This window comes from Mustela nigripes, chromosome 7 (assembly GCF_022355385.1).
Source record: "Mustela nigripes isolate SB6536 chromosome 7, MUSNIG.SB6536, whole genome shotgun sequence".
In the NCBI taxonomy this organism is placed as follows: domain Eukaryota; kingdom Metazoa; phylum Chordata; class Mammalia; order Carnivora; family Mustelidae; genus Mustela; species Mustela nigripes.
In genome coordinates, this window is record NC_081563.1 from 24,527,419 (window position 1) to 24,762,290 (window position 234,872).

At 41.6% G+C, this 234,872-nt stretch overlaps 1 protein-coding gene across 2 annotated transcripts; it reads left to right on the plus strand.

Moving 5' to 3' along the window:
- Positions 1 to 2,743: 2,743 nt before the first annotated feature.
- LCLAT1 (lysocardiolipin acyltransferase 1) lies at positions 2,744 to 182,683 on the plus strand. Of its 2 annotated transcripts, none has more exons than XM_059405379.1 (6): positions 2,744 to 2,900; positions 64,930 to 65,098; positions 73,945 to 74,143; positions 104,606 to 104,752; positions 111,174 to 111,290; positions 178,728 to 182,683. In XM_059405379.1, the coding sequence occupies exons 2-6, from the start codon at positions 64,934 to 64,936 to the stop codon at positions 179,228 to 179,230; spliced, it is 1,131 nt and encodes a 376-aa protein (XP_059261362.1). In that variant the 5' UTR covers positions 2,744 to 2,900; positions 64,930 to 64,933; the 3' UTR covers positions 179,231 to 182,683. The 2 variants fall into 2 exon arrangements, with proteins under 2 accessions (XP_059261362.1, XP_059261363.1); XM_059405380.1 differs by lacking the exon at positions 2,744 to 2,900 and adding an exon at positions 2,971 to 3,112.
- Positions 182,684 to 234,872: the final 52,189 nt, after the last annotated feature.

Below are 234,872 nucleotides of genomic sequence, written 5' to 3' on the forward strand. Positions count from 1 at the left end.
TGGTGTCTGAAGTGGGGAGCAGTCTTGTGGGACTGAACCCTTAACCTGTGGGGTCTGTACTAACTCCGAGGAGTTAGTATTGAATGGAGTTATACTAGAGGACAGCCTGTTGGTGTCCACAGAGCATGGGATAGTTGCTTGGTGTGGAAAACTCACAAATGTGGTGTGTGTCAGAAGTATTTTGGGTAAAACAGTGAACACCCTCAGATTCCACAGTTTCTATCCTTTCCTTGAAGTCCGACCTTCACCTCCAAGAAAGGCCAAAGGCTAGAAGGTGAAAGAGTGAACAAAAAAACCCCCAAAAAACAAACCCAGATGATTCACTGAAGTTCGTTAATCTTTATTCAACATCTGCTGTATGCAAATACAGAGTTCTGTTCTTCAGTTCTAGGAGTTAAGAGAGATATGAAGATAAGCTATTTACATAGTCTCTGCTTTCAAAACCCAGTTCCAGTGTCTTGGGGTTTTTCCCCTGATCTCTGACACCAAGAAACTTAAAAACTTGTAGGAGTGGGGAAAAAAAAACGAGAGCTTTTATTTTAGCAATCTTATTTTTTTTAAAAAGATTTTATTTATTTGACAGAGATCACAAGTAGGCAGAGAGACAGGCAGAGAGATAGGGGGAAGCAGGCTCCCTGCCAAGCAGAGAGCCAAATGAGGGGCTTGATCCCAGGATTGTGGGATCATGACCTGAGCCAAAGGCAGAGGCTTTAACCCACTGAGCTACCCAGGCGCCCCAAGCAATCTTATTTTTTTAAAGAAAAAATAAGGCCTGAGATTATAGAGATAATTGGCAGGGCTGGCTTTTGTATTGGTGTTTCCCTCTGCTGTTTATCATCATTTCTGCTGCAATTTTAGCACATCTTAAGTATTTCAATATTTCTGAACAAAACTGGAGAATTTGTGAAGCTGATTTAGGAAAGAAGGTCAGGAACTTTTGATTCACAAAGAAACTGGGGGGATAATTTAGCTGTATTGAAGCCATGCACCCCAAATCTAGATGTCCATTATTATTACATTTTAATTTTTTGAGGACAGGAAATTTCTTAAAAAAAAGCCACCCCCCACCTTGTTGAATAAACGAAAAAAATACATAAACATGCGTGAATGACTTTGGAGTGGTATGTGTGTGGTAAGTGGCTATGTTTATTATTTTTAAGATTTTTTTAATTCTATAAATCTTTGTTGCAGGCGAGCAGGAGGAAGGCATAGTGTAGGAAATGAAAAGAGGTTTAACCACAGTCCCCACCATTAAGGAGCTTTAGAGTATAGTAGGTTGGGGGGCAGATATACTACAGTAGAAAGTGATGAATAGTGTGGGAAACAAAGGCAGATGAAAAATATTAAATTTCTTTACTATCTACAGTCTATTAGCAAGTCCTTAAAACAGGCAGAGTAGGGACTCAACTATTCAACTACTAATACTTTGCTAAGAGTGAAAAGGACCCCCACATCCTGTAAGTCTACTTTAATATATAAAAACGCCTTTAGAAATTTCCTTTATCTCTAATCCCCCTAAGATACCTGCTGGTAATCATCTCTCAAGTGTATGGCCCACCCATATATATCTGAAGGGTCTCATGACTAAGGTTTTATTCGATGGTAATAAATGACCTTTTACTAACAATAGCTAGTCCCCTCAAGTTTCCCTCTTGGAGAACTTATTTCCAAACTTCCTTAGAGAATTACACTATCCCTAACCCCCTTCCAACTTGTAGGTATATAATCACCACCCCTCATGACCATACTGTAGCTCTTTCTGCCCATGTCCTGTCCCAATATTTTAATAAAATTACCTTTTTGTACTAAAGACATCCCAAGAATTCTTTCTTGGCAGTAGGCTTCAAACCCTAAGGTCTTCCTCCATCAATGAACAACTTTTACAAGTGGTGCTGATGAAGGAGCGGAAGGCTGGCTGAGGACAAAGCAAAAGCTGACACCCTCCAACCTTCCTCCACACCCCTCTTGGGTGGGACCTATGTGAAGTTCTCTAGGAATCTCCCAACTATCTTAATGTGAACAGCTTGCTAAAAAGGGCAAAAAGACCTTGGCAATGGTAAGGCCTCTGGTATCTTGTAGGTCCTCTTTAGCATACTAAGTTCTACTGAAATCTCCTTTTTCTTTCTCCCACCCCCATTGTATAAACCTGCCACCCCCTCACAACCCCAGGGCAGCAGCGTACTTTAATAAACCACCATTTTGCACCAAAGCTGTCTCAAGAATTCTTTCTTGGTCCTCAGCTCTGGGCTCCCACCCAGTGAAAACCTCACCTATATTCCAAAACTTCATCTGTGATGTAAGGGATGTGGGCGCTCAGAGGGGGGAGTTTCTTTGGCAGTGGGGAAATAGTGTGTCTGCAGGGAAGCACTTGGTATGTCCATCGGGAACCTGAGTTCTAGAACTGGTTCTACTGATTTGCCCAGGGACCTTGGGCCATAAATTAGTCTTGTAAATTAAATTCCTCAGATTTCTGTTTTCCACTCTGAAATTCTAAGGGTCGGTTGGACGATTAGGTTCCCTGGGACAAGGCCCTCCGCAGCTTCTTATTGTTATTACTCCTCGCCCCTGCATGACCCCCAGTCCAGAGGACGAAGTGAGCGCGGCCTCTTTAAGGGAGCCCTCCACTACGGGGCCAGCGCCCGGGGTGCCCCCGGCTGGAGAGCAGGGGCGGGGCGCCGGACACCCGGGCTTCCCACGCAGCCGGGGACGCCGTCGCGTCACGGCGCTCGCAGCCAATCAGGGTGGAGCCTGCCTGGACGCATTACTAGGGCGACGGCCCGACGCCTCCCCGCTTCGGGATGAATTAGCGGCGGGTTCTGCTTGCGGTTGTGACCCCCACGATTCTCCAGCTCGTCCACGCGACCCCCAAGGCGAAGCGCGACGTCCTCTGCTGGTCACAGGTGGGAGGCTGGAACTGTCAGGTGGTGGTGGGGAGGTGTTACGCGCCGGTAAAATGGCGGCGGCGGCCGGGGGAATCCCCGAGGTGGCGGAGGGGGAGTAACCCCACGGACTCTTCCCCCTGAGCTGCGGGCGTCCCCGGGCTGCGACCCGGATAACGGTCGCTTGACCAGGAGTTGGGGTCCCGACGCAGGTGGCGGCGTCGGCGGCTCAGGTGAGGGGAGGCTGGGAAGCGATTCCCAGAGGCAAGCGGAGGCGTGAGAGCGCTGCGGGGCCGCGCGGGCGGGCTCGGTGAGAGCTAGGCGACTGCGGGGCTAGTTGGGCCAGGAGCGCCATCCCTGTTCCCGGTTAATTTCAAGACCTTCCTGCTCCAGACCTGGACGGGTCCGGGAGCTGCCTCGCCCCAAACGGAGCTCTGTTTCTGCCATTGTTGAATCACATGTGCAAACGCCCCAAAGTTTCCGCCACGTGTGAGGCTTGAGCGTGGGTTGTCGAGCCCTCATCTGTGTATTTTCAGGCGCCAGATGCCTGCCCATAGGTGCCAGTGTGGCAGTGCCACCAAAGGAAAGTTAGGCCCCAGCCAGGAACTGATGTCAAATCTGATTGTTAAGGTGTATCTTAGCTTCGACCGTCTCACTGAAGAGGCGAAATAAAAAGGGCACTTGAGTGTCTTAGAGACGTTATCTTTCCTTGTACAGTTTCCTGCTTAGATGGGTTCCTTGGAATATTGCCTCTGCCTTCGAAGCTCATTGACTGCATTCATGTGCACGTGGCTGTAGATAAGGCTGAGGTTTAGGATTCCGATTAAGCCTAGGGAAGTAATGGAAAGTATGGTGAAGGCCTTTCAGGGATGAAATATTGTCTACTCATGTTGCTTTTTGGGCAAAGATATATCATAAAATATAATTAGTTTTCCAAAAGTGTCTTAATGGAAGTCCTTTTTGCAACTCCGTTGATTTTTGAGAGTAAAAGAAAATTATTTTATAAGTTTTTTTAAAAAGTTCTTGTTGCCACATTGTACTTTGATGTGACAGATAAGCATACTATCAAGTGACTTTTTATTTGATAGCAGGCATGATTTTGTGGAGTGCTTTGTTCTGTCATTGAGAAAGCACAGTAGCACTTTGTGTTTCAGTCATCAGTAGTTCCTGTCTTTGGAGTGCTCACTGTGTGTCAGGCATTGTGAAAGTGAGGCTTCTACCTTTTAATCCGAGCAAGTGGGTTAGTTCATATGCCCCCACCAGTTATTTAGGCTGGCTGCTGCTTGCCACCAGAAGGAAATAATGGGGGGAGAACCCAAAATACTTTCTTCTACACTGCTACTTGGTGATTTGGTCAGTTTGGCCTGGGGCTTCGGTAGGAGTGGTTTCTAGTTCCTACTCTGCCACTTAAAATATGTTAGGGAAATCATATAACCTCTTTGTCAGTATCTTACCTCTGAAATGGGCAAAGAATTACTTGTCCAGACAAACTCATTGTATTTTTTTTTTAATTTTTAGATTTTATTTGTTTATTTGACAGAGCTAGTTTGCACAAGCAGAGGGAGCGGAGGAGGGAGAGGGAGAAGCAGAGGGAAAGAGAGAAGCAGGTTTTCCATTGAGCAGGGAGCCTGATATGGGACTCAACCCTAGGACCCTAAGATCATGACCTGAGCCGAAGGCAGACACTTAACTATCTGAGCCACCCAGGCCCTCCTCTCATTGTACTTTTGTGAGGAAAACCAAGATGATATATGTGAAAGGGCTTACAAAAGTGAAAAATACAGGGGTAACAGTTGACAATTCTTACCCTACGGTTACTCAGCCAAGGATGTTGTCTGTGCAGACTCAGTCACCTAGCAACTTTGCGAAGTGCTTACTTTCCCATCTTTGTTTTTACTGATGAGGAAACTGAGGCACAAATTAAACAACTGTGTTCTCAACCACTGTGCATACCATCTTTCTGTATCATTCAGGTTTGTTATGTGTTAAGGGGATACATAGGAACACATTTTTCAATGAAGTATTTTGTTTGTGATCCTTTGGTTGTGTTGTATAAGTAATAACCGTGTTTCATTCATTTCATTGGTAACCAATAGTGATTTATATGGTGATGATTACAGTAACTTTGGTTAAGTGATGTATTCAACCTACTTTTGCTGCCATCTATCTATCTATCTATTTATTTAATGCCCTTTATTTTAAAAAGCATTTCAGAACAAAGAGTTGATTAATTTCTAACAGGAAGCAATAATCAATAATTAAGGAAAATTTTAGTTTTTATTAAACTGTCAATAACTTGTTGGGTTACTTTTGAAAGAAAACTTACGTTAGGTTCATTGCTTTGACGTGTTTGTATATAGTTGTCACCTCTATAGAAAAAAAATAAAAGGATATGAATAAAAGTGGCTCGGACATTTATTCATTCTTTGAACCTTTATGGAATTGTCCTGCCAAGTCTTTGGCGTGTGAAGATTAATTCCTGACCTTATCATCCAGGAAGTCCAGGGAGAAGTCCAGGTCCAGAAGTTTGTAGACTGGTGAATGAGACAAACAAATAAATAATTAACTAAGGTAATCTGAGAAGGACTCAAATGTAGTTGTGGTGGGTATAGAGAGCTGTGGGAACACATACAAGAGAACAGTTGGTTTTGTTGTGGGGGCCCTGACCAAGTGAGGCAGGGAGCTGACTGCAGGGTAAAGGAGAAAGTGCTTTCAGCCAAAGGAGTTAGCAGGGGAGAGTCAGGGTGAGAGAGTCATGGGTGTCCATGGGTCAGACCAGAGTTTTGCAGAAGTTGCTGAGAAAGAACACAGGAAAGATAGTGAATTCTCAGCTGAGAGAGGGACTTTATCACATGGGCAGTGGGACCTATAGAAAAATCTTAATCAAATGAGTAATACAATCTGATACATGTTTTGGAGAGATGGCTGGTGGTGACAGAGTGAAAGAATGTAAGGAGATTAGCTAAGGACAGTTTCCGTACTCCAAGCAAGAGGTGGCGAGGGAGTGCATGGGGCATCCACTGCCAGAGTAGAGTTCAGAGTCCACCACACACATTTTGAAAGCAGAAGGGAAGATTGATTGGGTGTGAAGAATTATAGGATGGGAGAGGGGAACGCTTGCAAAGCAAGTAAAGAGTCAGGTATTTTGTTTTTGTTTTGTTTTGTTTTGGTTTTTTTTTTTTTTGGAATAATATGGGTGCAGATTGGAGATATTGTTCATTAATTCAAGAAAAGGATAGAGCAGAAAATTCTTTGTTACTGGGTTTTGGGAGGATTGTAAACTCCTTGAGGTTTTGGGGTCAATAAGATTTAATAGAACCAGGCTTATAACTTCCTGTAGGCTTCTGGTTTCATAGACTACAGAAAACTCAATTATTTCATAAAAGTCAACATGGTTCAGTGAAAAAGTTGGCTCCACTGGAGCAAAGCCACTCAAAAAGAGAGGGAAGAATCATCTAATGTATGTTGGGGTAAAATGTTAGAATAATAGGTATTAGAGAATTTTTTTTCATTTATTTTTATGTTAGGTTTTTAATATACTTATACAGAAGTCCCATTATAATATGGAAATAATCACAAATGAATCCTCTAGTTGTAAAACTGATCAAACATTCAGAACAGTAGAGTTGTCTAGCATCTGACAACATAACATGAATGAATACATTTTTAAATGGACTGCAAGGTGAAGCTGGAAACCTTGCAGAGATGAAGGATTTCATGCGTTCAGAGCAAGGTTGAGAACTGTTCAAACTGTAAGCACGAGTCAGAGAACTAGTACTCTAGTACTCTTAGACTAAATTTCTTTAAAAAAGGACTCTGAAAGCAATGACTGTAACAATGATTGATAAAATTTGATGTCAGTCTTCATTAAAATCGAGAACATCTCTCCACCTAAGATACCATTAGGAGAATGAATGGCAAAATACAGACTGGAAAAAGAAATTTGGAGTTCATATATCTGCCCAAGGACTCCTACCCAGAGTGTGTGTGTGTGTGTGTTTGTATGTATAAAATTAACAAAAGGACAATTTAAAACATGTAAAGAAGTTCTGAACAGGCACTTTCTACTAGAGGATCTCTGAATGGTCTGTATGCATATAAAAAGGTGTTCAATGTTATTAGTCCTAAATGGAAACTCCCAAAGGAGAAATAGAAATTCAAATAGTGACCTGCTGCTACACGCCTTCCAGAATGGCTAAAATTAAAAAATTATTAATGCCAGTATTGTAGAGCAACTGAATCTTGTATATGTTGGTGGGAATGTACAATCATTTTGGAAAACTGTGGCTGTGTCTAATCTTACCTATTAAAACATCAGTTCTATTCCTAGATACATACTCAAGAGGAAGGGATATATAGGTCTACCAAAAAAAAAAGTAAAAAAATGTTCATACAACCTTTATTCATAACAACTAAAAATCAGATAAAACCTAAGATACATTAGCAGCAGAATGGATGAGTAAATTGTGGTATATTTATAAAAGAGGACATTACAAAAGCAGTTAATGAATGAACTACTGATACAGCCACATGGATGGGTTTTGTAGACAAAAAATTGCATACCTTATGACTCCATTTAAATGAAGTCCAGAAATAAGGTACAGCTATTTCCTAGTGATAGAAGTCAGAATAGCGGTTCATTCAGGAACCTTCTTGAGTGTTGGAAATGTCCCATATATTGAGCGGATGTTATGTGGGTGCATCTATATGTAAAATTCCAAGTTGCACACCTAATATTTCTGCACTTTCTGTTATACTTTAAAGGGATTCTAGTGAGAATTTGGCAGTGTTAAGCCAATTTTGATGAGGAAACCCAGCAGGAATGATGGAAAAAATGCTAAGAATTGAAAAAAGCACGAGAGGCTTCATAGGAATTAATGATGAAACCTAGAATTTTTCTTTTGTTTAGTTGTCTTGTAAAAGGCAAATGAGAAATCAAGGTTCTCATATCATGCAGTTTTACAATTTGGCTACAAAGTTACGTCCCAATTCCTTGTTAATTCCTTGTCCTAAGAATTGGTGTATACTTGCAAGTGTAACCTAAGTTTTCATTAATATCAGATATATTATGAAAATAAATTGATTTATATTGTGTTTCATTTTTGAGGGGGAAATTCTAACCTAGTCTCTCTTTCTCTTTTTTAAGGATTTTATTTATTTGTTTATTTAACAGAGAGAGATAGAGATCAAAGTAGGCAGAGAGGCAGACAGAGAGAGTAGGGGAAGCAGTCTCCGGGTTGAGCTGAGAGCCTGATGTGAGGCTTGATCTCAGGACTCTGATATCATGACCTGAGCTGAAGGCAGAGGCTTAACCCACTGAGCCACCCAGGTGCCCAAACCCACTCTTTTCTCATCATTGTATAATGCCCCTGTTTAAGAGAAATCACTGTGTGGTTTTTTTCCATTTCATGCTAATTGCTCTTGGATAATGAGGACCACTGTGATCCCTTTGGCTGCAAGGTTTTGGATGTAAGAGTGAAGCTGAGGAAAGCCTGTGGTTGAGTTCCTGTAGTCATGGGGTGAAGCTCACAAAAGGCCGTGGTGAACTTCAGCTTGATTTGACAGTGTTCATTGCATCTTTACCTAGTCCTCTCTCCTGGCAGTGGGAACATGACGATCCTACTGTGATTACCCTGGAGGCAAATGAAGGGGTATCTGAGGGGCACCATCAGTGAAGGCTGACCTGGGGGGATTAACCACTTTATCAGCAGTCTTTCACAGTTGAGGTTTCTGAAAAATGAAATTGTTCACTTCCTCCCAGGAAGTAGATTGCTGCTCTGGGGACAGTAAAGGGAAGACTGAAGCTACCCATTGTTTTCCAACTCAAATAAGAGCTCGCCTCCACTTTATGTTTTAAGTATATAGTTAATCCCCTTGGGAGAAGCAGGAATTTTGAGTGTTGGTGAGCTGATAGAAATTAGGAATAAGAGAATGAGGAAGAGAAGAGAGTGGTGGCAGCCATTCGTAGAGTTCTGTGTGACCCTATGTAGTATGGAGGGAGTATGGAGGGAAAAAGGTGATTTTTAGCTCAGACAGGCTCTTCCCACAAGAGTGTTCAGGTACCTTGGGGAAGCCAGCTTTGTCTGTGGCTCTTATTATTTCTGCCATCCTGTTGTTGTCATACAGATGGTTTCTTAGAATTATGTTTTCTTTTTATTGTGTAGCCTTTAAGTAAATAAAAAAATGCCTATGTGGGTTTACAGAAGACAATGATGGTAACTAGGAGCTGCTTGAACTCCAACATTTTTATTTATTTACCTTGAATATTTTTGGACACCATGAACTTGGTGGTGGGGACAGAGTCATGTAAGACATGATTCCTATCCTTGAGTTTACTCTCTAGAGGGGGGATGAATTAGTGCCTTCTCTCCAGTGATCTCCAGATCACTGAGAGTCATCTCTTGTGACCTCTAGATTTTCTGTGATGAAAGGTAAGCATGACAGCTGTGAAACATGAGGTCCATAGGCAGTCATGGTGACAGTTTCTTCTAGTAGTTATTAATAATCATTATATACAGTTAATATTTGTTGAGTGCTTACTGCATACTGGTTTAAGTTCCAAGTGCATTACGTTTGCAGTTCCTTTAATTCTTCTATGAGGTGAATACTATTATAATCTTCATTTTACCTTTGAGGAAACTGGGGCCGGAAAGGTGAAGTAACATGTGTTTGAATTTAAGCAGTCTAGTTCCAGGGTCTGCTGTAATGCCTGTTTTAATTCACTTTAAATTTAAAATATACTCTATTTATGTGGTTTTAAGTGTAAGCTTATTTTTTGAATAAGATGTGCTTTATATTACAAGTTATGCTCAAAGTTTCTGAATATCCATGTTGAACATAGTTTGCTGTAGCTGCTTAGGATGATTCTATAATGTGGGAGTTTTTTTCTTTTTTAGAGGGGGGGAAATGGGGTAGGAGGGGTAGAGAGAATCTCTCTCTGGGCTTCATGCCCATCAGGGAGCCCAATGTGGGGTTCAGTGTCACGCCCCTGAGATCATGACCTGAGCAGAAATCAAGAGTCAGGCATTTAACTGACAGCCATCCAGATACCCCTATGATGTGGAAGTTTTTTTTTTGTCTTTTTGAAGATTTTATATATTTATTTTAGAGAGAGCGGGTGAAAGAGGGAGAGAGAGCGTGAGATGGGGGAGGGTCAGGGAGAGCCTCCCTGCTAATAAGCAGGGAGCATGATGCCGGACTCTTATCTGGGGACTCCAGGATCATGACCTGCGCTGAAGGCAGTCGCTTTACCAACTGAGCCACCCAGGCACCCTATGTGGAGTTTCAAATGAGAGATCCTTTTGTGCTTTTCTCCTTTCCTGTGTTGTGATTGTTTTGGCTCTCTTAATACTCTTACATGTGTCATTATATCATCTGAAATTCAGTAAAAACGTATTTCTGGTTTTATTGTTTGTGTTATAAACATACACATAATGATTTATGTTGTATTCAAATTGGAGAGTTTGCAAATTATGGGAGTAACATACTTTTCATGTGAATAACTACAAATTTAAACTTAAATTGTTTTTTCAGCATGGCTGCTAATTAGGACCAGTTGATTAAATTAAAGGGAGAATTATGTTTGCTTTGTTCTCTGTAAGAATGGAAGAGAAGTGTAGAAGCAGGACTGAAATAATCTAGAGTAGTCTAGGGGGTGCTGGAGTAACCTTATTTTGCTTAGTTTATTTATGGTTGTAATGAAACCAGCTCAATTTACCTTTTCTTTCCTTCTGAGAAGAAATACCTTGGAAGTCAGAGTTAATCAAGATTGAATCTTTCCTACAGCTACTGTTATAAATAGTTCTTGTATACTGAGTGGGCTAATCTTCAGGGAATTCAGTCTGCATTGGACAGAGATATTCCTAAAGCTGTATTTATTTCTCTTTATCTCAGATTTCTTTAACTTTCAAAAATTAGGAGTGTTACTATTCTTATTTTGAATTAAGAACTCTAAAATTGTATCTGGTTTTCTTTTGCAGTTGCAATTCAGACTTCTCAAGGGCCTTTTCCAAACCCATTTGTTAATTCTTTACATTTCTAGGAGATGAGTATTTATATTTGTTTCTTGTGGCTGCTGTAACAAATACCACAAACTTGGTGACTTACTATAGCAGCAGTTTACGTTTTCACAGTTCTGGAGGCCAGAAGTCTTAGTTAGATCAGAATCAGTGGCTGAGGTCCAAGTGTGGGAGGACCGTGCCGCCTCCAGAGGCTCCAGGGAGAGTATGTTCTTGCCTCTTCTGGCTTCTGGTGACTGCCTTCATTTCTTGGTGTGATCACAGCACTCCACTACTTCCGTCTGTGGCCACATTGCCTTTTCCTCTTCTGTGGTCCAGTCTTCCTCCACCTCCTCCTCCTTCCTTTTTTTTTTTTTTTTTTTTTAAAGATTTTATTTATTTATTTGACAGAGACAGCGAGAGAGCAAATTCAAGCAGGGGGAGTGGGAGAGGGAGAAGCAGGCTGTCCGCCGAGCAGGGAGTCTGACTTGGGGCTGGATCCCTGGACCCTGGGATCATGACCTGAGCCAAAGGCAGACGCCCACCCAGGTGCCCCTTCTTTGCCTTCTTTTTAAGACAGTTTATTTTGAGGTAATTGTAGAGCTACCTGTAGTTGTAAGAAATAGTACAAAAGGAACCCATGTACCTCTTACCCAGTTTTCCCCAATGGCAACATCTTGCAAAACTATAGTACAGTATTACAGCCAGAATATTGACATTGATAGAGCCAAGATCCAGAATAGTTTTGGCATATAGGTTCCTTATGTGGTCCTTCGATAGCCATACACCCCCTTCTCAGACAACCACTAATGTGTTCGTCATTTCTAGAATTCTTCCATTGCAAAAATGTTATGTAAGTGGAATTAGACAGTATTTAACCTTTGGGGATTGTTGTTTTCCACATAGCATAATTCCCTGGAGGTTCATTCAGGTTGTTGCATGTATCAATAGTTTGTTCTTTTTTCCTGCGTGGTATTCCTCATGAGCCTTAGTATTTGGTGTGGATCTACCCATTGAAGGACATGTTGGGTGATTTCTAGTGAATGGCTGTTAAATAAAAACTGTTAAGAACATTCATATACAGGTTTTTGTGTGAACTTAAGTTTTCATTTCATTGGGATAAATGCCCAGGAGTGTAGTTGCTGGGTTATATTGTGGTTATATAGACAAATAAGTGTATTTCTCAACTCTCAGTTCTATAGCATTGATTTATATATGTCTCTCCTTATGCAAGTGCCACACTGTCCTAATTACAGTTGCTTTGTGGTAAGTTTTGAAATCAGGAAGTATGAGTCCTCCTACTTTGTTCTTCTTTTTCAAGTTTGTGTTGATTAATCTAGGTTCCCAAGCATATCCATATGAATTTTAGCATCACCTTGTTAATTTCTACAAAGATTTCCCGCTGTGGATTTGCTAGTGATTTTTAATATATTCATTGAGTTGTATAACCATCACTACAATTAACTTTAGAACGTTTTCATCACCTCAAAAAGAAGTCCTCTGTTCATTAGCAGTAACACTCCCCTTTCTCCCAGCCTTGGCCCTAAATAAGATCTAATCTACTTTCTGTCTATGTATTTGCCTATTCTGGACATTTCACTTAAGTAGAATCATACAGTATGTGGTCTTTTGTGATTATCTTCTTTCACTCAACATGTTTTCAAGGTTCATCCCTGTTGTAGCATGAATCAGTGCGTCATCTGTATGGCTGATAGATATTCCATTTTATGGATAGGCCCCATTTTATTTATCCATCGATCAGTTGATGATCACTTTTTGGCTGTTATGAGTAATGCTGCTATGGTCATTCAAGTACAAGTTTTTGTATAGGTATATGTTTTAATTTTTCTTTGGTATATACTTAGGAGTTAAATTTCTGGGTCATATGGTAAACATGTTTAATCCTTTTAAAAAATTTATTTAAATCCAATTTAGTTAACATAGTGTATTACTAGTTTCAGAGGCAGAATTTAGTTTTTCATCAGTTGCATGTAACACCCAGTGCTCGTTACTTCAAGTGCCCTCCTCAGTGTCCATTCCCAGTTAGCCCATCCCCTCACCCACCACCCCTCCTGCAACCTTCAGTTTGTTCCCTATAGTTAAGAGTCTCTTTGGTTTGCCTCCCTCTCTGTTTTCATATTACTCTATTCTTTTGAGAGACTGCTAGACTCTTCCAGGCTGTACCATTTTACAATCCCATCAGCAGTGTGTGAGTGCTCCCATTTCTCTACAGCCTCACCAACACTTATTATTATCTGTCTTTTTGATTATAGGGACATACTAGGGAAGCTGTATTATAATATCCTAGTGGGTGTGAGGTGATATCATTGTGGTTTTGATTTGCATGTCCCTGATGGCAAATGTCATCAGACATCTTTCCATGTGCTTGTTAGTCACTTTGTATATTTTCCTTGGAGAAATGTTTATTCAGATCCTTTGCCTATTTTTTAAATTAGGTTATTTGCCGGGGCACCTGGGTGGCTCAGTGGGTTAAGCCTCTGCCTTCAGCTCAGGTCATGATTTCAGGGTCCTGGGATTAAGCCCCGCATCAAGCTCTCTGCTCAGCGGGGATCCTGCTTCCCTCTCTCTCAGTCTGCCTCTCTGCCTACTTGTGATCTCTGTCAAGTAAATGAATAAAATATTAAATTAGGTTATTTGCCTTTTCACTACTGAGTTGTAAAGTTCTTTATGTTCTAGATCCAGGCCCTTTATATGTGTATGTGTACACACACACACACACACACACACACACACATATATTATATATGATAAATGACTAAAATTTTTTTGTGTAGGTTGCCTTTTCACTTGAAATGCAGTTGCTTTTTAAAATGTTTATCTTGGTGGGGGCGCCTGGGTGGCTCAGTGGGTTAAGCCTCTGCTTTCGGCTCGGGTCATGATCCCAAGGTCCTGGGATCGAGCCCTGCATTGGGCTCTCTGCTTAGTGGGGAGCCTGGTTCCTCCCCTCTCTCTCTGCCTGCCTCTCTGCCTACTTGTGATCTCTGTCTGTCAAATAAATAAATAAAATCTTAAAAAAGAAAAAAAGTTTATCTTGGGGCACCTGGGTGGCTCAGTGGGTTGGGCCACTGCCTTTGGTTCAGGTCATGATCTCAGGGTCCTGGGATTGAGCCCTGCATCTCGGGCTCTCTACTCAGCAGGGAGCCTGCTCCTCCTCCCCCCCTCCCCCCCCGCCTGCCTCTATGTGTACTTGTGATCTCTCTCTCTGTCAAATAAATAAATAAAATCTTAAAAAAAAAAGTTTATCTTGTATGTACAGATTTGGTGAACTCATTTATTAGTTCTGGGAGACTTTAAAAGTAGTTTTCTTGGGATTTTCTTTGGAAAACTCATGTCATCTTCAAATAGGAGTTTTACTTCTTCTTTCTCTGTGGCTTTTATTTCCTTTTCCTGCTCCTTGCATTGACTAGACTTCCAGTACTGTGGTGGATTAGCGTGGTGAGTGTGGATATCACTGCCATGTTCCCAGTAATAGGGATTATGCAGTTTGTCTTCTATCATCAGGTGTAGTAATGTTTACTGGAGGTTTTTTGTGGATGCTGATTACCCAGTTGAGGAAGTTCTCTTTCATTCCATTTTTTTCTGAGAGTTTCTCTTATGAACAGGTATTGAGTTTTATCTGTTGATTTTTCAGTATAGATTAATTAGTATGGCCTTGTGGATTTTTTTTTTTTCAGTTAATATTGTGGATTACATTGATTGATTCTTGAATATTGAACTAACCATGTATCTTTGATTAAATTCAGCTTTTTAAAAAAAAATTTTATTTATTTATTTGAGAGAGAGACAGTGAGAGAGCATGATAAGGGAGAAGATCAGAGGGAGAAGCAGACTTCCAGTGGAGCTGGGAGCCCCATGTGGGACTCGATCCCAGGACTCTGAGATCGCTCAACCAATTGAGCCACCCAGGCGCCCTAAATTCAGCTTTTTATGTACTGTTGAATTCTGTTTGCTAATACATTGTTAAGGATTTTATGTTTATATTCATGTAATGGTCTGTAGTTTTATTTTTTTTTTACTATCTTTTTCTGGTTTTTGTGTCAAGGTAATACTAGCTTTGTAAATGGAATTGGAAAATACTCCCTGTTCTTGTGTTTTCTGGAAGTGATAATTCCTCTTTAAAAATTTGGTATAATTCTCTGATGGAACAATCTGGGCCAAGAGATTTCTTTTTCTGGAGGTTTTAATTATGAGTTCAATTTCCTTAACAGTTACAGGGCTATAAATGATTTATTTCATTTTGGGTGAATTGTATGCTTTCCAGGAATTGGTCCATTGACACACAAAGTGGGATTCCTTATTGCTGCTGGCGGAGGTGGGCATTTCAGCTCCCTTCAGGGGCACCTCTGAATACTACTCTGTATCCTTAACTGACTCTCCTCCCCACTTCCATGGGTCTCTGGACACTGCTGGGAGGGGATGACCTTCCTAACCTGGAGGTGGTGAAAGTCCTGCCTCTCTATCCGGCCTTTCATCTACCACCTCCATGGGGATGGGAAGGAGTGCCTTGTTGCTGTCATGGGAATATATGTCCAGGCTCTCCAGATGCTCTCTATAGACATTGTGTGGCTAGGGAAGGGGGTCTTTAAACCCACCTGGCAGGGAAGAAAGTCCAGCCTTTGATATGATCCCTGAAGGGGCCAGGGGTTGTTTAAGGGAAAGAGGTCATGTCGAGGCATGACATTACAGCCTGGTGAGAGGGAAAGTTTAGGCTCCCTACCTGGCCTGTGCTGTCATGGGTAGGGATGGGCCAGTTTTGTCTGTGATTTTTTGGCTAGAGTGCAGTAGTTATTGTCTAAAAGTTTTCTGTCTTGCTGTATTGCTCTTTTCTTGGTCCTTTGAAAGAGCAGAGATTTTTTTGTCTAACCCCCTTGGCATTTCGGGATAATGGGCTTCTTTACCTCCACGTTCATATGATGCAAAAGGAAAACCCAGGGAACTCAGCACCCTGTTGTTCCATGGGTCCCAGGTCCCCAGCTGGCATGCCTTCCTCTCTCCATCTTCAGAGTCCTCTTTTGGTTGTCTTCTATATGATGTCCAGAGTTTTTAGTTACACTTAGCTGGAATAGGAGAGGTTGTATATCTTATTGATTTTACCAGAGGCAGAAGTTGGACTGGGATTTTTTTTTTTTTTTGAAGAAAATGTAGGGTGGAAATTAAGAAACATAAATTGACCAGTAAGATACTTAAGAAGTTAATTTGAGGTCAGTTACTTGAAAGTGATAGTTTAACTGGGTCTTTATTTCTCCAGAGAATAATTTTGTGTCTCATTGTTCAGTAAAACCAAACTTCCAGTAGTTCTAGATCTTTTAAAAGTTTGGCAATCCAACAGATTATTTCTGTATTTATATATAAGCATGTGTGTGTGTGTGTGTATATATATGTGTGTGTGTATACACATATATATGTGTATATATGTATGTGTGTGTATATATATACACACACATACATACATTTATATATACATTCATAGTGAGTCTAAATTTCTGACTAGTGTGTGATAGAGGAAAATGTATCTTATTGAAAAATTAGGTTTCTGGAGAAGCCTCAGTTTTTCTGGAGGTTGTCAGAGATATTGAAGCTGTGGATTCTTTTCTAAGAGAAGAAATAGGCGTTATGGATAGTGGTTGAGAGCTATGTAAGAAAAATCTGTGAAAATCTTTTGAGTAACCAAAAGGATTAGTGGGGGCCTTCTTTAGAAATTAGGTGATATCTAGAGCACTTTTCCTGTAGATCTAATCTATGGGGTCTTCAGCTTTTATTGTTTTTTTTTTTTTTTTTTCATTTATTTTACAACTTTGAGAATTGTGAGTACCTGACAGCGACACAAGTTATTCTTGTCCTTAGACATGCAAGTGAATTTTTTTTTGGTTAGAGATACAATTGATTTCTTTTCCTCTTTGCTGAAAGAAGCCAGTTTTGGATCTGTGAAGCAGATTTGTTTCACTATTTCTGATTGCCTATATGTTTGTGCTCTTTGGAGTCACTTTTGAACCAAATAAGGCATTTTATTTTATTTATTTATTTTTAAAGATTTCATTTATTTATTTGACAGATCAAAAGTAGAGAGGCAGGCAGAGAGAGAGAGAGAGAGAGGGAAGCAGGTTTCCCGCTGAGCAGAGAGCCGGATGCAGGACTCTGAGATCATGACCTGAGCCAAAGGCAGTGGCTTAACCCACTGAGCCACCCAGACGCCCCCAAATAAAGCATTTTATTTGTTCTGTAATTAATGAGTTAAATAAAATCATAGATGTTAATTTTTATTTGTAGGGAAGGCTCAATGTTATCTTTTTGTTTGTTTAAATTATCCATTAACAGCATGAACTCTGAATTTAGCCTGTTGGGCTTGAATCCCATGGTAGCACTTACTGTCATAGAGACTTGGAACAGGGGATTTTATTTTTTAACTTGTTTACCCACTGCAATGAGGGGTCATGGTGCTGTTTTCTCCTATGGCAGTTGTGAGGTATGAAAATTAAAAGAGATGTCGCAAGTAACATTTCTTATAGTACCTCCCACATCTTCAGAACTCTGCTTTTTGTTATCAGAAGGCTATGGATAACTAATTTTACTTCCCTGAGACTTGATTTCTTTTTTTTTTTTTTAATGTTTTATTTATTAGAGAGAGACTTGTGAGTATGAGCAAGGAGGGGAGCAGAGAGGGAGGGAGAAAGACCCCCAAGCCTACCTCTTACCTAGCGCAGAGCCCAACACAGGGCTGGATCCCAGGACCCCCAGATAATGACCCGAGTTGGATGCCCAACTGATTAAGCCACCGGGGTACCCCTGAAACTTAATTTCTTAATTTGTAACAACAACAACAGAAAATGAGGGGACTTTTTACTTGGTTGTTAGGTCATGGGTTTCACTGGCAATAGTTGGAAAGAATGCAGCAAAGCAACTGGTAATAGTTGCTTTTGGAAGTGAGGGTACTTTTAATGTGCAAGTGACCTTTCTGCTGAGAGAGGGAAATGCACAGTTTGATCTGGTGAGCAATTACTCAGAACAGTGGCCTGGTGATTCAGTTCAGTAAACATTGATTGAGGAGACCCTGTTCTGCCTTCCTTTGTACTGAGAAGAAGCATTAGGGCTGGATATGTGGCTTAACAAGGTAACAGAAATATTACCCTTTGGCCTTAAAAAATGTGGAGGGTGGATTCTGATAGATGGAAGGCTAAATTCAGAACTCAGCACCTTAATGGCTGTGGGCGTGCTCACCAGTGAATAGAGGTGGAAGGGCTGAATTTTGCTTAACCTAGGGATAACTGTTGGCGTTTCAGAGGTAATTTTTGGGTAAGTACGGACACTGGATATTTGAAGAGGGAGGAGCTGGAAAGGTGGCTCAAAGATACCTGTTGTTTAAATTGACTGTTTCCTCTGACCATCAGTATTTAACAAATGTTTTACTTGAGAATTTTTTGGAGCTTGGGGGGGTTCAGGTGTTGGGAGCAGGGTAGACTTGGTGAATTGGTTGAGTTAGAAGAGGGGTTCTTCAGAGGCTGAGAGAATTTAAGCCCCTCAGAAATTTAACAGTGATTTGGGGAGAACTTGTTTTTTTGTAGGTTATGTAATTGGAGCAAATTGGGGGATGGTTCAAGCCAAGAGCGTCCTCAGCTACACTTAGCTAATGGAAATAAGTCTCAATGCAAAATGCCTCACATGTGAACGGGGAGTTTATTTTTTTTTTTTATTTTTTTTATTATTTTTAAAAAAAAATTTTTTTTTTTTTTTATTTATTTATCAGAGAGAGAGAGAGGGGGAGAGAGTGAGCACAGGCAGACAGAATGGCAGGCAGAGGAGAAGCAGGCTCCCTGCTGAGCAAGGAGCCCGATGTGGGACTCGATCCCAGGACGCTGGGATCATGACCTGAGCCGAAGGCAGCTGCTTAACCAACTGAGCCACCCAGGCGTCCCGAACGGGGAGTTTATAATTGGTTTATATATTATAATGGAATTAAGTACTACTCTAAACACAAGTAGAAGTCTGCCTAATGCAAATATATTTTAAAGTTTCATGCAAAATAAAATGGTCTTTGTAGTTTGGCTTTAGAGTCCAGGAAGTGGGGAGACTGTATCATGCCTGCTTTATTTAGGAAGGTTTTAGGAAGGTTTCAGCCATCTTTGGAACTTGAATACACCCAGTATTACGGAGTATGGGGAGGGGGAGCTGCCCCTTATCCCATTCCTTGTGGACGTTGGGAACTAGGCTTAGATTTTGTCCTCACTGTCCATATTCTGGCTGGGGCTGTTGCTTTCTGGGAAAAACCCAAAAGTTCTGAGGACCTGGAGGATTGTAACATTGCTGCCTAGCTTTCAGTCTGGAACTTGGGGACATGGGACACATTGGGCTCTTACTGCACCCTTCTGTCATTCCCATCCTTACTTAGTACTATACCCAGCACAGTCCTCCCGGATTCCTGAGTCAGTAAACCTGCTCATTAATCTAGTCAGTACGGAATATCTCCGTTCCATAGGCCCATTATAGCTTTTTGATACCATGAACCATCGGACTAGCCTGGTATGTTGTTACCAAACTCCCAAACTCTGCTTTCCCTTTCTTCTCCCATTTGGCACCCTCACTGGTTGAAAGACAATTGGGACACTCTTTCAGGATTCTAGCAACAAGAGGACAAGATGATATGTATGGGGTCTCTCTAGATTGGATGGGGGGGTCTCCAGATGTGCCGCAATGATTGGGTGGGGGCTGGTGGCACAAGCAGTGAAAGGATTCACCCAAGACAGAATGAAGAAGACAAGTTTACTGAGAGGCTGTCTGCCACTAGGTGCTGGTGGTTGGGCAGGGGGTGGCTGTTTCTCAAGGGGGTGAGGAGGTATGGGGACTTACAGAAATTTTTTGGTAACTGTCTGATTGTAAGTAGCCCTCAGTTAGGGCCTATGGATATTCTGAGGTGGGTCCATTATGGGCCCGTCTGTATTTAACCGGGGGCCCTTCTGCCTTGATCACGTTTCCATTGTTCAAGCCTAACTGCCTAAAAACAGCCTCTATAATATGTACATTGTATGGAAGAATAAATTGTGATCCTTATGAACCATGGGTCATTAACGTGGCAGTTTCTAGGTATTGAGTGTACTTTCTAAAAGCTGGACCGGCTGTAAAAGCTTTGAGTAAGTCTGTGTAATGGTATCTGTGCCTGAAGTATTTATCTTGCTTCATGTATCTGAGTATGAAGCTTTTCTGAATTGATGATAGTTGTTCTGTTTATGTTGTGTTGTTGAAATGTTCTATGGTTGTTCCATAAACTTTTCCTTGAAAAAATAAACACTTCTGTGAGATGCATTATAAATTTCCTGTTGTTAGGTAAAAAAATGGTCCTTTTTTGTTGAAGAACAAGACCAGCATTTCAGTTTGCTATTTGGTAATGTGATTCTTTTTAAATCTTTATGTTAAAAATGAAGTACCATTTGAGTCCAAAATATTTCTTTATAAAAGATTTTATTTGTTTGTCACAGAGAGAGAGAGAGAGTGCACGCGTGTTAGCAGTCACAAGCAGGGAGAGCTGCAGGCAGAGGGAGAAGCAGGCTCCCCACTGAGCAAGGAGCCCTATGCAGCTCTCATCCCAGGACCCTTGGATCAGGACCTGAGCCAAGGGCAGACGCTTAACTGAATGAGCCACCATGAATATGTTCTAGATTTCAGCCGTTAACTTTTCTGCTGAGTGCAGTAATTTGGTTTTATTTAATTCCTGTAGATGATTATGTGACACCACTAACAAGTATCCCCCCTTGAGTAGTGAGGGCTTCCTTGGGGGGTGAGTAGGGAATCTTATCTATGAGGATAACTTTGAGAACTGATTCTGCTATGTCCTCCTCTGTCTCTAGGCGCACATTCATCTGTCTGTGTCCATTCAAAATCACTGGTTGTTGCCTTCCTTCCCAACTTGGCTAACACTAAGTTCATCCTCAATCCCATCCTCAGTTCCCCTGGATGTGTGTTTTTCTCCATTGAGTCGTCCAGGTTTGAATCATTATACTCAATTTGACCCAAGCCCCCTACCCCCCTTTTTCTATTGCTGCTTTTGATGTTTTCCCCCTTCTCATCTTTATGCTTGCATTATTTTAATAGCCTACTACTAGGTTTCTAAAATAATAGCTTCCATTTATTGTGCATGTGATACAATAAAGACTGTCTAGTTCTTGTCCCTGGTTCCAGACATAGAGCTTCAATAACACTTGGCATTTCCTGAGTGGTAGGCGTATCTTGTATTATTCATAATGAGCCCCCTATAACCTTACCTGAGTTTATACTAATTATATGGCTTAGGATGGGCCTTTAGATAGTTTCAAGGGAGGGGCTGGGAAAGATTTAGCTATCAATTAGAGGGTTGGAACTTTACCACCTCTTGATCTCTGGGGTGAGGAGACAGACTGGAGCTTGAGTTCATTCATGCATAAGTGATTTAATCAACCATGCCTACGTAATGAAACCCCTTATATAAACTCTGGGACCACTGGAGTTTCCAGGCTGGTGAACACATGGATGTGCTGTAAGGGTGACGCCTGAATTTCTCCAAGAGAAGGTCTGGAAGTTCTGAATTCCTCCATTCTCTTCCCCTAGACCTTGTCCTATGCGTGTCTTCTACTGGGCTTTTCCGACATTACGTACTTTATAATAAAACTGTTAATTGTTTAAATATAGTGTTTTCAACAAGTTCTGTGAGTCATTCTAGCAAATTATTGCACTTGAAGGAGGGTTGTGGGAGCACTTGAATTTGTAGCAAGGTTAGACAGAAGTTCTGATAGCTTGGGGACATGTGATGCAAGGGCAGTCTTATTGAGTATCTTGCCGTTTAACTGTGGGATCTGATGCTAGCTCCAGGTAGTGTGCTGGAATTGGTGGTATCAAGAAAATTGGTGTCAGAATTCAGTATTTGTTCTTTGTCAATCATTGTGATATGTGTTATTTTATGTAATACTAACTATAGCTAGGTAGGTTCTGGTTTTATCTCCTTGTTTTATAGATAAAGAAAGTGAAGTTTTTTTTTTTTTTTTTTAAAGATTTTATTTATTTCACAGAGAGAGAGACCACAAGTAGGCAGAGAGGCAGGCAGAGAGAGAGAGAGAGAGGAGGAAGCAGTCTCCCTGCTGAGCAGAGAGCCTGATGCGGGGCTCGATCCTAGGACCCTGGGATCATGACCTGAGCTGAAGGCAAAGGCTTTAACCCACTGACCACCCAGGTGCCCCAAGAAAGTGAAATTTTTAAAAAGTCATATAACTTGCTCAGAGTAATAGAGCTAGATGTGGCAAGCCCAGTGCTTTCTGATTCTAAAGTCCTTACTTTACCCTTTATGTAACCCTTAAAGTAAACCCTTAACCTTTTCTAACCCTCTTGATTGGAGGGTTAGAACCTTAACAACTCCGCCAGTCTTTGAGCTGTGGACTGAGGACTGCTTTTTCTACATCACTTTTGAGCTTAGGCACTTGAAATTCTCCATTATGGTAGGATGGAACCCACACTCCTTAGGCGGCTAGCTGTTCAAGATTCACTATAGTTCATCAGTTCTAAACTAGTAACACTGTCCCAGTCTTTATATAGAACAAAAGAAAACAAACACCTCTTGTGTTTCCTGGATTGGCCACTCAGTGTGTAGGTCCAGTGTATTGCATTGGAAATAGAGAATATATCTTCCAGTTCCTTATAAACTATAATTGAGAAGTCAGAATATATTAAAAGAATGTCAGTATAAAAATAGCACATGATGACCAAATGAGCAGTACAGATAATGAAATGCTTCTAGAATTCAAAAGAGCAATTCATGGAGCAGATGTATTTTGAGTATGGTCTTGAAGAGATGGTAGGATTTTGATAATTGGCTTGGGAAGAGGATCCTTCCGGGCACGATGCCCACGAATGAAAAGGAAAGGAGGAGGTTGATGGACACATACTGAAAGGTGGTGTTGATGGCAGTGAACACTTCAGTTCATCTGAAGTTTGTTTTCTGAAGCCAGTATCTGCTGTCTTAAAATACTTCCTCAAAAGCTTCAGCATATTGACTTAACTAACTGAACTTGTGCTAACACTGGTCTTTGAAGCTAAAGTTGTTTGAAATTAGTCATCCTTGGACCAACCTAGAAGATCAGGACAGGTGATCATGTTGGTTAATACCAATTTTAGTTAAAAATAAGGTGTAGGGGCGCCTGGGTGGCTCAGTGGGTTAAGCCTCTGCCTTCAGCTCAGGTCATGATCCCAGGGCCCTGGGATCTAGCCCCGCATCGGGCTTTCTGCTCGGCAGGGAGCCTGCTTCCTCCTCTCTGTGTCTGCCTCTCTGCATACTTGTGATCTCTGTCTGTCAAATAAATAAATAAAATCTTAAAAAAAAAAAATAAGGTGTAAATACAATGGAGAATAATACCTTTTTATCTGTCACCTGAACTGACCAAAGGAAATTTCAAACTATACAAGTCTGAAAGTATATTTAGTAGTGCAACATCAGAAGAAATATATTCAAAGTAACCAGTCTGAAGGAAATAGCATTTTTTATGTTAAGACTAGGTGACTATGTTTTTAAAACTCTTCTTTGTACATGAACTCACTACATCATTTTATATCAATTTCTTGTATTCTGTAGAGTTCGAATTGGTCCTGTTGGTTCCTGACCATTAATGATTTATTGGTCATCTGGGTACCCATGTAAAATAGAAAAATGTTAATTGATTTTTGTTTCAATTATATAAGTAACATTTATGCATTTTTGAAAGCAAGAAATGCATAACTACAGCTCAAAACCCTTTTGCACTACTTTTGCTTATGTAGCGGCTTATACAATTTTGTAGTCTACACCGAACGTTAAGAGGATTTTCCCATGTGATAAGTTTTTTTTGAAAATATAGCTTCTTTTAATATGTAGTCATATTACTTATGCTCGTTAGTTTTGTTTTTTTCCTTAAATAAAACTACAGTAATTTAGTTCCCACTTTTAAGTACTTTTTTTCACTTGATGTGTCATGTCTAGCTTTCTTTTTTCTCTCTTCTTTCTTTCTTTTTTAATATTTATTTGCAGAGAGCACGAGCAGGGGTAGCGCAGGGAGAGGGAAAGGGAGAAGCAGACTCAGTGAGCAGGGAGCCCGATATGGGGCTTGATCCCAGGACCCCGGAAATTGTGACCTGAGCCACCCAGGTCCCCCATGGCTAACTTTCTAAAGGAGAGCTTCGAATGGTATACATCATTCTTTTCACTGGCTGCCTACATTCCATTGTAGGCATAAACCCTCATGTAGGCATTTTTCCATTGATGGACATTTATATTATTTTGACTATTTTACCCATGAATTGTGCTTCAGTGAGCATTTTTATACGTGTATGTATATATGTATATATATTACTTGTATGAGTACTTATGTAGGATAGAGGATTAGAAGTAGAATTATTAGGTAAAAATGTATTTGCCTTTTCAAAAGAGCTCTGTCAGTTTTACTCATGGTATTTGTATGTATTAAGGGTACCTGTTTCTCTAGGCCTTCACTTTTGCTAGATCTTACCACTGTCCTACATGAAAAGGTAGTAGTGGGAGATGTGGCATCACACTGCTTTGATTTGATATTTGTCTTTCTTCTTTTTTTTTTTTTAGTTCCTTTATGTATGTGACTGTTTTGATTCTTTGCTCATTTTTTTCTGTTATATTTTCTAATTCTTAATGCTTTCATATTTTACAAAAACCTCTTTAATTCATCTGGAGTTTATTTTGATTCTATGAAATGAAAACTACTTAATTCTAGAGGAGATTCATGGGCTAGTAGGCCTTGAAATCATGTGTCTGGAAAAATTTTGCTGTTTTTGGAAAGTAGTTCATTTCAAATTAATTTAAAAAATGTAGTTCATTATTACCCAACTCTGTAACACGAGTTGAGAAATAAGGAAAGTCCTGCCAACAAAAAGACCCCTCCTTACCAATGTAGAAGTGAAAGAAAACTCAATTTATTGTTGAGTATGCATGCCAGATGCATGCATGTAGATTGTTCTGGAGAGAGTACAAAATTTGAGAATAATTCATTTGTATTTACAGTAAAGTAAACATGTAGGACTTATATTCCCGGGGTACCTGGGTGGCTCAGTTGGATTAAGCCTCTGCCTTCAGCTCAGGTCATGATCTCAGGGTCCTGGGATCGAGCCCTGCATCAGGCTCTCTGCTCAGCTGGGAGCCTGCTCCCCCTTCTCTCTCTGCCTGCCTCTCTGCCTACTTGTGATCTCTCTCCCTGTCAAATAAATAAATAAAATCTTAAAAAAAAAAGACATATTTGCAAGAGACAAATGGGTGCTGCTGTGATAGTCTCTGCACACCTTGTGATAGATTCCTGAGTTAATTTCAGATAGTGTTTGTAGTTCTGAGGGTCAGAAGGTGGTGTTGCATTATAAAATCTAGAGACTAATAAGATTATCTAATTCCTGATCAAAAGATTTGACATAGTTTTTAAGGAGATGAACTTCGGTGGACTCCAAAAAGAAATCTAAGTTCTGATCCCTGGTATGTGTGAATGTTATCTTACATGGCCAAAAAGGGTCTTTGCAGATATGATTAAGTTGAGGATCTTGAAGTGGGAAGTTATTCTGGATTATCTGGGTGGGTCCCAAAGACAAGCACATATGTCCTTATAAGAGGAAGGCAGAAAAAGATTATACACAAGCACAGGAGAGTAGGAGGCGATGTGGTGACCAAGGAGACAGATTGGAATGATGGGGCCACAAGGCAGGGAATTCTGGCAGCCACCAGCAGCTGAAGGAGGCAAGGAATGGATTTTCCCCTAGAGCCTTTGGAGGGAGTGGACTCATTGACACCTTGATTTTGGCCTACTAACACTGATTTCATACTTCTAGCTTCTAGAACTGTGAAAGAATACATTTTTGGTGTTTTAAGCTACCAAGTAATTTGTTATAGCAGCTGTGGGAAACTATATATACATGTGTATGTAGAACTTCTTAATTTTAAACAAGCTCCCCAGGTCGTTTGGATACAAACCAAAGTCGTTTGAACCTGTAAGTTTTGTTTATCCTTAATTTTTTAAGTTTAAATATTCTAAATCATTAGGGTTCTTTGTTTTGAATTTATTATAAATTCTTAGTTTTATTGTATAATAATTAGAAAATGTGTCCTATAAAATTGAGATTTCCATTATGGCTTAAAAATCAGTTTTTATGAATGACCTCCACTCTGGATACTTGGAAAAAAGGCTGTGACCTTTGGTATCTCTCTATTGATTTTTTTTTTTCTAATTGAGATAAAATTCACATATCCTAGAATTAACCATTTTAAAGTGAGCAAATCAGTGGCATTTAGTACATTCACAGTGTTGTGCCACCACCACCTCTCTGTCTAGTTCCAAAACACTTAATTTAACTCAGAAGGGAACTCTGTACCTTTAAGCAGTTACTTCTCTTTTTTTCCTCAGCTCTCAGCAACCACCAGTCTGCTTTCTGTCTCTGGATTTGCCCATTCTGGATATTTCACATAAATAGAATCATATAATATGTGATCTTTTGAGTCTTGCTTTTTTTTTTTTTTTTTTCACATAGCATAATGTTTTTAAGGTTTATCCACATTGTAGTATATATCAGTACTTGATTCATGTTTAAGGATGAGTAGTATTTCCTGTGTAGATACCACACTGGGTTTTGCCATTCATCCATTGATGGACATTTGAGTTGTCTCTATGTTTTGGCTATGGTGAATAATGCTGCTTTTGTAAACATTTGTGGACAAGTATCTGAGTACCTGTTTCTGCAGTCCTTCTTGGTAGATACCTAGGAGTGGAATTGCTGGGTGATTTAGTCATTCTATATTTAACTTTTTGAGGAACTGCCAACCTGTTTTCCACAGAAGCTGTGTTTCATATTCTCACCAGCAATGTTTAAGGGTTCCACGTTTTCCATGACTTCACCATTACTTGTTATTTTCCATTTTTAAAATTTGGCCATCCTTGTTGGGTATATAGTGCTATCTCACCATGGTTACGATTAGCATTTCCCTAGTGACAGTGACTGTGAGCATCTTTTCATGTGCTTAGTGACCATTTGTATTTTGTCTTTGGAGAAATGTCTATTTACATTGTTAGCCCATTTTCAAAGATTATTTATTTAAGGTGGGAGCATGAGCCGAAGCAGGAGGGATGGAGAGGGAGAGAGACTCTCAAGCTGACTCCGTGCTGAGTGTGGAGCTGGATGTGAGGCGCAGTCTCACAACCCTGAGATCATGACCAGAGCTAAAATCAAGAGTCAAGATGCTCAACCAGCTAAACCACCCAAACACCCCATTCTTTGCCCATTTAAAAAAGTTGTTTGTCTTTTTGTGGTTGAGTTGTGAGTTTCCTTACATTCTGGATACTAGACCCTTGATTTGCAAAAATTTTCTTCTGTGGGGTGTTTTTTACTTTGTTGATAGTGTCCTTTGATATATAAAAGTTTTTTTTTTTTTTTTTTTAGATTTTATTTATTTATTTGACAGAGAGAGATCACAAGCAGGCAGAGGCAGGCAGAGAGGCAGGCAGAGAGAGAGAGGAGGAAGCAGGCTCCCCGCTGAGCAAAGAGCCTGATGTGGGGCTTGATCCCAGGACCCTGAGATCATGACCCGAGCTGAAGGCAGCAGCTTAACCCACTGAGCCACCCAGGTACCCCTATATAAAAGTTTTAAATTTTGATTAAGTCCAACTTACCTATTTTTTCTTCTGTTGCTAGGGCTTTTAGTTTCATAGTTAAGAATCTGTTGTCAAATCTGAAGTCATGAGGATTTACCTGCATGTTTTTTTCTAAAGTTTTACAGTTTTAGCTCTTGCATTCAAGTTGTTAATCCACTTTATGTATGGTATAGAGGTCAACTTCTTTCTTTTGCCTGTGCGTGTCTACTTTGTACCATTTGTTGCAGACTATTCTTTCTGTATTGAATGGTCTTGGGACCCTTGTTCAAAATCAGTTGGCCATAGATGCATGGGTCTATTTCTGGATTCTTTTCCTTTGGTCCGCATGTCTCTCCTTATGCCAGTATCACAGTGTTTTCATTATTGTAAGCTTTGTAGTAAGATTTGAAGTTGGCAAGTGTGATCCTTCAGCTTTGTTCTTCTTTTTCAGTACTGCTTGCCTACTTGAGACACTTTGCAATTCTGTGTGAGTTTGAGGATCAGCTTTTTACTTCTGCAAAAAAAAGGCCATTGGAATTTTGATAGAATCTGCATGTGAGCTGTAAAATTTCACATACAATTGGAATGTGATAAGGTGGAAGAGTGTGCTATAGATAATTCCTTGTTTTCCTTTCTGCATATTACACAGTGAGCAGGTGCTATGAATTATGAGTGGGAGTTAGAGGATTTTTGAAGACATTTCTCTTGGACCAAGCCTGATGAACTTTCAGAGTTGTACCATTATTTTGGTAATGAATGTGAACATTTTAGTTTTAGATCCTTTAAATAATTGGTTTTACACAGGTCCAGGTTTGGATTTCTTAAAGAGAAATTGATAAATTTCTCTTTGGCGCTGGGTCCTTTTATGGAAAGCTGGTGGTTGCTTGGAATATGGCTGCAAGGAACAATAATAAATGTCTGGTTTTGCAAGCTTTTCCTTTATAAGCCTATAATTATTAAAATTGCTTAAAATTGTTAGGAGGCCTTATTATGGGATCAGAAAGAACCCAGGCTTTATGATAACCTGAATTACCCTATTCACAGGGACTTGTAAGTAATGATTTTATAACCTTTTAAAAAAATTCTTTCTGTACATGTATGTTAATGTATATTTAAACAAATAATTTAAAAATTAGCATATATATGTTATACAACTGGGTGCAGTGTTTCTCAGAATAAATATTGACTGATTCTTTCTGATAGTTGATTTCTCCTAATATTGTGATGCCCTCTAGTGAATTCAGCCTTTCAGATAAGTTTATGAAAGTAATCAGTACAGTGAAATCTTATATTCTGGTAATTAGAATTGTTACTCTATGCCTTTTTGATATGGCAGGTTTCTGACTCTGGAAATTTTCCAACAAAGATTTAATAATTTCCAATGACTCTTATTATTGAATTAAGTGAAACTGTTCCAGATGACATGTAAAACCTACTTCAGCTTCAAGGTTCTAGATTCCATGTGTGTTATTAGTCTTCAGTCAGTAAATATTGAACATCTGCATAGTGTTTAGCACTATCCTGAGGGTTGTGAAGTTTTGAGAGGTAGTCGTGGATCTGACTTCAAGTAACTTAAGTCGTGGATGTGACTTCAAGTAACTTTTGAACATATCAGTTTGGAGAAAACAGTAGTAGTTAACCACTATGGAATATTTGCTTTGTCCCGGAGCTAGTCACCATTCACTTCATGGTATTTAATTCTCTTAATAATCATGAGGTAGGTAGCATTTTTAGTTCTATTTTACTAGTGCAGAAATTGAGACTCAGAGAAGTTAAATAATTTGCCTAAAGTCATACAGTAAGTGGTGGAACCAAGACCAGCTTATATAAAATAATAGTGGGTAGGTAAAGGTAAATTTTTATTGTTTATAGGTTGACAGCTCTCTGATGGGTTATTTAGTTGTCTGTAACAAGCTAGCTCAGATTACTTTTGGGTATAGTATCTATATTGCTACACTTCTGTGTGTGGCTTCTTGTTAACTTCAGTGGTAGTTTTATAGTTTGTACTTAAAGTTTTAAGTCCATTTAAGATTTTTGGCCCATAATATATTTATTTTAAAGACTTATTTGATGGAATAATACAGTCTTATCTTCCTAGTTTACTTTCTGTAAAATATCTATAATTCAAAGTTTAGAGACTCCTCTACTCATTCTTGTGCTTAGGAACTCTGAGGACATTTTTTTTTTTAAAGATTATTTATTTATTTATTTGTTAGAGAGAGAGCGAGAGCGAGCACAGGCAGACAGAGTGGCAGGCAGAGTCAGAGGGAGAAGCAGACTCCCTGCGGAGCAAGGAGCCCGATGTGGGACTCGATCCCAGGACGCTGGGATCATGACCTGAGCCAAAGGCAGCGGCTTAACCAACTGAGCCACCCAGGCATCCCTGAGGACATTTTTGATTTTTAAAATTTCTTTTGGCCTTTGGAGTCATTTACCATCTTCTTCATTGGATTTTAAGGCTAATATAGCTCTTGTCCTTTGGTTTTCATCACCTAGAGTAAATAGAAATTGACTTATTCTGCATTTGTTGGTAAATAATTTGATCAGGTTGGGACCTGATTTTTTGTTACCTTGGATTCTACCTATTTGTGGTATACTGGGGTCAGTGTTAGTTGTACTGAGACAGTATGGCATACATCTTCACTGTAATTATTGGAAATAAAGGCGAGCCACAAGAACAAAGGAATGTTATATTGTGATGTATAAGATAGATTTTTCTCACTTCTGGAAACTTTGTTGTCCATTCATGAAAATTACTTCTTTGCTCCAAAGCTTTTATATATAGCTCCTAACTTGTATATAACATGTTATTAAAAAAACAAAACAAAACAAAAAAAAACCCCAGAAAACAAAAGCAAAACAACAACAACAAAAACATGTTATAGATTAATGGTGACCTTAATGGCCTTACTACTCCTGGAGTACCATCTCTCCTTTATTTTAGTTTTATGTGACCTAAAGACTTGATATTTATCAACATGCCTCTGTATCTTTCCATTTAGAGTCTAAGTGAGAAATGAGAGAGAATGTGAGAGGTAATGAAACAGGAAGCTTTCCTAATGCAAGGGGCGATGCTCAGAAGTGCCCAGCCTAGGATTTTAAGAAGTTTAGAAGGCTTGAGTACAGGTCTAGTAAAGAATATTTCAGTGAATGTAGGAATGTAGAAAAATTCCATGTGCCTTTCGGTGAAGATAGAAGAACTACTTTTTAGGATTTATTTTTTTTCTTTTCTTTTTTTTTTTTTTTTTAAGGTTTTGTTTATTTATTTGAGAGCGAGAGAGAGAATGAGAGCCAAAGCGTGAGCCAGTGGTGGACTGGGGAAGGGCAGAGGGAGAAGCGAGCTCCTTGATGAGCAGGGGGCCAGGCAGTGGAGCTCAAATTCAGGACACTGGGATCATGGCCTGAACTGAAGGCAGATACATAACTAATTGAACCACCCAGGCACCCCTACTTTTTAGAATTTCTTGAGATTTTATGACTTCCCCCTTTTCCCCCTCTATTTCTGTCTTTCTCCTCCCAAAGGTTTTTATAGCATTGAAAATCTCAAGGGGTTATTTAAGGAATAGAAATTATGGGATAAGTTGTGGTTTGAATTCTGTGGCTCAGGATCTGGGAGCATGAAGAGTATTGGTGAGGGATTAAAAAGATAGACATAAACTGGTCATAGAGGCATCTGAAAAGAATAGGCGTGGGGTCTCTCATGGTTTATGAGGATTAACATAAGAGATTCTGGGTATTAAGATACAATTCTATAGATTATTATTCCTAGTTAGGTGTGTGTTCATAGCAGTTAAAGACTTATTATTAGTGCTGTTTTATGTATGTTTAGGTCCGGTTGGCTTTTGCATACTGATCTGAAGGCTTGATCACAGTGTATTATACAATTTTTGTGAGAAAGTGCATTCTGAATTCTAAACCGCTGACTTGAATGCAGAGTTTTGGAATGCTACCTGTTCATAATTTGGCACTGTTGTATTTGTCCATATTTTGATAGAACTCCCAACTTGAGACATTTCTAATCTGGAAACCAAAATTTAATTTGACTGCAAATTAGATAAACCCCTGTGGAATAATGATATGTGTAAAAACAAATGACTTCTACCCCCAAACATCATAATCTTAATTGAATGCCACAAGTTAGAGAAGATGACATTTGTTTAAAAAGTTTTTACTGAAGTTGCTTTGGTAACCAGAAGCTACAATAATGTTTGGCATAGTTATTTGTAACTTGAGATTTGGTTTTATATTATGCAAGCATTAAAAAAAATCTCTGAGGATTCAGATGGCTTCTGAGTGCTGAGTGTGTCATGTAGGGGAGGGGAAATAAGCCTTCTGGGGACTAGTTGGATTGCCCCATTGTTTTGTTTTTTTGATAAGTCATTTTCCCCTTCTGGGTCTTAGCTTCTTCATCTACAAAATAAGAATTTCATTAATAGCATTATTCATAATAGCTAAAACCTGGAAAATACTCTAACAGGATAGATAAATTTTGGTATATTTTTATAGTTAAATATTGTACAGTAACAGAAAAGAACGGACCACCCCACAGTAGTTATTAATATGGATAAATCTTGCAGACATAGTTTTGAGTTAAAGAAACCTAATACAGAAGAATATATACTTGTTGATTCCATTTTGGTAAAGTTAGAAAACAGGTAACACTAACTAACTATGGTGCTAGGAGTCAAATAGTGGTTACAGTCCAATTAGGAGTAGTGAATGATTGAGAGGGAGTATTTATGAAGGAGGCTTTTGGGTTGCAGGTGATGTTCTTTCTTGATCTGGGTATATTCACTTTGTAAAAATTCATGATATTATATACTTAGGATTTGTACATTTCACTGTCTGCTTTACTGTAAGCTTCAGTTTAAAAAAAGGTTGAAGCTGCACTAAAACAAAACACAAAAAAGAAGAAAGTAGAAGAAACAGGGTTTGAACAGGGTTCAAAATCTCATCTCTACCACTAAAGAATTGTTATCTTAGGCAATTCATGGACCTCCTTGAGTCTTTTTTTTTTTTTTTAAAGATTTATTTATCTATTTATTTGACACAGAGACACACAGAGAGAGAGAGAGATCACAAGTAGGCACAGAGGCAGGGGAAGCAGGCCCCCCGCAGAGCAGATAGCCCAATGCCATGCGCGGCTCCATCCCAGGACCCTGAGACTATGACCCAAGCCAAAGGCAGAGGCTTAACCCACTGAGCCACCCAGGTGCCCTGACCTCCCTGAGTCTTAATGATTCTATAAGATGGAAATAATACCTGCTTTCTTTATTTCAGTTGAGGTAATAAACATTTGAAAACACATCAGAGACTAGAAAATGCCCTCTGGATGACATTATTTTTCTGTTACACTTTTGTGTTTGTTGTATTATTATTCTCTTAAGTAGAAAGGACCCCATATAAATTCAGAAGTAGTAAAAGGACCAAGAATTGAAAGATACTGTGATCAACTGAAACATATTTGTTTCTGCCTGCTTTTGAATTCCTAAAAAACATAAAATAGTAGTAGCAATTCATCTGACTTTCTTCATTTTTTATACTAAGCCATTCAGCAAGTAGTAATGGAGTTCTTTCCAAGTGTGCTGGATTTTATGCTGAGGCTATAATAGTGAACAATACCAACATGGTTCTTACAACCATAGAACTGTAAAACTGAAATTCTGGAAGGAGTGATGGGCTGGAAACAGGAAAACAGACAATGGAACAGAATAACTGCAGGTTGTAATGAGAGCCATAAAGAAAGCAGTCAGGATTGACAGGGGAGAGTATTTACTAAGGGGAACTTGCTCTAAGTGTAGTGGTCAGTCTTAGTGAAAGCTTCTCTAAGGGGACAGCACTAAACAACACCTAAAAGGAAGAAAGGAAGGTAGTAAGCAGCAAGTTTGGGAGGACCATTTTAGGCATCATAACAATTTGCACAAAGCAGTGAGGCAGGAAGTAGCCTCTAGGAGAACCTGATAGAAGATAGTGGTTGGAATGTGGGTAAAGGGGAGTGGAAAGTGATATACTTGGAAAGAGGAAAGGTAGGTGCCAACTCATAAAGGACTTGGAGATTTTAGGTGAGAATTTGATTTTTGGAGTCTTAAATCCAGGGAAATGATAATCAGGTTGGCATTTTACTCTTTCTTTTTTTCTTTCCTTTTTCTTTCTTTCTTTCTTCTTCTTCTTTTTTTTTTTTTTTTTTTTTTTTTTTACAGTAAGGGGAAAGGACTGCCTGTGGTGGGGGTACTGTTTGGCCGAGTGAAAGAGAGGAAGTCCGTGATGATTCAAGCACAAGATGATGATGGTGTGGGGTAAGGTGGTGGCAGTGGCATTTGGTGCAGCATGTTAGATTTAGGATGGGTGTTAGAGATGGAGTTGATAGACCTCTTGCTTATTTTATTGGATTTGGGGAGCATGAGGGAAAGGAAAGAATGAAAGATGACTCCTGGATTTCTCGGTAGAGAATTGGGGTGGAAGCTGATGTTTTCATGGAGCTGGAGAAAACTGAGGGCTGAATGGATGTGGAGAAAGGCCATGGAAATGATGACATTTATTCTGCATGTGTTCAATTTGATAGGACTTTGAAACACCCAAGTCATCAGCTGATCTGAAAGTCCAGAGCCCAGAAGGGAGGGTTGTGTTGGAAATATCTTTTGGAAAGGTCAGCAGGAGAATGATGGAGAGGAAGGAAGGAAGAGCAAAAGGATGGCGAGAAGACAACCAGTGTCTGAGTGCAAGGAAGGCCCAGCATTTTGAGGTCCAGAAGAGGAGTAGGAGCCATTTGAGGAGACCAGGAGAGACAGATCAGTGAAGTCAGAGGCAAACCAGGAGGATGATGTCACAAAAGCCAGAAGAGGCTAGCATTTCAAGGAGGTGGCGGCCATTCATGTGGAATGCTGCCAAGAGGTCGAGTGAAATGAGGACAGAGAAGTGGCCATTGGATTTGGCAACATGAAAGTGGACTTTTTTCCTGAAGTGGTTTTAGTGGAGTGGTAGAGGCAAAAAGCTGGACTGAAGAGGGAATGGGAAGTGAGAGTCTGTGTGTTGTAATGATGTATTTCTCTGTTGGGTAGTCACTAAATGTATATGAGGAATCCTAAAAACCATTCAGTAAACTTTGGGGTTTGCTTTCCCTGTAAATGGCTGTAGGAAGTTAGCATTGGCGTTTAGCCTCCCAGTAATTTTCCTTTGGTTAACATTTGATTGTTCATTTTTAAAAAGCTTCTGAATTTCATAGGTGGCTTCCATTTTAGAGTAAAATCAAATGTTTAATCTGTGTTAACTTGTCGAGTTAGTATTAAATTAAAACCTTTGGAGTATTTACCTTTTCAGGAAAGTAATTATAAGTCTTAGAAATTATGCAAGGGCTATTTCATCTTGAAACACTTAGAAATTCATTTTGGTTTTTTGTAATTACAGTGTTTCAGAAAGAGAAATCTAAACAGGGATTGCATTTGGCAGTTATATACATGTTCTTGTTCTAAACTAAGCAGTGTTTCTGCAGTTTAGACTTTTCTTTTATAAATAGAATTTTAATCCATGAAGGTTGAATTTTTTTCCAAGTCCATTATAATTAGCACTGGCTACAACTTAATCCTAAAATGTGTATGAGAAATTTGATGATATTTTATAAGTACTCCTTCCATTAAATGAAAACAAGTAGAAATTATTTGAATATTTAACCTCCCCCCCACCCCAATAACAGTGTGGAAAGCTAGTATGGTTACTTAAAAAGAAGTTAATGCATTGCCTGCTTGGTCCTGTCACTGGGAATGATGTAACTTATATTTTGTAGTCACATGGTCTTATATACCATGAGAGCTCATTCATAAATTCTCTTGGTTTTATCATTCATTAATGCAGTTACCTGGAAGAAAAGTATTGTGGTAGGATCTACTTTGCAAATGTGATTGTCCTGCCAATTCAGGCCCACTGCACTGACCAACACACAGACTTTCTTAAATTCTAAGTACAGGTAGTTTGGATTATTGTTCAAGAGAGTTGTTAAGAGGGCGCCTGCTTGGCTCAGTGGGTTAAAGCCTCTGCCTTCGGCTCAGGTCATGATCTCAGGGTCCTGGGATTGAGCCCTACATCCGACTTTCTGCTCGGGGGTCGGCTTCACCCTCTCTCTCTGCCTGCCTCTCTGCCTGCTTGTGATCTCTGTCAAATAAATAAATAAAATCTAAAAAAAAAACAAAAACGAGAGTTGTTAAGAAGCATCTTCTCTGGAGTAATATACATCCAGGGTCTGAGTTTTTTAATTTCTGGGTTATCAAAAATAAGGAAATCTGAAAAACTGTCACAGCCAGAAGGAGCCTAGGGAGTCATGATGACTAGATTTAATATGGTTTCCTGATAGGATCCTGAAACAGAAGAAAGACATTAGATGAATACTAAGGAAATCTAAATAAATTCTAGGTTTTAGTTAATAAAAATTAATTTGTTGGTTCATTAATTGTGGTAAATGTACCATACCAACATTGTATATTAATAATGGGGGAAACTATGGGGTATATAGGAGTTCTATACATATATCAGTATAATTATGAAAATTTAAAACTTGTAGAGCAAAAAGTTTATTAAAAAAACATGTGGGATAGGAAATATTTTTATAGACATTGTTGGAAAGTCTTTTATGACCCTGGTGGATCTCCATTTCCTTATCTTTAAAATGGGGTTTAATAGTACTTGCCTCCATAGGGCTGCTGTGTGGTTTAAATGAGGTAATGCAAGTGCCTGGCATGGGAAATGCTCAACAAATGCTATTAAACAGTAATGAATAATGACAGCTCATTTAAAACATTTTTAAATGCATAAGAAAAACATTTCATACATTTGGTGGTTGGAAGAAGTTTGGCTTTGCCAAATTAGAATTAATTTAAGATCTAACCACGTTGAACCTGAACTACTTTATCGGCCATTCTTAGTTGATTTTTCCTGCAGTTTGTGCCTGCCTCCTCCATGTAGTAGCTGGAATTGGCATCACTAAATGTGTATGTGTTTTAAAATCTAATTGCATATTCTTACAGAATTTTGGAGATTCCCAGTTGCTTTAGTTTGAATTTAAAACCAAAACCCTTAATGGATTTTAAAGGCAATTCTGTTTTCCTTTTCTCAGACCTTGAAGACCATAGACACGGGAAATAATATTGAACAAGGAATTAGACCTCACTTTTAGTTCCAACTCTGGCTTCAAATAGTTAGGTTTGGGGCAGTTTCTTTCACCTTTAGAACTTTAGTTTTCTCATTGGTAAAATGAGTTGGACTAAATGATGCATAGCTGTGAGGTTAGCTTACATTGACATCCAGTTGAGAAGTACACTCAGAGCTCTTTGGGAGGATTTACCCTTCCAGGGTGCCTCACAGGAAAATTGTTGTTGCCTTGTGTTTACGTCTCGTTTTCAATTAGCTGTATATTACTGTATAATACTGTGTATTACTTTTATTGATGATTCATTATTCTCTACAGCAGGCCCCACGTGAGTCCGTAATTGCTTCAAAACTTCAAACCCTCTTTCCAAGTTTGAAGACTTGTTGCCATTTGTTGAGGATAATCACTAGAATATTCTAGGGGTTCTGTAGGGATTTCCCAAAAAGGAGCTGGAAAAATATTTTAACTATAGCATTGTTGGAATAAGTATTATAGCCTCCTAAGTTCATCTTCTTTGGAGCATACAGTCCTCATTTGGAAATATATGACTTCTCATATTTCCTTTTAAGTTGATTTACTTTATGGGACTTTCACTGTACTCTATGACCCTAGATTTGAGACTCCTATTTTAAATTTTCAGTGTTTACTCGATGTCATATAACTCTGAGGTTTTCTATTAACCAATATTTTTTATTATAACTTCAAGATAGTAGGACTAGAAGAGTATGTTAGGCAGGAGCTGTGTTGTGCAGTATAAAATCCCTAGTCAGATCTAGTTTCTGTTTTTTTGTCCACAAGCTTAGGGGAAAGCTTTACCCGACCCATACATTTAATGAATCTCAGCCATCAGATTTTAATATGACTAAAACTGGTATGATCAGCATGTGTAAGTATGTACATGTCCTAAGTATATATGAGTTAGTAACATATTTGCCAGAGATTTTTAAAAAAGTGATTTCATTTTTAAGAAATTAAACTGAAGTATTTACCAAATACTATTACATTTTTCGAAATGTGTGGTGAATTAAATTTTAGCAAACTGAAATTCTATTTGTAGAAATAATTTTGCCACAGTAATGGTACATGTGTGTTAAATTTTTAAAAAGCAGTAGCTCTCAGTTAAGCAGAAAGTTCTTTAGAACCTGACTAATTAAATTTTCCAAACTAACAGACTGCTATGTAGGAGAAGTATTTTTTGACAATAATTTGACTTAAGTTCTTTCTTCAGTGAATACTTAAGTATTTTCCATGGAAAGCATTGTGATAAGAGATATATATGACTGTTGGAAACCATTAACTTTAGAAATTATCAGCAGATGTTTTCCTTGCATGGTTGATTTCATTTAGTTTGGTCATTCCTCAGCTTAATAATTCTAAAATGACCAGAAAGATGCATGGCAAACGTTTGCACAAATGTTTGGAACTTACTGAGACATATACTGGGTTTCCAGTAAATGGACTTTGCACCTTTTATATTTCTCTGATAGGTTTTTTTCCCCTCTTTGTTTTTAAGGAGGCATGATGTGCAGTGTCTTTTTCAAACCTTGCTACTCATGATGTATAGGGGATAAGGTAGAAAAAGTAATTTTTTAAAAATAGAATTTGGTTTTGTTAGAGGCTAAGAATTAGCTTTCTGTCTTTAATAAGCACATATTCCCATTGGTCATAAGTAGTTCTAAGTGTTTGCTTTCTTTAGTATTGAACACTCTTTTATTTCAAATATAGTTCTTATTTTTATCTTGTAGTTGAATGATGACATTTGAATTTCTCTAGCAGAGAGCATTTTACATCCTTTATTGCTATTTTTAATAGTAACTAATATTCCCCCCCCGGCCTATGGTAAATAATTAGAATAGTGTATTATATCATTTTTAGATTAAAAGTAGTTATTTTAGAAAAGGAAATTCTTTGTTAATTCTATAGTAGATTGTTTTTTAGTTTGCCAGTCTATTGCTTTCTTAAGCCCCCATTTTTGAGTTTAATATTTGTCATATATATTATATGTTAATGTAGGCATTTGAAATTAGGTCCAGAAGAGTCAACTATTTTTTTTTTTTTTCAATCTTTGGGTCATGTGATTTCAGTACATTTTATATATGTAAGACTTTCTCCATACTCTCAGGTAACTGTTGTTTTTTTATATTTAAACTCTTATGGTTATTTAGGAGTAATAAGTTTCTTCTAATTAGCAAAGCAATAAAGGTTTGTTAGAAGATATCAGGCATTAAAATTATATAATGAACTGGAAAGTGCAAGTAAATCCCCATTGCCTACAAGGCAGAGACTGACTTTGTTATAGGCAGGAAAGGGCATTATCTTAGAAAGAACTGTTGATAGCCTTAATGGTCATTTTTTAAAACATTTTTAATACAAAAATTAAACCATGAAATTTTGATACCACATTTTATGTAAGTCACAGAAAATTGTATTAGAAACACACTCTAATTAATTTAGCATTATTAACAGGTTATCTCCTTGTACTTGTTTTTTTCACTTCACTGTAGGCTGGTAGAAACTTTGACATATATTGGGATTTGTCTTCAGTTTACATTTGGGAGCCATTGATCTCACCAACCTCATCTTCTCTCACTGCTCTTCAGAACTAGCCAGCCTTGCCCTCTTGCTCTTCTGCCCTGACTATTGCTTAGTTTTGACTTGTTTTTGTTCATGCGGTTCCTTTGTTTCTGGTTTCATGCCACTTATCCTTCATGGTTCATTTCAAATCCTCCTTGTGGTAGAGACTCCTGGCTGGCCACCAAAATTTGTTCTTTTCCTCTTCTTAAGCCCAGAGCTAGCTCTTGGTTCCCATATGACTGAGTTTTTGCCCCTAGAATGTGAGTAGAAATGATGTGTTGCAGTTCTTGGTGCTTTGCTTCTTCTGCTGGCTGGATGTATACCACAATGTGGAACCAAGGGGATGCCGAGCCACAGTGGAAGCAACCTGGATCCCTGAAAGACTGTTTGGAAGAGAGTTGTCTGCCAACCTGAACCTTCCTCCTTACCTTACTACTGCTGTATATGCAAGAAATAAACTAGTGTGGGAAGCCATTGCATGTTGGTTTGTTGTTACCTTGGTTTCACTGACTGTGATAACACTACTTCCCCGGCAGGCAGTTCTGACTATTCCAGGTCACACAGACTATTGCTTTTTCTCCCCACATTCTATGGTGCTTGGAAGGTGTTTGCTATTCACATATATATTTTTTTTTTAATGAGAAGCAAAAGCAGAAAAACAAAGGCACCGTGTATTTAATTTACACACGAATAGCTCACACATACTGTAGACTTTTAGAAGAAAACGGCTGTCATATATTTCTATGGTATTCTCCATGGTACCCAGTTTAGGCATTAAGTAAAGACCTCAAGGAATGAAAACTTGAGAACAGATCTTTCAGTGTGGCATAGATATTGGCATCTGCAGTGGTGTTAAATTTAGTTAACTTCATTTATTTTAGTTTTCTCTAGTTAGACTTTCATTTTAAAGATTTTATTTATTTATTTGTCAGAGAGAGAGCGAGAGCGAGCACAGGCAGATAGAGTGGAAGGCAGAGTCAGAGGGAGAAGCAGGCTCCCTGCGGAGCAAGGAGCCCAATGCGGGACTTGATCCCAGGACGCTGGGATCATGACCTGAGCCGAAGGCAGCTGCTTAACCAACTGAGCCACCCAGGCGTCCCTAGACTTTCATTTTAAAGGAGAAAAATGTTACAGAGAACCTATAATTTAATAAATTAGGACAAAGATCTTACAAGTTAGTGAAATTTGTAGTAGTGAAGCTAATTCCTTTGCTCTCCTCTCCCTCCCCTTTTCCCTCTATGATCTGTTAAACTTTTACAGCAGGGTCAAGTTCTAGGCCCTGCGGGTAGAGCAGTAAGACAAAATTCATTTCCCCCTTGGAGTTTACAGACAATAAACAGTAAATGTTTGGAATGCTAAATGTGATCAGTATCTGGAGAAAAAAAAAAGCGGGGGTGGGGCTGAGGATGCGGGCAGCAAGTGAGATGATGCTCGATGCTCCAAGTGTGGGCTGCATGTGCGTGGTGTTAGCATGTTCAGTGGGGTGTCAGGGAAGACCTTTCTGGGAAAGTGACCTTTGAGTTAACTGAACCAGGTGAATAGAAGTGATGTGACTAACTGGAAAAAGAGCGAGTGAAGAGACCATAGTTCTCTTCAGCCTGGGGTGAGAGTGAAGAAACTGTTCTAAAATTGACCGTGTGATGTTGCACCACCCTATGCGTGAATGTTGTGTATGTCGGTTACATCTCAGTACAGTGTTAAAAAGAAAACATCAGAGCTTGAGAGGTCTTGAGCAGCAACCCAGGGGGAACCCTTCTCCTACTGCTCTCTTTAGAAATGCTTGGTTGTAGAGTAGTAGTTACTATAGTAAATCACACATATTACGTTTCGGTCAGACCCAGATGCTGTGTGAAGCACAATAATGATTATGAATATTAGTAAATTTGTATCAGGGGACTTTGGCTGTAAGTTTAAAAAAATCCAAACACTAAAACTGGTCATGTATGTGCAGTTTTATGTTTTGCTGCTAAAGTAATAGTCCCTTTAATAATATCTTGGGCAGAAATGTAATGTTGGCTTTGTGCTCCGTAATGACTGATTTGGGATGGAGACTGTGCTGACTCCGCAGGGCAGTTGCCTGAGAGTTCTGCCTTTAGAATGATGCTTGCCTTATGTCTGCTTTTGATGGTTTATATTCAGAACAGCCTGACTATAGTCGGCTGTCTCCCTGGATCTTACTTTTCCAGATCCTGGCTCTTAGATACTATCTTTCATTTTTTTTCTCTGGAAATAATTCTTAGCATATTGTTTCCTTTATATCACAAGTTTGCATAGATTCTGCCTACCTAGGCAGCTTGGATTTAGATCTTTCCTCTTAATACTTAGACTCTTAGAGCTAGAAAGTTCAGAGTTACAGTATAGTCAGTGCAGAGCTTTATTAGATTCTTACCAGTCCTTAATTTTGTCCTTGAGGTCTTTTTCCAATACCATGACTCTATTTCCATGAGGAATTAACAACTAATGCTCATAAAGCAGCTTCGTCTTGACCCTAAGGAGATTCTTTAGATTCTGTTACAGTGTTTAAAATTATTGACTTAAACTTTGTATCTTATTAAATAAATCATCAAATAATTTTTCTCAGTTTATAATTTTTATTTGCCAGAGGACCAGTTCTCCCTTGTTCTGATTCAGTTATCCAATCACTTTGCTGTCAAGTTGAGAACAGTTGACCTGCCCTGTAGTTCTAGGCCAGGCTCTACCACTCACTCGCTCTGTGACCTTGGCAAGTAGCTTAATCTGACCAAAGACAAAATTCGTACTTCAGAGGTAGATTTGGTAAGCTGGACTTCCCATCCCCATACCCCCCACCCCTGCCAAATGAACGGATTTTATATGGAGAATAGAACTCACAAGGTGTGAATAAAATGAAAGAAAACAAATGAAATGTGTGATTCACCTCCCTGGATCCAGTGCGGAGAAAGGGAGGAAGGGAAAGGAGAGAGCACCACAGCTTTTACCACACAGCAGGGTGCAGTGGGGAAAGAACCCAATTGCGTTCTGCCCCGCAGGTTTGTGTAAATAGGGGTGGGGAGTGCTCTATAAAGTAAGCCTGGTCTGAAGAGAGCCATTCAAGACTCTGGCTGCTTAATACACAGGGAAACCCACTGTTGCTCATAAAACATTACAAAAAGGTGGTAATACACTTACCTTTCAGATGAAGCATTTGTATCTAAATTCATACGGATGCATCCGAATCTGGCTACCATCACTCAGCTTTGAGTAAACAAAGGTAATAACCAGTATTTACTAAGTATGTGTTGTGCAGGGTTGCTGCTGCAAGCACTTTACATGTGGTAACTCACCTTATTTTAAACAACATCCCTTTGACCTGTGGGTACTGCTGTTACCCCTATTTTTACAATTGTGGAAGTGACAGGTTAAAAGTTTCACAATTATTAAGTGGCAAAGCTGGGGTTTAAACCCAAAGCCTGTCTTACCACAGGCTTGGGTTAACTTAGGGGCAAGCCTGATACAGAAGAGGAGTAAGTTTTATTGTACGAGACCTAGGACTCAAAAAGGGGCTTTTTCAGGGAGCCCCTACTGATAACACCAAGTTACTTCACTTGGCCTAGGTTTCTACATGTGTGAAATGAAGAGTTTCAAGAAACGAGGTCTTTGAAGTGCTACCTGTTGGACAAGTCTTAAGATTTTGAACTCACAAAGTATAGTACATAAACATTATGTTAATACAGCAAGAAAATTTCATTACAGGTTGGATCTTACCTTGTAGTCGTCAGTATGCTACACATACTCCTGCGCGTCGCAGTGTACTAAGTTGCACTGTACCCTCAGCACCTATGGTGTTGAACACTTGTGTCAGAGCGTGAACAGAGATGTGCTGTAGGTTTTAAGATACACAGCAGATTTCAAAACTTCGTGTGAAAAAATGATTGTTGTGTATCTTAATAATTTTACTTTAGATCACATTGAAATGATAACTTATGTAAAAAGATTTACATAAAAACTTAAAAGATTTAAATCTTTTAAAATTAATTTTGTCTTTTTCTTTACATTTTAAGTGTGGCTGCCAGAAAATTTCAAATTATATACATGGCTCACATTATTTTTCTATTAGGTGATACTGTTGTATAGAGTCCTAAATGAGAGAAAGAACATCTGGTCACTGTGGGTAGGAAACTAATTTAGTGAGGTAGACGGGAGTGCTAATGCCTATATGGTAAACCTAAGTGCTTGGGTAAGTATATTGTTTCCCACTGAGCTATGGATGATGAATATATATTTCTTGTAATAACTTAAACATGTTTGATAAAGTAAATGAATGGAAAGAACAGATAGTTTGTACCATGCATAATATAGGCATATCCATTGAGCTTTTAAGCATATCATTCACTCCTCTAAGCACTGTACGTCTACGTTACACTATGGGCACTATTGTTACTGATTCGAGGCACCCTGAGGTTAAGCTACCTGTTTAAGGCCACATGCTGTAGTGATTAAGGAGTTAGTGCTAGACCATACAGTTTGACTTCAGAGATTGCTCTTAACCCCTGTGCTGCAACGGGGTCCCTTGCTTTTTGAAAGTTCGTGTCATATCACCTTACTTTTACCAAAGACCTACACTAGTACCTGTGTTTTGCTAGCTGAAAGAAATCAAAAGAGAAGTGGAGAGAGTGGAATTAGCGTTCAGCATTTGTTTGGCAGCGCACCCCTACAGAAAGGGCGTGCACCCCCAGGCAGTGAGTGTGGCGCCCCCAAGCTCCGTCCTGGGAAACTACACTCAGCATTTCAGCTGCCCCCTGCCAGAGCTTGGAAGTGTGTCTGTGAAAATCTGTACTTTTTCTGGATTTACTTTGTGTCTTGAGGTATCAGAAGAGCCTTAGAGAGGTTATTTTTTGGCTGTGGGAATGCTCAAACATTTTTTCATAATGAAGTAATGGTGATTACTTCTTTGCTTTATGCCATTTTGGCTTATGAAAGGTTTCCTAGGAGAGTTGTACTTTCAGGTATGGGAGGTATTGCCTCTTTAAGCTATAAGGCTTTATGATTTGCTGTATTTTTGAATCTTATGCTTTAGTGTGGTAGTGTGTGCATGGATAACCCACTGGAATTTTTTTTCCATCTCAACAGGTGGCCTTAGTGTCAGCTTGTATTTATATTTTGTAGATTTGTTTTTTAATTTCCTAAAAATGAATAATTTTTGTTTACATTTTCCACTTCAAGGTTGGTTGGTTTGTACCTTAATTTTAGCCTCTTAATTGCATTTGTGGTAGTGCTCCATAAATTTTATATATTATGAAAGATCTGTCTAGACTTTCAGGGGAGAAACATAGCTTTTGGATGCCTGGGCGGCTCAGTCAGTTAAGCATCTGCCTTTGGCTCAGGTCATGATCCCAGGGTCCTGGGATTAAGTCCCACATTGGGCTCCCTGCTCAGTAGGGGGCCTGTTTCTCGCTCTCCCTCTGGCTGCCACTCCCCCTGCTTGTGCTCCCTCTCTGTGAAGTAAATAAATAAAAAACCTAAAAATAAAAAATAAGCTTTTAATAATTTAAATTGGTAGCAAAAGGAGATACAGGAATTTGGGTTTTCTCTGCTTAGAAACTATCATTGAGATGTTAGCCCCAGGAAAGAGAACATGTTTTAAAAGTTTTTATTCTCAAGGGAAACGTGTAATGCTGTTTCCAGGCCAAACATACATTAGATATTTATATCATGTATATCACATAAATACATTTAAGTATCATCCTAAGTTAGCTTGTAACCTAAAATAAAAAAAAATATTTCTTTCTGGCTATCAACTAGGAGTGAGATGTGGTGGATGATAACTGCATTGAAGGCACAAGTCTGTCCTGTGGAAATAAGACACATGTGCAAAAAAGAGGTAAATCCAGTGCAATAAAATAACACCACAGGGGCATCTGGGTAGCTTAGGGCTTAGGTCATGATCCCAGAGTCCTTGGAATCAAGCCTCACATGTGGCTGGCGCCCTGCTCAGTGGGGAGTCTGTTTCTTTCTTCCCATCTCCCTCTGTCCCTCCCCTCAGTACTCACTCACTCTGTCTCTCAAGCAAATAAATAAAATCTTAAAAAAACAACAAACAAAATAACACTAGGTATGTCATGAATGGATAAAGAAGTTTTATAGGAGTTCCGAGGAAAGGTAGAGACTGTTTTGAACTAGTGGGTTGATGGAGGATGAGAGAGAGAATCGAGCTGATCTTGTAGGGTGAGTTGCATTTCCTTACGTGGAGTGAAGAGGGTGTGATTTGGACACGAGGCGGCACATACTGGGCTTGGGGGAACAGGAAGAGTTCAGCCATGGCTAAAGTAAAGTGTTTAGGAAGCTGAATACTCAGATTTTGAAAAGTTAATTTGGGACTGTTTGAAAAAACCTTGAATTATAGGTGTAAGAGTTTGAATTTCTTAAGTTCAGACTTTGGGGTGCCTGGGTGGTCAGTGGGTTAAGCCTCTGCCTTCAGCTCAGGTCATGATCTCAGGGTCCTGGGATGGAGCCCGCCGCCCCCCCCCCCACCCCGGGTTGGGCTCTCTGCTCAGCAGGGAGTCTGCTTCCCTCTCCCCTCTGCCTGCCTCCCTGCCTACTTGTGATCTCTCTCTCTGTCCAATAAATAAATAAAATCTTTAAAAAAAAGGAGTTCAGACTTGGAGGGGAGACAGAAAGCTTCGGCTATGTGATCATTTAAGTTACTGCTTATGTGATAGACATCCCTAATGTTACATTCTTGACTTAACATGCTAGATGTTTTTAGTTGTTGGTACCGAGAAATAATGAAGAGCTTGCTTTCTTGGTTACTAGTCAAATCCATTGTATAAAATTGGCTTGTTAGCATCATCTCAGACTTCTTGGTTGGAAGAATTATGTTTCACAAAGCAAATACTTTACAGTTGTCTGTTTTTTATAGATGACAAATCAGTATTTTGTATAATTTCCACATGCTGTGAATTTATACCGTTATTTACAGGCACACTAAAATGTGCTTTTATTTTAAAGCTCAGGCTTATCTTGGCTCCATTATTTCATTAGCCCAGCAACTGCGGGTTGCTGACTCCATGTTCCTTTTTTGTAAAATTGGGAAGATCTCTGTCTCTCAGGGATGGAGAGGTTGTTCAGTGAGATAAGAGAGTTTAAAGAGAATGCAGTAATGTTTGGACATATTGGATGTATGTACTTAGTAAATTTTCTCTCCCTCCTTCCCGATTTTGAAATGGTTGTGACTAGAGACTTCTTATTGTATATGCTTTAAATATAGACTTGTGTAGCAGGACTCAAAGAATCTGGAAGGCATTTACTTTTTTAAAATCTGACTTTATTTGTTATAATAACTTGAATTTTTCAAATGTTGGTATACCAGGAGAACTTACTGATGTTTTATTAAAGGTAAATTTGTAGTTGTTTAGTTAGAATCTCCATAAAACCCTGAACTATCAAAGGACTAAGGGGTTTCTACAATGTTATTTTATGAACTAAAAGCATACTGTTTGGCATTGAAAGGAAATGCATCTTAAATTCCACATATGAGTGAATCATAATGGCAATTTAAGAAACCAGATAGATGAGTTAAGGGAAAAGAGAGAGACACAAACCAAGAAACCAAGAAGCTGACTCTCAGCTATGGAGAACCACTTATGGTCACCAGGGGGGTGATGGGTGGAGGGTTGGGTGAAGTAGATGATGGGGATTCAGAAGTCACTTGCTGTGAGTAGCACTAGGTGTTGTACGGAAGTGTGGAATCACTACATTGTACACTGTATGTTAAGTAATCAGAATTTGAATTAAAAAAACACAAAAACCCCAAAAACAAAAAAAAAAAAAAAAGAAAAGAAAAGGGTGCAGCTGGGTCCCTCAGTCAGTTAAGTGTCTGACTCCTAATCTCGGCCCAGGTCTTGATCTCAGGGTCATGAGTTCTAAGGCCAACATTGGGCTCCCACTGGGCGTGGAACCTACTTTAAAAAAAAAAAAAAAAAAAAAAAGGAAATGCAGGTCAGGAGAAATATTCTTTATCATAGCCATTTTCTGCATCATGCTGTTAAAGAAATGCAGTTAAACTTCTTTTAAGTAGCATTTTTTTTTTTTAGAGATTTTATTTATTTATTTGACAGAGATCACAAGGAGACAGAGGCAGAGGGGGAAGCAGGCTTCCCGCTGAGCAGAGAGCCTGATGCGGAGCTCGACCATGACCCGAGCCAAAGGCAGTGGCCCAACCCATTGAGCCACCCAGGCACCCCTTTAAGTTGGCTTTTTTTCTTTTGGTATACGTATATGGGTGTTAATATATGTCTGGATTTGTGTGACCCCCATCACAATCAGGAAAACAGAAGAGTTCCATCACTCCAAAAAACTCCATTGTGCTACCCCTTTATAGTCACATCCTTTCCCTCACTGGTGGCAACCGCTGCTCTCTTTAACATTTCTTCCTTAATGAATGGATTAGTGGAGGCTATCACATGATAAATATCTTATCAAATATGATATCAACTAAGATTAAATATGAGAAAACTCAAGTAAGATAGTGTATGTGAAAGTGCTTGGCAGATAGAGGCATCAGGTACTTAATAAAAAAAAATCGCTTTATACATAATATTAGGTCAACAGGTGAGCCTTAACTGGTGTCTTCTATCGAGTCAACCTTGTGTAATCTTTAATAGCTTTTTTTTCCTCTTTGCTAAACTAGGCTTTTAGGCTTTGTTCCATAGCATCCTGATTGCTGGAAATCTCTGTTTTAATGTCTTTTAACCTCCTGTTCCTTGGATAAAAAGTGGATAATACCTACCTTGAAGAGTTGTTAAAATAATAAAATGTGATGATATATTTGCATGTAAATACATGGATACGCATGTGTGTCTGTGGCTTGGCCCATAGTAGGTTTCTCTGTCAATATTTTAAGATTATGTTTTATAAATACTATAGTTCACAGTTACTTTTAGAATAGTTTGGTAATGAAATATTGTGTCTTTTTGATATCTAGATATTCTTCCTACCCCCTCAGCCAAAGCTTTTAGAGTGGGAAGGTTGATTCTCAAAGAATTATCTTTGTGTTTTAGTTAAGTTCTGGTAAGTTTTTTGGAAATGTGTCAGCAGTTTCTCTGTTTTGGTTTGGAGGGAGAAGTACCCAAATCTTTTTAACTTTATCATAATATTTCAGGGCTCCTTTCACATTATACCCATTTCGTAGAATATGATTTTTGAAATTGACGATTGGGACATATGGACTGAATCTTCGCTAACCCCAGTACTTCCTTTAGAGCTCATATTTCTAAGCCCCTGATGTAATAGTGATTTCTGGAGACGTTTTAATCTTTCTCTTAAAAGTGAAGTACATAGTATTCTGATATATAACATCCTAGGCAGTAGGGTATAATTGCTTTTCTACAAATTTAATTATTTAATCAAGTGCAGAAGCAGATTTAGAAGTTTCTGTTCTTGCCTACAAATTCTCATGTATGCTGTCTTTGTCATTATTCTTTGTCTCCTTATTAGTGTTCAAAATATTAATAAAATCAGTAAATTATAGAACTGGAAGGAACCTTTGAGATCTTCTAGACAATTAATTCCTAATTCTATCTAACCCAAAGCCCGCTTTTTCATAATAAACATTTTGTAATACTCTCTTTATTGTCCTGAGATAAAATGAATAGTAAATGAAAATTAAAATAAATCAATTTAATTCCCTAACTGTAATATAAAGGAAAATAATTTAAAATATAATATGAGGTATGATTATTTCACAAGACAAAAACAGAACACACTACAGAAAAAAGCTGAACAGGTTTCTAAAATGGCCTTAAGGTTATGCACTGCCCCAGGGAGAACCACCATCCAGACTCTGGTCTTTTTTTATTCCCTGGTGAAGAAGATGGGGGCGGAATGAAGGGGCAGAGGGCAGTATTGGCCTGAGCTTGGTGTCGCTTTTGCAGAATGGCAGAGTGGGATTACCCGCAGAGCTTGAACAGGAATCCCAGGTTTTGTGAGTTTCTATGCTGCTCTTTTGTTGCTCCTGACTTCTAAGAGGACAGGGAGCCCAGTGATACAGTTATTAGGTAAAAACTTTGCTTTATGGTTTTTCTAAATATTTGAAAACATTTTTCATTTTTAAGTGAGGTAGTTAACTGCATTTTATTCTTGACTTGTTGCTTGCTGTGGAGGTACTAAGCGGTTGGCTAAGGGAAGCCCTGTGGTGGAGTGACAGTGCACTGTGCTTTTAACCTCCGGCTCCGCCCCTGCACGGAGCAGCTTCTCCTTCATGAAGCTTCTCTGGGTCTTTCTTCTGGACAATATGTAGGTAATGGACATGTTGACTTGTGTCTAATACCGGGAGGACATCCTATAGTTTCAGAGATACTGCCAGAGCTTCCATTTTCTTGCTTTTTGGCCTGAGGCACAAACCTGTTTTTTCATCTGTAAAATTCCTACCTTTTCTTTCTCACAGGTTGTCACAGGGCCAAATGAAGAGGTGTCAAGGGAGGTGGTAAACTGTATAGCAGATACAGTGGGTCCATGCTAACTAAAAGCCTTGCATCCTCCCCCTCCAAGATTATAGAGAATATGGTCCTTTTTTCATACTCTTCTATTGGTATATTATCATAATAAGTACTCTGATCTGAATCTTATTTCAGTTCTCGAACCCAACAAACACCTCCCTGCCCGTGAGACCTGGGATGCCACACATGTTCCCTCCCCAGCTCCCGTCTCTACCTGACCGTCCCCTGGTGTGTATACACACACACACACACACACACACGGCCAAAACCAAAGTTTTCAAAACCTTTATTACAGTATCACTGCTTACTTTTTTGAGTATTGATTCCCATGCTGGATTGTGGGTTCCATGAGAATTTTGTATTCTACCCTGTATGCTTGTGTTGTAGGTAAAAGTGATATTTCCAAAATATAGTCAAATTGACACTAAGGGAAGCTGTGTTGTCTTTATCCTCCAGTCTCAACCCTCTCTAAAATCATCTGTTGTTTCTAGAGGGCCTTGCAGTAGAACACAATGGGGAGCAGTCCCAGCACCAACTAGTTGCATTTCATTTCCTCCCTAACTCCCTCCCTTACTTCCTTTAGATTTTATTTATTTATTTTAGAGAGAGAGCATGGGGGGGGCGGGAGTGGTGTAGGGTCAGAGAGAGAGGGTGAGACGGAGAATCTCAGGCAGAATCCCTGCTGAGCCCGGGACTGGATCTCCTGAGCAGAAATCAAGAGTTGGATGCTCTTGATGCTTAACCAGCAGCACCATCCAGGTGCCCCTGTTTCTTGAGGGAGCAGTGTCCCCTGTAACTTCTGGAGTGTTGCTTCTGAAGTTTTATGTGGATTCTGTAGTAACTCAACTGCTGCTTTTGACTTTACACTGTACACTGAGTTCTTTTTTCATCAAGATTCCGGGTAATCAAGGGTAATTATGTTACAGAGGAAAAACTGAGATTTTGTTTATTTCATGTTAGGCTTTGCGTTAAGAACTAATACTTCGGCAGAGTTTTATTAAGCATCTGAAAGGCATATTACTCTTCTGTGCATATTTTTATTTTAAGTAGAGTGTAACTTATTCTTTTCTGGCAGCCTTCTGACTTTGTAATTTTTTTCTTTTTATTTTTTGGACTCCATGCTTGTGCTTAAGTGCAACAATTTCATTTTTTATTGTTGATTTCCTGAATATGTGTTCTTGAATCTTTCTTTACACTCAGCAGCTATGCCTCATTAATCTAAATCTGGCTTTGTTTTGTTGCTCTTATGCTTATTTTGTTTTTCCTTTTTCTTAAAAGCCTTGTTGACCATATTCTTCACAACCCCACTTCAGTGCTGCTAATTTAGGGTGCTCATGTTAGTGGATATCTATTACCTTGATACTGTTTTGGAGACGATATACGTGTTTTTCTCTGCCTGGACCATTGATTTTTTCCTTTGTTTTCAGTCTGGCATTTGTCTTGTACAAATGTAAAATGGTTAATTGGAAAGAGCACACACTTTAGGGTTAAATGGATGCATGTTGAAATCCTAGCTCTGCTACCTGCCAGTTAAATTTGGGCATGTGTGAATATTTCTGATTCACTTTCTTCATCTGTGAAAAGGGTATACTTTTACCTACTTTTCAGAATTGTGAGATTAGGAATATTGTATATAAAGCATTCGATAGAGTATTTCTCTCCTTGTGTCTTTCAACAGTCTCTGAAAAAAGAGGCAGAATGGAATAGAGGAGAGGCCAGCTGGGTGTCAGGAGTCCTGGCCTGCCCCAAGGGCCCTTCTGTCTCAAAGATCATGTGAGTTTGTGATTGACTGAAGGTCATCTGAAGAGAAAACAAATCACTAGGCAGTATAGATGGGAGGTTCTCTTAGCACTAAGGAAAAGTGATCTGATCTCTGTTGCCTCATCTAAGATAAAGGTTTGCCTGGGCCACTGGTTCCAAATGATGTTCTTTAATATCTTTTAGAATAGAGAGGTCCAGGTGAAGGTGAGGGGTGGGTTTGGGGGTGAGGACAACCCTGAACCATGGCTGTTCTGCTGTTTTATATGAGACTTTTTGGTGAGATTTTTGAATGAAACCAAAAAGGTTTCTAAACCAGTCTCTAAAGCCTCTCATAACTGTGCTTTTCCATGATAGGTGATTTTATAGGCGGTGTGGTTTTCAGAGATGTCTTTCAATATTATTTTATGCATTATAATGTTCTGAAAACTACTCCTTGTTCATCAGATAGAGTAGTTCTACCAACAGTTTAAAAAATCCTATAAATATTAATTTCTGATCTTAAGTCTTCATGAGCTTCTGTTATCAAATATTTTTATTGGCATTCATATTAATTTCTCCACCTGTGTTTTTATTAATGGCAAGAACATGCTACATGAAACACTGTAAAATACATGGAGAGATTTCAAGGATCATTCTCCATCTGTTATTTATTTTGATTTTTGCAAGTCTAGGGAAAAAAAGGTCACAGAAGTAATGTTTTAATAACAAAACAGATGTTCCAGATATTAACCCTGTTGTTATTTATAAAAAATAGACTTTTACACATGAACCAAATCTCATTTTCTTTCAGAAGAAGTTAGAAAAAAATGTATTATACGTTTGTAACATTCACTCAGAATTCCCTGACATAAGAATAACAGCCATGTTTATGAAATTCAGTCTGAAATACCTTCAATCAAGATTATTTGATTCCATTCATATTAAAGTATTAAAGAAAAAGATATCTCAAATATTTTAAAAATAAAGCCTGGTATAAATAAGTACAAATAAAATAATATTATAATATGTAATATTTTTGCCTTTCCTTACAGTATTTTATGGATTTTTTGACTAAACAACTTAGTTTTTTCTAAAGTAATAGTGTTAATATGATTTATCCTTGGTTCTGCCTCATTGCCTAGATACTTGATAAATGTGTTTTCATAAATGACAATTACACAGTATAGTTTCTGGAGAGTTAAGAATGTCTCCAGAATTCCTTTACAACAGAAGATCATTTTAGGCTGCTATTCAGTTGTTTTTCTAAACCAGTAGTGTCTTAACTTTCTTTGAATTTCAAACCCCTCTGATACAAATTAGGGAGTGTCTCTTTAGAAAAACACACTTACGTAAATTAGCATACGATTTTAGGGGATTTATGAACCTTTGAATACATCCCATGAACCATCTTTGGGTAAACTGCCCTTTGTTTTGTGAAGAGTAAATTGAAGAAAGGAAACATTAAATTTTCTTCTTTTTCATTTTGCTTGTATCAAAAGAAAATTACTGTGAATGATAGTTGACTTTATTTGACAAAATGGTAGTGTATTTTTATTCGGTTTATATTAATTTGTAAAACATCTTTTATTAAAGATGATAATTAACTACATATTTTAAAAATAATGTGATTGGTTTGCGTTTTTTTGAGGAACTGTAATGTGTGAAACAGGAAGGAATACATCTTATTCCTTGTCCAGTCAAAACACTTGGTAGATGCTGCCCTGGAACAGTAGTATTTTATACCTTCTAGTGAATACCAGTAATTTACATTAGAAAAGACAAGTTACTGAGGTCAGAATGTCAGCATCTTTTACATATGAAAAGCACTGGGCCAGTGTTTCAATATTATGAAATCCCCATTTGATGCTGCTTCTTAGTGGCTGACTCTATCTTCAGTGGTTTATTATTAATGGGACCTCTCCAGTCCCTTAGTATAAGAAACCTTGGCTCGTTTTTCCTTTTGAAATAAACATAACTGGGATTTTTTTTTTTTTTTTATACTGTGAAAATAAGTCTGTGCACAATTAAGAAGAAAAATCACAGTGTCAGTATGCAAGGATAGTCACTGGTAACATTTTGTCTTGTGTCTGCGAGGCTTTTTTCTGTTCAGTGATTGCGTGCCGTCTGTCTAGATTTTGGTTGCCTGTTGTACTCTGGCTTTGCTTGTATATGCTCTTTTTTCTAATTTCTGAGGTGGTAATTATTCTTATAATTTTTCTTTTCCTTCAGCATTCATGGCTGCTAGGATAAAATGGTTAGAGTTACTCGTATCTTGGTAATCTCCCAGCTAATAACTTTTTATTTTTTTTTAAATAATCCACATACTGTACAGTTCTCCCATTTCAAGGGTAGCATGCAAGGTAGTGGTTTTATTTCTTTTTTATTTTAAAAAGACTTTATTTATTTATTTGACAGACACAGCGAGAGAAAGAACACAAGCAGCGGGATTGGGAGTGGGAGAGGGAGAAGCAGGTCTCCCCCCCGAGCAGGGAGCCCCATGTGGGGCTCCATCCTACGACCCTGAGATCATGACCTGGGCCAAGGCAGAAGGCTAACAACTGAGCCACCCAGGCACCCCAAGGCCGTGGTTTTAGAATGTTCAGTTGTGCAGCCATCACCACTGTCTAATTTCGGAATTTCTTCTACCCCCCACTCCCCAGACAAACTTCATACTCATTAGCAGTCATTCCCGTTCTACCTGCCTCCAGCCCTAGGGACCACTAATCTACTTTTTATCTCAATAGATTTGCCTCTTCTGGACATTTCATGTAGATGAAGTCATACTATATGTGGACTTTTGTGACTGGCTTCTTTCACTGAGCATTAAGATTTTCAAAGTTGTCCGTGATGTAGCATGTATCCAGTGCTTCATTTCTTTTCTGTTGATGGCCAAACCCCTTTTGTTTATCCCTTTATCAAATGAAGGACCCATTTGGGCTGTTTCCACTTTTGACTTACGAATGGCACTGCATCTGTTTTTATGTGGCCATGTATTTTCATTGCAGGTAGGTGTATATATATCTGGGAGTGGAGTTGCTGCTTTTTGTGCTACTGTAACATTCTGAGGACTATAATAAGTAATTTGACCCAGAGATAGTCTCCTGAATATCAGGTAGGAGGTATAAGAGAGTTGTACTAACCAGTCTTTCTGAAAGGGTTTCATATAGTAGTGTTCCACTTAGCGTGGGTGTACGTGGTTTTAACTTTATATCTTACAAGGAAAGCTCATATAACAACAGGAAACTGTTCAAATATGATAAGTGGGCTTGCCATTTACACAGAAAAAAAATTAGTGGCATTTTCATTTAAAAAAATGCTTGCTGTTAATAATTCATTTTGTTTGAAACAATTTGGAAGAAACAAAACCCAACAGAAATCCTGAGACTTTCAAAAACATTCTCACGACTAACCCAGTCACTGCACGGTGTGCACCATGAAGATTTTTGTTGAGAGGTAGCCTGTTTGCCTTTCTTTTTGTCCTAGCTTGACTGACTGGTATCCTTCTTCTAAGCCCAGCCCTCGCTTGCACCTAATTCCTTCTTCATGTTTTAGTTGGTTGCCTTAGCCATCTATGATTCTTGTCTAATGGAAAGAACACTGAGCTAGCTGGTGACTGGAGTTCGGAGGTCTTAGCCTAGCTTCAGCACCACCTGCTGTGCCCACTATAAGAGCGGGTCAGGCCTTTCTGCTCCCCACTTTATTCATCGGTATAGCAAGAGGATCATCTGTGAAATTGAAAGATGTTTAAAGCTCAGTGATCTTAAGTCTAGCTCTAGACTTACAAGATTTTACAAACTGGTTGTTGAATTTACTGATTTTTCATGAATTTGGCATTTAGTATATACTTTCTTGTATTGCTTCCCTCCCGTCTTTTCAAATGTGTCCTCTCTTTCAACCTAGATGATAGGGCCGAGGAGGGTAAAGGCACTATTCTTTGTACTACCTTGCCTGAAGATGGTTAGTGTTTAATAGCGCATATATTATTTTATATGAGTTTTTAATGACTGGAATGACTCTAATTGGTACTTATTCCTGTTTAAATGATCAGAATTAAATGATCAAAATAACTTGGTATATTTAGACAGCTATTTTAATTTCTTCCTTTTTCTGTCTTTTTAAGAGTATGCTTTTGATTAAAGTAGCCATGGGGAGAGTCAGAAGTGAACATTCTGTTTTTAGAAACTTTTAAAATAGCTGCTTTCTGCTAGAACTTCATCCTCATGAGATTTTTATACACATATATTCATGGGCTCGTATTTTGTGTATATGAAGAGTTTCAGGAAACTCCTTGCTTGCTTTCTGACAGCTGTGGACTTCTATCGCTTAGTTCTTTGCACATTTTACTGGTTAGCTCTCTGTCTCATGAAGAGAACAACAGAAGAGGAGCTTAAACTTCAAGTTAACAAAGATAAATGCTATAAAATAAATAGATGGTGGTTTTGAGTGACTTTTGGGGGTCTCTGTGCCTTTCTGATTTACCCGGAGTACTTTATCATTCCTATCTCAATGTATGTCTTTAATTGTGGCTTTTAATTTGTGAAACTTTGAGTCTGAAGTATGACAAGCAGTAATGCTAAGAGGTTTTTCTACCTCAGCATTTAATCATTTTAACTTTGATTACGGGACCATGGAGCACCAGGCATTACTGACATGACTGACAAGGTGACTGACTTTGGCTACCCTGACGTTGACATTGCTGCCTTTTTCCTTCCTCCTCTTCTGTTTCCCTTTCCCCCTTCTTTCTTTTTTGTATGTGAGTATCAAATGGAAATGTCTCTTTTTAAAACATTACAGAAAGGTCTGTTTCTCCTTAACTACCATCCTTAGTCACAGCCTCTACCATCTTCATGGAGATGGCCATGGAAACGTGTGTCCTTACAGACATACTTATGTGTATTTGCATTCATTTATATAAATCATATAGCCTAGAGTTTTTTTCTTCTAGGGGTGTGGCTCCTCCCTTTCAGAAATGGTATCATAGTCTTTTTCCTTAGCAATACATCTTGGAGAATTGTTCAATTTAGAAAAGACAGCTTGATCTCATTCTTTCTACCTGCTGCCTGGTGTTTCCTAATGTTGGCTGCACCACTGTTTAACCCTTCCCCCATCAGTGGACATTTCTGTTTCTGTTATTTTGCTTACAGACAATGCTGTGGTGAAGCATCTTTGTACATGCAGTTTAGTATTTCTCTGGGGTAAATACTGAGAAGGAATTCATGATGGCAGATATATTCAAAATTATTATAGCTTATATGTGTTACTATAACTCATCAGTTTGTCCTCTGAAATTTATACTTCTAGTGATAAGAGGAAAGACCAACAAATGATTTTTAGAATATCAAAGGCAAAACAGACATTTTTGCCAATCTAGTGAGAAAAAAAATGGTTATTTTGTTTTAATTTGCATTTTCTTGAGACTAGGTTGAGCATTTCTTTTTTTAAAATTTATTTATATTAGAGAGAGAGAGAGCGCAATCCCATGTGTGCATGTACAAGCTGGGGGAGGGGAAGAGAGAGAGAATCTCAAGCAGACTCCCTTCTGAGCACAGAGCCCCACGTGGACTTGATCCCACAACCCTGAGATCCCAATCCCAGCTGAAACCAGAGTTGGACATGCAACTGACTAAGCCCCCCAGGGGCCCGGAGCATTTCTTTATGTGTATTGACTATTTGTATTTTCTTCCTGAGGACTGCATACATATAAACAATTACCTATAAGGTATCTAAATTACTGCATATATGACAGTTTTTGGTAAATATTTCTTCGTAAATATTATTAAAATATACATACAGAAAAGTACATACATTACAAATGTATAGCTCACTGAATTTAATAAAGTGAATACATCACATGTAACCAGCACCCAAATCAAGAAACAGAGTATAACTAAAATTCCTGAAGCCCTCTGGTGCCCCTTCCAGTCACTACTGCTCTGTACCTCCCAGATAACCATTAATGTTACTTCTAATCTTATAGTCTATTTTTTCTGTTTTTGAACTTTAGATAAATAGAATCATACAGTATGTACTCTCTGCTTCTTTCTAGGTGTTAACTTTTAAATACATTTTAAGTAAGTGAATTGCATCAGGATTTAGAGAATTATGTTTGAGTATTTACACAGATAATTTCTTCTCACTAAACTTTTTTTTTTTTTTTAAAGATTTTATTTATTTATTTGACAGAGAGAGAGAGATCACAAGTAGGCAGAGAGGCAGAGAGAGAGGGATGCAGGCCCCCTGCTGAGCAGAGAGCCCGATGTGGGACTCGATCCCAGGACCCTGGGATCATGACCTGAGCCAAAGGCAAGGGCTTAACCCACTGAGCCACCCAAGCACCCCATCTTCTCACTAAACTTTAACAAGAGAAAATTGTATTATTTTAACTAGATGTCCTTGTGTGGTGCTGAGAACTCTCAGTGGACCCTCTCCCCACCAAAGGGAGTTAGCAGACTTGTTTACTGAAATCCAGTTGATTGTTGAAAGTTATTCTTGCTTCATTTTGAGTAGATCTAACTGAGGTTTGACCCCATCTTTTCTCGAACTGTCTCTTGTGTTTATTAGAATAGGTAAACTGTGGTTTTATTTCATCTAACTAGATGATCTTAACCAGAATGCTTACTTATCTTGCACCTTCTTCTAGTATCTGGGAGAGTATCAGTTGTTTTGAGCTGCTTTAGGAAGAGTGAAACTGTAGTTTTTCTCTTTCCTGTTATCATCTGTGTCCTTTTCCCAAACAGGTAAATGTACCAGAGCAAACTTTGTATGTTATCCTTTCAGCTTCCTCTGCCTGCCTCATGAATGCTGAGATGATATGGAAAGGTGTTATATGTTCTCTCTCTTCGGCTTATTTTTGTTAATTTGTGCCTTTTAGTAATTTGCTTATTAAAAGAGTATACCTTTTTCGGGGTGCCTGGGTGGCTCAGGGGGTTAAGCCTCTGCCTTCAGCTCGGGTCATGATCTCAGGGTCCTGGGATCGAGTCCCGTGTCGGGCTCTCTGTACTGCGGGGAGCCTGCTTCCTCCTCTCTCTCTGCCTGCCTCTCTGCCTGCTTGTGATCTCTGTCGAATAAATAAAGAAAAATCTTAAAAAAAAAATAAAAGTATACCTTTTTATCTTCAGCTTATCTTGAACATAAATTCTTAAGATATCTAGTGCTTTCTTAACACTATAGTAAACACCAGTCTTTTTAAGTAAAATAAGTAAAGGCGAATAAGGTTACCAATGGTGACAGTCTTTTAAATTTATTTTTTTTTTAGTAGTCTGCTGCCTAAAAGGATAAAAGACATATATGATAATACCAGTGAGAATAAAAAGATTATAAGAGGAGAAAGAAATAATAATAACACAGATCTTTGCTTCTGGAATTGAATGTTAAATTTAGCCATGAGTTTCTTTTGAGACTCGAAAAGAGAACAAATACAGTTCTCATTGGGGAATTAAGCAGCAAACCATTTCATCAAGCAAGACAGATGTGTGTATGTTACTAAATTCTGAAAAACGCAGAAATGTTCATCCGAATCAGGTCATGCAAATTAATAGGCATCTAGGGATTTAAAAATTTTGCTGGATTTAAAAGAAATTAATCAGCTCAAACATATTTCCACTTATGTTTATGAAAGAACTAAATCAGTGTGATTGTGTCTGGGTGTGAAGTATTCATCTAGCTTGCAAGAGTAGTGGATAAAGAACATTATTCTAAGTGTCATTATTGGTGAACATATAAGTAAGCACGATGCTTAAGAAATAGAATATTGCCAGTATTAGAAGTCTCCTGTGCTCCCCCTATGACAACTATTATCCTTTTATGTTAGTCATTATTTTTCTTTAAAATTTCATCGCCTGTGTGTATATTCTTCAATGTGTGTGTGTGTGTGTATGCATTTGAAGTAAGCATAATCTGTCATTAGATGAAGGCTTCTAGAGGTACAGAATCTCTAGGTAGTAGCCTGATCTGAGTGTCCCAGAGCATTGACCAGATCCATTTCTGGGGAAGGTCGTGGGCAAATTCATGCATAAATGAGTCCTAAAAAACCACAGTCCATGGCTCACCACAGTCATGGCATCTGGCTAAACTCTGCAGGTTCTGGCTCTCGGGTAGGAATATATTTTCTGCTCCTAATTCTCCATGCCCTCCCTCTGTCTCTCAGGAGTAGGTCAAAGCAGAGTACTTACAGTAGATAAAATGAGTGTCATCAGCTGGCCTGTCGGAATTTTATCAGAATGTGTTTAAGAAGCCAAGTGTAGATTAGAATCTGTGTCAATGTTCATACGGGTATTCTGTCCTTGGTTCAAAAAGATAGTCTGCTTAGGAGCAAGGAATTTGGTGATAACAGCTTTCAGAGGGTCTTTCTTTTAAGCCAGCCATCCCTTATTTGGACTGGATACCTTCTCTGTCTTATGCTTGATTATCATCTTAGGGTCTTCCTTCATCTTGGAGGTTCTCTTGATCTCTCACCTTTGTGAGATCTCTTATTTCCCATGTTTCATCTCTTTGTTTACTCCTTTAGGAAACTCATCATCAAATAGTTTCTTGAAAAAAGATTGTATGGGAGGTTATTTTGAGATTCTGCATGTATGATGATACTGTTCTATTAGCCCTACATTTGGCTAGATGGAATAATTTTCTTGAGAATTTTGTAGGCATTGTTCTGTTTTCATCCTGCTTCTGGTATTGCTGTTGAGATCTATCTCTACTGAGAAGTCCAAAGCCAATCTAAGTTTTGATCCTTTGTACCTGTTTATATCCTCTGTAGATGTTTTGTAGAGTGTCCTTTTGTCTCCCTGTCCTGAAAGTGACAGTGCTGTCCTTTGGTGAGCAGGCCCTGATAATGTGGAATGTCACATTCACCAGTTTGAGAGAAGTTTTTGAATTATTTTATTGCTGATTTCTTCAGTTCCTCGCTTCTCTCTTTTTAGCACTCATGATTTGCATATGGGACCTCCTGTCTTGTCTTGGTCCTCTAATACTGTCTTTACTTCCCAGCTCTTTATTGTCTTGACTTTTGGGGGGATTTCCTCAGCTTTATTTTCCAACTCTTGAGTGTTTAATTTTACTTCCAGCAGCTCCTTTGTTTTCTGAATGTTTCCTTTCTTTATTTAACGAAGAACATGTTTTTGTTTACTAGAAGCAGTATATGTCTTTCTGAAATGTTAAAGATAGTTTTCTTCTTTTTGAATAGTTTTTTTCCCTCAAGTATACTTTCTTCTTAGTCTTTAATGTCATGGTTAAGGCCTTTCTCTGATGGCTCATTATCTGCTCACAATAAAAAATAGGGGACTTAAGCCAATTAGGAGTTTGTATGTAGGTGAAGCTTCCATGAACTCTGGGCCTCACTGGAGGGTGATTTAGGTGGACTATTTATTCAGGAGCCCTCAGTGCTTCTGTATTTCATCTTTCTTCGCAGTTCTATCAGCTCTGCAGAGAAGTGCGTTCCAGTAGTCTGCCTAGAGTTGTGCTGTTTGGTCCAGTGGCCACTCACCATGTTGAATGAGTGGTTCTTCGGCTGAATTAGCCACACAGAGCGTGACTGTCATACTGGACAGCAAAGCTACTGAACATTTCCATCACTGCAGGAAATTTTATGGGAGAGTGCTGGAGTAGGACTGAAATCTTGTTCCCAGCCCCTGGAAAGCCCAGTGAGGAAAGGCTGGGTCTCAGGTTCAGGATTCTCTATGTGTGTGGTCACTTAATCCCACTGTGTATCCCCTAGTCCAGAAGGCTAGTTTTACTTTCTTCAGAGAAGATAAGGCCTAAACAGTATGCTTAATAACTCTTTGTCACTTTCATCACTCATTTACTTTTTGGCCTTTAAATCTTTCTGGTACCCGTTCGTCCACTGCATTTTCTGGGAGCGCCCCTGGTTAGAGGTTCCTTACCTCTCCTCTGTCAGTATGGACAGTTTTAGGGAACCAAGTCCCTTACTCTTTAGCTGTAAATACCACTGATATTGTTGATACCTTACTTTTTTGACTCCACTGTGCATCTAATTTGCCCCACCTTGTGCTTATGAGGTAAGTAAAAATAGAATAAAGGGCCACTGAGGTTCGGATATTGGACCGTTGACCAGATATTATTACTACCTAAATGATTTTTTTTTTTTTAACCCAGTCTTAGAGTAATCAAATTTTGAGTTTCAGGAAAATTTTGGAGTATTTACATGTTAAGGACCTTTTAGTTGCTCATGAATGATTGAATCTGCAGGCATTGAATATGTCACTGCCAAGAGCCTTCTGTAAAGTGCCTGGCAAATATTAGATGCTCAAAAGGTAGGCCTTCAAGAATTTTCTCCAGCCTCCCCATCTGTAAGCATCCAGATTAAGTGATGTGGTCGTGATCATCAAACTCTTGCTTTGTGGGAGCTGGGTCAGATGGTCTTGGCTCACAGACCACTCTGCTACCAGCATCTGTCAATGCTAGGTTTTTGCCAACAAATTCCATGTACCGCCAGTTTTAAAGGGAAAAGAAGCTCTTTAAGTTTTTAACAAAACCAATCCATTCACTCCTTGCATCGATGCCTATATGCACCATTAGCTCTTATCCCAAAATAGGAGTCCTAGGCCTTAGGTTTTTTCTTGGAGACATGTCAGAGGTGGTGTTGTTGGCTCTCCAGGCCTGGGTGTGTACTTTGTCCCTAGGACCTGTGCTGTGGTGACTCTTGGAGCTCCCCACTGTGTACATTGTATCTCATGAATATCTGATGAGTTATAATCCCCTGCTTAAGTGGTGCTGTTTCAAATTTCCGTGACTCTGCATGTTTTGTTTTACTACCTGGAATAATCTTTACCTTCCCCAACCTCACATCCTCCAAGAATCCAATGCATTTTTAAAATCCCTTTTAACAGAGTTCCTCTGGCCTTCCTTTGCTCTAGTCTTACCACACCCGGCATGCCCTGCTCTATCCTCTGTTGTGGTGTGCAGCCGGTGGAATGGCAGCTGTTTCTTAATCTACCTGTTAGACTCTGGGAGCAAGGCTAGTTACTGTTTCAGCTGTGAGGTGATTACATAAGGACATTTTATGAAGGAAAGGAAGTTTCCTTCCTGAGTAAGAAACTATAGGTGTCTGGGCTGTGGGTTTGTTAACCCATCTTCTCACCCCCACCTTGCTCCCCGTTTGGGGTGCTTCCAGTTTTTGGTGGTTATGAAATGAATAAGCTGCTGTGAACAGTGGTATACAGGTTTTCATGTTGCCGTAAATTTTCATCTGTCCTGGACACTCAGTAGTGGGGTTGCTGGGTTGTATTATGAGCGCGCATGGGACGTTGCCTGCCGCCCTCAGTCTGTGCGAACTCTTACTCTGCAGCATCCTCGTTAGCACTTGGTATCGCCAACTTTTCTATTTTGTTTTGTCTTTTTCAATTTTAGCAATTCTGAGTAAGTGTGTAGCCGTCCTAATTGTTAACCGTGGTTATCTGTGATACCTGTGAGAGTTGGAAGTAGGCAGAATGGAGTTGGATTTAAATACAGAGCCAGGGAAGGGTTCCTGAGAAGGCGATTGAGAGACTGCGAGGTTTATGAGAGCTTGGCATGTCATACCCACAGTGTTGTCCCCAACTGACGAGCACAGGGCCTTGTGCCCACAGTAGGAATCTTTGTGTGTTTATTGAGTCATTGAACAAATGATCCAGAGGTTAGGGAAACCTCTCTAGGGAAACCAGGAACTGGATGGAAAAGTAATTTTAGGTTAGACTTGGCCTGAGTAACCCCAGTATGTTCATGGGACACGTCTTTTTATTATCTGCGCCTGTGTTTACATATGTGTTTAGAAGCTGACTCAGGTTTCTGATTCCCAGCCCCTCAGTGGGAGGGAGGTGACGTCGTATCTTGGTAGAGAGTGGAAGGCAGTAAAGACTTGATCTATCAGCTGGTTAGGGGGACTTAGGAAAGCAAGTCATCGTGATTCTCGTTCTCCCCTTTATCGCTATAAAATGAAAAGATTTTATTAGATGATATCAGTATCTAAAGGAACTACAATATACATAGTTAAAGGAGCTTAATCACATCAGATGACAAATAGTTTAATAAGCAAGGAAAAAGCATGTCTGAGGCTTTGTTGGATATGAACAGAGGGGGTGTGAGCCCAGCTTTTCAGGGAGATTAGGGGTAAGTGTCCAGACAGCTAGTGAAGGGCTTGTGGGCAGAGACAAACAGAGCAACAGAGGTTCTTAGAGGGTTTCAGGTAAAGGAGCAGCACTGTGGATTGTCTTTTTTTTTTTTTTTTTCCCTCTGGTTTTAAAAAAGCTTTCCCATAAAGACTGGGGACAAGCTGCCCAAGTGTCTTCTTTCCGTGCAAAGGGCCTCAGAAAGCGAGGCTGAGGGTGCGGAGTAGCAAACACCGTCCTGGGCCCTGGGCGAGTCAAGTGTTGGGCCCCTGCTCTTCAGCGGTCTTTCTTTCCACCCTCAGAAGTTTAGATCGAGAGTTTAGCAGAAATCCAGTTCTCAGATATTCATTCTCTTTGTACTTGGAAGGATGTTGTACGCATACTGTCAAGTGCTGGTAGAGGTTTAAAAAAACTACTCCATGCCCGGATAAACTTGAGTCTGTGTTAAGGGATTCAACCTGTTTTATTATTTGTCTGACATTTATGAAAGCACTTTGACATTTGAAATTTTATTTGTTGCCTGTTCTGAATATTTAAAAGGAATCACAGGTTTTGACCACTGGAATACCTTTTGTAATATAAAAATTTTAAAGCCATTATTGTTTTCATAATTTTAATGATTCTAACAGTTTTATTATACCGAGGCAAACTATATTTTTGCTCTATTGTAGTTTAGGTTATAAAATCAAATGTGTGATTATTTATTTTAAACTGTGTTTCCAACAGTTTATTTTAAAATGTCAATTCTAAGTGTTTCTGGTTATGAAGACACTGAAAGTAATCTTTTGGCAAATAGTTTAGGAAAGCGAGGAGTCTGACTTCTGCTTTATCTTTCAGCTTATAAAAAAACAAACAAAAAAACCAGTTTAAGATGAGTTGCCTAAAGATACTACTTTTAGGTTCTAATGTGAAGGATTAATATTTCTAGGTTTTTAAAAAAATTTAGTGTACTATAAAATTGCCAACCCTTTTAGGCAAAGTCAGTCTTAGGAAGATGTTCTGTAATTCTTGGTCCATTAAGTCTACTTTTTATAGTAGGATATAAAAAATTTTGGAATATTTTAAAGTTTGTAATGAGTCAACTTCTACAGTTTTTTGTTAATACTAATAACCAGTTAAAAAAACAAATATATTTGTTTATTGTATATTTGTATATTTGACAGCCTTTTTTTTGTTTTAAAGGTTAGACGTTTATTCTGATAATATTGATTATATTGATTTCTAGTGTCCTGGAAGTTTGTTAGATCTGTAGGACATGTATGAGGGTCACCTTTATGGTATTGGAGCTCTTATATTTTTTATTCGAGCCTTTTCTTTAGCCCTGTATTCAAAGATTATTTTATGTTTTTCAATTTGAGCAGTTACATGTATAATAACAAAATACATTTTTTTTTTTTTTTGTATCTTTCAGAATCATGGTGTCATGGAAAGGGATTTACTTTATACTCATTCTGTTTTGCGGAAGCTTTTTTGGAAGCATTTTCATGCTGGGCCCCTTTTTACCTTTGATGCTTGTAAGCCCATCTTGGTATCGTTGGATCAACAACCGCCTTGTGGCAACCTGGCTCACGCTGCCCGTGGTAAGTCACATGTCAGATAAGGAGACGGGACCAAAGTAGCCCAGCTGACCAGTTTTTATTTTGTTAGAGGTGGATTTAGTCAGATGTTAAAATAAACATAAATCCTTTCTGGAGGAAATACAGGAACTAGAGAGAATTAAATATAATTCATGTCCTTGAAGTAAAATATCTAAGAATCATATCCAAAATTAAAAGCTTCTTTTATATTCCTCATGAAGTTTATTTTCCTTCATCGAAAATGATTACATAATTAGTTTTGTATTTCCATTTATTTTACAAAATAATAGCAAAAATTAACATTAGATACACTTTTTTTGAACTTTTGATATTGATGTGATTGATTTAATTCTTCTCAGTTAAAACAGAATTTAATAATAAAGTGGTTTCCCATCTGAGGGCTAGAGTAACAACATCTGTAAGGTAAAAGAACGCACAAAATGTATAATAGATTCTTGGAATAGACAGGTATTCTCTGCAAGGTCAGTGCATAGAGCTCTGAGCGCAGCTCTGTGATTCTGAGCTTGGCAACGCCCTGTAGGGTTCCAGTCCATCCTCCTCCCTCGTCTGGATTGAAGCTGCTTCGGCCCTTCCCTGTGGCTGCTAGTCAGTAGTGCCTTCTCCAAAAGTGGAGTGACACCATACATTGCCTTTATCTTGAATAGGCTCTATTTCCTGAGGCTGTTCTGCTCCTTTTTTTTTCCTGAGCAACAGCTAGAACTTAATGTTACTGGGTTTATGGACAGCCATGGTGGGGGTGATGAGGATATACCAAGAGGGACTCCTCTGCTTTCAGTTGCTGAAGGATCTTTTTCCATCCTTGTCTTTTGAACTGTGTTGCACGTTTCCCCTCAGGCAGCCTGCCCTTGTCACATCTGTGGAGGGGAATGTCCACTAAAGCTGTGGACTCCTCAGGTGGAGTTTGATGAGGGGCTGTTTACAGTGCACCCTTTTCATATTTTCAAAAGGATTCCTGTGGTGACTAGTTTTAAGAATTGAATTTGTCCTTTGTCAAGGGTTAATTTTTAAAAAAATTATTTAGGTATGTGTTTTATGAAATGTGATAGCGTTCGACTAAAAGTAGTGTCCCCTATCTCTCCCTGTCCCTCCCTCGTCTCCTCTTCCCCCTTCCTTTTCTGTATTTGCACTTAATCTATAAACACAAAGAAAGGACCGTAGCATAACTGGTAGATGGTAAATAACTATAACTGGTATGGTTGCATATTTAATCCAGATTAAGGAGGAGAATTGCAAGATTGTGTTGAAGGGTAATGATGGTCATAGCTGTTAAGCACTTCTGTGGCAGATACGGTGCTATTAATAAATACTTGAGGACGCCTTCATTCCAGGCACCACTATTATCCCAAGTTTACAGAAGAGGTAGAAGCTTTGCAAAATTAAATGATTTGCTGAAGGTCACATGCATAAGCAGAGCTGAGATTAAATCCAGTTTGCTGCCATTAGAGCCTTAGGTGATAGGAAAACCTTGAAGGATTGGTCAGGGTCACATGGTACTTGACCTTCCAGTGGTAAGAAGTTCACTGGGACCTCCTGACTGTTTCAAAAGAAGAAAGTTTCGAGTTCTTTCAAGCCAGGGCATGCCTCAAGGGAAAAAATTTTGAGAAACTGTTAACTACTCATAAAATCAGTCTCAGTGGCATGATTTCTCGCAGTGAAAGAGGAAGGTTGGTAAGGAATAGTCCTACAAAGCCTTCGAGAAGCCAAAGACGGAGGTTGCTGAAGTACCTGGAACAAGGATGTGAAATGAGTTGTGCAATATTCTCTCCTCATCTGTTTTGAAAGAAAATGACATGTATGTATGTATGTCAATGTTTATGTATATGGTGAGATATGTGTGTGTTGTGAACACAATTGAGTTACAACCTAGGGACCACATAATGTACCCTTAGCCGGTCACAGTCCACCCAAAGTTCATATTTACCACCTTGCGTCAAATGGAAGAGTCGGGATCAGGTAGGGCTTTCATGCTCGCCTCCTCGGTGCTGCTGCTGCTGGCCTGGTACATCCACTTGCACAATAAACTCTAGGGTGAGTGTTAAAGCTTTTCCCTTTTACTAGTCCCGTGTCTTTCAAAGAAATAGTATGAGAGAATATAGTCTTATATTTATCTAAGTATTTTCCATTTATAGTATTCTTTATCCTTTATTAGAGTTTCTGTCTGGTATCATTTCCTTTCAGCCTGAAGAACTTCCTTTAGCTTGTCTTGCAGTGAGGGCTCCTGTGGATTAATTCTGTTTTCTTTTAGTTGAAAATTTCTTTATTTTGCCTTTGTTTTTGAAATTCTGTTTGCTGGCTGTGAACTTTATGGGATGACAGTTTTTCTTCTTTCCGTACTTTAAAGTTCTACTGTCTTGTGGTCTCCCTGTTGTTGATGAAAAGTTAGCTACCCTGTATTTGCAGCCCTTTCTGGCTGCTTTCAAGATTTCTTTCCCTGTTGTTGTGTTGTTTTTTCTTTGCTTGTTTTCAGCAGTTTGGTGATGATATGCTAGGTCTAGTTTTCTTTGTTTATTTTGCTGTGTTTCATTGGGCTTCTTAGATCTGTAGCTTTGCTTTTTCCACTTTGGAATGTTTGGGGCTTATATTCCCTCATATTTTCTTTTTCTTTTTCTTTTTTTTTTTTCTCTGCTCCATTTCGTCTCCCCTCTACTTCTGGGACTGCAGATGCGGGTGTGGTAGATGCTTACGTTGCTGTACAAGTCACCAGGTTCATTGACCCTCTCTTCTGCTGCCTCTATTTAAAATACCATACTTTCAAGTTCTAGAATTTATATCGGGATCTTTGTTGGTTTCATTACATTCTGAGCTTTCTCATCTGTTAATTCATCATAAACTTATTTTCCTGTAACTTAGCTGAGTGGTGAGTTTTCAGGGCAGGAAGCGACAGCCACCTTCCCTATTTTTTTTTTCTCCTGTAGGAAGTACATTGCATCAAATATTTGTAATATTCTTACATATTATCAGTATGGATACTCCTTATACATTTATGTAAAAATTCTTTTCCCCTTCATAATAGAAGGAAAGACTTTTTTGGTAAGTTTTGTTAACTGTTGTTTATGTCAAAAGTAATCAGCAGGATCCTGGACATTTCATCCAGCAAATATTTATTAAGTGTCCACCATGTGCCAAGCCTATTGCTAGAAGGTGATGATAAGCTGGACAGATAGGACCTCTGACCTCGTGAAGGTAATAGTGTTCTATCTAAGCCATCTTGCCTGGTTGTAGATACACACAGCTTGACTAGTTTGTCTTTCATTTGCCTGAGAGACTGCCTCCTTTGCTAGATGACAGAAGGTGACTTCTCAGGCCATGAATTTTTTAGAGGTAGATTTTTAAATTAGCTTTAAAATGATGTCCATTGTTTCATTGTGGCTTTCAAACAGACCATTTAATACGGAATACTCGTTTTTGTGGTGCTGCTTACCCACTAGTAGTACTTATTTACAAAATGAGTATTTCTCCATCAAATATCATATTTATATTAAGTAAAATAAGCACATAATGCCCAGCTCACATAAGCTTAACTGTCATAAGTACATATTTCTAAGAAGTCCTCTACAAGCTACCTGAATGTTAACTAATTTCATTTATGTCACTATAAACCAGAGACATTTCATTTTGAAAACTTTCAGCTTTTTTCAAGTTAATATATAACTTTTTAAAGATTTTTATTTTATCATCTGTAAAATAAAGAAACTGGAGTAGATGATCTTTTGAGAGCCATTGCTGATTCAGCACTGTGTATCTGATTCTAAAACGTTTAGAGGTAAATGATTTTTTGATAATGATCATACATTGTTTTACATTTTATTTAAAGTCTTAATTTTTCCAGTGTATAATCTTTTGAATATGAATCACATTTTTGACTACACCCTTCTACCAAAATCTAAAGGGTTTTGAAAATTTTCTTGTAGTTACTACGTTGGTAGGAATCTTTGCAGTTGCCATGCTCTAGTGTCCAATCAGTCTATTTCCTCGAAGAGCCAATATAAGTGGAGTGCTTATTGGTACAAACATTTGATTTCAGTACTGACCTTACCACTTTCTAGTCATTTGAACTTGGCGGAACTACTTAGCCTCCCTAAACTTCTCTTTTCATTTGAAAAACAGGGGTTCTAATACTGCCTACTTCCCTCAGGCTGTTATTCTGATGAGCGAATGAGGTAGTGAATATAGCTTTTTCAGAATACAGTGGTTTGATTAAGGTAGAACTTTATTCATCCTCAGGACCACGTGGGCAGGGTAGCTCTGCTCCCATGTCATTCAGGGACTCAGATTCCTTCCATCCAGCCTGGCATAATAATATGGTTGGGACTGGTCACTACCACTTTTTTGCCCCACTCTGCAGGAAGTGGGTCTGGGAGGAAATCCAGAGCAAGGGCTTTCCTTTAAATCAGTGAATTACAAAGAGCACCTGTTTCTCTTGCTCATGCCGTTGGAGGGAATGGCTGACGGCTATAATAACATCCGGGAAATACCATCTTTCCTCTGGGCAGCTAGGTACATAACTAAAATCTGTTACTCTGGAAGAAATGCTGGACTTCACTAAACAAATTCTGCCATAGCTGCTTCTGCTGTCACTCTTAGTTCTGGTACTGTCACACAGCATTACACCATACACTATGGTACAAGTCTTCATACAACTCCAGGTGCATGCCTACTGCATGGTGGATGAGCGAAGAGTGGAAAGATAATATGTGTGTGTGTTTCTTTTTTTTTTAATCTAGGGTTACCCTTACCCCTGTTGAAAGTGAGAGGAAATGTGAGTGGTGCTATATTGAGTGTCATTCTTGTGTTTTAAATAGCATGTAGACCAATCACGTCATCTGATGGTCAGGTAGAAAAAGCTGTTCTAGCATTCTTTAGAAAAAAACTGAGCTGGATTTATTGATATGTACTGGTCTCCTGTGAGGTACATTTCTGTGAGATTTTCAGTGGTCAGTTTCAGCTATTCCTGACTTTTGCTTTGAGAACTTAACACGCAGAATTCAACAACCATCACTGTAGTATTAAATTAGTATATATTTGAAAAAATTTCTATTACCTGTTTAACTCACTGCCTTGCTTATGATTAAGGGCATATCAAGCAGAGTATTTCAGCTAAGAAATTTATAGTTGAATGCCTTACAGCTAAGTCACAAAAAATTGTCAGTGTCTTTTATGATCTTTTATTTCATACTTTTACAAGGTGCTAAAGAAGTTTTTATTTCGAAACAAATACATATATATTTTTTTTACTCAGAGGGAATTTAGTCTTTTCTCAGCTATACATGTACTTTACTTTAAGCAATTCCAAACAATTAAAAAAAAATGTTCACTAATAATAGATTAGGTAAATGGATTTAAACAAATTACTGCTTCACTGAAATAATCATAAGGCGATCTTTTTTGTAAGCATCTCTTATGCATTAAAATGATTTCATTGACAAGATTTTTCTTCTCTTACCATTTTTAAGGAGGATTTTGCATTTTAAATGAGGTCCCCCAGTAAAATCTTCTAGAATCTTAGAGTTAGGTGAGACTTAGAGGTCACCTCGTCTAACCTATCTGTGTAAGAATTCCTTCCAGAACAGTCTGCAGAGTGACCATTCTCTCTTGGTACATCCCTACAGCGGGGAGTGTAGGTCTTAATTCATTTCATTTTCAGACAGTTCGTTCAGCATAATCACTGTTGTCAAGATCAGACTTTGCATGCGCCCAGAACACTTTTTGCTTCTCAAAGTTGGGAGTCTTTCCAGTGGTCTAATCGTAGCTGAATTATTTGGGGTTCTGTCCTCTCACCCTAGTCATGACTTAGGAAGTTAGAGATCATTTGATAACTCCCCACGTAGGAGGCAAGTCTCTTCCACAGCCTGCTGATTACAGTCCAGTCCTAGAATAAAACAGGTGTTCAACAGATACAGGGTATAGTTTCTACCTAGACTGCCACTAAGAGAAGGGATACTGTGATGAATGGCTTGGGATTGCAAGACTTTAAATAGCTAAGGATTTGAAGAGCTGGGCCTAAGTGAAGTCTGAAAAGCCCAGGCAGACTAGAAGAAGGGGAGCGCCACAGAGTTGTTTTTACCTCAGACTAAATAAAGATTCATCGGAAGGATAAATGAGAGCTTGGGCCATGATGGCAAAACTGATTCTCTGTGATCATGAAGGGGAACCTCTCATCTTTGTGTTTTCAGACACGGTAGAACACTTTGAGGTAGTGATTAGTGGTCTATAAAAGATCATCAGAAATTGCTTCCATAAACCATTATTACATTTTATAAGATTAGTTTTTCTTCTATACTAGTTTCTATTCTAGACTAGGAAAAAAGACAGTATTCTCACATTTTTTTCTAGAATAGTTCTTAATCTGATTAATCAGTTTTAATCCAATTATTTGAATTCTGCAGTTTAGCCATGTTATAACATTATCTCTCTGTAGTAAATATTTGTAGTTCTGCCTTTGCAGGAGCTGTAAATAACTTGACTAGATAGGTCTTGTCTGGTATTACAAATGATTAATGTGAGTTTGAGATCTAGGCTGTCCAAAAGGTTATATATAACTTTCAGGCATATTCTGATGAAGTGCTGGATGGCAAGGGAGAGAATGCTGTATGATATGCTCCTGGACAAATAGTCTGGATTTATTTTGACATTTGGGATCCACGGGATACATGTATTAAAAATTGCACTTAAAAGGTGAGGGTTGAGGTTTGGGATTTATAGGCTTTAAGATTTTTTGACTCTTTTATGTGGCACAACACACAATTAACAGTCAACTTCATCTTTCTACCAGTTAAGGGAAGGGCATCCTGCATTTTAGTTTTTTATAAAAACTGTAAAGTATCCTTTGGAAAATGAAGTGGAGCCGGACCCAATTAATAAGCCATAGATGGTGTCTTCACACATGTCCTCTGGGCTGAGACATGTAATTCAGTGATTCATTTTGGGAGTTGATGGTCCTGTGTACTTAGAAAGAGAGAGACAGTTTCTGCTGCGGGTCCAAGCCTAGAGGACTCTGCCGTGGCTCTCTATCAAGAAGTCTACCTAGGACTTGACTTTCCAAGACTTTGGAGTGGGGGTTATAATTATTTGAGTGACCCTTTTGAAAATCAGATGAAAACTACAGGCATTGAGCAGAATACCTCTGTATACATTTTCCGGAGGTGTTCGTTTTTATTTACTCCCTGAAGGCCATACTTCTAGGACTTGATGTCAGCTTAAACACCCATGCCCTAAAGTGAATCTCAGCTCTGGGAAAGTAACTTGATGGGATCTGTGGGATATCGTTTTACTCTGTTAAGATATTAACACTCTGATTGCATAATTCTTTGGACATAAAACATTTCTGACTTTTCCTTAGCTAATATTCCTTTTAGCCTTTTTTTTCTTGGTCCTGTGTTTATTTTGAAGTCCTGTTTTTGTGAAATGCAACAAATATAGCCAATGTTTGTAAAACATAAATGCACACTTTAAAATAATCTAGTAGAGTGTAGCTATCAACCAGTTCAAGAACTAGAGTATTGGAAGGTAGGTGGTTTGCCAGAGGGCTGAGAAGTAACAATCATCTCCTCCTTAATAGAAGCAGGCACTAACCTGAGCTATAAGATAGTCGTTCCCTTGCTGTTCTTTATAATTTTATTGGCTATATATTTACTCCTAAAATATCTTAGTTGCGGTCTGTTTTAGGAAGTTTTATATATGGCACTTTTTGTTTGTTTTGCTTCTCTCAGCTGTTATGCTAGTGAGCCATCTCTGTTGTTGTAGATACCTGTAGTTCGTTTACTTGCATTATTGCTCCATATTCTGTTATATGCTGTACTGCAGTTTATGTGCTCAGTACTTCCACAAAGGTTTTCAATCCCTTTTTTCCATTAATAGTGAAGTCATATTTTATCTAGTAAATTTTTTACTTAAAAATTACTAGAAAATTTAAATAAGAGATTGAAATTAATAATCAGGTTTTCTTATTTTCTGTTTTTTTTTCCCCTCCACAAAACCAGTATGTAATATATTTTCTTCTAAATATTTATGTGCCTGCTTATCAGAAAAGTTCCAAATTCAGTAAATACTTGAGCATCTTCTAGGTACTGGGTACTGGGGCTGCAGAAGTTTATAAACATATAGTTATTTTATCCTTTATATTGCTAAACAGATATGTGTATGTGTTTAAAAAGATCGTAATACAGAAAGGTATAAAATGAAAATTTTGACTTTCTGTCCCTCAGCCCTATACTCGGTGTTAAATTTCCTGATTTTCCTTTCTAGAAAGTAATAATGTATCTATAGCCTTAAGAAATTACACAGTGAAATCTTCTTTCATGTCTTTTACACTTTTTTCTTTCTTTTTTTACACTTTTTTATTTTTAAGGTAAAATTATATCCTGAAGATTTCAGTGAAAGTTAGCATTTCTTTAATTAAGAAACTGTCAGAAACCTAAATTAATAACACTAAAAATATAAACAGTGCCTTTGTATTCTCATTCTTTGAGATTAACTTCTTTTTTCAGATTATTATAGAAGCAATAATCTTTTTTAAAAAAAGTTTTATTTGACAGAGAGAGAGATCACAAGTAGGCAGGGAGTCCGGCAGAGAGAGAGGTGGGAGCAGGCTCCCTGCTGAGCAGAGAGCCCAATGTGGGGCTCGATCCCAGGACCCTGAGACCATGACCTGAGATGAAGGCAGAGGCTTAACCCAGTGAGCCACCCAGGTGCCCCTAGAAGCAATAATCTTGAGAAACACTATGCCTTTGACTTATTAGAAATCAGGTTTATTTACAGTACATGATATAATTTATCTATGGGAAAGCATAACTTTAAATTGTTACATGTCTATATTATTTATTCCTTAGGCATTGTTGGAGACCATGTTTGGTGTGAAGGTGATTATAACAGGTGATGCATTTGTTCCTGGGGAAAGAAGTGTCATAATCATGAATCATCGGACAAGAATGGACTGGCTATTCCTGTGGAACTGTCTGATGAGATATAGCTACCTCAGATTGGAGAAAATTTGCCTCAAAGCTAGTCTCAAAAGTGTTCCTGGATTTGGTAGGTTATCACAAATTATTTTAAGTTGGTCATTCGTTTAATATGTTACTTCCTGACCCCTGCCCTAAAATTACAGAATAACTTGTTAAACTCCACTTAAGTATTAAAATTATTCCCATTTTTTCTTACTAGCCTAAAAACATCAAGCACAACTGACTGTTTTAATCTCTTTTTTGAAATATTTAATGTTGAGAAAAGAAGCTCCTTTCAAGGAGGTAGATATGGTCCCAGAGAGACCAGCACTTGGAAGGATACCAATTAATAGTTAAGTAACTTTTTATTGTATGTAATGCTTGTGGTAATTTAGGCCAGAAAAAAATGAACTGACTCATTCAAATTCATCTAACAAATATTAATTGCTTACCGATTGGTTCTTAGCAGTATACTAGTTGCTGGGATTTTCTGAACTTTCCCAGTCCATAGCTTCTTTTGTTTTTGTTTTTAAGTTTTCATTTTGCTGGTTTTATACGATATTAAAATTCCTAGCAGTACAGCATATTGTATGGTAGAGAAGTAGGGGTATTGCAGCATGGCATGTTACACCTTAATCTCCTTCTTCCATTTAATATGAAATGGGGTAGGGAGCAGACTAAATTTGTATTCAAACCAGCTGTTCACATAGGGGTATAGGAAAACTCCCTGACAGCTTTATCTCTTATATCTCTTTTTCTGTGGTTTACACAATGGAACATTGATTATTTGAATTCTTTGCCTTCCAAACTATGCCCTTGTCAGTGTACTGAAATGGTTGAGGGTTTGTGAGGGCAAAAAGGTAGGTGTTGGCCTCAGAATGGACTAGTAAAGAGGTTTGTACTCTCAGGACAGTCCGATTTCTTACATGGCAACTAACTTCCTTTAGAGTTAATATCATAAAACTAGCATGAAACTACAAGGCATTTTATGACCTCAGAATTCATATAGTGTCACATCCATGGTATATTATTGATGGAAGCAGTCACTATCTTCAGAGATCTAGGGGGAGAGGACAGACCTCAGTTTTTTTTTTTTTTTATAAAGATTTTACTTATTTATTTGAGAGAGAGAGAATGGAAAGAAACAACATTGGTGGGGGGGCAGTCAGAGGGAGAAGCAGAAGCTGAGCAGGGAGCCCGATGCCAGACTCGACCCTGGGACTCCAGAATCATGACCTGAGCCAAAGGCAGGTTCTTAACCAACTAAGCTACCCAGGTGCCCACAGACCTCAGTTCTTGATGACAGAAATGTCAAAGAACTTACCAGTATTTCTAAAGCTGCTACTTTCCTGAAAGGACTGATCAAGAAAGAAAGAAGGCACATGTTACCAGTAGCAAGAATGAGGATGTCTTGTTTATTGTTCCTGATTCTACATAAAATAGAGTAACAGAATATTAAAAACTTATGCAAATAAGTTTGAAAATTTATATGAAATCAGGAAATTAGGTACAGAAAAAAAATGCAACTGATAATTCTGTCTGAACAGTGAAGAAAAATTGAAGCAGTTTTATATCTAATAAAGAGATTAAATCCATAATTAAAAGTCTTCTTACAAAGGTTTTTATTTATTTTTTTATTTATTTTTTGCTTACAAAGGTTTTTAGAGGACAATGGCAGCAGTCTGATTTTTCTCAGAGTTAAAAAAAGTGATCAAATAAACAGGAAATAAAAACGTGGATCACCCATCTCTTCAGAATGACTAGGAAATAAAGAATATCATAACCTTCTAGTTGTCTTATAGATAAATAAATTCTAAAGGCTTAAGAGTAGAGGGGCACAGACAAGTAAGAAAAAGCACAAGCTAAGGCATCCTCAAAAAGGAAAAGTCTAGTACTAAGTTCCAGAATACTGAACACAGGTCAGGACATAATGGTTCTCAGCACATGATATAGGGAAATGATTAGAAAGACAGTGGGATGTGAAGAGGCAGCCTCAGAGAACCATTGTTTTTGAAGAAGAGTCAGTCAGATACAAAGAGAAGAGTTAGCTCCCCACAGAGGTGTGGCAGTGAGGAAAATGAGGAAATTAAAGATTATGCAGGAATAAAAAAGCTTGCAAAAAATAATAGCCTTTCTTCACCCCCTCCCCCAATACACCTATAAAAAACTGCCATAAAATAATTTTTTAATCTATAAAAGAAATCTCTTAGGTGGAGGGTGGAACTGAAAAATCCAAAAGCTACACTATAACACAATACTATCAACTGAATGAAATGTCATCAAATAAACATTTAAGAGTATGGGGGGAAAAAGACCACTTTGAGAAATACGAAGAACAATAATAGTCAAGAAAACAAGAAAAATGTAAGGGGAATCGATTGAAGTTAAAAAAAAAAAAAAAAAAAAGACAAGAAGGCAAAGTCCTATCAGAAATGTATAGGAAAACAAAGAGAATGAAAAATGAGGGGAAAAAATTGTCAAAAAGTAGTTGAAATGGAAGGAAGTCAAAGGATGTATGTAATTAGAGCCCTTAAAAAAGACACTCAAAAGTATAACCCAAGAAAACATTCTGGGCATAAATGACATGAGAGGGGCTTCCAGGATGACAGCATGAGTAGCTCCACAGACCCCACTGCCTAGTGAGATGGTGAAAATTTCTAAAACAATGAAGTCTCTCGAGATGGTCCCAAGGTCATACAGCAAATGAACATTTATTCAAGAAAGTTACCAAGATTTGTTAAGAACAATGAGAATCTGTGGTATTTGAAACAACACGTTTTCTTTTCCTTCCACTGTCAGTCAGACAGAAACTCCACTCCAGACTGGTACAATCGAAAAAACATGCCTCCTTCCCTCTCTGGCTTCTCATTAGATGGCTTTCTTCCACAAGTCCTTACTGTCTTCACTCGAATAACTTCATATTGATTATACAGTGACTAGGCTTGGTTTTCAAGAAAGCAAATTAAGCTAGAAGTTGCTGGTAAAATAAAAATTTTATATCTGCATATGAAGGAACAATGAATTTGAAGTACAAGAAAAGCAGTTGCATTATCATTTAATGCCAAAGTTTTATTTCTGTTTAATATAATAAGTAATATATTTAAAACCTCCATTCTCCAGTTAGGTATTACTTTGACTCGAACCTAAGTACAGAATATTTTATCTCTTGCTATGAAATTAACATTTGAGCCAAACATGTTTAGGCAGGCTTTAGGAACCATTAAATTTTCTCTTAATGTCATATATACTATTTTAACTTGATTGGCTGCTTGATTGGCTGGTCCATGTTTAATTTGTTTAAGAACATACATTAAACTATATAAATAAAAAATGAACATGATGAGCATGTGTGGGTCATGCTACAGCAAAGAGGGGAAGAGTAAAAATGTAGAGCTTTAGAATGTGTTCTAACTTAAGTTGCTACTAACTTAAGACTACTTATATTTGTAACAGTCTATGTAAGTCTCTTGGTAATTACAAAGCAAAACGTTGTAGTTAGAAAAACAAAAGAGAGAAAGGAATTCGAGCATACCAGTGCAGAAAATCATCAAATCATAAAGGAAGGGAACCAGAGAAGAAGAGAGAACCAAAGACCTGTAAAATAGCTAGAAAACAATGAACACAATGGCAGTAAGTGCATGCTTATCAATATTTACTTTAGATGTGCATGGACTCAGTTCTCCAATTAAAAGACATTGTGGCTGACGTGACCCATCTATATGCTGCCTAAAGAAACTCACCTCAGATGTAAGAATACACACAGACTAAAAGTGAAGGGATGGAAAAGAGAATCCATGCACAGGGAAACCTAAAGAAAGCTAGATAGACTAATTAAGAGACAAGGTCATTATATAATGATAAAGAGGTCAATCTAATAAGATAGCAGTACAGTAATAGTGCAGGACTTTATTATCTTTTTTACAAGTTTTTTTTTTTTTTTTTTTTTTTTTTTTTAATGTATTTACTTGAGAGAGAGAGTGTGAGATAGAGAGCATGAGAGGGGAGAGGGTCGGGGGAGAAGCAGACTCCCCACTGAGCAGGAAGCCTGATTTGGACTTGATTCGGGGACTCCAGGCTCATGACCTGAGCCAAAGGCAGTTGCTTAACCAACTGAGCCACCCAGGCGCCCTGTAGTGCAGGACTTTAAAACCCACTTTTAGCAATGGATAGATCATCCATCCAGAAAAATCAATAAGGAAACATTGGCCTGAAATGACATGTTAGACCAGATGAACTTTGCAGACATATAACAGAACATTTCATCCAAATTCAACAGAATACATATTCTTTTCAGGTAACACATGGAAACATTCTGCAGGGTATATGTCAGCTGTTAGGCCAGAAAACAAGTCTTTTTTCTTTTTTTAAATTCTGGGTAGTTAACACAGTGTAATATTAGTTTTATAGTGATTCAGCACTTCCCTACAATACCCGGTGCTCAACACAAGTGCACTCCTTAATCCCCATCTCTTATTTTACCCATCCCCTCAACCTGCATTCTGCCTGGTAACCAGTTTGTTCTCTATAGTTCAGAGTCTTGTTTGGTTTGCGTCTCAATAAATTTAAGAAGATTGACATAATAGTAAGCATCTTTTCTGATCCCAGTAATACGAAACTAAAAGCCATTATAAGAAGAAATCTGGAGAACTCATCAATTTGTGGACATTGACAAACTGGTTTCTCAGGAGTATGTTGTTTAAAGAAGAAATCAAAAGAAAAATACCTTGAGGCGAATGGAAATACAACATACCAAAAACCAAAAAACTTCTGGGCTCTGTGGCAAGAGCAGTTCTAAGAGGGGGAAATTCATAGTGATAAAGGTCTACATCAAGAAACAAGAAAGATGTCAAATAACTTTACACTTCAAGGAACCAGAAAAAGAGGAACAAATGAAGCCCAAAGTTAGTACAGGAAGAAAATAACAAGGATCAGGTGCAAATAATAAAACTGAGTAAAAAGACAATTTGGAAACAATCAAATTTTGGAAGATGTAATCAAACCCGACAAACCTTTAGCTAGAATCACCCAAGAAAAAGAAATCACAAATAGAATTAGAAATGAAAGAAAAGATTTAAAAACTGGTACCACAGAAATAAAAAGGATCATCTAAGACTGCTATGAATATTTATATGTCAACAAATTGGACAACTTAGAAGAAATAGGTAAATTCCTAGAAGTGTAAAACCTAGCAAGACTGAGTCATGAAGAAATAGAAAATCTGAACAGACTAGTAAGATTTCATTGGTAATCCAAAACCTCCCAATAAACAAAAGTTCAAGAATAGGTGACTTCCCTGGGGAATTCTACCAAACATTTAAAGAATTAATACCAATTCTTTCAGTCTCTTCCAAACAATGGAATGGGAGGAAACAGTTCCAAAGTCATTTTACAAGGCCAGCCTTATGCTTATACCAAACCAGTTAAAGATGCCTCAATAAAACGACATGCCAGTATACCTGATGAACACAGATGTGAAAAATTCTAAACAAAATATGAGCAAACTGAACTTAAGAATAAATTAAAAGAATACATGACACGAAGGAAGTAGCATTTACCCTCAGGCTGCTTTAATGCACTGCTGTTTCTCAAAGCAAACTATTCTTCTCTTCAGTATTCGCTAGACTTTCATTAAGAGTCATGCTTATAAAAGAGATTCCTTTGGTTATCATTTTACCTTTGGATGAGAGTTTTGTTCTCAATAAATGCCACAGTCTGAGAATTTTTTTAAAAAAAATTAAAGAACTTATACACCGTGATCAAGTAGGATTTATTCTGGGGGATGCAGGGATGGTATATCACCTGCAAATCAACCAGTGTGATATACCACATTAACAAAATGAGGGATACAGATCATAAGGTCATCTCAATAGATGCCAAAAGGCATTTGACAGAATTCAGCATCCATTTATGATAAAAATTCTCGGCAAAGTGGGTATTGAGGAAATGTATCTCAATATCATAAAGGCTGTATATGATAAGCCCATACCTCACAACATACTAAAAGCTGGAAGCTCGAGACTTTTCCTCTAAAATCAGAAATAAGACACTTTTACCACCTTTTACCACCTTTATTCAATGTACTATTGGAAGTCCTAGATATAGGATGGTTGGATGCATGGGTGGCATCCAAATTAGAGGAAGAAGAGAACTGTCACTATTTGCTGATTACATGATGTTATACATACAAAACCTTGAATTTAGTAAAAGTATAGGGTACAAAATCAATATATAAATATCTGTTGCATTTCTATATAATAAACTATCAGATATTAAGAAAACAATCTCATTCATAACTATATTAAAGAGAATAAAACACTTTGGGATAAATTTAAGGGAGTGAGATAGCCTGTACACTGAAAACTGTAAGATACTAGTGAAAGAAATTGAAAAGAAACAAATGGGAAGATAATTGGTCCTCATGGATTGGAATAACTAATATTGTTAAAATGTCCATACTACCCAAAGCAATGTACAGATTCAGTGCAATCTCTATCACAATTTCAATGGTATTTCTCACAGAAATAAATAGTCCTAAAATTTGAATGGAGCCAAAAAGGGATCCCAAATAGCCAAAGCAAAAGAAGGAACAAACCTGGATGCATTACACTTCCTGCTTTCAAAGTATATTACAAGTCTGTAGTTACCAGACTTGGCATAAAAACAAACACAGATAAGTGGAACAGAATGGAGAACCTAGAACTAAATCTATGCAAATATCGGCAATTAATTTATGACAGAGGAGCCCAGAATATACACAAAATACACAAAATATACAATACACAAAATACACAATATACACAAAATACACAAAATACACATTACTGAAGAATAAATGGTGTTGGGAAAGCTGGACAGCCATATGCAAAAGAATGAAGCTGGATCACTATCTTACAGCATTCACAAAGATAACTCAAAAATGGATTAAAGACGAATATATGACCTGATACCATACAACTTCTAGAAGAAAACATAGGTGGTAAGTTCCTAAACATTGGTCTTGGTGATGATTTTATGGATTTGCCAACAAAAGCAAAAAGAGGGATGACATTAAACTGAAAATCTTCTGTACAGATGATGGAAGCCATCAAAAAATGAAAAGCTAGTCTACCAAATGGGAGAAAATATTTGTAAATCATATATCTGACAGTGGGTTATTATATAAAATATGTGAAGAACTCCTATAACTCAATAGCAAAATAAAAACAAACAAAAAACACACCAAAACCCCCCAGCAAATCTAATTTTTAAAAATGGATGGAGGATCTGAGTAGATATTTTTTGAAAGAAGACATACAGATGGCTGACTGGTACGTGAAAAGGTGGTCAACATCACTAATCATCAGGGAAATGTAAATCAAAACCATAATGACACATCAATATAATTACACACCTGTTAGAATAAATACTGTCAAAAGGATGAAAAATAGTGTTGGTGAGACTGTGGAAGAAAGGGAAATTAAAATTTGTTCAGCCACTATGCAAAGCCATATGGAGAGTCCTCAAAAAGTTAAAAACAGTATTCTGAAGGAAAGGAAAACACTAACTTGAAAAAATATTTGCCACCCCTATGTTCATTGCAGTATCATTTACAATAGCCAAGATAGGAAACAACCTACCATCCCCATCAGTGGATGAATGGATAAAGATGTGAGATAGGAGATCGCTGGGAAAATGGGGGAGTAGAAGGACCCTAAGCTTACTTTGTTCCACTAATACAACTGGATAACACTCACATCAGGGTAAATAACCCAGAAAATTACCCAAAGACTGACAGAATAAACTCCATAACTAAATGTGGAGAAGAGGTTACATTGAAGAGGGTAGGAAGGGCAGAGACACAGTGGGGAGGGAAACCACAGGACTGTCTGAGAGAGGGAGGGACCTGTGGGCACAGAGAAGGGAGAGAAACAGACTGTCACACCAGGAAGCCCTCACAGGGAAGATGAATTCCCATAACACTTGGCTTTGAAAACCAGAGGGGCCTAATTTTGTGAGTTCTTAAAACCAGCATGGCTTAAAGCCTGGAATTTTAAAAATCAGTGGGTCAGCTCTTGGAAAACTTGGAGGGCAGAAGGTGAGAGAAAATAGAGTCCATCCCCTTAAAGTGACAGCATAACAAACAGCCTGGGAAGAGATAGCATAGCAGCCACAGTTTGAAAAATGCCTTAGGTGTATGGGATGGAGAATTATTCAGGACAGAGATCACTGGGAGACTCCTCCAGAAACAAAGTAGTGGACAGGAGTTCTTTCCCTTCACTGTGTCCCAGTATAAACACATGACCACCTGCAGTGCAGAAATTTACTATCCACCTTGCTTAGCTCTGCTTAGCAGACCCCCCCCCCCCCCCCCCCATCCAGCCAGACTTGTCTCAGACCCAGGTCTGCTGCTGGTTCCTTCCCTGAGAACACAGCACAAACCTTGCCAATACCTCATCTCCTGGTCCCAGAGTTTGTAGGGCCTTGGTACCCACAGCAGAAGTAGGTTCCCTCTCATGGAGGACCATTGTGTAAACCTTGTTAAAACTGCATGCCCCAACCCCCAGCATATTACAGATCTGCCCTATCCAGTACACTCCTGGCTGGAGCCCATTCATACCAGGGCCACAAGCCTGGCAGTGTGCAAGCAGCCACAACAGGGGCCACTACTGGTCCAAAGTGACTCTTGCTCTCCCTGACACCACTTAGATTGCGGCCCCAGCAGTGAGTTGGGGGCTGACAGCTGGTGTGATTGCTGGTTCTACCCACTGACAAAAGCTTCTTGGGACAACATGGGTTTAGCACCTTGTTGTTTGGTGCCACTGCATCTCTGATAAACACCTAGTCTGACTCAACTCAAGCCCAAGGAGGCCTCACACTGGCCCACCAACACCATAGGGACCAAGCAGGCAGAGAGCCATTGCAGATGACTGAACCAAAGGAAAAAGCAGCTCATCCAAAACACACATACTGCATAGAGGACCCACCCTTGAGCCACCAGTTTCTAGTGAATAGGGACACTGTACTGTAGGACACTGTAGGACCTCTTCTTCATAAGGCCACTACTTTCAAGAGCACGAGACATAGCTGACTTTTCTAACACATAGAAACAGACACAGAGAGGTAACAAAATGAGAAGATAGAGGAATATGTCCATGAAAGGGCAGGATAAAACCACAGCAAGAGACCTAAGTGGAATGGAGATAAGTAATATACCTGATAGAATTTAAAGTAATAGTCATAAAGATATTTACTGGACTTGAGAGAAGAGTGGAAGACATCTGTGAGACCTGTAGCAAAGATTAAAGAAAAAAAAAGTTAACAGAGGTGAAGAACACAGTAAATGAAATTAAAAATACATTAGATGGAATAAATAGCATGTTGGAGGAAACAGATGAATCTGTGACCTGGAGGGCAGTAATGGAAAGTAATCAAGATGAACAGGTGAACGAAAAACATTTATACAAATAGAGGGTAGACCTAGGGAACTCGTTCACTCCATCAAGTGTCGTAACATTTGCATGATAGGGATCACAGAAGGAGAAGAGAAAAGGGGGCAGAAAATTTATTTGAAGAAATAACAGCTGAAAACTTACTGAATCTGGGGTAGGAAACAGAAATTCAGATGCAGGAGGTACAGAGATCCCCCAGCAGAGTCAACCCAAGGAAGTCCACACCAAGACACGGAAATTAAAATGGCAAAAAGCTGTGATAAAGAAAGAATTTTAAAAGCAGCAAGAAAAAAGAAAACAGTTATATACAAGGGAAACGTCAAGGCTATCGGTGGATTTTTCAGCAGAAACTTTGCAGGTTAGAAGGAAGTGGCATAATATATTTATGGTGCTGAAAGGAAAAAAATATGCAACTGTGAATACTCTGTCCAGCCAGACTATCATTCAGAATACAAGGAGAGAGAGAGAGTTTTCCATACAAACAAAAACTAAATGAATTCATCACCACTAAACCAGCCATACCAGAATTGTTATACAGGACTCTCAGAGTAGAAAATAAAGACCATAAATAAGAGTAATAAAAGTAGAAAGCACAAAGGCAGTAAAAATATGTATACCTGAAAAAAATCAGTCAGGTGACTCACAAAATAAAAAAGGTAAAGTATGACACTATATACCTAAAATGTAGGGTGGAGAGGGGTAAAGAATAGGTTCAGATTTTTTTTTTTTTTTTAAAGATTTTATTTATTTATTTGAAAGACAGAGATCACAAGTAGGCAGAGAGACAGGCAGAGGGAGAGGAAGGGAAGCAGGCTCCTTGCTGAGCAGAGAGCCCGATGCAGGACTCGATCCCAGGACCCTGGGATCATGACCTGAGCCGAAGGCAGCGGCTTAACCCACTGAGCCACCCAGGCGCCCCGAGAATAGGTTCAGATTTAAGGGTCTATTAACATAGACTGCTATATGCAGAAGATGTTATCTACAAATTGTGGTAATCACAAATCAAAAACCAGTAATCAATATACAAAAAATAAAGAGAAAGGAATCCACGTGTATCACCAAAAAAGCCAACTTATGAGAGAAAAGAGGAAGGGAGGAAAGGACCAGAGAAGAACTATAAAGAAATAACCATAAAACAAATAACAGAATGATATAATACTTATTAATTGTTTTGAATGTAAATGGACTTAATGCTCCAGTCAAAAGACACAAGACCCATCTATATGCTGCCTGCAAGAAACTCATTTCAGACCTAAAGACATACAGATTGAAAGTGAGGGGATCGAGAAACATTTGTCATGCCAGTAGCTATGAAAAGAAAGTTGGGGTAACAATACTTACATCATACAAAAGGGACTTTAAAACAGAGAGTGTTAACAATAGGCAAAGGACAAAGATACTATAAAATCATCAAGAGGACAATCCAGGAAGATACAACAGTTGTAAATATTGGTGTATCCAACATGGGAACACCCAAATACATGAAACAGTACAGAAAGGAGCCTAATTGATAGTAATACAATGATAGTAGGGGACTTTAAAACCCCACTTACATCAATGGACAGATCATCCAAACAGAATATCAAGAAGGAAATAGTGGCTTTGAATGATACCTTGGACCAGGTAATTTAACATACGTATTCAGAACATTCCATTCCAAAAACAGTGGACTTCACATCCTTTTTTTTTTTAAAGATTTTATTTATTCGACAGAGAGGGAGAGAAAGTGTGAGAGCAAGCTAGGAAACAAGCAGGTAGAACAGCAGAGGGAGAGAGAGATGCAGGCTCTCTGCTGAGCAGAGAGCCCAAATGCAGGGCTTGATCCCAGGACCCTGGGATGATTAGAGCTGAAGGCAGATGCTTAACTGACTGAGGTCCCCAGATACCCCGGCACATTCTTTTCAAGTGCACATGGAGCACTCTCCAGAACAGATCACATATTAGACCACAAACCAAATCCCAACAAATTTAAAAAAAATTGAAATCATACCATGCATCTTTTCTGACCACAATACTGTGAAACTAGAAATCAGCCACAAGAAAATATCTGAATAATGAATGGGTCAACCAAGAAATCAAAGAATACATGGAGACAAATGAAAAGGAAAACACAGCAGTCCAAAATCTTTGGGACATAGTGGCTCTAAGTGGGAAAAAGTGGCTCTAAGAGGGAAATTTACAGCGGTATGGGCCTACCTCATGTCATACATTTTGTCTGATTTAAGTATTGCTACCCCAACTTTCTTTTCATAGCCACTGGCATGACAAATATTTCTCGATCCCCTCAAGAAGCAAGAAAAATCTGGAAAAAAAGAAAAAAACCCTATAAATCCTGACACCTAAAGGAACTAGAAAAAGAACAAAGCCTAACACCAGTAGAAGCAAAGAAAATAAAAATAAAATAAAAAAATAATAAAAGATTAGAGTAGAAATGAACAATAGAATAAAACAATGATGCCAGGAGTTGGTTCTTTGAGAAGATCAACAAAACTGGTTAATCTTTAGCCAGACCATCAAAAAAAAGAAATAAATAAAAAAGAGAGGATTCAAATAAAATCAGACATGCAAGTGGAGAAATAACAACCAACATCACAAAAATACAAAGGACTGGGGCTCCTGCCTGCTTCTCTGCCTCCTTGTGATCTCTGTCTGTCAAAAAAATAAAATCTTAAGAAAAAATACAAAGGACTCTAAGGAAATAGTATGAAAATGTGTAGACTGGGAAAAACTGAGAGCTTTCCCACTACAGTCAGGAACAAGACAGGTATGTCCACTCTCACCACTTTTATTTATTCTGTATATAAGAAGCCCAAAAGATTCCACCAAAAAACTAGAATTGATAAATGAACTCAGTAAAGTCACATGATACAAAATCAGTCTGTTCGATTCCATATATTACTTTTTAATGGCTGAGTAATCCATGGGGTGTGTGTGTGTGTGTGTGTGTGTGTATGTATGCATAGTATATCATGAAATATTCAACCATAAAAAAATGAAATCTTGCCATTTGCAACAAATATGGATGGATTCTAGAGTACAATGTTAAGTGAAATAAGTCAGTCTGAGAAAGACAGATACCATATGACTTCACTCATACGTTGAATTTACTAAACAAAAAAAACCCCAAATGAACAAAGGGGGGGGGGAGACAAACCAAGGAACAGACTTGTAACTATAGAGAACAGATGGTTACCAGAGGGGAGGTGTGTGGGGACAGGTGAAACAGGTGAAGGGGATTAAGAGTACACTTAACCATGATGAGCACTGAGTAATATATGAAACTGTTGAATCACTATATTGTATACCTGAAATGAAGATAATACTTTGTGTAACAGTGGATTTAAAAGAAAGCAAAAATAAAACAAAAACAAATGGTATGAATTACACACACACACCCACACACACACAGGAGTATTATTTAGTCATAAATGAAGTAAACCTTGCCTTTGAGACAACATGATTGGACCTTGAGGGTGTTAATGCTAAGTGAAATAAATCAGAGGAAGATAAATACCAGATGATCTCAGTTATATGTGGAATCTAAAAACAAAATAAAACAACAACAACAAACTAGGCAAAACTGAACCTCAGATACAGAGACGACATTGGTGGTTGGCAGAGCCTGGGGTTTGGAGATTGAGCAAAATAACATGAAGGTGGTCAGAAGGCACAAACTTCTAGTCATACAGTAAATAAGTTATGGGGATGAAATGTACAGCATGGTGACGATAATTAATATTATAGTATTGGACATATAAGAGTTGCTGAGACAGTAGATACTTAAAGTTCTCATCAGAAAAACATTTTTATCTTTGTAATGATTAACTAGACATATTGTAGTGATCCTTTCCCTATATGTATCATATGGAATCAGTCTGTTTTATACCTGAAACTAATATTATCTATCAGTTACATTTCACTTTTAAAAAGTAATACTGCTTTATTGGGTAGTTGTGAGGATTAAGTTCCAGTAAAGTGTTATTTGCTGCTGTTTGTTACATCTCTAGTTCCAGTGAGAACATCTGCCCTTCCACCTCTTGCCTTATAAAGGTCCATATTAGACTTCTCATTTTTCCAGGGTCTCAGAGACCTGAACTTTTAATCTCTCCACCTAATCTTTACTCCTCCTTCTATACAATGGTATAGTCATTTTTATCACCACAAAACTTTCTTTTCTCTTGTCATGAGTTCCTATTGAAGTATTTCATTCTTAGCTTTTCCATTTGTACATTTTCCCTGTGCATGAGTTACAAGCTCCTTACAGAGAGGGTCTTCCACATTGATATGTCTTAAAAATTTGTAGATTTGGTAAGATTTCATGAAAATGCAAAATTTAATGAGAACTGATTTTGGATTAGAGAAAAAGATTTTAGAACCTGTAAAGAAATGCAAAGAAAATTAAATAAGGTAAAAATGTAGGCAGCAAGAAACCAAACCAAAACACAAAACAAACCAAACCCCCAGCAGAGCAGTTTGCAGATGAGAGTTTGCATTAAAGCTCCATTAAAGCTGGAGTTTGCAGGAGGAAATGAAAGGGAAAAGAATGGAAACATCTTAGTGGTCATCCATCTCTTGCTTCAGACTATGCTATATGCTAGACTTAGCTTGTTAACAGTTGCACATGACTTCAGGGAGTATTTAATATTGCTCTTTATAATTATTTCTAAAATAAATGTTTGCTTACCAGATGTTTAGAATGGAGTTTTCTGGTCTATTTTATTCATTTGCAGATGACTAAAGAAAAAATGATATTTTATATCTGTAGTGCCAGGTTGGAGAACGAATCAAAGTTTGGAATTTGGAAGCTCTTTTCTTAAAGTATAAAAGTAATAGACTAATGTAACTTGCTAGGAAAGAAATCAGTAACAGTGTTTAAATTCCAGATCAGGTTATAAAGAATTTTGGTAAAGTTAAAGAGTTTAGAGTTTGTGAAGAAATTAAATTAAAAAAAAAAAAAAGTCCTATAGTCAGATTTTAGCTGTTTCTAATGGTGGTATACACATAGATTTTTATTTTTAGCCAACTTTGTAACTACTTAGTAACAATTAATGAAATATTAACCAGAAGATGCCATAAAAAGTCCTTTGCCTGGTACAGAATTACCAGGCAAATGGACTTTCTGTTCCATTTGTGCCCACACAACTCATGGCTGCTTGATTTTCCTGGGTTATTAATTATACTTGAGTGGCAGAAGAGTTTGAGGTTTTTCCAAAGTACAAAAAGGAATAAATATTAAAGAGACTTTGATTTAAAAAGTGGCCATGTTGTGTATTAAGTTTAAAATCTTCTAACTTGGGGCACCTGGGTGGCTCAGTGGGTTAAAGCCTCTGCCTTTGGCTCAAGTCATGATCCCAGGGTCCTGGGATTGAGCCCCGTATCAGGCAATCTGCTCAGCAGGCAGCCTGCTTCCCCCCCCCGCCCTCTGCCTGCCTCTCTGCCTGCTTGTGATCTCTGTCTGTCAAATAAATAAATAGTCTTTAAAAAAAAATAAAATCTCCTGACATGTGTTTCATAGGAAATTGTCATGTAATTCGGTAATGATAAAATTACAGAATAGAATGGTGAAAACTAGGAAAATCACAAATTGTGACATAAACTTATAGGAAATATGTGAAATTGTGAAATAATGATTGTTCAGAATGAGATCAGGGAGACGTGGAAGTAACAAGTTGGCCTCTGATGTCTGCTTCTCTGCATTGTTTGTTAAAGGCTGGCAGAGACTCTGAGTGTATATCCAGAAGCTCCTGTGGTGGTCTGCTTTAGCAGAATAATTGAAACTGGGTAGGAGGGTACTCAGAAGTTTGTTCTCCCAGAGTATTAATTTATTGCCAAAGTATTAAATATTTTTTGCTCAATTTGATTTACAGAAATAACTGCAATTTAATTTTTGTAATTTTATTTTTTATTTTTTTACTGCAGTTTTATTTTAAATGTCTTTGGTGTTATATAAGCATTTCTGTTTTTAAAGATCCTGAATAAAAATAGTCGGTTAAAATCTGTTTTACCCCTTGCCAGTGCACTATAGCAACAGTAATTATAGCGGACCTTATTAGTAAACATGGAAGGGCTGCAACACGGGGTTGTATTGATACAAAGGTAATCATTTTATGTGGCCAAACTTTTCATTTTACTATTTTCATTTACTACAAACTTATACTATTTTCATTTACTACAAACTTTTCATTTTAACTATTTCTCATTAATGTGTTTTAAGGTTTAGTAAAGTATACTTTGTTGAAATAAAGATGATGCTGCTCCTGCAGTTTTAAGAATTACTAAATTTATGTCACCTTACCTTTTATAACTATTCTATATTAAGCACAAAGAATGGATATTTTCCTATTGAGACATTTATAGTTTATTAATATTAAACTTTACATTTATAGCTTATTAATACTGGACTTTATCTCCTATGAGAGGGAAAATTCCTCTCTTACCCAGCTTCCTCCTATTTTAATTTGACATTCACTAAAACTAAAATAATTTTTAAGCCATGAAAGTCTTTAACTTCATCCAGTTTGGTGGACCCTTGTTTTTATTTCATACTATATATTAAAAGTATTGTTCGTCATGATCAAGTGAGATACAAGGACGGTTCAGTATCCACAAACCAATCACTATGATACACTACATTAACAAAATGAGGCATAAAAATCATGCAGTCATCTCAATAGATGAAGAAAAAGCACTTGACAAAAGTAAACATCCATTCATGATAAAAACTCTATAAAACGATGTGGGTTTAGGGGTCAACATAATAAAGACCATATATGAAAAACCCATAGCTTACATCATACTGAATGGTGAAAAACAGAGCTTTTCCTGTAAGATCAGGGATGAGACAAGGATGTCTTACCATCTTCATTCAACAAATCCTAGCCACAACAATCAGATAAGGGAAAAAAATAAAAAGCATCTAGATTGGTAAGGAAGAAGTAAAACTGCTGCTACTTGCAGATGACGTGATATTATTTATAGAAAACCCTAAAGAGTCCACCAAAAAGCTAAAAGAACTGATAAATGAATTCAGAAAAGTCACAGGATACAAAATTAAAAATATGCAGAAATCTGTTGCATTTCTATACAATAATAACAGAGTAGCAGAGAGGAATTAAGAAAAAAATTCCATTTCAAATTACACCAAAAGAATAAAATACCTGGAATAAACTTAGCCAAGGAGGTAAAGACCTGTACTCTCAAAACCATAAAACATTGAAGAAGAAACTAAGGTTAATAACAAACATGCAGACATGTTTTTTTTAACATGCATTTTTTACGCTCATGGAGTGGAAGAATTTATGTTGTTAAAATGCCCATGCTAGCCAAAGTAAATCACAGATTATGCAGTCTTTTCAAAATACCAACAGCATTCTTCACAGACCTAGAAAAAAAAAATCCTAAAATTTGTATGGAACCACAAAAAGATTCCAAATAGCCGAAAAACAAACAAAAACAAAAAACAAAAAGCAAAACAAAAGACAACAAAAACAAAAAAACCCAAAAAGAACAACTTAAGAAAAACAAAGCTGGAGGTATCATAATCCCAGATTTCAAGATATGTTACTCAGCTGTAGTAAAACAGTATGGTACTGACACAAAAACAGTCACATAGATTAATGGAACAGATAAGTGAGCCCGGAAATAAACCCAGGTGTATAGTCAGCTAATCTATGACAGAGGAGGCAAGAGTATACAATAGGGAAAAGACAGATAAATGTGCTGGGAAAACAAGATCACCTTCTTACACCATAAGAAGTTTATGTTTACACAAAACATAAACTCAAAATAGATAATTGTGAGACCTGAAACCATGAAACTCCTAGAAAAAAAACCACAGATAGGACTCTCTTTGACATGGCCTTTGTAACGCTTTTCTACATATGTCTCTTCAGGCAAGGTAAACAAAAGCAAAAGAAACTGTTAGGACTATACCAAAATAAAAAGCTCTTGTATGGTGAAGGAAACTATCAACGAAATAAAAAAGCAAACTAAGGAACGGCAGAAGATACTTGTAAGTGATTTAACTGATAAGAGGTTCATATCCAAAATATATAAAGAGCTTATGTAACTGAACAAACAAACAAACTAGTTAAAAATTGGGCAGAAGGCATGAACAGACATTTTCCAAAGAAGACATACAGATGGTCAACAGACACATGAAAAGATGCTCAAGGTCACTATCATGAGGGAAATACAAATCAAAACCACAGATACCACCTTCTATTAGTCAGGATGGCTACTATCAAAGAGATAAGAAATGGCAAGTGTTGGCAAGGACATGGGAAAAAAAGAACCCTCATACCCTCTTGGTGGGAATACAAATTGGTGTAGCCACTGGGGAAAACAATATGGGGCTTCCCCCCCAAATTAAAAAAAAGTGTGATCCAGTAATTGCAGTACTGGGTATTAACCCAATGAAACCAAAACCACTAATTTGAAACAATATATGCAACCCTGTGTTCATGGAAGCATTATTTACATCAGCCAAGATAGGAAGGCAAGCCACTTGCCCATATGCAGTGGAATATTACTCACCCAATAAAAATGGAATCTTGCCATTCATGACAACGTGGATGGATTTAGAGGGTATATTGCTAAGTGAAATAGATCAGACAGAGAAAGACAAACACCAGATGATTGTATTTGTATGTGGAATCTAAAAAAACAAATGGATCAAGCACAAACAGACCCATAAATAGAACTGGTGGTTGCCAGAGATGAGAAGGGTGGAAGTTGGGTAAAACAGGTAAAAGGACTGGGGGTGTAGGTTTCTAGTTACGGAATGGGATGAAGAGTACAGCATATAGGTCAAATAGTTGCGTTGTAATAGCACTGTGTGGTGACAGACGGTAGCTATAGTTGTGTGAGCACAGCATAATATAGAGAATTGTCAAATCACTGTGAAACTCCTGTAACAATGTATGTCAGCTGTACTTAACGAAATTATTAATGTTGCTTCATGACTCAGAAGGGGAATAAATTTCTAATTGGAGAAGTCTCTCACAGGACTTGGTGTCCCTAACACTCCAGTCCCACTAGTTTCTTTGGTAAACCAAGTCATCAGTTTTATTACCTATATCTGGTAAGTGCGCTCATCATTCAAGCTAACAACTTGTTGACCCTTCCTGGAACAAATCTCTTCAACGAGCATATCTGAAGCTCCCTCTGTGATCCTTTCTTCAAAGGGGGCTTCTAGTCAAGGATTCCTAACTACTTAATCACTATACTGTAGCTGTTACTCTCACAGCAAACTTTCTTGTGGCTTAGCCACAAGAAATTGATCAGTGCTGGCTTCCTGTTGTATCTAAATGATAAAAGATTTCACAGCAGTAACCTTCTTCCTGGTGTGGTTGCATTTATTACTAAACACCTAAAGGCCAGAGATGATGTTTCACTAATTTTGACAGTGAATCATTTATCTACACATCCCGTGACAGGATAAAAGTACCTGATACCAGCTTTCTCTGCCTCCTAATAACCAGTCTCGAGACCAAAGGGAAAGAGTCTGTCAGGAGGCTCTGGGAAAAATTACCTCCTTCCACCAAAGGGCAAGATTTGATGAAGGGAGGATGGAACTGCCCCTTTCCTGCTTGGGACGCTACTGTTAGAGCACATCATACTTGGAGCTGCTGCAACTGTCTTGTGTCCAAGAGGATGGCGGAATAGACTGTGAGAGCCTGGACTCTGAACCAGCCTTGAGGCCACCTTTATTTTATGTGAGAAACATAAATCCAGATTGTTTATATGGCTTCCAGATTAGTATTCTGTTCTTTATAGCTGAAAACTTGCTTTCTTCATTTCACCAAGCTCTTAAAGAAAAGTATCCAATGATTGATGTACTCATTCGGTAAATTTTATTAAATGCTTATCATGAATCAAGATCTTTATGAAAACCATCAAATGAAACAGAGTATGTTAAACGTATTTTAGTTCTGTGGTTAGATATCGCATTCATATCTGTGTATTTTCAGATGCAAAGCGAAGATCAGTTTCATCTTAGCAGTTTTGCTAGTTTGCAAAATAAGTTCTTGTAATTGTTGATTTTATAGTTTCAGTTGCCAAACTTGATCAGCCGAGATGAGTTTTGATGCTTTTTTTGTTGTTGGGGAGGGAGAGAAACCTATTGGGAACAAAGGTTCAATTCAGTTAAATCATGTGCCAGGCAGTATACTAGGATTGTACTTCTTTCTAGGATTACACTGAGAACTAAGTATTTTTTAGGATTGCCTTGAGACCCAAGTAATTTAAATGAAGCTTTTGTTTCAAATTTGTTAGCTGACTTCTTAGCAAAATTTAAGCCCTGTTCTGTCTTGAAGTTTACAGTTTCTTTGGATGGGAGAAATTACTCTGGGCTTTAAGGTCATTCAGTGAATCACCTATTGAAGTTGTAATCCAAGCGGTTACCTAAATTGCATGTCCCATTGATGTGCACTGTCTCTAACACTCTAGTCAGATTTGCATTGCTTCAGGATGCTTGGCATCCCAGATGTAAGCTATGAAGCATATTTTGATTCTAGACCTTTTAGTACCCCCTGCGTCTACTGAAAATGAGGAATTCCTTTGCTTAGGCTTCAAAAATTATCTAAAAAGAATGCTTTTATGACAGTGATTTTTAAGGAGAGAGCAGGAAAAGAATTTGGGGAGAGCTTTAGGTTTTGTGTCTGTTTTGCATTTAGTGGAGAAGCACAAACAAAATAAATCTTTCAGTGATCAGTTTGAGCCAACTTTGTAAAGGGCACTTTATAATAATGGTAAAAAGATAGGAGAGATGGACCCAGTGTACTTCGTAGTTTGTTTTGTAAACTTAATGTCAGTAGGTAGTTTGTCGCCAGTGCTTTCGGTTGTCCTTTCACTTGTGGCTAAATGAGGTGTCCCTCAACTGAAAATGTTTGTCTTTTTTTTTTTTTTTTTTTTAACAGACAACGGCAACACTGCTGTGCTGAGGAAAAAATGAATTGGCTATTAGATTTATTATATATGTCATCATTAAGGGAGTTAAAAAAACTTTTTTCTCTTGTTTATTCCTTATCATAAGTCATATAGAAAATATTTTCCTTGTGCTTGAAGTCAGATATTTCTGAGTTGTTATACTATTGTGTAATGAACACCAGGCACGGACATATGATGTAGCCAAGAATTAGAAATGTTCTTCCACAATAAAAATAATGCCAAAACTGTATCTTAGAAATGTTGTTGCTAATAATCTTTAACTATTTATGGTATAGTAAGTGAATCTCAGATAAGAATATTAATGTCTTTGAATTTAGAATGCAAAGTGGTCATTATTGTGTTTGTGTTTGTATGTATTTTAAATGAAGCAAAAGATTGGATCAACAAATAGTTGATTCTTAAATACCTTTATATATGGAATAATTTTAGATTTATAGAAAATTTTGCAAAGATAGTACAAACATTTTTTTATTTTCTTCACCCAGTTTCCGTGGGACATGTGTCAAAGTAAGAGATTAACATGGGTACAGTACTATTGACCACAGACCTCTCTCAGATTTCAGATGCCCTTTTTCTGTTTTGGTTCCAGTTGAGGATCCTGTCATTTCTTTTAGTTACCATGTTTCCTTATTCTTCATTCTGTGAAAGTCTCCTTATTTTGATGTTTTTGAAGAGTACTGGTTGGATATTTCATAGATTGTTCTTCAATTTGAGTTTGTATATTTTCTCGTGGTTTGATGGGGATTATGGGTTTTAGGGAAAAGCACCACAGAAACAAAGTTCTCTTCTCATCAGGGAGGTCCATGATATCAACATGGCTTATCACCAATGATGCTACCTGTAATCATTTGGTTTAAGGTGGTTCCTGCCACGTTTCTCCACTATAAAGTTGCTGTTTTTCCTTTTTATCTATTTTTTATTCACTAACAACAGCCTACATACAATGGCTTGAGAGGGGGCACTAAGCTTTACTTCCTAGAGTGAGATATACATAATTTATTTATAATTCTGTAAAGAAGATTTGTCCCTTCTCATTTATTTACTCACTTAATTATGCCAGTATGAACTTGTTGATACTTTTTTCCTTTGGGTTATTCAGTATTATTTATTTTTGTTGTTGACATTGTGTGACTTTGGCCAGTAGGGTACCTTGCAGGTTGGTTCTTGTGTCCTTTTGGGCTTCCATCTTTTTTTTTTTTTTTCCTTTTAACTTTCTAGCAGTATACGATTCTTGTATTTCCCCTACCACAGCTCTGGACTCAGCATTTCTCTAAGGAATCCTAGTTCCATTTTTTCAAGAATACTATTAGAAACTAAGATTTCGGCACTGATGCTGCTCTGTAGTAGTTTCCTATTAGTTGTACCATGAATGACGTGGCTTAAACAGTACACATTTATCTGGGGCGCCTGGGTGGGTCAGTGGGTTAAGCCTCTGCCTTCGGCTCAAGTCATGATCTCAGGGTCCTGGGATCGAGCCCTGCATCGGGCGCTCTGCGCAGCAGGGAGCCTGCTTCCCCCTCTCTCTGCCTGCCTCTCTGCCTACTTGTGATCTCTCTCTCTGTCAAATAAATAAAATCTTAACCAAAAAAGTACACATTTATCATTTGCAGTTCTGGAGGCCACAAATCTGAGTTGTGGCCACTGGATTAAAATCAAGGCACTGGCAGGACTGGCTTCTTTCTGTAGATTCTGTATAGAATCTTTTCTTGACTTTTCTGGCTTCAGTTGGATGCTCAGTCCTTGGCTTTTGACCTCCTTTCTCCACCTTTAAAGCGAGCAAGGACCGGTTGAGTCCCTCTCTCTTTAACATGAGTCTTTTCCTGCTTCCCTTTTCCTCTTTTAAGGACCGCTATGATTACACTGGGCCCCGTAGACTAATCTAGGATAATCTTCTGTCTTAAATTCATCTAATTCTTTTTTGCCATGTCACATACTCACAGTTTTGGGAATTAGGATGTAGACGTCTTTGTGGGGGTTGTTACTCTGCCCACCACATGCTAGCTGTTACCGGCCCTGTCAGTGTGCAGAGCTAGTAATGTACTTGCTGAGGAATTCATTTTCCATAGGGATGGATTTCTTAGATGGAGGTTCATCTAGAAAATTGAATAAATGGCAAATCTTTTACAGCATGAAAGATAGGTTTTAGTCCCACAATAGGATGAACTCAAAAATTATAACCAAGGAGTCTTATCTTGCCAACAAAAGCTGTCAGTAACTAGGTGTTTCTTCAGTGCCAAGCAAGACTTTGTACTCTCTGCAGGTAGGTATGATAATCTATTTGTGGAGTCTGTGATATTTGCAGTGAGGGTTGTTTTTATCTTGGAAGTTAATCAGCTTAGAAGAGGGATATAGACAGCATAATATAATATAAAATATAAAATGTTGAATCCAAAGAAGGTAGGGCTTAGGGTTTCCCTGACTTTTGTGTAGTGTTTAGCACCCTGACCTAGGTTGAAATTTTAAGGAATACCTACTTGTTCTGGATTTATATGTAAATTATTGTTATGCATAACTACACCCTCAGTAAATACAGTATTTGTTCGTGATTGCTGTGATTTAAGTTTATACAAAAATGTGCATCTGTTTATATCACTCATTCTCATTTAATGGAGGCCTACGGATAGCATTTCCTTGATTGCATTCATACCCTCTATTCAGCATTGAAAATAAAGTAAAGAGGACAGTTTTTCTGTTCCACGTTGCATTTGGTTTCTGGTGTCACATGTATAGTGCCATAGTAGATACCATATGAATTAATGACTACATGGACAACAGGGAGACATCAGATCAAATTATCTTTAAGTCCAGTTTTTAGAGCAGTAGGTGAGTAGTGCAAATATTTTTATGATTCCTTTAACTATATTCATCTATGCTAAACTGAAAAAAGAAAAAAAATGTATGAAGAGCTTATTTATTTATTTATTTTTAAAGATTTTACTTATTTGTTGGGGGGAGGAGGCAGAAGGAGAGGGAGACAGAAACCCAGGTAGACTCCTTGCTGAACACAGAGTCCACCACAGGGCTTGATCTCACAACCCGGAGAGCAGACCTGAGCCTAAACCAAGAGTCAGACGCTTAAGTGACGACACCACCAGGAGCCCCAAAAGCTTACTTTTTTACAAAATGATTTTATTTATTTGGCAGAGCAAGGAAGCATAAGCAGGGAGAGTGGCAGTGGGTAAAGGAGTAGCATGGGGCTCAATCCCAGGGCCCTGGAATCATGACCTGAGCCGAAGGCAGACAGTTATGCACCTGAGCCACCTCGGCACCCTAGAGCTTACTTTTTTTAATTAGAAAGAATGCATAATGTCAAAAATACTCAGGTTTTGTTGTTGTTGTTGTTTTTAAGAACTCAAAAACTTGATAAAAGATAATTTAAGCCAGGGAAAACCGGGTTCTAAAGTTAGGCAATAGTTTTCAGCAATAGAGTATGTTCAGGTATTACTCCTGTCTGCTTTGAAGAGAAGGCAATGTTGATAACTTCAGTGAGGTTTTAGAAAGAAAACAGTGGTAACAGAGTCATGCCAGCATCCACAGAATCTGTCTTTATAAACCTGCCAGACTCCCAGCCCTTGTCTGAGGAATTCAGGTGATAGATGGACTGTCTTCCAATGGAAAAGTTTGGGGGAAAAAAACCAAAACAAAACACCAAGTAATACAGATGAGTTTCAGAGGACAGGATCAGTTGCCCAGTTATTTATCCAGCCATAGATGTATGAAATAAATAACAAAAAATACATGTTTGAAGATCTCCACAATGTTAAGAAAACTCTGGGTGTTGCTTTAAACACAAAGTATGCATTGATGGCAATGGCGTGGAAAAAGAAGTTCACTCTGAATTTGTTCTTACGATTTTTATGAAAGGGAGAAAAATGTTTAAGCTCAAGGGAGTAGGAAAGATTCAAAAGCGTAAGTGATGTATAAATGGATATGAGAAGACAGAGGCACAGAGGGGAAGAATCATCTTCAGAGGAGAGATCCAAGAGCTAGACTAATGCAGCCATTTTACTTCCCTTTCTGTGATTTCTGAAACACACAGACTGTTCAGAAAAGTATCATGGCATAACCCCAGAGGTCTTGCTACTGTAGCTTGCTTCCCTTAGGGAAGCAACAGATGGTCTCACTTGGAATGGACAAATACCTTCTACCTCTCAGTATTGCTCAGTCTAGAACATTCTTTATACATAGGAAGACAATCTAGACTTAACATTTGTGGAAAATGTACCATTTTAAGGGGAGTCTAATATCAAAAAGTTTAAGCTCCGAGGAATACATAATTCCCCTAGGAGAACTTAAACTATGTTTACCTACTAATTTTAGAGAGATTCAAATACCCATTGATGAGAGTCTGTTTGGTGACTGGTTAAAAACATAACTTTGGAGCCAAACTGCTTGTGTCTGAAACTGGGCTTTATCACTTATTTGCTCTTTGAGTTGCAGTGTGCCTCAGTTTCCTCATCCATAAAATAGGACAGTTTACCTAATTCATAAGGTTGTCTTGAGAATTCATTGAATTAATGAAAAATGCTTTGAATAGTATCAGGCACATAGCAACCATTCAATAAGCATTTTTAAAAAAATTTTTAAATTTTTTTATAAACATATAAAGTATTTTCAATAAGCATTTTTATTTAAATTGTTAACTCTTTGGGGTGCCTGGGTGGCTCAGTGGGTCAAAGCCTCTGCCTTCAGAGCAGAGAGCCTGATGTGGGGCTTGATCCCAGGACCTTGGGATCATGACCTGAGCCGAAGGCAGAGGCTTAACCCACTGAGCCACCCAAGCACCCCTGCTGAGCAGAATTAATGAAAAAATCCCATACCTAGACTCACACGGGGAACATTCCATGAAACCAAGAGTAAAGAGAAAACCATGCAAGCTTCCAGAGGGGGGAAAAGATTAGGTTATCTACACAGATCAGATTGATGTCAGATGTCTTAGCAGCCCTACCAGATGATGGAAGACCGTGGAAAAATAGCTTTGAAATTCTCAAGGGAAAATGATTTGGAATTTCAAGTTTTGTTTTTAGCCAAACTGGCCTCCAAAAACTCGAGAACAAATAAATACATTTTAGGAATGCAAAGATTTAAACATGTTTATTAACTCAATGTTGATAGAAGTTTAAATGTTTGTCAAAAATGAAAAGTTGGAAAAAATTTCAAGGATGTCCATTAAAAGAACAAAACAGGGTGTATAGTTTCCAAACCACTGGAGTAGGAGGTAGCAAACTGCTCCATAAAGGGCTAGGTACTAAATACTTCAGGCTTTGTGGGCAATACCGTCTCTCTGCCACACCTGTGCCGCTCCGTGGCTGTGGCTCAGAAACAGCCATAGACAGTCTCCGTAACATGTAGGTGTGGCCGAGCTCCAATCAAACTTTGTTTATAAACATAAAATTTGAATTTCATATAATTTTCATAGATTACAAAGTACTATTCTTGACTCGTGGTCTATTCAGAGACAGTGGGCTGGGTTTGGTCCATAGTTCGTGGACCTCTGCATTGGAGAACAAAGAAGGGGGTGGAGAAAAAATAATTTCAGCTAAAGACAGAAAAGGGGAAAACGATGGGCAGAAATCACGAAGTCTAGCAAACATGAAACATAAATGATGTCAGTAAAAGAAGCAGCAGTTCCCCAATAATGTGAATGGAATAAACTTTTCCATTAAAGACAGATTCTCAGATTGGGTACATTCTACATGATAATAGGTCATAGTATAACAGAACAGGGCTAACTGAAGTATCATTCGCATAACAGTGCCAGTTAGCAAACTGTGACCCAACCACCTTGAGAGAAGGGAGCAGGAGAGAAGAGTACTTGGAAACTTTTATAGTGTTGTGACATTGTTAACAACTTCCAAGTGTGTGATCATTGTTCTAGTAATTCATTTTATTGCATTTCACAAAACTGTTAGTCAATAATGGTTTAGAGATTAAAACTGCTTTGAGCAGCAATAGTAGAGAATACAATGTCGGCATCAAAAAATGAGGTAGATCCATATGTATATGTGATAAATGAAAACAAATCACGGACCAGTATATAAGATACGATTTTAAGTGGTTTTTTTTAAAGCACCAATTGTATATGTAATGAGTTTTTTAAAATGCAGAATAATTCATATCAAACTGTTAACTGTGGTTCAACTAAAGAGAAGTGATGATTGTTGGACCTGGGGGCTTGAAGGACATGGAGTATTTTCTTGTTTGAATCTACATAGTTTTATATTGTTTGACATTTTTTTTTAACTTTTTTTTTAAAGCTGTATGTTTTCATTTATTGTATAATGTTTCTTAAACATTTGATTATTTAAATGGATGATCTCATGGTCCTTTCAATACTTGGCAATTGAATATCCATATAGAAAACAAGGATCTTAGCCTCTGCCTCACATGATATACAAAAATTATTTTTAGATGGATTATAGAACAAAATGTGAAAGTTAAAGCACTAAAGCTTCTAGAAGAATGCATGGAATAATGTCTTCAGAAATTGGAGTAGGCAAAAATTTCTTTCTTCTTAAAAAAAAAAAAAAAGATTTGTCAGAGAGATCGAGTGCAGGCAGAGAAAGAAGCAGGTTCCCCAACGAGCTGGGAGCCTGATGTGGACCTATTCCAGGACTCCAGGATCATGACCTGAGCAAAGGTAGACACTTAACCCATCTTGAACCACCCAGGGATTCCCTAGGCAAAAATTTCTTAAGACACAAAAAGCATGAGCCACAAGGTCACAACTTGTAAATTGGGCTTCATTAGTATTAGATGTAAGTTCATAACAAGACACCATTAAGCCTCAGACTGAGAGATGATCTTTGGCATATTATATCTTTGAAACCTAGAATTATGTATATATTTTCTGTGTATGTGTGTGCAGAAAGTTTGGAGAGGCACTTCACAAAAAACATCAGTGCCTGTTGTGCATATGAAAAGGCTCTCAGTCAACATGATTAATCATAAGAGAAATGCAAACTCACACTATTATCCGTGGATTAGAATGGCTAAAATTGGGGTGCCTGGGTGGCTCATCCAGTTAAGTATCTGCCTTAAGCATAGGTTGTGATCCCAGGGTCCCAGGATTGAGCCCCAAATCAGGCTCCCTATTCAGCAGAGAACCTGCTTCTCCTCCTGGGTCTGCCTGCTGCTCCCCCTGCTTATGCTCTCTCTGTCAAATGAATAAGTAAAATCTTAAAAAAAAAAAAAAAAAGAATAGCTAAAATTAAAAGGCCCCATAAAATCTAGTGTTGGCAAGGCATAGATCAGTTAGAAACTCACCTGTTGGTGGTGGGTGTGTCAGTTGATATAATCATTTTGAGAGAAAAAAAAAAAACTGTGTACTAAGTCTGGGCGTATATAAATCCTGTGCTGTAGCTGCTTCACTCCTGAGTATTCACTTAAGAAAAGTAGGTGCTTATGCTCAACAAAAGATACAAGAATAACCATGCTAACTTTATTCCTAATAACCAAGAAGTCTCACCATCAGCAGTACAAATAAGTTGGTGTATATTCATCTAATTGACTGTTACACAGCAATGCATAGAATATACTGCTACCTATAATTACATGGATGAATCTCATTGACTGAAATTTGAGCAAAAGGAGCCAAAGATGAAAAAATACCTACCGTGTGAATTCATTTATATGCTTTATGAGGAAAAAAGTCAAAATAATGGTTTCCTTGGGAAGCGGGGGACAGAGGCAGTAACTCACTGGCAGGGGGGGCAAATGGGAATATTCTGGGATGCTGGAAATGTTCAGCACCTTAATCTGGATGGTGGCCACATGTTATTAAGCTTTACACCTACATACTTAATATCTGCACACTTTAGCTTATACCTCAGTAAAAAATGTTTAAAAAGGGGGCATGTGGGTGGCTCAGTCGGTTAAGCGTCCAAGTCTTGATTTTGGCTCAGGGTCATGATCTCAGGGTTGTGGAACTGAGCTCCACACCAAGCTTCACAGTCAGTGGGTAGTCTGCTTGGGATTCTCTCTCCTTCTCTCTCTCACATAAATCTTTTAAAAAACAATTTAAAAAAGAAAACCCCAACTCAGGTTTTACCTTCTGTTATGAAATTGTGTCCTTATCCTATGCCAAATTTTTAACATACTCAGGGGCTTTTTTTCCTAGGTCTGCATTATTTTCCATTTGTCTGTTTCTGTAGATGCATTGTTCTGGCTTACTCATGGTTGCTTTATAATACATTTAATAGTTAATGGTGTGAGTCTCTCCTACTCATTCTTCTGTTTCAAAGTTATCTTGGATATTTTCACTTCTTATTATAGATAATTTTTAGACTTAAATAGCCAAATTCTCATATACCCTCATGCCATTGGAATTTTGATTGTAATTATATGAAACTAATAAATTAAAAATTTGGAGATGATTGGTATGTGGGTCAAAGTTCAGAAACATTGTGTTTCTCACCATTTCCTCCCAGTTCTGTAGTAGTCTTCATGTAATGCCTAGAGGTTATTTTTATTTTTGTACCTTTTTGTTTTGCTATTGTGCCTGGGAACTTTTTGGTTACATATTTATGTTCCCTGATGTACTAGTATTATTATAACTTCTTAATCTCAATAACGGTAAAAGTTATTATTTACTGACACTTTGTGCTAAGTAGTCTTACTTTTTACAAAAGTCCCTATCAGGAAAATACTATCACCGCATTGTGCTAATTTTTACATTTGGGGTCAGTGAGGGACAAAGACTGAACAGCTGTTTTGTGGCAGAGCTAGGATTCTAACCCAGGCAGTCTTACTCCAGAGCTATGCTGCTTACAAACACCGTGGGCCTAGGTGTCCTCAGGTAAAGCGAGAGAGACGAGTAGGAAGGCCAAGTGTGGGATCAAGTCTAACAATGATGGATAAGACTGACAGTACAGTGCGTGAGTAGTAATTGGTTGTATAAGCGCAAGACCTATACTAAAGTGGATTGTCGAGTGTACCTTCATTTATATTTGTAGACTACAGGATTCTAGTTTGGACTTACTCAAACCAAATCATCTTACAATTTTTTAAGTGATTAACCAATGGTTTAATGATCATTTTCTATATTCCCAGGGTGTCATTGTATTTACCAAATGATGACAGTTACTGTTTTAGTTGTGTTCTTTGTTTGCAAGGAGCTATCACTTACTCCCTCTAGTTGAAACAGTGAAAGTATATTGTAAAGATACACATGACCGTAAGGGAGACGGACTCCTGTGGATATCCAAGAGATGAATCCATAGACCGGCCAGCCTTTGTGGAGACTAAAAATGTCTTCTGTTCCAGATTAAAATCAGCTATAGGCATCTCAGCAGCAAGATTTTAGATCTTTCCTGCAATGTGCTGATTTTATGTTCCCTCAGCTGCTGCTGGCATATTATCTGCCGTCTTGTCCGTCTGTTTACTTTCATATTGCCAGTATATTTTCTCCATGGTCCCAGGTAAAATTTCTGACAGATCATTTGATTGGCCATCGTAGTTAATGTGTTTGGGCCAACTGTCTCATGCTTTATAGACTACAGAACAGACAATAGGTTGGCTGAGTCAACTTTACCAGTAGTTCTAGTCATTTCGGCCAGGGAGGGATGACTGGTTTGGTGAAACATGGCTCATCTAAAACGACCTCCTTCAGTGTTCAGTAACAAGGTTGATTTGCCCTAAATATAAAGGAAATGTGATCACATTTTAGTGTGTTTAGTGTTTAGTACCCATTACACCTTTTCCCTTTTAAATAAAATCTAAAGAAGGGGCTAACTTTGAAAATAGCAATTGAATTTATAGGTTAAGTAGTATAGCAGGGGAAATACTTGACATTAGAACAGTCTCTTGCTTACTGTTTTGTAAGCCTGATAACATGTTGTATATCTCTTGTAGATATCTTGTTTAAAATGTCTGGTTAGGATCATTAAAACTGGAGGAGTTACTGACAAATATTGGGGAAGTTTTTTTCCTGGCTATTTTAATAGCTGGGTTTGACTTGAAAAGAGGTTTTGAGAATTTTACAAACCCATGAATTTAACAAGAATATTTTCTGGTGTATGTGTTACTTAACCAAAGATCAGTGCTGAATTTAAGGTATATCATGAGATCCTTATTAGGATAATAGATAATTCATGATAAAAAATTGAAAAATTAAATAATATGTGGATATTAACAATAAAATTATATGTAAATGCTTGTTAAATTGATTCTAGGTTGGGCCATGCAGGCTGCTGCCTATATCTTCATTCATAGGAAATGGAAGGATGACCAGAGCCATTTTGAAGACATAATTGATTATTTTTGTGATATCCGTGAACCACTGCAACTCCTCCTATTCCCAGAAGGGACTGATTTCACAGGTAGGTAGCCTGGGATCGAATCACAGAATTTTAAAACATGAAGGAACTTAGAAATCACTTGATCTAAACTTCTGTTCTTCAGATGAAATCAGTGAAACCAGTAAGATTAATGGTCTTAATGGTCCACCACTAAGTCATTCACTCTGAATCAGTAGCACACCAGAACCTAGAATTCCTGGTTTCCAGACCATAGACTTTATGATGGGCAACTCCAAGAGGTCATTATTATTCACACTTGCCATCCTAGAGCTTTATATTTTAAGTCACATTATATAAGTGTCAGCCTTTTACTTTTATATAATTTCTTATAATTTTTATGGAACCACAAAATTAAACCCCCAAATAGCTAGTGAAATCTTACGAAAAACAAAGCGTCATTTTAAAATGCCCTTCCTGGGCACCTGGGTGGCTCAGTGGGTTAAGCCTCTGCCTTCAGCTCAGGTCATGATCTCAGGGTCCTGGGATAGAGGTCCGCGTGGGGCTCTCTGCTCTGCTGGGAGCCTGCCTCTCCCTCTCTGTCTGCCTGACTCTCTGCCTACTTGTGATCTCTCTGTCAAATAAATTAAAAAAAAAAATCCCCTTCCTGTTCCGTATATTCTCTGTCCTCTTTTAGGATACAAATATATCCATTAGACCCTTTTTTCTCAACTTCTTTTTCATAGGAAAAGGGTATAATAGGGGCACCTGGGTGGCTCAGTGGGTTAAGCCTTTGCCTTCGGCTCAGGTCATGATCTCAGGGTCCTGGAATTGAGCCCTTCATTGGGCTCTCTGCTCAGCGGGGAGCCTGCTTCCCCTTCTCTTTGCTTGCCTCTCTGCCTACTTGTGATCTCTCTGTCAAATAAATAAATAAAATCTTAAAAAGAAAAGAAAAGGGTATAATAGTAACCAGTTTCATTTATTGTTGTTTTAAGTTATTATGTTGCCCTTCTCTGGGTATTTTAAAGCCTTATCTCTAATTAAGCAGGAAAGGCTTTGTCCTGTCCTCAAGAAAATTCAGCCTCCACTGAATTGTGGAGAGGACACAAGAGGACATATTTAAGACTTTTCTACCTTCCTAGATATTAAACTATATATATATATATATGCCAAGATGCCACTGTATCTCAAGGAATTCTTTAAAAATTAAAAAGGAAATACAGTCTTTTATCCTTAATCAGTGGTTCTCACACTTTTTTTAAAAAAACACGGGTCATTTTTGCGGATGAAACTGCCTATTGCAGTCTGGAATTTAAGACAGATTGAAGAAGTGTTGTGGTTGAATATTGGCAGGGTGGAATAAGCTTGGACAGGAAGCAGTTCTGTGGAATCCAACTCAAAAGATCAAAATTCTAAAACTGTTAATTCCCTGCTTACTTCAAGAAAGATACAGCAGAATTTGAGAAGGATCTGGTAGATAAAGGTCTGCTGTACAAGAGAAGACAGACTGAAGGAGGGTAGAACTAACATCTAAAAATTGCAAATAGGGGTGCCTGGGTGGCTCAATCATTAAGCAGTTAACTGCCTTTAGCTCATGTCATGATCTCAGGATCCTGGGATTAAGCACCCCCACTAGGCTCTCTGCTTGGCCTGTTCTCTGCCTCCCACTCACATTGCTTTGTTCCCTCCCCCGCTATGTCTCTTTCTGTCAAAAAATAAAATAAAATAAAATCTTAAAAAAAAAAAATCACAATAGTATGGAAGGCTAGTACATGAACCTGTCTTCCAAATCCTCGATACCAGATGGAGGCAACTGAGAGCTACTGAGAAGGACAACCCTTAGAGCTTCAGAGGGGAGAACATACCAGTTCACTGTGTGTACATAATAATTTATGGAACCCAGTACCTACAAAGAGTTCAAGATGAAAAATACAAACTACACAACTATTTAAGTGAATTGGTAACTAAGCCATACTCTGCAACTGAGGAAAATTGAGGTATTTTGGGAAACATTTACTATTAGGTCCGCGGTCAAAGGAATGAGACTGATACAAAGCGAAGGTGAAGCAAAGCTTTATTTCTCGCCAGGCACTGAGAGTCAAACTGCCGACCGTTTGGGGCCGCCTCTTACAGAGAAGGCGACCCCTCCCTGCCTTACAGACTAACTTTTATAGAGCAAAGGCCATGTGGTTGAGCCTGGCCACACATAGGTGGCCAATGAGATTGTAACACACAGAGAAAGCTGCATAGGCTAGGTTCCACACGAGTGTCCAATTGAATTACAATTCACCCCATAGTAGCTGTTTGAACTAGCCTATCACCTTGGTCAGAAATGGCACCCAAAAGGTGCCTAAAAGGTGGGGCCCACACTCCTTAGTAGCTTGGGAGACAGTATGCGCGCCCCACTGATTGGATGTCTCCACCGGGTGCGACTCATCCCTGCATTAGGGCTGTTATCTCCACCTGACCTGACCTGCCCTTGTATTTGGGCTCTGTTATCAGGGACTGGTTGACCAGATTTTACTGGTTTCCCTGGTTTCCCGGACTTGCTTTTAAGTAAGCCCCCTGGGGGGTGGGGGGTAGGGTCAGTTTAAGTTTTACTGCATAAACAACAAAATGGCTGTTCAACAGAGGTGGAGCCGCTCTGGCTGAATAGGCCCTTACATTTACCATTGATACAAGGTAGAACTCTTTGAATTAACCGTTACACATGGAACTGAACTAAATGAATCATGGCAATTTTTATTGAATACTATGATGTACTAAAATATATGCTTACTCTATAGGTTTGATTTTTATAGTGAGGATTCTAAAAGTAGTTGGATCACAGAGGATAATACTGAGGATAATATTGGCTGCATATTGTTTAAGCTTGAAAATATAGGTTGTAAATTAATTGATTCCTAGAGCTCAACTATCACTACTAAGTTCTGATGGACATACAGCTGTATTAAATGTTTTATTACTAAAGAATATATAATACTTAAATTTGGCTGCTGAAATACCAGCTGTATTATAGAAAGTAATTGACTGAGATGATAGATGGATTGATATTTGTGAATGCCAAAGCAGACACTAAAGAATGACACCTTTGGATGTTATTTAGTAATTAATAGCTAATGGAAAAAAAGCTCTGGATTAATGCTACTTTTTGGTATATGAGTGTTAAAATGTTTATATATTAGCTCTTCTAAGCCTCTAAAATTTATATTTAAAACTTTTTTCAGTCTACTTTTTTTCTCAAGTGTCTTTTTTACATGATGAACTTAACCTCTAGTGGCATATTTTCAGGGTCCAGAATACTCACCATTACATGATGTAGTTGCATATTTTTTAAGTTAAAATGGTATTTACATTTTAAAGCCAACTTTCAAAAGCTAGATTGCTTGCCAAATAGAGAAAACAGATCCTGAAGCTTTCAAAAGGTTTCGTTTTTGTTTTTGTTTTTGTTTTAAACAGGATTATACAGGTAGTTTTAATCTGGAATAAATGATTAGCTTTATTAATTCAAGGGTGTTTTAGTTTTACCACAGTTAACTTGAAACTTGGGATTTTTAAGCCCAAGGGGAATGTTCTGTAACCCTCTTTTAAATTCTGAGTCCAACTTGCTTGCATATTTTCAAAGTAGTGTGTTTAAATATGACTTTACATATATTTTATCTTTATATGCTATTGTTGGCTTAATTTTGGGGGGGAGCTATGGAAGTCATATATGTGAACTTGGGAATTTTAGAAACATAGAAAAGAGCACAAAAGTTGCTGTAATTCCACTGCCCATAAACAGACACTATTAAAAATTTGGCCCATTGCTTTTTGATCATTTGATCACAGATGCATGCAGGCGTGCACACCACATGTGCATAAGCACACACATACAGTTTTAAATAGTTATAAAAAAGAATTATACATTTCTTTGCACTTAGTGTTATCTTATCTTTCCTACCACTATTTATTCTTATAAAACATGTGTTTCGAAGGGTGGGCAGTTCTAGATTATATTAGTTTATTAGGTAGGGTTGTCTAGCAAAAACAGAACCAACGGGATGTGTGTGCATATATGTATGTGTATGTACTTGTGTGTGTGGAGAGTTTGAGAGTGAGAGAAATTGAGATGGGAGTTGAGGATTTATTTTAAGGAGTTGGTTCACATGATTGTGGAGGCATGGCAAGTCAAAAATCTGCAGGTTAAGTTAGCAGGCTGGGGACCCAGGGAAGAGTAACAGTTTGAGTCAGGAGGCGGTCTGGTACAGAATTCTTTCTTGCTGGAGGAGCTTAGTCTTTTTCTGTTTAAGCCTTCAGGTGATCAGATGTGGCTCACTCGCATTATGGAGAGTAATTTGTTTATATAAAGTCTTCTGATTTAAATAATCTCATTGAAAAATACCTTCACAGAACATCTAGACTAATGTTTGAGCCAACTATCTGGGTACTCTGGCTATGCTAGTTTGATACATGCACTTGATCGTAACCATCGGTATACTATAATTTTGAGTTCTGTTTCTGTGATTGGGAAAGGAAAGCTTTTCTGGGTTTTAAGAATTGTAATAATACATGTAATTAAACACTCTTGTATATAAAACTTCATTTAATAAATGTAATAAATGAATGCTCTGAAGCTTTATATATAAAACAAAGCCCCTACTTTCATGAAGCTTATATTCTATGAGAAAAGAGAGTAACAACACCCGTTAGTTAACAAAAATGGGTCAAATATTCATAAATGCTGTGCAGAGAAATAAAGCAAGAAAAGGACAGGGAGAGGAGTAGATAGAGCACAGAGTACTCTTTTATATAAGGTGGTTAAAAGAAGCCCCTTAAATTTCTGTGTAAGTAGAGACTAATTGAACAAAGCAGAAAATGTTGCAGGTGTCTGGGTACAAGGCATTCTGGGTAGGGGAAAGAACATCTGCACAGACCCTAAAGTGAAAACATGCCTAGCTGATTGGAGAACACAGAATGGCCAGTACTGTCTTCAGAGCAGATGGCGTGCTGGCACTGGAGTGTTGTTACCAGTAGTGAGCTGACAGGGCAGGAGGCTGTGGTCAGAAAGAGGGAGGCTAGTGCAGTCTAATAATCAGAGTCTGGGGATGGGTGGATGAAGTGGGGATAGGAGGAAAACTCTGTATCTCTGTGTTTCTCATTATTATCTCTACCTCCCCACATTGTGACTGTATGTTTTTAGTACTTGTGTGCCCGCCCATTCTACAGCAGCGTTCAGTTTTGTCTTCAGATCCCTAAAGGCTGTGATGAACTGGAAGAGGAAACTGAAGAGTAGTTAACTGCTTATCTTTGTCATATCCCTAGGATTCCCCATTCCGTGGAAGGGCCTTCTAGCTATCTATCAAATACTGTTTTGGAGTCCCATGTCCAGGATATTCTCCTCAAGTGAACATGAGAGGAACTGTTCCTTTTTTCATGTTTACAGCCTGTACTTTTGCTGGGGACTATGAATATTTAGTTCTTGAATTCTCAGTTTTTCAATTAAAAAATAGTATGACACCTTTTAGAGGCATATTCTTTGAATATTTTAGTGTTGTGGCATCCATATATGGTTTTTTGAGGTTTGAGGACTCCGTGATCTTAAATTTATTCCTAAGAAGGTTGGGTTTATATAGAGAAAGTTTTTTTTCTTGTGACTTGGAATAGGCTGTAAATTTCAGGATGCAGCTGAGAGTTGCAGATTCTAACATCTGCTGTCATCAGAAGGTATTTCATGATCTCTCCCAGCAGTTGAGGCCAAATTTCTGAACACTACTTTTTCCAAATATATTTGCTGAATAATGGGTTTGGTTCTTCTTGGAACTTATAAAGTTACCTCATGGAATGGAAAAAGAAGTTTTTGCCAGCAATTGGAACATATACTTGACTCTGTAACTATATTCAGCCAAACCATGTTCAGATGTTTGTACATGATGTGCTAATCATGTGCCCATTCTGTTGGGGAGTGGTTTTGGTTAGTAATATTAGCATGCTGTATGCCTGAGCAAGGCAGACATTTCACTTTGCATTGAAGCCCTAAATTACTGGGTTAAAAAAAAATTGTTGAGTTGATATATTTGATATATTGGCTACTTATTTTTTCTGGTTGTCCTGGTCCTTACATTTTATTAGTATCTTAGTTTTATTAGCATCTTTTAGTATTTCACTTTTCATTACGTGAAGACTACTTTATGAAAATTTTAGCTTATTCACATTTGATTTGTATTTCAGTTTTTGTTGTACATTGACTATGAAATCTCTTAAATAATTTTAAAAATTTCAATATGAATTTCAGGAAACAGTTATAAAAAGTCCCATTAATACTTTATTATAAAAATGTCAAAATTCCAAAAACTCTGATCTTTGTTAGGAACCAAAGTGTTTATATCTTCTCAGTCAACTCATATATGCTATATTCAATAATTACAGATGAATTAACTGCCATTTTATCAAAAAAATTTTCCACTATTTTCTTATCTCACATTCCCTTATTTTATGGCTTCTCATAGTCTTTTGTTTTGTTTAGAAAACAGCAAGGCTCGAAGTAATGAGTTTGCTGAAAAGAATGGACTTCCGAAATATGAGTACGTCTTACACCCAAGAACTACAGGCTTTACTTTTGTGGTAGAACGTCTAAGAGAAGGTAAGCACCTGTCTCAGAAGGCTATGTTTTTATGTTAAGTGGCAATAATTGTTAAACTTTGTATGTAGCCCTTCAAAATTTTAAAAAGTATGGCTTTTTTCTCAAGATAGAAGATACTTTGTTCTTATACGAAGTTGACCCCATGAGCTAAAATGTCTTATTATGTATTCTTTAGAAATGTCAGAGATAGCCTTAAAATATTTTTCTCCTCTCAGAATAGACAGAGATAGACTATCATTCCATTTTTAAATTTTTCTCAAAGCACCAAAACTTTCTCGAAAGTATCTTAATACTATGCTGTTGTTCTGTATAGCTTAAAAAGTATTTTTGAATTTTTATTCCACTTACTCCAACAAATGATTCTGGTTAGTAGGAAGGCAAATACTACCTCTGTTTTCTAGTTAAGCAGAGCTGGCATCCAGGGAGGTTAGTAAATTTCTGTAGATGAGGGACAGAACGGCATTCTTCCGCTCCCAGTTTGTAGCTCATACTGCTACACACACTTCCTCAAGAGCAGTGTCTGTTGACAGGCATGTCAGGATGAGGTGGTGCTATTGATGGTATCACATCCATTTAAACCTGTACATTTTCATATTTTTTAGGTAAAAGTATACATCTTATTTGTATGTTTATATATTGCTTCATACATACGTTGAGACAAAAAACATATATGAATATATATGGAAAAGGAACTATCCAGAAACATGCTGAAGTGTTACTGATTTTGTAAGAACGATTTAAAGCCCAGAGTCACCTAGTGCAAGAAAAATCTTTTTTTTTTTTTTTTACGTGTTTGTGCTCTCCACTCTGATTTCTACCAAGCTATACTATACTGTATGCTGATGACATTTATGACAAATTGTCACCCTCCTCTGATAACTGCTACATTGTCATAAAAAAAAAGTTGCACTTCCTTACGTAAGAAAAGCTGTAAAGTTCTTGGGTCTTTCTCTAAGTAGCATTAGTGTTGTTCCTTTAGGGTTTAATATACTTTAAGATACAAAGTACAACCTCAATGAACTGGGCCAGGCTGAAACACCTTTACAACTAAGTACCCATGATTTACAAAAAATATATAGTCAATCCAAAATTGCATTGCTAGAGTAAACGGAAAACGTTACCCCTATTAGTGTGGCTTGCTCTTGAAATTCTGTGGTCATAACCAGTATGAAATGGACATGTGGGCTTGATGGTCTTATTGCCTGTGAATACTGAGTGTCCATCTATCCAGTGAAGCCCCTGAAGAACATAGTTCTTCTTGCCTGTGGGATGGGTCAGGGAGGCACTGAGACATTGAAGGGGTGTATTTTGTTGTTGTTGTTGTTTTTTAATGTGGTACCACTTAACTGTGGCATCCAGCTTAGGCTCACCCTTCTTGTTCAACAATATGTTTTATATTTTCTCACTAATCTGATAGCTTATAGTATTTAATGATTTCTTTAAAGGTATTTCTGACATCATGGAACACATTCATCTACTAGATTTCTCTGTAAACACAAGCATGCTATTGGAACACATCTTTTACTAATAAAGATCTTCCTAAATGTAGGCAGGATACTGGATTATCTTATCGTGGATAAGGATGTATCTATAGACCTCTCTGTTCTAAAATCTGGAAGATATTTTAGAAGCAAGTTGATTTATAACTTCGGGGAATGTGTGTTACTTAGTCATCATCACTCAAAATAGTCAACAACCACAGTGTGTAATTTTTCCTGCTAGAGCTGGCAGCTCTTTCCACCCCCACCCCCACCCCACTGATTCCACACCCCCCCATATCAGTAAAAAAAGAGAACCACAGTTAGATGATTCTATTTACTTCAGTTAGAAAAGTAGAATATATTATACACTATAATAAAGAAATAGGATTATTATGATTATAATAGTAGTAACAGCTAACATTTATTGAGCCTTTACTAAATACCAGGCATTGTGCTAAGTATTTTATATGCATAAGGTCAATTAATCCTGACAAGAACCATGCATGGTAGTTATTGTTACTAATAATGAACTTGTAGGGTAAAACTGAAGCAGAAACTGAGGTGAGGAAGCTTGTCAGAGTTACTGGAATCTGGTTCATCTGATTGAATATCCCGTGCTCTTTCTACTCTAACTTGGTGCCTCTTGTATTTGTAGTATGATTTTAGTTAACAATCTCCAAATCATAAAGCATTTTTGTAACAATAGTAAACTGGTTGGTTTTCCTCAAAAAAGAGCTTTAAAAAGGGGGGGAAAAAAAGGAGCTAAGTGGCCAGATCGTGGAGGGATGGTGGTCCCAAAGGAGGAGGTTATGGTTCTGCCCAAGATTAGGGTATCAGGCACACCTAAGGAGGCATCAGGTGGAGAGTCAAGGTCAGCTCCACTCCCTGGGAGCGGGGGCTGGTGTCAAGTGAACATATAAAGTGTCATCAAGGGTCAGAGGTGAAGAGGACCTTAGAAACTATTGCGTCCAGAGTACCATTCCTAGAAAAGAAACTGAAGCCTCAGAAAGGACCAAACCCAACTTTCTGACCTTTAGGTCCCTGAGATCTGCTTTAGATACTCAAGTTATAGGAAAAAGAAGCTGTTAAAACAAATGACCCTTGTAAATAAATTATTCCAGTGGAATCCTAAAGACCATATATTGAAATGATTTATCATAAAGTAACATCTTCACTGCTCACGCATACGACTCAAGTCAGTGTTTCTGACATCTGTTTGCCAGTCAGCACTAATGGGCTCATGAGAAGTTTAAGACATCAAGAAGCTAAGGATGAAGTCTTACCAGGAAGGACCCAGTAAATGAAAATGCAAAATGAAAGTAGCTTCTGTGCCTCTGTTCAGAATATATTTCCCTGAGATTAAGAACATTTAGAAAACCCACACTTTTCCTGAAACAGTGCACCCATTATATAACATTATACAGATGTGTCATTTCTGTGGTAGTAACTGCAAGAAATTTATCCCGAGTACCTTAAATTTCACCATTAATGTACTTGCTTTATACTTATATTAGATCATAACCTTCGTAAGGGTATGGAATGTTCTGCACATAGTGACCCAATCAGTATGAGTTGAATTAAATATTTTCTTTTATTTGAAAAAATAAGACAAGCATAGTGTCCTAGCATGTTCCCCTTAGCGTATATTACACTGATAGATCAAGGTCACAGATGATTTCAGGTGCTTCTAACTTTTCAGTATGATTATGTAAGGTTTTTCAGTACTAGATTAGCCAAACCCAAAAGGAATTTCTTTTCCTTTTTTTTTTTTTTTATTAAAGATTTTATTTATTTGAGTGACGAGTGAGTGAGAGAGACAACACAAGGCAGGGGGAGACGCAGAGGGAAGAAGCAGACTCCTTGCTGAGCTGGAATCCCGGTATAGGGCTCGATCCCAGGACCCTGGCATTATGACCTGAGCAGATGCTTAACCACTGAGCCACCCAGGTGCCTCACAAAAGGAATTTTCTAACTTAGAGGAAAAAAGGCTTTTATATGAAAGTTTTTTTTTTAATTGACAGCTATAATAAATTTATCACATAATTTTAAACTTTTGTAATTCATTCTCACCAAAAATTAGTTATGTCATCATCATCTCTGGTTCTTCATCATTTTAAATGATAGCTTTACTCTTCTTTGATTTTAAATAAAGATTTGGTTCCACCATTGCTTGATATTGTTAAATGTTTTATAAGCAATCACTGAGCTGTAACCATGCAATAATTACTTTCATCATTAGGCAGCACAGATGTGTACATTTGAAACAACGAAGTTAGGTTGAAGTGGTTAGGGGTGAGAATAAAACACCTCATATTTGTTTGAGGGTATGTCTTGTTTAAAATATGAGCTTGCCTACAAGAAGTTTATAGTCTTCATGGGTAGATAAGAATACACATGGAAAAATCCAAAACAAAATGGGACTGTACAATACAATGACATGCTAAATTTTATATATAAATGTTTTACTGAATAATTATAGGAGGATTCACTAAAGAGATATCAGGCAGTGTTGAAACACTTCACTTCTTTAAGAAGCTCCATCTCCCTTGGATGTTGAAGACTATGTGTGATTTGGATAAGCAGAAACAATGATGGCTGAGGGCAGGGTAGGAAGAGTACAAGAGAGGGCATGATCTTTGGGGCAGTAGGAGGCTGAGCAGTAAACAGGCACAATGAATGCGATCGAGCTGAAGACGTGTACTGTAGAATAACAGACAATAATTAAGAAGGCTCTTTGGAGCCATTGTTGAAAAACTTACCTTCTACCCCCAAATAATCATCTCTTTAATCATACATTTCTAGCTGATATCATTTCAGGCAAATCATCTCATATGTTAAGGCTCTGAAACATCATATCGATAAACTTAAGTTTTGGGATTTTTAATTCCAAGTAAAATAATCCATATGTTAACTTCTTTTTAAAATATTTTACTTACTTATTAGAGAGAGAGAGAAAACATGAGTGGGGGGAGGGGCAGGGGAGAGAGAGAAGCAGACTCCCTGCTGAATAGGGATCCCGCTGTGGGGCTTGATTCCAGAACCCTGAGATCATGACCTGAGCCAAAAGCAGACGCTTAACTGACTGAGCCACCTAGGCACCCCTAAAATAATCCATATTTTAATCTGTGTTTAGCTCATATGCCCAAAGTCTGAATATAAAAGATGCTTTCTTTCTACTAATCTAGGGGATACAGGGCTAGTCCCTAAGGACAAAATAAACTCCCACTAGGTAGTTTTGATCAGCGTATCTGACCAAACTCTTCAGTCTGTATTCAGGGAGAGAGAATTGTTCACTGGACCCCTGGATTACCTATAGTATCTGGTAGTCCTGTGTTCGGCTCTCTCATTTTGGTCTACAGTAGTTCTCATTTGCTCCAAAAAAGTTGGCCATTGCCTAGACAGTAAAAGCAGTATACCGTAGATAGCTCAGTCTTCAGTGTTTTCGGACAATTTTAATTTCTTTGACTTTTGGCTTAGTGCATGAGTAAGCATGACTTGCCCGTAGGAAATGTTCTAGTGAGGGACCAAAGAGGGCCAGCGCAAGCCGCCCCTCCCCGTGGCTGACACTGCCATCATCCTCGTTGATGAGCCTCCCCCAGGACTGCATTTCAGTGACCTTCCTAACAACTGGCGTATTTTAGGAGGCCAGGAAGAAAGGCAGACAGACAGACTATTGAAATATTGGGTGCATTAAATGCCATGCACTCTGACTTTTTCATGTGACTTTTTATTGCTGAAAACTATGAAAAAGGATAAGACCTTTCCCTTACGTTAAAAAAAAATGTAATTATAAAGTAGCTCTCTGACATTTGCTAGAATGTTTTCTGAAACCTTTTCTGTTTCCCCAAATTTGCAAATATCTCTGTAGCAGAGCAGTTGACCCTCTTTTGAGATTGTTTTACAGAGAACAAAGCTTTTATCTATTTACAGTGATGAATAGAACACAACAAACCTAAATTATACTGATCAGTAGGAAAGCACACGGATCAACTAAGGGACTTGGTCCCACACATCACGAAGCAGAAAGGATTTAAGTTTGTCTCAGCAAAATTATATCTGACTTCATGTCAAAGACCTTTGGAACCTCTCAGGTCAAATCTCTGAATGTCGTGATATGCCTTTAGATCTTTAATTGCATTTCTTTGGTTTTCTTTATTCATTTTAATTCTTTCATAGCAAAAAAATCCAAGCTGCTCATTTAGGATAGATCTTGGCATTGTGTTAATGAAAAAAAGTCTTGGTAGCTTTAATAAGAAGTGATGGAAGCCCTATGCTCTGTACATAAAAACCACCATCTAACCAGTACCTATCACATGCCAGACGCTGTGTCATTCACGTGCTTCTCTACCCTGCCCATGCAGTGCTAACACCCAGGGAGCTGATTAGAACACAGATGCTTAGGTCTGGGCTGAGACCTGCTGCATGAATCACAGTTTGAAAGTAGGGTCCTGAGCTCTTAGCCACCCCACTAGTCACTGTCCTACAGACCCCTTCATTTTTATGACTGCACTAGGCAATGCTTTGCCCCATGCCAGCCCTGAGGAGACAGACATATTTTAGCAACTTGCCCAGGGTCACGTGGCTGCTGAGTGCTGCATGGTTTCAGCTCCGCTCTCTTTGATGCCAAAGCCCATGTTCTTCCCACTGTGTAGTAAGTTAACAGTTTTTCTATGCCAAGTGCTTCAAAAATGTAATCTTTATGGTTTTTTTTTCTTTTTCTTTTCCCTTTCCAAGACTTCTCCCTGGTATCCTTGGCTTATACTGTGCATTTTGTTTAAACAGAAAAATATATCAAGGGTTTCCTTTTTAAAGTAAAGCACGTCCTTTATTTTTCTGGCTCCTATATTTACTGGCCCCCCTCCATTTCTGTAGTCCTTAAAGCAAAACAAAGAAACATAACACTCATACTGTCTGTCCTTTAAAATTGTGGTTCTGTTTTTTTCTTTCTTGCCACCAAGTCTCCAAAAAAAAAAAAAAAAATAGCCAAATGACCTGATTTTTCTCATCCTATAAAAATGGGATATTTATCATAAAAACAATATATTTTTAATTAAAGATTAGGAAATTAATTATAAAGCAGAAAAAGGTACCCATAGTCTGGTCAGTTACTTCTCAGAAATACTGGTGCATACTTTTTGATAAACTCTTCTTGTGTTTTTCCACATGTATTCATATATGGTAAACAAAATTAAATCATCATATATTTTGTTTTAGAAATTTTTTTAACTTATGTTAATGTTTTCTCATTATCCTTGAATAATTTTTATGTTAATATATTCATGTTATCAGATAGAAGGACCACTATTTATTAAACTAGTCCTCTGTTGTTCAAAGTTAAAACTGCTTCTAATTTACCACCCGTATAAATAATACCAAAGTATGCATAAATCTCTGTAATTCTTCCCTTGGGATATATTTCCAAGTCTAATGACTGAGTCAAAGAGTATATATATTTTTTAAGGTTTTAAAAATTTTATTCTTATTCTGTCCTATTTTATTTGGCCACCAAATTCTATTAATGTTGGTCATTAGAGAGACACGGCAGTGGTCATTAGAGAGACATCCCCCCCTTCCTGTGTTTTCACGGTGGCCTGAATGGATGGGCTCCCACTACTTCTCCTTTTTACTTCCTGGCTTTCTGACTGGTCGGCCTCTGGTTTCTTCTTTGCTAAGCCATACTGCATTCAGCTCTCAGTCAGTGTTCATAATGTACCACTCTAACGAAACTGTGTATGTGTTTAATTATTCGGTAAATGGTTTTTTGGGGACATATGTTGTTTGGCCTGCTGAGATACGAAGACACAGCCCTTTCCTGTTTAAGGTTTAGAAAAGAATCATAATGCAGTGTCATAAGAGATATGAATACAAAGCATCTTGAGGACATATAGAAAGGTTAGTTTGTCTTTACCTAAAGGGACACTGAAGAGGTGGCATATGAACTGAGAATTAAAGAATAATTGGCATTTTCCAGGGAGGAAAGTCATTTAAACATTTGCAGCACTTCCATATTCCTTGATCAGAACTTTCTATAATATGGTTCCAATCTACTTTCAAAATTTTACCACTCAGAACCCCCTTCATGCCATGTGAGCCAGCCTATTTGAATTAATTGACTATTCTTGACTGTGCCTTAATGCCTTCTGAATTTTGTCTTTGGTTAAGTCTGTCCAGGTTAAAATCTGTAGTGCTTTTGCTCTTTTCTTTAACTGCTGAATACTGTTCTTCCTTTAACGATTTTCTTCTCAGAGTCCATTCCTATTTTCCCTAGTTGGCAGTCAGTCTGAACTGAGTATCTTTCTTTTTCCTCTCTAATAGGGCTCAACAGAAAGGACCTTTTACTAATATCTGCTCTAATACATTTTACTTCTTAATTTGTTAAAAGGACAGCAGTGGTCATGTCACCTAGACCATTAGGGCAAATATTTTATTTCTAAATCCACCGAATACCTTTCTGTCTCTATCTTGCGACCCCTCTTAGTGACCGCTGATACTGTTGTTCTTGTTGAAATACTCTTCCCCTCTGGGCTTCTCATTTTTTTCTCCTGCATCTCTGGCCACTTCTCAAGACTCTCCTGCAGGTTCCTCCTACTTCTGTGTCCATTCAGTATCTGTGTTCTTCATAAGGCTCTCTTGGGTTCCTTTGTTCTCTCATTGCACACATTCTCCCAGGCCATGTCACTCAGGTTGGTGGCTTAAATGATTAAACATAGGCTCATGGCTCCTGAGTTTTCTGTTCATAAAGCCCTTCCTTTGTGCAGAGCCATACGTGTGACCTTTGTCACTTTGGAGGTGCTACAGGCACTTCATCTTCAGTGTTGAAAATTGAACTTGTCATTTTCCCCTAAACAGCTTTTCCTCCTGTACGCCCCACAGCACATAATGCTGGTGGTGTTATGAAGATAATAGTAATAATGGCTAAGATGGAGTACTTACATACCAGGAGTGTTCTGAGTGCTTCACGTGAACTCAGTCATTTAATTCTTAGAGGAGGTTTTATTATCATCTTCGTTTCATGCATAAGGAAGCCCAGATAAGAGAAGTTCAGTAACAGTCCAGGGTTTCCACCTGTGAAATGGCAGAGCTGGGGAGCCTTTGCCTTCACCAGTACGCATCATTGACTCACTTACTCCAGTTACAGTCTGGGGGTCATTCTTGGACCAGCCCCCTTTTCTCGCAGACAGTGAAATCCCAACCAGTGCCTTTGGGTTCTGTCTCTTCTTTGTCTCTCAAGTTCACTCTTTTCCTTCTCACTGCCATCATATCTCCCCTGAATTCTCATACAGTGGCTCAGCAGGGCTTCCTAGTTCTGGGCTTGCCTTAACCAGGCCTTTTTCCACATTGAACTGGAACTTCAGGCCTTTTTCTGAGTGAGGGAGGCAGCACGCTAAGTGAGGTGTTCTGGCTCTGGAGTCCAAAGACCTGCTTAGAATCCTGGCATCACCCGAATGAGCAGTGTGTCCCTCAGTGACCCTTAGTTTCATCCTCTGTAAAATGGAACAACAACAGTGCTTACTTTATAGGACTCTTACAAGGATTCAGTGCAGTGTATAAAGCACTTAGCATAGTACCCAGAAAAGAGGAAGCACTCAGTAAATGTTATAGTGCAGATCTCATTGTGTCAGCTTCTGGCTGAAACTTGTCTGGGGTTTAACAATGCTGCAGGGTTAAACTTACTTTCTTTTAACGGGGTCTACCAGACCTTCATGACCTGACCCATGCTTACCCCTTCTGGCCTCTCTCTTATCTCCTTTGTCCTCCTTTTTGTCCTTGCTTTCCTGAACTGCTTCCCACTCCCGGAGTGCGCAGTGCTCCAAAACCTTCCCTATGAGGGCACAGCCCTTCCTACTAGCCTGTAGGTCTCAGCATAGGTTAGCAGTTCATTCAGGAAGCCTTTCCAGCTGTCTTAGACATTTGTGTTCCTCCAGATGAGTATGTGCCCTGCATAAAAGTTTTTACTACTGTCTTACTCTTGTTTGTCTCCTTCATCTGTTAACTTTCAGTTTCCTGACCTTTAGAATCCAGTCTGTCTCATTCGCCATTTTGATCCCCAGGCTTCAGCATAGGCCTAGCATATAATCCTCTTTAAGTTTTTTGAACGCATTAGCTAACTGGCTGATGTACTTTTATACCCTGCTATGTTCCCATGAAGACTGAAAGTGCACAATGTAAGTATGTATGCTACAATGACAGCAGCACCACAGTATTAGAGAACTAAAGGGTAAATAAGGGTGTGATGTGAGGTTGGTATACAAAATATAGTGTCCTAAGGTTAATCTACAAAATACACAAGATTCTATGTTCCTATCGAATAAGGGTCCATAAATTGGCTCTGAGCTTTCTGGCATCTTCTCTAGAGGGAAACTGAACGGTATCATTGACAAGATCCATAAGATTAGAGCAGATCACCTGCTCATAAAAAGTATGACCATTTCCGAAGGACTTGGGTGAAGGAATCTCCTGGGGTTCCTCACAGAGGACATTGTGCCCCGTTGTGACCAGTGCCCTTACAGCATCTTTATGCTAAGTGTCCCACGTAGCCTCAGGGCATCCATCCACATTGGCTGAGAGGAGAATGAGAAAGAGCACTTCAGAGAAGGCAGTCTCGGAAGAGGCCAGAGCATCAGGCTGCGTAGGATTTAGAGTGTCTCAGCGCTAAATGTTGGGAGAGACTGCACGTCTCCTACCAATTCTCCATTAATGGGATTTCACTCACTGACATTCAGGGGAGAGTTAGTTCACACGGGGTTTGAGAGCTCTTCCTAAAGCCTCTGTTCTACAGGTACCTTGTAGTTCAAGTTGACGTGTGGGGCCAGGGACTTTGACTAGTAGGATTCTCTTAGGGACACTGAGGAACTTATTGAGTGACGCCTCCCATGAGAAGTGAAGGCAACCTCACCTGTGAACTGAGGCGGGCCAGTGTGTTTCTTACAAGACAGTTAGGATTTTTGTGAAACAAAAACTATTGCCCAAAGCTCAGTCCCTGCCTGTCTGGCCTTTCTGGACTTGTTTCTTGCTGTGTGACTCCTTGCCCTCTCTTCTGTCCTGCCATGTGGAGTATACTTTCTTCATGCTGTTCTTTTCCTAAACTGTCCCAGTCACCTGGGTATCTCCTGCTGATCCTTCAAAATGGTTCAGATGACTTGTCAGCTTCACAGTCCCCTGACTTCTCCAGGTTCTTGAGGTTCCCTCTTCTTACTCTCATTTATACATTTGTCTTAATCACTTCTTTCATTCTCTTCTATAATCAGGTGTTTTGTCAGTATTTCTCTCCATTGGACACTGAGCTCCTTTAGGGTAGATAGCAGTCTCATTTATTTTTCTGTTTGAGCCCCTACTTTGCAGTCATGAATATTACAGGTACTCCGTAAATTTATGGTTTGTACAAATTTTTGTAGATGACCTGTTTTCAGCCTCTTACACATGCTGTGCATTGCATATGCTTATCTGTGCACATCTGATTAGTAATGCCCCTCCCACCTTCAGTCTAGTGATCACTCAGCAGATCCTGAGTCACACGGACCCTTTCATTGCAAAGGAGAGATTCATGACAGTGCTTGAGGGTGTGCAGGCAGGTGTACAGTCGATAATAAATGCTGTCTTAAGATGGTTTTCTTTTTTTAATTACCAAAGAACAAAAGTAAGGCTGATTTCTTGGTTATTAATTGTTATTGTTCTTTTTAGATAATCTATGCTTTTATAAGGGGCATAACAGGAACATGTTATTTTTAACTGAACAAGGTCTTGGCATTTGATCGTGTAAGAATCAGTATGGAATTGGATTCTTAAGGAGGGTTTTCCCTAGTTTGTTAGTATTTCTCTCCTCCGTGAGTTTCAGATTCTGAGATGGTGCTAAGGAGACAGTCACTGCAGCCTAGGGCCTTCTGTACTGCTTCACGTTTAAGTAGGAGGAAAATCTTGCTTTGGGACTATCTGCTGTTTCTCTAACACCAGTCAGCTCTGATGAATTCCTGCTAGTGAAGGTAGGCCAGGGTGGTAATGAGAGCATGTCTAATGGCACCATTAATATTCTTGAAATACATACTCCAGTATTGGTTAGATTATCATTTTCTTAGGTGAGTGAAAATGATATATATTGTGTATTTTACTCATTCGAAAGGTTTGTCTTTACCTAAGTATTGATGCTCTGTTACAATGTTTATATTGTTTTCTTAAGAGTAACATGCCGAAAAATGCTGATAACTGTGACACTTACAAAATATTTTTATTTTAAAATTCACCATGGTGGAAGATGCCGTGTAAGTAAAATTTGTGGACTTGCCTTTGAGTGAGAACTTTCTGCATACTGTACCCTGATTGCAAAGAATATTGTTACATACATTAAGACGTTCTGTCGATTTTCCCTCTGAAGGCAGAAGTGAGAGACACAGAGCAACCTTAGAGGACACAGTAGTAGTTCTGTCCATCACCAGGTGGCATTACACACTACATTGTCATGTCCTTATCATGTTGAACTAAAACAAGTCAGAAGAATTGTGGTGCAAATGCAATATGTATGTAACAATATGCTTTAGTTTCCTGTTCGTGTGAAAATCAGATTTATTCTCCTAGAAGTTCAGTTGTCAGCCTGAATCTAAACACTCTGGATCCTTGAATCCAGAAATTCATTTCAACAGGCACTTACGACTGCCTTTTGGTTTTATGTGGTATGTAATTTCTTTGTGGATGTGTTATCTTTCTTTTTTGGGTTTGTCCAAAAAAGCTTTACCTTGTTTCTCCTTTATTCTGGGCATGTGTCCATTGCATTATTTATAAAAGGTTGTACCTTTTCTCTTTTAGCTTTATAGATTTTTTTCTTCCTTATTGAAAGTATTTTCTGGGGTGCCTGGGTGGCTCATTCTTTAAGCATCTGCCTTCGGCTCAGGTTATGATCTGGGGGTCCTGGGACTGAGCCGCACATTGGCCTCCCTGCTTGGCTGGAAGTCTGCTTCTCCCTCTCCCGCTCCCCCTGCTTGTGTTCCCTCTCTCTGTGTTTCTGTCAAATAAATGAATAAAATCTTAAAAATATATATATTTTCTGTGGCTTTTTCCATTTGCTAGGACCTTTTCTTATTTTTTAAAAAATACTTTGATGTTTGAGAAATGCAAAGGTATTGTTTTTTTTTTAAATTTTTTAAATTATTTTCAGTGTACCAGAATTTATTGTTTATGTACCACACCCAGTGCTCCATCATACCTACCACCAGGCTCACCCAGCCTCCTACCCCCCCCCCGCCCCTTCAAAACCCTCAGATTATTTTTCAGAATAGTCTCTCATGGTTCATCTCCCCCTCCAATTTCCCCCAACTCTCTTCTCCTCTCCATCTCCCCATATCCTCCGTGTTATCTCTTATGCTCCACAATAAGTGAAACCATATGATAATTGACTCTCTCTGCTTGACTTATTTCACTCAGCATAATCTCTTCCAGTCCCGTCAATGTTGATATAAAAGTTGGGTATTCATCCTTTCTGATGGAGGCATAATACTCCATAGTGTATATGGACCACATCTTCCTTATCCATTCGTCCTTTGAAGGGCATCTTGGTTCTTTTCATAGTTTGGCGACCGGGGCCATTGCTGCTATGAACATCGGGGTACAGATGGCCCTTCTTTTCACTACATCTGTATCTTTGGGGTAAATACCCAGTAGTGCAATAGCAGGGTCATAGGGAAGCTCTATTTTTAATTTTTTTTTAATTTTTTATAAACATATAATGTATTATTAGCCCCAGGGGTACAGGTCTGTGAATCACCAGGTTTACACACTTCACAGCACTCACCATAGTACATACCCTCCCCAATGTCCATAACCCCACCACCCTCTCCCGACCCCCTTACCCCCAGCAACCTTCAGTTTGTTTTGTGAGATTAAGAGTCTCTTATGCTTTGTCTCCCTCCCGACCCCATCTTGTTTCATTTACTCTTTTCCTATCCCTCAAAGCCCCCACGTTGCATCTCCACTTCCTCATATCAGGGAGATCATATGATAGTTGTCTTTCTCTGATTGATTTAGAGAAACACAAAGGTATTGTTAAAACAACAGTGTGTGTGTGTGCTGTGCAGTTGCAGACCAAGTTCATGCATCATCATCTTTTAAAAAATAGATTCTGATAAAAAATCAGCCCCATAGGAACATGGAACCTAAATACAGCAATTGTTTATGTAGTAATATTGAAAAATATCTGGACAGCCTTCTGAATGAATCATTTTCTCCCCCTCATCTGCATACAATATTTTTATATGTGATATAAATTTTACTTATGTATAACATCATTGTATATATTTCATAATATAGACACCCTGTACTTATCATCCATTTGCTCCAAACACCCAAATTCACTTTGCCATAAAATCTGGACTGAGCAAAACAAGTCCTGGTGTAGTTAAAAAAAAATTTTTTTTTTTAAGATTTTCTCTCTTTATTTGAGAGTGGTACACAGAGATAGCAACAGAGTGCACAAGCAGGGAGGAGAAGGAGAAGCAGGCTCCTCCCCTGAGCAGGGGGCTGATGCTACTACCTGGCTCCCTCCCAGGACAGTGGGGTCATGACCTGAACCAAAGGCAGATGCTGGACCCATGGAGCCACCCAGGTGCTCCCTCCTGGTGCAGTTATCATGAGATTGCTCTTCTGCACCGCAGGAAGGGGTAGATGAAAGTACGTTAGGAACTTTCTAAAATTAAGTTGCTTTCTCCTAACACAGTTATGTAGGAGAGGAAAGCATGTGTGTCCTCAATGGCTTTCATTCCCTCTGCATAAGACACGTGACCACATAATGGAAATTCCAAGTATTCTCCTACTTGGTAAGATTATTGTCATAGAGAATCTGTTAGAGCATGCACCTACACTCCACGTGCCCATTTTAGTGTACTTATTTTATGATAATAACTTCATGCAAATACTTTCCATCATGGCTTAGTCATCTTTTTCATAGGAAATGATAATTGAAAGAGAAACTAGAGTATCCACTGACTTAACATTTATTTCTCTCTCTCTTTTTTTTAAAATAAAGTAGCTCTTCCAATTACAGTCTTATCTGAATGTAATAAACTAGCCGTAATCCATGATATGCTAGATTCTTTTCATGCTAATATTTTAAAATAGCTGTCTTAAATCTTTGGACAGCAAGCGTCCTGTTAGTGCATTTTTTTGTCATCATTGTTCTCTCATTCGTGTTAAAGGCCTGTTGTAGGGACTAAAATGCTTCTCCAGCACATATTTCAGTACTGTTAAGTAAACATCTGTCTCTGAGTCCTTATTTATTCTAAATAACTCACCTTTGATACTGTGAGGGTGTTTACAGTTTCTCAGATAATAACGTGAGACATTTGTGTTGAGGGTTGTTTTATTTGTGGGTTAATAGCTGCTTTCTTTGAAGTGATAGATATATCACCCAAAACTGTTCATTCTTTGGATTAATTCTGCACTATATAAATGTAGTCTGAAAGTAGTTTGGGGTTTCAAGTGGGAAATTTTTTTTTGAAATCCTGTATTCATAGTTTATGGTTTGTATTTCCCATTTCCTCACAGCTTGAAAATGGCCTTTAGCAGAAGATCAGATAAGTAAAACACAGCCTCCACTGCCAACGGCAGGTATTAGGGGATATGTGTGCATAGGCCTTGAAGGGAAGGCATGTTATTACCCAAACAGAAAGTGTGCTCTAGCCAAACATGAACTTTAGCAGTGACCTTCTTAGAGGTCAAGGCACAAGGGGCCTCCCCACACCTTACTCATTGTGGGTGAAGTTCGTGCTGATTTACAATGGTCATGAATTAATTTGTAGTAGAAGTGTTAGACAGTGCCTGTTTTAGCCATAGTTATCATTGCTCCTGGGCAGCAGATCCGAGTTCCTCAACCAGATAAAGAGCACTTCTCAAAGCTGGACAACCAGCTACCCTATTTTTGCAGACTGCTCTTAGATGTCATTATTATAGAAGGTCTACGACTTGGCCATACTGTGCTTCTTCTCAGGAGCGGAACTTCACAGTGTTTATGGGAGTACCTGGAAGTTATTTTGCACGTTATTTTCTGTGTCCTAAGACATACTTGCTTTCCTCAAGGACATAATTTTAATAAGTACACTGTGTTCATCATAGAACCAGATGAGGTTTCCAAATAGTTTACCAATTAATTTTTGTTAAAGAAATTATTAATAAACTTTCTTATCAGTAAAAATGTAATTAATATATTGATCTCAAGATTAGTTTCCCTAGTAATTCAGGTAGACTGTAGCCACCACTTATGTTACTGAATCAGTCATGACAAAGGCTTCTATTTTAAGAGATTAGGAATGGACTGGTTTTTGTTTAGACTTGACAGACTAATAGAGTTCAAGCAAAGAGAAACATAAAAAGTTTGTCCTGTAATGTACTGTTATTAAAAGTGTTTGTATTTAAATATTCTAAACAAAGTGTCCTTTTTTGTTAAGTGTATGTAACCTGAATCTTAGGTAAGGCCTGTGTTTTATATTTAATAGTATGTGATCAATGCATGCTGGTGATAGCATAGGTAGGAGTAAAAAATTATGAGCATATCCCTATGCTCCCATTTGGAAAGTCAGTGTACAAGTACCACAGAAACAATGTATGAGCATAGAGTAGAGAAGGGTTGTAGTGAGCTGGCAGAATAAGGGGGAGAGTTTTGAATTAGATCTTGAGGAATAGTAGGATTTGATTTGGTGAAGAACAGTCAATGTTGGAGATCCAGCAGTGGAGACTGGTCTGACTGGAGACGAGAGTTCATCTAAGTGGTAAGATCTGATGTTAGAAAGGTTGTCTTAGTTGTCATGAAGCCTCACTTTTAACAGAATAGAAACTAAAGGGAATCAGAACTAGTGGGAGTTTCAAAGTAGTATTTATGACTTTATAAATACTTGGGAGCTGGAGAGTAAATGGTTCTCTTCTCAGTATTCTAAAAGAATTGATTATCTTGGAAAGCAGTTTGTTACTTATTCTCAGTAAAGTAAGATCTGATGGCATTGTCATCGTCATAGTCATCCCAAAGAGTCCTATTTTGAGCTTTCTGCATTAATTATGTGCAGTTTAAAGGAAGACTCAGTAAAAGTAATTGCATCTCATGTTCTTTTTTTTTTTTCCCCATCTCTTTTGATCCATGAGTGAGGTATTTACAGGCGGTATGATGGCATATAGTAGGAAAAAAGTATGACTCATCCTAATTACAAAGCTGTTTCCTAGGAATCATTGGACAAATGTCTTATTTTTGTCTTTACAAATGGTTTTGAGACTTTAAAAAACATCTCGGCCTTTCTGTCTGTAGTGGTAAATGGACATAATTTTATATTTGCAAATATTGATTTACCTAAATAAGTCTTTTTCAGCAGTAATTGGCCTTTTTAGCAAGGTCAGATGCTCATGGACTTTGAGTCATTCTCTGAGACATCTGCAACTTCTCTGAAATTTGAGATGCCGATAGACTCTTTATTTGCAGACTCTGTGAAGAACCTTTGGGTGCAACAACTAGGTGGTGTGTGTTGACTTTAGTGAGAGTAGTTTCTCAGTAATGAGGGTTCCAGAAGCCAGATTTGAGTGGAGTGAAGGTGGATATAAGTAAAGACAGCAAGTTTCCAGTAGATAGGTGACTCCTACCAGGAGTTCACTGCTAAAGGAAAGGGCAGAGCAGGAGTCGTCACAAGAAGGGGAAAGCTGCATCAAGGATGCCAGGAAAATATTTTCAGAGGTGGGGAAAATTCAGTAGAGGAAAAGCGGAATGTAAAATGGATTCATCATGGAGCAGATTTTCTCAGAAATCACAAGTAGTAGTGACAGTAGTATTGGAAATCACAAGACCGTAGCACTGGACATCACCAGTACAAGCAAAGGAAAGGGGATTCCTCATCTGCTAAGGCAGGAGAGGCTTATTTTGGTTTAGGGAATAGGTGGCAAGACAGGGAGTCACGCTCTTGACAGATGAGAGTTTATGGAATTTGAGGGGGATGTTTGGGTATGTAGGACACAGAGGTGATTGATGAGAGTCTGGAATAGTTGCTGTGGAAAATGAGAAAAGGAAGCTGATAAAAACAACTGAAAGCGGTGCTGAGCTCTCTGACCTCAGGCTACAGGCCCCATCCGCCTTCCCTTAAGCTCCATCTGAAGCCATGACTCACATTGTCTGTCCTGGCCTCACACCTCCCTACTGCCTGCAACACTTCTGTCTCTTCTGCCTCTGATCAGATCTACCTGTTAAATCCAGCCCAGACAGATCATTTCTGGATCTCTTCAGCTGGAAGACCAATCCCTCCAGGCTTCTACAACATTTGAACCACTCTTAAGAATCACATAATTTAAAAAAAAAAAAAAGAATCACATAATTTGCAAATATGTCTTAGGTCTTAGGTTCTTTGGAATAAGAATCATGGGTTTGTCAGCCTGCCATGTGCGCCTCCTTCCCTCCCCGTCTCTGTCACCCTTTCTCTCTCTCCCTTCCAGTGCTACTGTACTGTTCAGTAAATACCCAATGACTAAATTAAGGCAGATCCACTACAGCCAAATTGTATAAGAGAATGGTGGTGTTCTATAGAAAGGTAGTTTGTCAGAATTCTTTACCAGGCTAATCAACTTGGAGAACGCTAATTTCTTGAGATAGTTAATATCCCTTTCACACTAACAGCGAAGTGTGTTGTATTTGTAGGTGATCCTTCTAACGTGGTGACTTGAGTTATTTAGTGTTTAGATTATTTTTATTCTCCTGTATTATCTCTAATGTGTCCACCACTGATCATTATGTAGCTTTTACCTTGCCTTTTCTATTGGTAATGATGCTAATGCCATAATATACCATCCATCCAAAGATTAGGCTTCCTTTTTAAATTCCTTTTTAGTTTCTCACTCAGTGATTTACTGTACTATGCTGAAGGAACTTGGTGTACCAACTTGAGCATTTTACAGGGTTTGGCTAGGAGAGGGACAGTCACCCTAAAAACAATAAAGGGGCAGCAATTACAGAAAATGGCAACGTTAGAGCAAAGGATGATGGAGCATGTCTGAGAATTCCTGCATTTATTAAGCCTTGGTTCCCAGTGGTGGGCACTCATAACATTTTCATAAATTGAAGCACATTGTTATTATCACATAAAGGTCATCCTCTTTTATATTACTGCAGCAATTTTAATAATTCAGTTCTTTGTATTCTGCTAACCATTTTTCCTGCCCTATAACCCAGTTCATTTTATTTTATGCTTTTATTAACTATTTGGTGTTTTTATCTAAAGTGTCAGCCCATACAAATTTAAGATATAACTAAGTTAGTCAACGGATATAATTCACAATTTTTGCTTATTAACTAGAAGGACATTATTGTGGCCTGTTAGAATAAAGCTCAGTATAGTTGACCCTTGAACAGCACAGGGGTTAAGGTGCCACTGTCCCCCCACCCTGCCCTCACTCCCCTTTCATACTAAAAAAGAAAAAAAAAATTCATATATAACTTTGACTTCTGAAAAACTTAACTATCTGATTGTCACTGGAAGCCTTACTAATAACATACACAGTCAATTAATGTGTTTTGTATGTCACATATATACTATATTCTTAGAATAAAGTAAGCTAGGGAAAAGCAAATGTTTAAGAAAACCATACAGAAAATACATTTATAGTACTGTATCCAAAAAAAAAAAAAATCCATGCATAAATGGACTAGGTCAGTTCAAACATGCTTTGTTCAAGAGTCCACTGTATTTAGATCTTAATTTGCATTACAGAGCTATATTTGGCATTATTTATTTGAGGAGTGAAGCCAACAAAAGCTTCTCAGATACTTCTAATGCCTCTTTTGCCATTTGGGATTTTGAGTTTCAGATAGCAGTCATAGCTCAGATTTCGTTTCTGTAAATTCTAAGATTGTGGGCTTCATTGTTTAATTGAGGTGGAATGACAGCAGTATTGGACATCACCAGTACAATCAGCAGCATCTTCCTCTGACTGCTCTTGCCCCTCCCCAAGGCCAGGAAAGCATGCACTTGAATTTTTCCTTATTTTATGATCCTGGTCCACCCACTTATATCCATCTCAACCTCCTGTTCGGCCTCTGGCAAGATACTGCTAAAACATTATAGTCTTACCTCAGAGGAGGGTGGCCAAAACAGATAAAACCCTCCAGTTCTGCATCTGTCAGCTGGAATTGTCCAGGGTGGGCCAATGTGTCATCATGTGAAGAGAAGAAAATACAGAAAAAGGAGGAAAAGAAGTCTTGCCAAGCTAAGTGCCATCATTTTTGTGGCAGTTTCTGCCTATACTGTTAAATTTCCACTCATCATATTTTTCAGGCTGCTATATACTGGTATATAAATATAGATCATTCGTAGTGCTTTGTTTGGGAAATTGCTCAGGATTTTAGTTTTGGTTTTCTTCCTGCTGGAATTCTTCTATAGGGATATCTGAAGATGAAAGGAAAGGGGTCATTACTAAGCCATGGCCACCTCTTCCATGAAACTTCCCAACACTGTCAGCTGGAAATAGGTTTCTTTTTGAAGATTTTATTTATTTATTTGACAGACAGAGATCACAAATAGAGAGGCTGACAGATGTGGGGGGGGCAGGCTCCCTGCTGAATAGAGAACCTGATATGGGGCTCGATCCCAGGACCCTGGGATCACGACCCGAGCCAAAAGCAGAGGCCCTAACCCACTGAGGCACCCAGGCACCCTGGAAATAGCTTTTTACCTTTCCTCAGTTCCTATAGCATTTTAACTCTACTTCTGTTAAGACACTTGAGTTTATAACATACTTGTATACATAAACCTCTCTTTTCTGTGCTACTAGCCCAGCAGTCACCCTGAGCTTGCTTCCTTTTCTCTAGCCTTCAATTCATATAGCCAACAATAGCCGTGTTGTTCTGTTGTTAATTATTCTGGTTAGCCAATTCATATCTAGAATGAGGATAAGATCTTTTGTAGGTACAGATGCCACAGGAGATCATTACTTTGTACAGTATAATATAGAGATGGGTGGCATATGGCCATACTGACAGTATTCTGGAAGGTTCTTTGGATTCGTTTTAATTTTCTAGTTCATTGTCTTTATTTGGACAGTGTTCTTTTCCCAAGTAGCAGTGGTTGCTGATGCAGCTTAGGAAGAAACCTTTCTGGTGCACCTTGGTGGCTCAGTTGGTTAAGTGTCTGCCTTCATCTCTGGTAGGATCCTGGAGTCCTGGGATCAAGCCCCACATTGGGCTTCCTGCTCAGTGGGAGTCTGCTTCTCTCTCTACCCCTTACCCCACTTATGCTCTCTCTTGCTCTCTCAAATAAATAAAACAAAATCTTAAAATAAAAAAAAAACCTTTGCATGACAATTAGTCAGATTTTTTTTTTCTGTTTTACTAGACTATAAGAGAAAGATTTTTGTGGGGGGCACCTGAGTGATTCAGTTGGTTAAGCATCTGTCTTCAGCTCAGGTCATGATCCCAGAGTCCTGAGATCAAGCCCCATGTTGGGCTAAGGCTCCCTGCTGCTCCCTCTCCCCTCTGCTCATGTTTCTCTCAAATAAATAAAATCTTTACAAAAAGAAAGAAAGAAAGATCGATCTCAGGGGTCCCCTGAGTGGCTCAGTCATTTAAACATCTAACTCTTGATTTTGGCTCCGGTCATGATCTCATGGTTGTGGGATCAAGTCCTGTGTCAGGCTCTCCGCTCAGCCAGGGCTCTGCTTGAGGTTCTTGACCCTTCCCACCCACTCCTGAGCACTCTCTCTAAGATAAATACATCTTAAAAAAACAAACAAAAAACCAAAACAAAACAAAAAAAAACCCTTGAGACTTCATTGATATCCTTTGGTTCTTATTTGGTGTCCATGAACTAGGGATTGGGAAGGGCAGAACCAACTGCTGCCCAGTTAAGGAGCTAACATTGCTGTATTTCGGAATCTCTAGGCTTCCTGACTGGACAGGAATAACAGTAAAGTTTCAGACATCAGAATGACTTCCTAATCATCAAGTTACAACCTCTGTAAAAGAAATACGGGATAAATAAGAATCTCAGTCATCAGGGGGTTGGACCATATTTTGGAAAACTGTCTTTGTGTTCCTCATTCTGTCTGCCTTACTGCCTTCATTAAAACACAGCCATCTCCTGATCTCATGTGCTGTCCTGGAGCCCTCTCAAGTAAAAGCTGTTCCTTGTCTCCCTTAGGATGTTTTCTTCACCTCTGACTTGTGCATCTTGGAGTTTTTAAAAAATTCTATTTTGAACATAGCAATTTTACTCTTCTCAGATATTAGTCAGACTTCTGCCCTTCCATCCCTGGCCTCGGGCCTCACTTCACTGGAGGGAAGAGACTTAACACCTGGCTCAGCCTTCCTTCCCACCTCTGGACCAGCCTCCCTCTCCAGTGGCCTCCCCACCCACATGGGCACATTGAGCTCAGTTTCCTAATCTCCCCGTTATCCACAGTAGTTCATACTTTGGGTTTTCTCTTTTGGAGCTGCTCCATCTGTGACACACTACACACCTCATTTTCTGAGAAAACAACAGATGTTGGTGAGGACACAGAGAAAGGGGAACCCTCCTACACTGTTGGTGGGAGTGAAAACTGGTGCAACCACTCTACAAAACAGTATGGAGTTTCCTCAAAAGTTAAAAGTAGAACTACCCTATGACCCAGCAGTTGTACTAGTGGGTATTTATCCGGAGAATACAAACATAGTGATTAGAAGGGGCACCTGCACCCCAGTGTTTATAGCCCAATTTCCACAATAGCCAGTCTATGGAAAGAGCCCAGATGTCCAACCACAGTTGAATGGATAAAGAAGGTGTGGTAGACAGACAGACAGAAACACACACACACACACACACACCTACACAGAGGAATATTACTCAGCCATCAAAAAGAATGAAATCTTGCCATTTGCAGTGATGTGGATGGAACTAGCGGGTATTATGCTAAGCACAATAAGTCAGTCAGAGAAAGACAAATATATGATTTTACCCATGTGGAATTTAAGAAACAAAACATGAACATAGGGGAAGGGAAGGAAAAAATAAGATGAAAATAGGGAGGCAAACCGTAAGACACACTCAACTACAGGAAACAAACTGAGGGTTGCTGGAGGGGAGGGGTGTTGGGTGGAGATATCTGGGTGATGGCCATTAAGGAGGGCACTTGATGGAATAAGTACTGGGTGTTAATTCTACCCCTGAAACTAATAATATACCATATTTTAGCTAAATTGAATTTAAATTAAAAAATTTTAAAACCCCACTTCCTTTTCTGGCCACAATTGTTATATGACAACCATCTGTAAGTTTCTGCCCCCATAGCTGTTCTCAGTAAGATCCCCTTTCACTTAATGCCGTTATTTTCTTCCCCCATTCATAGCTACAACTACAAGACTTCCGAGATCTCTTCCAATTCTAAGATTTGATGACTTCTGAGAGTTTAGGAGTCTTCAGTTCTCTTTGTTTATAGAACTTCTAGTTAGTTTATAGTTATTTAAACATGGTAGTGTTCAAAAAAAAAAAAAAAAAGTAGAGCCTACAGATTGCAACATCCCTCTCCTGCGGTTACTGTAATTTCAAAGAGATTATTTTTAGTAACTGTATTTGTTGTAGTTTCTCAGAAATGGAAAGCACACTAGAGAAACTATAAATAGAAGCTAACTGAACTGAATTTTAAAATTCTAAGATCTGAAGATAGAGACTTTGATGTATTAAGTTATCTTTTGAAGTTCTGAAGTCCGAAAAGTCCTCTTGTAATATTATAAGGTTTTTATATCTATGAAAATAAGTTTATAGCCTAATTTAATTTTTCAAAGAGGATCATATGACAATGTAAGAGAAAATGGAAACTAAGTGTGATAAAAGAGTTCAGCAAAACTTGAATAGTTTAGAATTTCCTCTCTTCCTAAGAACATAGTATGAAGAACTGCATTGTTTGTGGTAAACTTTTTTTTTTCAACCACTCTCCCTTCAGACAAACCATTGGACTCTATTAGAAATGGAGCAATTTGATTTTTACCCAAGAGCAGGGCTTAAAAGATAACTGGCTAATCTGTATGGCATTGTAGTCCTTCTAAATATGTCAGAGTCTTTTTACCCTAAGGATGCAATTGAGAGCCTATTACTAAATACCAACATCCTGTCCTGTAGCCCCTCCCGCCGGCTGCTGAACCCCAGCATTTCTCTCCAGGTGTTTCTTAACAATAATTCCAAATATTTCTTCTGGAAGTCTGGAAATTGCTTGACCAGGTCATCTCATGGCTGACAAGGGCCATGGATGCAGCTTCTGTGCCTAGAGCTCCCGAACCTGACGCTCGGCAAAGGCCTCCTGTCCCTCAGATCTGACTGAAGGCCCTCCTGGAAAGAGTTCCCTCAGCTTTTAGTTAGCATCTTCTCTCCCTGTAGGACTTGTACCTAATCCTTGGGGGAAGACACCTTGCCCTCCCTTTCTGCACCATCTTTAGCAGTTTGTACCCCTGAGGCTGGGCCCCAAGCATCCCTGCAGAGTCCTCTTGGCACTGCCATGCTCATAAACGGAGGTGCAAGGGGCAGGGGAGTGGAGGGCAAGTCCTCTTGGAGACTTTGCTAGAGCTCCTGGGAATCTGACAACTCAGGGTTCTGAGACTTCAGACTCTCCCCTAACCTTTTAATCCCCCAATCCCTATTTTGTCCAGCTGTAGCAAATTAATGCAACACCCAAAGCAGTCTAGTCGAATAATCTTTCCTTTCCAGTATGAGTTACTACACACTTGGTAGTTAAACAAGATTTTGGTGAACAGTACGTTTTGTAAATACTGCAGGTTGGTTATTTGGCAAATTGATCCTTAACAAAGTGGCCTGCTTTGCAGTGCATCAGATATTAATCTCAAGTTCACTTGGGACTTCCTACTGCCATATGTCTTTCATGGCCATGGACTTCAGAACCCTTTTTAAATAGTATGCAATGTCTTCCAATTGAAATGTTGTTCCACATTTAGTTTTATTGAGAACAAAATGTTGTCATCTCTCTGGGGTTTATAATCAGTGTTTGCAACCCAGTTATAGTAGTTCTTCCAGGGTACGGAGTTAGGCTACTCTGCAGCACAACTGGATGCTAGGCTCGTTTTCACTTATTTTAATTGGTCAAACTGAGAAAAGGGTGATAGTTGGAATATGTGTTCATCCTGAGTTTGAAGTGTAAAGGAGGGGTACCAGGTGAAGGAGAAAAAGTAGAGACAAGGCACAGTGTGTTACCATCTACTAAAGATTTAAATTTGGCCTACAATTGAGTAAGAATGTTTTTTTCTCCTGTTCACCTAATTCCTAAATTATGTAACTACCGATGTCTATTCTTTAAGCTAGTATTAGAGCAAATCAAATTTGTATATTAACACTGCCCCCCCCCCAAAAGACCCCACAAAGCGATAAAACAGAACACAACTATGTTTATTCATATGTAGATACAACTGTAAACAAAAAGCTATTTTAGATAGATATATATCTACACATGTTTGTGGGGTTTGTTTTTTGGTTTTGTTTCTTTTTTTTTAATTGCAACCTTATTAAAGCATCTAATGGTGAGGGATGACCTTTCACCCAGTAATTTTGTAGTTCCCTTTGGGTCTGCTGCTGCTCTTCCAAGCTTTTATGTCCCTTTTGTTATCTTTGGCAAATATTTAGTAGGGCCAGGATTCTTGTGTTCATTCAGCGTTTGAAAAGGGTCCCTTGTAATAAAACTCAGCATCCGAGATGTTCAAACTAAGTTTTCTACCTTCTGTATGGTGTTTTCAATTTTATTTTATTGAATTGTTTGTTTTGAAACAGAGGTGATAATTATGTTTCCTCATGAGCAAGAGTTCAAAGACATCTGCCTTCAGTGCTGCCCTTCTGGTGCATTTGATTTCACTTACATAATTGTTCTACTCTTAGACTTTAGAGAAGATTTTTGGAACCTGCTGTGTCTGTAAGAATTCTGGATCCTGGGGCACCTGGGTGGCTCAGTGGGTTAAGCCTCTGCCTTCAGCTCAGGTCATGATCCCAGCGTCCTGGGATCAAGCCCCGCATCGGGCTCTCTGCTCAGCAGGGAGCCTGCTTCCTCCTCTCTCTGCCTGCTTCTCTGCCTACTTGTGATCTCTGTCTGTCCAATGAATAAATAAAATATTTAAAAAAAAAAAAAGAATTCTGGATCCTTCTGTGTAAGGAAGGCCTAAATCCATATAACTCCTAGAGATTCTAGAACTTTTGGAGGTGCAGATGTGCCTTAAAATATCACTTAAAAATAGCTTTTTGCTAGCTCTTTAAACTCCATTATTGACTTTATAATACTATAATGAGGGCTTTTGAAAGATTGCTTTTCAAAGAGGAAAAAAGATAGTTGCTTAGTTTAGATGAAGCAACTTTATAGGTGGCAAGGAAATCACTTGGTCTCTAAAAAGAAGTGAAGAATGCATTAGAAAGAAGGAGAGATTTGATTTGCCCTATCAAGAGGCAATAAACCTGGTTTTCTGTTGTGGGTTTTTTATTTTTTTGGTTTTTGGTTTTTTTTACCTACTCTTATGTCAGGGTGGGCCTCATTTATATTCTGGGAGTGATAAGGCATGACTCCTACACAGAGGAGGGAAATTAATAGGCAAATTACAAATTTTCTTTGCAATGGAAACTTGACATTAACACAGATCATCTTGGGTTTTACTATTTGGTATTCAGTAAGAGTTCCGGGAACTAATTATATAGCAGCAGGTAGTGACATGGAAATAAATATACATAGAAAACTCAAATACTCAAGGATGCAAAAGGGCCAGGTCAATTTATTTTTACACAAATAAAACAAGATTCGAAGATGCCAAATAATATATTGAAACAAGAAAAAAATATAGTACTAATAAACCAGCAAGGATATGCCTCCCAAGGCTAATTAATGTGCTATCCATTACTTGTCTAGCCATCAGCAGTGGAATACACAGTATGATTTGTAACATCAAAGCATGCTGTGATGTTAGAGGTTTAATGTGCTAAAATTTTGCCCTCTTCAGTCCTTTAACTTAGAGGTAAAATTGGATAGTTGATACACAGTTTACTTGGCATTTGTCAATCAGCACACGAAAGCATGCTACTGAGAATTTAGGGCATTGTAAAAACAGTTTGTATAACTGAAATGTATTGATTACAACCACAGGAGAAAAACATGTACTTTCCAAACTAGAGTGTGATGATCAATTGGCCAAACTTCTCCATCACATCTGTAAAATAAGGATACCTGCCTTTTGGGCTTATTATCAGGAATAAATGTCATAATCTATGTGAAAAGCTTCTCTCAGTACCTGGACCATGCTTGGTGTTCCATAAATACATCATCATAATTATTACTAATTACCCGTTCAAGTACAAATTTCAGCTGCTGAGCTTTGAGTTTAGCATTGAAGTTAAGAAGTAGAATATTTGTGTTGCATCCTCTAAGGTCAACAAAGGGAAGTCCTTTTGGAACTATTTTTACCTCATGAAGTTAAATAATATATTTCTTCAGTTTTTAAAGTTAGGTTATCATTGTCTAAAAATGTTGAAAACAAATGTTTTATAATTCATGTGTTTTGCTTGGAATGTTATGGTAACTGATAGAAGAAATCATCCTACAAAAATTTCATTAAGCACCTGCTATAACCAGGCCCTGAAACTATAATAGTAAAACGTAGACTTGTTTTCCCTAATAGCTTAAAGCCCACAGGCTATTGAGGGAAACAAACGTGAGCGATTAATAATACTGTATACCATTTCACCTTTTTTTGGTCTGAAATACTTCCTGTAGTCTAGAGGTTAATACCTATACACCATGAAAATGGGGCTTGGCTGCTGCCCTTCTTAGAAATTTCCCTGCTCTACTCCCTCCACCATAGTTACTCATTCCTTTCTCCGAATGTCTCTGTAGGTCATATGTTCTTAAATCAGTAGGATGGTAATTTGTTTATTTCCATGCCTATTTCTTTTACTGGACTATTATCATGAGAGTTATCATTTATCTCCGTGATCCCAGCTCCTAGCACAACGCTTAGCATCTATCAAGCACTCCATAAATGTGGATGAATGGATACGGTCTACTCTTCTTCCCCTCTTCCAGTGCCTCTCCCATATTCCACCATGCACCTTGATGGAACGTCAAAAAAATGAACCAAAACCCATTAGTAGAAAGGAAAATTAAATAAGGAAGTTGATTGATAAGAACATTTTTCTTTCCTAGCTTAATAGTTGTATTCATGTATGGTGAAGCCCTATTAATGTGACTTTCTCAATTCAGAATGAATTATGTTGTTTATAGAACAGGTCTGAAATAAATCACTTATTTTATGTATGATGGAGGAGGTTGCCAAGCAGAGAACAGTGTGAATAAAACTGCTGGATGATTGTTTAATCCATTTCAGACATTTTAATAGTACTCATTTGATTATATTCAGTTACTGCATTGATTACAATAATAATAAAAGAATTAGAACTTAACCTCTTTGTTTAAGTACATCCAATAGAAACTATCATATGCCAGCCTGATACTTGCAGTTTCCGTTAACAAAATACACTTGAATCAACAAAAAATGCCATTTTTGAAGAAGTCTGAACCAGAAAGTAGTTCCTTATCTTCCCAGTTAATCCAAAATAAAGAGATTTTGAACTCCTTATCCTTGGTGTTGAGTGGTTATAGAATAAATGCTTAGTTGAAGGACTTCCATAATTTAAAGCCAAATACAGTAGATCCGTATATTCTGACATATGGATCATTAATTCTATATATTCCTTCAATATTCAGTATTTACAATGAAATTAACCACCAGTGAATGCTTAATCTATAAGGATTTTAGTAGATATATATTATTAAACTGTTACTATTCAAAAATCATTCTCAACACTTGAAAATCCACTTTTGGGGAGATGCAAATAGATGATAAGCTAACCCTACCATTCCTTTAAGCAGCAAGAATTACATTTACTACTTAACGCTCATTTTTGTTTTAATGTTGCCCTTTCTATGATTCTACGTTGCCAAAATATTTTAAGGTAATGTTCAAGTTTCTAGGAAATTTTTCCTGGTTGGCTCTATTTGCTGTTTGAAAATTAGGGTTCTTTGACACTTAATACTAAAATGAGGTGTGTTTTTATATGGCAGAGTTGGATAGACTAAGAAAAAAATCAATAAAGCTGGAATCTATTTTGGATCTCCTGGGCTTCTGTTGATGTTATTTAACTGCATATTAGTCTCTCCGCCTGCCCATCCACTTTGCTATCTTCTTGAACTCTTTCAGCTCCTATAATAGCCAAGAGATCCATTGCTATTTCCAGTTGTTTTAAATTATTTAAGCAAAATGCAGTAAGTCTAAAGCTTAAAAACTATCAAGAGAATATTATACTGAAACTTCAGTGAATTAGTCACATTCAAGAAAATATTTCTTCTGTGCTTGGTAAATTGTTCATTTTAATTATTGGCAGAATAAATGAATTGGAACTTAACCTCACTTTTTAAAAAGAGTGACCCCAACTAGCTAATAAGGACTTGGGCATTCTACTTAAATCTTAGTATTAAGTCTGCAGAGTCCATGTGAAAATTTTTTCAAAATCTGGCAAAATGGTGTATCGACCTTATATTTACCTGGGATTGATCCTGGCATCTATCTAGTTAGAGAGTGGGAAATTTTGCTTGAATCTAATTTCAAGGAAATATACCAGTCCATTCCTCTCATGTAGTATTTCATTCAGGCTGGGCTTTTAATCAGTCGGCTGGGCAATGATTTAAATGTTCAGGTCTCAATTTTGAAGTCATTCTATGGCTTCTTAATCAACTTAGTTTTCTTCTTTCTCTTGCCTAAGGAATAAGCCCCACTAAGAAACTCCTGCCATAGTAGGTTCCCTGTGATTTTTTCACTCCCTCCAAGTTATATGCTGAAGACATTTCTCTGACATTTTAGAAGACAACTTCCCGTGAGTTTCATCAGAATGTGTAAAATTTTAATTCTAAAGTTTTTATAATTCTGTGACTCTCCATTTTATTCACCGCACATACTCCTTTTCAAAACAACTTTTGTAAGAAATGTAATACAGGTTTTATATTTTGATGAAATTTTTATAGTTTCACACTGGTGTCTTTAGGACTTGGAATTCAGGAGTACAGTAGAGGCTTAATGCTTTTCGTTATAAGCATGTGATATTTTAATCTATGTATATGTGTTATTCTAATAAACATTAAGGGAAAATAATCAAGACTTCTATAAACTTGTTCTTGCCAGAATACACTTTTTTCCCTTCTGTATTCAGATAGTCCTGCAGATTCACCTAGTTGGTTTTGCTCCAACATTTTATGATGATGGATTTCAAACGTGCACAATTCCAGAAAAGTTTATAGCGAACATCCATATGGTGTCATCAAGACGCTACCCCAAACATCTCCCTCTGTTTGATCACATGTGTTAGATAATCTTATAGACACTTGGTTAGTTGAGTGTAATCGCTGATCAGTGCTCTTTTATGAATTCCTTTTTTTTTTGGCTTACCTTTTTTCTTGATTTGATCAGGCTGTATTGCTGTTTCATTTAGCCTTATTTACTAATTTCCTTTGATCGTGTGTGTATGTGTGGGTGAATGCATTCATTCACCAGAGTTCCCACCAAAGTGGCCAATTATTTCTCCTGGATCAACCATCATGTGGGAAGGTCTCTTGCTTCTCAGCACAGTATATAAAACTGTAATCTCTCCTTTTCTTTCTACTCTTGTCTCAGGAATTTTATTTTAATTGAAATGAAACAGTATATAATTAATGCTTCCCTTGGGGGAAAAAAGCAATGAAGCAGATTTTACTGGATATTTTAAAACTTGCCTACAAAGTATATACTATGTAGGAATCTCGTTATATAATCCTCAAATATTTTAATCAAGAATAAAAGAAACATCATATAATCTATATTTCCTCTATAAATCATGAACCTAAAGGCTGTCATCTTGATTATGCTAGTTTTCAGAATTGACTGCCTATAGATTTTATTGGTTTGCCTTTGATCTTTTGTCCTTTTTTATGTTTCTTCAGTTTTGTTCATTGCCTTTTTTAAAAAATAAGAGGTTTACTATGTTCCTTTTATTCTCCGAAACTTAAAGAGAATCAGTTTTCTTTGTGTTGTCTGGTATACACCCATTTGTTATCCCAGTATTTCTTCCATCTTTTACTTATTTCCTTTCTAGACACAGTTCTGTGCGATACTTTACTACTGGCGTATAACAGCCCTCTGACCTTTCCCCTTCTTGTCAGCTTTCCCATTCCTTTTCTTCTCTCAGGCCTACCTTATTTCTGGTTTTTATAATTGACCCAGAAGGTTTCTTCTCTCAAGCTTCAGCCATTCCTTCAAATCACAAATATATTGAGTAATTATGTACCAGGACTGTCTTGAGCCACAAAGATGCCACCACCCTATCTCCCTGCTCTGCTCAGCATGGATTCTCAGTGTGTCCTGAACATACTGTGTCCTTTCCCACCCAGAACATTTGCCCTTGTTTGCAGTGCCATTCTGATACCATCTACCCCATTTCATTCTTCATCAGCATCCATGAGGACCTAGCTAGTTTGAGCTTTCGCTGACCTTAAGAGGTACATTTAAAAATAATATGTTAGAAAGGCTCATTTATTTATATCAAAGTGATAGTTATACCAAAGATTTCACATAGGTCTGCATAATTTTCCAGAAGAGAACCTGAATTTTCGGATTCCGAGTTTGAATATGGTATGCTATCACTTTTCAAATATTTTTACTATGTGCCAAGAGATGTTATAATGTTTCTGGGTGACTTTTCAACACTTGATTGTTCTGTGAGTGAAGATAATTGTTGAAGTGGTAAAACAAGCAAAGAGGAACACCAGCTTTGCTTCAGTATATTATTTCTTTGGGTTAAAGACCAATAAGACCAAGATTGCGGGTTTAATCCCATGTAGGCTAGTTAATTCCCGCAAGCAAATACGTTTCAGTATTCACATGAGCAGGACTAGTCTAGCACAGACCTATTAATGATGATCAGTGGTGCAAGCATATCCCAAAGTTAGCAGATGCAGAATTTTTATATTTTATATAAATAGAATTTTATATATATAATACATTTTAATGAAGCATTTGTTATTTGGGTGCTTTTTTTTTTTTTTAATGCAGTGGCAGAGACATACCAACAACATGTTACAAATGTTACAAATAAGTGCTTTGTAAATAGTACGATTCAGTTGATGTTTAAAGCGATCATTTAACTATATAAATTTTTTTAAATGCAGGAGAAAGTAATAGCATGAAGCTGAGAACAAGACAAATTTGGGCCTACACCAGCAGTGGCCTGTTATGGTGACTAGAAGTGATGGGGACAGGAGGCACCTGGCAGGCCTCTCTTTAGGTCAAGGGGACTGGTTGGTTGTCATCCACCCAGCTTCTTTCTCAAAAGGATTTCCAGTGCTAGGCTGTGATAGTTAGAGTTCATCAAATAGATAAGTGGATGACCTGTAGGGCTTTGGCCAGGAAGTAATGGGCTGATACCTGTGTTCGAGAGAGATCATCCTTACAGCTGTGTTACTAGTGCAGCAGAGCAGACTGCTGAGCCTGTGAGACCCCGGACACTTTCTGGTAACATAGATCTTACTGGACCTTACCAGCAGCTTGGAAAATTCCCTTCAGAAGAGTTTAGAGTTCACTCCTTCTTCAGGCAGCCAGGCTCGAAACATTTAAATTCCGACAGTTAAAGAAAGCCTTGAGAAGTTATGTCATAAAGCCAGCCTTTGGTAAAATAAAGAGCTGAGATTTGTCTCAGAGGGCATCGCCTACTGTTTCTGTACTCCACATCCTTGACGGAGATCCTGCCATCCCTTTGGCCATCTGAGGCTTCTACCTGGGCACATGCACCGTGGATCGTTCTGCCCGTTCTGCCCTCTGGACTTGTCCAAAAGAATCAGTTCTGTCTCTTCAAAAGTTTTTTCAGAAAGTTCCTCTAATCACCTATTTCTTCTAAAAGCCTGTCTTTTTGGTCCTATGTATTATTATACACTTTCAGTAACAGAGGGCTCTTTTATTTTAATGCTTTGAAATAAAAGAGTGGTGCAAAGTTTAACCATCATGGCTGTTGACTCGGGAGCTTTGACACCTGTTGATCCTTGAGTGGTGCTCTTCTGGCCGAACTCGCTCAACATAAGGTCAGCCCTGGTTTCCCATCTCTTGTCTTTATATTGATCACAAAATTTAGAGAAAGATGAGGTTTCTAGAAATAGAGACTGTCCTTCTTTCTTTCAGAGACACTCAGACATAATAATTGAGAGCATTTCAGTAAGGAAAGAATTGGGTGAGAATTGCAATTTCATATCTTCCTAGCCGTGTGACTCTGGTGATTTACTTAACATTTCATTGGTAAATGAGGATAATAAAGCTTTACCTAACATTGACTGTGCTGCCTCAATAAAATAAAATATATTTAAGAAGCTTAATGTTAATATATCATGCAAAATACAGAAGAAACAAAGTGCGTAAGAAATGGTACTTGGCACAGAATAATTACTCCAAAAATTGTTTCCTGAATGTTGCAGTGTTTGCCACAGGAAACTATCAAAGAAATTATTTGAGAATTGATCCCGAATTTTTTAAACGTGACGGTCTAGATGGAGAAAGCCCAGTGAGTACACAATACAATGAAAAGAAGACCTACCACAAAACATAATCATAGTATTAAATTTCAGAACACTTGGAATAAAACAAAGATCCTATAAGCTTCCAAAGGAGAGAAATGACTTTCAAAAGATCAGAAATCAGAATGGCATCACGTTGTCCAAAGCAACACTGGTGGAAAAAGTGGAGGAAGTCCTTCAATTTTTTATTGAAGAAAAATGGTTTCCAGCTAAGAATTCTGATATATCTAAATCCTCAACCAAGTGTGAAAACAGAAGGATCATTTTGAACATTCAAGATCTCAAAATTTACCTCTCATGCACCTTTTTTAGGGGTCTGCTGAAGGAGGTGTTCCAACAAGTAAAGAAAAAAAGATGAAGATAGTGGGTTCGGGAGACCAGGCAAATAGTATATGAAGGGATTCTCTTGGATGAAGGCTGTGCCAACAGGCCTTGTGAGCTGTACTCCTGATCAGAGCAGGGTCCACATGGAAGGTACCAGGAAGAACATCTCCAGTAAGATGAAACTGCTAGATAGTCTGATGCGTATGAATGTTCTGGAAGGAGATTTGTGCTTCTAGCTGAGTTTGGGAATAAACTAGTGGCAGGTTTCTAGAAGCGTCAGCAAAGAGAAAAATGAAGACATTATTAAACTCCAGGGAAAATGATTAGTAGTGCAAAAAAGAAACGTAATAGCCACTAACAACTACACTGAATCTCTGTCTCGTTATATAAAGACTAAATACTAACCTTACCAAAAATGATGATTAACTATATTGGGGCCATGGAGGGAGTTATGAGGAAAAAATGCTATGATAGCAAAATCCCTATTTTCCTAGTAAGAAGTTGATAACAGGAAGACTGAAAGAAAAAATGTCATTGTAGGCATTTAGTCATATGAAGGTAAACCTGAGGAAGAAAAGCTTAAAATGTTGGAAATGCCTATCTTTGGAGAGTGACATTACATATTAGAGGCATCAGGCAGGTGATTGCTTCCTGTGTTAATTAAAAGCCATAGCAGACATAACTAATACTCATCAGTGCGGTCTTCTCTCTTCTTGGGTAAATGGAAGCATATAGATGTCTGAGAACCCTATGGCTATCAGGGCTATATGACCAGCCCTGGCCTAGACAGAGCACTGTGACAGCATGACCTTTCAGCTCCTTCTTCCCAGGCCCCAGCAACGTGGTGGGACAGACTGGAATATATCCAGTAGTCTGGAAATCTTTCCTATGTTTTTTTATAACTATGACTTCTTAGAGAAGACTAAGAGAAGATTTGGCAGACTTTTCCATAGAGGGCCAGATAGTAAATATGAATTCATTGCAGTGCAAATGAAGAAGTTGGGTGTATGTTTCAGTAAAACTTTTATTTATGGACACTGAAATTTGAATTTCATATAGCTTTCATGTGCCATAAAATATATTGGGGTTTTTTCCAGCCATTTAAAAATGGGGAAAACCATTCTTACTAGCCTACAGGCTACACAAACAGGTGGAATTGGCTGGCCCATTTTAAATATTCAAAAGATTATTATGCACGAAGTCTAAAAGTATCACAACTGTTGTTTTTCATAGGACAAAACCAAAACTAAAGAGTGGGAGTCCCAGGGGCATCAGTTTCAGCCTCAAATTTCCCTGCATAATGAGAGCATTTCTACAAATTAGAGCTGCCTGCAGTGAAAAAGCCTGCCTCGGGATGTCTCTGTGCTTGAAATGTTCATACAGAGGTGGAGGTTGCATTAGAGGACTGCTCAGCTCCCTTTTCATCCTTGCATTTTGTAGCCCCATAACACAATTTGGAGGAATCATTCTGATAAAACTGTTCTAATGTTTTCCAAAGTATAGTCACTTCCCATGGGTTTGAGGACAGTTCTTAGAAAAAGTTATGTCTCTCTGTGTGTGTGTGTGTGTATGTGTGTGTGTTCTTAAATATTTTAAATTAAGCACTTGTGGTGCCAAGGTTTGCAGAGACTACTTGCTAGCCTAAACATGTTTGCACACAGCAGTATTTTCTAATTTAAATTCAATCATAATCTCCAAACAGCTCTAGCCTAGACTAGCGGAAGGTATAAACTTCATTTTCATCTCATTAGACCACCTGGAAGCTGCAATCAGTGAGTAGTCTTGACGTCAATAGTCTGTCTGCTTCATTAAAATGTTAATTTCATGGCTTTAATTCCCTTTGTAAAATGTACCACTGCAGGACTCTATATGCAGATTTATTCTAAAGTAGACCAATTTACATGTCGCATTTTAGTATATTTATTTCTCCAGATTTCTCAGTGTATTGCTATTCTTAGGAATTGCTTTGGCTTCTAAAAAGTGTTCAAATATCTACAATATTTAGATGTTTGAGACCATTTCAGCCTAGCAAAATTTATTTTAAAATAATTCTGAAAGCTGTTTTATCAGTGACATAATTCCTACTTTTATGAGTGAAATATACATCCCTTTTTTCCCTGATAGTTTTGAAGCTCCACCTTTACTTTTTTTAAAGATTTATTTATTTGGGGTGGAGGAGGAGCAGAGGGAGAGGGAGAGAGAGTCCCAAACAGACTCCGCGCTGAGCACAGAGCCTGACCCAAGTTGACAACCTGAGCCAAAACCAGAAGCCACTTGGTTTACAGACTACGATTTAGGTGGCCCCAAGCTTCACCTTTAGAGAGAAAAGGTACAGTAGTGGTTTTAGGTTTTAGTACAGTAGTGGTTTTAGTGAATGATGAGAATGAATCTAGATAGTTTCTGAAATTGATGAACAAAATCTTTTATGTTATGTGAAGTCCTCTAAATTATTTTTTATGTTTCGAAAGTGCCAGTTTAAATACCATGTTCACATTTGGTCAGAATCTTGAATTCTAAATGATTTCATACCAAAGGAGATTAGTCAAAGGAGATAACCTAAGGGGCACCGGGCTGCCTCAGTCAGCTGGGTGTCTGCCTTCAGGTCAGGTTGTGATTCCGGGGTCCTGGGATTGAGCCCCTCATCAGGCTCCCTGCTCAGAAAACTGTCTGCTTCTCCCTCTTTTTTTGCCTCTCCCTCCTCTTCATTTGTGCACTCGCTCTCGCTCTCTCGAATGAATAAATTTTTTAGAAAATCTTAAGGAAAAAAAAAAAGAAAGAAAACCTAGAATCCACTGCTGCCCTGACACAAACTACGGATCTCCCAATCAGTGCCCCTAAACCAGTTACAGCCTAGACCTTCAGAGTATGTTGGACCTTTCTTTCACCTACCTGCCAATACCTTTACATCTTGCTGATTTTCCTCCTAACAGTTTTATCCTTTTAGGCCTCTTTTGCTATTTTCTTTTCCTTTTCTGGTCTCCAGTGGAAAAACCATCCATTGAAGTTATGTCTGCTTCAGCTCTTCCCTCATTTTAGTATCTCCCATAGAATATACCTCCATGCTTGTGACTGCCACCATTATCTGTTTGCTAACTATTTCCAAATTTACACCTCTGGCTAAACAGTCTCCTGGGTCTGACTTCCCTGTGTCTCCAGTAAGTGGATTGGATAATTTTTATTTAGATATGTCGCTACCACCTCAACTTCATCTAATGCCAAACTCCTTACTTTCATCCCCTCTTCTTCATTTCTGTCAGCAGTGCCACCATTCTTATAGCCTCTCAAGCTAGAAGTGTTCTAGGAGGTGTCCCACAAAGATTTAATGTAGAAAACCAAAGACTAGTTCATCTTCTCCTTTTGATGAATGCCAAAAATGTGTCTTGTTGAAGGCCTGTTGAATGGAATTAAGTCCTTCTTAGCCCAACCATACCTATGATCATCTGTTCCATTAATAATGACCCAGTGAGATTATAGTTAGCCCTCAGGTGTCCTTAACTTCTTCCATGGCCACCATGCAGACATGGTGCTTGCTATTAGGCATGGAGGATAGGGATTTATTTTGATCAAGAGTTTCCAAATTACTTCAAGTTTTACTTAAAATGTCCCAAATTCCTGGAGGGTCCTGAAATCACACTGTCCTCAAGCATTGTAGGATGAAGGGTGACCCAGTCATCAGTCCAAAGCTGTTGGCTACTTACTGGCTATAAACAGATCTCCCCTAGTTACTTTTTAAAATAGGAGTTTAGCAAGTGACATTCCCCTCTGTGTTTCTTGGATGAGTGGCTCATGCAACTCTTTTCTCAGGTACATGACTAAGGATCAAATACATCTGGGTTTATAATTCAGATGCAGTAGGAAAGTGAGTATACTCAGTTTTTTGGTCCATCTGCTGTCATTATCAGTGATTGTCCCAGATGACGGGGACATCCAGGTCATGAATTTAAAGCCACTATTTTAAGATATAAATTCAACTTTTTTCATTTTATACTTCAGTGAAAATGAAGTTAAGACTGAGACAATATTTTAAGCCAATTATAACAGTTATCCACTCATTCAGCAAATATTTATTGAATGTCTGTAATGAGATAACATTGCACTGTGATATCTGACATCTAAAGGCATTCAAATATGCAGATATTACTCTTGAGGAATTTCTGAGTAGTTGCTAAGTTAAAAAAAAAAAAAACAAAAAAAAACTATGAGATTAAATGTTTCCTGCTTCTATATGACCCAGTGATGAATTCCTGTGCTCTGTGACAATTTTGGAAGTCTCCTGTGTTTCTCACTTAGGTGTATTTATAGTGGTGGAGAGCTGATTGGAGGGCTACCTTTTTTTTTTCCCTAAGATTTTAATTTTTCAGTTTTTTTACATATATATGCCATTTGGCACTTTGGCATTTATTTTTATATTGTTCAGTTAGCCAGCATATAGTAGTACACCAGTCATTTTGATGCAGTGTTCAACGATTCATTAGTTATGTATAACAACCAAGGCTCATCACCACATGTGCCCTTAATACCCATCACCTGGTCACCCCACCCCTTCACCTCCCTTGCTTCTCCAACCCTCAGTTTGGTTCCAAGTCCAGAGTCTCTCATGGTTTGTCTCCCTCCCTGATTTCTTCCCAGTCAGTTTTTGCTCCCTTCCCCTCTGGTTCTCTGCACGATTCCTTATGTTGCACATATGAGTGAAACCATACGATAATTGTCTTTTTCTGCTTGACTTATTTCCCCTAGCATAATCCCCTCCAGTTGTTAATGCAAATTAACATCCCTTCTGATGGCTGAGTAATAATCCATTGTGTATATATACCACATTTCTTTAGCCAGTCATCTATTGAAGGGCTACTTTTTTTTTTTTTTTAAGATTTTATTTATTTATTTGACAGAGATCACAAGTAGGCAGAGAGGCAGGCAGAGAGAGAGAGAGGGGAGGAAGTAGGCTCCCTGCTGAGCAGAGAGCCCCATACGGGACTCGGGACTCGGGACTCGATCGCAGGACCTTGAGGTCACAACCCAAGCTGAAGGCAGAGGCTTAACCTACTGAGCCACCCAGGCGCCCTTAAGCCATTCTAAACACTAATAGCATCAGGAATGATGTTTTCTTAGCCCCTCCCCACCTTAGAACAGGGACAGCTTAGTTTGACTTTGAAATGAACTTTGACCTTACAACTTAGGGCAGGACCCCCTCCCCACACACACATGGTGAGCCTCTAAAAGCTGCACCCACAGCAATGTATGAGGCAAATAGCCTTATAATGACTGAACTGTTTTTCATGACTGACAGATATACCAGAGCCCAAGTTTAGCCTTCATTTTAAATGTGCAAGCTAGTGCTTCTGAGCGACTCTTACTGACTGTACTTCTGCTCTCCATTTGGTTTGCCTAACTTTCTCAGGGTGGGCAACAGTTTTGTGCCTACATATCTGAAAGGTGTAGAAAGGTGTGGAGGCTACATCTGGGAGGGTCTTGGAGTGAGTCAGGTCAGAGAGACCTGAAGTCCTACTGTGACGCTAGCTGAGCCAGCTGTCACAGAACTACAGGAAAGTAGTGCTGTTGCTAGGTCTGCAGAGAGAAAAGGAAATGTTGGCCCAAGAGTCACGGATTTTCATGAGAAGGATGGATGGTAACAGCACCATAAAGATAAAACTGTAGACTGGGAAAATGAACCACAAGAGAATATTCATTTATATAGTCACCCTCCTCACTTATAAACTTGTAGTTTTCTTTGTCAGGCTGGAGGGAAAAGATAATATGAATAAACCTCCTTTTAGTAAAATAAGTAACAAATTTACTCCAAGCAAAGTAAATTCACTGAAATAAAAGCTAACTCTTGTTCACCCGAGGAATGTGATAGACCGTACCATTTCTCACTTTATTACAGGTCCGTGAAGGAAGCATTTAAAAACTTAAATGTGAGCCCATTATTCTTTCAAGTTGAATTAGGTATTCATAATCATACCTAGAAGAGTAATGGAAAACTTGGCCAGTTCAGTACCGCATGCAAGAAAGCATTACCATAGCCCTGTCCTTTTCCATTAGACACATTCTCAATTAGAACAGTGTGTTTTTTCTGCTGTGGGTAAATGTTGCTTAATTGATGTTTTGTTTGTAATAGGTTTCAGAAATGGAAAGAATTTCAGTTATATTTGCTATGTAATAAAATTAAGATATTTAAGTTTGTTTAAAGGACTTTTGCTGCCAAACTTAACATTTTAAGAGACTTTTTAAAAGATAATGTAAAGACCAATTGTATTCCTTCAGACTTTAAAACCTGTGCTTATTGAGAATACCAAAATACAATTTGGGGGCCTTTACTCTGGTCCTTTTATGCAGTGGAAAGCTCTAATTACAGCTGGGAGGCAGGAAACCCAGCTTCTAAATGTAATTTTTTAAGTTTTTTGTTTATTTGAGAGAGACATCAAGCGAGAACATGAGTGGGGGTGGGGGCAGAGGAAGAGGGAGAAGCAGATTTCCCTCTGAGCAGGGAGCCCAGCACAGAACTCAGTCCCACAACCCTGGTATCAGGACCTGAGCTGAAAGCAGATGCTTATCCGACTGAGCCACCCAGGCACCCCTAAATGTAGTTCTTTGATCAGCCAACTCTAAGCCTATTTGAAAGTTTACTTAATCTCTCACATCTTCTGTTTACCAAACTGACAATGAGAAATTCTCAGCTGTCTCCCAATATTAGACTCTTAACCCCAACCCCAGGGCTTTAGAATCAGACTGACCTAGGTTAGAACCATCATCTTGTTCCTTACTGGCTTTGTAACCTTGGACAAATTACTCGGGTAACCTGAGTCTCAAGACCCACTTCATGGCGTTATGACTGTTGAATAATACGGGAAAGTGCCCAGCATACCACTTGGCATTCACTAGGGTTTTTGTTTTTTGGTTTTTTTTTTAAAGTCTTTGTAATACAGAGGAACCGTTTTTCTCACAGGTATTTGAATTAAGAGTACGTTCAAAGCAGCGTGGAAAATACAAAGATGAGAAAGACATTCAGCCTGACCATATGGAGTAGATTGCCTGATCTAAGACCTCTGGCTTTGAATAAACCCTTAGTATAAACTAGAAGAATGCTAAGTGGCTGTGAGAGAAGGCCTCATAAAGAAAGAGCTGTGGGGTTTAGAGAAGGAGGACAATATAATATATACAATATCATGAAATCCCAGAGATGAGAGGACTGTGGGGAAATGAAGCAGTGTCTTTGAATGTTGTGATTATTAACACAGACCATGGCAGTGTGTGAGAGGTGGATGTTGCTTATCCTGAGTTAACGGTTTTATTGAAAAGATAATGGATCCTGACGTGATTCACTGAGAAGAGCACATCATCACTTCTGAAGTATTCGTGCTGAAAAGCATACCTTCAATTTAGTCGCAAGGAAATATCAGACAAACCAAACTGAGCCATAGTCCACAGAATAACTGCCAACATTGGTTCCTGGATTGGATTCTCAGGCAGAAGAAGGACAATAGTGGAACAGTGAGCAAAACTTGAATAAAATTTGACCTCTAGATTACCTAATGGTAAAGTCTCAAAATTTTGCTTAACTGTATTATGGTTGTAGAAGATGTTAACATATAGAAGGTATATAAGGTCAGGTTCACCGGAAGTCTTTTTAGTGTTTCACAATATCTTTTATAAGCTTGAAATTACTTCAAAATTAAAAAAAAAAAAAAGATAATGGACCCTTGTAGTATAAATCCTTTGCAGATTCGCATAGCTCAAGTAAAGATCTGTTTTAGATTTATACAGGAGGATTAAGAGAAGCTGAGCAGTCACAGCAAAACTGTTCCTAAATTTAAAAATTTTTTTTGACAGGTTTCATTTGACCCACAACCAGAAAATAAAATGATACACATAAAAACCAAAGAGATCTGAATAATCTTGTTCTCAGAATTTGTAGTATTCAGTTCAGAACAGGTTTTACCGGCCAAGACAAACCATTCCCTCCCCTCTATCCCATGATGTGTATTAAAATTAGAGCATTCCATGGCAGTGAGGCTTGACCTTTTAAATTCTACTTCAAAAATGTTTTGCTATTATTTAATTGGATAGGGTAGCTAGTTTAAAGATGTGGGGGTGGTGTTATTTTAAAGGGCCAGATTTGTATTTTCTAGTATTTGTTAACTGTTTAAGATTTGTATTACTTAATGAAGACCTCAGGTTCAGATGACTCATACTCAGTTTATGAGTATAATATTGGTCTTGGGCAAAGCTTCTCTTTTGTTGTAATTTATTCCACTTTATCCCTGTACCCTACTCCCATTTCTTCTTCATTCACTCCATAGGCAATCATCCCGGTATATTTAATTTGTACCTTTTGCTTCTAAATGTTCCTGTAACTTTGTTTTGGGTTCCTACATTTTTAAGGATACTTCTAAATTTCATTCTGTTTCTTATTTTTTTCACTTAGCATTTTGCTTTTAAAACACATGCATGTTGCCATGTGTATGTCTAATCCTTGACCACCGCCTCCATGACATGCCCTTTGCACATCTCATTTACGAGAATCCCAAGACGAACCCCCAGGGAGCCCCTGGTTCTCACCATACAAGAGCACTGCAGTATCTTACAAAGGCTTTCTTAGATGCCCCTGTGGGGATTTCTTTAGGAACAGATGCCTAGGAGTGGAATTGGCTGAGTCCTAGGACTTTGAGACTTTAATTCAGCTAGCTGCAGATTGCTCTCCAACTTGATGGGTTCCTGCCCTCTGAACTCCCGCTGGCCATCTCTGTGAGTATGCCCGTCTGCTCTCAGTCCTGCAGACATTTGGTTTTACTCAGCTTTCTCTTTTTTGACAGTCGAATATGTGTAAAGCGGGTATCCTGTTGTTTGATTTACTTTTATTGGATTACCGAGGATTTTCCTGTGCCTATTATGTTTCTGGGTTTCCTCTTCTAGGTTTATAACTCCTGTTTTTAGATTTCCATAGTGATTTACTGATTTGTACCTAATTCTTATGTTCTAGATATTAATCCCGTGTTCAGTTAAGACACTGCAAATATGTTCTCCAGTTACATATTCATTGGACAGAAATTCTTAATGTAATCAAAATCATAATTTTTTACCTTATAAGTATGCTCTTGAAGTTTAAGAAAGCCTTCATCACTACTTATCAGGAAAACAGTCTCTAGTCTATTAATTATAAAACTACCTTTTATATTTCTGATAAAAACAGGCTCTGTTCTGTTCATTATGGAACTACCTTTTACATTTAGTTTTCATCCACCTTGAAACTTCCATTGGTGGTGGTGAGGACCCAGTTCTGTTTTTCTCCAGCACCATGCATTAAGCAGTGGGTCTTTCCCCCATTGCTTTGTGATGTTACCTTTGGCTGTAAGATCCCACACATCCGTCAGAGTGGCTTTGAACTCTATTCTGTTGTAGAAGTTTGTCCTTTTTAAAGTGATATCTGGTGTTTGTTTTTTCCTAACTAATTGATTATTTTAGAAAGTATTTTCCATATTAAAGACCCTGTTTCTTCTCAAGGAACTAGTTTATGCGTATATTAAACCAGAATAACCTCCTTGCTTTCACTGTTTAGTCACTTCAGCCCACAGTGATCTTGTCCTCTGAACAGGCAGTGCTCCTTTTCTGTTACCCTCACTTCACTTCTGTTAAAACTTTACATTAACTTTTTTTTTAAGATATTATTTATTTATTTGACAGACAGATCACAAGTAGGCAGAGAGGCAGGCAGAGAGAGAGGGGGAAGCAGGCTCCCTGCTGAGCAGAGAGCCTGATGTGGGGCTTGATCCCAGGACCCTGGGATCATGACCTGAGCCAAAGGCAGAGGCTTTAACCCACTGAGCCACCCAGGTGCCCCAACTTTTATTTTAATATAAAAAATGTTATTTTGGGGAGAGAGAGCTTGCATGAGCAGGTGGTGGGGGTGGTGGGGAGACAGAAGCAGACTCCCGCCAAGCAGGGAGCCAAAGGTGGTTTTGATCCCAGGACCCCAAGATCATGACCTGGGTCAAAGGCAGCCACTTAACTGACTGACCCACCCTTACACCCCCTTGTATTAACTTTTATTTCCTGTGTTGTTACTTAACTTTTCACATGCTTTGACATATTCCATCTAGATTATAAACTTGCAAAAGGCAAGGATAGCTTACACATCTTTGCGTCTCCTTTCATAGTTGTAGCTAGCATATAATCTGTACTTTTGATTTGATGGGTGTGTGTCTCCTTAAAAGAACCCATATGCGGGGCGCCTGGGTGGCTCAGTGGGTTAAAGCCTCTGCCTTCAGTTCAGGTCATGATCCCAGGGTCCTGGGATCGAGCCCCACATCAGGCTCTCTGCTCAGCAGGGAGCCTGCTTCCCTTCCTCTCTCTCTGTCTGTATCTCTGCCTACTTGTGATTTGTCAAATAAATAAATAAAATCTTAAAAAAAAAAAAAAGAACCATAAGCATATATAGGCAGGGACTGACTGACGAAGGACAGAGCACAAATATACATTGTCAACACGTACTGACTGAATATAGCCATATCTTCTGCGGCAGGGTTTTTCCACCATTATACTTTTTATTACATCTCAGTTTCTCCATATTAAAAAAGTTTTAATTTACCAATTCTTTTTTCTTCCCCTTTATTTTTAGTAATTGCATTTTATTTAGTTTTCCTTAATGAACCAAGCAAAAAGCAGTTGTGGTAAATAAATCATGTGCAAGAGAAAACAATACATTATAATTAGGATTCCATTATCATTGAATTAGGCATTCCATTATTGAATTGGTGTCTCTGGCTTCTCCTGGTCTCTGACTAATCCTGAAACAAATTCTTCTTTGTGGGCAAATATTAGCCTGTAATAATTAGAGTATTCATCTAAGCTAAGGCTTTTCATTAAATCTCTTTCTGATTAAGATAGCTTCCCAAGTACAGAATGATTTCATTTAATGTGATTTATCCACTTGTGTATCGGGGTCTGGTGGAAATTGTTTTTAACACGGGAGGATTAGGAATATTAAGATCATCTTGATGTTCACAGATCTTTCAAAGTATTTAAGGCCTTGCTGTGTGATTTGTTCTGTCCGCCTAGGTCTGATGTCCCTGCTAATAAATGTTTGTGTGTCACAAGTGCGGTAATGGGCGACCACTGAAAATAGTACACTGATTCTATTTTGCATTAAAATATTGAGCTTAGACTTAGAACACTGTTGTGTTACTTAGGTTTGGAAATCAATTTTCATGCCAAGTAGTTGGTTCAGCATATCAAATGTACCTTTTCTGTTTTACCAGAATTTCAGGGTAACTAATTAGAAACAGGCAGACTATTGATATGTACCCTTAATGAAGGTGGACATGGCCTTGAATGCAACTTGTTTTATCTGCTTGGACTTCTTACTGCTTCCTCACCTTTTACCTTTCTTAAGCTTTTCCTGTAGTTTTCAATGAAGGATATTTAATAGATAATAATTTTGAATTTAGTTTTGTTTGGGGTTGTTCTTCTTAACGATTTTCCTCCAACATTCCCCCATACTTTATTCAAGTCTAACCTCACCACTCACACTTTTAACCTTTTTCTTCTGATCCCTTTGTCTAACTTACCTTTATTTGTGTTATTTTACTTCTTCCTCCTTCCCTGCTATGTGAGCAGGAAAAAGTCTACACTGTTGTCTGCATGTGAATAGGATTACAGGAACTAATCAGAGGGAGCCAAAGCATAGAATCTAATTCATTGCCATCAAAAAAAAAAAAAAAAAAAAAAAAAAAATCCTGAAAATATGGTCTCTCTTGATGTTATCAAGAAAGTCCATTATGAGGCAAACCAAGTGTTTTCTTTTTTAAGATTTTATTTTATTTTATTTTATTTGACAGAGACAAAGTGAGAGAGGGAACACAAGCAGGGGGAGTGGGAGAGGGAAAAGCAGGCTCCCAACTCAGCAGGGAGCCTGATGTAGGACTTTATCCCAGGACCCAGGGATCACTACCCTGAGCCAAAGGCAGACGCTTAACCACTGAGCCACCCAGGTGCCCCCAAACTAAATGATTTGTTCTGATCACAATTTCATTCCAGTTTTTGGAAATCCTGGGCTGGGGTAGCAGAGAATGAAAGAGAATGTATGTGTACCATACCCAGTGTCATTGGAGGGGGAGAGGGAGTGCCATGAGAGGAAAGACAGACATTCCACACCCTGAGCTTTCTGAGGTCCCATTTCCAACCTGTCCCTTCAGCCCTCAGTATCCTGACAGAGTGGCTGATTCCTCCCCACCCCCTCCCCTCACTCTGCCCCACTGAGTTCGTCCCCCATTTATAAATAGTGGCAAGGAGGAACCCAAGTCAGTAGGGAGAAGGATGATGGGAGGTGTTTTGGAGTCAGGACTGGAAGCTACAGGGTCTCATACCAAGTCTGGCTAAGAATCTTCACAGGGTCTGGGCATGGTTTAAACAGCTGTGAGCTGCTCGGCAGCCACAAAGAGGTCTGCTTATCCGAGTCAGCGGAGGGAGGCGGTTGATGCACCGTTCAGCAGACCACGTGAACCAATGGAATGATAAATGGTAACTGCTGAAATACTCTGGTCATTTGCAAAGTACACCACCCCACCCCACCCCACCCCTGGAGACGGTCAAAATAGAAACAGAGCACCCTCTAAGTATAAGGCAGCAAGTACTAGTTCAGGAGAACATCAGCACCGAGGGAATTGCCGGCTCTCGGAGTACTCCAGCTCGTGGGAACCCCATGTTTCTCACGGACAGAAAGAAGAATGATAGTTGAGAATTACATGGCTTTGAGGAGATTGGTGCTTCTATTGACCTATTTTGAGAATTGACTAGGAAACAAATGCTTCTACCATAATACCTCATTTAATGGAGAGTCGGCATTCCAGCATGCTTAACGAAGGGTCTTTTGTTATAAGAGAGAAATGATACAGAAAGCACTCAATACTGCATTCCAAATTTCAGGAAAGAATTTCAGTTTAAAAACAGTATGTATTTAACATGGTCAAATATGCCATCAGCTAGAAAACATTTATCTGGGGCTTTGAAGATAGTGAGAGAGGGAGTGTATCAAACTCCCTCAGCTCTTCAAACGTGCAGTCGGCACCTGTCCACACTGGATAGACTCCCTAGGTTCCTATCCTTGTGGCACCTTGTACGAGTCCTGCTGTTGGTCACTTTTCTCCCATGACCTATTGGTACCACACTCATGACCTTGACTTCCCAATATATCTCTTGAAACCTTCCATTATCTCATGATAATGAGATCTACCCAATAACTCATGATGAACTCAGGAACATCAGTGCTTTAACGATAGGATAGCAGTGGTTGCACAGAGGTAGAGGATGGCTGGAACACAAAGTGTCTGAAGCCTAACAATGTCTGGCATTTGCAGAAGAACAGAAGCAGATTCCCGTATGCCTGCTCGCCTGGGGTCTGCAGGACCATGTCACAATACTCTCCAGCCGTGGCCCCTCTCCTCTACTTGTGAGCAAAGGTTCTAATCTCAGGCCTCTTCGAAGCAGAATCCGCCAGAGAGGGAGAGAAAATTTTAAGCAGACTCCGCACAGAGCATGGAGCCCAATGCAGGGCTCCATTCGAGAACCCTGAGACCATGACCTGAGCCAAAATCAAGATTTGGCCACTTAACCAACTGAGCCACCCGGTCGCCCTGGAAAACTGCCATTTTCAGTGGGGTATGTGGTTCTCCCCGAAAAAAGGTGAATTTAACAGAAGAATATCTCAGGTACAAGAACAGCATAGGTCTTGAGATGGGAGTGTGCCTGGTGTGTTCAAAGAGGGACACAAAACTCAGTGTGGCTGGAGCAGAGGGAGGCCGGTACATTGCCATAGAGAAGGAGGGCCAGAAAAGTAACAGGTGACCAGGGAGTGTACAGCTTTGTGGAGCATGGAGCATGGTAAGGACTTGGATGGTTCTCTCTGGGTGAGGTGGTCAGCCTTTGGGGCAAGGGGACGAAGGGGGTTAGAATGCAGGGACTAACATAAAAGGATTACTCTGTTTTCTACCATTATGTTGAAAAAGTCTGTAGGAGGGAGCGTAGGCAAACAGAAACCAATTAGAAGGGTTATTGCAGTAAGCCACAAGTGAGGGAGGTGGTGGCTTGAGGTAAAGTTGGTAAGGTGATAGGATTTGGGTGGGTCCTGGGTATACTTTAAGGTAGAACCAACAGGACTTTCTGAAGCATTGGGTCTGGAGCTTAAGGGAGGAAACAAGGATGACTGCAGAGTTGTTGGCCTCAACTGGAGGAACAGCTTTACCCTTGAGGCAAAGACTTTGGGAGGCACAGGTTTGGGGGAAAAACCAGGAAGAAGTTCGGTTTAGGGCCCAATAGATTTGAGATATTAATTAGATACTCAAGAAGAGATGTGAAGTTAGTAGTCAAAGATGTGAGTGCAAGAGAGGGAGACAGGCCAGAGACACAGATTCGGGAGGCATCATACACATTAGGAATTTAAAGCTGTAAGTCACCTAGGGAAGGAGTGTGGAGAAAAAAGTAAAACCCAAGCCCTGAGGCACTCCTGTATTTAGAGATCAGCCTGCACAGGAGACTAGAGAGTGGCCAGTGAGGCTGGAAAGGCGCCGAGAGTAATTTGGGCAGGAAGCCAAGTAAAGAGGTCTTTCAAGGAGGGAGGAAGTCATTGGATTTGGTTCTGTGAAGGCCACCAGTGACCTTGATGAGAACGGTTTTGGTGGAGTGGTGAGAGCAGAAGCTGAACTGGCTTGGGTTTAAGAGAGGAATGAGAAAGGGGGTTGAAGACAGTGAGTAGAGACAAAAAGAAACCTAGCTGTGGAGGCGAGCAGAGAAACAAGCGGTAGCTGGGAGATGTGCATGGAGTGAAGGGTGGGAGAAACGGAGTTTCCTAATAAGTAAGAAAGGAATGACTGAGTGAAGGAGAAACTGATGTAGAAGAGAGGGGAGTTTGCCAGAGCAGTATCATCGAGTAGACAAGAGAGGGTAAGATCAAGCTTATAGGGGAAGGGACTGGCCCTAAACACAAGTGTCATCATCTCTACAAACCGAAGAAGGCAAAGTAAGTACATGGGCTTATGTGCAAGTAGGTGGGTAGATAGAGTGGTAAGAGGCTGTGGAAGTTTCTTACTTGTTTTCAGAGAAATAGGATGAGAATGAGAGATGGTGAGGAAGTAATGGAAGTTTGAGAGAAAAGCAGAGGCATTAAATACTCAAATCTGGGCAGGTAGAACACAGAGTGGTCTATGGAAACACATGGGATTGCCAAGCAGTATTGGGGGCCCAGTTCTGGCCAATAATCAGTCATCTACCAAAGACTTCCACTAGTCTCTGTTCCCAGCCAAAAATCAAATCAAATGAGCCCACCAAAACATGGAGCTAATAGGCTCAAGTGAATTTCTGGGTGAAGCAGGAGACAGCAAACTCAAAAACCTTCGGCAGCCAGAGGGGTTACAGAAATGGGTGAAGTGAAAGGAGATAAAACTTTAGAAACAGCATCCCAGTTCCGTTTCATTTTTTGCTTTGGAGTGATACAATGGAGAATATTTACCAGTGAAAGAGTAGTGAATTAAATATCAGGGGGACAAAATCAGATTGCTTTCTGGCTAGGTCTGAAGACTCATTGAATGGTTAAGATTTGAAATCTACTCATAACAAAATGTAATCAGTCATTGATCATTGTCTAAAGGACTGAACAGAGACCTTCCCTGTGTCCTGGAGGAGACAAGGGCCCTAGTTACAGAGTAGGAACCTTCTTCGCAGCCCACCCAGGCCCAGCCTCATTCATAGCCACTGTCTTCGAGAGTTCTCGAAGCTACGCAAGGTCATTTTGACACAAGTGTCACACCATGTGCACAGCCAAGAAAGAACACTGCTATTGAGCTGCTGTGGGATTGAAGGGACTGTTGTTTTGGATGGTGGAGAAGGGAGTATTTGGGGAGGGGGAGGTTACAGGGGATCATGTTAAACTAGTTCCCAAGTGTTTTATAAGTTTGTGTCATAGTGTTAAAAGCAGAAGTATATCCTCCAAAATCTGAGCTATTAAGCAGATTAGATGCTATACTGTTACTATAATATTGAAAGTTACAAGGATGGGGTGTGTGTGTGTGTGTGTGTGTGTGTGTGTGTGTGTGTGTGTGTGTGTGTGTTTCATCTGGTAAGCTTGTTGTTGTGCTAATCTAATGAATTAGAGATACCTGCTTCTAAAATATTGCTCTCAAGACACATTGTCTTCCATTCGTCTTTATTTTTTTCTTTGTCAATCGTAATTGAATTATTTGTGATTTTTTTCAGAGGCATGTTGATTTGATCTTTTTCCTTTCTGGATAGCAGCAAGAAAACACATTAGGTATTATTTGTGGACCTGAAAGAAATTAGGGTGGCAGGAATTTTAAAATGTCAGGTTGCACTTAAAGTAATCTTTTCATTAAGAAATTATATTTTGTATTAGCCAGGAAAGGAAAGAGTGGTACAAAACAATAATGCAAAGCATATGGATATGTTAATGTTCATTTGAATGAATAGGAAAATGTCCTTCTTCCAACAAAATGCTAATACCAAAAAAAAAAAAAATTAAAAATTAGTGCATAAGAATAAATTTTGGATGTGTTTCAAACTTTAAATACTTTGTTTTCTAACACTTTGGTTAGAATCCAACTAGCCTAAATAAAGCTCCATTTAGACTTTAGCAGATATTACAAATTTATGACATTATCATTTTTAAGTATTTTTTAGGGCATATATTTGAGAAGCTTTAAAAAATTACAGCTTTTAGAGGTACAGTTTACTTGCTGTAAAATGCAAGCACACTTTAAGCGTAAAAATAGATGCATTAGATAAATGCAGTTATATAACTACCATTGTAGTCAAATGGTAGAACATTCCAATACCCCCCAAATTCTCTCATATGCCCTCCCCCCTTTACAGTCAGACATCTTCCCTGAACCCTAGTTGCTGGAAACTGCTTATCTGATTTCTGTCACTGGTTTTGCCTTTTCTAGATTTTTATGTAAGTGGAATTAAGTAGTACGTAGTCTCCTGTGTCTGGCTTCTTTCACTTGGTATTTATCAATTTATCCCTTTTTACGGCTGAGTGGTATTCTGCTGTATGGACTATACCACAGTTTGTTTTATCCAATCATGGGCTGACAGACATTTGGGTTTTTTCCCCAATTTTAGAATTTATGTATAAAATTGCTATGAATATTTGTGTATAAGAATTTGTGTGGGCGGGGGCACCTGGGTGGCTCAGTCATTTAAGCGTCTGCCTTTGGCTCAGGTCACAATCCTGAGGTCCTGGAATTGAGCCCTGCATTGGGCTTCCTGCTCAGTAAGGCACCTGCTTCTCCTTCTCTCTCTCTCAGCAGCTCTCCCTGCTTGTGTACATGCTTTCTCTCCCCCACTCTCTTTCAGTATCTCTATCTCTCTGTCAAATTTAAAAAAAAAAAAAATCTTAAAAAAAAAAAAATTGTGTGAGCTTAGGTTTCCCTGGTTAGAAGGAGCGTGATAAGGTTAGGGCCCCGCCAGACTCTCTTCCCAAGTGGCCACACTCTGCTCCATTCCCGTCAGTAGTACCGGAGAGCTCGTTGTTTGGCTCCCTCACCAAAACCTTGCCAAAAAAGCCTTTTTAATTCTGGCCATTCTATTAAATGTGCTGTGGTATTTTACTGTGGTTTTAGTTTGTATTACCCTAATAACCAAAGATGTGTGAGTAGCTTTTAAAAAATCCCCCCCCCCCCCGGTATGTAAAGGTATTGGGACTAACAAGAAACCAGGCTGAATTAGACATCAGGCAGGCCACTCTCTTCAGTCCCGCCAGCCTCATTGGGTCGGATGCATTGAGAAAGGATTTTCTTTGGTAAACTTAAGAGCCACCAGAATTTTCAGGCAAAGTTGCAGTGTTGGCAGAGCTGGTCTTTGCTTTCTTCCTCTCTTCCTTTGCTTTAAAATTTTTTCTGCCCAATCCCAGTTGTTTTGTGCCCTCTCGCTGTCCACTAATTATCTGAAATCATCCAGCAAGATCTTTCTTCAGTACCCCAAAGGGAGGAATAAACTCTTTTCAATACCCTAATCAAATCTCCTTCTATAGGGACACAAGGCAGTTACTATTATAAGTAAGTCACTGTGTAATGTGAATTAGAGCAAACTATTTCACCTTAATTTAAAAAACAACTGTAATAGACAGCATTCACTAATCACTTAACTAAAGATGACCTCAAATAATTCTCCCAGAGGTAGTGTATGTTTCCAAGACCACACGTTTAACAAGCAGTGTAATTAGACAAAGAACCCACCGTCTTACCTGATTCTAGAACCTGGGTCTTAAACACAATTCCCATGGCCTCCTCTGCTTAGAATCATCCCTATAACCCTGTGTTTTCCTGAGTGTGGTCCTCCAAGCCTCTCCATCAGATCAGACTCTCCTGGGGTGCCTGTTAAAATGTGGATTTCTTGATCTCACCCATACACGCAAAATGACGATCTTTGGGAATGAAGCCTAGGACTCTTCATTTTCACCCGGCTCCCCACGTGATTCTAAGACCACTAGAGGCGGAGAACCACTGCCAAAGCCTCTCTTCCTTGACTAAGGAATGCGTCTCTGCAGTTTGTAAGGGAAGTGCCTTACAATTTTAACTCTGCGCGCTCTATTCGGAGCCTGCAGTCAACCTATTCAGACAAACTTAGAAAATCAAGTCTTCCTTTTCCATGAAGCTGTTTCTAACAGGTGACTTTGCTTTTTGTTCTCGAAATGCTACTTCATAACTCAGAACTTGAATGGAACTTCAGAGAAAAGTTTTTTCTTCCCCAAAATGAAGACTTAAAAAAAAAAAAAAAAAAACAAGGGCACCTGGCTCAGTCAGAGGAGCATGTGACTCTTGATCTGGGGGTCATTGGGTATAGAGATTACTTTAAATAAAAGTAAAACTTTAAGAGAAAAAGTAATCCTTGACATTTGATATTTCTTAATGTATACTATATATTAGTTTCCTAGGCTGCCATTAATAAAATCACACAAACGCCATGGCTTAAATAAACCTGAAACTTATTCTCTCACAGTTCTGGAAGCCTGAAACCCGGAATCAAGTGCTGCCAGGGCCACTCCTCACCCAGAGCTCTGCAGGAGAAATCTTTCTTTGGCCGCCTGGTGCTCCTTGGCCTTGGTGCTCCTTGGTTACATAATTCCATCTCTGCCTCCATCTTCGCATGAAAATCTTCTCCATATCTCCTTTTCTGTCACTAAGGGCATTCCCACTGGGCTTAAGTCTCGTCTGAATCCAGTATGATCTCATCTCAGTCCTTAATTACGTCTGCCAAGATGCCATGACCCTATTTCTAAGTGAGGGTATGCTTGGAGTTCTGCTGGATCTTGAGTTTTCAGGACGGCACTGTCCATCCCACTACATATATTTATTTGCTTCCCTCATATATTGTTTATTCTCCCAGTTTAAATTTCAGAATTGGTAGATGTTTATCCAGATGTTGACTCTCCTTATAAACTTTATTTTTATTGAAGTATAGTCGACACCTGGTCAGTTTCAGGTGTACAAGCAGTGATCTGACAGCTCTGCCTTATGCTGTGCCTGTCACCCTACAATTCTCTTATGGTACCACTGACGATATTCCCCGGGCGGCACCTTTTATTCCCATGACTTGATTCCTTTCATACCTGGAAGTCTGTCGTCCAATTGCCTTCACCCATTTTGCCATTCTCTACTCCTGTCCCCTCTTGTAATCAATAGTTCTGTGTTTATGGGTATGTTTCTTTTTTTTGTTTGTTTCTTTATTCATTTGTTTTTGTTTTTTTAGAGTCCACATAAAAGTGAAGTTATATGTTTTTCTTTATTTCACTTAACATAATACACTCCGAGTCCATCCATGTTATTGTTAATGGCAAGATCTCATTTTTATGGCTGAATAATATCCCCTTGTGTATATAAATACACTACATCTTTACTCGTTCATCTATTGATGGACACTTTGGTTGCTCCCATATCTTGGCCCTTGTATATAATACTGAAATAAACAGAGGTGAATATTACATTCTAAATTAGTGTTTTCACTTTCTCTGGGTAAATATCCAGTTAGTGGAATTACTGGATCATATGGTGTTTCTATTTTTGATTTTTTGAGGAGCCTTCATACTGTTTTCCACAGTGGCTGCACCAATTTATGTTCCCACCATCAGAGTGTAAGAGTTCCTTTATTTCTACATCTTTGCTAGTACTTGTTGATTCTGTTTTTTATTTTAGCCATTTCTACCTGTGTGAGTTTTGACTTGCATTCCACCTGTGTTGTAGTTTTGACTTGCATTTCCCTGGTGATGAGTGTGTTTGTAAACACAGGAAGTCCAGTTTGTAAACAGGAAGTCCAGTTATAGTTCCAGTGACTGTTTTTGTGCTGATTCATAGGAATTGATCCCTAGGTGGAAACCATTTTCTCCTTCCCTCTACTTCCTGTCTCCTGATGACTGTTTCCAAAGAAAGCATCTGCTTAATATTGGATTTACCTTATTGGTGCCCAGTCCTGATTCCACCCCCTTGCTGCTCAAATGTGGTAGTTATTTACTAGACAACTGGACTTGATTATCTTCCCTGACCTCTGCTTTCAGAGAAAGCTCCACAAAGCTTACTAGCAAATAAATTCACTGCTTCATATCTTAAGATTTCTTATTATCTCTTCCCTGCCCCCAGTACTCATTGATGCTTTGGAGAGTAGAGTATGGTTTTGAGAATTTGGTCATCACTAAGGAAGTTCTGGTTGAAATTTGGAGAATATTTAGAAGAATCTTTGATCTCTCTCATCTAAGGCATAAAATACAGAGAAAGAACATTGTTACATGGAATATTCCCTTCCCCAATCAGTACTTGATTCTAGTAGACTCCGTAGGATGCAAGCAAATGAGTTTTCTGCCTGGCAGAGCACGCAGCAGGCCGCAGTTACTCAAGATCAAGAATGTAAGTCTACAGATGTAGATGCCACTGATGGGGTATTCTGATCATTTATAAAGGCATAGAGTACTTGGGTTAGTGTCCGTTCTGCGTAATGTTACCATCTGTCTTTGAGCTTTATCCACATACAATTAAAAAAGAAAGTACAAAAAGGAAGACAACGTGTGCCAAAAGGAAAAAAAAAATTTTACTTCTTTCGGCCAGAAGTATCAAAATGGTAGACAGTGTTATCAATAGTTCAGCCTTCTTTGAAAGACAGCCTTCTGAACTACATAAAATCTATTTACTTTTTGCTATTTTCTTTTAAACCTCAGAAGATACTCCATATACTGTATAAGAATAGAGCCTACTGTTCTTTTGCCATCTTGGAAGAACCGGAGACTTCTGTTCTTTGGTTGAGCTACACACAGCTGGATGCTTTATCCTCTTGGTTTGCAGTCCTGTAAGCTAATCCCTACATCCCAGTAGTGGCAGCCTTTGCACAAGTGAGGAACTGGGCATACAGAAGGCCTGTGTTTGAGAATTCATCTTTTGAAATTTTGAGTATATCTCATATTTTTTTGAGGGGAGGGAGGGGCAGAGAGAAAGATTGAGAATCATAAGCAGGCTCCACGCCCAGCACAGAGCCCGACACAGGGCTTGATCTCACTACCCTGTGTTTATGACCTGAGCTGAAACCCAGAGTTGGATGGTTCACCAATTAAGCCACCCAGACACCCCAAGTGTTCTCCATATAGATTGGTTTTCTTCACCACCAGCACCGGCACCACCGCCCCGCTTTATACTTTAGCATACAGGACTTGTTAAATTACAAGGACAAAAAAGAACACATTATGATTATTTGTACTAAAAAGCATGGGGCCCTAAAGTATATTCCTTAGTGGAATACTTAATCGGGTAATTAGGGAGGACACAGTAGGAGCAGATGGTAGAATGAAGTGGGCACAGGCATAGCCCTGTGCTCAGAAATGCCATCCATGCCCCGGGGAGGTCTTGCAGTTTAATAAGCCCCTGCCGTGGTGTGCGTACAGCTGCAGTTGGATCACTCCTGGTTGATCCGGGAAGCCTTGTTTTACTCCGATCCCTAAACCTTAGACTGAAGTCAGGCTCACTGAATGGGAATTTGGATTCCTAAGGGGTTAAAAACGAGGTAATTTCGTTCTTGGATCACCTGAGGAGAGTGGCACGAGCCTAAGGTGGCTTCGCAGCCGCTTCTGACGGGCCCGGGTGGCTCCCGACGCAGAGCCCAGGGCGGGGAAAGGACAGAACTCCACTGCAGCCAGAGACTGTCACCTTCTGCAGTTTGTCTCGCTCTTGCACACAGCAGCTTGCCCTCACCCCGTTGACAGTACCCTGTCCTCTGCCAGACTTTGTCTCTCAGAGGAGAAAAGGATGAAAGTGCAGAGAAGACTCTGTTCTGGGCAAAGTTACCTACACAAAAAAGATGGAGAAGAGTAACACTGTCCTTGGCTTTGTAGGCATCTTTGTTTTTTTCTCCCAAGTTGAGCTGTATTGTCATTTGCATAATTTTTAAAGAGTTACAGGATTGTCACTTAGATACTCTGTTGTAGTTACGAGAGCTGCCGCAGAGCGGCTGGTAGGGCCTGGCTTGTGAGTAGGACCATCAGGAGTGCATAACAATTTCACAAAGATCTAGTCGTTTATACTTTGAATAAAACCATAACAAAACTCTTAATCAGAACATGTGTAGGGTGTGCTTAAAAGTAGTGCAATACTCAAAGAAACTTGAATAAAAACTTGAAGATCTTTCATTTGCTTAGTATTGCTTTCATTACTGAGTACAGTAGACTCCCTTCATAAACCTCTGACCAACACATCTCCTCCTGTTTCTGCTAACTTTCCAAGGTAAGCCTTATTCCCAGACTGAAGCTAAGGAACCTGAGGCCCACGAAGGTTAAGGGATTTGGTTAATAAGTCGCTGTGCCTATGTATAAAACCAGGTCAGGCTGACTCTGTAGTTCCGTTTTTAATATGCAGTCCTTAGAAGGTAGAGTAGGGTAGCGGAAAGGCTTTGAATTAAACACAACTGATTGCTGATTAACTGTGATCTTCAGCAAGTGACTTAACTTCTCTGTGCCTCAGTCTCCACAGCTCTTTATAAAAGAGGGATAATATCACAAGGGTTGTAAAGATCATAGTAAAGTGACTGTATCCTGATAAGCTCTACCAGGGCAGAGATCTTTTCGTCCACTATTGTAACCCCAAAGCCTACAGCTGTGTCTGGTATAGAGAGTATGTGCTCAAAAGAGAACTCGTTGAATTAAACATGGCTGGCACTTAGTAGGCACTCAGTAAACAGTAACATCCAAGTGCATTTTCAATCCTCTTCAATCCTAGTATCAGAGCGTAGAGACTAATAATGTGAGATCTCTGGTCTCATTTAATTTGAAGACCAGCAAATTAGTAGATGTGCATGTGCTGACACCTTGGATCTTTTAATCTGTTACTGATTCATGTCCCGCGGTTTTGGAACATCTAAACAAATTGGTTGAGTTCAGCAGTGACAAGTTGTATTTTGTTATTGCCCTTGTTTTTCCCATTGCATTTTGAATGTCTTCTCTCATCATTTTAGCACATGTTTTTCTTTTGAAGAATAATGAACAGAGTATGGATTTTTCAAAGATTAGGCAAAATAAGTTCATGTCATCAATAACACAATCTACAGATGCGCAAGTATAAGTGACAGTCATGCTTAATAGGTCCTGGAATGAATTTGTAACTAGGATTCTTGTCACTTTATTTCATAGCACATTGTTTTGTTTTGTTCCTTGCTGTCTGTTTTTGCTTTGTAATCTCTGCACTAAAATCCCTGTGATTAAGGAGGCATGGCACGTGAGGCCAGCTGCTAGGTTGGCCTGCCTATAAAACTAGCACCTGTGTCCTTTGTCCCACTTACACAGTAATGACGTTATAGTTTGCATTTCTGGTGAAAGTTGACTTGATAATGCTATATGATGATTTTTGAATTGAACACAAAATTTTATCAAACACTGTATTATATTATCAAGTATAGTACATTTGCACATGCATACTCTAGTTTGTGTGTATATAGTATGCAAATCTATGTTATCATGTGTTGATTCACATCATTCTTTTAATCTCTTCTATATTTGATTGTTTCCTTTGCTGTCATCTTAAATACACATGCTCTTTTTCCCTTAATCACATTCGTAGAGATTAGTATTTTATTGATCTCATCAAATAACTGCACTTACTTATTTTCACCATTTCTTAGTTTTGTTCCATTAATTATTGCCTTTTATCTGTATTTTCTCCCCTCTATTTCCCTTTGGATTCTCCCTACCCCTCGCCATTTTCAAGATTAGTAATTTCTTTTTCTTTTTTGTTTTTCCTCTTTCGTAAGGAAGCATTTATTATTTGAGTATAGCCTTCGCTCTGTCCCACTGATTCCATTTTTCATTCTTTTAAAAGTAGTTCATAATTTTCTTATTGATTTCACCTTTCATCAAGGGTTATCTAAAAGTGTTCTGCTAAAGTGGGAGATACATGTATATGGGATTTTGACGTGAGAATGTAGACTATAATATCTCAACTTTTACAAAATGTGTCTAAATATTGTCACCAATAATCAAGTATTTATCAGTGTTCCATGGATACTACCCCATCTGAAGTATTTTTGAAAGACTTATAGATCTATATAACCTTTTAAAATCACATTTATGAGTAGTTATTCAATTCTTTTACATAATTGATTATTACTGGTGACCTATTATGAAAGGCACAAAAGCCTACACTATAATTTTTTTTAATTCTCTTTGCATTTCTGTTTTTCCTTTTACATTTATGACTTTGGCTCAAGAAGATGTTTGACCAGTTTTCGCTTTAACAAATTTTTGTTTGATCTTATCTGTAGATGCTGAAAAGATATTTGATAAACTGAGCCATTCCTAATAGAAATTAATAAAAGAGACTACTGTCTTACCAAAACTCAACAGGAAAGTTCTCCTACTCAAGACCTAAAGCCATTGTCCTTTTTCGTAAAAGTAAATGCTAGTGAAAGCACTAAGAAAAGACTACCTTAAAGAGGAGAAAGTTGAACATAAAATTTTTTTGCTGCTGATAGAAAATCTAAAAAGTCATAGAGAATGTAGTAAAAAAGAAACAACCAAATTTAGGTAAGAAAGTGTGTTTAGATGACTACATACAAAAATATTCAGCAAATAGATTTCTCTCTACTGAAGCAGTGATTGCTTAAAAGCAGAAGGAGGAATAAATGTTCCATTCACAATAATGGCAAAAATTCTTAAATTATTTAGGAATAATTTTTTTTTTATATTTTATTTATGTATTTGTGAGAGAGAGCGTGAGAGGGGAGAAGGTCAGAGGGAGAAACAGACTCCCTGTGGAGCTGGGAGCCTGATGTGGGACTCGATCCTGGGACTCTGGGATCATGACCAGAGCCGAAGGCAGTGGCGTAACCAACTGAGCCACCCAGGCGCCCCTAGGAATAAATTTTAAAAAGAAGTCACAGAAGCTGTGTGAAGAAAACTGAAATCTTATTGCAAGACATAAAATAAGGTTTGAGCAAATGGAAAAGCATACTTTTTTCTTAGAGGAAAAGACAACAGAACTTTCAAAGTTATAACGTAATCTTTCCGATCTTTCAAAGTTATAACGTAAATATAATGCAAATGCAATTTCAGAATAAATTGGAGGATGGTTATTTTAGAATTGAATTAATGCTCTTAAGTTTGTCTTGAAAACATCGTTGCCAGCAGGAGTCAAGTATAGTATGAAAAAGGAAAGAGATTTGCTTTACGAGGTAAATGATGTCATTTAGGACATCACTATGGCCTTGGAGCAGGAATCAACACAGGTTAAGTGGAGCAGAAGGGAGAAGGGAAACTGGATGTTTCTGTATTTGAGAACTTAATGTATGACCGAGCTGGTATTTCAGAACTGTGGAGAAAAAGGGAGTCGTGTAATAAAAGATGCTAGAAAAACTGACATTTACCAAAAGAAAATTAACTTATAAAATTAAATGGGAAGATGTTCTCCATCTTGCAGAAAAATAAAAAATATAATCTAGAGGTAGGGGGAGATTAAAATAGGCATCCAAAGGCTATAATAGCAAAAGAAATGAACTTGTATAGACACGCACGCAAGTGTTGGACAAGATGCCATAAATAAAGGCAATAGGTCATGGATTTGTGAATGTTTACGACAAAAAATATAAAGGATTAAGAATTCATGATAAAGGAGCTTCGCAAACTGACTAAAAAGAGAAGAACTGCAGATGGGGACTGGATAGAAGAAAGGAAGCTGCTTTCACAGAGCAGCGGATCCAACAAAATCTGTTCCCTGTGGCCAGGGAAACACTAGTGACCAGCAGATAAAAGCACCGCGGAAGATACAGAACATATGGCAGAGGGTAGAGTTCTTACCAGCCGTAAGATGAAAAAACTGAATTTTCAAAAAGAGAATAGACAATCTAACCAATATATACTTCCAGTAGGCTTACTTAGCTAATCAAAGTCCTACAGATTAAAACCAAAATGGTATGCTTTGGCAACGATATAAAAAATTACAAGACCAAGCATTAGTAAGTCTGAAAAGAAAGCCGTGTCATACATTTTTTGTGCTTAAATTTCATCCCAGGGGGCAGTTTCCTTTGTGTAGCCAAAAGTCTGTTACAGTGTTCATATCTTCAGATCCAGCAATTCAGTTTATTGGAATTTATCCTAGAAAAGTCACTATCATTAGTTACAAATAGATCGATTTAAATGTTGTTTGTGTGGAAACAACATAAATAACAAAGGAATTTTTAAGAGTTCTATATAAGCAAACATGCATCCATAAAGTGACATTTTAGAAAATCTTTAATGGCATTTATGGAAAGACGCCTGAAAACACAAGTTATAAAAGAGTACGTATAACATGGTCCAATTTGCTAAAAGTTTATGGATCTCTTTTTCAAGACATGTTTTATATATGTGTGTGTGTATACATACACGTATATGTGGCCTCAACAAGTATATACTATTCTGATCTTGCCTTTGATCTATTAATACACCCATACTACAAATTGCAGAAAATGTGAACATGTTTTCTTTTTATCTAGAAGCTTATTTTGAAGACTCAGAGAATCAGTGCCCCTCAGAAGAGAGATTTTCAGAACTGAAAAGATATCTGCATTCATACAAAACACCAAAAGTTCAACAGATTTACGATAGGAATGTGAAAATATAGGTCCCTGAAATTACCTGTAAGAACCAGATTCAGGGTGGATAAGCTAGACTTCACAAACCAAAAGTTGAGTTTTAAGTGCAGGATGGTTCCTTCTTAGAAAAAGTGGAAGTACTAATTCTAACTTTTTAAAAAAATAAAAGCAAGATGGGGCAGGAGACCAGCAGCCCTAGAGCACAGACATCACCTTCCAATTCTGAATGCCATCCAAGGATTAATAGCTACACTTAGCTGAAAATGTCTAAGGATAAGTTGGTAGGGGTGGAGAGAAAAATGCGTATCGAGTCATGAATTAGGGCCTACCCCTAGAGGCAAGGCCCGTCTCCTCAACCCTTTGCTTCCATGCTATGGGAGAGGCGTGAGTGCAGTCAGAGAATACACCACAAGGTGTGCCACAGCAGACAGTGTCCCCTAGAGAAAGAGGAAGTCCAGAGACAGAAGGAAGGTCAAGAGTAGCAGCGTAAACCTCAACTCCCTACAGGCACTGTAGGGGATCCCCCGCCTGGAGAAGTAAGAGCGAGAATCAAAGCACACACCATACACCAGGCACTTCTCTGAGCATTTTACTGCCCTTCCCCTAGTTGATCCCCACAAAACCCTGGGAGGGAAGGTAGTGTTACTGTCTGCATATATAGATGAGGCTTGTGGTGAAAACGTTAAGGTCAGAGAGCTGATGCGGGGCAGAACCAGCAGCGGTCTGTCTCTACTTTCCATTTCTTAAGTACATATTCAACTTACAGGCAAAGACAGATGAATAATATTCTCAGTAGGAAGCAGTTTCTTTCCCTATGAAAATGGTTCTGAGTCCTAATACCAGCCGATTTTAAGTGATTCATGCATGCCCTTTTATTTTGAAGCAGAAAGATGTCTTTCTTTTAGATATATTTAGGGAAAAAAATACCTCTATCTGTCCTTTCTGAACCATTCTTCAAAGTATACTGACCAGTGCCAATTTGTCGTGCTTAGTATTAGCCAGATTCTAGTATAGGTCAGTGTTCAAATGACACAGTGAGTGACTGTTGAGTTACTAAATCCAACTTTTAGCATGTTGGTGTAATTTTTTTTTTTAATCTGAAAAACAGTACACAAATCCAGCAGCCTCAGCATTTTAACAAAAATGCATCTTAGATGACAAACTACTTTATTTAAAACCCTCCAGTATATGTAGTTAGACTGATGGATTTAGATCTGACTAATAGAAAATAGGCCTATGTGTATTTTTAATTTTTTAAGGTATTAAAATTGAAATCCCAAAATAAGTTATATTTTTGTGCATTTCATGTATATTTTATTGTAGAATGGAGAAAGAAAATAGAGTTGAAAATGGAAATTTAAGACTACTGTGGATGAAAAAGAAAAAGTTTTTGGTTATTTTGACACTGAACTATATAATTGGATGTGTGCTCTTTAGCAGCTGTGGGCAAACCAGGATTTCTTCACCCAGTTCTTTCCTTTGAAACATACAGATGTGTCAAGAATTGGTTCTCTCCCACTCCCAGTGCGCTTTTCATATTGAAATCAGACTCTTGTAATAGTCATGGGCTCAACCTGATGTGCTTGGAGACCCTCCCTTCTGCATATTAGATTTGTAAATTCCAGTCATATCTTTTAAAGCCTCTATTCGTTACTTAAACCTGACATTAAAAATTCCCCTACTCTCAGTCTTAAATTAAAAATTAAGATGTGAAGTGAGTGTTTGTCCTGTTCTTCCAGGGGGAGAAGAGAAATCTCTGTGGGCCCACATGAGTGTGGTGGTTCTAACATAGTGGTAGTTTAACATAATAATAAAGTTTGAAACTTTCCAGAAGACAGAGAATCAGGAGCAGATCATTTTCTAAGCACCATAGAGGCAGATGACAGGTGGCTAGAGAACATCAAGATTTGTAATCTCAACTGTGTAAAAAGGAGATCTTTTTTTTTTTTTTTTTTTTTAAAAAAGGCTTTTCATGATGGCAGCCATCTTAATTTGCATATTTAAAAGGATGTTTTCATACCGAAAGATGTCAAGGCTATAACTCCTGTGTCCTTGAAGGAACTTCTCTTTTCTTATTCTGTTATTACATTATTTTAGCCCTCTTACAAGCTGGTTAATGAAGTAAAGGCACATTTCAACTTCTGAGTATCCATTTCAGTTCTGTCACTTGGGAACGAAGCAAGCCCTGCCCACCTTTACCTCTTACCTTCTGAGACCAAACTGACATTCTGGTAGGAACGGCTCCTCTAGGCTAGAGGCCATGGGGCCAAGAGGTCTTCAGAGGATGATGTGAAAAATGAGCTCCTTTATTAGCAATAAAGAGTCCTGTGTGGCTTTGGGTTGTCTGGAGACAAGAAACTTAATATAAAATTTACAAGTATCACGATACCTCAGGGCATAGAAGCCTTTGTCCCTTTCCTCCTCTCTTGCTCTGGCCTGAATGCATTTCTTAGTCCCTCTGATTCTTAAGGATCCAGCCCAGCGCAGGGCAGTGAGCAACAAGCGGTCTCTCCTTCCCTCTCCCCAGTTCTTCCTTTCTCACTCCATTCCTTTAGTTTCTCACATTATACTGTTGCTCTTATTTGTAATAGAAGTAGTATTTTAGTTCTGCTGAGTTCTGTCATTCCAAAGTTCTAAATTCCAGAAAAGCAATTTGTTGGAAATCTTTTGGAATATTGCCTTTTTTAAGGTGACACCCCATTACCCAAGACTGTTGTAATTCTTTCAGAACCAAGAATCTGTAGCACACAAGTTTAAAAAAAAAAAAAAAAAAATTCCCATGTAGTAGTTAGGTCTTACTAACAGTATATAGAAGTTGTAGTCATGCTAACATTAAGAACTTTCTTTTTGCCCAGCACTATGCAAAGGGCTTTATGTATATTAGTTCACTGCGTTGTTATGACAACCTCATGTAGAAGGCATTATAATTCCCTCCTGTATTTTTATGTGACAGGATATCAGACCGTAAAAATTTTGGTCAAGCAAGCATTTCTGGAACCTGTTTTAAGCGCAGGGCATTGTGCTAGATACTAAAGATCTAAACCAGATAGACTGGGTTTCCATGAGCTTCCAGTAACTGAGGACAGGATGGCAGAGGAGAACCCAAACAAGCACACAGAACATATGTCCTGAGCAGGTCAGGGGGCAAGACCACTCTGGGCCTGGATACTTGAAGAAAGCTCTTCTTAGAATGCAGTCTCCTTGACTCTGGAGATAGACTTTGAAGAGAGTGGAGAGAAAAAATTTCAGGGAAACAGGCTGTATATTTGAGACAAAGAGAATATTGTTGGCAATTTTGTGAAATAGCAATTTGAGTGGTTGTCTTGTGTAGAAGGCATGAGGTCCCTCATTGACATCATGGGGGCTCAGGCTAATAATACCCTGGACGGTAGCATAGAGAGGGAATGTGAGTACAGTCCCCACACTGTGCTGGCACCGGCGGGCTCACAGGAGCTAAAGTCAGAGGGACAGGTTAGAACCCAAAAATGCTGGTAGTACAATTCAGTAAGCTATGTTAGCAGCCAACATTTATTGAGTACTTACTACATCTCAGACCCTATTTTACGTGTTTTTATGTGTATTTTCTCATTTAATGTCCCAACACCTTTGTGAGGTAGTTTATAGATACAGGAACCAAGCAAGTGACAGAGACCAGTCAGTCAGTAAGAGGCAGGACCTAGGATTTTTTTTTCTTTTAAGATTTTATTTTTTTGACAGAGATCACAAGTAGGCAGAGAGAGAGAAGGAAGCAGACTCCCTGCCGAGCATAGAGCCTCGATCCCAGGACACATGACCTAAGCTGAAGGCAGATACTTTAACCCACTGAGCCACCCAGGTGCCCCAGGACCTAGGATTTGAATTTGGACATTCTGCTTCCACAGCCCTCCATGCTCCACACAGCAGTGTTTCTGGAATTTTTCACTTAGGAACATTTCTGTAAGTGGTATGGACATGGTCTCAAACATTGCCATTTATAGCCTCAACAGACATGTGTTTGCACATAGACCCTTCCTTATGGGTTGTCCAGAAGAAAGTAGAAAGTGAAAGTTTAGTTAGTTACTAGTATAGCTCTAGCCTTTTTTTTTTTTTTTAAAGATTCTGTTCATTTATTTGACAGAGTGGGATCACAAGTAGGCAGAGAGTCAGGCAGAGAGAGAGAGGAGGAAGCAGGCTTCCTGCCAAGCAGAGAGCCTGATGCAGGACTCGATTCCAGGACCCTGAGCTCATGACCTGAGCCGAAGGCAGCGGCTTAACCCACTGAGCCACCCAGGTGCCCCAGCTCTACCCTTTTCGATAGCAGTTGGTGAGCACTGAGCAGCACCTATGGAAGAAGGCTAGCTCACACGAGCAGCTGCTGAGGTGACCAAGGAGGAGGGTGATGAAAGCTGCCTGAGGAAGGGCTTGATCCCAGGCTGTGGACCAGTCTGATGAGAACAGTCCTTTCAGAGGGGTCTGTGCAGAACATGAAGCGAAAATGTTGCTTGCAGGAGAGTTTTACAAGTAAGTGGAACGAGCACTCAGTTCTAAGAGGTAAAGAGGCATGACAAGTGACAGGAAGTGACATTTCCTCCGCTGTGAAACAAAGTGGATTCCCTGCTGGAATCAAAGAGGTCTAGCCTTGCCTTTCTTCAAGACCTTTAGATCTACCTTCACCACGGCCGTCCCTCACGGACCTTTCATCCACTTCCACTCTCATATACAATGCTCAGCTTCCCAATGAGACTGCCCCTTCAATTCTGAATCTTAGCCTTGTTGACACAGGTATTTTCATTTCTCAGACTACAGTCCTTGCCAAGGGCTGATTATATTTGTAAGATAGTTATGAAACCAAATTGAAACTTGGACTGAAGTAAATCACAGAGTAAAGGAGACAGACAGTGGACATTTACAGAAGACTTAAAGAACATTAAAAAAGGAACACAACCCACCTAACCAAAGAGGCAGAGGATCTGTACTCTGAAAACGGTAGAACACTCATGAAAGAAATTGAGGAAGACACAAAGAAATGGAAAAATATTTCATGCTCATGGATTGGAAAAACAAATATTGTGAAAATGTCTATGCTACTCAGAGCAATCTACACATTTGATGTAATCACTATCAAAATACCATCAACCTTTTTCATAGAGCAAGAACAAATAGTCCTAAAATTTGCATGGAACCAGAAAAGCCAAAGGAACGTTGAAAAAGAAAACCAAAGCTGGTGGCATCACAATTCTGGGCTTCAAGCTCTATGCCAGAGCTGTAATCATCAGGACAGCATGGTACTGGTACAAAAACAGACAGATAGATCAGTGGGACTGAAAAGAGTCTCCAGAAATGGACCCTTAACTCTATGGTCAACTAATCTTCGACAAAGCAGGAAAGAATGTCCGATGGAAAAAAAGACAGTCTCTTCAACAAATGGTGTTGGGAAAATTGGACAGCCACATGCAGAACAATGAAACCGGACCCTTTCCTTACACCACACACAAAAATAAACCCAAAGTGGGTGAAAGACCTAAATGTGAGACAGAAATCCATCAGAATCCTAGGGAAAAACACAGGCAACAATCTCTGTGACAACTTCAACCACAGCAACCTCTTAGTAGACACATCTTCAAAGACAAGGAAAACAAAAGCAAAAATGAACTATTGGGACTTCATCAAGATAAAAAGCTTTTGTACAGCAAAGGAAATAGTCGACAAAACTAAGAGACAACCAACAGAATGAGAGAAGATATTTGCAAATGTCTTATCAGATAAAAGGTTAACATCCAAAATCTTTAAAGAACTTACCAAACTCAACACCCAAAACCAAAAAATATCCAGCAAGAAATAGGCAGAAGGCATGAACAGACATTTCTCCAAAGAAGACATACAAATGACCACCAGACACATTAAAAAAAAAAAAAATGTTCAACATCACTCAGCATCAGGGAAATACAAATCAAAACCACAATGAGATGCCACCTCACGCCAGTCGGAATAGCTAAAATTAACTAAGGAAACAACAGACATTGGCGAGGATGCAGAGAAAGGGGAACCCTCTTGTGCTTTTGGTGGATATGCAAACTGTTACAGTTACTCTGGAAAACAGTTTGGAGGTTCCCCAGAAAGTTAAAAATAGAACTACCCTGCGCCCCAGCAGATGCACTACTAGGGACTTATCTAAAGGATGCATAGTGATTCGAAGAAGCACATATACTCCAGTGTTTATAGCAGCAGTGTCCACAGCAGCCAAACTATGGAATGAACCCAGATGCCCATCGACAGATGAATGGATAAAGAAGATGTGGTATATACATACAATGAAATATTACTCTGCCATCAAAAAGAACGAAATCTTGCCTTTTGCAACAACGTGGCTGGAACTAGAGGGTGTTATGCTAAGTGAAATAAGTCAGAGAAAGACCAATATCATATGATTCTGTTAATATATGGAATGAAGAATGGGAGAGAAAAAATAGAAACAGAGAGGGAGGCGAACCATAAGAGACTCTTGACTCTAGGGAATATACTGAGGGTTGCTGGCAGGGAGGAGGGTGATGGGCATTAAGGAGGGCACTTGGTGGAAAGAGCACCGGGTGTTGCATGCGACTGACAAATCTAAACTCTACCTCTGAAACCATGTTGATGAAAGTGAATGTAAATGAAAAAAATTATTTCTATCTCAAACCTGTTTACTGTTTATAGGTTACTGTCTCCATGAGTGAAGATAATTTCTTTCTGAAGGTCTTTGTGGTGATTAGCAGCAAATAAAAAAACTAAAAATGACTGGTAAATCTGACCCAAAAGTCTAGGACCACCGGTCTGTATAGCCCTTGCTTGTTCACCGTGGCTCACTCTGTTGTGATTTTTTCCCCTGGTTTTGGTTCTGCCTTGTCGTTTGAATCCGCCTTACTGCCCCGCATTGATCGTTACTCAGTCTGTATTTTTTATCTTTTCCAAAACCTAGGTAAGAACCTCGACGCGGTCCACGACATCACGGTGGCGTACCCTCACAACATTCCTCAGACCGAGAAGCATCTCGTCCTCGGGGACTTCCCCAAGGAGATTCACTTCCATGTGCACCGCTACCCGGTAGATGCCCTCCCCGTGTCCAGGGAGGACCTGCAGCTCTGGTGCCACCAGCGCTGGGAGGAAAAGGAAGAGAGGCTTCGTGCCTTCTATCAAGGGCAGAAGAATTTTCAGTTTACGGGACAGACTGTAATTCCACCTTGCAAGTCTGAGCTCAGGGTCCTTGTGCTCAAATTGCTCTCCATACTTTACTGGACCCTGTTCAGCCCTGCAATGTGCCTCCTCATATATCTGTACAGTCCTGTTCGGTGGTATTTTATCATCACCATGGTTCTCTTTGTGCTGCTAGAGAGACTATTTGGCGGACTGGAGATGGTTGAACTTGCATGTTACCGGTTTTTTCACAAACAGCCACATTTAAATGTAAAGAAACAGGAGTGAGATCATAAGGTTCACAGTGTTAATGACCAAGGGGATATTTTGGAAATGTGTCAAGCCTTTCTACACAGAGATGCGTTTTTGCATGACTATGTCAAATATTTCTACTACCATCCTTATTTGTTAAAGATACTTTGCACTTAGTTTTGAGGGAAAATGTTGCTACACACTTTTTTTTTAACTCTCTGAATGTAATTTCAATACACCTAGCAGGGAGCGATTGCTATAAAATAACTTGGGCCAGAGTGTCCCTAGAGCAGCCACGAGGCTGTTAAGAGACAAGGGACACACAAGATTTTCCTACAGGCCCAGTCGTATTTCCTAACAAATTCCAGAGACAAGAGGCAGATGCGGGGCTCAGAACAAGGGCTGGCACTTGACACTGGAGGTGAGAGCCCTTCCTCTGGGTTCCCTCCCCCAGCACGGTCCCCCCGGCTCATTTCTGTGCCAGTCAAACCACTGCATCCTTTCCTAAGGCCAGAAAACAGAAACCCCACATCCTTCAACCAACCATCCATTTTGCTGGGAAGCCCTTCATTATTCATAAAACCTTGACATTTAGCCTCGCACTTACCTAGACATCAGAAGACCGCCTGTGCCCTTTCTTCCCATGGATAGTAAGACCTGGACATTTCTCAGGGAGCAACCACAGGCTCTCCGCTTGGAAACCTTAGTTTGGATTTGTACAGATAGGAACGAAGACCGTTCAGTTGTTCCGTTCTTCTTACTCCTGCATGCTCCGAGCTGGTTTCCTTGACACTCATCGGCAGGGGTAGCTTTTTCTGCGTGACATCGAGTCACTTACCTTTCTAAAGGAATGCATGGAAGGGTCTGTCACTGGGGTCAGAAACTCTTGAAGTTGTGTCTGTTGAAATAGTTCTTTAAACCAGCCCCAGAAAGAAAGGATACTGTATTTTCTGTACGTGCACGGGTATCTGGCATCTGCAGCCCGGGTGGTCAGGGCTCAGCCTCAGTTCCTCCCTCGCAGCCCTGATGGATTTTTGATAACAGGAAAATGAAGCCCTTTTTAATGATAATGAGGGCTCTCGCTCTCATTTTTCAGTCCCAAGCTGCCTGTTTGAGTACTACAATTTAAATCCACTTTTGACCAGTCGTTTGCCTAAATACTGCTGGCGCTTGGAGTCCATGGGAATTCCAGCAAACCAACAGCACCAGTCTCCTGAGGCAGAAGGGATGCGTGGTCCCTGTCTCCACCCTGCTGGAGCTCGCCCGACTGTTTTTGTCATAGGATAGGGACGCTGGTCAGAGCAGCAGCAAACGTGAGGCGGTGAGAAATCGAGCTGCTCGCAGACCTGCCGGCTTTCCTCCTGTCTCCCACAGGCCTCAAACGCTACTGCTTTATGTACCCTTTGGGCACGCATGCCTTCTCCTTAACCACAGCCCGTGTTTGCTCAGCAGTGACTTGTACCCAACAATGGAAACATGCAAGCACATTGTGAGCCGAACTTACCGAGAAAAAGGGCCGGGTTGCTTGCAGAACACCGCTGACATCACTTTTACTGCAGGGGGACCGAGGAGTGCATGCACGCACCAGCCTATATTTAACCACACCCCCCAGGCCCTTTTCCTTCCTGCCTGGAGCGGCTAATTACTTACTGTGCACATCTGCTCCAGACCCAGCTGTTTAATCCCGTGGTTTTTAAGGTGTTTTTCTTTTTTAACCTTTTTTTTTTTTTTTTTTTTTTTTTGGTTCTAATAAAAGAGGTTTCTAATTTAGTTTTCTCTTAGACCTCCTCTTGATTATATTTGGAAACACAGTTTTACAGTTAGCCCTGCATTTGTCCTGGGCAAGAGAAGAGCTTGTCTTCTGCCCCACGCATGTTTGTACCGTAGCCCACCTAGCTGCGCGCCCTCCAGCTCCCCGGCTCCTTGTTGGTGGTGTAACCGTTAGAGGATGGAGTGAAACCTGGACAAGAGGAAAGCTCTTTCCTTTCCTCTTTAAGAAAATGTTTTCTTTGGATCATAAAAGACCGGTTTAAGATAATGCAAACTTTGTTTTACTACCCAAAATTCATACGCACCCAAACTGGGGAGTACAGACATCGTGCCTGCTCTCTGAATCAGAAACGGTAACTTCAAAGAGAAAGAAGTTGCTTCTTTCTGTTTTGTTTTCTGGTTTTGTTTTTTGGGGTCTTGTGTTTTCGCAGTAAGGCTTCTTATAAAGTTGTAATTCTTTGTTCCTACATGTTTGGCTTTTTTAAGAGAAAGAATTTAAAGAAATAGTGAATGATTTGGAACTTAGAGCTTTGTAAATTGGTTAAAAAATGTCAAGTAAAAATTAATTTAACTTCAGTGTTGTGATCGGCCTCAGGAAGGAGCCCTCCGCCCCTTCCCACCTCATCACTCTGGACTCAGTCTAGCCGCCCTCTTCCCACTGAAAGCTCTTTCCGTCCTTTGAAGATCAACTTAGTAGTGGGCTATGAAACGTTTACAGTACTGTCTGTCCAACTGTTCGCTCTTTACCATTCTGAACGTTTTAAACAAAGCAAATGTGCTTTGTATGGAACATGAACCATTATACTTAAAATAGTAAACTATGAGGAAGGGTGCTGAAGAGGTCCCAGGTTTTACCACCAGAAAGCTCTGATAAGAGGCCAAAGTCACTATACAAACCAGTAGACGAATGTGGTAAAAGACCAGAAGAAAATATTAAAACAGCCCATAATTTCAAACTCCTGGTAAAACCCTTCCTTGTTTGTAACACTAGCACACAGATTAGGGAGAAATACCAGCTTCCGCTTGTGTCACTTTAACATTAGTTACTTCTCAGCACCACACTGGGAGCTGGACTTTGGTGGCCAGAAATCTGCAAATTCTGCAGAAGGGGTGACATGCCCATTGCACCCGGCCTGCAGGCTCTCGGCCTGACTGCGATGCCCCTGTGCACTTTTGTAATAGAGACTCTAATGGAGGGAGCCTGTTGGTATTAAATTGTTTACATTTCTTTATATAAATAACGTGCTTTCAGTGCCTTAGTTTTGGGTCCCGTTCTTTTTCTTGTTCTGAGAATTCTACAATGTGTTTCTTAGGTAATAGTCTCTTTTTGCTAGGAAATAGTCTCTTTTTGGGAGGAAAATAGTTTGTAAACACTGGTAACTGTGGTAAACACTATTTTGTTGGGGACATCTGGAGAGGAGAGCTTGATGCTGAGGTAGCCTTTGCCTTAGAGCTATTATTTATGATGTAGCAAACAAACACGGTGTTGTCACGCAATGAGCTTCAGATTGGAGATGGCCCAGAAGTTGTCTCGTACCAACCTTAAGCTTTTATTTCAGAAGAGAATCTTGGTTTGGGTAATTTATTTTTTAAAAGATTATGTACAAAACAAGTTTTAAAAATAACTCACAGAATGGCCTTAGTTTTCAATGTCCACTAGTATGTTTACGAGTTGTGTTACCTGTAATTTACATCCAGAATAAAGTGGAATGAATCAGATCAAGTTCGCCCATGTATCCTGTTTCTGGTTCTGCCGGAATGACTGAGTACTACTGTGTTTTCCCACCTTGTTCCAGCCTTACGGTATGTAGCATCAAGGAAGAGCTCATCAGTTAGGAATCTCTCACAGATGTTTAAAAAAAAAAAAAAAAAAAGACAAATGCCCCCACAAAAAGGGAATACACTGCTTCCTGAACTGGAAAAGTCAGGTCCACAGTTGAATTCAGGACTCAGTGAATTCATCAGAACTTGGTTTTCTTCCATTTCTGTCAATTAAACCCTGAGGGCAATTTGGTCTCACACGTGTGGGGTTGTAATGCCCAATACCAGCACCACCAGCTGCAAGAGGTAAATGGGACTGTGCATCCCCCATCACTGTCAGGGAGTATGTAACCGTGAAAGCAAATCTTGTAACAAAGCTTGACAAATGCATGAAAATGTGCTTAGCAAACCCACACACATGCACTTGAAAGTCATGGAACTGAAGGGTAGCAGAATATGCCTCTCCAAAATATGACTAGTTAAGCACGTGCCACCCCAAATAGGCCACTTTGGTATATTGATGGCTTTGAACTGTAGGCACTTGAAAAGCAGCAGTTGGAGGGAAAGGCTTTCTGTGAACTGTCCTCATCTGCCTGATGACCAGTTCTCCAAAAAGACTCACTGGTCATATTATGCTGAGCAAAATAAACCAATCAGAGAAAGACAATTAGCATACGATCTCACTGATATGTGGAATTTAAGAAACAAAGCAGAGGATCATAGTGGGAGAAGAGAAAAAACAAGGCGAAACCAGAGAGGGAGACAAAGCATAAGAGACTCTTAATCATAGTAAACAAACTGAGGGGTTCCTGGAGGGGAGAGAGGTGGAGGGCTGGGGTAACTGGGTGATGGACATTAAGGAGGGCATGTGATTTAATGAGCACTGGGTGCTACAGAAGACTGATGAATCACAGACCTGTACCTCTGAAACCAGTAATACATTATATTTTAATTAATTGACTTCAAATTTTTAAAAAAATTAAAAAAAAAAAAAAAAAGAAAGAAAAGGACTCAGTGGCCATAAATCCCTTCCCTGGGAGTTGAATCAACCAGCAAGGATAGACTCCTGTCATAGGAGAGAGGACAAAAATGACCACCACCCCCAGATAAAGGTGCTCACAAAGCATTATGCTTCCCAGCCATTCTTCCAAGGGCCAGTTCATCTTTCCTCGAAGTCATTTACTCTCCCCTAAGAGTCCTCCCACCGCCTCCACCTTCCCAGAGAAGGTGTTCTCTAGTCCTGAATTCCGAGCCACCTCTGGAAGTCACTCATTTTTCCTTGGCTGTATCTCTACGTATACGTGGCAGATATATGTTAATACATTTCTGATTGTCTTCCTCTTGTTAATCTTTTATTACCAGAATCTCAACCAAGAACTCAGAAGAGTAGAGGGAAATTATCTTTCCTCCCCTGCAGAACCTATCTCATGCTCCCCACTCTGTCTTCAGAATCTACAAGCACTTTGCTAGAAAGATTCACTCTGGGGGGAGCCCACAATGTCATTTTCTGGAAAAGGGGCACATAAGGCCTGAGGCACCCAGGCCATGAGGGCTGGCTTCAAAAACCAGACCAAGAGGCTGGTGGAAATTCTTTTTTCTTTTTCTTTTTTTTTTTTTTTTAATGTGGGTTGTTGGCCGCCTCCTGGAGCAGGGATGGAATTTGGTCCCTGGTCCCCAGGACCTGTGTCGAGAAGGGACAGATTTGAAGAGGACTGTTACAGAGAATAGGATGAAACGATGCTGGACGGTGGGGTGGGATGTCCACCTCAACTGTGAAAGCTCCCACATAGTTTCCAGACAGGGCTCCAAGCCCTGCCCTGTGGGACCCTTCTCCATCAACCCTAGGGGGTATTTGGGAACCCTGTGTTCTCCATAGCGGTGCATAGACCATCTCATCAACAGCGGGTCCAACTGAATTCTCCAGTCACTACTTCCACTCAGAGTATCCAGACGCAAGCAAGACAGTGTTGACGTTTTCCTTCCATCAAGATCCGCTGAAGTATCCGCCTGCAGCTCTGCCATCCCTCTGTCTCCCTGCTCTGCCCCTCACCTGCAGTGACTCACCCCTCCCGCACCTGCCTCCATGCATGCCCTTCCTTCCTGGTGCACTAGATCGGGCAAGTCTGGGGACCTGCTACCCACTCTCCCTGTTCCAAGTTCTCCTCACGTCCCCCTCAGAGCACCCAAGCCCGTTTGACCACAGAACCTGCTCCTCACAGCCCCCAGTGGCTTCCAGCAGAATGCCAAACAGCCTCTCCCAATTCCTCCCAACCCAGCCAGCAGGTCCTCAGGTGTCAACCTTTTCACAAGAATGAACCAGGTTGCCCACATGTCACGGGCGCCTCACCCCCTCCCAGCTTTGCACAGAGCCCTCTCATGGGAGAGGGGCTTCTGTCCCCAGCCCACGACTAGTCAGATCCCACTTCTCTGCAGTGTTCCCCAATCAGTCTAGCTTGACATGTCCTCCCGCCACAGAGACATTTCTCAGAAACTCATGCTTGACTACATTACAGCCTATCTTATGTTACGTTATTTTTCAGCCTGATCACCTCAGCAGGAGTGTAAGCTTCTGGAAAGCCAAGATAAGGATGCTTCACATTTCTCTTATCCCAAACAGCTTTAGCCCATCACCTTAACCATTCTTCTTGCACAATAAATTCTGACTGGTGATTCCTCGGAAGTCATTCCGAAAGGATCCTGTTCTAAACTAAAGCTGGGTGCACAAATTTACAAACTTAAAATAACAACAAAAAAATTGAAATGCAAACCTGTCCACCTCCTTTTTTTTTTTTTTTTTTTTTTTTTTTTAGCAAGAGTCAAATCATTTTGATTGAGGATATGATTTACCAAAATAGCTTAGCATGTTAACTCTTCCAAGGAGAAACTTATAACATCATCAGGAAGATGTTCAGTTGCTCTTATCTTCTTCCAACTACACCTGTGGAGGAAACTTTCCCAATGTCTAACATAATGATCACACACTTACCCTTGTCCCACAATCCCACTTTGAGAAATTGATCCCCAAAATACTGGCCAAGAGGAATGGTAAGATGCACGCACAAAACTCTTCATGGCGGCTCCCTTGTAAGAATAAAATACTGGAAACAACCTAGATGCCCACAGTAGGGAATGACTGAGTCGAATGCGATGACATGACTGAGTTCTTAGGAGCTATAGGACACCATGATGAACATCAACAGACACTGGCAGGGGACTTTTCTCTAGAACGGTATGTTAAGTGAAAAAAGAAAGGTAGAGATCAATGCATACAGTTATGCTGATTTTAATCGAAGAAGGTGAGGCCACACAGATACATACACGTATGCTGACATTAAAAACAAGTTACTAAATAATTTTAAAATATAAATCATGGAAGTAAAATGGCAATGTACAGAAGGAGAGCAGGAACACGATGCGTAGGACTACGGTAGACCCTAGACTTCTTCGACTAAATCTTATTTTATACGGTATGCTTGACTTGGGAACCAAGTTGATGTCTTACATAATTATAAAATTAAATAAAAAAATAAGAAAGCAATTTCTAGAAGTCAAAAGGAACATGAAGCAAATGAATATAGCATATTGAGTTTGTGGATTCATTTTGCAGAGAGGAATTAGTTCAGGTAATAGGGTATATCCTTAATGGCATATATCTGAAGGACAAAAAGAATTATAAAAAAAAATCTCAGATTGTTTTTGTTGTCGTATTGGTAGTAATGATACCTATTTCCTGAAGTTATTGCATTTATTGTAAAATAAATCGTACAAATAATTATGATGTTGTTAGGAACCAAGGTTTTCATTGTAAAAGAAAAAACATATATAAATATAAAAATTTTAGGGGTGTCTGGGTGGCTCAGGTCATGATCTCAGGATCCTGGGATCAAGCCTCAAACTGGGCTCTCTGCCCAGCAGGGAGTCTGCTTCCTCCTCTCTCTCTCTCTCTCTCTCTCTCTCTCTGCCTGCCTCTCTGCCTACTTGTGATCTCTGTCTGTCAAATAAATAAATAAAGTCTTTTTTAAAAATTTTAAATTGAACTAAAATCCCCATCATTGTCAATTTGAACTGAAAATAGGAATGAGTTAATGATGAATGGATCAGCAGAGCCCCGAGAGGATGGTCATCGATCTCGTGATGGGTGCATGAGTGCATGAGGGTGCATCATTCTGGTCTCTCTAAATTATGTCCACTTTGAATAATAGGCTATTAAAAGAAATGGCTGCTAGACAAGCCACCTCAAGAAATCCATCCATGTCTCAGCTCCCCTGACTGGCTGGAGGAAGGCAGCACGAGTCATGCAGGGGCCCGATGTAGTACAAGCCTCTTCACAGCAGTGGGGTTCTCAGCAGATCCCCTACTCTAAGGGTCAGGGCTGGTCCCAGGGCAAGTTGCTGCCCCTCAGCCTGTCCTGGCCTTTCCAGCAAAACGCCAGGTAGACACGAGATGAACGTGCACTAGTATACCTGCTCTTCTGCCTCAAGATGTCCACCTGATAACGTTCCCTGGAAATCCCCCTGCAGGGGCCTCCCAGGCACCCCTGCTCCCTGGGGCATGCCGGTGCACAGACAGTGCTCCCTCTGGTGGGGTCCCCAGGCATAGCCTCTGCCTCTGCCACCAGGGATCTCCAACCAGATTACCTGGATGGTCCCTGCAGCTTTAATACCGGTAGCTGGGCCCCGCCCCCGAAACGGGATTTAATTAGGTGTGCAGACTGAAAATTAGGAGATGCCAAAGCTCCCCAGGTGCCTGAAATGAGCGCATCCGCCTTCTTCGAGCTCAGACTGTTCAGCTTGCGTCCACCCTCGAGGCCCCAGTGCCCTCCTCCAAACAATGAGCATTTGGTCTTAGATGTTCCGGAAATCTGGGATGATTTATGAGGTGATTTAATTCAGTCAATATTTATTAACTACTTACTGGATGTAGAGCCCAGGCTTAGGACTGGGGAGGGAGCCAAGATAAATAAGCTTTCTTCTTTGCCTTCCTGACCACATGCAGGTTTGCTTTCTTTCCTTTCCCAAAACCACTGTTTATGAAGCACTGCCTTCCAGGTGTGAAGCCAACCAGATAAAAATGAAGAGGGTAAATAAGAGAAGGCATCCCTATCCCAGGCCTGGCCCTGTCCCTGGTGCCAGAGTTTGGGCACAGACAGGACCAGAGGCTCCCTGAGCACAGCCGGCCAACGGAAAGCTCCAGCGCTGTGAGCGCTCCGTCCACCGCCTGGGGCTAAGGAGCGGATTCCCACGGCAGCCGGTGGTTCCATTTCCAGAAACTGGGGTGAAATGACAGCCACGGCCCACACTGGGAATTCTCCATCCTGCTAGAAAAAGAGCCCATCTCCTCTCTGTCTCTGCACTCTGGGACATAGCCATCGGTGGCCGGCCCTTGCCGGGAAATCCGCAGCAGACTCGGTTCCAGGGAGCGGGTCCAGGGAGGGGGCCGAGGACGGGGCCGGACTGCTCAGAGGGTGTGAGTGCACAGTGACAGCTGCGTGGCTGGGCCTGCAGCCAGATGCCGGCACACATGGGGCTTGGAGGAAGACTGAGGTCATTCTGAGAAGGAGAGTGGGCGAACACAGAGCCCGCGCTCCTCTGCCTGCCTCCGGCTTCGGAGATGACTTCATTTGTTCTGAGGCTACATGGGACTGGAGGACCAGCTGCCTTGGAGAGCCAGCCCTGGATTCTTCTCAGGGACTGTCACCAAGGAGGGCAAGTCAGCTCTGGGTCCCTCTGAGGAAGTGGTTAGGGCAGTAACAGGCAGAGACAGGTGTGGCTTTGTAGGCGTATGCCCAGGGAATCTGCAGGGCCTCCTGGTCTCGGGAGGGTCCCAAACTTGGTTTGCTGCTCTGCTGTCACCATCTGGAAGCTCTTCATAGTTTTCTGAACAAGGGGCCTCACATTTTCCGTTTGCACTGGGCCCTGTGAATGCTGCAGCCAGTCCTTGCTGGAGGCCATAAGCAAACCCAGGAAAATCCGAATCATGGTCCTTGGGCCTGGCTGCACATAGAAAGCACCAGATGCATTTTTTTTTAAAAGATTTTTATTTATTTATTTGACAGAAAGAGATCACAAGTAGGCAGAGAGGCAGGCAGAGAGAGAGGAGGAAACAGGCTCCCTGCCAAGCAGAGAACCCAATGCGGGGCTCGATCCCAGGAACCTGGGATCATGACCTGAGCCAAAGGCAGAGGCTTTAACTCACTGAGCCACCCAGGCGCCCCCAGTGCTTTTTAAAAAACTACAGGCAGCCAGTCCTCTCCAGCATGGGCCTGGCATGGGCATCAGTGCTGGGTTAAGCTTCCCTGGGTGGTTTTCATGCACAGCCAGGAGACCCAGAAGGCCTGCTCTCCCAGGCCTGAGGCCCTGCAGAAAGTCCCAGCTGAGACGTGAGCGCCTTCCCTCACGGAGGGTCTCTGCAGCCCTGCCGCTCTGAGAACCTCACCCCTTCCGTCTCCCTGGACACCACATGTGCCTGAAGACAGGGGCTGGATCTCTGCACCAACACACACCCGGTGCTCCAACACCACTTCCTCCCCAAATCCACTAAGAACCCCCGTGTGGTCTACACTGGGATCACTGCCTCTTGAAAACTTGGGGCTAAGACACCACATGCTCCCCAGTGCCCGTTGCTTCCACCTGCTAGAGGACGGGCGATAAAGGAGGACTCGCTCGGGCTTCTAGCCGGATGTCTCCGTTCTCCCGGTGGTCCAGCCACAACGCAAGAATTCCATCTGCATCACAAAGACTAACTCGTTAGCAGGTATTTTAGTTATCTACTATTTTTCATAAACATAAAATTGTCCTTTACTTTTGAAATCTCCATCATTTTCACAACATGTAAGGTGTGCTGCCCTTTGCTTGTGGGTGTTCTGGTAAGCTGTGGAAGTCACAGAGAAGGGCCCTTGTCGCTGACACCGTGGTGAGGCAGGGGATGAGAGAGCGCTTTGATAACCCACCAGTCCTTAGAGAATTTGACGGTGGTAGAGGGTAGGCCTTTTTTTTTTTTTTCCTTAATGTTATATCCCATGGGACTGGAATATTCTAGAAAAGTAGAAAACCATTTCTAGAATATTCTCAAACACCATTTTGGTTCTGGGGCCTCTTTATACTCAAAAATTACTGATAAGCCCAAAGTCCTTTGTATGAGCTCTATCAATAGTTACTGTGACAGATACTTAAGATGTTTCCGTATTCATTCGTTAACGCGATAAACCCATATAGTGCATTTCTTATGACAGATAGCTATAGTTTCCAAAACAGAAATTAATGAGAAGTGCAGTGTTGTTTTATTGTTCGAATTTTTTTGTTTTGTTTTGTTCAAATCTCTTTCATGCCCGGCCTCACAGAAGACTGACCCATCTGCGGCTGTAGTCAGCTTGTTGAATAGCCCCTGTCGTGTAGTCTCTGGGAAGCCCTGTGGCACACTTGCGTGTGTGGGCAAGAGGGGGAGCGAGAGAGGTGAAGAGCATCTTAGAGCTGCTCCGAGATGGCACCCAACCGGGTGGGGGGGGCGGGGAGGGCCGACAGGGAGTAACTGCTGTGACCCCATGGACTCTCTGAAAGGACAGATGGGGTCCCTGGCTATAAGCACCATCGTCCAGAACGTCTGATAGCTCTGGCATGGGATTTGGCTGCCAGGGAGGAGTGGGGAAATCCAGGCCTGTGGTCCCCAGGGCCCCCCGACTCAACGGCTTAACTCTGAGCAAGTGCTCTCCCTGCTCGGAGCCGTAGCTTCCTCCTCGGTGGATGAGGTCGCCCTCCATCAGCGGGTCTCAACCCAGGCGGCACGGTAGGACCGCCTGGAGAGCAGCGAGAACGTCGGAAAGCCAGGTCCCACCCCCAAGCAATGACACCAGGACGTCTGCCACACGCTCCCATGTGGCAGGTGAAAGCACAGTGGGGGCCAACCCTCGGAGCGCCCAGACATCAAAGCCTGAGCGATTCGAGCAACAGAGAAACCGAGAGGAAAGGGTGATAACCTGCAGAGTCAAGTTACACCCTCAAGTTCATCTTGGGATAAAGAAATAATCGAACGCGTGCATAGGAGAGCAGGCATCGCGTCCTTACGGTAGCATTCCAATGAGTAAATGTGGAAGAAATGTTGGGAAGAACAAATCACCATCTGGCAAACGCTATAGTCATTGCTACAGGTAAGGCTCCCTGATGGGTATCAGTGCGTAGAACGTCCATGATGAGAAACAGACAATCTGTAGATCCTCACGGTCTCTCCCCATACGACAGTAATTACAGAGGGAAAGTGGTGGCTTTGTAGCAGACACCTTAGCCAGGGGACTTAGGTTCCCATCACCCAGCCTGAGACGGACTGATCTCATGCGCCCCCCCCCGCCCCCCCGAGAAAAGTACCGTCTGGTGTTTGCCTCAAACGCACAACCTTAGTCTAATCACGAGCAAACTGGAGACAGCCTCGGGGTCAGAGACATTTTTACGAACTCACTGGCCACTGTCAAGGTCACAAGAGACAAGATCGCAAAAGTGGCTACAGACTGGGGAACTAGAGACAACGGAACGCAAGGTGGGATCGTGACTCAGATCCCGGCCGATTCCGAATGTGTTCTGTGAACCTGTTCATGACTTCGTACCCGAGTCCGGTTCTTGAGTTTGAGTTGGATGACTGCGCTCTGGTGTTGGGAGAGGGTAAGTAGAGGGGATGCTGCAGGAGGCGTGGTTCTTTCTGTGGTTCCTGCCACCTTCCCCAGATAGCCACGAGGCCTATCCATTTGTGCCCTTTGGTCTTGACGCAGACATGCTGAGGCTGGAGATGTCCTTGGGTTTTCACTGTGGGAGAATGCCCTTCAACCAGGCCAGGAGCGCCCCATTCGCTTTTCAGGACACAACCCCGCAATCTTCCCACTGCGACGGGGAAAGAAAATAGTGAGGGTGGGAGAGGCGGGGCCAGTGCATCCTCTTCCTTGACCGGAAGAAAACAAGGTCAAGGGTTAGTAGTCTGGGGTATGGCCTGCACCTGTCCAAATGGGGTGTTATCAGGAGGAACAAAGGACCGCTCCTCCCACCGCTCCTCCCACCGCTCCTCCCACCGCTCCTCCTGCTCAGGGCCCAGGGCCAGAACCGGGCCCAGTCGGTGACTGAGGCCAACAGCACCCTTCTCCAGCCACCAGCAGAGGTCGGAAGTTTCCAGAGTCTAAGCGCTCAGAGGGCATGGCATATAGGCCTAGTGTACACCCCACATTGTCCTGTGAGAGATGCATGACCGCTGTAATGCTGAGAAGGAACCAGAATCCGTCAAAGAATTCTACAGAAACTGCGGAAAAACCATCACCCCTTCTCACCTGTTCTTTGATTGGATTCTCACGGCATTCCTCGGTGGAGGAAGGCCAGCCCATGGGCATTACCTCCGTTTCCCAGACGTGGGACCCAAGCTGCCCTTCAGTATTTTGCTTCAGGCCACGCGGTGAGGAGGCGGTCCCAGGTCTGCTTTCTCTAGGGAACTGCTAAACCTCTGTGCTGTTGTCTCTCTTTCCAAAACCTGTTGTTGCCGCTTGTGAGGAAGTTCTTGTGTTAAATGGCGCTGTGCTTGGAACGGCGAGACTGAGTTTCGGCCCTGCAGGAGCTCGGTCATACTGGGCCTGGCCCGTCATCCCATTGGTGCTCGTGTCCTCGTGATGTGGGTCGAGTCTGAGACTCCAAGTGCTTTGCAAACCTCCAACTCTCAGGCCCGCTGCTTGTTGGCGTCTGTGTGTGGAGAGCAGCAAGGGTTCACACTTCATGGCTTGTTAGGATCAGACTCCGGTACCGAGAACAGCGACATTTATGGAGCGCCTGCTGTCTACTTGCTGGTCTCGCTGCAATTCCACGAGACGACGTTTGGGTGTTTGCTCTGTAACGAACCTCCCCAGCCCTAGACATGACACGTATATCCTCTCTCCTGACTCCGTGGGTTGCCTAGGCATTTCTTCGGCCTCACATGGTGTTCACGGGGGCTCGGTCGCATGGCTGGCAGGTGGTGCGTGCCGCTGGCTGCTGGCTGGGAGCCCGGGGGGATGGTTGTTGGTCAGGATCTTGACTCTCTTTCACATGGGCCTCTCTGCACACCTGCCTACACTTGCTCCTGGCACGGTGGTTGGGTACTAAGGAGAATGTTCCAGGGGGACGAGCTCAGCAGACCTCCATCTGCACCACCCTGGGGGCAGTCCCTTTGGACAGAGCTCCTCACGGAGCCGCCCCGGAGTCAGCCTGGAAGGGGATGTCCCCAGGGGCAAAGAAAGCACAGCTCCCCAGATGATCTCCCACAGCCTCAGTTACCTGTGCTGTGCTGGCTTTCCAGTGTAGGTGCCATTGCCAGGGGAGGATGGGAGTTCAGATGGGCTAAGTGAGTTGGCCAAGGTCCCTGAGTGACTCGCTGGGGTTGGAAGCCTTGGCCCCTGGTTGACCCCTCCTGCCTGGACTGGTGGGGTGTGGACAGTGCTGCTTCCTGAAGCTTCCATTCGGTGGCTGCGTCCCCTTTCCTCACCTCCCCCCAGCACCCTCTCTCCTGTTGGCTCTGAACTGCTCCCCAGAACCACTATCTCCCCCCCCCCCCGCCGCCGCACAGGTTGCTCAGCCGCCCTTCCCTCTCTAGCATCCTCCTCAGCTTCCTTCCTGCTCCCCTGTTGCTCCTGGAACAGTAAGGCCGCCCTCCTTGGGGCTGACTCGAGATGTTTCCAGAGGCCCCTGGTGGCAGCAGGGTTCAGGGTCAGCCAAGAGGCAGTCTTGGCAGCAATCAGGCCATGCGGAGGTCACACTGCGGCCCATGCGGGGTCCCGGCCTGGGAGGGGGCCCGGGGAGGATGAGCAGCTGCTCCCCGGATCTTGCAGCCCAGGCCCCACAGCCCAGGAGGCAGCTCAGGGAGAGGCCCTCCTGGCGGCAGCCAAGGCCAAGGGCAGCTTTGCCTCTCCCTCATGCTGACCGACTCACTCACTTTCTGGCTCTAGCGCTCAAACGCTCACTGCATCATGAATGAGAATGGGCAGGATGAGCCCCTCTAAGAACTTCTAGATACTGGGAAGCGTGAGTGGGAGTTTGGTCAAACCTAGTCAGAGAATAGTGGAGAACCGGACGTCCCCAAGGTCAGGTCCCTTCGCTCAGAAGGAAGGGGTTGGAAACAATTAAGGGGCTTCTGCCAAAGGAAATCAGCAAAAGAAAAAGGCAACCTCCTAAATGGGAGAAAATAAACTATCTACCTGACAAGGGGTTACATCAGCAAAATATACAAGGAACTTATGCAAAGCGAACAGCAAAACAAACCCCACACCAATCTGACTAAAAATGAGTGGAGAACCTGAATAGATCTTCCACAGAAGACATACAGATGGCTGACAGGTAATGAAGAACTGCTAGATCTCACTCCTCGTCAGGAAAATGCAAATCAAAACCATAGTGAGCTCCCCCCTCACACCTGTCAGAGCGACTGTCGTCACGAAGACAAGAGCCGACGAGTACTGGTGAGGCCGTGCAGGAAAGGGACCCCTTGCTGGGCGTGTGGGTTGGCACAGCCGCCGCATGAAACAGTATGGGCGGGGGGTCTTCAAAAAATTTAAAATTGAAGTACCGTTTGAATTTGCATTCTCACTTCTAGATCTATATCCAAAGGAAATAGAAACCCCGTCTCGAATAGATACCCACACTCGCTCCTGGAAGGATGGTTTCTACTCTTCACAGCAGCATTATTTACACTCGCCAAGAGGTGAGAGCCGTTCAAGTGTCCGTCGATGAGTGACTGGGTACAGTGGATGGACGGGTGCAGGACATGTGGTGTGTCTACAGTGGAATTTACCCAGACATAAGGAAGAAACAAATCCTGCCATTTTCAACATGGATGAAACTGAAGACCATCACCCTGTGAAGTAAGTCAGACAGAGACAGACAAATACAGTATGATCGCACTTATATGCAGAATCTGAAAAGCTAAACTCCTAGAAATCGAGACTCGAATGGTGGTTGCCAGGGGCTGGCGGCGGGGGACCTAGGGGAACGTTGGTTCAAAGGGTACAAACTCCTGGCCAAAAGATAAATAACTTCTGGGGCTCTGATGGGCAGCATGGTGATAATTATGAACAACGCCACATTCTCTAGTTCAGAGTTGTTGAGAGAGGAGATGGTAAATCCACGTCACGCAGAATCAGTCGTGTGAAGGGAGAAAAGTGTTAACTCACCTCCTGTGGTCATCATCCTGTGATATACACGTGTGTCTAATCCTATGTTATACACCTTCATCCTACATGTGTTGTATTTTCATCGTACAATCAAACATTCCAATAGAGCCGGAGGAAAAAGAAAGAGGGGGGTGCAGACAGGACACAGCCAGCAGCTCAGGCCTATGCGCTCATTTTCCACATCGCCCTGCATTTGCTAAATCTGCTCTGGGCTGGGGGCCGGGGAGCTCAGGGGCCAGAAACTGTGCACAAAACTGTGCAGCGTAGTAGGAGGTAGGGGGTGGGAGGAGTGGGAGGTAAGGCCGCTTCACACAGGCTTTGCAGGCCACAGCGTAAGATGCACCTGACCTATCCTGTATGCCCTGGAGAGTGGCGTGGGGAGTAACGTGGTCTGGTTCATGTTTTAAATAAAGATTGCACTGGCCCTGTATGAAGGGTGGGCTCTAGGGGTTTAAGAGTGGAACTGAGGAGCTGATCCACCCAGGGGAGGCCACTGAGCTGAGGCCTCTCTTTTCCCTATAAAAAGGAACACCAGCACCCCATGTCCCCCCATCCTCGGCCCAAGGCGCTCTGAGCTCTCTCCCTTAGGTATTCTGTGGCCTGGTGACTCTGCGCAATCTCCCAGCCACCCAGATAACTCCCTGCTGTGTGGCAAACACCAGCTTTGTGCAGACCCAGGTGAAGGCGGATTGTCTGCCTTCATACCCATAGCTGTTCTCCACCTCCTCCATTGCTGGTAGATGCCCGGGGAGGAGGGGCTGCGAACACGCCGTAGCCAGGATGTCGGAAACTCTGGGAAGGCTTGGGGCAGTACAAGGGAGGACGCATCTCTACGTCCCATTGTAGAGAGAGCAAAGCCTGCAGGGCAGCCCCAGGAGGACCAGAAAGCTGCCTCGGTCCTGCTTTCTTACCCCTTCTCCTTCCTCGAGCCACTAAAGACTGAAAGGGAAGCTTCCTGGGAGAGGTCCAGACTGCTCCAGCTTGGCCTTGAAGTTCTGGGCCATGCTGTATTTCCTGCCCCCCAGCATGGCTCTCCAGAGAGTTCAGATCCATTCCTCCGACAAACAAGCATGAGCAGGAACGCACTCTCCTATGGCAAGCAGCACAACGAGCACGCATTGAGAATCTAGAACACAATGAACCATACATCTAATTCTCATTTAATCTCTCCAGCAATCTGAATTTGGTTAGTATTCATTTCCCTCTTCTATTGACAAGGAACCAAGGCTTCGAGGAAAGCCATTTGCTGAAGGCTGAATTCCGTTCCTTGTATGACTCTAGCTTAGAGGGCCATAGCGAGTTGACCAGAAGAGCAGCCTGTATGAGATTTGGAAGACAGAAGGGCAGCAGTGGCCACTGATCTCAAAAGGCTGCCATGATGCCTGTGGTGTTGGACCACAGCAAAGGTTCTAGCAGGTCCCAGCTCATTCTCGTTCTCCTCGACTTCCTGTCAGGCTTGTCACACAGCTTCGGATCCCCAGGACCAAGAGAGGCCCCACACTCTCAGCCAGAGTTGGTAGGTAGACAGAGGTGGCAGTTTCAACAGACCTCTCCGCCTGTGTGCCCTGTCCATCAGAGTAGGGGCTGGGTGTGTGGGGCGGCTCGATTTTCTGGGAAGTCCAGGCTGGCTCCTTAGCCAGGACGGGGCAGTGACTCTGATCTTCTGACTCCCCTTCCAGACATCCTTCTCACCAGCTCATGTTTGTTTCAGGCTGAATCTCTATAATAAGTCCCTTTGTCCTATAATCATTTTTGTGGCTCTGCGGCCCCACTTGAACCCTGACTGATAACAGCCTCATAACCAGTGAGGGCTGGAGACGGATCCAACCCCAGGCCCCTTGACCATCGATTCTGAGCTTCTAACCGTTCAGCCAGACCACTGTTTTGGGTGTGGGATATACACACATGACCAAGACCCCAGCTCCTGCCCACACGGGGTTTACAATCTCATAGATGATAGAGAAACAATGTCTCAGTCATGCATGTCACTTATCCATGGCTCACCCCAAACGTAGCGGCTATGAACAATTGTTCTATTATCTCCCATGATTGTGTGGGTCGCCTGGGCTCAGTCCTGTCCCTCGTTTGCTCCGTGTGATATTGGTTGGGTCTTCAGTTCTCTGGGCGCCAGACTGGGGGCGTCCACGATGACTGGTTTACTTTGCTGGCAGCAGAGAGTGGAACAGCAATGGTCAACTTGAGGGTCTACATGTGACCCACTCCATAGCCGGGGCTTCTCGAGGCATGGTGGCTGGATCCCAGAGAGTTCCCTGACAGAGAGAGAGTGTATCAAGAGAGAAGGAGTGGAAGGTGCCCTTTCTGGGATGGGTCATTTCCTCAATGTGGCCATGGGCCTAGCCAAAATTCCAGGACAGAGGACATAGGCCCTAGTTGTTGGCGGGGGCAGGGGTAAGTGTGTACAGGAAGAGGCAGGATGGTTGGCAGCCATCTTTGGAGCCCAGCTGCCACACACATGGAACAGCGCATGGTAAAGGCCTATGGAGAGCATGGGCGCAGAGCCCTGAGGGGCCACAGAAGGGGTGGTCCCTGCTCATGCCTACAGTAGTTCTGGAGACAGAAGATGTGGCCACACATTCCAGCTGGGTCTTGAAAGGTACAGAGGGGTTTTCCGGATAGAGGGGGGATAGGGGGGTGGAGTGGAGGAGGGGGAATGAAGGGGTGGAGAGAGGATTCAGGGAAAGGACAGAGCAAGTCAGCAGAGACATGAACAGCACTTGAAGGGCTTCTGTGAGGCTCAGACACCACAGAGGAGTTAAGGTTCCTCATTAACCACCACCACAGGGGAAACTCAAAGGTGCATGTTGTGATCATTATATTTTAGATGGTGGCATGGGATCACCTCTGGAAGAAACTTTGGTTTCATACTGACCCAAAGCCCCAGGGCCTTCAGCCCCACCTCTGCAGCAGAGGAGAACCCTTCTATGCTGAAGGCCTGTTGCAAAGGCCCCTGGAACAGCAGGGCAATGAACTTCCTGAAGCCAGGGTGGAAGAGAGGCTGGAGGACGGAAGCCAGGCACCCGAAGGGAAGCTGACTGGGCTCACATGGATTCCCTAAGAGTCACAGCCTAGGCCACCTCCATCCTGCTTCCCCCAGGTCAGGCTGCTGTGAACTGGGGACCCCAGGTCCTGGCATCATCCTCCAGGAACGGACAAGACACAGACCCTGAAGGCAGCAGCCAATGTCACCTTGGAGCTGGACTTCCAGAAACCCAGGAGGAATCAGTTAGGCCTCGGTGACAGGAAGGCATCCATTGCTTCAGGCCGCAGAGACGCTTCCTAACCTAGCCTCGTTGAGCTCGGCATGCCTCGGTAGTGAAGCTGGCGGTATATGCTCAACATTTCCTGCTAGTATCTCCTGAGCTCGAGAAGTTAGGGCCTTGGGGACAAGAAGATGAAGGACCAGGGGGAAGATGGTTAAAGTGCACACAAGGTCATGAAAGGTATGGTTGGATAGGGTGGGAGTAAACTTGCTTTCCAGGAGAGCCTGGAAAATAAGAGCGAGAGAACATCAAAGGCTCTTTTCCAGGTCAGGGAAGTAAGATTATGGAGCCCATTAGACCATCTGGTCAACCAGGCTCCAACTCTGAGTGCTCTCAGAAAACAAACTTTGGCTCTTTATGAAAAGAAATGAGGAACAGCTCCTTTTATTTGAGGCCCCACATGGTTTGACAATCATCCCTTGCTTTCCTTCCAAAGAAAGGTCCAACCCAGGCCTGTGGTTCTTTTAATCTATGGTCCTATTTTAACAGAATTGGAGTGCCGCTCAGATGAGAAAGGGCACCTGGCGAAGAATAAAGTAAATGGCAAGAAGGTGGAGGGGGTGGCTGATGATGTCCGTGACTCCTCTGGCTTATGCTATGAGGGCAGCATGCTGACTCTCCCAGAGTCTCGGCCACTCACAGCTCTATGAGAGGAACAGACCCTAAGCTAACATCACTCGCCTCCCTGAGGATAGGAGGGGTTGTTCTGAAAACACACCTGCCTCCCTCTGATGTGAATGCTCCGTGCAGTCAGTCACTCCCACCGAGGGCTTGGGCAGAAGTATGAAGTCGACAAATAACAAAAGCAACTAATCAAGATCTAGAACATTCTTAGCTTGAAGTAAGAAATCTGTATAGACTATCAGCTTCCTCTGACCTGACAGCTGTTGTCCTGGGTTAGTTAGTTCAGGACCCATGAGGCTCCTCTTTGGGTAGATTTTTTATTAGCCCGGCTGGGAGACATTAAGCCAAGGAACACAAATGCTGTTTGGATCACGAAGCTACTCCTTAGACACATGGCCTGGGGTCCAAGTCACGTCTGATCTGATCTGCCAACCTCCCCAAGGACTTTGGCATGTGGTGAGAACTGGGCATTGGAGGGAGAGCAGATCTCCATAAATCTCCTAGGCCTTGTGGGAACTCATGTAAGGAATCTTTGAAACAGTAATCAAGCCCTCTAATGTCATGATTAGGAATCCCCACCTACCCCTACCAGAAGTTAGCCCCTCAACATCTGGAAAAAGACTAGCTCAGAAAAGACAAGGAACTTACCATGAGGGTGTGAGGGTGTAGGGAGTGGGGCATGGCTAAAGACAAGAGTCTCCCCTTGTTTGAGCTAATGACTTCTAACTTCCAACAAGAAGTTGGCAAAGTTCTTACTGTGTGACTAGAGCCTTGGCCTTGCAACCATCTAGGCAGGTGCATAGCTCCCATATAGGAAGGGTATGACTCTGTGAAGTTACAGAGCTTCTCACTATGGAGACCAGGGGATTGTTTGCTGGGAGGGAAAAACTTCCTCTTAAAGCAGAAAGAACTGGCAGTGTCAAGGCCTAAGTCATGGAAGCTAGAGCCGGGCAGCTGACCGTCTCCTTAAGGAGGAAGCTGCAGGGCCTTGCCTTGACCTCAGCATCCCGGTCCCAGGGACTGAGAGCATTGGAGTCCCAAAGCAGATACTCCTGGAAGGACTGGCATCCTTCATCTGCCCATGACTGGGTTGTGATTTCATGGTAACAACGAAACAGCCTCTTGGCCCAAAAGGAGGAGACCCCCATTTTCAGCAGCCGACTCCACTGACCACAAGCTCGTGTGACTATTCAGGGAACCCCACAAAGCAGAAGTCCCCTCAGTTTCCAAGGACACAAAGCCACTGGCCGGCTGGGCTTGACAAGGCAGACTTCTCAGGGCATTTTTCATGTGCTTAAACTCTGCCCTCATCCCATTCCCTGCCATCAGGCAGTCAGCTTGCCCGCACCCCTGCCAGCACCTACACACGAGCCTCCAACTCCGCGTCTGCTGTCCTTGTAGATGCTCTCCTCCCCATCCTGAGTTCTTCTCCTAAGACCTGGAGCACTTGAAGGGATGCCTACGGTTTCTCTCCCCTAATGGACTATAGGCACCGGCGATGAGGACCCTTGGCTGGCACCTTTGTCTCCTGCGGAGTTTAGTACCGGGCTCAACACACAGGAAGAACTTGAAAAGAGCCTGTTGAGTGGAAGGTCTGAATACTGCTTAGCATAAGAGCATCTGCTGGAAGCTCCTGGACCCAGAGACCACCACCAAGAAGAAATGGTGGCCCCCGGCGCCCATCAAGCCTTTCGCTTGGCACCAGCACTGTCTTTTCTCTCATTTCAATGTGAACCAAACCCAGGGGTGAAAGGGACCCCTGCAGGGGAGCTGACGGCGGGGGGGGGGGGGGGGGGGGGGGGAGGGACAGCTCTGTGTCCTTCTAGATGCCAGTGTCTCGAAGACCAAGGCCGGTGCAAACGGCCAGGACCCAGGGCCCTGCAGTTCACACAACAGCGGAAAGTATGACACTGGGCCCGTGTGCAAAGAGACGAAGCTGCTGCTTCTTGAGGGCTCTCTGGTTCCATAGAGGGAGACCGCTGACCGCCATGCCGCAGATGTCAGGGGACCTCTCAGACCCATATCTGGGGACCATTTCTCATCCGGCTCACACCTCCGGGAAAACCAGGCCACATTTTATCGTGTTCCACGTCCTGCCTTGGCTGCCCCGGCCCACATGCTCTGCTCGTCCTCTGTCCTCCGGGTCAGAACGGAGAAGCAGGCTCATTGACTTGCATGAACTCATGTGCGCTCCCATTGCCCTGCACCTGCTCCCTCCTGGACCACGGCAATCAGTCATAAACAGCCCTGAGGGGACGGAGACTCCAGGAGCAGGAGGAGGGGCGGGGAGCAGGGCCAAACACTCCAGCAAGGCCCATTCTCATACAGATGTTTTTGGCCATAAACTGGGGGGAACAACAAAGCAAGACGTGCGCCGGGTTACTAATGACGAGGCCTGGGCAGCGTGTGAGGGCCGCCGTGCAGATGGGGATGCAGCATGTCCTGTGGCTGGGCTGGGGCTGAGGGCTGGAAGCCCCGGAGAAACTGGGTGTGTGTCCTGGAAGCAGACCCTGCGTGTGCCGTGGGTCTGGGACGCCGAATCCCAAATGCCCAGCCCCACACGGTGCTGTTTTTCACTTCCGACTGTCACAGTTCCTGAAATGTGTCTCCGCATCGGACACATCCCGGGTCTATGACTAGGACCGTGTCTGTATCGCAGAGTCTCCCCTCCAGCGAGGACAGGGGCGTACACACAGCTGGTCACCCGGTTCAGACTGTGCGTCGTGCAAGGACAGAGCTACAACACGCAGGAGAGGCACCAAGGCAGAGAGGGACAGAGTCATCAGACTCGGGGCTAAGTGGTGACGGCGAGGTGGTCTTCATGAGGGTGGATGTGGACGGACATCAGAGGGGAAGCGGAGGACAACATGAGGAACAGCGTCGGTGTGATGCACAAGGCACGTCTTGGAGCACGGTATGGTCGTGCCATGAGCAGGAAGGACAGCCACCGTGGGAGACGGTTCTGGAAGAGGAGGTGGGACCCAGACAGAGGAAAGTCTGAAGTACAGGAATGAACAAATCACTCCGAGTGTTTCAAATGTGAATTAGGGACCAACTTGAATAAATCCAGGGATTTCATAAGCAAATCCTGTTCTCCTAAAAGCCCAGGAGGTCTGGTAACTTGAAGCCTTGGCTCATCTTGCCACTACGCTTACCTGTGGCTGGGGGGTGGCTGCCCCTCACGGGGACAAGCATTCTCCAGGTGGCCTGAATCCTTGCCACTCCCTACCATGGCCCTTTGTCAACTCGCCCTCCCCTGTCACCTGCCGGACCTCCAGGGAAGGAGATGTCAGTGGAGGATGGGGAATCGCCACCAAGAATGTTAGGGAAGTATGTTGAGGCCAGAGAGGAGAGGTCTGTAGCCTGGAGTCAATGAGGGGGTTCCTGGAGGGGTCCGTGTGAAGGGCAGGGCATGCGCGAGGGCAGGAGCTGGAGAATGGGAGGAAGGGTGGACCGGGAGTGAGGAGGCCCGTGCGGGATCCAGGACAGAAGGGCAAGTAAGTCAGGGGACAGAGGAGAGGCCAGTGGGCTCTGCTGGGCTGTCTGAAGTTTGATATGTCCCTGGGAGGTCCACGCAGAGCAATGCCCACCACCAGGGTTTTTTTTTTTTTTTCCCCCCCAGGCAGGGAGGGAGTAGTGGGCGGGAGCCAGGCCAGCCTTTCTCTGCCGGAGGCACACGGAATAATTTTGTCTCTCCTTCCTCTGCAGCACTCCTGGGGGCCAGGGTGGGGTGGGGACGTGAGCCATGTGAGTCCTGCCCAGCAGATGGCTGAGGGCCACGACTCACAGCTCTCTTCTTAATCGGAAACGTATTAAAGCCCCAGAGAGAATGCGCCTGCGGCCAGGGCCGGGTGCCCAGCTTGCTGGTGGCCGTCCCTTAACCAATGACAGCCGTGGCATCACCAGCCGGGCCTCTCAGTTCAGTCGTCACGTGTGTTTCCTCACTGGGTCTCGGTTCCTAATCACGCCTTTACTTGCGTGGTTATTTGGGGATCGTGGGCCTTAGTGGCCGGGCGCTGTACAGCGGGGGCTGGGCTGGTTTTGTACGCGCTGCATCCTTAGCATCTCGTCTGTTTGAAATGGATGAACGGACAAAGGAACCAACGAAGGAGAGAAGGAATGGCTCTACTTGGTGTTAACCGTTAATAGAACATGTTTGCGTGTGTGTAAACCTGTTGATATGCACGTGTATGCTGTTTTATGTATGGGCTATCTTTGGAAAAATGAGGACACATGCGACATTAGTACAAGAGCCTGCTTCCTGGGCACACGGGCTGGGGAGAATTACCTGGGGTGATAAGAAAATTCATCTCACTTTATACTTCTAATTCTCTCCCTCCTTCCGTCCCTGTCTCTCTCTCCATCTTGCTTTTACAAGGAGCGGGAGAAAAGTTTACAAAGTGCGTCATATTAGTCACACTGTTCCAGCGTTCTGTTCTACGGAGGAACACATGGGGACCATGTTTGGTGTCTATCCACACCGTCTTGATCCGAGCTCTCTTGGAGCCTGCTGTCTGGTGGGCGGACTCCACACTGGATTTGGGAAAGCTGGTGGCACCCTTCACCTCTTGGGTATTGTGTTAGATTCTTGGGGAGACAGAGGTCTGCCTGGCAGCCAGCTGGGGCCTAACCCCCAAAGGAGGAGAACAGAGGATGTAGCAGAGTGAGGGCTGTGTCTGAGGGAGGACCCCGGACAGTTGGAGGACATAGTCAGCTTGTCATATGGGGTACACTATGACCTGCGGAGTCTTCTACTGTCAGGGTGCTGGCTGATCCTAGTGGACAGGGCTGCGGCTGCCATAAAGAAGAGGGACCCTGCCTGGCTGGGTCTTTGGGTCCCCTGGGACAAGAAATGGATGATTTTATTTCACTGGCTCTACAAATCCAGAACCCCCCATACCTGCCACCTTCCTGCCAATTGTCCCTCCTGCAGAGGCTGGACAGCACCTGGCCAAGGAGGTTCCAAGTAGGAGGCAGGAGGTGGTAGATGTGTTAGCAAAGCCTTGCCTTGGGAGTCACAAGGCTGGGGTATGGTTTTCGCTCAACCAGCTACCCATGCAATCCCTCCCAGCCAGAACTGATGTCTGTTTTACACAGTTTTAAGACATATTTACTTAAGAGTTGTGCAAAGCAGTTTCACATGATTTTTGAATGTTCTCTTCCATATTTATTACCATATTTTTTGTAGGGTTTTTTTGTGCCTTCATTTTAATTTTGCAATTAGGTTCGCTAATATCTTATGTATTACATTTGTTCTTCTTAAGACACCAACCTTTGGATTCACGGATGAGTTCTATGTTTCTCTGCCATCAAATTACTTTCTGTGTTTAGATTTTCCTTTCTTCTGCTTTTTCTTTTTCTATCTTTCTGAGTGGGCTCTTAATTCACCTACTTTAATTATTTTTAACTGATAGATCGATCAAACATTATTCATTTTCCCCTGAGATCTGCTCTATTTGTGATTCCACTGGATTTAATACATGTGCTTTTTCATTGCCTTGTTTAGAAATTCTATTTGCAATTTCACCTTTAGCCTCTGAGTAGTTTTATAAGGAGTTCATGAATTTCCAGAAGAAAAGGATTTTTTTTCCCTGATATTCCTCTAAATTCTTAGTTTTATTACACTGGGATTAGAGAATATTACCCATTCTACATACTGATGTCTGTGGCTTTACGTAAGATTTTCATGCGTGTTCATACTGACTTGGGTATCGGAAAGAAGGTGTGTTCTCTGTGATCAGGGTACAGAGTTTACCCTGTTGTCTAACTAGGGTTGACCATAAATGGATCTATTTCTTTTCAGTTCTTTTCTTGATCTTCCCAGGACTGAGATAAAAATACCCTCCTGTGTTGTTGTCCATTTCTCCTATTCCCTATAATTTTTGTTGTATGAAATTTTCTGGTTTGTGGATGGGTACATAAATATGACTAATCTGAGTGAATTACAACTTTGGCATTACACACTAGCTCTCTTTGACCTGAAGCCTTCCTGTCCTGTTTCAGTTTCAGGACCCTTGATTTCTTACTGGTGTGTGCCTGGCATAACATCAGCCATTTTTTTTTTATTTTTAGCCTTCCTGAACCACTTTGTTTCCAGTGTGCCTTCTGTATGCGGCACAGAGTCGGGTTTTGTTTGGTGCGCCCATCTGAAAATATTTTTAAGAGGTGAGTTTAGTGGGTTTGCACTTACGGACATGACAGTATACTTGCTCCAAGTTTTGTCATGCAATTTTATGTCACATTTCTAATTTTTCCTTTTTCCTTTTATTTATTCATCTTCTGGTCTTTCACACACTGGCTTCCTTTTCTTATCCTTTCTCTTCTTGGTCTTGTTTGTTTGTTTGTTTGTTTTAGGTCTGGTTCTTCTTATGTAAGAAAGGTCATTTGTTTATTTCTCTAGTGTTTATAATTAAAACTTCATATAGCATCCTTAGCTTTCTTTAGACAGAATATATTAATCTCCTTCTATAAACAGGAACAAAACCTGCGTGCTTCTTCCTCCTTGCCTTCTTCCATTTCCTCTGCCACACTGCATTGATTAAGAAAAGCATCCCCTCGGGGTGCCTGGGTGGCTCGGTGGGTTATGCATCTGCCTTCAGCTCAGGTCATGATCCTCCCCAGTCCTGGGACTAAATCTCTCATCGGGCTCCCCTGCTCAGTGGGGAGGCTGCTTCTCCCTCTGCCTGCAGCTCTCTTCTGCTTGTGGCTTTCTTGCTCTCTGACAAATAAATAAAATAAAATCTTTTTTTAAAAAAGAGCATCCCCTCCCCCGTTTTATTGAGAACTGATACATATCACTGTACGAGGCATACAGCGATGGTTTAATTTGCATATATTATGAAATGACACCACAGTGGGTTTAGTTAATATCCATCATCTCATATAGATGCAAGAGAAGGATAAAAAAAGAAAGTTCTCCTTGTGATGAGAACTCTTAAGATCTAGTCTCTTAACAGCACCGCTGTCTGTCCCACAGTGGAGCTAGCTATGTTCACTGTGTGCTCTATCTTAGCCCTGGTGCTCGGTCATCTTATAACTGGAAGTGTAAGCCTTTGGACCACCTTCCTCCAGTTCCTTCTTTTCCTACCCTCCATCTCCAGTACTCATAAATCTGGTCTTTTTAAAATTAGGTTCCATATATAATGGAGATTGTATGATATTTGTCTTTTTCTGTTTGACTTATTTCACTTAGCATAACACCTTCAAGGTCCATCGTGTTGCTGCAAAGGGTAGGATGTCCTTGTTTTTTAATGTCTGAATAATATTTAATTGCATTTCTTTTTTTTAAAGATTCTATTTATTTATTTGAGAGTGAGAAAGAGAGTGAGAGCGAGCATGAGTGGGGGAAGGGGCAGAGGGAGAAGGAGAAGCAGACTCCCTGCTGAGCAGGGAGCCCAAGGTGGGGCTTGATCCCAGAACCCTGGGATCATGACCTGAGCCAAAGACAGATGCTTAACTGACTGAGCCATCCAGGCTCTCCTCATTGTATTTATATACCACAACTTCTTTATCCATTCATCCATCATTGGACACTTAAGTTGTTCCCATCTCTTGGCTCTTGTAAATAATGCTGCTGTGAACATGGGGGTGCCGATTTCTCTCTAAGTTGGTGTTTTTGTTTCTGTTGGGTATATCCCCAGGAATGGAATTCCAAGATCATAGGACAGTTCTATCTGTAATCTGAGGAACCTCCATACTTTTCCATGGTGGCTGTGCAATTTATAGTCTCACCAACAATGCACAAGGGTTCCCTTTTCTGCACATCATTGCTGGCATTAGTTGTCTCTGGTCACTTTGATGATGGCCATTCTAGGAGGTGTGAGGTGACAGCTCATTGTGGCTTTAATTTGCATTTCCCTAATGGTGAGTCATGTTGAGCACCTTCTCATATACCCGTTGGCCATTTGTACATCTTCTTTGTAAAGAGGTCTATTCAGTCCTTTGTCCATTCTCAAATTGGTTATTATTTTTTTGCTGTTGACTGGCATGAGTTTTAGAAGTATCTTTTAAAACTTATCTTTGCCACATTAAATAGGCACAGACTTCTACTGCTACATTTATTAGCTTTTCATAACCACAGGCGACAGAGGAGGCAATGAGCAAACTTACTCCCTTTTCAGTCTTTTGAACCCTTCCCCTTTCCTTAAAATAACTGTATCAGCTGTATATTGTCAGGATATATATTACTTAATTCTGTTTTTTGGCTCAAATCTCAAATTATTTGAAATAGCTATTGCTTTAGGGTTTATCATAAACAGCTGTCAAGTAATATACCATTACACAGAGAGTGTAAGAGGGTCACAGAAAACGTTCCTTCCCCCTTCCCATTCTCGAGCTATTGTCGTGCATGTTACTTGTTGTGAAGGTATTAAAAATAAGTACAAAAAGTCTTATATTTACCCTTTACCATTTCCAGGAATCTTCCTTTATTTATTGAGATATAAACTTCCATCTAATATCATATTCCTTTGATCTGTAAAACTTCCGTAAACATTTTCATAGTGTAGATCTGCTGATAATGAACTAGCTGAAGTTTGTCTCAGAGTCTCGATTTTGCCTTAGTTTTCAAAAGATATTTTCCCTGCTATGAAACTATGAGTTGACAGTTTCTTTTTTCCACTCAGTATTTTATTTTTATTATTTTTTCTTTTTCGAGGGGGAAGGGGCAGAGGGAGAGGAAGGGGGAGAATCTTAACCACGCTCTGTCCAGCATACAGCCTGACATGGAGCTCAGTCCCTGGACCCGGAGATCATGACCTGAGCTGAAACCAAGAGCTGGATGCTCAACCTTCTGAGCCACTCGGGTGCCCCACTCTTCCCGACCCTCTGCTTCAAAGATGTTTTACCAGCTTCTGGTTTTCCAGAATTTATGAAGACAAGTTTGCTGTAATTCAAATATTTCCCTCCTGTATATATCATCTCTCTCCCCTGTGTTTGCCTACACCATTTTATCTTTGGATTTCAGCAGTGTGACTGTGATGGGCCTTGTTTTTTTTTGTTGTTGTTGTTCACTTTGTTTTTAAATTTACCCATATTATTCTCTGAGTTTCACAGAACTATGAACTATAGTTTGCTGCTTTTAACCAACTTAGGAAAATGATTGGACATTATATATTCAAATACTTGTTCTGTCCCATTTTCTCTCTCTTCTGAAACACTGATTTTGGATCATAGATAGTGACATTGCCCACAGCTATTGGATGCTTTCCTCATTTGTTGTTTCCATTATTTAGCCAATTTGCGTTTCAGTTTGGAAAATATCTATTGATTGAGCTATCTTTAAGTTCACTGTTTATTTCTTTCACCATATAGAGTCTGATTATAAGCTACCAGAGGAATTCTTTATCTATTTTTTTTTATTTTAGTATTTCCATTTGACTCTATTTATAATTTATATTTTTCTCCTGGAATTCTCCCTCCCTTTGTTCACATATGTTGTCCACCCTTTCTACTAGATCCTTTCCCCAAAAATAATCATAATTACTTTAAAGCCTCTGATAGTCCCAACTTTTGTGTCATCTTGGAGTCTGGTTCTGTGAATTGTTTTATCTCTTGATGATAGGCTGGTATTTTTTTTTTCTGGCTTTTTAATGTGTCTCATAATTATGTGTGTGCATTTATAATTTTTAAATATATTTCAAACACTGTGTCTCGAATAACAGTAAAGACTGAGGTAAATAGAATTTATGAAGGAAGTAGGTGCCCTTCTTTTTCTGTCCGGCTGTCAGTGTCGGGGGTTGAACCAAGTATAATCAGCAGTTGTGCTGAGCTTTAGCTTTGTAATTGTTATAGTTTACCTCATTGCAACACAGATTTCAAATTCCTCCAGTGGCGGACTGCCTGCTCCCTTGCATTTAGTAGGGTGTCTGTGTGCTGTGAACTTTTTCTCAGTGTTCCTGCCAGCCCATATTTCAGGGGGTCCTGCATGCCTGAATCATAGAGGGAGACTCTATATTCTTCCCCAGCTATATGCTGTAACTGTTCAATGTTGGGTGTGAGGCTCATGTTGGAGTAGATGGGGTTCCCAGATTCTGATCATGCCTTTGTCCTTGACACTGTGAGTATTTGGCCCTCATTATTGCTGCATCTCTCATTTGTGGAAACCAAGCCTTGCCTACATTTGTGGGACATCCTGGGTGGGGAAGGGTTTCTTATGTCAACCCACCCCTTACCCCTTACCCCATGGTCCTGGAACTGAGTGCTTTCTTGCCATTTACCAGCACTAGACAAGGAACAGACAGGTTTCCTACCCTTTCTTCAATGTCAAATGCTTTTGTTTTGATCTTCTTCCAAAGGTCATGGATTTGTGTGTGTGTGTGTGTGTGTGTGTGTCTAGATATTTAGTTTCCTGTCCTTCCTCTGGAATAGGCTCTTTTCTTATCAAAAGAGTCCAGGATAAGCATGGGGTTCTGTGAAGGGCGGCAGATTACCTAGGTTTCATGCCTATTACTACTGATCTAAGGTCCTCTGCCTTTCCCCAATCTTTCTGAAAGCAGCCAGTGGAGGGTCATGGTAAAGAGCATGGGAGTACTTCAAGACTTATTCAACAGAAAGTATTCAAAATTAAATACAGAATAAAGACTCTACTTTTCAATGGTGTTGGAATAATCAGATATCCACATGCAAAAAACAAAATCCAATCCATACGTGAAAATTAACTCAAAATAGATCACAGAACTAAATGTAAAACCTAAAACTGTTATGTTTCTAGAGGAAAACAGAAGGAAATCTTTGTAAATTTGGGTTTGGGAAAAAAATTTTTAAATAGGACACTAAAAATATAACCCATGAATTGACATGTTTGTGTGCATCAAAATCAAATACTGTTAAGAGACTAAAAAGGCAAACGAAAGACTGGGAGAAAACATTTGCAAAGCATAAATCTGATAAAGGACTTCTATACAGAATAGAAAAAGAACCCTCGAAACCAGTAATAAGAAAACAACCTAATTTTAAAATGGGCAAGAGACTTGGACACTTCAACAAAGAAGACACATGGATGGCAAACACATGAAAACATGTCCAACACCATAAGCTCTTAGGTATATGCAAATTAAAACAACTACATTAAAATGGAAATGAAAACCACTATACCAAGAAACTACTAGCCATCTGTTCAAATGGCTGAAATGAAAAAGACTGATCCTATCAAGTTTTGGTGAAAATATGGAGAAACTGGGATACTAGTAGCAGGAATATAAGATAGTACAACTACTTTGGAAAACAGTGACAATTTCTTAAGATGTTAAACCTACAGTTACCATGTGATTCAACCATTTAACTTTCAGGTGCTTACCAAGAAAAATTCAAACACACATCTACAACAAAAACTTGTATACAGATACGTACAGCAGCATTATTTGTAATAAATGCCCATCAACAAGTGAATGGATAAAGAAAGTATATCCACAAGAGGGACTACTACTCGGCAAGGAAAAGGAATGGACATGAGTCAATCTCAAAATAATCACATGGAATGAAAGAAGCTAACCCATATCAAGTACATGATCTATGATGACATTTACAACAAATTCTAGAAAGCACAAACCAACCTATAGTGATTAAAAAACAGACCAATGGGGAAACTTTCTTAGAGATAGGGATTAGGAAAGGCAAGAAGGAGGAATTACAAACTAGAATGGGGAAACTTTGAAAGTTACGAGGACTCCGGCTTTGGAAATCTCTACAGATGTAGGCCCTAATCCTGGCGGGGGTGGGGACCAGCCATGTACCCTCCTGCTCCCCCACAGTAGGAGAGGATCACATCAGTGGGACACATGCTCCCAGAACACACCCCAAGACTCATTTCCTTGCATGGCTCCAGCAGCAGTCAGAGATAGCTGGATCTGCTGCTTAGCCAACATCATCCCAGCCTTGGAACAGGCCAGCATCCTTGACCTGATGCAGAAACTCAAGGATCCAGGGAATCTCTGACAATCTCCTAACCAGGGAGCAGGGGATGAACCTCTTATCATTAGCTCCACCCACCCACAGAAGCCTTGCCTCCCCTGCCCTCCCCCAGGCTTCTTCCTACACTGTCTGGAACCCTGGCAGGTTGGACTGGGCAGACCGCATGGTGTTTGGTGGGACACAGTTCTCTTCCTGAGTCCGAGGGAGGGGTTGGCACCACTGCAGGGGGACTTCTGACCCAAGAACATGGGATCCTTAGTGGCTTTGACCCTTAGCTTTGGCCTTCTCATTGCACTGAATAAGCCACCTGACGGCTCTCACACTCCATGGGCAGCATCCGGGCGTTAGTGGAGATCCATTCCCCCCCACCCCGCCCCCGCTCCTCAGAACCAGCGCGAAGCCTGCCCCGACACACATGTCCCTGGAAGCCACGGGTCTAGGCAGGCCAGAGCTAGACGTGGAGGCAAGGAGGCAGGACCATCTCTGCTTGTCTGAGCCAACAGGACAAATGGTATTCCCTCTCCCTAGTGCCTTCCTTCAGGGGGGAGGAGTCCTGTTGGGGATGGGTTGGTGGGGGCTGGGGTTCTGGCCCCAGCTCAGCCTCTGAACCCTTGTGCAGGCTTTGGACAGGAGTCTGGGGCCTCTCTAGGCTGCTACTGGGGTGGGTCAGGAGAGGGCTGATTCCAGGAAGCCTCTGGTGCCCATCCTTCCTCTTCTTATTCCAGAGCTCTCTCACGCGTCAGCCTTTCACCTTGAGAGGGTTGTGCTACGAGAGTTTGTCCTTCTCTGGCACAGCCTGGTATAGTCATTCCTCCTGGATGCACTTCTCTGGGGGCCTGGAGAATGGCGAGGAGATGACATCTCCATGGAAACGGGGGTGGATCCCTCCGTTGCCGAGCGCTGGGTGGCAGGATGATGTAAGCAGGGGCTCCGGTTGGTCTCCTTATGGGCTTCGCGTCCTTTGATGGATCTACTCCAGGAGCCCTGCTCATGAGGTTGCTTCCCTTGCTTCTAGCCTTTTTATGTAAAAGGCAGAAAGAGCTGGAGATGGAGCTGTGCTGGGAGGAATGCTCTTGTAAGGAGAGCACTGTAGGGAGTCAGAGGTAAGATGAGGAAGGTGACGCATTTCCCTGGAGACCCACAGCCTGGGGGGAGCCTTGGATGTTGTGTCCAGGGGGTAGCTGCTAGCCAGGGGCCCGTACTCAGTGCTCCCCTCCGTCCCTCGCCCTGAAGACCTCAGGCAGCCCCTGCTCCCCCCGGAGCAGCCCTAGCATTGGAGGCCTGGAGAAGAGCATGGAACGGAAACCTCCACACCAGATCTCCAGATGCTGACAATTATAAGCCCAACCAGCAGATCGTTAAATAAAAGACATTGATCTCCTGTAACCTTGGCAGTGGCCCTCCAGAGATGCCCACGTCTGAATCCCAGAAACCGGGGGGGGGGGGGCACGCTATTTTGCATTACCCTTGTGGACAGAGTTCAGGATGCTCACGAGCTGACTTTAGGACAAGGAGACTGTAAGAGAGATGACCCCGTGGGGTCCCAGGGTCCTCAGAAGAGCAGGGCAGATTGGTGCCACATGAGAAACACCTGACGGGGCCCCTGTTGGCCTGGGGACGTTGGTGGCCCTTAGAAGCTGGAGAATACAAGAAAACAGATTCTCCCTGCGAGCCTTCAGAAAGGAACACAGGCCTGTCGACACCCAGTCAGCCTTCTGACCTAGGAACTCTTAAGACCATAGCTCTGAGTCAATTTCAGTCACTGACGTTGTGGCAACATGCTAGAGCCCCAGGGAACTGGTGCCACCATCACGCAGGGGTGGCCTGTGGGGAGAGGCACAGCCAGAGGCTACCTCGCCCCGCTGCTCCCTGGCATGGCCCCAGGCCGGGTCTTCTCACCTAAGCACAGAACCCATCTGACTGCTAGAGGAAGAAAAGTCATCTCCTCCCCTTTCCTTCCTTCTGTACAAAACAAAACAAAGAAAAAGCCCAAACAAACCCAACTAACTAAAACCGTCACCCTAAAGCCAAAGTCAGCTCTCTATTTAGCAGGAGAAAGGAATGCAGCTCTTTTCTGTTAGGAAAGATCCTGGGGCCTCCTGGACTGGCCTGCCCTGGCTCAGTGGGCCTCCTAGCCCTGACCTTGTTGTGCCTCAGGGTTTTCACCTGCGCAATGGAATTCAGCCAGTGCAGACCCAAGGCCCAAGCACCTCCTCCAGAAAGTCCTCCCCAAGCAAGCTCATGTGTAGCACTTTCTGGCGGTTTCCCTCTCGCAGCCTTATTTCCTTCTCTGTGTATGGTAGCACAGCACGCATACTTAGGAACACTCATCTGTCCATGACTGTTCCACGTCTCCAATCCCCTAACTGGGGAAGCACAAAGCTAGCTACCTTGCCGGTCTCACCAAAACATTGCTGGCCGGTTGATTATCAGTTAAAGCACTCAGGGCTCAGGACAGCTGGTCACATGTTCAAATCAAAGCCTAAAATAACATGTGGAAATTTGGCTTACCTTCTCTGCAGGGAGCTGTTGGGTTCTGTGTTTTCCTAGCCTCGCAGACTCCTTCCCCAGGACCACTGGATCACCTTCATGGGGGCCCATCCCTGCGGTGGTCTCTGGGTGGATTTTTTCCTAAGGAGGGGAGAAATGAAAACTGAGTGGCTCGGGGGATTGGCCCTGGAGCCCGCCTGGCTAGGCTCCTTTGCTGGCCTGGGTGTCAGGCCCAAAACAGGCTGTCTTGCTGTGGCTAAGGCCTGCCTCCTGTTCCTGGTCTAGGTACCATCTGGGTGCTCTGAACTTTGACAGCTGGCCTGAGTTCTGTTCCTTCTACAACTCATCCTGGCCAGGGTCTGGAGTTCTGCTCCTGAGGCCCTGCATCCCCCGTATGACCTTGACATGTCTCCTGCTCTCGGGGATACCTACTGACCTGCCTGCCAGGACACTCACTCACCCCCCACCGGTGGCCACGCTACCCTGTCACAGCCTCCTTCCTGTCCCGTCTTCTCTGAATGCACCCTGGCTTCCCAATAGCATTGACCTTGTCCTGCTGCCACTCTAGGTCTGCCCCTTGACCTCACCTTACCTAGAGCACGTATAGCCTTCAGGTGCAGGCCCCTCTTTGCTTGGCTCCTGTTCATACCTCTTCTCATTCCTTAACTTAGCCGTTCACTCAGCCAGTGAGCCATTCAGCAAACGTGTGCCGATGGCCCACTCAGCCCGAGGCTGGGCTCTGCGCTCTAAGCCCACGCAGGACTGACCCCCAATGCCTCACCCTCTGCCCCTCCCCAAGCTCCCACGTGGTAAAACGATCTTGACCTTCGGATCTGATTGCGATCACCTGTAGAGCCCTTTGAACAATTATAGTAACAACACAAGGCAGAATACCAGATTAGATTATAATGCTAATCCTGATAGAATTCTTTGATAGAAGCACTGGTAATAATACACAAATTAGCCTGTAAAAGCTACATTAATTAAATTTTTAATATTTAATTTCTTGCGTCCCGTGAATTTTTCAAGAAGTCCTGGTTGAGACTTCTTTACCTCCAGGAGTTGGAAGAGGAAGCCTTTCTCCAGTTACAGGTGAGGGAAAAGGCTGGCTGCAGGCTCACGGCGAGCAGCCTGGGCAGGCAAAGGGAGCTCCGACGAGTGTGCCCGGTGAGGCTCGTAAGCGTGCATCACAGCGTGAAGGTCAGAGTCATGGCGCAGCAGACGGCGCAGCCGCACTTGCTGTTCCTGCCCTCTAGAGCCCAACGAGAAATCCGAACATTAAACATTTTGTAACAAAAGGACAACGCTAATTGCACATGTAAAATAAAGTTTCCTATTTATGATTGCAGCCCACAGCCCAAATGATGGCAACATTTGGCCCTAGCTCAATGCCTCTTACTTGGCTATTCCGCATTTGGCCCAGATGAAGATGCAGGGCACCTTGGAGAGGATGTAATTGAGCCTTTGTGTTTCTTTCCTTGACAGATATTTTATCCCAGTTAAATTTAGCTCTTCACACAAGAGCTGAAAACCGGCGTCTTCTCTGAGCGCTTTCTCACGCTGGTTCTCAGCCTCCTCCTGAATCCTCATCCCTAATTCACGAAGATCTAGGGGAGAGGCAAGCCAAGAAACCCCACGCTTCCTCTGCGGAAAGTGTCGCAGGTGCCTGTCCAGTGCTGTTGAAGCAGGCCCAGTCACGTCTATGCAGCCTGCTGCCCCTTCCAGAACCACCTCCTTGTCTTCCTCCAGCAAAGAGGAAGGACCACACCTCTTGTTCCGGTTGAAGGAAGCCGGCAGTCGCTCCTGGGTCTTCATGTCCCCATCGCCTATCAGCAGCCCAGACTAGTTCCCGAGTCTTCCACTCCACTCCACGCTCTAGGCAGAAAATGGGTTTAGAGGTGTGCCAAGGAGGCAGAGGAGGAAGCGGGAATGGAAATCCAAACCTTTCTCCAAAATTATGGTGAATAGGCAATCTAGGTTTTAAAGTCAGTCTGGATTTCAAACACTCAGTACCATTTGCCCAATGAGTTCCTGGCAGGCTTATAAAGCCCTTAGAAATTCCCAGATGCCTCCACCTGGGAATCAGACAAAGTCATGACGCTCTCTAGAACCATCTAGCGGAGTAAAGGGGACAGGTTCCCGAGCTGACTGAGATAATGAAGATAATCTTCCCCCATGCTGAAGCTAATGATGTCATGAAGAACGTTCTCTCCGTTCTGGAAACCTAAAGGAACGTGTGCATGTTGCCCTGGCCAGCATTCAGCCACACACATACTCCTCGTCTTCGGGTCCTGGCACATTTCAGAGAGCACTTTGCAGTGTCATCTACCCAATGGGCTGCCTGAGTTATAGATGATAAATCATTTCTTTCCAGAACTGCAAGACTTTCTTTTTCTTTGGGATTACATTTAATCCTTTCCAGGCAGTTTGCCTTTCTGAGATAATGTTCTCAGGGATGAGTAACTTTGGTTTTTGCCCAGATGGTCTTTCTTTCAACTGCTTTCCATATTTTAATGATCCCGTCTTCATATATATATATATATATATATATTTTTTCAAAGTGATACGTTTGATTTGGGGTTTGAGGCTGAAACCCAGCTTTTTACTACAAATTCCTGAGCACATGCCATGGTACTATCTCATATAGGAGCTGACGGGGTTAAGTGGGGCAGTTACAGAGACCATCGGGCACCATTGCTCACAGTAAGGTCTGTGGGACACCTGTGTGCGCAGTCAGCGTGCTTCCTGAAAATGCAGACTGCTGGGGCTGGTTGCAAATAGAAGAATGAAAATTCTCGTGGGGCAGGGGAGGCCTTGCAATCTGCATTTTTCTCAGACACAGTGTACTGTGGAGTCTGAGAACCACTGTCCCAGCTGAAGGAGCTGGTGTGAGCTGGTGTGACCTTTCTGGAAGTCCTTCCAGGTTGCCTTTCTCCACTGATGTCTTCAAGCTGGGCTTGGGTCTTCTTGCCCGCCCTGTAGCTTTCAGTCACTTTCATATGGTTCAGAATCTTGTTGGCCGTGCTGAAGGCAAGCTGCGCTGTTGAAGTGGGACCCCATGGCATTGACTCTGACCACAGGGCCTACCATGGGTCTGAGTAGGCAGAAGGGAGCCCCTGGGAGATGGACGCTTCCCCCATGGAAGCAACATACAAAAAAATGACGACATTCGAATTGCACGGTGAGATTAACAAGTGAGATTTCCCATGGCTACAAAGTACTGGTCTGGAGGGTCTGGTCTCCCCCAGCATGGTCGGGCACCCCGAGGGCTGAGGAGATGGAACTCTCAGCACACCCATGGCCCGTTTGTATGGAAGCCCTGCATTAGATCCTTAGAGCTCTTGTCCAGATAAAACATGAATGGTGGCCTGTAGGATTAGCGAGAAGGGGACCACACAGCGCAGATCGAGGGTAGGGAATTTAGATTTTGACAGCTGATTAGGTGTGGAGAACAAAAGGAAACAAAGAAGGGAAGGTGTCAGGGGGCTGTGGGGTCTGAGCCCAGATGGGATGTTGGGCTGCGGACAGAAGTACTGACAGAGCCCAGCCTTGTGGCTGCAGGAGCTGTCGTTCCCTTCTTACCTCTCACCTCCATGTCCTTACCTGAGCCCACATGCTCTTCCCCGGTCATCTGTTCCAGGCGCTACTCCAGGAGGTCTGAGGCTGCAGAAACAGGAGATCACTGTTTTCCCCTCCTGGCCCCTGGGCTCCTGCTAGTAACGGCGAGGGACCTATGACACATTTCCCCATTTTATTTCTTAGTCGAGTGAGGCACGCACAGGCTATGCACCTGTTCCATGATTTGTCAGGGACTGAGGAGGGATTTATCTCTGGCCTTTCCATCCTTCAATCAATGTCTTGTGTGTTTCTGCAATCATCAAGGACATGGACACCTCCGCCCACTGAGAGATAACAGGTACATGTTGCTCTTTCTACCCATCTCGCAGGCTGTGGGCAGGGCAGGCTTCTTAGCTGCCTTCTACAGAGCCTGACTCCTAGGCTTGGAGCTTCTGGGGCGGCACCAAGCCTCCTGGCCCGCAGCTGGCAGAGCGAGGGAGGAGCTCTGCTTCCCTGAGGAGGCCGTGCCCTTCCGCTCAATGAACCATCAGATTCCTTAGCCCAAAGCGCAATGCCGCCTGGGACTTGCACCCCCAAATCTATTTGCCTGTCCCAAACGGGCAACAATAGGAGGGGGTCCACTTCCAGGCAGGGCAGACCCAGGAGACCACCCAGGGTTGGGTTAGGTTTTGTGGAGCCTGACATGTATACAATTTTGAAGCGCGTCTTTATGAAGGACATGCACGCATGCGCTACTCTTGCAAATTTCGCGGAAAACAAGGGACTGCGATGGAGGGGCCCTGAAGATGATGCTTCGTTATCTCCCCAATAACCTGCCCCCTGCGTAACATGCTGAGCACAGGGCACACACAGCCTCTGTCACTTTTCCTCTCTGTTTGCACCTTGTCAGGCGCAAATGCAAAATTACAGCATCTTTGCATATGAAAACAGGCACGGTAATCCCAGAGCCCCGGGGGACTGTTCTACATGTCAGGCTAATTATTAGATGATAAGAGAGTGACTCCAGTGTGTGCTGTCTGGCTGAGGCTGGCCACTGCCAAAACACCCAGGGAGGCCAAGAGACAGGCTTGCAAGGAGGGGAAGAATGAAGGGTTTCAGGTCTGATTGGTAAAAACCAGCTCCAAGCTCCTCGCTGTCAGGAAGCTGCCTCAAAGGCAGAGGACCGGAGGGAGGCCATGGCCGTGGCCGTGGCCGTGGCTGGAGGAGGCCAGGGCAGGTACAGACCTCTTCCCCAGAGAAAGCATAACAGTGGGAATTTATGGAGCCAGCTCAACTCTTAGCATGCATTGCTTCCTTTAATCTCCCAAACCACCTTTTAAACTGGGGGTTATCGGGGCACCTGACTGGCTCAGGCAGTTAAGGGTCTGCCTTTGGCTCAAGTCATGATCCCAGTGTTGTGGGCTTGAGTCCTGCATCGGGCTCCCTGCCAAGTTCCTCCCTCTCTCCTGCTCCTGCTCTCTCTCTCTCAAATAAATAAATAAATACAATCTTTTTAAAGAACAAAGTGGGATTATTTTTATTGATTACCATGTGAAAACTGCAACCCCACAACCTATAAGTGACAGAGCGCCCTGTGGTAGGATCCCCTCTCTCTCCTGTTTCTTTCACACACACACACACACACACACACACACACACACACACACACGCAGAGGCCTCACCTCGAGTTTGCGTAAATGACATCCCCTGACTGCAGTCCAGACCTGCCTTTAGTCAGGACCTCCCTCGGGCCGGCCAGTGTGAGGTCGGCTCGCCCCCCACAAGACGACACCTCGATCATGTTCTTCTGGCCCCCAGAGAAAGGCTGCATGAGGTCAGTAGTTTGCAGGTGTGCTCTGTGGAAACTCAGGACATCCAAGGAGCTTTCTAGAAGGGCGAAAGGAAAGGAAGGGCACCTGACTGGGGAGGTGTGGATGGGAGGGTCGGGCAGCTCTCTAACCTCCCTCCCAAATCCGACCTGCGCAGCTGGCTCCGCCCTCGAGGGATGGCCTGGGCTTCCCCTGTCTGAACAGAGGGCTCTGCACCCTCAAAACACTCCCACGCCCATGTGCATCCTACCAGCCCTGCACACTGGCTGGTTGGGTGGGAGGCTTATGCCAGGTTCCCCGGGGGGAAGTGGGTCCTTCCGTTCTTTCTTGAGGCAGTCTGGTGAAGTTGATGAATTGATCTCCAGAGTCAGATGTTTAAATGCATGGAAGAGAACACATCAGATTACAAAGGAAACCAATTACACTGAAATGCAATTATCAAAATATTTTTTAAAAACCTCAGATTTGTGCTACCGTCTTACATCGGCAAGCTCTAGTGACAGGTCCAAAAACCACGGTCACTCTGGAGAGGGGAGGAGCTGAGACAGCCCCTTCAGCGACCTCCAGCAAGCGTGCTGCCTCCGTGATTTCCACCGCGGACAAATTAGAGACCCTGCGAAAATACCCGAGGTCCCTGGCGAACCCTCGCAAGAGCAGGGAGGCTGAGCTCGTGAACATAAAGATGCAAAAACCTTTCCCATCCAAGTTCCCCGAATCCTTGAATTCTGCCCACGGGCCCCACGAGGGTGGGGAGGGAGGTTGGTATTTTCTTCCGGCCCAGCTGGGCCTGTAGTGCTTAACACTGGGCTGGAAACCCTGGTGACCAGCACGGGGGAGCATTTCTGCAACTTCTTGCTGGATTCTGATCCTCACGCCTTGATTAGGCCCTGAGCCTGTCCCTTAATCCATCTCTCCCCAGGGAACACAGCGTTGGGAGGTCCGCAGTGTTCAGTCCATCTGTCTGAGGACATTCGCTCCTGTCCTTGTGTCCTCACGCACACAATGCAAGCTCTCTCCCCAGGAGGGAGATTCCAGAAGGAGCCATCAGGTGGCTCTCTCTGCTCTGTCAAAATACCAGAACATCCCCGCTGCAGGGGTGTGGGGTTAGACAGCTGGTGGAGTTTCAGAGGGCTGTTTTGGGTTGACAGGCTTTTCTCTCCCTCTGATTCTTTGTTTTCATACTCATTCACAGGCCGGCCACGGAGGCCACAGGAGTGGAGGGCGGTGTGGTGCTTCCTTCCCAGGGCCATGGCTGGTGAGGTAGGGGAACAGGGCTTGGCCCGCCTCCCCTACTTTTCAGGAAGGAAGCTGCAGGTTGTTAGCAGCTTCTGGGAACACCCATGGGGGTGCCGGACCCCCTGGAGGGTGGCCCACCGTCTGATGGGCTGTGGCTCGGGCAGGGCCTGGAGAAGCTGGCGTCGAGAATGGCAGAGCTGGAAGGAATCCCAGAGGGCTGCTCGCTCCGTGGTGACCAGAGAAGATGTTGGAAGCTGGATCCCTGGGCGTCTTGGGCAGAGCCAGCACTGGCAGAAATCACCCTGTCTCCTCTGGCTTGGCCTGGCCTGATCCTCCAGTGGCTCCCACTCATGAGGGCTTCGAGAACCCTCAGGTGTGCAATAGCTCCTGCCCTCTGCACCCCCCCACCCCGCCCCCGAGTCTCTCAGTGAGGGGACCAGAGATCTCCAGCCGGCAGCTCTCCCTGCCTCAGGCGCCAGGGCCGTGCTGGAACAACGTTCTTCTGGGGCTGGTGCTGGAGGGTCTCCCTCCTTGTCCCATCGCCACCCACAGCCAGGGCCTGAAATGCTGAATCCCAAGGTGACTCCCCCTCACCCCGAGGGGGGTGCTTTAGAGTTCAGAGGTGTCCAGCATGGGCCCCTCCCTCCTGCGGATCATGCTGACCCTGGCTCCAGATTGCTCTCACACAAGACCTCCTTCTCGAGCCATCCATTTGGGGCCACCTGCAGATGTCTGAAATTCTGCTCTCAGTGACTCCTTGAGACACGGAGTCAGCTGCTTATTGGAACTGCCCTGGCAGGCTCCTCCCGGCCATCTCTCTGGCCCTCTCCACGCTCCTCCGGACCCTGCCCTGAGACCTGGGAGTAAAGAGTAAATGACCTTTCTCTCAACTCCCCCCAGCCTCCGGAGCGAGGCTCAGTCTGGTGCCTTATGTCCACTTCCGGCCACACCTCCCCATTCTAAGGTCTGCAACCCTGTGTCACCCGGAGCCATTGTCCGCCCGGGCCCGCGCAGTGAGTGGGGACAGAGCCCTTGGGCTAGCCCACTCCCTCAAGGAGAGCCTCACTCGGCCCCCGGAGAGAGGTGCTTGGGGACCGGAAGGGGTCTCAGCCGAGCCAACCTGGGACAGCAGTTGCCGTGAGAGCAGATGGAATGGTTTCCAGTTCCGCTTCCCACAGAAACCACTTGGAATTGGTGTCCCTGAACATCGCGTTCCATGTTCCTCCTCCGGCTGCCCGAAGCCTTTCCCTCCGCAAGGTGCCCTGCCCAGCGCCAGGGAGGTTGGAGCCGTCCCTCGAGACGGCTGGTTCATTGCAACAGGGATTCTTTGAGCCCCCACTGAGAGCCAGGCCTGGGGATGGGCACTGGGAGTCCCACAGAAAGACACAGGCAGCGAGAAGGGCAGAGGCCACGCTTTTGTGGCCTCATTTTCCACTTGGCAACACTTTTGGCCCTTCAGCAGACCTGCGAGGTACAGATCATCACCCTGTTTTGCAAATGAAGAAAGAGGTGCGGAAGATGAAATAATGCTCCCTCCCCACCAAAGAGGTCCAGGTCCGAATCCATGAAACCTGCAAACGGTTTCCCATACTTAGCAAAAGGTGCTTTGCATCCGAGATGAAGGATTTCGGGATGGGCAGATTATCCCGGATTATACAGATAGACCCCATGGCCTCACCAGCAACTTTACAAGAGGAAGGCAGGAAGCCAGAGTCAGGGGAAGAGGCCCAGGGAGGGAAGCAGAGGTCCCAGTGGTGCCCGGCCACCAGGGAACATGGGCAGCCTCTAGAAGCTGGAGAAGACACGGAAATGGACCGTCCCCTAGAGCCAGAGGGACACAGCCCTGCAGACACCCTGATCTTAGCCCAGTGAGACTGATGTTGACACCTTTCCTCTAGAACCGTAAGGTGATCCACTTGTGTCATTGAAGGCACGAAGTGTGTGGTCATTTCAGGAGCAGTAAAAAACAAATCTACAAAACTGCTTGTCCCCAGCCACAGAGCTGGAAGGGGCGGAGGTGGCGTTTGAACCCAGCTCTGTTTCCTGGGGTTCCAAAGACGCTAAGAAATGCTCGCTAGGAGCCTGGAGCCCAGGATCCACAGGGGCCCTTGCTGGGCTAGGTCAGGGAGGTGCCAGGGCGTACAGCCAGGCGGGCGGGAGGGAGGTTTGGGCCCTGGAGGGGGCTCCAGGCTAAGCCGGGAGGTGAGACGCGGTTAGACCAGAGACGCTCACAGCTTCCAGTGCCTTTCTCCTAGAGGACTCCAGACTCTGTGTTGCCACAGGGATTAAGACCCAGGTGCCGGCTGGAGGGAAACAAGTCCGGCTTCTGACTTCTTTCACGTGGGACAGCCACAAAGCATGGAGGCCCTCCCTGACCCCCTCAGAGGAGCAAAGCCCAGCTACTATGGCCGACCACAGGACCTGGGGTAAATCACTCCATGGCTCCTGTCCTCAGTTTCCCCATTGGAAAAACAGGAAGACAATACCTACCCCAGGGCTGCTGGAAGGGTCTTTTGCATGTGGGTCTCAGGGGCGCCGAGTCTCCACTGGGGTGCAGTTCCGTGGGCCTTGTACCTCCCCTTTGTCAAGTGCGGGAGTCTGTCTTGCTCACAGGTGCCTCTGTTTCACCGGAGGCCCAATGATCTTGACGGCACCCGGGGTCCAAGTCACATGATCTTAGCTCCAATTACCTGCTCTAGTCACGGAACCTGGTGCCCAGGCCGCTGGGGGCTTCTTTCCTGCTCTGAGCCTCCGTTCCCCTGCAACAGAAAGAAGTAGCCTCTCAAGAGCTTTGTCGTGGGGGAGACCTCTGACAGCCCGGCCCCTCTGGCCAGCAGCCCTTTGGAAAGGGGCACACTGCTCCTGCTACTCCCCTTGGCCAGAAGGCTGCGGTGAGGCCAAGCACAGGTGTCCCTCCCCCCAGGAAGCCCTGGGTGGACGGGGGCCCAAGGCCCGGGGGCCAGGAGAGCCAGGGGACAGAGCCAGCAGGGACAGTCTCTTTGAGTGGCTCGTTCTGGATCGTTTTGAAAGTTGCATTTGGTGACACATCTACTTACGTCGCTATATTTATCGGTGAGAGGGGCAGGGTATTTTTGAACGGATATAATTTCTGCCTCTTTCCCTTGAAAAGAAACTTCTCATTCCCATTCGTCTCTCTCTGCCTCTGCTTCTTGCACACCTCTTCTGTATAAACACACACAGATACGTGTGCACCCACACCCGCAGACACACACACACGTGTGCACAGACACGCAGACCCTTGGTTTAATAGCTACTATCCCAGGACTCTCTGTGGTCGACTCATGCGTCTCTAGCATGACAGAGACAGGTAGAAAGGTAGAGAGAGGGAATGGAGAGAAAAGTGTGGAAAAAATTGTGGGTTTGCTCATTTTATTTATTTTTTTCTTCCAACTTGACTGCACACTCACTCAGTATGTGGGAAATGGGCCAAGGGCAGGAGAGAAGGCCCTGAGAGCCACCTGCCCGGCTGGGGACCGGTGGGATCATTCAGGTCCCAGGGAGCAGTTCGCCCTCTGGCTTCAGTCCCACGCTTGCAGCTGACCCAAAGCCGAGCACTGGGGGGAGAGAATTTCAGGAGGAACCAGGATGGCCCGGCAAACTGGAGAAACACAACGGGGCCCAGGTACCAGGGTGACACCTTCACTTTTAAATTCAAATAACCGACAGCCAGGAACTAATCAGGGAGGTAGGAGCCCGCACACGTGGCTCTGGCTGCGGCAGCTACACTGCAGATGGGTCCCGGGTGCTGTCTCCCAAGAGCAAAGTCACAAGGTTTTCTTGTACGTGCCTTCTAGAAGTCTTAGAGTTCTGTTTTATGCTTAGGTCTCTGATCCATTTTGAGGTGATTTTTGCATACGGTGGCGGGGGGTGGGGGAGATACGGCTGGAGGTTTGCTCTTTTTCCCCCCGTATATGGATATTCAATTGTTTTCTCCCCGTGCATTCAACAGGATATCCTGTTTCCCAGCGCCGTAGCTTCGTGGTTAAGTCTAGGAAGCCTTGAAACCGATAGTGCGTTTTCTCTGACTTTGCTTTTCTTGTTCAAAACTGGTTTGGCTAGGCAAGTTCTTCTGCATGTCCGTAGAAGTGTTAGCATTAGCTCGTCCATCTCTAGTCACAGTTTTGCAGGGGGGCCTTCCTGGAACGGTACTAAAAGCACGTGTTGACTTGGGGTGACAGGCGGGCACTCCAGGTTAAGCGGAGCTAACTGGTTCTGATTATCTGTTGGGCTCCAGGCTCTGCTTTAAGCTCATTGCATAAATGACCTTAGTAAATCCTCATAAGTATCCCTAAGAGGCAGGACTATTTCCAGTCCCATGCCCGAGAGGAGGACACCGAGGGCCTAACTTCAAACAAGAGCATCTCTCTGACGGTCGCTCAGCACGGAGGCGGGGCCCGGCTTCTGGGCAGCTGGCCCGCCGCCTGTCCAGACACCACAGGTACATGCCTGGGGCTTCTCCTCGGCCTGCTCTCACTGGGCCCCAGGAGGGAGGAAAGAAGGTAGACTCCGTGGGGGGGGGGGGGGGGGGACACGCTGGTGGTCCCAGGCAAGCTCTGGCCCGGACCCACTGGCCACCAGGCCCCAGCGGGACACACGTCCGCACATGTGCCTTCCCGGGGACATTTGGGGATGAAGGGATTAGAGGCCACTCGGCCCAAATGTAATTGCTAAAGGACTTCAGTCAAAGGAGGATTAGCTGAGGATTGGGAGGAAGTTTCCCACAAACCCTCGTGGCGGCCGGGGGCCAAGATTACTTGGGGATAGGAAGAGGCCCTGTTGGATGAGGCAGAGACGAGAGGACGCTGCTTTCCCGGGGTTCTCAGCATCCCTCACAGCGTCCAGGCTGGGCCTCGGGGCCGTGGGGGTCTTGACGGAGAGGAAGCTGAGCTCTGCGCACAGGGCAGCTTCTGGGGTCAGGGCCCCGGCTTCTCCACCCTTCCCTCTCTCACAGTCTGCCACGTGGGCTCCCGGAACACCGGCAGGCCCCTGGCACAGAGGACAGTGGCCGGGCAGCTGCTGGGGAGACTGGGTTTGCCCCCAGCTCGGCCCCCACTGCAGACCCTTCCATCTGCACCCACTGTCCCTTCTATGCATGAGGCAGACAGCCATGGCCCCCCACGTGTCCCTACTGCTCTCCATGCACCCAGCATGTAAGAGGTCAATCAACAGCCCTGTGGTGACCGGTGCCAAGGATGCCTGCCCCGGCACACTCTGGCACACTCGGAGAAGCCACAGCCCAAGGTTCCACGACCCCATGCTGCCCCCTGGTGGTCACAGGGAAGGAAATGACAATGATCCAGGAGGATGAAAGGGGGAGGCAGCGGATGGCTGCACACTGTCCTATAACGCTTTCCACGAGCATCTCCTCTGAGGACAAGACACCTAACGTCTCACATCGAATAAAGTGTCGCTGCTGTTTGTGGACATCACTCATGTTCTTTTACTTAATCCTTACTACAATCCTGACGGGTGAAGATTTAGTGTCTCTACCAAAGAGAAGGCAGTGATTTTCAGAGATGTTAAGTAACTTTCCAAGGTCACACAGCAAGGAAATGGCAGCGCTAGGACTGGCACCATTCATGTTTGTTTGTTTCATGGTTTGTTTGGGCCCTATGTGCTTTCTTTCCCCAGAGAGACTCCTGATGCTCTCACGGGGTCTGGGCCAGGGGAGGGGATCTGGTAGGGAGGGCAGGTCCCACCATGAGAGAGACTCAGGGGGATCAAGAGCTGTGGTCGGGAAGCATCTCCTTTTGTCCTCGATCAGCCCTGGAGAGATACTGAGCACGAGGTCACACAGCCCTACAATCTTCAAAGTCAGCCGTGCATTTCCCAAGCAAGTGTCCCATGTACAAAAGGTGGGCACAGAAATGTAGATTCAAAGGCACAGCCTGGGAGGAAATGCACATCTCTGCGAACCGTGATTAAGGAAACCTTTTAATTTTCCCATTTATGCTTTGTCTCTCTGTGTGCGGTATCTCTCGCAGAGCATCTGAACTGCATCGTATGGAAAATAACATCACAAGAAAAGACCTTGGAGGTTGTCTGAATGAGAGTCGGCACTCAGTAGTGTGTTCCTTGAAAGAAAGAAGGAAAGAATCCAGGGAAACTGAGGCACAGAGAGGACGACAGATGTTCCCAAGGTCACAGAGCTACCAGAGCTGGGTCTCAGACTTGGGTCTCCCCACACCTGCCTGTTCTCTTTCCACCCCCGAATGGTACCCCGAGTGGCCACAGGGTCAAGCAGGTGGAGGGGAGACCAGTGTGCCAGGCAAAGGCACTAGGGAGCAAGTGAAGACTTTAGAGCAAGGGTGTTGCCAGCCAGAACTATGCCTTTGCCAAGTTGCCAGGTCCTTTCCTGTTCTTTCCTTTGGCCATGAAAAACCTTTTTTTCTGGCGAGAGGGAGGGAGGAACTAACTGATCTTACAAATCCTAGACCCAGGCCTATTATTATGTTTAGCCCTGGGCTGCCCTTGCTGTCCTGTTTCCTGATTTATTAACAAGGTCACTTGGCCCAGTCTGGGTCTCAATTCCTACACCCGTCCCCAGGCCCCAGAGGTCTCCCGAGGGAGATGAGAGGGTGACGTAAGTGAGTCTGAGGGTCCGCCTGGCCTGCACAGGCTTCAGGCGCCCCCCCCCCCCCGCCCCCCGCCCAGCTACTGTGGGCCTCACTGTGGGCCCCGTGGGCCTTGCTCTCCGACGGCACTGTCTTACTTCATTCTTACCACGGCCTTAAGGGGAAGTTCCCCCCACCCCCCTTCAAACAGACTTTAGCTTTTTAAGCAGGTTTAGGTTCACAGGAAAACTGAAGGGAAAGGACAGAGTGTTCCCTTCCCACACACCGCTGCCCCCAGGCAAGCCCACCCTCCGTGGACAAGCCTACACTGACGTGTTGTCCTCTCTCAGGGTGCACGGCTGATTCGAGGGTTCCCCCTCTGTGTCCGACATTCTGGGTTTGGACCAGAGGTGGTGCTTGTGAGTGCCTGTTCCCAGAGGAGGGTGGCTGGGTCCGGAGAGCGAGGGTCCGGCCGCACAGACAAGAGGTGGCAGGAGTCTGGGCCTGTGCTGTCCGGTCCATACGGGGCCACAGGGCTTCCTGCCGAGGGCTGCAGCTGGGGAGGGGGAGCTTCTGAGCAGGCTGAGCGGGTGGGGAAGGGGTAAAAGAGGGGAGGGGGAGAGGACGGGGAGAGGGGAGGGGGCACCCCAGAGGCACCAAAGTTGCAGTCACAGGCCTCAGTCAGTGCATAGCCACTTCCCTGCATCCCGCTGGTGGGGCAGCATGACGTGGAAGGGTTTAAGCTGTTTTCACCCTTTTGTGGATTCAACAGTCTGGCACCTGAGATGGGTCTGAATTGTTCCCCTTCCTGGAGATGAGTCGACAGGTGAGCATTTCTACAGTGACTGGGGAGGACCGACCAGATGTTGTAACAGCCATGGGCCCCACCTTCTGCCGAACTGAGTTACTGTTCCCTAAGGAACCTCGTCCCAGCTTCCTCTCCACATCTCTCACCACCAGGATGTCTGGGTACACCCCCTTCTCTCCACTGGGGCGCTTCCTGGCCTCCTGCAGGTGACGCTGAACCAGCCCTCCTGGGCAGCAAACACTCACCCCCCTCCAGGACTGGCCTGGCTCCCCAATCCCCTGCAGCACCCGGACCCAGAACTGCCTCCTCTCCCGAGACCACATGGGCCCGGGGAAAGAGCACGGTTCTGGAGTGACACCCTGGGGGCTGACTCTCAGCTCTGCCTCTTGTGTCCACATGGGCTTGGGCGGGACCCCCGGTTTCTCAGCCGACAGCTGGAGGACCACTCCTCCCGGCCAGGCATAAGGACGTGCAGAGGGTCTGGCATGGGACAGGTGCTCCCAAGAGGATGGTCCTATTCCTGAGCCAGAGGGGATTACCTCTGGCCTGAAACACCTCCCATCTAGACAAAGGGGACAAAGGGGACCGGAGCCCAGCCTTCATTCATCCACCTGACAAACGAATCCGCTCCGTCTGGGTTACAGCGTTGACAACTGCGTCACCCAGGCCACAGATTCGGGCGCCCTATTTGATTTTCATTTCAGAAACCAGGTATCAATAGTGACCTCTCCCCGGGGTGTGGGGGCTGCGAGGAGCTTGTTGGAACGAAGGCCCCCTCCCCCATCAGAGGCCAGGAGACTGCTCCTTGCCCCGTCTCGCCTGGTGGAGATGGTGCTCCTCTCTCGGACCGCATCCGACCTCCGGGGAGTTTGTTGGATGTAGAGTCCGGCGTCCCCCAGTCTATTACATTGGAAAGTGCAGAGGTAGGTCCGGGAGGCTCTGTCCTCACCAGCCCTCCCCGTGTCTCTAGTCTGGGGTTCTCTGCTTTGGAGTGTCCACTGGGCACCTGCTTCGCTAGGGAGACAGCCCAAGAAGCAATGGCTGTGGTGTGAGCTCATGGAGGAGGAGAACAGGACCTTACGGTCCGTTATCCCTTACAGGAAGAGGCCATGTTTGTGTGGGAGAAACAGACTCCAGAGCACCCCCCCACACCCTCCTCCGACACATCAGGTTAAACCCCAGCTCCCACCCGAGGCTAGTGGCTTAGCCTTCTCAGATAACTCCTAGCTCTTAGTGCCTTCTCAACATTAATATAGGAGAGCTAATATCTATTTCAAGGAACTATGCTTGAGAGTCTATGAAACTCCCGAGGGCCTGGCACAGAGCAGGTGCTGAACTCCTTATCTTGGCCCTGCTTGGTAACTGGATTCTGTAAAGGTGTCTCCTAGATCAGCTGGTGCAATGCCAGGTGTGGCCAGAAGAGGGTGGTAGAGGCACACTGCAAGGCATACAGAGCAAGAGCTCCCCCTACTGACCCCTCTCCCTCCAGGGTGACTGCAGGTGGCATCTGGGCTCACAGATCCAGGAGGGGCTGAGTCTTGCTCAAAACTCTCCATGGAGCTTTCCCGGCACCCAGCAGGGGGACCCCTGCGCTCCACATTGCCCCTGCTGGTGCCCCAGTGAACTTTTCCACCACCCAGTGGGCTGCACTCTCTCCGATGTGGTCTGAATCTCATCCAATTGTTTCGTTGCTTCTTTAGGTACTGTCCCTGTGCCCTTTTAGGGGGCACCTGTCTTCCTTAGAGTCCTCTGTGGTCCCTGTTAGTAGTGGTTAACTACTAGCTACTAATTCTCTGTATTAAGTTGTCTTTGTTCAAACAGCTGGTGTGATTCTTGTCTCCTGATGGGACCCTGACTAGTCCAGTGGTAGGTGTTGTACACTGACGTTCGCCAACTCTCCATCTCCAACAAAGCATTTTCACGGGACAAGGGAAAATTACCACACACCACCAGAAGCCGTGACAACCCAAGAAATTGCATCGCCCACATGAACTAAAGACATCCTTCTTCTAAGGACGGCAGAGTGCTACCACGTTATACTTCCTGGGGACGGCATGGGGGAAGCTACGAGGAATAAAGGGTCAGCATCGTCTAGCTTTTTTTGCGGTTTGCATAGCAGAAGAAAAACCAGTCTTCCATGGAAATCATGCACCACTCGAAGATTATACTTTGAGAAAAACGAATAAGCCAAGGACCAAAAGTTGATGATAAAGGCCATGACTCAGGAGGCAGGGAACCTATCTCTTCCAGCACCAAAATGTTGTGGGACTCAGGAAGGACCCAACGAGCTCAGTCGTTGTCCTCAGCCATGCCCCAATGGGGTGACACAATCATGCCCCAATGGTATGACCTGTGGAGTGTCTCTGCACACAACCTGCTTCCCACTATTTGTGGTTTGTGGACTAAGTGTAGGGAGGAAGGTGTTAAAAAGAACCCATTTGTATCATTCTTTGGGGACACATGACCCCTACAGACCCCACCAATAGGGCCAGATTTTGGCACCCAAAGTGGGCAAAGCCAGCTGAACTGCCCCCAACCCCCAACAGAAAGTTAGCTCAACAAAGCTTCCCTTCTGGCTGGTTCTGTTACTTTCCCCCACCTCGGCAGCTGGCCGTCAGGAGGGAGCTGTCCTCAGCTTCTGCAGCCTGGTTGTGCCATCCTGTCTCATGGCTGGGTGGAGGTGGGTGTGTGGCAGGACTGGGCATGACCACATGGGTGGAGCCCCCCGGTTCCAGTGGTGAACTCTGGGCTGTGCCCTCCCAATGGGGATATCCTGCCCTTTGCAGGAGAGCCTGGGATCCCTGCCTAGAAGCCATAAACCACAGGGTCTCGGGATCTCAGAGGACGAAGCACTTGGAAGAAGGTTGTAAAGGCCAAACTCCTGACTGAAGTCAGATGGAGAGACAGTTCCAGAACACTGCTCTACTCACGCTGGGGGTCACTACTGCCCATTTAGAGGTGGGGAGTAGAAGACTTGGCATGTGCAGAACGCAGACCAGGGCTGATTCCTGGAGATGGCCACTAGGTGTCACCATCCCACCTCCCTCCTCCCGGGCGATACCAAGGCCAATGGCCAATGCAGGGCGAATGAAGGGGCTTTGGAATGTCCACGCTCACAAAGTTGTTAGAGGAGCAGCGACTCTCAGGCTGACGGAGGAGAGCACTGTTGGGTTTATTTCTCCAGAGAGTGGATCTCAGGAAGAGCTGCTGCTGCCGGGGCCTTCTCCTGGTTACGTGCTGCCCCTGAATGAGGATTGTGGATTGGAAATCCTTAGGAACTGGCTCCTCGAGTCTGTGGTGTGGAAGGGGCCTTAGAGACCTCCAGCTTCAGCCCCTTCATTTTAGAGAAGGGGGCCCAGAAAGAGAAGGCTGTTCTTTGAAGCACACACATGCACACGCACACACACACACAGCTGGCTGGAGGCCGGACAGGTAGTCTTACATTCTGGAGTCCTTGTCCCCTCCACCATGCTCCCTGTCTCTACATAGGCTCACTCTCTTTAGCATTTACTGAGCACTTACTAGATGCTGTTTTCTCTTTCTTCCATCCATCCTTCCTTCCTCTTTCCCTCCTTCCTTTTCTTTCTTTCCTTCTCTCTCTCTCTCTTTCTTACTCCCTTCTTGTGGCTGAACAGAATTGGAGACCCTTAAAGAGGTAAGATGACCTGGCATGTCAGTGACCAAAGCAGGATGTCCCAGCCGGGGTTCTGTTTCCTTCCCCTTGGTTCAGACAGTTTGCCAACATCATCTACTCCTGATGCAAAACAGGCCTAAAGGAGACCGGGATTCAGACAACGATGGAGCCGGACGGACGATGGGACAGTGTCACAGAGGTGGCAGCTCACTCAGGTGAGCCCTGCTCCAGCCGGGCTGGCTGGGAAAGAAAGAGCCTTTGGAAGGTGGATGCTTCCGCGCTGCAGCACCACTGTGACCGCCAGGGGGCAGTGTTTCATCACCTCCGGGGCGGTCAGAGCCTCTTTGCCCAGTACTGAAGAAAGTAAGTCTTTTAGGGGAATAGAGACGGGTGTTTACAATAAGAGTCTAAGTGTGGAAAAGAGAAAGAGATATCGTCTGGGCATGAACTGATCTCTCGAAGGCAGTGATTTCATCGTTCTGCCTGTCTCTGCTCTCAGCAGCAGCTCTGTACTTGACACGGATCTAAAGCTGGAGGATCACGTCTCGGGGTCCAGCCCCCTTCCCACCGGCTCTTCTCCCGTGGTCCAGAATTGTTCACAACAGAGGCACTCTCTGGGGACATTTGAAAGGATGGCGTGGAATCGTTTGAGATGTCCCAGCCTGTGGGGCGTCAGGCCAGTGTCCCTGCCTCTCCTGTGAGCTTCTCCAGGCTGCAAAGTCTGTCCCAAGGACCCACCTGCCTCTGTCTTCTCAGATACGTCCTTTGGCTGCTCGGCTGCCACCCAGGGCTGCTGTGCCGTTATGGCCCGTCCCGCTGGGAAATGAAGCACTTCTGGCTTGGCTGGGGGATGGTTAATCAACAGCCTTGTCAGAGTGATGGATTCTTCTAGGATTATTGCTTAATTAGCTTGTTTGGAGGTAAAAATAACCCGGGACATCAGTTCTCTGGGAGTGGGGAGGAACGGGAGGAGGCAGCGGGGAGCGGGCAGGAGGGACTCCAGGAGGTGCCCGGGGTGCAGAGTGTGGCGGGGGTGGGTGTGCAGGTGAGGCTTTGAAGCTGGGATTCATGAGGCATCTTAGGGCTACCGCAGCGGCTGGGGCCAAGAGCACGCACCATTCCCTAGAGTCCCAAAAGCGGTGACATCTGAGATGTTTCCCAAGGACTACAGGCATCATTCGGGGAGCTTTCAATAAAGGCAGATTCCCAGGTCTAGCCCCAGACTTCCTGTATCAGAATCTCTGATGCTTAAAAATAAATAAATAAATAAATAAAAAAAGTCATTCCAGGTGAGGCGTCTGGGTGGCACAGTTGGTTAAGTGTCCGGCTTCTGGTGTGATCTCGGGGTCGTGGGATCAAGCCCTGCGTCGGGCTCTGTGCTCAGGATAGAATCTGCCTGAGATCCTCCCTCACCCTCTGCCCCTTCCCTGTTTGCACTCTCTCTCTCCCTCTCTCTCACGTAAATCTTTTTGGGGCGCCTGGGTGACTCACTCAGTTAAGCCTCTGCCTTCTACGCAGGTCGCCATCTTGGGGTCCTGGGATGGAGCCCCGTGTCCTCTTCCTCTGCCTGCTACTGCCCTTGCTCGTGCTCTCTCTCCCTTTGTCAAACAAATAAATAAAATATTTTTAAAAAATAATCTCTTTTAAAAAAGTTACTCCAGGTGATTTTTAATGCCCACTAAAGTTTGAGAGTTTACAGGCCTAACCCGGATCCGTGTGAGGCAAGTCCTTTCCGCCGGCAGTGGGCTTCCGATGATTGGGCTCCATCACCAACACACCAGTCCACACCCACGGCCCCGGTGGTTGTCCTGTTCTGATCTCCTGATTTAGGTCTCGTCCTCTGCGTCTCCCATCTTAGCCGTCTGTCTCTGTTGCTCCCGGCCAAGCCCTGTCAGCCCCACGCCCGGCATCTTCCTGCTCCGGGATCTCCATATCCATCTGCTGGTCTTGCTTTCCTCCTTCCATTTCTCTCTTCCGTTGGCACCTGGCCCTCCTCACACCCACTTCTGTCTCCTCTCCTGTCTGGAAGGGGCTGGAAATCTGAGAGTTCCCGAGACACTTTCAGTCCCTCCAGTGAGATGCGCTTACGTGACACTGGGAAGAGAGAGGAGGGGCTGAAGCCTTATTCTTCTGCATCCAGCAGGGCAGGCAGGTACGCAGGCTTCGGGAATTGGGAGCGCCGTAGGGCTGCGGGTCCCTGCAGGGTCTGGCTAGGGGAGGGGCAGCAGCCCCTCGGGGTGCCCTGAAAGTTCGTGATAAACCTGGCAGTCACTGGCCACCTTCTCTGGCCTTTGCTCCTCCTGGTCCCTGTGTTAAATCCTGTTCCACTGCCGGCGGAACAGGAACAGAGTGGTTCCTGTTTTCCTGCCTGATGCCACCTGTTACGCTCCGTTCTTCCCACGTAACCTCCCCGTATTCCAGGCCCAGCCCCCTTTCTTATTCCCTCTCCTCCCCCCAGCCGGCTGCTCCGTGGAATGGAAAGTTTAAAATGCTTGGTTCTAGTTAAGTTATATTATCTCCATTCTTTTTCTTTTTTTTTTTTTTTAAGATTTTATTTATTGATGAGAGACCTAGAGAGAGAGGGAGAGGGAGAAACAGGCCCCCTGCTCGCCGGATGCCGGGCTCGATCCCTGGACGCTGGGATTATGACTCGAGCCGAAGGCAGATGCTTAACCCACTGAGTCACCCAGGCGCCCCTATTATCTCCATTCTTAATATTGAACATAGGTGAGTTGACCATTCAAGGTCAAGAACTCCCCACTGAACTGAGCTGCCTCTATGTGAGCTTCTCCAAGGATTCTATCGGAGGAGCTCAGGGCCCTTGAGGGAGCAGCGGGGAGGGAGCAGGCGCCGAGGAGGGAGAGCATGGGCCTGATGAGTTCCCTGTGAGTTCCCACCGTAAATCCTGCCTCTGTCCCCCTGGGGCCTGGAGGTGGCAAGAAGCAAGTCGGCAAAGGGCCCATTTCTGCTCTAGATGGAAGCAAGACTGACATCGCCCCCACGCGCGCGCGTGTGTGTGTGTGTGTGTGTGTACGCATGTGTGTATGCACCCCATGTCAGAGCTTCCCCCTCACCGGGCTGAGCCCCAGTGCCAAGGAGCAGGCTGTGCTCTCCTGCAGCCCAGGCCCCACAGCCACGAAGTGCAGGGATGAGTGTTCAAGTCTAGCATCTGCTACCTGTAATGGGGCAGCTATCTCTTCTTGGGGCTTTGAGGGTCTCAGTTATGAAATGGCGAGGACAGCCTGGCCACCCTGTGTCCCCCGAGGAGTGGCTGCAGCTGTGCAAGCCCTGGGAGTCAGAGGCTACCCCACTGGCTCCGTGATGGCTCCCGCCCCTCCCCGTCCCTCTGTCTGGTACCAGCTGAGCTCTGTGCCCACTGCCACATTTCCAGAATGTCTTCACCCCTCTTTTGTGGGGGGACTTTCTTGACCTTGGCTGTAGGATGTGGGGAGACCTGAGAAGGTGCAGCCTGGGGACAAGCTAACTGGTCGGCTCTGCACCAGGGCTAAGGATCCAGACCCTTCCCCTCTACTGGGGAGATGGGGACAAACCCCCTCCCCCCCAGCTCCGGGCAGAGAAGCCAGACCCTCAAGGCCATGCAAGCCCTCCAGCCCTGGTGTGGCCACGAGAGTCAGCTTTCTAATTAATCAACTGAGTAAATTCTCCTCTTCTATCCTGTTAGTTTAAAGAGAAAATTAACGACTGGTTCTTGAGCCGAACCCCATGAGGGAGGAAACGGCTCTGTGTCCTGGGGACACCACTCTGGCGGTGCCTGGGGCCGAGGGGTCATGGCCGCCCCTGGCCTGCTGGCCGCCAAGCCTCCATCTGCAGTTTCCTTCCGTAAGAACTCCAGGGTGACTCACAGTTGGGGCAGCAAAGCACGCAGGTCTGTTGGGTTTTCCACCTGGATGTCCCGGTGAAATCCTGCCAGAGGGGGCTCATTCGTTCCTTTGGGAACCAGTTCCCCTCACCCCACTTTTTTTTTTTTTTAACAGAGTCTGTGTTTATCTGTTGGCACCAGGGTTTTGCACGCAGAAAA

Excerpts from the sequence above, each read along its gene's own strand:
- LCLAT1 (XM_059405379.1), top strand. The coding sequence starts at position 64,934 with ATGGTGTCATGGAAAGGGATTTACTTTATACTCATTCTGTTTTGCGGA. Across the intron at positions 74,144-104,605 it reads CAAAAGTGTTCCTGGATTTG|GTTGGGCCATGCAGGCTGCT; the intron begins GTAGGTTATCAC and ends AATTGATTCTAG. Across the intron at positions 111,291-178,727 it reads GGTAGAACGTCTAAGAGAAG|GTAAGAACCTCGACGCGGTC; the intron begins GTAAGCACCTGT and ends TCCAAAACCTAG.